This window comes from Grus americana, chromosome 3 (genome assembly GCF_028858705.1).
Source record: "Grus americana isolate bGruAme1 chromosome 3, bGruAme1.mat, whole genome shotgun sequence".
In the NCBI taxonomy this organism is placed as follows: domain Eukaryota; kingdom Metazoa; phylum Chordata; class Aves; order Gruiformes; family Gruidae; genus Grus; species Grus americana.
Genome location: NC_072854.1, coordinates 69,047,143 through 69,335,500, shown reverse-complemented (window position 1 = coordinate 69,335,500; position 288,358 = coordinate 69,047,143). Strand labels below are relative to the sequence as shown.

Here is a 288,358-nt window from a genome sequence, read left to right as displayed (position 1 = left end):
TAACCGTGAAGCCAAATGTGTTGCACAAATATGTTTATTTCTTCAGGTCCATCCTGATTCCATTTTCCGTTATTCCCTGAGGTGGACAAAACTCTAAAGCTCGGAAGTAAAATTAGGGTCAGAGTAGTACACAGACGTTCTCATATGGATCCAAGTTTCACAGTATGGGAATCCCAACTAGTTTGAAAGCAAGCTGGAAATACGAGAACAGATTCTTTTCTGACTGTTGGGTGTGTTTATTTTATCTCCCTGGGGAGAATGTGGGTTCCCTAAGCCACACTCTGCATTTAGACTCTCTACCGGGAAACCCTAGAGAGGAAATTCTAAATCATAGCTTTCTACACGCTGTACTTGACAGCTGGGTCTTGGAAACTTGCAGTGTCTCTGCTGCTCTCCCAGCTGAAGCCAACAGGATTTCGACAAAGGATTTAATGGATTTCGCACTGGGGGCCAATGAAGTTGTTACTAATATCAGTTATGATGGAGAAATCTTATCCTAAGCATTCTCCTTTGTTTCCCTCTTACAAATAGAAAACACCCACCTAGCTCATTTCAGGAAGAAACGGCATAATGGCATTGATTCAGGTTCATGTATACCTGGCCAGACCAGGCGTAGAGATGAAAGGCTTTGAATAGATACTATTATCTCCCACAGTGATTTTGCATCCTTTCTTTATGTTCTTCACTAAATACAATAAAAACTTGGCAATATTTTAGCTTGACACCTTCCTCTGCTTGATACAGCAGTTTTAATGAAACAAGAATTTTTTTTCCTGTTTTTACAGGGACTTTGAGTAAATTAAACACAAAATTCCAATTAATTTAGAAGTGGTCTGTCATGTCATCTCAGCATTCAGCATGTCAAGAAAGAAGACTTGATGTTGACTGGCAACCTCGGCAAACTACTGCCCTGTAGGCTATTTTGTCATGTGGTTTGATCTCTGAAAACTCACATTTTTAGGCAGCCTATTTAGCTGCTTTTCTTCATAAGACATAAATACCAAGAGGCCCTGCCTTTCCTCTAGATTGTGTAATTTTTTGAACTACTTATGAGAAAGCAGGAGCTTTACCTACTGCATCTTCTGGAGAATATTGAATGATAATTACATGCATCAATAAGCAACATCACCTATTTTAAAGTTAAACTAAGCTTAGTCAGAGCTGGAGTTGAGAGATTGGAAAGGTAGAAGTTGGAGGTAAGCATGAAGATTTCAGGGCATTAATTTGCTTCACCTCAGCTCATCTCTCCTCCTTGCACAAAACAAAGGTTGACATTTGGAGTGGGGCTGCTGCTCTGGACATCTTTGGTGTTCTTCTGAAGCACCTGGACCTCCACAGCAAGACCTGCCACAACGGGGCATCCTGCAGAGCCGCAGGAGCTTTCCCGCGGATCACCACGCGGTAGATGCATCCTCAGTGAGACTTAGGCTGGGGTTTTACCTGACAGCTGTTGCCGTGTGATGATCTGTATTTCTTCTTGTGGGAAAGAGAGGTCTGTGGGTTCCGTTTGTGGCAGAAATCTCATTTATTTGAGCACAGATAAAAAGCTGAATGAAGTTAAGCTGTGTTTAGGAACATTAATTTAACATGAAAATCAATCAATGAAAACATACGGGAGTCAACTTTTTACTTGGGCTAGTTTGAACTTAGTGAATAGATCAAAGCAGTTAAAACAAAAATAATGACTTACAAAGACTAATGATAGAGAATAAGAACATGTGCAAAAACAAACAAAACACCTGCCTGAACTTGAGGGTGGCAAGGGAATTATCCACAATGAAATATATTTCCTGAAACATGTTTACATGAAAATTGCTTGGGGGTTGGGAGCACAAAGTAATTAGCTGAAAAATGACTAGATGGGTGAGGTTAGATAATCTGTTTGTCTAGTCAGCATTTTAGGGCCAATGCAAACTAATGGAAGCAGAGAAAGGGATAGGAGGACACCGCAGGTAAAAGAAAGGAGCAAAGGACACATTTATTTATTTGGCAGAGTCAATAATAATACCCCATAAAGCTACACTGCTTATATGATTAGAGCTGATCAAGGGTCTCTAACTGCAATGCCTTTCCAACAGAAAATGCAGTTCCCATGAAGTTGTTGCTTTCTACGAGAAAATGATATTGAAATATATTTTTCAGGGAAAAACAACATTTTGAGTTGTTGAATTGACTTGAGGTGTTTCGTTTAAGTCAGGTTTTCCTTCCTATGGCCAATTGCCTCATAGGAGCTTTAGACCAAGCACCTTGCTGTCCAAGGGCTGAGCATTGTCATTGTACGTCTCCAGTGATGCAAAACAGCATCACCCAACTGTATGACATGGTGCATCATTGGATTCACTTGAACAGAGTTTGTAATGAGAGGTATAACCTAACCAGGAAGCTTGGCCCTTAAAAGAGGGTGAAAATTAACTACCACGAGGCAAAGACAAGGTTCAGCTGCACCAGACGGCGTTGGTTACACACCGTGCTGTTTATGGGCTGGAATATGATGGGAATTATGATTGGAGCACCTGCAACACTCAGAGAAAAACCACCTAAAGTTTCTGAGATTCAGACACGGTGTCAAGTGTAAGTAATGTTCACAAAAGAGTCTGCCCTTTCAGGGCTGGGATGAAGCTTATCCCTTGCAAGTTTTTCTAGTAATCAGCTTTATACAAGAAAGTGTTATCCTGAAAAGTTACATAGAAGCAGCTAACCGCTTATTTGTGGCCCTGATAAAAGCATTGATGGCACTTTAATGAACATCAGTTGGAGCCTTTTCCATCCCAGACAACTGCCACACCACGTTCTGGGCAATGCTGGATCCCCGAAGCGCTGCTGTGTGCACCCTCATCTCCTGGAGCGTCATAAGCTTGCAAGCACTGGAGCCATTTCAGGCAATGTCGCAACAGAGAAAATAATACACACAGAGTGTGTGATACAGGTGGCATTTCCTGTCTTCCAGATACTGCCTTTGAGGCCCAACTGTATGATCTTTACTGACACTGAATGAGACTTTCCTTTGCATATCGTGCCCTGCCTGCAACTAGTCTAGCCTTCACTATGGGAACATATTCATTATTCTTATATTCTTTACTACACAGTACCTCTGCTCTTACATTGAAGTACGCGTTTGGCAAAACATCATGGGATGACAGCAAGTCTTCTTCATCCATTGGTGACCACACTGTCAGCATTTATTCCAGCAACCACCCTGGAAAAAGAACCCTTTCCCTTCTATTTTTGGTCATTTCCAAATGCATTTGCAGTCTGCTTGGAAACCCAGTGACTCTGGGTGCAAGAGCTAATCTCCGTGAAAATGCACTTTTCCCAGTTGCATTTTCTTTCTGAAGAATAGACAGCGATGCTGAGGTTTGGCTAGAAAGAATGAAATTTAGCAAAGCCCTGCTTCAGGAAACAAGCATGTGCTTAAATCACACTGACTTAAATTTAAAGCTTTCATACTACCCTTGAAGGGAAACTTTTCCTGAGCAGGGCTTTGATACTTTAACCAACTTAACACTGGTGAACTGGGTTAATAGGCTGCATGGACTCCATGCAGATGGCTGTAGGCTGTGAGTTTAACGCCCTTTCGCCATAATGGAGATCTTCTTAGAAGCTGATCTTCTTCATCACTGTTCCTGGGTATTTGCCCCCATAATGCCATGTGTAGGCAGAGGGCACAGTTAGAGAAAAATAAACAAATGAAATTGCCAACCGCTGGCAAATGCCCAAAGCCATGCTACCATCTGCCCACCCCACCCACTGATAAAATAACTTCCTGGCATTTTGCCTAGATTCAGGAATGCTGAATTAAATAAGTATTCCTGGTTGTGCACACTGAAAGTCAGAAAATCTGGACCCTAATGGAAAAAAAAGAGGAAATGAGTCAACATCCCAGGGACTTTCCACTAAGAACCTTCTGTTGCCGGCACCTGGAAATTCAAACCTGGGGAGTAAGCCTAAAATCATCTCAGGAAATATTACTGGCTATCCCAGGTCATATGAAAAGAGGACACCTCCCAGTCCCTGAGACTAATCCTGGAAAAGGTTGGAACACCTTCCCTGAGTCCCTGGAGGAAATCAGAGACAGGGGCACTCAGCAGTTTATGTCAGCAAGAGCACCTGGGGATTAAGGCAGATTAAAGGCCCACTGTAGGCATTTGTGATGGACAAGGTCATCCGCCTCTCCTTCCACCTTTGGGGTAGCGTCTGTCCGCAGACAGAGCACAGACACCAAGTCCATCTCAACCTGCAAGGGCAACAGCTGTGTCAAAGGGGAGACGGGATCTGTCACGGCAGTGTGACAGCCCACCGGGACAGTGGCCGCAGCCCTTTCCAGCAAGCCTCACGTCCCCACCTCGGGCACCGCAAACCCCGTTAGCGCCACGTGCTGCAGCGCCGGCTCTGGCTGCTTCGGGAGGGGAAAGCTGTGAATGACCTTGTGCTTTGCTTTTCCTTCCAAGCAGGGACGGGGATCATTCAGAGCCCACAGAGGCGGAAGCAGTCCCTGTTTCTGCATCACATTCTTCTTTTGAGAGCCAAGCATCAAACGTGACTAGGTCCCCAGAATCATTTTCCTATCCGTCTCTCACCCCGTCTCTGCTGATCTACACCACTGCAAGTAAAAGGCGAATCGGACCTCACATTCCTCTTCCATGTACGATAGTCACCATCTAAACAGAAAACGCATTTGATACATAAAGTGCTCAGCTATCAGCTTTAATTTTATACTAAGAAGAGCCGCTTTTAATTTTTACCAGGAATGTGTGTCAAAGGGGAAGGAACCAAAAATAGCTCTGGATGAAAAAAAAAAAAAAAGAAGAAAAACAGCACCATAGCTGCTATTCTAACAGCACATGTAAGTCTGTTAACCTTAAGGATTTGCCAATAGTAAGGGTACATGTTTCAACTCGCTGTAAAATGAATGTGCCTATGGGCCAGATTTGTATCTTAGTTATAACTATGTAAAGCAGAAATAAACTCCTTTGAAGTTGTCAGACTTATTTTGGATTTATAGTACTTTGAGATCAAAATCAGAACTGCGTTTTAAATTGAGATGAGCACAACAATGAGAGAGGCAAACGATTCAGATGGCAATGAATGCAACAAGATCTCTAATACAGACCTCAATTTTTCTGTGCACAGTGTAATGAAGCACGGGAACATTGCTGGCTAGATGGTTCATATTACTATGTAATGAAGTTAGTATATAAATTATTGCATGCAGACACACACGCTCTCACATGCTATTTCTTTGGCTCGTATTTTCATGAGTTTCTTTGCCTTCTTTGTTCTGGGAAGCAAGTAATAAAACAAAATACAAAGTGAATAATATGTATCCAAATACATACATATTAAATATGTTAGGAATCATAATGATTATTTTTAAAATCTGTTTTTCTTACTACGTGGTGCCTAGAATAAAGAAGACAAAGAAATTCATGTATTTCACTTCTTCTGAACAAATTAAAAAAAATTCCAAAGCCTCTCTGTTCTAGGCAGAACGCAACGAAATATGTAAAGTTCTGGTATGTGTAAGGGATTGCCTTCAGCCAGCATTTTATAGCATTTTAGAACATCTTAGCACCAACATGTTGTATGCCTTCTCCTCTTTCCCATAAGAAAAAATAATTAGTGAATAACCGAAAAATACTGATGATCAGTGAAGCATCTCCTGTAATACATTAACTTTGTTAATCTTCTGTGATAAATACAGAAGCTAAGACAAACACCTAAACAAAGGCTGCATTTAATGATGGGTGAAATGGATTTTAAAGTTCTTTTCTGTAATAATAATACATTTATGTACCTAAAAGCACCCAAATGCAAATTGTTTGTTAACAAAATATGCCTCTTAAACTGAACTTACAACTTCTGGTTGTTTTGCATTTTTAGAAAGAATTAACTGAGATGCTGAGTAAGAATATTTCTAATTGATTTAATGGGATCTGAATATATGCAGTAGTCCAAAAGTCAGGCTTACTCTGCTAAGGAAGTATGGACCAGAAAAGCATCTTTCCCTCCTGATGAATGTGCCTGACTCCTACACAAGTAACTTTTCACTCAGTTTCCCAAACAAGAAGCCTGGCATAAAGAATTAATGACACCACAAATGCAGTGTTGTCCTATACCTACTGCATATGAAACGTCCTTTTCTGCGTGTTACTTCGTGAATTCCCAGTGCCAGTCTGGGTGGGTTTAAAAAAACTTCTGTTGAGGATATAGAAAACCACCCCAGCAGCAGGGGTGGGGTTTTGTGTTTGGTTTTTGTTGGGTTTTTTTTTTGCTCAAACAGCTGCTGTACCCTTACGTTCTGCCAGGAAACTGCTTTTGGTGGGGACAATCACTAGTTTGGAGAAACTCAGCCACAAAATGTGTATTGTTTTGAAAAGTTCGTATTTCTGCTGTTCACATGCAACTGGCCATGGCACACACTGTTCATTAGGAAACATCTGTCGATGGGTTTTCACAGTTGCAAGCATTTTAAAGTATAATAATGATTCTGAGAGTAGATAACTTTGAAACAGTTATATGCAGGCGGGTTTTAATAACTAAATAAAAGTCACACGGAAAATTCATGTCACTGATGAAATGTCAACGTGTTGATGTACAGGAAGACAGAGAGGAACATCCAGTCCAGTAATTGCTATGCAATGTTTCTTTGTGTTTGAAGGCCAGAAAGGTAATTCTGTGCAGCAGAGAGGTTCCACCTCTATTTTACAGAAAAAAAAAAGAAATAATAAGCTCTTAGAAAAGGCAAATAATTTGCAGCAAGACGTTTTTTCTAACATTGACCTAGACAGTTTTTATCCAGAAAGGATATAGAAAGAATGGTAATTATACGATTCAATTCTTTTTGCATCAGTTGTACAACATTTACATATCCTGTGTGAATGTGAGTCAGTGAAATCTCACTTTTGTTTAACAGCGTTTTGGCCGCGTTAAACACCTGAGTTCCCAAGACTGCATTTATAGGGAGAACACTTATCCTAGATTCTGACACAAAGAAACTAGGTTTTGGGACAAATGTTTCTTGGGCTCTAGACATTGTGATGCTAAACCCAAAAACTGTGAATGGAAAAGTAATTCTTCTGTTTCAGTGTGTGACACACACAGCAGAGCAAAACCAGCTTCAGCTATGATCCAGTAGTCAGCCAGTGAAATTAGATAACCAGTCACCAGAGTCCCCAGTTTGTAACTGCACACTCTGTGTGTGAGACTTGCAATACTATCGCCTGCTCCTCAGCCCACAACCCCATTAAGGGAAGCACAGTTCAGTTCTAAAATGTGCTAAACATTTATTTCAGATGCTCAGCCTGTCTCTGGAGGCAGTGGCAGTTCCAAGACATACAACACACTTCATGGGGCTGAGCCTTTAAATAAAAGCTTCCTCCAGCCTGACAAGTAGAAGTTATGTATCTGATATACTGTTATGAATAGCACTTCCACCTGGAAAAAAAGTTGCATAATATTTAATAGGAATAATATCTCTATTGTTAAAAATATATTTATTTTATGCTCCAAGGAAATCCAGCACAACCCATCTGTGTGACTTATGTTAGACATATATAATGGACTTACATGCTAATTAAATACAGCAAATAAAGAAAATAATTAATTCTTCATCCTCAAAGTTTACATTTCTGTAGTATCTTCTATCACAGAATCTGACTGAGTTACAGCATTCTAATGCCTTCGTGCCTGTTACGCCTTTATATGTTCCTGGAGCTTTCCAACAGTCTCCATAAGGAATATCAAAGCATAGATCACTTAGCAAAGATAATTTGATGATGCAGTAATATTTCTGCAAGGAGGACCACCTACTCTGTTCACAGTAGCAGTGATACAGCTGCACAGCAGCAACTGCACAGGACAGGCACAAGCGCAGTCAGAGGAAGGACCATACCCTCTGGAGACATCTGGTACAGACTGGGTAGAGTGAGAATATAAAATTTACTGTAATGGCCTATTTCACCATACTTACAGATGAACTTTGCGTGTAGTAATATAATCACCATGGTATGAATGCCAAAACAGAGTGATGGACAATTGGGACAGCAAAAAACCCAGGATGTTAGGGGTGCCATGAGTGCATCTCTCACATTCTAGGCATAATCTTGCGCATTTGGAAAAGCTTTGAATCTCAGAAGCAAATTCTGAAAGTGCAAGAATCTTGTTTAAGTACTTCAGTGTTGACACTCAAAGGGAGAGAGCAAGAATTCTTCAAGACCCAGAACAGCCACACTGGCAAATCAATCACTGCCAAGCTTTAACCTCCTGCCACCCCTTTCCTGAGCAAAACATCGCAGAAGAGCTGTGAGAACCCCGGGAAGGTGACAGGGCAGGTTGTGGCATACATGTGGTTTTCAAAAACATCCATCAATGTTGTAATGTCTGCCCTGCCAACAGGTGGTTCTTACAGTGGCTGCTAAATGCTGGACATCTGCCTCCATGTTTTGCTGATGCTGTCACAGCCACGCAGGGGCATGCAGAAGACTCAGTCCTGTTCTTTCACTAGTCTTGTCAAGGATTTTACCCCCAAAGAGGCTGTAGCGTTGCATTAAAATTTTAAGAACTCAAATAAGGTGGAGCAGCAACATACTTACCTGAAAGCTCATCAGCTTGAGATATTTCAGTTTGAATTCTTCCCGTCACGTCAGAGTGCTTGCAGGCAAGCTCCCAAATGGAACACCGTGGGTCGGTGTTGCACATCTAGAGGGGATTGCAGTCTTTAGGCCACATAACACTGCCATGGAGGAAGACCTCTGCTACGGACACACTGACAGTCGACACACAGCCAGAAGTTTCCACAACTAGATTTCATTGTTCTTTCTCTCCTGGCTGCTGAGTGATTTCTTAACATGTTAGATATCCTTGAAATACCAGTACCAGATGCCAATAAAATACAGATCAGGTAGATGCAATACTTAGACAGATGCTAAAACATGTTATCGTGCATTGGAAGACCATGGCAAGCACGGACACTCTTTCTCATTTACTAGAAAGGACACATAATTAATTCCATTTAAGGGGAATATATCTTTTCATCCCCAAAGGGTTCCAAAACAAACAAAACACAGTTGAAATGTAGCTGCCCAGAGGTTGTAAGATGGCATCAGAACACACCAAACAAAACAAGAGAAAAGGTGGGAGGGAACATAAGACACTATTATAGGTTTTTTCTCCTTAAAACTATTTATTTGGATCCTTATGTATAAACCAAACTGAATTTTAAACCCAAATCTGACCTGGAAGATTCCCAGCCATTACATCTTTCTCAGAAGACAGGCCAAGTTGACCATACTGGAGTAAATACAGAGCAAATAGATTAAAGCCTAAAATTCACCCCCTAAAAGTTTAGCTAGATTAAAAAATTGTTCTTACATCTAGGGAACTTCATCAGTGCACACTTCTGATGTAGACATAGAGTAGCACGTACTGGTGTTTGCTCAGTGCAGTTGACCTCTTCTTAAACCCTGGAAAACCTTGACACCTGTCCTGCGTGAATTCAGTTCAAGGAGGACAATACAATATCCTCTCAAATATACACATCTTACTTCCCTGGTATTTGTTAAGAGTACTTTGGAAAAGAAGACTCTTTGGTATACAAAGAATTAGAATAAGACAAGATCATAAGGAGAACTTTATAATAAGATTATTTTAAAGATAATCCACCATCTGGTTTTAAGTTTGCAGCACTGTGACTCAGAGAAAATGCATTTTCATTGTTTTTAAATGGAATAGCTCAAACTGGTAAGCATCCAAAATTCAGAAGGAATTTATTTGTTGTAGGTAGAATACATGGCCAACGAGTGAGGATAATTATTTCCACCTATAATATATTTCTCATTCATTAAGTCAAAAGAGAATATAAATTATTTTTTAAATAAAAATCAAAGTATAACCTTAGTTTGTACTCTTTACTATAAACATATGGCAATGCAATAACCTGTTGAACAGAAGAAAATAAAAATTATGAAATCTAATTCTGCTTTTATACATTTTCCCAACCTTACTGACTATATTCTTATTCAGTGTCCCTGCTACCAGCTGTGATATTGCTCCAAGCCAAAACAAACTCCTCCTGTCCTTTTGCTGGGATTTAATGTTTAGAAATATATCTTCTTAATCCCTAAGGATTTGTAGAACAAGCTGTCATTTTAATCCACTGTGATGCAACTTGCCTAGTATTTGAAGAAACTTCACCCATTTCTTTCTAGGTGCAAACAAAATGTGGTGACTGTCACATAGGAATGGAATCACTGCTTACTTCTGCTGTAAGAAATTTCAGATGTGGATGAAGCAACCATCGCTCGCTATCTTTTCCTATATACAGCCCAAAGAACAGTGCCAGTCCAAGCAGGTTTGTCAGTAGCCAAACCCTGAACACAGACTCCTTTTTAAGACTTTTCCAGCAATTGTGAGGATCAAGCAATAGTTACAATTGTGCATCCTTGCACAGATAAGCACCGGCTTTCACCAGAAGATCAACAGAGGACGCAGAAACAGAAGCCCAGTGTCTCAACGCCCCCGCTCACACAGGGACACTGCACTGACACATCACTCGTCGTATCTGCTGCGACTTCTCTGAAGCATTCTCACACAATTCCTACTGAAAAAAAAAATGTTATCTATCTGTGTCACCACACAGATTAAATTGATTTTTATATACCTCTGTGTTACACTAATCTGTTAGTGAAATTGAACGGATGTAGAAGCTGCCACATTTGATACACTTATGGCACGGGGAGCTGGATGCTGTTTGCAGCTCTGTCACTTGACTTCGAGCGACTCACGTAGTCTCTGTCCCAGTTCTTGCAGACATCAAATGATGACAATAACACTTACCTGTCTGACAAGAAGGTTGTGAAATGCTTTTCATTAATGTTTGTAAGAAGGCTTTAGAATTTCATACAGAAGCTCTACAGACCAATTTTCCAGGTCAATATTATTACAGCATCAGAGTTGTTCTCCTTTGCAGAACCTGTCTAATTAGTAGACAGGCAAAAAACGACATCCAGATGTGTACAGTCACATTGGAGGGGCAAGAGAGGATGATACAAACAGCGAGGTTTTGGCCCTTGCCCTTTCAAATTGTGATGCTACAACATTGCTTTTTGTCTCAATCACTGCAGGGACAGCCTGCCTATGGAGGCGAATGAAGCAGTAAGAAACAGTAAATTCCTCCCTTGGCTCTATGTGTGGGAACAATTGAGTGTCCCCTCGCTATGCGGTGATAACTGTTCACATCAAGGACTCAGGAAGAGTCCTGGAAAATTTAGATTTAAAAAGTACAATCATCTGTGATATGGTCTTCTTCTTCCACTTTCAAACACTGGCTGAATTATATATCCCTTCATGGGAGGAGCAGAGAGGCTCTAGTTATTCCCAGTACAACTTTCCTGTGTGGCTACTTGAGTTTGTTGCACAACAAAGGTTCTCCGTGTTGAGAAGATCACACGTTCTCCACGTGCTTGATCCATTGCCAAGCCCAGTCTTTGGGTTCAGTGACTGCAGAGGGCTATAACCCTTTTGAAGCAATGAGACTCTTCCATGTCAAAAAAAGGGAGCAGCTTAACTTGGGAGTGCCGTGCTTGAGCGCAAGGTCTCTGTGCACCATGCACAGTTTGCTGTCCCTGTGTTCTGCTGCAGGGAACAAGAGAGAAAAAATGGGTTCATTCACAGCCTGGCAGTGAACTGCAGTGAAGGCCTATTTCCTCAGCCCTACCCAACATCCTCAGCTCAATGTAATTACTAGGATTTGTCTCTTTCTATATTAATTATTTTTTCATGTCTTTTAACCCTGCAAGCGTCACAAGACAATTAGAAGGATGAGCTGGGAAAATGCTATTATGGACTTGTGCTTAAATGCAGTTTCCATCTGTCTCTCTTTTTTTTAAAGGGATTTATAAACCACGTCATCTGTCAATGATAATGGGCCAGTGGAAAAAGCCAGGAACTGAGATTTGGATGACCATGGTTTTCCTCATCAGAACTGCCAACCATAGCAGTGTGTCTCACTCAGCACTGCCCTTCAGCTCCTTGCGTTTCTGTTTGATCTGGCTATTCAGATGGCAAGTTTGTTGGAGATACTGTAAGTATGAGCACCGTTGAACACAATAGGGTCTTCATTAGTGTCTTCAGGAAATACTGTATAATACATAGTAATTGTTTTGATAGCACTGCCCAAACCCTACATAAAGAAACAGACAGAAGACCCTGTATTGGACATAAAGGTATATCACCTCAATCAGGATGATCTGAGCGAATATGTTTTTTGCTTGCCTTTTCCAGGAGTCCACCAAGGAAAAAAAAAAAAGAGTTCTTAGATACTGGAGGGTGGGAATAAAAGAGAATGCTTTTCTTCCTTATAGAAATATAATATTGAGAATAGCACCCCTGAATCCTGTCTTCCATCCTCTGTCACTCAAAGAGGTATCTAGAGCCACACAGGCCACTGCCACCAGATGGGAAGTAAATTGGAGCCTCCCACAACTGACCCAATGTTATGACAATATGAAGAGACTACCTCAGCTTGTTCATGTCCTGAACCTCTAAGCTGCATTAATTAAGAAAATCAGAGTCAATAAAATTGACTAGATTCTCAAAGGTTGCCAAACAATAAACCAGCAATTTAATTGCACTCAATTTCCTTCTCATCTGTCAGTGAAAGGACAGGATATCATTAGTGCCTATAACTAACACCACTACTTGTGCAAGTGCAGACTTTACAGACTGTGCAAACGTATTTCTTGTACATAGAAACAAAGAACCTGCAATAGCTGAGATAGAAACAAGTCATAGGATGAATCAGGTTGGTGGCTGTGGGAATGGATTTCAGGGCTTTTATGAAACTGTGTGACCTGGCAAGAGCCCAGGTGGGGTGAGGGAGGAATGGAGATAGAGAAGATTTAGTTGAGGAAGACACCAATGACACATGTAGTAGTATATATGAAAGTGGGAGAGGTTGGAAATAGATTTTCAGAGTCATTGTCACAAAGGTGGCAGCTAAATCTATGGGAATAACTGAAGTAATCTCACTAATTCATTGATCTACCCACACACGTATACACCCTTGCTGACTTCCTAATTGACGTTGAGGCCAGAGAAGAAACACTGAATTCAAAGAGAGGCTATTTGTATTTTATTTCTGATCCAGCTGGACTCAAGAGGTGCCAGGAATCTTGTGAGAAAGGCTCCTTTCAGAAAGAAATTGAGCTGTATTTCAGGCAGTGTGAATTATGGTTCTCTGAAACCTCCAGTCATTTGAAAAATACTTTTTTGCTCAGTAAGGCAGCATGGTAACTGAGCATGATAATGTGCTACACTACTGGATATAGAATTTTTTTAATAATTCCTGTACTGTGATGTTTTAAAATTTAAAAAAAAAAAAAAAGCGAATAGTTCTGTGAAGAGAAAACTGTTGAATCAGTTTTTTCCTTTTGAATTTGCATTTTTTCCCAGGCATCTTTTTACAGCTTAGCCTTTCCATCAACACTTAACTTCTCCTTGCCTCAGAAAGACCCCTGGCTCCATGCTGTGCTCTCTCACTATAACTGTGGAGGGGCAGGAGGTACCGTGGCTGGATCTGAGATGTCTCTGTTCTGGCCGGCCACCCACTACCCATGTCGCCATTAGTCAATGAACACCGTTATGCTCCAGACTTTTCCTCAGCGGGGACACCCCTCAGGATCTTATTCCACTCTCCAGGCACTGATTTTCCTTAAATGTGCAGGAGCTTCATATCTCTGAGATCTTTATGCCTTTTCCCAAAGTAGCTGAAACGGTTCAAAAGTTTTAGAAGGCCATTGACAAATATAGCAAAAAAAGAAAAAAGGAAATAGTTGTATTGAATTTGGAAGCCTTGTGTTTAAATTTCCCACCCGGTTCATGTCCTTAGTTTAAAAAACGTATTAACATGTAATTCTTAAGAAAAGCAAAATTCGGTTACATCACTTTTTTACTGAAATTTAGTTCGTGCTCTTCAGGTGTCCCAGGCAGCTACACCATAACACAGTGCCTATGCCATGCCTTCAGGACATGTAGCCAAGCAGTAGTGCGGTTTGATTTCAAAGTTAGTTTAATTGATATAGTCTATTTTTTTCTATGAGGTAGGTATACACATTAAATTAAAAAATGAGCCAGGCTGTAGTCGGTGCAGTCACTGGTCCTTCTTGCCTAAAAATTTGCATTTGTCAATGTCTAATGTGATCTGCTTTAGATGAAGTCAAGTCCTCTACTGCCCTGCTAATGCCAGATGTGCAGTGATGTGCGTAAGCAAGAGAGTGCTTGCTCATTCTCTGTCCATCAGTGACAACTGATGTGGGATCCAAAAGGGTCAGCTTGAGCATTTCATTCTCAAGGGCTGATCAAGATAATTGAATAAAATGCTGGGGTTTATTTTCATACTTGCTGAAGCACTATATCTTATTTAAAAGATTTCCATATTTAGCACTACAGGATAATTGGAAGCATCTGATACAGCGTTGCTGTTGCCACTGGAGCAGGGAATGGCTGTTAGGCTACGACTAACGAAGACGGCTGTCTAGCTGGCATGGAGCTGGGAGCACACCAGGTTTTCATCTCTCTTGAACTCTTCTGGTACCTTGTGCTGGGTTATTTTCTTTGTTCCTTTCTTACATAGTGAATGTAGCACTAGTCCAGCACCAGTGGGTTTCCCAGGAGCTGGGTGTCCAGGACCGTGGGGGTTCCCCATGGGGGCAGCCAGGACCCATCCCATCACCCCAGCCAGGAGAAGGCATCCGGGAGCACCAGGGCAGCCCCAGCCTCAGGCATTGGGCACCTCCCTGGGGATGGACTCAGATGGGACAGCAGGTTCTCAGCAATTTGGTAGAATTAAAACGCAATATTGGTAACTATCCCAAATGGCTTCATGCATGAACTGTTTTCTATATTATTATTTTGGATATTACACCTTGCAAATAGTGGATGAATATGCACAGAAATACATTTTTCTGCTTTTACAAGTTCACTGTATTTGTCCATTTACAAATGCAGCCTCCTGGAGCATTCACTGCATAAAACCTCCAGGTTCTCACCACAGAGTCAGTTTTCCTAAGAGGTTTCTTTTCAAGAAGTTCTTCATGCTTGATTAGCCGGAATCCTTGCTGAGCTTACAACACCCAGTTTGTTGCCATTATTTTCTCCAGAAGATTCCCCTACATTTGCTCCTTTTGGAGGAATAGAGGACCTAATTAAAAACAAGCTTTGCCAAATTATTCAGTTGGGCATTTTGACACACAGTAGTCACTATGTATTTGCATCTATCTTAAGCTATCAAAACATGGAGGGAATTATACGCAGAAAAAAAAATCTAAAATATTTCTGCTTTGCTAATCCCTGCTATTGAGTATAGAACCAGAAAAAGTAAATTATTTCACTAATTGTTCTTGACTTACAGGGTTAACATAGCCTGTGTCAATATATTCTGATCCAAAGATACTATCCTTGTTCTTAGATGTCCTGCAGCTGCTTTCATTTAAAATCTCAGTATTTATGCTCTGGGAGGTGGTGAAGTCTTGCTTAAGATCAGCAATGTAAACAGCATTATACCTCCCTTCAGCAGGAACTATTCGCACACCTGTCTTTTTTGGAAGAGTTTCAGTTTGCTATTTTTATTTCCCTATGCTTGTGAACTCAGTAGGTTAAGGACTCTTTTTTTTTTTCTTTCTTTTTTTTCTTTTTGGTACCTGTGCCAGCTACACTTTTCCTCTAATCCTTATTTGATCTGAGGGTGGGCATATCTAATCATAGGAGTGTTTGAGGACCTCAGGGTATAGTGAATATTTTGCATGCCCAACCTACTTCCACTGTGCTGGCTGCTGTTATCTTAGGCATAACTATTACCTCAGACTTGCCAAATATTAGGTATGTGACATGACACATAATTTCCCACAATGTCTTGCTCTTCCCCACAGAACTTAGTATCTCACTCAACCGTGGGAAATATTTCTTTGTGCACTGGCACATGGAGGACAGCAGTGAATATTATAAAATCAGCAATTCCCGTTGCCTGGACTCTCCACATTTTGGTATGGCACAAGTATGTCTGACTCACTGCAGTTTCCATTCTCCCTGTAGGATACGCAGGTGTCCATATGTGCTCCCCGATAATGTCTTTGTAGATGAAGGTACAGCACAAGTTGTGGGGTGAGGCTGGTGGTCCATTCCACCATCCCTGAATTGGCACATGTCACCTTGGTAAACCTTGCTAAACCAGGGAGCCACAAATCACAATAGATCTTATTAACAAATACTTCTAGCAACCGAGTTTCTCCTGGCAGCGCAGTTAAGTGCCATCATCATGAACGCAGGCTCCCTCCTTCTGGAGGGCGGCTTGGAGCCCCTCAACGGCTCAAAGGACTCTGAGTCTTCTCAGGTTTTGGAGTTTCCCACCATCACTAATGTTGGTGCAGTTCAAGTACAGGCAGGGGCAGGGACAGTGCTAGCGCAATAATAATACACTTGAGTATTTCGTAAAGGTTGGGACATGTCTTTTGTAACACATTTTGAAGCTCCCATAAAGACAGCAAGGCATAAACATGCTTTGCCATTAACCTTGAACCCTAGAAACAAAACATTCACAGAACGAACAGTCCTATAGCACATGGCTAGATCCCACCTATGTCCCGCCTGTTGCCAGAAGGAATGGAGCATGTCAGTTCCCTGGAAATGGAAATATTTCCTCTATGGAGTGATAGATGCTTGAAGAGCAGGAGAGCCTCTGTGCCTTAGAGCTGGAGCTGTAGGAAGGTGATTTCTTCAGAGCATCCCAGAGACAGCCCAACTGCTCTGCCTGCTCTGCAAGTGCTTTCCTACGTCTTTGTTAGTTACCTAATCTTATGGTAAAGGATTATTGCAGTTAATATGCAGTAATCTCATTAATCTAAATTTAAGAACACTATGGGATCAGCAGTAGGTTTAATATATTGCAATGCTTGTAGTATGTCCTGAATTCTTCCCATACCAGTCAAAATCCATATATTAGCGAGTGACGTAAGAAGCAGGGCTTTGGAGATCATCCGTATGACAGATGCCCAGGCCAGGCACAGACTGAAGATGCAAAATCTCATTGCAGAGGACTGTTTTCTAACCGGGCTGGATCAATATCTAAAATGCCTTAAATTCTGTCATAGCGAAGCATAACCAGACTTAGATCATTACAAGGCGGCATACTTACGACATACAATTCTGTCACTTAACAGGCATGAAGGAAGCACTGCTTTCAAGTGGTGACCTGCCCATCTAGACAACATATTGGCAATGTTTTAAGTCAAGCACTGGAAACCATCCGAACTCGGTCTATGTAACTGCTTCCAGTGCTAACACCACTGCAATATTAGCTGGCATTATGGTAGGGAGCTTCCAGGGGGGGAAAAGCTATTGCTGACATAATCCTCAGTCTAAGAGTGAACTTAATTTCCTAGAAAAAGAGTATTTCTCATAACCCGTGTGCAACAATGAACAGCAGCTCTTACATATCAGTTCTAACACACCATTGCGGAAGGACCAGTAAATCTAACCATCTTCTGGCAACTTTCTGGCATAGAATAACTAATTCCTGAAGATTTATCTTCTGATTACTAGTGTACCCTATAAGTAATAATGAATAATTAAAATTGGTTTACCTCTGAAGTGGCAAGGAAAAATATATATATATATTTGCTCTAAATGATATTCCTGCAAATCAGATTACGCTCTATTTTTTTCTGTACAGAGAAAGGAAATATATAAATAAATAAAAAACAAACCCTGAAATGTCATGGAGATGGTTGTCCAAGTAGTATCTGACAGAAAGAGAATTTGAAATTGGCAGGCACTACATTTTATTTCAGAAATGTTTTTTTTTTAAATGATTAACAGAGAAGTTTCCTGACACAAGGAGGGAAGAAACCTTTTACAAACTGGTACTGTCTGCAATGTAAATTACTATTAAATTATTAAGTAAATCATTTCTCTATCAGGCCATAATTGTAACAAGTTTAATCCACTGTAATCTGTAAAGGACATCTGGAAAGAATGGTAGAGGCATCTTCCTCCAGTTACCAATAGTGGTTTCAGAGCATCAATAAAGTCTGGAAGAAAAATTCTGTACTGCACTGATTTGGGACTGCACATCATAGTAATGTGAGAAATATTTAATATATAAATAATATCTAAGGCATAAATATATACAGACACATGAACATACATGCACATTCACGTGCACCCACACTGCGTACCTCCCATCACTAATAACTGGGAAGAATATTTGGGAAGAGCTTGATTCACCACTGCATGTCTCCCATCTTACGCCATATGAGATTCTCTTGTCTAAGCATGGGACACCGTGTCAGAGTGGAATTGCACAGAGACAACTCATCCAAAGGGCTTAAATCACAACAGCTTTGCTACAACTTCCTAGATAATGCTTGGGTAATCAGGAAGCCTAAATGATTGTGCAGTTACTCAGAAGCGGGGAAGCAAAAAATGGACATCAGGATATCATCTCGGCTCTTAAAGAAATGTATTCCTTATTTTGCTTTTAGATGCTTTTAAAACATAGCAAGTCTGTTAACTGACCTGAATCTTAAATACATGCTGAGCATAACGCATAAGCTGTATGCTGACCCGCACAGGCAAGCTGTCCTGACATGAAACATGCACATCCCACGATACTGAGGAAGGAAGCCTTCTTTCTCTATCAGAAAGATAAACTGGATTTTGATCATTTGAAAATAAAATGTTAGTTGATAGCATTAAAAAAACCCCTTTTTCGAGAGAGGGGGGAAGGTTTCTATAAGGATCAGCCTTTCCTGATCATCACTTTCAATTCTGTGTTCAGTTTCTAGAAAAGCTATTTCTTAGAAACTATAAATAATTGTTTTATTTGTTATTTCTGTCATTATTTCATTCTTTTTTAAAATCAACTTGTACCTAAAAGTCCATACATAAAAATTATAGTTTTCCACAACCAGCACTTTCCATGTCACATTTCAGGTAAGAATTATTTTCTTCTCAGACAAATTACGTCACCTCATAAAGGATTTAAAATGCCAGCAGATTCCTGAGCAACAGCAAAAAAAAAGAAAAAAAAACAAAGTAGTATTAAAACGTATTTCTTTAGAACCAGAGGACAATGAAGAGCTAATATTCCACAGTGTCACCTTAGGGTACAAATTTTAGTTACATTTTAGTAGGAAAGCAAGCTATAAAAAACAGATTAAAACATCATATTCCAACACATAAAACTTCAGTTCAAAGGTAATTACTTAAAGCCTTGCTTCAGAAACTGAAGCTGAAATAAGCCCATCGTCCTGCAACGCCCTCCATTCCCCCATGCCCAAACACTGCTCTGAGGATCCAACCAGGCACAGTAACCAGGCATAGAGCAATTGCTGTCTACAAGTCAATGTATGCAATCTCTTTTGCAGTAAAAAATTATTCTGATTTTTTTCTTTTCTTCTTAAACTTATCTGTTCTCAGAGTGTTATTGTGTCCCCAGTGGGTCTTAATTGTCATTAGGGCTCAAGGAGATTCTGAGCATCCCCTGACACCTCAATAAAGTAGGGGTTTTCAGAGTTTCCAAGGACCAGGGATGGTAGCATGTCCAAAAAATCATGATTCAAGCATTCCCAGTGTCACAACTTGAGGAGAGTGGTGACTGTGAATGCCACAAAACCCAACTGTTTTTTAATAGTATGCATACAGAATTAACAACTATATAAGGAACATAAAAATACCTGAGATATTCAAATAAAAGTTTTCCTATACTCTGTGACCAAAATTGAACAATGAAAAAAATAATAATGAAAAATAAGTAAATAAACTGCATTTATTAACTATTGGAATATAAAAAGAATATTTGTTTTCACAACCTGGCATTAATGCTTGAAAACCAAAAGTGTAAGCAATGAAAATACACCAAAACCAATAAAAATTAAAAAGAATGAAAAGGAAGATGTTAAAAAAAAAATTAACCCAGATTTTCCTTTTAATAACTGAAGCAATATTTTTTAATATGGTTGAAGCACTCCCTCCACAAATTTATGAGCCACATATCTGAGGAAACTATGGAAGAGAAGTACAATGAAAACAGCTCCTTAATAACTTATTATTTCTTTAACATGCAGCAATCATCTGTTAAACATAAAACAAGTCTTGGGACCTCAGATGTAGTATCACCAGTAATATGCTATAAGTCTACAGTGTTTTTTTCTCAGTGACCTGAAGTATCTTGTTTTATCTGTTGGCTCTCTGTTTCTACGACCTTCACGCATCGTGTTTGCTTATCATACCAAACAAACAGGGCAGAAAATACAAATCTTACTGTTTCCTTTTATAAATCCAGAAATATTTCTAAAGTTTGGTCCTCCAGATTTCTGTCCCAAAGCTTCACAGGACTAGGTAGGCATTGCAAGAGGAACTTACTGAACCTTCCTTTTCTTTGGCTCAGGCCTGTTTATTTTAAGCCACAGCCTCTGACCTGCTTGCTTCGCAATGAGTGGAAGTTACAATCATCAAAGCAGTTTCAGCAATACCTGCATGAGTTTCCAGACCTAATGTCTTCATGTGGAGGAAATGGTATGTTTTCTTTTAGTAACTGCATTTTTTTTGTACTACGACTTTTATTTGTGCAGCGATTAGGGATGGTACCCTCTCTTCCTCATCAAAGAGGGCACGTTTCTTTTCAGTTCCTGTGCTTAGCAGTGATGGGCAAAAGTGTGGCAAATACCCAGAATTAGAGGCTACATCCATCACTAATGCTAATGTACTTTAGAGAAACCTTAAATACAGAACGGATTTTTATCTTGTAAACACCTGTGAGTAATTCCACACTCCTTGGCGACTGTGATTTGGTACCACTCTTCTTGCTGGGGTCCCACTGGTGTTGGTGCTGTGTGAGTGGAAATGCCACTCACTGAGGACTTCCCAGGCACAGCTGCAGCAGCAAACTTGCACAGACCTTTCGCAGACCTAAAGGACTGTACAAAGACAGACTTCACCTGGCTCCATGACATTTAAGTGGATATAGGTGGACGGAGACACAGTTTCAAGAGTTTCTGCTGTTTACATGGTGGGTTTTATACTAAGATATGCTTTTCCACCTACTCTTAAGAGTAAGAAAGAGAAGCATCCCCTTTTTTGTTATGTAGCTGGGTTGAATAAGAAAAACGTGTACTGTTTTGCACGTATTGTGTAGGTCTCGTGTTCTCTGCCATATCTTATTCTTGCTGAGCACTAGAAGCTAAAATGATATGAAACTGTTAATAGAAAGTGAGTAAGAAAGAAGGGGCAATGTGAGTGCCTCTGAAGAGCTCTGCTCCAGGCTTGCTTCTCTCAGGCAGGCCAAGAGCTAAGGTCAAGGTGGATTTTACACATTAAAGATGCTGGCTTGACAAGGAGGAGGGATGAGCTGCCACTAATGGTGAGCAGAGAGGAGCTTTGGGCAGTCAGGCAGCGTAGCGTGTAGCAGGCTTCCCTACCAAGCTGGGGCAGAGACAGACCTACAAGCAGGTCAAGCTAAACTATGGCTCTTCGCTGTTTAGGGCATTTCTTTGGATGTTCCTTTGACAAATAAACATGACTTCGTTTTGGGGAAGCTGTTTTTTGAGTCACTTTAATTAACTGCTGTCACAACAGAGATAAAGGGTGTGTATGTGCCAAATCCAGTTAGGCCTGTCGAGTTAACCCTGTCGGTAAACAAGCAAGTTGAAACCTTGAGATGTAATCTGAAAGTGGCAGCGTGCATGAGTCCCCCAACAGGGATAAGGTAGCCAGACTCATCTGTCTCCCAAACAGTGCATTAAAGGGAGGCGAAAACAGGTCACCTTTCTGGATGACCACAACTGCACTAGGGAAAAGAGGAGAGACCTTTTGCTGTATCCTTTAGGCACGAGAAGAAAAAAGTGTTTCCTCTTCCTAAAGGGTGGGAAGTTGAAGAGGTCTTCTTCTATCAGAAAAGGAGGCATGAAGAGGTGTTTCTATTCATCTGACACTCAGTTATTAAAATGGCAATCCATTGTGATTACACCATGGATTACTGTCCCAGAAAAGAAGCTTTTGCAGGTGTCAGCAACACAGGGAGCACAAAGAGCAATCAGCATGGTGTGAACCAACACACTATGCAATGGGCAGAGTCAGGTGGCACAAGAAGGCAGGAAACCTCTGGCTGGCTCCACTGCTACCACCTTTTGGAATTTGCTGGGTTTGCCTTGAAATTAAAAGAAAAAAAAAAAGTCTTGCAAAGATGAAGTCAAGACTAACTACTCCAGAGAGCTGACCATGGTTGTATGTGCTACAACAGGGACAAGTCACGTTATTTCTATTTTCATCTTATCCTGGTACCTTCCTCTGTCCCATTAGTGACACCATCTTGGGTTTTCCCAGGACCTGAGAATTCTGTACAGGATGGTTGGACTATTGGAGCCATTTGAAGTATATGCAGATTATTTCTTCCAAGCAGCAGTACAAGAAGTGCGAAGATCTTTGCCATCTCCACAGAGATCAGTGATACTCATGAATGCTTGACATCTCTCCCAAGGATGTTGATGCCCCAGCTTCAGTATTTTCATTTACGGAAAGGAGGCTGATGGTTGTCAGCCAGCTCTGTCCCTCCTAAATTCTGTGAGGGCCTCACTGCGCAATCCCATGGATTTAATCTGGGACAGAAACCGCATGAAGATTTTCAGTTGTGTAGGCAAAATAGAATTTTGCAACCACAGATGGGAGGGACCCAAGCTATTTTTATGGAAAGAGAAGAGGGGTAGGAAAAACACAGAAAACATGAGGAAACTAGAGGGAAACTAAGAAAAGGAAACTAGGGGAGAAACTCTGAAAGCCAAGATTGCTGCTCCTGCTGTCACAGAAGGTTTGGAGGGGCTGGAGGGGGCTTGGCTCTTTTGGCATTATTGCTTCCCTAGACCTGCTGATGTTTTGCCTGGACAGTGGCAGTGCCAGCCTGGCTTTCAGGGCTCTTGTGCCAGGCACAGTACCCCAGCAGCCTGCAAATGCAGCTGCCGCATTTGCCTTTGCCTCAAACCAGTCTGATCCCCTTTTACCCCAGCACCTGCCAGCGTGCTCCTTGCTGCTGATTTTTCTTTTTTTTAAAGGAAAATGTGATTGTCTCATAATAACTAGATCTCAGAAGCTGGGGCTTTTAGAAGAAGCTGACAGCATGACATTTACAACAACATCTAGTGGGTTGGCAATTTCATTTAGACCATAGATTTAATCCTATGCAGACGGTTCCTGGTGGACCTAGTGAGAGATTTTCTTTGATCCGGCTTTTGGGAAGGGTTAAAACTTTGTGTTTGCAAAATGACATTGATTATAAATGTTGATTAGTGCTGCTAATTGTCACTGAACTGCCATATGTAACTATATCCAAACATCAGTCTCTAATTGTCCAACCCCATGCTTCTGCAAATTTGCGTTGTTTTGCTAATTGAGCTTTGTCTTTATTTGGCTCAAACTTGTTGTGACTGGAACTGTACTCTGTGGTTGTATGGAAGCCAAAATATGGAGGCTTGATTCCAGCTGGGAACTATAATTGATATTATTATCTACAATGCAAATAATTATAACTCAGTGTACTTCCTCTTCAGTAGGTTTTTCTTGGCAGGACGATTTGACCCTTACTGTTGAATTATTCATTTTCTCCCCACTTAAAATATATGGCTCATTTCTTCATTCCACTAACATGGCAGTCTATCCAAAAGCTTAGCCAAATAAGGCCCAGTTCATGTACATTTTGAACCTGTATAAAGCTCCTCTCCTCCTCATCTGGACCTGCACTATATCAAAAAATGCTTCTCTGAAAATTTTTTGTAAACAGATAGCAAACGAGGTATTAACAAATCAGTTAATTATATGAAGATTGCAAATTGGGTATAATTTGCCAGTGAACCTACTGTAATCTGGATGCAAACAAACTGTAAGCGAAGTACAAACAAGTAATAAACCTACTTGCTAGGTATAAACAAACTTGAGGTGAACACACTACAAATTAGGCAAAAAAGAGAAGCACACACTAGTTACAGGTTGAGTACCAGCAGTAAAATGATGTGCTCGCCTATGTGTTCGCCAGAGTATTTGCCTCAGCAGTTCTCCACCACCACTACCAGAGTTCAGAAACTGGGTTGCAGATGGCTCCTTCAGGGTGAGCTTCGTTCTTCCCAGTACAAGAGATGGCATTGCCACTTTTGTACAGAGAGGGGCTTTCTGTCTTTGGGAAGGGAAAAGCCCCCAAGAAAAATGGCAATTGACAGTGCTACAAAACTTTCTTCTCTAAGCAACACTGGCTTCATCAAAACCAGTAAAATTTGCTGAAAACTAACCAGGCTTTCTACTGACTGACATTATCATCTCAGGTAGTGTCATTGGCTAGTAGCTGGTCTCTCCACAGGGGAGGAGGTGACCTCAATACAGTGTTGTGAACACCTGTAAAATGGACTTTCTGCTTCCAGGGGCTGAGTTTTATCTGTAGGAATCTGTCTGAATGCATTACTGAAGGTCATTTGCCTGCAATTTTATTCCCAGTGAAATAGAGATTAAATTCTATAATTTTCTTCAATTGCCCATGGAAAGACTGGGGAAGGAGAAGAAGGGCTCCTGATCCACTACATGAGGGATATTTTGCTGGCTCTTTTTATTTCCAGTTGCTAAATCATATAGCTAAACTACATTTATATTATAGCACATACTATATTGCATTATACTGCATTATATTACATTCATATATTAACAACTAAAATGTATCTTTAACTCTCTACAAGGAAGCCACCACTCTTTTAGCCATAGGGGTGTTAGATGATTGAAAATGAATTGGGCTGCCACACTAATGAAAGCAGAGAACACTCAGGGGGAGGGTGTCCTGCAGTCCTGCAGCTGAGAGAGCATGTGGAGAGCAGTTCAGTGCATGTCCCCACCATCAACCCACAGCAGAGGCTGTGGGGAAATTTGGCAGGGTATCCTTGGTCCTCTCCTGACTGCAAGCCCCTCACATTCCAGAGAGCACAGTCCCAATTCTCCTGTCTGACAGACCCTGTCTCCAGTTTCTTGTGTCCCAGAGTGTCCTCGATCCTGCCCCAAAGCACCTCCCATCTGCAACCGCTTCTCCCCCAACAACCTGGAGCATCCCTATTTCTCTCAATCCCTAGGTCCTCTGCCCTGTTGTAAGGGTCCCACTCAGAGCATCTACATCCGCTGTATGTGAATGAGGTGTTCATCGTCAACCTGTTATATTACCCCGAGGCATCAGCACTTGCCTCTTACCTCCCATCCATCAGAAAATAGCCTGGTACTCCCAAACCTCTTCCCCTGGGTCAAGCTGGCAAGAAAAAATAAATAAATAGCAGGCAGAGATTCAAATACTGTTTATCCCAATGGGACATAGATGGCTCACTTCATCACATATAGCCTGCACGTTGAAGCAAAATAGGGCCCCCTGAGGTATATGCTTCAGTTGAGGAAAATAGCTTCTGGTTATATACTGGTATGTACTAGCTTCAAGTATGCTGGCAAGTCAGAAGCTACACTCAGCTTTGTTTGGGCAATACCAGCTCTGAAAGGAGCAGTGTCGGGGCAAGGGTTTGCTTCTGCATTTCTTTTCTTGTTACACTAAGACATCCTCGCCCTTGAAAGCCTTCTTCTGTGATGGTCAACAGGAGGTAAATGCAAAGCAAGAAAGGGAAAGGCTAGGGGGACTTTCCTCCCTCTGCTCTTCCAGTCATTAGGGCAGTGCCTTCCTTGAGTTCTTTTGCTTTCACAGGAGACCCCAAAGAAGTAATGCTCAAGTTACCCTTCTGTGGCTGTCCTTGAGGCTTCCATTTGCAGGTTTCCCTCTTTTCTTGGCCAGAACGGTTTTCCTCATTCTTTTTTCCCCATTAACTGACCTGCCCTGCCAAGTGCTGGACATTTGTGGGTAATGAAAGTTGAGGTCCCTGACAACAGCACACCCAGAATGTCTTCTTGAGAGCTTTGCTAAGGCAAAGGTGTTGCTATCATTACTGAGCTGATGGTAAACATCATCTATGCATATTGCAAATTCCTTGTCAAGCTACAGCTTTAACACTCATAACTGCAAAGAAAGGAAGGCAATTAGCTTTGCAGAGTGCTTTTAGTGCGGCATGCTAAGCCAAACATATGCACACCCAGTTAGGTTTTAAGTCTCATTGGATCATTAAGCCCAGCTATTACAGCATCTAATACCACTGGTTATGCAACAGAAAGGAATTGTTGTTGTTGTTAGAATATTTCTCCTGCAAAGACACTGGCTGGATCTCTTCCTCTGTGGCAGTGTGAGTGCTGATCAGGCCTGCGGCAGTGGCAGAAAGCAATAGGGGAGCATTTTGGCAGTTTGCTGGCAAGACCAAGGTTCAGAAGGTCTTCATGGGACACATTGAGAAAGTGAATAAATGCACATCCCCAATTTCCACATCCAAATTTTGTTACATGAAATCCCGTAGCTCTCCCAGGGACCCACCATCATTACTGCCAATCTTTAGTTAATTAATCTTTTTAAATGAATCTTCTGTAATTAAGCATTTCAATGAATAATGAGGAGATTGTGCTACTGAAAAATAACAAGACACTTTAAACTGGCAGGATGTTTTGATGCAGATTTTTAAACATTACTAGAGCCTGTTGGACAGGAAGAGACAGTCCAAAGACACAGCAACTCAGAGAAACCCAACACATATATCCATTGGAAATGTTATGCTCCATCCCAGTCTAATTTCATCATACTCCTGAATAAATGTTTTGAAAATGGGGAAAAGGCATTAGAAGTGTAGGGGTGGTTTGAGATACCACAACACTAACAGATGCAGGAACTGAACAGTGCTCTTGAATAAAAGTGCCATGCTTCCCTCATAGTAATTTCACTCAATCTGTGTTTGAGCAGCATTAGACCATGAAGATTTCATACCCTTCACACCTGCAGCAATCTGCCTTTAAAACCTAAGAATGCATTTCATCCCAGCTGTACATAGACACTAAATAAAAATGCACAAGGAAAGCACTTCAAGCAAACTGAAAAATAGTTTGGGGTGAGAACAGCCTAACCCCCAGGAACGAGAGCCAGGAACGAGAAATGTTTTCTCTTACAAGGGTTTTAGCTGGAAAGGCAGAAGCAGAGAGCATCCTCTAGTAACCATTTCAGCTCTAGTCTTTCAACCTTGACTGCAGAAGAAAGGGCAATGAGAGAAAAATCAAGCCAATCTATTTCTCCATTGGTAAATGACTGACTTACTCATTAATGTTATAGTGGAAATATCTGAGATTGTTTACAGACCTCCAGCACTACAGATTAGAGTTTTACAAAACCAGGTTCCATTTCCTAAAAGAAGTACAGTTTCATGGCATTTGGCCAACATTTTCAAGATTAGGTGCCTGATGGGAAGCACTTAATACCGAGGACATGGTTTTCAGAGTTGCTGATTGTCACACATCTCACCTATGTCTGTAGTTTGCTGTGCCTCTTGCCATTCCTGGAAATCAGATTGCTTATCTGTATACATCAACATTGAATGTGGGTCTCTGACCCAAGGCACGTGAGTCTGAAGGGGTTTTTCTCGTTACTTCACGCCTGAAGAATCCAAGGATGAGAACCAGGTGTACCTTTCTCCTCCTCAGGTCTGTTCATTCCCTGGCCTTGCTAGTTTGCTTCCCAAGCTTATTGAAAATGGACCTGAAGTTCTGTGGCTAGTTAAATGCAAAGAAGGTGCCACAAACCTACCAAGGGCTCCAGTGATCCAAAACACATGCCATGTGACTGCTTGAATATTCAGAGCTGCTTTACAAAAGCAAATGGTAATACAATGTAATTAACAACGGAAGATACTAGCTACCACTCTCAGACTTTGAGTGTAGCTGGCCCCCGGAGCTCCCAAACTCCATCAACCATTTAAATGAACATGGAAACATTGCCTTTACAGCTGCTGTGTATAGAATAACCTCAGGCATTCAGTGTATGCACACAACTGTGATCTCCTGTGTCCATAGTATCATCTCTGTTGTAGACTACGTTTGTGCAACTGCTCACAAAGTCCTCATTCTGTTCAAAGGTTTTCCTTTATGTTTTTCTTGAGTGTTCATAGTATAATTTATGTTAACATATATCTCTTTCTGCATCTTTTCAGCCCCTTGACCTATTGCATTTTCTTCACCGTAATATCAACAATCAGCATTACTTCAGGTTGTTTCCCTCCTCCCTTTCATATGCTCTTCACAGGCTATCTTACCAGAGTGGCTCAAGGGAGCCAGTGTCTCCCAGGGAACACAGCCAGGCCATGCAGACAAGTGGGTTTGGGGGAATCACTCTGCACGAACTCTTAAATTGACTGCAGCTAGTAGTTTCATACTGTAACGATGATTAACACGTGGCTTCTTGTCTATGGAAACAAGCACAGCAATGCCTGCAGGCAGTACGATCTACTAGCACCTACTTTTACTCTATTCTCATGCAGAAAAGCAAGGCTTGTATGCTCAGAAACATCTTTTGCAAAATACTCTTCGGACTTCATGCCACAGAAGGTGTCATTAAGTTAATATGAATTAAAATGACAGAGACTTAGAAAACATACATAAAGTATATTTCTCAGTCAAATAAATATTTCCTTAACTAAGCAGTTAAATAAGAAAGTCTTCAGGAGACAGCTATCCCATAAAGACTTTCCCACCCCCTTGGGATTCCAATCTTTTTCAGCACTGAATACCTACAAGATGATATTAAGACTTCTATAACTGGTTAGAACTTGTGTGGAGCGTTATGTCTTATTTATGTACATGTGAATTGTTTTGTGAAGAAACAGATCCAGTTGAGGAAAGTTCAGTGCTGTTACAGTGGCGTAAGAGACTAACTCAAAATTAATAAACACTTTGAAAAGATAAAATGATGCAAGTACAAAGCATTCTGTAAACATCTTTTAATCCTCAGATGTTCCTGTGCCAGTTTCCCCTCCCTGCTTTATAAACCAGGCTGTCCAAGGCCACACAACAAGTCAATAGCTGAGCCAAAATAGACTTCTAATGCTTGAATTTTAGTTCTCAAGCCCCAATGTTTCTCTCCTTTTTTACACTTCTCCTCTCTTTCCACACTGTGACTACTACTCAAATCCCCCCTTTTACTGAAGAATATGAAAGAAAAAGTTATCGAAGCCTTTTGACACCTGTGCCTTGCAAGTCCAGTCCTGGGACACCAAGGAGCTTTGCAGAACCCAGAGCTTTACAGTTTTGCAGTCTCCATAGTTCAAAGTAACTTTGATCTCAGCAGACATCAGATGTGAGTTTCTACAGCCACATCCCATACTGACATCTGAATTCATACAAATTCTATCCCCTTAGCAACAGTTTTATTCTGTCTGTAGACTTGCTGGGAGACAAGCAATGGTAGGAAGAACAGACTCCCAAGAACACGAGTAAGCAGTAAAACTAATAAAACTGCCAGAGGGGCGACTATAGCATTTCCCAGTCGGAGAGATGTCTAGGCTCACAGTCGTTCAGTTATCTCCAAAGACAAAGTGACTTGATTGTTTGTGCTCCTACATCATAGCAACAGCTTCCTTTCCTCTCAGGCCGGCAATGGCATCTCACGTCCTCCCTGTCTGTAAAACACATCCCAGCCTCTAGCATTCTGCTGGTGAAGAATTCTGCTTCCTGACTGATTGCCAGCCAAAACTGCTCAGATGCAAGAGAGGGTGATTCAAGCTTTTGGATAAACAGTCTTAAGTTCCTGCATACCTGAATCTGAGCCAGATTGCTGCAGTAGCATTGCTCGCTAGAGCTAGCTACCATCTCTAGCACCCAAACAGCATTTGAACTAAGCTCTCTTGAAAGAATGTCGGTGTTGAGATACACCATTAGTTCAAATAGTGGTGAACAAGCTCCAACTTTGAGACTTTGGTAACAGATAAGAAGGCTGCACACTTCTTGTCTCTATTTATAATATAGACTTTTTGTTTAATATACTTTGTCCTACTCCATATATCAATGGCACATATTTTGATAAATGAAAAGGGTTAACATGCTGCCTTTTGACGAAGTACCTGGTTGTTTTAATAAATCATCTGTCTGTCTAGTTTCAGTTTAGCCTGTATATCAAAGGCTCCTTTAATTCTAACCACAGAAGCACAGAAATAAAGAGGATGATTGCTTTTGTTACACTTGGAGGGGAACATAAGCTCTATCAGGTCCCTATCATATTTGCTGTATTTCCTTCCTCCACTGCTCTTTTCCCCTTTTTCCTCAAAATCTCTGTCTAAAGTACACTTATTGCACATCTCAGACTGCTAGGGGGAAATCTGTTTGCACTCCTTCTACAGTCCCAAGCTAGAAAAAACTTCAACATTCACCTATCCCATAGTCATGAGTACAACATGTTTTCTGGAAGAAACTTTTTTACAGGGCAGAGAACCCACTGTGCTTGGTGTGATTGTTGTTGCACCAGCACAACACAAGAAAACAATGCAGAACCCAGGAACGTGGCGTGAAAAATGCAGGAGGCTGGAAACAGGCATTCAGCCAGAGCTGGGCTTGTCCAAAGCTTTCTGAAAGACTTACAAGTGAAAGTCAAAGCAAGGCCAAGTATGCTGACAGGAGCTTCTTTAGATCGTGTTTGCATTAGACAATTAGGGATTTTGGTTTATATTTTGAAACAGGCTCTTCAGAGCTGGGAATTTCAAAGGCCATTGGGGCTGGCTGTCAAAAGTCAGTACAGTGAAGACTCAGTGTTATCATCAGATGTTTAGGATCTTCTGCCATTCTCCTGAAGATTTTGTAACCTCACTTTAAAAATTCACCACCTTTGTGGCACTGTGGCAGTTGACTGAGCGTGGTGTGAGAACGATGTCTATGAGTCTGCTCAACTCCCAACAGATTGTGAGGTTTTTCAAATATACTTTGTGCTTCTTTTCCCTCCATTTCCGCTTGCCTGTGAGTAAAGTACTTGAAGATTAGTAACTGCAGAATACAATTATCTGAAGGGGCAGAGTGAGGTTTTCAAAGATACTGTGGTCATCCTCCCTACAGGCGCACAAACCAGACTTACACATGTGTATCTATCTTATATGGAAAATGTATGTACTTACATCACAGCTCTAGCTTTATCAGCTCCTGGAGCCAAAGCAAGAGCAAGTTTTTGGACAGCATGAGTTTTGTTTTTGTTTTTGTTTTTTTTTTAAAGTAGCATATTTGTTCTCAAATAATGCTTTTTATTTTGTATAAGAGATTATTTCAAATGAAAAACTCTTGAAGAGTGGCATGAGAGCAGAGTCACTTCCAGTGTTAATGCTGAAGGAGCACTGGCAACCAGAAGCCCATTTAAGAAGAAACGGAAACTTCACACAGTTTGAGATATCTTCTTCTCTTTTGCTGTTGAATGACCGACACAAACAAGGGAAGTGACTCACTATCACTGAAACTAAACTGAGGATTCATACATGTATTAATACGTTATTCAGCTATGAGAAGTATTTAGCTATAAATTATTCAGGAAATGTTGTTTCCTGACAAAGAAATTGGCCTTTTGTGTTCATAAGGTCCTAACAATCCTAACAGATACCACCTGTGTGCAGAAGGAATTGAGATCCATTGCTGAAAATTGTATTTGTTGCTATCAATCTGCTGAAGAAGGTTGTTCAAAATTATAGTTCTGAAGGTGAAAGAAAATGTCATAAAATCCCAGCAGTTTTGGTGCCTGGGCTATGCATAAGTACAGTTCTCAAAATGATCATATCCTAACCTTGTGGAACACAGAAATGATAAACATTTTCTCAGGTGACTGTGAGGACTTTAAAAATGTCATCAGTAAATCTTCGGCATTCCTTGTAGCGGGTATGTCTCAGGCTATGTCAAAATAATTCAAACTCTTCTTAAGATAATACAGAACATAACACCTAAATTGTATTTCAACTTTAACATAGCCTTTTACTGCACTTGCTAACAGGCCAGATTTACATTGAAGTCAGCAGAAATGCAAGATGTCATGAGCGTATTCAGCAGTGCAGCATAGGCACCTGAGCTGTGCAAGAAGCACTGGTAGCCAAAACAAACGTAAGAGAGACAGTTGGCAAAGCACCACAAGTACTCAGGGGTCCAGGGCCCTGCCTGCCCTAGAGAAACCACATCAATGTTCTACCAACCCATCTGAAGGCCACCTTGGGCCCATGCATGAAAGAGCTTCCATCACTTATTGGGAAGCAGGATTCACCGCTATTCACCATGGGGCTTTAAAGGGGTAGAAAGTGATTAACGTTAGAAAGTGATTAATCTCAGCATAAGCGTACTCAGACACTGGCTGGATGCAGCCATCTGCATGCAGGCTGGCAACAGCTGCTCCCACAGCCTGGTCTGTCAGAGCATGCAGAGGAGCTTGTGCAAATCAGGAGCGTGTGCTGAAGTGCTTCTCTCCTTTGCTAGTTCTCCACAGGGAGAAAGAAACTAATTGAACCTTAGAAGGGAAAGAGGGGCACCAAATAGCTCACACTTTCAGCCTTTCAGCCTGCATGACCCTTTTGGGAAGGGAAAAAAAAAAAAAAAGTAAGGCTACTTTATAAAACAGCTTGAGCTGTAATAGGGGAAGGAATGAATTTGAGATCCCATGAGTAACTCCTGGAAAGACTTCTGTTGGCTCACGTCCATCTCCCAAACAACTCAGATTACTGACCATGAACTGGAGGAATTTTTTGTTGTTGTTCTTCTGTCAAATTTGTTCTTTAAGTTACAGTCCTGAAATCACATATTTCAGGAAGTAATAAGGACTCTGGATACCTCTTCAGGATCTCAGTCATTGTCCCCTCTCTCTGAGGAAATCACAACATCTGATTTTGGTTTTGGTTTCTAAGTAAGTGGATTAATTTAAATGGATCATCGAACAGAGTCTTGTAGCCCTAACTTCATATCCATCCAAGTACCTCAACAAGCACCATGGACTTTGGTCTCAATGGTATATTTATCTAATATGGATGAGAGTGAGTTTTATTCCTTGTCTCCAATAAGATCCATTTGATTCTTCAAACAAATCAAAAAACTCACACTCTAGACATGTTTTTGCCCTCACACATTTAACTAACACAGTAATATTATCCATGTAAGTAAGTTATGTTTTCAAGTACATGGTATAAATACTCCATTGAGAACAGATTAATAAGTTTTCTAAATAACCTTCCCCCTTTTGCTGAGGCTAGAAAACCTTCTTGGTTTTTTTAGGGATTTTTAAAAAAGAAAAAGCTCATAATTTCCTCCATCCCCTTGCGTCTCTGCAGATAAAGACTACTGGCACATACTCGTACATCGGGTGCATGTTTGCCACAAGAAGAAGTGTTGTAGAAGTTCCTCACTTTCCTCTCAACCAGCACAGGCACCCAAAGCAGCCATGCAATCTCCATGTAGGACGTGTCTGAGCCTTGGCCAGAAGGAACCTCAGCTGATGTGGTGTAGTAGTGTGACCTAGACTTTGCATGAGAGGTTGAACAAAGGAGTATCAGAGATCCCTTCTGAGTCTGTAGGATTCGGTGTTTTTGCAGTATTAATTTCAGCTGTCCCTGAGGCGTGCCCTCTGCAGCTGTGACAGGTGCCCATCACAATGAAAGCCTCGTACAACAATCATGCTTAGAGATGGCGAAAAACTCATTCTTGCAGTCTAAAGACAGTTGAGTGAAGACATTGAATGAACTCCTCCCTTCTTTCCAACCTCTGCTTTTAAAATGGATTTGTTCCCTGAAGGAGAAGAAAAATCTGGAAGTGAGCCACGGCCAAATTCTTCCTAACCTCCTTCTTGTCCTAACTTCCCAAGCAACTTTCTGAGAGGACAAACAGTGAAGTACTTTCTCGCTTGGCAGGTTCTCCTCATCATTCTCCCTAACCAGTGCTCCTGCATGTACCTGCAATGCCTCTTCCTCTCCTTTCAGGTGGAGATCCCAAATATTCTAGATTATTGTGTGACAGAAAATAAGGCAGCAAATAATGATTCTGACAAGCAAAAAGGGGTCCTCCTGTCTTCAAATGTTTCTCTGTCCTTGCTCAGAAGAGACGTGGCTGAGTGGACCCCACATGGCAAGCTCCCCCAGGCGGTGCAGAGACTGGTCTGCTCTCAAACAAGAAGGATCATCTGTTTTAAACAGCACTTACGTTTGTTAATTTTCCTCTGAGGTTTTTGTTTTGTTTTGTTTCAATTTTTTTTAAATCAAGCTATTTTCAAAAGGCTTCTTTTACTTTCTTTGACCATCACATTAAACAAAATTCTTCACACGAGCAAATTGTCTTACAGAGACCACATTTTTCAAATTGGTAAACCCAAATTAAGTATTTAGTTCACAGTGAGACACTGAAGAAAATTACCTTGTTTTCTGAAGAGCTCGGAGGACATATAGGACATATTTTGTCCCATATAGGACAAAAGAAATTCATGGAACAGAACTTTTTATTTAAGTAATACATTGTCAGAATTTGGTCTCTTAAGTTTGGACTTGTATTTTTACTTTAAGTAAAAGAAATCTGAAATGCCAAGAGATGCTGCACACTGGCTAATGGAAAGTGATCCAGAACAATTTGTCCTGCTGTACCATACTACAACACATTTTAGCAATCTCATGTTTTTTCTTTGTTAAAAGCTATCTATAATTAGATCTAAAATATCAATATTAATCCTCAAAGCTCTTTGCAGGTGTTTAAAAAATACCACAAATTATTATGCTGTATTAGTATGAGCCCAATTTTGCTGCCCATAGTAGAAGTTCTGGGTAGTGTAAAAAGCTGCTGCCCCCATGAACGCTACACGTGCAGCTGACCTAGAGGGGAGTTGCGGTGGTTAGAAATGGTGCTCCAGCCACTGCATAGTCTCACCACCTGACAGTCAGGTAATTTAAGCCTCCTGTTTTATTCCTCTTTTTCTACAAAAGAATCCTTACCTCTAGGTTCATCCATCGGGGAGAAGCTTCACTGATTGCAACACAACTCTGAAAAGGGGGTTTTCACTTGCCTCCAACTATTACTATTGCATGGTAACACAGCTGCTCCCATTCACATCCCAAGTGAGCTCACAGCCATACTCAAAAGTGATTTAAGGTTCAACTCCAGCCCTTTTGCAACACAGCCATCGGTAAGTATGGAAACACCTTCCCTTCCGATGAGTCTCTGGGCAGCCCCCAGCAGAGAGGAGAGCAGACAGCGAAAGGCAGCAAGTGTCCAAACGAGCTTCTTGGCTCTCACCAGAGTCCATCAGCAATGATGCTAACTGTTGGCATTACCAAAACAGGTCTTGTGCCAAACATAAGGGTCTCAATTGCTGAACTGGATCGAAAGAGTGAAACAGGGGCTCTAAGGAACTAAGTGCTAAAAATCAACATAAGCAACCAATTTACTATTTTTTGAGGAGATGAAAAGAAAACATGATGGCTTATTAATTTTAGAGACGGATCTGAACTCAAACCTCACATCACAGGAATGGATCTCAATGAGGACATGGTGTCCAGCCACACACCTGTAGCATTTAATAAATCCATGTGCACAAACATCTCCAGTTGTTACTTCAGACTGGGATCTGCCTTTGCAGTTAAAATAGCACCTTTAACTCTTTTGTGTCTGGAAATTACTTTGGATTAAAAATATCTGAAAAATTAAAAATGCAATCAGCAGAGTAATAATAAAAAAGCATAAGCAAAGGGGAAGAATAAAAATAAGAGTTATCCTTCTCTGATATGAAGGAAGGTCTCCAGAAGTCTTTTTCTCGTTGAAGGAAGGGGAGGGAGATTAGCAATAAAGAAGGATGCTGACAGCAAATTTAGTACAGGCCGGTGCCACAGCATGTTGCTCTCCTTCTCATCCTCCTCCCTCTCGCCTGACTCAACAAGGGCAGCTGCTAATCCTTCCATTTTTAGCACAATGCAAACCTTTCTCTGTTTGCTAATCCATCATCACATCAGCAGCACCAGCTGATGTGTGGCCCCTTTCTCCTACAACTGCAAACCCCGGTAGTCCCTGCCAACATTCCTGATCCTGCATCCCTCTCCTGCCCAAAATCCACAGTGCCATGAAAGGTTTGTGGGATGAACAAAATACTGCCACTGGAGTGGTGCCTCAGGAGAACTTAGGCAGCCTGAGTTTTAGTTTGTTTTCTTTAAAAGGCAGTTTAGTCGAATAGTGCTCGGATTTACAGGACAAAGGAGGAGAAAAAACCCTACTAACACTGTCATTAATCTCACTGTAGTGGTGGAAAGAAATTCCATTTGTGTTCCTAGGGAGGGTCTTTGCTTTATGATCAAGCAAAGGCTGGATGCTACAAGGCCGCTTGAACTTGTGCCAGATTCAATGGAGACCCACAGCAGTTGAAAACAGTCATTTAATTCTACAATTAACTAAACTTCTATAAATTGTAGGGATATCCCCTACAATTAAATCCACAATTTTGGCACTTACTTAGACTCAATATGAATTTGAATCCACCTAAATTTATTATAAGCAGCTGCAACATGCAAAACAGGACAAGCTGTACAGTCCAGCAAAAATAGTCTTTGGTCTTCATTCATCTTAAGGCTCTTTTGCACCATTTTGGTAACGTAGAGGGCTGAATACTGATACAAATTATGCAAGTAAGGACACCTTAATGAAACCGAAGAAGGTACACTTAACACAAGCTGCATGCAACAGTATAATGTAAAAAGGGCAGATCCCCTACTAGTTTAAAACAAACCAGACCAAAACAAACAACACTCTGCACCTGGTGTAAAGAGATTTATATACAAGGCCTCACATTCATTTTTTTGGTCCTGAGAAATTGGAGGACACTTTGAATAAGCTGTTATATAATACATGGCGTAAAGCGCAGCACATAATTCACTCACATAACAGTTTAAAAGCATTTGAATCTTGAAGTCCTGTGTGATACCAATAACATGTAAGAGGCATTTAACCTTTACAAAGAATGAAATGTACATTTAAAATTAAATTTACTTTTATTGAGGAATAATAGCCTCTGTCCTACATCCAGAATATGGATTCTTCCTACCTCACCCACCATATTTCCCCCCGAGGAGAAGGTGAGCAGCTGTCCACGCAGAAAATATCTCCTTTGCACTTGGAAACAGCTTGCTCAGAAGCAGCAGGACTAATGCTGCTGCTGCACATGTGCAAGGACATAGGCACATCCTTGCACATGTGCAAGGTAGTGCGAAGCAATTCAAAGCTGCCTCTGCACCTCCTGCAACCCCTAGAGGAGATGGTCTCAAAACTGGTACCTTTGTAACTGACGGGCATGCATCAGCTGGGGAAGATTACTCAGCCTCAGGGACAGCATACGCCATATTCCTGCAAGTTACCTTGCACCATGGTGTGTACCAAAGTGGGGTTATTATTATTTAAAAAACAACAACAACCAAACAAACAAAGCAAACAAAAACACAAGAAAGTGTGCAAAAGTATCTGAGAGTTTAATTATGTCAGCTGTGGGGTGGGACGCAGTAGTCGGGAACAAAACAATCTCAGGAGGCAACTTACTTAATAATGGAATTAGCTTCTGTATTAGGTCAGAGTTGCTACAAACCTCACCCATCCTTGAAGCAGAGTCAAATTCGCTGCTTTAGTTCAGCTTTATCCAGTAAGCCAAAGGAAAGAGGAGTACAGAGGATGTAGACATAAAAAAAATCCTGGCTCCTGCTTTGGAAGAAACAGGAAACAAAATTACATTATCTGAGGAACTTCCTACAGCATGATTTTTGCAAGACAGTCAGATTCAGCTATCAGCAATGCAGAGCACTACCTCATTATCTTAGAACGAAAATACTCATCACAATTTCACCTTCACAGTCCTGCTTGCTGTGCTAGCAACTGAAAAATAAGGAATAACTCATTGAGAAAGCTCCATAAAAGGTCATAACAATAAGGTAGAGGGTGATGTAATAGAGCAAGCAGGTGTTTGCAAACGTGGAATTATATCTACAAGCATGATATTATTCACTGAGGACTTTGTACAATACCGTTTGCCCCGATACTCTCAGGCTATGTAGAAACTGGAGGAGGAGGAGGGAGGGTACCCACCAGGCCTGGCACCGTGTCTGCAGGGAGAGGTGTCCAGGACACGCACCCGGACTCAGGAGCTTAGGAGCAGGCACGAGGCTGGCAGGCTGAGGATCAGATTAAAATCTGAGTGTTTGTTAAAAGTCTGTTCAGATAATCTTGCACAGAGCCTGGTACCCATGGGCGGAAGGGAGGGAGGGAGTTCCTCGGTGACCCTGTGGAAGGACATCCATCCCCAGCACAGGGAAGTGACCCCAGTACTGTATTTGCTATGCAGGGAAAGTGAAGGCAGCTCTGGACACACGAAATACAAAATGGCTTTCTCAAGTCTCCTTTAAAAAAAGAGTTTCATTGCTCTTCTTTAAAAAGAAAAAAAAAAAAAATCAGTTTTCTATTGCTTATATGGCACATCTGCCCAGTAACGTGAGACGCTTTGCCCGCTGGTATAAGGCTGCATCTACCTGGGTATTCTGCATCTGAAAAGCCTCCTGGCTACTGGCAAGTGCACAACAATGGAGGCATTTCCCTAAAAAAAAAAAGGCAAGGAAAGTCTGCCTCTTCTAGCCCACAAGGGTTTAGGACCTACAATGGATCAGCATTTTTTAAAGGAATCAGAACTATTTAACATATGAGCTTCATTTAAGTAAGAAACAAAAGCAAGATTAAAAGTGAAATTAAATGCAGTGACACAAAAGAACTGAGGCTGGGCTGTGATACAAAAAAATAAACAATATGATTCTTAACAATACTCTGTTTCATGTTTCCTTTCCGGAAACATCTTTACTTTCTTTTTTAAAATCAGTATTGGTAGGAACATATTGTCTCAGTAAATAACATTTGTTACTTTTCTCTTTCCCCCACTCCCTTCTCACCCAGATATATGCTTAGAAAGCAAAAGTGATTACAACAAATTCAGTGTCCAGACACTTGAGAAGATGTCGCAGTGAACACAGACCACCCACTGACTTCATCTGCTTTGTTTTTCTAGTCCTGAATTTTTGCAGATTTTCCACTGCCCTTGATAATGAAGAACATAAGCTTTTGCTTTTTCTTCTCTTTTCTTGTCTTTTCTTGTCTTTTTCTTTTTTTTCCTTTTTTTAAAATTTTTACATACAAAAAGGCAACATGCAGGGACAGGTAAAGGAGAATTTGTTAGATGCCAGGAAATCCAAGACATCACATCTTACATATTGCCTTTCCCTTCAATCTGTGTGCCATCAGTCAGAGCATCCTCCTTTCTTTTCCACTCACATTGTAGCTTAAATGTAGATCCAAACTAGTTTCCCTCTTAGTTTGCCCTCACAAGTCTAGTACAAGACACTGACCACCATAGTTTGCCTTCTCATACTGGGGTTACATCTATTAAAAGTAAACCATAAACGTAAAACAGAAGTAAAAGTATCCCAGAAACACAGCAGCTTTGTTGTGGTTCCATGGGTGAAAGCATTTATAGAGCTTTCTCCCCAGGGTCCACAAATTCTCTAAAATTTATTGATTTGGCACAACAGCTTGCATAGCATAGTTTGGCTTGGGTGCTATCACACAGAGCTATGTTCTTGGAGGTGTAGGCAAACGAGACCATATTGCTGACAGGAACAACAGAAAAAGAGATGGGTTTAAACTATATTTTGCTGTTGGGAAAAAAAAAAATCTAGCTAGACTGCTTCTGAGTCTCCACAGAGTTAACATACTAGCTTTGCTGTTCACTTCCAAAGGTCACCTTCTTCCTGCTGAGGAGCCTTCTGCCACATATCTGTCCAGTCTAGCTATTTTTGCCAGATAGTTTTTGTCAGATTAGGTTAATTATTAACCCAAATCACAAAAACAACCCCATCACAAAATCCTTTTATTTTAATTGCAAACTGGGTACATTATTGACAAACGCTGAACAAGCTTAATCTACCGTAAACAGTGGTCATGTGTTACATTTACATAGCTTTTGTCAGCAGTGCTTCAGAAAAACACACACAAATAGGGATCACTTCATCCTTCACTAATCTTAATCGATTTGGAATTGTTAAATGTTATATGGTGATGGTTTGTAAAGCTAAGGGCAGAGCATAACTTCAGTGAAGAACAGAAACCATGAAAAAAATATATTTTAAGAAGGTCAGGCATAAACACAAACTGAAATATGTCCAGAACCATAGAATAGGCCCCTTATAAATAGGGTGATCTAAGTTTTACTGGCTGCAAATGGCCAGGGACTTTGATTTTCTGCTTTACTTCAGAGGGTCCACCAGCACATCTTACTTTACCAGTAGATAAACTTCTACCTCAGTAGAAAGTAAAGCCCAGTCCCATAGCTGAAACTTCACAGCTTGAAAGCTAGATATCCAGCATATAAATACATTTGTTTAGCCTTACTTGAACTGTGTGGAGATCTTTGCTTGATAATCTGTCTGTAAAAGATACTATGGATTTCAATCTTAAACCAGTTGCTTAATTTCCCTCCCTTGACTTATTACTGTATTGCCTACTGCAATTCTGAAGCTTCCACTGGAAAAAGGTTGATTCCTCACAGGGAAATCCAAGCTAAACATCTGAGAAAGAAAAAAAAAACACCAAAAAACCACCAACACAGAGAATTCAGTACAAAAGTACAGAAGCAGGCATTCTGAATATTGCATTATTGGGACCACTTGTTACAGCAACTTGGTTTAAGAATCAGAGCTGGGCGAGCAATTTTTGCATCTGTACTAATGTTGGATTTGGGGTTTTTAGGGACCTTGGCGGTCTGGGGTGTTTTGTTTGGGTTTTTTCCGATAAAAACTTTCTCATTATCGTTCCTGGTGTGTTCCCCAAAAGTTTAATGCAGACAGCATTTAGCTCAGCCGTTGTCAACAGCCGCAGAGAGAGCAGAACCTGGTGGCAGGTTTCAGCGGAGCGCCAGCGCTCGGGCACGCTCTCGGGATGTGTGTGCATGCGCTGAAGCTCCCTCTGGTCACACAGGCCCTGTTCTCGAGGCAACAGGGGCTTTCTCAAGTTTCTAATACAGTAGGTATTAAGAAAATAGCTAAAAGACACTTGAGGATAGACACCAAACCATAATTTAACACCACAAGAGAAATTAATATTCTGGACTCCTGGCAAGAAGACACTTTCTCACTGTAGGTAATAGCTCACTTAACACCACTAACTCCAACGCCTTGCCCAACTACAAAATCCAGCTCATTAGAAAGTTTAAATTAGCTTTCTTACATCTCCTGGGTAAACCCTGGCTACTCCCCCTGCCAAAACACACTACTCTCTTCCTCTGCGATCCCAAACAACCCTTCACCGTAGGTATCTCCCCTGCAGCTCCTCACGGTGCCATGCAGGCAGTCATACTGCACAGCCACGACAAACGATCGGAGGCAGAATTAAATGCATAAAAAAAGTGTCAGGCTGCGTCTTCTGGGAATTTGGAGAAAGCTTGATCCAAAAAACTAGACCAAAAAGGAAGAAATATTTCCAGGGTTCGGCTGAGCTTCTGTCACAAGGCCTGATGCATCTCTGCCTGGTCAGCCCCTAATTACACTTGTTATCCACGTTCATATCAGGGACGTGCTGCAACGCCTGGAGCGCTGTCCTTCGACGGAGATGGCAAACCGAAGCTGCTGTGGGAATTTAGCAGCTGCCCAGAGGACAGATAACAACAGGATGTCATTTATCCTCTACAGCAGGGTTGGAGGTCTTGCCGAAGCAGTTAGAAGCCAACATTAGTTACCAGGCGATGGCTGCTTAGTGATTCATGCACAATTATTTGTGGCCTGAGCCAAAGCAACCGTGGAGAAGTGTTCACATGGCATTAAGGCACTAATTAGCACTGCCACTGGATGGCTCCATGCAGGTCACAGCCGGGTCTGGATCACACGGTGAATTACCCTGTCCCGCCTATGACACCAATGTTAATGAAGTGAAAGTTTGCTCCCATGGAAAGGTTAAGTCAGAAATTACTGCCTTATCTGATGCAAATAGAACAGGGAATGGAGGGTCTGGCCCCTCCATTAGTGTCAGCCAGTGCATGCTCAGAGAGGGAAAGCAGGAGCCGTCCCAGAAGCTGGACCCTCTGCTCCCTGGGCCCCTATCCCGATCGCTTTTGAAATGAGTCCTTCCTGGTGTGTGTCTTAATCCCGAAAAGGCATGATTTTTATCCTAGAGTATGGGAGCAAGTAGATAACAAGCAGCATGTGGGAGTAGTAATGACTGCATAGCAAAGGTAGAAGATTTGGTGCCACTGTCAAAACACACATGCTGAGCTTCCTCGCTTGCTTACTGCTGTGTGGCTGAGTGCAGACGAGAGCAAGGCTGGGTCTGTTTTTCACCATGTTAGAAAGGTTCCAGGGAAAGTTTCTCTTTTGACAACATAATTTCCTTAAAAACAAATGAAGTTCTTCTTACGTTGGATGTATATAAACATTTTATAGGAAAAAAAATCCACACCACTGCTTCCATTCTACATTAAGCTTAATCACAATCTCATTTATAGGTTTTCACAAATTTAGGTTTATTTAATTTCTAAAGAAACCAAATTCCCCACCTGCTCCCAATCATTTCAAAACATTAAAGCTCATGGGTGCCCAAGGGGACCCACAGTAGCAACGTGGATGTTCTTTTTTGATGGCCTGCAGAGAAGACAGAAAAGACAAGAAAAACTCTTGAGAACTTCGCAGTTTTGGAGAAAGTGGAAATCTAGAGCAGTTAGGCAGGTAACTAGAGCAGATGAAGTCCAAGTCTAGATTTGGTAGTGGGGAGTGGCGGCTGTGATGATACCATGGGATGCGGCAGCACTCCTGATGGTGGGCAGGCAAGGTGCTAATGAATCCGGCTGTACACTACGCCCTGCTCAGGAGGCCCACATCCATTTCACTTCAGTAGAAGTCTTGACTTTCTTCAGACTTTTTTTTTTTTTTATTAAACTTCTTAAGATTTTTACTTGGCAGAGGGAAAAAGGGTCTGCAACATTTCCCAGTAGGGTAAGACAGTGAAATTTGATATGTGTTCTTAATCTTTAAGACGTCTGTTGACATCACAAACGTGAGAGTGGAGCCAACGATCCGGGGAGGTGAAGTTTGGATTACATGAAGTACGCTCTTTTCATTTTTCTTTCTAAGCTATTATTGCCTTTAGTGCAAAACTAAAGAATTAAAAGAATTTTAAGAGGATGGGGAGTTGCATCTCTGAACAACGACAGCAGTATGCGATGGTCTGCATTTCAAGTAAGTACAAAAGCAAAGACAGAATTAACAAGGAAGCCAGAGGTGCAGAGCTGGACCAGGAAAGCCTCATGTAAAAGAAGTACCTGGGCCAAATAAGAGGGATGAGATCCTGCAAAGGTTAAGACACCCTAAGCAAAGCCATTCCTTCTCCATGACTCCAAAGGAGCAGGGAATACACAAGATGGGGCAGAACGGCTCTGTTTGCAGAAGTGCTCGTACAATACAACACTACTGCCCATGGTGGCACCAGCTGCAGTAGTTCAGCAGCCTGGACAGTCACAATCTTCACCCTCCTGCATGCTCTGGAGAGCCCCAGGCCCCCCAGCTCCGTGCAAGAGGGAGAGGTTCTGGAGATGACCTCCCTGCCCTGGCCAGGCCCTGGCTGCTGCCCCAGAGAGGGATGCAGTCCTGTGGCCATTGCCCTGGACTGCAGCTCTGGGGATTAGCCTCTGCCTAAACTAGGGCTCTGGGACTCCAGTTACTGGGCTAAGGCAGGGGGTCCCCAAGTCCATCATCTTTTGGGATTTATCCTAGTTGGACCAACCTCTTATAAAAGCTGAGGAGCCTGCTGTGCACTGCAAGCAAGGAACAGAGCAGTGGGAGTCCAATCCTGCTCTTACGGATGTCAAGTGAGGGCTTTACTGTTGACTGCAATGGGGCCAGGATGGCATCTTCACAGCCGAGCAGAGGAAACAAGACAAAAAAGGCACACCTTGCAATCCTAAATAAAACAGCAGATGTCAGATCATACAATTCCAAACAAGAGACATTGAAATCAAAGGTTTGAAATGCTAATTGCCAGGTTTGGATCCAGCTCTTTCCAACAGCCCACTTTGACACATCAACTTCTAGTGAGGTTAAAGATCTCTGAATCCTTTTAAATAGGTTGGGGCAAGTTAGCACCTTCACATTGCTTGTTCTCTAAGAGATTACATAAGACACATCTAACTTGGGTGGGAGGAGAACTTAACAGCAGGAATAGCTTTCTGCATTTTCACATTGTTTACTACCAATGTTAAAATACACAGAAGTTATGTTTCCTGGGAGCTCTTAGAGCAAAAACCTGACACCGTAGCCTGAAACACACCTTCTGCTCACAGGACAAGTGCATTCTGCTCATTCACGGAAACAGATGTCCTCACTGCCTTGTCAGGCTTGATGGAGACGTGCACAGAGCCTGGAAATCAGTAAATGCCACAAAAAACCAAAGCTCTGTTTTATAGGCCTGATTTCAATTTATTGACATGCTACTTAATGTCTCTCTCAGAAGCACTCATCAAATATTTTAAAGACAGCACAAATTCCTTTCATTACTTCTACAGAATAAAAACCCTATCATCAGAGTGGGAGAGGGCAGGCCTGTGCCATTAAATGTTTAGACTCTGCTAAATATCCAATTCTTGCTATATTTGTCACTTATACGGTCAAGTGAATGACTCCAGACAGCACTGTATGCAAACTTTAACCAAGGGGTAAAACATCCGTGTCTAATCACAGGTAACTGAAAACTTTTGTGACCACTCAAGTAGAACTCTGGGCAGAAGCGTATAATGGTTGTCCTCAGTGCTGGCAAGACAGAGAAATGTAAAAAGCAAACAAAACTCCCTACAGCCAGTAACACTTACTGAGAAAAGGTTTCTCCTATTACAGAAGTGACCAAACTCACTTCTTCCTCACTGTTAAGCCTGAAGACAACTATTCACCTTTTTACACAATCATATGGGGTCAAATGGGGGTAGCAGAGGCTGAAAAGCAGGAGCTAATGTTAGCGCTGTATATTTTTATGACCTTTGATGTGTTTACAGAATACAGAAGCTATTCTCTGGAAGACTTTCACGTCTCTCTCTGCTGAGGGGGAGGGAGCTGGCAAATAGGATTATGAACAGTGCTCTGCTGGTGCATGAAAACCAGAGCCAGCATCCCAGCAATGGTGGATTGCTGACCCCCACCCCAACACTTCACCCCAAGCCACTTTTTAAGAGCAGAAAAGAATTGTAAAATACACACCAGCATGTGACAATGAATGGGAAAGCAGCCTTACTTTTACAAAAAAAGGCAACCAAATAATTCTTAGTCTTCTGCTGAAATTTTGTACATAGCTTTGGAGCCCACACAATTCCATCATTTCATATTCTGGACAACTTCTTGTAAATACAAGATAAAACAACACGTACAATGCTGCCTCTGTTGCAGCAACCCAGTTTTACACTTGCCCTTTCTTTCCCATACAGAAAATGTTGCTATAGAGGTGCCTTTCCTTTTCCTTGGCCATGGAGGTTCCTCATCATTTAATTTGCCATCAGCTACATCCAGTGCTAACTGAGTGAGGAAATGCTGTTTTTACAAGGTTTTTGGACACAGGTGTTGTAGTTGGATGCTCACACTAGTGCAGTCTGTTTTGATGGAAAAGTATTCTCAGGTCACAGAGAGGCCCCATAAACATGGGACAGATTTATACTTGCTCGTAGGTTCTCTATTATTCTAGCCATCTAAGAGATAGCGAAGAGATAGCTTAAGCAAACTATCTTCCTCCTCCTACATACAGGAATCCTGGGGTACTTCAATGACTCTCTTCTTGTCTGACTTAGCTACTTGGACTGGAAACTTCTGAAAGCAGGGAGGGTTTTTTGAGTTTGGTTTTGGTTTGTTTGGGGTTTTTGGCTTTTTTTTGGCAGCGTGTTTGCACAGCAGATTTCCCAGCTGCACTCCAACTGAACATGATACCTCTGGATAACATCACTACATTATGATTGTTGTTGCTGCTATGCAAAAGCCCATCTTTTTTCCACATGCTGCAGTATTCTGGTCAAAACAATGAAGCAAATCTTTTTAGAACCCACAAAATCTCCAGACCATCAACTCAACCACCTTTCACTAGAGCTTTTCCTCCTTTTTCTACTGTGCACAGCAAGCAGATGATACTTGCTTAAGGACTTCAAAACTAGAAATAAATTAATAGAAAAGAGCAACATATTAACCTTCATTGTATGAATTAGTAGAATGATCAAACCATCAAGAGAGAAAGGACAAGAGTTGAATCCACTGCTGATTTACCTTGGAGGAAAATGTCACTCATCAGTCATGTCCCTCTAATGTCAGAACAGTTATTGCCTGCTGGTACGGTCCACAGCTTCTAACAGCAGAGGGTCCCAGACGCAGACACCCGCGGGGCTCCCCGTGACTGCACACCAGTGGCAGCCAGCATGCCCGGCCTCCCACAGAACAAGAGGAGGCTGTTTGGGGTCATCTCTTCCCTCTGGCACCTTCAGCTTTCTGTTTTCCAGAAAACCCTGCTGAGACAAACCCTCTTCTATCCCTAGTTCCTCTCCATTTTGTAAATACCCTCCCCAGTTCTGTACAAATTATACACGCTCTAGAAAATTACTTGCCTGCTTAGAGTCTGCTCAATAGATAGGCATGTGTGAACAGGAGTTCTTAGACTAGAAACAGCAGATACTGGTGACCATGGACAACTTGCACTGATAGAACTGTCAAGGAAACTGTTACAGCCTTTGGCTCTTCTACCAAAGCACCATTTCACATGTTGAGTAAAAAAATAAATAAATCTCACTGCAACCTGTGCTGCCTCCTTTCTGATTTTATGCCTTTTAATAGATGCTAAGAAGTATCCATTGCTGGGGAAAAAACCCCACAGTTAAACTTTTTGCACTCCATAGAAGGCCAATTTCCTGCAAACCCTTGCCTTCTAACTAATGTCTCAGACTCTGCAAAGGCCATAGATAATTCTGTGAATATCAGAGCACTGATTTTTGGTATTCAAATGAGCAACTTTCATCTGCATTGTTTCAGACCATACCAGTACTGGAAAAAAAGAACATTAGGGAGAAAGAGAGCAGATATTGGTTTTGGAAGTCTGGGTGAGAAGGGCAATTTGGAGATTTTTCCCCAAACTTGAATATTCCCAGGAGCCACCATTGTAACATGGTCTCTGTGCTCTTAACAGGTTAGCAAGCTGGTTGGAGGGGAGAGCGGATGTAAACACCTTTGGAATGCTCAGACACTTTTGTAGGACACTCCTGGTGTGCTCAGAAAGGAATTGTCACCCCAGCTCACACTGTTCATATCATTAACCTTTTTCACATACCTTCCTCCAGGCAATCAGTCATTGCCTTCACACACCCTCACATGTACACATTCCACATATCTCATCAGCTACATGGGGCCTAAAGAGACTCAGCTATGTAACAGCTCTCCAGAATTCCTCCAGACTTGACCTGGGGATCATTAGTAGGCAGGAGGAGCTGAAGCATCCCACCAAATATTCCTCAACTGGTTCGTCAGAGCCTGCACTTGACCAACAAGGAAATTGTTTTTTTTCAGCTCTGAACAATCTCTACTTCTCAGTGTCACTTAGAAGGAGCCTTCCTTGAGCTGGGGACTGGAGTTATGACTCTGGTTGCTCCCTGGTAAAGCTAGCTCAGAGGAGGGGGCCAGAACATATTTAGGCTGTGCTACTAGCTCGCCAAGCTCTTTAACAGTTCACATGGCAAAGGCTGCTCCAGGAAAGGTTCTGGATGCAAAGGTCTGAGCATATAAATCACCATCGACCAGAGTTACTGATATTAATGCAAGAATACCGCAACTCTCCACAGCTGGATCTTCAGCACAGACCGTGAGCCAGCAGTTTTGCCATCCTGGAATCTAACTGCAACACACTCTGTTTTTAGCAGCATCCTCGCTTGCCAGATCTGTGGTTGTATTGGTTTTGGAAATAGCTGCTTGTTGTGGGAGTAGAAATGAACAAAGGGGTCTGACACCTAAAGAGCAGCCAGATTAAAAAAATCAGTTCACATTTCATTGTTACTTAAACTTTAGTAAATCCAGCCCTAAGAACAAGGGAAATGTGGATGAAATCCAGTAGATTCTTTGGCCTGACTAAACAGTGCTGTAATGGAAGCTGAGACAGGGAGAAAAGGCTTTAAACAATGTTTGCACCCTCTCCCTCCTCAGGCTGACCCAGCACGGCTGTAGGACTTGGACATGCGTGACCAGCTCAAAGGCCTGTTTTCACAGAGAGCATTGGAGCGCTCCTATGACGACACTCTGTGCAGTCCATCCATACGTGACCTCCAGCCCTTCTTTTGGGCTGCCCAGGCTCAACGTGTTAGGGCACCTACACACAAAGTAAGACTCTGAGCACCCTCCCTTCCAAGTGGGAATGTCAGAGTCCTCCTTACAGCCTTCTGCCGGGCACGTCTCCCCTACTTTGCAATGTTTCCCTCTTCCCCCATCAAACCTGGTTTAAAATCCTCCTTCCTAAGTTAACAACTCTGCTTGCAATATTTTCATTTAGTTTAGTTAAGACTGCTGAGTTTGAGCACTTTGTATGTACACTGACTGATTAAAAACAAGTACATTCTCACTTACACTGGTTTATACTTTCAAAAAAACCACTTTCAAGCTTCTAACAGGCAGCTAGTCAGTTAAACCTTTTCCCTCCCTTTATCTTTAAGAACTTGAGGATTTTTTCCCATGCAGTAGTGGTTGTTCAAAAATATTTAAAAATTAAAAATATATATGTATTTGAAGGTTTTTGTTAGAGGTGAATAATGCTTGAATCATTGGAAAACAAAAGGTTTGTGACTTTTTTTTAACTCAAAACCCAAACCAGACATTTAAAAAGAAATTGACTAAAATAAACTTTCCAACTACATTTCTATCATCAAAATAAACTTATAGGAAATGTAACACTGAAATTGAAAAAGAACAAGTTATTCCTAAAATGACCAGAACAGCCATCTTTTTACATTCTTAAATAATAATGTATTGCCAGCAAACTCATATGATCACCAGAAATAACTATAATAGATCTTTAGCTCAATTTGACCAGGAAAGCAGCACATACCTTTCCAATCAGTAACTCACAGATGTCACCCTGTATTTCCAGTGTGCAAGACCACAGGACAGCACACTTCTCTCCCTTCCCAGTCGCTAAGGCACACCAGTATTAACCAGTACACTTTCTGGTTGCCGGAGCACAGCCAACCAACCAGCCATGCCCCATTTGTGTCCATTTGAAAATGTATGTCTTTAGTCTTGCCAGTGTCACACGTGGGCAATAACAGCATAGGTAAGACCTGCCACAGAAGGAAATAGTTTTAGACATGGCAACCCTTTGCCTTCAGTGTTTCATTCGCATGTTTGGGCATCATCTTGCAACTTCCTGGAATACTAAAGAGTTTCCACTTACCAAAATCTTCTTTATCGCATAACCCATGACAGGAAAGGACTGGAGGCCCTTAATGTAACAGATGATCCCTCCCAAATTTAATCACAGCAATGAGAAGGAAATAAGATTTCAGCTTCTCTTTTAACACACTCTCTCAGTGAACAGGCACCGCGTGTTCTTCAAGGTGATAGTTATTAACAAGTTGCCTGTTGAATCCCACCAGGATTGGCATGTATTTTCACTTTCTGAAGGACCGTGAGACTGAAGTACCAATATTTTCTAGTAGTCCCAGAGCAATCTTGAACCTTTGTTGCCTTAGAGTGAGTGCTTCTTTGGAGATGCATTTCTTTCTCAAAAGAAGTAAGGCTAAACCATAATATGAATCTCTTTGCAGACTCTTACTAATCTTTTGATCAGGTTGCCCATACCAAAATATCAGCCCACAGATAGGTAGAATTTCCATTTGCTGGAAGCCGGCTATCTACTCCTGCAGTGGTATGGGGAACACTGGATGTTTAGAACAAGCACCTCATGATGTATGTGACTGCTCTGCATAGACAAAAAGACAGATTAGCCTGGCCCAAACTACCATGAGCATGAAGTATCGCAGGGAATGCCAGCCCCCCCTGAAAAATCCTTGCGGGGCTACAAGAAGGATAGGCAAGTGGTCCTGGGGAATACTCCACCCTTGAGTCACAAGAGAAGGAGGAGAAGTGAGATGCATCAGCAGCATGATGACAACCACCCTTGCTGTGACCTACTGGCACAAGATCAGAGAAGTAGTTGATGGAAGAAGAGGGTTTTCTATCTTCAGTCCAACAGAGCGAGTCTGTTTCCTGATGTCCAAAGTGGGAGGTTTGATGTTTTGTAAAAAAACAGTTTCAGCATCACAAGGCACTTTCTCTGGCTTGTAGGTTCAAAGGAAAAATGTGACCAGCCAGGATCAAAAGCCTTATTCAGTCATGGCTGATAAGCATGTGCTTTATGGCACCTGTCCTGTAAATAGGGTCCTTCACCTTTCAGAGTACATTGTAGCTGTGGGACCACCTACAGCAGAGAGAGGTAGGATGGGCCATCTCCCCATTTACTATGGAAATAAAGAATAACGAGAATCCGTAACTGCAAGTACCTACGAAATATATTTTAGCCCGAGCTTTGCATTCTTTCAATAGGCAAAGGACATCTTGTCAGGTTAGTTGTATCAAGTTTACAAACTCTTAGAATGGGTCAGTTATTACAGCAATACAATAACAGCAATTTCACATTTTACTGATATTTCCTTCTTCCCTTCCCTTAATTTCTCATCTTCTGGCCCTTCTTTTCCTCCCTAACATCAAATTATTTCTTAGTAAAATGTTTAAAGTTATTTACGTTTCAAAAAGTGCAGATTGTTGCATTCTTTTTTCAGCTGGTCAGAGCTACATTAGAGTTTAAATGCCTCTCACACAATGCCTGACCTCCTCATTCCCAAGAAAAGAAAATCCTTCCAGTTTTAATGAAGGAGAACCATTGTGCACAAAGCAGATGACTAGTACTGAGAATACTTGATTGTTTTCCAGTTTCTGCCATGTGCTTCTTGGGTGTTTTCCAGGAATTCATTTTACTTTGCTGTGCCTCAGTTCCCCATGTATGAAATGGAAATAACATTATCCAACAGCATGGTATAGGAAGCAGATATTATCATTATTGCTAAACCAAAGAAAATATTCATAGTTTGGGTTTGTGGTTCTAACACCCTAAAAATAAACAAGGAACATTCACCTCTTCCAACAGAAAATAAAACACGTAAATGCACTTCATCCACAGCACCATTTTTACACATGGGAATAAGAACTGCATTTATAAACTGAAAGGAGTGAGGCACACTATTTATCACAATGTAAGACATCCCAGCAGAGGTGGCTTGATCACAGCAATTCTTAGCATCGGGAGCAATCTTTACATACACAAATGAAGTCCGTAAGTAATTGCTGTGCTTTGCTACATGAAATAGGGGCTTGGGGAATCTGCTTCCCAAGGGAACTTTAGAGAAAGAAAGTATCAACAGTAGCTAAGAGAAAATTGTTATTTCCCAGTGACACAAACTGAAGTCACTAACAAAAAAAAAAAAAAAAAAAATCCAGTGATGGAAACAACAGATAAGTCACTTAACTAATTTGGCAATAAAAAAAAGAGAAATAGGAAGATGCTTCCTGAAGAATTTGAGCCTCCTCAGATCCAGAAAGCAAGCTGGATGCCATATACAGTTTTATAGAACATATTCACCACTGTTTACTCTCCTCTTGCCCCAGGGCAGCTAAAAGGTTCCTGTTAGGAGCAGCATTCAATAAATATTTAGCTTTTTTTAGAATGGACTTTCAGTGATCAAGAATTTCCTTTATATGGGATACTTTTTCTGTCACATTGGCTAATAGTTCACTTCACATACTCAGAAAACAGCCATAAGTTCCAAGTTACTTTGAATTCATGGAAAAAATATCAGCATATGGGGGGGGGAAAGTAATGTTTCCACGAAAAAGCATAATGGGCAACTTCCTGTAATAGACTGGTTTTAAAATGCAGCAGAAGATAGTGGCTCTCTCCAGCATTCACTAGGCTGCTAGAAATATAAAGATGAAGTACACAGAAGCCCAAAATTAATCATTGTATTACTAGATACTTCCTATAGAGAAGTGGACCTAGGCAATACTTGTGCCACCTGAGGCAACCAGACCGATCCCTTGACTTTTCCTTTTTTGTGGTGTGGTGCGATCCGCACGCTCCAGGCCTTCTAGGGAGCCAGAGGGGTTCGACCACTGTGCCTCCACGGGTCCCGTCATCTTCTGGCAGAGGCGTAACTCTGCAAAAATGGACTGCGAGGACGATTCAGCACGTTAACTGCTCCAAACCCAGTCGAGAGCTTGTGAGCTCCCTCCCCTCCTCTAACAGGTTGGAGTGCGGGAGGGATGCAAAAGGAAAATAGGATTTCTCATTTAAAAGGAAAAAAAAAGGGGGTGCAGCATGCAAGGCATCCGTGCAGGGCTGCGTTTGCCTGCCCTTCAGCTGCAGGGAGCCCCTTAGAGCACTCTTAGCGTTCTCAAACTTCAAGTGTTTACTCAGCGTGGAAGGTTTCTGCTGGGCGGCGGCGGGCTGCGGGCCGGGGCTGCCCCCCAGCGCTGGGTGCCCGCCTGCGCACGGCCCGCCCCCCCCCCCGGCAACCTCCTCCGGCTGTCCGCCTCCGCTCTGAAATCTTACCACGTCTTTCCTGGGATCATACCTGTATGCTCATAGATCTATCTATCTATATATATATTCTATGAATGTATCTATAGAAATATATACTCATAGATCTATATATATTCTATACATATATCTATGGCGAGATAGATTCATAGGTCTATATATATTCTATGAATGTATCTATAGAAAAATATATTTTTATATTTCTATTTTAATATATATGTGTGTATGTACATATATAGAGACTCAACTGCATGAGTAAATATTTACACTTGTCCCATAGAAAAAGCAACTTTCTGCACACACAATCCATTGGTACTTTATCCTTGTTTGTATTAATATCAGCACAGGGGACAGACAATACAGCAATAAATATCTGAGGCTAAAGTGCCAGCCTTGATGAAGAAACAATGATAATTCAAACATTTCTTGTAGATATGACAACTGAAGCTCCCTAAGCAATGAAGATGGTGCTTTATATCCTCATTTCACTTTCACAGCTGAATTCCACATCAATAGGGAACATCCTGCTCTGTAAATGTGTGCTCACTCTCTCTTCCCCCCCATCCCCTGGTGCTCTTCTCCTAAGGTTTTACGATTATTTTCATTCCCAACTTTCCATAGCATAGGGGTTGACCTTTTATACACAGCAAAAAAGCCATAATTAAAGCCTGACATTCCCTTCAGCTAGGGGCTTGTGTTCCAGAGTCACATTTTCCTATCTAAAACGCTTGGAAGACTTCTGAAATGGTCCTGCAACGCTTCCCAACAAATAATTGTGCAACTTCTGCTGGGACCAGCAAAAGTGCACTGCTAAAAAATGCCTCATGCTTTCTGGGTCCATAGCTACCCTCCTGAAAAAACCCGTTGATCACAACTGGATGTCACGCTGCTGGAAACATAGTCACTTTAGAGTACATGGGTGAAGTTTTCGTTTCTAGATTAATACCAGTTTAACACTTTATTCCATATCGACCCTGCCAAAATTTACAGAGACTGTCACCTCGTTAAGGCCACAGAGGAAAGTGTGTTTTGCCATCCGCCCTCCCTCAGGACACCCCCATTCTACCACGCATAAAGTCCTACGGTGGTGAGTGACTACTTCCAAAGTTGGGACTTACCTTCATTATTTTAAATACGATCATCTTATGCTCTCCCTAGACAGGGTTAACTTGAGATTCGCCCTGCCTTTGGTGGTCTCCAGTGCCTGCAACACAGAACTGTACCTCACCCCCCAACTCCGCAGGAGAGTTAGTCTGCCAAAATTTTCCCTGGGCCTTCAGAAAGCTCTCACACCAGATCTTCAGGATGACTCAGCAAACAATCCTTACGTCTCCTACAGCCCCTCACATAAAGGAAACTAATCCAGAGGCCTAAATTAAGATGATAAAAAACCTCAGAAACCATGCAGTAATATAGCATCACAGAAAACAGACACTTAAAAAAAATAAAAGAGCTGGAAGAGAAGGAATAGCACAAGGCGCTACTCAAGGCATAATATGGAAAAGCTAAGCTGCTTCAGAAAGAGGACAGTATTCTCTGTGAACAGGCAGAGCAAATGGTACTTTCCTTTTGATTTAATTAGGGCAAAGAACACAACTTCAGGGATACCTCAGACTTGTTTTAATTAGGAGATGAAATGACAAAGTATATGGACAACTGCTTTGATTCCATATAGTAATTTGTACATTCCTCCATCACGAACCACATTAAGACAAGGATATGTAACCTTTATGTTGTGCTATGCATTTTAAAACAAACATATCAGGGTTAGATAGCTGTTATTATTTATGTACTTCCTAGCATATTTATTAATTTTGACCGTGCTCCAATATCTGGACCAGAACATTTGATGTTTTGAGTTCATCCAGATAAGTACAAAAATGCCCTGGTGTATGTGTTGCCCAAATACAGCAAAAGAATTTTCCTAGTCATGCTAAGCATGCTGGCATATGCTGTACTCTCACAAGAAGAATGGATCAACAGAAACACTGGCTTTATTGCTTTCTTTTTTAAATAAAATAATTTCCTAATATTTTCTTAGCTGCTTAAGCACACTGGGTACTGTAATACAAAGAAAGAGCACTTCAAGCTTTGAATAGTGCTTCTTTGTTATGGTAACAAACCCAAAACAACTTATCTAAAGCAGGATTTGGGATTTTGCTATTAAAGGGCTGCAGTGGAGTGACCCTAGAGACAGTAATGGTCTGTCACAGTTCAGTCAGACAATACCCTAATCCCTTGGACTTTCTTAAACTAATTTTAGAAATCGCCCTGTTATTCATAATGCAGCACTTTGTCTTCACATATTCATTTTCTGCTGCAGCTAGCAGTAGTTAATACTTTTTGACACTCCATCGCTCTAGCCGTTGTTTTATTTTGATTTTGATACTGCCCATGGAAAATGTGACATTTTAAAGTGAAAAGAAAGGAAAAAAAAAAGAGAAGAACCAAGTACAAAACAAAGAGAGACTTTGCCCTCATGTGAAGGCAGCTCTGCCGGCATGGAAATAGGTAGACTAGCAGATGTGAAATCAAGGGAGGCTTTCCATTGATTGCTGAATCATTTCTTCCTTTGTTATCGCCACAGGGCTTCCTGTCAGCAAGTCAATAGTGCATTCAGGATACCGCTAAAAGGCCAGACCCTATTCACTGAGGAGCCCCAATTAGCCATGCAACGTCAGGGGACCTTTTCACATCTAACACAGTATCATTGTACCAGAATAAAGGTTATCCACTTCCAAAGGTGGAGGAGCGAAAGCAAACTGGAGCACACCCATGTACCACATTTGGGAGCTGTAATAGTTTTTTTACAGTGCACATATCAAGATTCTTTCTGTTCTTCCTTTTTCTTCCATCAGACAAACATTATTCGACAGGATTTTCTTGTTGTTTTTATTGTAAAGGAACAGAACATAAATTACATCCAGGCCCTTTAAGGGAATGAACGCCCAAGTCTCACTGAGAGTAAGATGGACTGAATTCACAAGCGTAACAGCAAACCTGTCTTTGGGGTTATTGGATGAGGAGCTCCAGATAACCAAGACTAAAAATCCATTCTGACCTATTTTGCGTAAGCAGCCTGAATTCCTCCCCCAGCCTCAAAGGTAGAGAAAAAGATGAGTAAGTGCTCTGGCTTTAGGGCTACAGAGGAAATTAGGCAGGCATTACCCGCGGTTTTCACTGGCAGCTGGGCTTTGGCAGGAAGGTGCAAACTAACCACAGCAGCCGCTTCTGCCTCTCACCTGAGCCTACGGCAGCAGAGCTCTGACACCTGCACCCCACATGGTCCCCATCAGAGACAGTCACGCACCAAAGGAAAAGTGCAGATTTGTAACTAAATGTCCAACTCTTACTGTTCCTACAATGACTCTTGGTGACAGCTTACTCTCATTTTTTCTTTTCCATGAGAAAAAGAAACCAGCTCTCAAGATGACAAACCTCCAGCATAATTATGTGTTAAAAATGAAGAATGAAAACAGCAAAAGCACTTTCCACCCTTAAAACAAGGGCTTCAAGCAAAAGTTATCCAGCTCCACCATGCTCAGTAGTCCCAGAGATGTATTGGGAATTGAGATTTTTTTTTTTAAAGGGAAAATAATTAAAGGAAGATATACACAGGATTTATTCTGCAGGGAACCCTTTCAACTTCAATGGAGAAGACATCATAACGTGACAGGTTAAGGCTCCAACAGGTTTTTACTGCAGATTAGTACTTGCAAGATGACCTATTATTTTATTTGGGAGGTTGCATAGCTATTGCCCATAATACTCCAATTTCTTTGTTGTGCTGGGCTAAGATCTCCTCTGCTCAATCCATGTACCACCCAGCAATAAACCCTGCCACGCTGTAATAACTCCCTAGGGCTTACTTACTGTGCTACATTAGAAGATGATGGTGAATAAAATATGCATTTTATTAAACTCTTCCTGCCTGTTCCAAAGCATGCATCTTATTTCAAATGATGCATCCAAGAACAGAGGACTTCCATTCTCAATTAATAACAACAAAGAAAACCCACCTGTGCTGGCAAAAATCTTCCAGTGATTTTATGAACTGAGTCTGCATAAAACGGAACTGAACAATAAAATGCACAAAATAAAACATTGGTAATGCTTTATATAAAGCGGTGTATATAAAATCTGCAGTGAAAAGGGAGTAACACTGCTTTGTTAAATGCCTGTATCCAAAGCTCAAACTCTATAAGGACTTTGTCCATGTAATGCATATTATAGTTGTAGCTGTATTCCAGAAGGAGGTAACTGAAAGAAGAACTATATAGGTTTTTTTTGTTACCAAGGTTACATTTGATATCTGTTTAAATACAGTTATAGTTCAGATATCTTTTTTTTTTTTTACTTGAATTAAGATGGTTTCTCCAAACTTCTCCTTGTTGTAATATATCTCTGTGGGATTATTAATTACTTCTGATATCACACTTTCAGTATTTTCACTGAGATTTGGAAGAAAAAGTAAAAAACAGCCCAAGACTCCTAGCAAATATAATATCACAGGTAATGGAGTTTAGAAGCATTCAGTTAGGTTAAAGATAGTACTGCCTTTGAAGATAAGTGAATACTTTTATGCTGTATTTTACATCAGGGAGGGATAAGGTTTTTTGAGTTAATTTGTACTCCTCTTAACACATAGGTTACCATAAACTTCAGGGTTTAAAGTTTCATTACTTGCAACTTCAGACAGATGCACCTCAGCTTTTAAAAATGATAGAACAAGTACACAGTGTGCACAGACAGCTTGAACAAAGCAAGCTAATAAAAACCTTCTAAATGTTTCAATAAAAGTACACTATGCCACATCAAGCCACTAAGGCATCTGAATTGAAAATACTGACTAGATTTTTTTTTTACTTGCTACACAAGCCACTTTAAACTACACAATAAAAAAGTCAGTTAAGTAAACAGCACAAGTTTTTATCTTTTCATACCTTGAATATGAATTCTTTCCTTAGACAATCTTAGTACTTCCCTCTCTTTACTCATTTTTCTAGCATAGTTCTATTTTCGTAAGCCATTAAGCCACTTAATTTATTTGAGCCTTTGAGACACAGAGTATTCATCTTGGTCAATGACTAACAAGAAGGCTACCTAGCAGCACGGTATGGAAGACTACCAATACTACATTAGCTGCAAGCATTGCTGTCTTTTTTTCTGCACAAAACTTACAGGCTAACATATTCTTAAGTACAACCACAGCATAATTTCTTCTGTCCTCAGAGCTAACTACACCTTTCAGGTAAAAATAAATAAACTGTATCTTTTATTAGCAGGAACACACATATCAGAACCCCTCAGCTACCAAAACCTCAGAAGGAGGCTTTTGATTTGTAGCATGCAAAAGCAAATTTATAAACACACACACACTCTCTCCCTAATAAACAAACTCCTTTAATCTCCTTATGTCAGATAACAATACCTTTTTCTAATAGCTTACCATTTGAAATAAGTAACTACCCCTTTCAATAAACTACACCATCTCATCCCTAAGCAGACACAGCTGAAATTCAGGCCCTTGGTTTTTGTCACCTGTCTCTTTTATTCTCATCAAGAAGATTAAGCTATCTATTTAAGGTGGTTTTGTGGTTTAGGTTTTGGGTTTTTTTTTGCTTCCCTAGAATACCATGTAGCAGACTAGAGAGGCAGTAAAACAAGGTAGCTGTTGTACTTATTTGCTGTTTAGATATCTCTGTATTGAATGGGTATATAGATTAGCATAAACTTGTAAAGCATATGGTATGTGTTTTGGTTGTGGTGAAAAAAGTATTGCTGTTTTCATTGCTTTAATATTTCTGTACAACTATATTAATGGTTTAAAGTACTTCAATTTTAAGGAACTTTCAAAGATCCAATACATTCACTATAGCTCTACCACTGCTATAGAATTCATATTGTGCTTTGCTAGTCTACCATCTAATGGTGCTCAAGAATACAAGTGGAACTGATAATGGAAAAACAATCTTATTCTGCTCTTTGTCTTCTTCTAGTGATAGGTACCCCATAGCAGGGAAAGCTGAACTTTGTATAAAGTCAGTCTCCAAGAGCTGAGCTTAGTCTGGTGTAATAAAGTCAACCAGTACTTGATATGCAGTCTTACAAACTGTATTAAACCAGAAGATGCTTATTTGTGGCTCAATAGTACCTTCCCCAAGGCTGGAAGAAATCATCAAGGTGGAATTATTTCTGCTGAGTTAAGTCTACCCATGCTTATGTGTCAATGAGGTAGTTGATTGACATTGCAGAAGTGGCTAAAGTATCTCAGGTGCTTTCAGTGAAGCAGGTGCTGTTAGTAATCTGTGTGTCTGAGGTGAGAAAAGTGCTTCATCTGTTCTGGGTGTCAGGGTGGTGAACTGGGTGGTTTTTTTCTCTTCTGAGAAATAGCAGGACACAAACTTTTGTCTTCCATAGATGTTGCTGTGTACATGAATTATGTAGAGTGCAAAAAGAAAGATTTTTTTTTTTCCTCATAGGACCTCAGGTAGAGTGCAAGCTCCCTTTTTGTTTCTTGTGGATAGGGAAGCTGTGATTCACTATTTTTTCTTATTCTACCTTCTACTAAGAAAGCTATTGTACCACCATGATAAACTGGGAGGAGAAAGATAATTGTGAAGCTGTGCTCAAAAGGATCAGAAAAAAAAAGGCCCTTATGGCAGGTATCAAAACCAAAGCATTTGAATAGAAAAATAGTTCTGGGAGGCTTTTCTACAGGCTACATTTCTTTTTTAATGTAAGTTGTATTTATGATTATGTGGCTATGTTGCAATTTTTCTGGTGTCTGCCTCTCTAGAACCAGGGCACTACAGTTCCTCTGTTCCAGATCAAGCAGAGCACTCTCCCCTGGTTCCCCATACTTCATGGTAAATACTGCTGTGTTTGTGGCAAAGGGAAACGCTGTGTGATAAACACCACTCCTTGTTGAGTAGTGGTCATCTGCTATTATTGGGTATTAATTGTCTTACCTATTCTAGGAGAGACTTCTTTCAGGTAAGTGCTAAGCCTTTTTAGGGAACTGCTAGAGAAGAGAATAGGGGGAAAAAAAAGATAAATACCTAGCAGGAACACAGTGAACATCCTGTAGCATGTTCCTAACAACTTAGCTGTAGCTTTCAATTAAAGCTTTTGTTAAAACAACAATTTTATTTCTTTTTTTAAAAAGCAATATTTACTGTCTGTCTCAATTTTAAGTCAGGCTTCTTGCTCAGGAGGAAGAAGTCTTCATTATGTTCCTTGTATAGGAACAGATTAAATTCATTGTTTTTCTTTCCCTGTGTAATTATGATATGTATCTCCACGGAAAAACTAATGTTGTATTTTTCCTCACCTTAAAACCAAATCCAAAACCTAGCATTAACAGTATAGTTTGAAGTGCAATTAGGGCTTCTGCTAGCCTAGAAATGTAAGGTGATACACTGTGGTTTTGGGAGAGGAAATGTATAGATAGTAAAGGTGCTTAAAATAAATGTGCAGGACTCTTTCAAGATTATGCAATTTAGACATGTTAATAATAATTGTAAAATGAATGCAAGCCATCTTTATTCCCTTATTTGGTACAGTGAAGTTTATATAGAAGTGGTCTCTGGAGGGAAATGATGCAGAATTAGTGATCAGAATACTTTGATTTTTGTATAGGTTTCATAGAATCATAGAATTTTTTAGGTTGGAAAAGACCTTTAAGATAGAGTCCAACAGTTAACCTAGCACTGCCAAGTCCACCACTAAACCGTGTCCCTAAGCACCACATCTACACATCTTTTCAATACCTCCAGGGATGGTGACTCAACCACTTCCCTGGGCAGCCTGTTCCAGTGCTTGACAACCCTTTTGGTGAAGAAATTTCTCCTAATATCCAATCTAAACCTCCCCTGGCACAACTTGAGGCCATTGCCTCTTGTCTTATTGCTTCTTACTTGGGAGAAGAGACTGTCACCCACCTGGCTACAACCTCCTTTCAGGTAGTTGTAGGGAGCAATAAGGTCTCCCCTCAGCCTCCTTTTCTCCAGGCTAAACAACCCCAGTTCCCTCAGCTGCTCCTCACAAGACTTGTGCTCTAGACCCTTCACCAGCTTCGTTGCCCTTCTCTGGACATGCTCCAGCACCTCAGTGTCTGTCTTGTAGAGAGGGGCCCAAAACTGAGCACAGCACTTGAGGTGCAGCCTCACCAGTGCCAAGTACAGGGGGATGATCGCTTCCCTAGTGCTGCTGGCCACGCTATTGCTGATACAAGCCAGGATGCTGTTGGCCTTCTTGGCCACCTGGGCACACTGCTGGCTCATATTCAGCTGGCTGTTGACCAACACCCCCAGGTCCTTTTCTGCAGGGCAGTTTTCCAGCCACTCTTCCCCAAGCCTGTAGCATTGCATGGGGTGGTTGTGACCCAAGTGCAGGACCTGGCACTTGATCTTGTTGAACCTCATACAGTTGGCCTTGACCCATTGATCCAGCCTGTCCAGATAGCCCCTGCAGAGCCTTCCTACCCTCAAGCAGACCCACACTCCTGTACAACCTGGTGTCATCTGCAAACTTACTGAGGATGCACTCGATCCCCTCATCCAGATCATTGATAAAGATATTAAACAGGACCAGCCCCAGTACTGAGCCCTGGGGAACACCACTTGTGTTCAGCCACCAACTGGATGTAACTCCGTTCACCACAACTGTTTGGGCCCAGCCATCCAACCAGTGTTTTACCCAGCGAAGCCTACACCCATTTCTCCAGGAGAATGCTGTGGTAAACGGTGTCAAAGGCTTTACTATAGTGCAGGTAGAAAATATCCCCAGCCTTTCCTTCATCCACTAAGTGGGTCACCTTGTTATAGAAGGAGATCAGGTTAGTCAAGCAGGACCTGCCTTTCACAAACCGATGCTGACTGGGCCTTTGGTTTGTTTAAGTACAGCCTAATTAGCATTGACCTGCTTTCTGAAGTTGTTCTTCTACTGTAGCATTTTCTTCTTTCCACTCTTCTCCAGGTCTCCCTCAAATCTGAAAATCCATGTCTCGTTCAGGTATTATAGAAAGAACAATATGCGATAAGTCACAACAGATGAAAACTCAGTCCTGATTTCTTGGTAGAAAACCTCTGTGTGAAGGATTGCACTGGCAGCTTGCCAAAATTTTAAGGACTACATCTGACTTGTGATAAAGAAACTGTGTACAATAGCATTTATTGTACCTTCCTTATTAGAGGAACAGTCATTGCTTGTTTTAGTCTCGCTAGCAACAGAAGCATGAAATTTAGCTTTGCCTGTGACTGATTCCTTGTGTTCCAGATCCAGCCAGTCTTTTCTCAAACAAAATTGAAGAGAAGTCCTGGGGAATTGTCAACAGCAGTTAGTCATGCAGAGTCTGATCCTATAATTGGATGCCACTTTGTTCCTTTATGTAAAACTTCAGAGGATTGCTCAGGTCCATGAACTCATGCAGACAATTTGATGTTAGATTTGAGAAGAATTACTGTACTGAATTATCAGGACCAAATTTTCTGTTAAATGCTTTTTCTCTGATTTTTTTTTCCTTTGTCCAGAGAGCATTCTGGAATAAGACAAGTATGTTGAGTTAGAGACATATTGTACTTCCTTTTCTCTTTCAAAAGTTCACTCAGCTAAAGATTCAGAAATCAGGTTGATAGTAATTACTACTTACAGCTGCTACACCATGCCTTGCTGATCTGATTGCCCTATGTTACCTTTTTACTAACTGATAAATATGCAACAGTGAATTTGATTTTTTTGGACAGTAGCATAGGTTTGTTTCCTTTTTATGGTTGCCTATCATAGCATTTTTTATTAATGATTCTCCTTTTGTTATTTTTATTACTGTTGCCAGATTTCTAGTACCAACTAAAACTTGTTGGATTTTTAACATGTTCAGAACTTGGGGTTTTCTTTGTTGTATTCAGGTCATCGTTTGCCACACTAGCATCAGATACCACCAAGCAGAAATGACTAGTGCCTGGGTTCTCTTTATTAGAATTAGTGCTTTAATTACAGGATTGTCAGATGTTATTAAGCAAATACAGGTGCTACAGCTGACAGACCTTATGCTTGTGGTTATCATGCACTTTATCAATGTATAGGCTCAGCTTGGTTATGTTATGTTACAGGCTCAGCCCTACTCGATGCTAAATCAAGGGGTTCAGAGTTGTATAAAGAAGTCTGAAAATTCACCAGTGGTAATGACTAGGAGCTTCGAGAGGCCAAAATGCATACTGGAGTCCTGTTTCTGTAGGCTGAGTGAGAAGCAGTCATTAGTAGCCTGTGACTGAACCAGAGAGCTCAGAATGTGAGAAAAATTAAAGAGGGTGAAACCAAGGCATTAAAATTAAGAAAGAGAATGGGTTTTTAAAGGCACTAATGGACTGTTAGGTTTCCATTTTGTATCTGCTTACACTTGGTATCATTTGCCCATAAATGACTAGGAGGAGATAATGCAGGACATCTCTAGCAGAGGTGGTTCACAACTTGCATTTATTTCAGCAGAGCTCTGTATGAACGCAGTGATTAATAGACAAAAACTGAGTTCACAAGTTCTGGTCCTCAGCACGCACAGCATACTAGGTATAATCTTGTTATTAAACCAAAGCAAATGCATGTAGACTTCAGCTGAGTTGGTATACCTAAACTGGATAAAAATAAGTAAAAGTAGCTGAAGCGCAAATGTCTTGCTAATAATCTGGCTTTTGTTTTGATGTGGCATATACAGTGCCCATAGCAGAGCAGTATGCAAGTAAAGGTGATCCTTTATTAGCCTAGATCTTTAGCAGAATAGTGATTTCTTTTTTTCTTTTAAATCACTTCTACCTCTGGGAGATGGGGGGGATAGAAGAGCTTTCTGAAAAATAAATGTGCTGAGCTAGCCTGCTAATGTTGAACTACTTCTTTTCAGCCGCGTTGTTAAAGCCATTCTATTGGAGAGGATGTATTGTTTCTTGGGAGAGTCGAGAGTGAAGGACGGTCAACACCTATGGACAAGTAGGCAGGTACAGTCCCTCAGTTGCTCATTGCAAAGTACTTTGGGCAAGCATCGCAGGGAGCTGCTGGTTCCCGACTGCAGGCAAAAGTGTCCTTAGAGTGATATAGGGAGAGGGAGAGCAGGAGCACCAGGGGGAGGTACCGCATTTCCCTCCAGGAACGAGGAGTGTGAATAAACTGGCTGCCCGAGCGAGCGCTGTGTCCCGCTCCCCGGGCCGGGCCGCTCCTGGCCCGCCAGCCGCCCGTGGGGCTTGCTGCCCCAAGCGGCCACCAGGTGGCGCCATTGCGCCGCGCCGCAGCGGGCGCCGGCGGGGGAGGGGGCCGAGCCTCCCGGTGCGAAGCGCAGCTGGCACCTCTGGGGTTGCAGAGGGGGAAACTCCCCACTCAGGAAGGCGTGGGAAAATGATGCGTCTCCGAGGGAAAGGGCCGGGGTTAGGCATCCCACTGTAAGCACAGTCTTGAACGATGAGCAACAGGACAGACCGACGTTTGCTGCTTGCGGGGACGCCAAGCGCTGAGCTTGCTCTCAGGGACTGTAGGGCTGCCTCCACGGAAAACCGGGGCTGACTTCTCGTCTCAGACAAACAAGCCTGCAGGGTTCTAAATGCAGTCTAAGCCCAGAGCTAAAACACAATAATGCCTCTTACCTGCAGCTATTCCACTTTTAAAACTGCTGTCAGAGTTACTCAGCTCTCAGTTCCCGGTTGGATGTCCAAGGCCAGGTGCAGGCTGAGTTACCTGACCCACTGGCTTACAGATAGCTCGCAACATCTTGACCAAGCTCCACAGAACTGCATCTCCTTCATGAGGCTTTTGGGAAAAAAAAGTTTTGATGGTAAAGAAGCATGAGACAAAGTTGAGAAGAGACTACAAGCTGTGGCCCAAAAAAGTCAGGAGCCAGGATTCTAGGGTTTTGTAAGCCATTTAACCTGTGCGGTGGCAACTACTGGGACAGATTTTTCCTTTGGGGATATTGCTGTAATGCATTTATGTTGTCAGCATGCTAGGAAAACTGTGGCTGAGGAGAGCTCTTCTCAGAAATAACTCTCAGTATCCCTTAGCTGAAGGGCGTAAGAATAAATCGTAGTACTTCTTTGTATATGGTTTTTAATACAGCAAAAACAAGGCAAGATTGCATTTGAAAACTTTTAAACTCAGCAAAAGTTATTAATACATTATTCTTCTTTAAATATTTATGCTGTTTGTCAGCTTTTTGCATTTCACTTATCTCTGTGCCACTCTGCACCAGAGTGGTTTTAGATCAGACATTCAAGAGATTGATATTTTGCAGATTGTAGGTTAGTCTCTTGTCAGTTTAATTATAACTGAACAGCTGCATATGAAGCTGAAATGCTGAATTGGGTCATGAGTGAATGCATTTTTTTGGCCAGTAGGGCACATACCATATTTCTCATTGTGTAAGACTTTTTAAATGATATAATCTTGTTTTGTGAATTTTGCAAAGGAAGCATAAGACTGAGAAGGTTCACCTGGCTCATAACAGTTCATTCCACCAGTGGCTGGGTTCTGGTCTGGAAAGATAAGCTTTGTTTTTCCTTTTTACATCTTGTTCTGAGGGGAATGTGGGGAGGTGTGTCTTTAAAGCATTATTGTCACATTGCTTTGCTGTTAAGCTGAAAAGCTCCAAGAGCTATCCAAACCTTGCTTCTGCTGTATCCTACTGTGCTTCTAAATGCATCATTTAGTAACTTCTGAGTGATTTGGGCTAGCTCTATCACTGCTTAATGAGAGCAATTCTTTGACTAATGCATTCACATCAAGAACAGATCTGGTGATACAAAATGTTCTTCAATGTTCACTTCTTGTAGTAGTACTATTACCTATGCAAAATAATCTTTCAGTTAAGACACAAAGAGTATACCAGTGCTAGTGCCTTAAGGCTTGTCCTTAAAGAGAGTGACCACTATAAAATACATTAAGCTTGACAGGATGATTTCTGCTGTGTTGCTTTTCAACAACCTTTGAAAGTCAACAGTCCAGATCTTACAGCTACAAAGTCTTAAAAAAGCTGCCAAAGAGCTTTTGAATACCTTATTCCACAAGGTCTGACCAATGTAAGATCTACATGTTATTAGTAAAAAAAAAAAATAAAAATCACTACTATTTGATTATACTAAGAACAAGTCTTATAGTAAGTGAATATTAAGTTTATCAGTGTTTACATCCTTGTAGCAGTAATATTTCACCTGTGCATCTGTAGCTTTATATGGAATCGAAAGGCTATATAGGCCATATACCTCATTATCTGACATTAAGGGTATAAATGCCCTTAGAAGTCTAAGTCTTAAAAGCCTGAGTGTTGAAAGTGGAGCACACTTAGGTATACTTTGCCGTACTTGATATCCCTTGTTAGTAAAAGGTATTTACTTAAAAAGGCTAGGTAGATTACAAGTTGTTCTGTATCAAAGCTAAAGCCAACAGAGTGGTTTGGACTATCTTGTGAGGTAGATATCAGTGTTCCTACAGAGGCGGCACGAACTTTTGCTCTCTATCCCCAGCAGTGTACCCGATTTCACTAGTTCAGGTACCAGCAGCCAATGTGCTATTCCCAATATTATTTTATGCAGTCCTGGGTTTAATGCTTACAAGAGGGTGGTTTCCATAGAACTTGTGTTTGGGCAAGCACAGTCTTGGACTGGGAAACTGTAGCAATTGCATAAGTTTGGTTTTGCTTGCTTGTTTTTGTTTCTTAAAGTGAGTTTTCAAAATGAGGTACATATTAAACTATATTGGAAGAGGTTTTCCTCCAAATGATAGATTACTACAGGAAAATGCAACTTTCTACCTGATTCAATGTATCAACTTGGCTTTAAAATTAAAGAATAAAAACTTCCCTGAAATTCACAGAATACTTCACACATTTTCTGGTAACGCTGTCTTCCCTGGTCTGAGATCAGAGCTTCAAGTGAGCCAGAGAAGGAAATGAACTAAAGTATCACGCTGGTTTAACTGGACTGTTTTGAGGACCACTCAGATCTAGAAGGCATCTTCTTGCTGTGTGCCGGACAAATGTATAGACATACCTGGGAATGTTACTGAGAAGCTCTGCTGGCCTCGAGATGGCCAACTCCCGACACACCACCCACCCCCTGCCCCGTCCCCAGTGGCTGCAAGATTTTGGGAAGTGGACCTGAGTGTGTCAGCACAACCCAGCCGAGTTTAGCAGCTCTGAGCACTGCCTGTGCTACAGTTTAGCTGGCATTTTGCAGAGCCACACAGTACTTGTAGTTTGCATGGTTTCTCATTATCCTTCATAACGAAGAGCTATAAATATTTTGACTCATATGGAGTTAATGAGAGTCAAATAAGCATCAAGTTCAGAGTGTTAAAAGTAACTATACTCAAGTGGCACGCATTTCCCTCCCTGGATGGTCTTTACGAATAATTCTTGTTAGCTACTGTCTTGTGCTAGTTATTGGCCAAGGGATGATAAAGATGTGTAAGGAGTATGTCTGTGGACTCTTGAATCTTTTAGACAGGTTAGGGATTAAGAGGTATTTCTAGACATTATTAACCACTTTAGTGGACAAAGGATACTGCACACATTGAAGGTGTCTGTATTTCTTCTGTCAAGCTCCATGTGTGCAACACTCTCATCTCCCGCTACATTAGGGATTCTGCTTACTCTCTTCTGCCTACACTTTCAAGATGAGGCTACCTGGTTGACCTGCATACCCTGTGGGTTTTTTAAATATTTGCTGTGCAATTTTCTTTATTAAATGTTTGTATTGTCTTTGTGAGCTTGGATAGGTAAGTCTTATTCTTGGAGGAGGATCTGCTGACATTCCTTCAGTTTAGTTCTGATCTACCAGTCTTACAGATGATCTAACTAATGGTGGAAACTAGTAAGCATGTGCTCATGCCTTGCTTGAAGCATACTGATAGTGTTGTCTAATAACATTTAAGAAGGATGATCGTTTCCTCATGCAGAACTTGAGCATTACACTCAGTGGGTCCCATTTTTTTTCGCTTGTTTTACCCCAACCATATATGCCTTATTTGAATTAAGTAATTTTTATTAAGGTAACTGGAGAGAAATCTGAGTGTTGACACAAAAAGCAAACTGCAATGCCAGGAACATACACTATTTCAAAACACAGTCAATAGTGTAAATAGCAAATACTTTCATTCTAGTATGTATTTTCAGTAATCACATTGGAATGGGAATATAAAAGGATAAAGAAAGCATAGCTATGTTAGTTTCTTCTGCAGAAGTTGTAAGTAGCCAGTATTTTTTTCCATGATTTTCCTTATCACCCCAGGTAAGGTGGTGGCTATTTAAAATTCCTCGGACATTTACGTTGGCCAACACCTCGTGTGTGTACATGTAATCATCTCTGTTCTACCTGTTTCCATTTAACTTTTCCAGTGCAAGGCTTTCATTCAGACTGACCCGTTCTTTTGTAAAGCACAAGCATGTTTTTGGGAATAAAACATATTTTCTGTATAGTCTGTGCCACCATGGCCTTCTGATGTCTCTCCTATTGTGGTGTGAATTGCTAATGAGCTGAGCCTCACTGTCCAAGAACTAACAGAGGAAGTGAGTGAAAGGAAATAATTTACTTTGCTAACTGGAATTACCATTTGCTGAAAGGTAATGGAAGAGATAAAAATTCCATCTTTTTAGACAAAAAAAGTACAATTGATATGACTGTAATGAGGTCATAACTTTCTAGAAAAGTTCTGAAACAGGAAGATCAGGCTTAACAACTGAACACGATGAGAAAACTTTCAATGTGATAAGAAAGCATATTTCATCTCTGGGGACTTTCTTCCTCAAACGTTTTTTTTGTCAATAGTTGATTAGGCATTGCAGATAGTCAGGTTTAATCAGTATGAAATAAACGTTGCCTATTCCTTCATTTCTGGTCTTCTACAGACTGTGACTTTGGTAGCTATCAGAATACAGATGCATGTGGTGAGTCTGGACCAACCACTGCAGAAAAACTTGTCCAGTTCCATACTTACCTATGGTAGAGCTATGCCTAGGAGATCTGCCTACTGATTTTATTCTCTTTATTGTGGTATTTTGCATTCTTACTTTTCATAGAAAAAGTGATCTTAAGCATTGGCTAAAATTTTGATTTCATGTCTATGTAGATTTTTTTTTTAAGGTAATGAATGTGGTAGTCTAGGTCTCATTCGTTAAGCTTGAAGCAAACAAAAAAAAGCTTGAACCAAAATTGCTCATTTTCCTATGCCGTTTGCTTGAGACAGTAGAGAAATGATGGAAATGACTCTTAGTGTATTGTGCTCACTTTTGTTATGCTCTGTAATGAGATTGTCTTAGCAGACTGGGAGAAAGAACTCTGGTTTTGAAGCCTTATCGTTGCCAGTTGGAGATTTGGTATATATGGGCAGGATAGAGAAAGTAACATAATGTGAAGGAATGATCTAAACTGCAAGTCAAGGTCTGCTCTCCTTGCTGTCAGCCTGTATCTCAAAAGGAACATGAGCCAGCTGGTAAACACATTCCTTTTTTTTTTTTTTTTTTTATTAAGAAGTATTCTCAGTCTGTCATCTCTATAATGTTCTCACTTCAGGTTTTTTGGCCCTAGGGTTGCTTGTTGCTCTGCAAACAGCACAACCCAAATAAGTGGTCTCTTGCTATTTATAATGTCTGAAAATTATCAATGAATCCTCCTTGCATTTTCCTTGAAATACTTAAGCATATTTTTTTAAAGTTTTACTTTTTAGTACTGGAATTGAATTCTTCAAGATGATTTCAGTACATATATATTTATTTATCCACTGAAGAACTGTTTATAATTTTGTTTTAGTTTGAGCTTCCCTCTAGCAAAAAATGGATATGCTTCTAGTTGGAACTGACTATAAAATATTTGTTATGTCTTTTATGGTATTTACTAGCTGAGATCATACATTAAAATGAGATAAGCATGCTATAATTGCTGCTGCAAAACCACTGTCTGACCTTTCTTTTAAAAGAACAGCCTTGCTAGGAGCAGAACTAAATGGTGACTATGCAGCTATAGGAAAGAATGATCACTCTACCTCGTAGTTGTAGACTATAATCAGAAACAGGATGGCACAAAGTTCAAACTTCAAGATTAGAACCCCATACAGTTTAAGAAAGCATTAGGAAACGCTTCCAGGCTGAGCTTATTTTAGTGATGTTGGAAATGTCACAGTAGGTGTGACTTGTATTGCCAGCACACTTGCATCACATTATCCAAACCTCCTGCAAGCAAGTCTGAGAAATGTTACTTGAAGGTAATTTCGAAGTCTCTTTCTTCTGCTTTCCTGATAAAAGCAGTTCCCTTTGAAATCAACAAAGACTTACAGGGTGTGCATCTGAGAGCAGAAGGTGGCCTGTAAATTAAAGCTTCAATTGCCTTTGAATATGTTTTTCCAATAAAGTAGTCTTGAGGTGATTTCTGTGGTGTCATGACGAGAGAGTCTGACACCATCATGCTAGGACAAGTGTAAGATATTCAGAGTAAGCCAAGCTTGACCAGAAGTAACTGCATAGTAAAGTAACTGAGGTTCCCAGTTATCAGGTTATCATGAGCAGCATGTGGTTACAAATACAATGGTTCAAAATTTCTCTTACAATCTCTGAAATTCATAAGTACTTGAAAAAAAGGAGCTCCTTATGTGGACATGTATCTAACAAATTCAGGAAAAGTTCAATAGAAAATTTATTTCTATACTTTTAGTTACAAATGAAAAGCTTTTATAATGGTTATAGTGAAGGAGGAATGGTGACTGAAAGCACAAATGAAACAGGAAGATGAGGTAGAGTTAGTGAGGAAGGACAGAGGAGAGAAATGTGCTAAAATTCAGTCAAAAATGTAAGCAGCTCTTTGAAAATGCACTGAGAAGTTAAGTAGAGATTGGCAGTGTGCATGGAGGATGACTTGTAGCTGTGCATTCCAAAAAAGTGTGGAGAGAGTTATTGAGAATATAACTTAATGACATCCTCTTACCTGAAGCTACAAGTGGCTAAAAACAGATCTGTTTTCCTCTCTTCTCTGTGCCTACTGGAACACCAGCTCTCCCTCCTGACACTTGCATGTGGTTTGGAATCTAACGCTTGTGGTTTCCTCTGCTGAGAGGAAACAACAGGGAATTGCTTGCTTGGATGGAGGATTTCCTAAGGGCATTTGCCAGTATGACATCTGTTTGATCTATTGAGTCTATATTTGGACTTGTCAGAAGTAGGAAAAAGGCAGGCATACCTATTTTACCTTCTCTTATGGAAAAAAAACCCTCACTAAACAGTAGATTTAAGATCTATTCAGTCTTGCTTTTCTCTAAGAATTGCAAAGCTAAGGTGTTTGCATCCACGCAGGAAGCGTGCCTCGTCATTGCAAATCCCACATGTTGGAATTGCCATGTTGGAAAGCAAGTGGGATTTTATTTGCAAAATTGAAGTTTGTGGTATGAGTTTCAGCAGTTGTGCAGTGCATTGGAACAGCAGAAAGCATGTGGTGCACAGCAAGCTGACAGTCATTCTGCTCCGCAACGTAATGAGAAATCTCCCAGCTTTAGTATGTTATGAGTAATAGTACAAGTCATTTAGACAGTCTCGTGGGGCAAGGCCACCTTGCCCCAGAACGAGCCAGTGTTTCTGCACTAATACTGTTTTGATATTACTTCATTTGTATGCTTCTGTAATTTAGAACATTTAATTATAATTGGAGATGTATTGCAGTATTCGTTCTGTAGCCTTTTTCTTATTCTTTGATGATAGCTAGCTCCTTATGAGATCAGAGATGTTCTGTGCTCCTATGCTTTTTTTCTACTGCTGGAATTAAACAGGGTTGTTAAAAGCCTTTGTTACCTAAACTCTTTAAGTGGTAAATATATTTGTCTAAATGTTTATTACAGACCTACAGCAAACAGGCTAAATATGGGGGGAGAGGAACCACTCAGTTTCAAATTCAGGCTCTGCGCTTTTGAGGTGAAGGCTTTGTGTGCATATCTCTAAGGGTAAATCCTACCCCTCCTTCTCTGTTTTCTCCTTTATTCACTCTTCCCCATTCTTCACTGGAATAACTTATGCTTCTGGAATAAATATTCTAGAAAAGCAACTGTGTGGGAGTTTTGTGGTCACTTTGAGGCCAATTTCAAAAGTTTTTGCAAAGGTTTTTCTTGTGCAGTGTGGTATTCCATCCATTTTAACAAGGAAAACTAAACTTGCTTCAATTTTACCTAAAAGGAAAGCTACCGAATCCTGGAGGATTGTTTGTAACTACAGCATTTCAGTAAGTTTTCTAAAGGAGTACAAAGCAATAGTTTTACCAGTTACTCTTGTAATCTAATGAATCCCATGTAAAGCCTCCACAATAATTTGAACAGAGTTGTCTCTTCACATTTTATTCACTCTTAATTCCTACAGGAAACTAAAGAACAAAAGAGCCTTGTCCCTCCTGGTAAGCATAGTGTACTTCTCTTAAATCATCTGTGAAGGAGGGCCGCTTCCGGCAGAAGATTGCCAGAAGGTTGTGCTGAGCTATGCAGCTCATACAGTACCAGTATTACTCAGCTTGGAAGGGACAACAGGAGCTCGCTTCTGGCTCAAAGCAGGGTCAGCTGTGAGCTCTGAGCGGGTTACTAAGGTCTTTATCCCATGGGACCTTGGAAAGGGATGGAGACTGCACAGCTTCTTTGGTGACCCTGCTCCACTGCTTGGCCTTTTTCACAATGGAAAAGGTTTTCCTTCGGTTGTGTCAGAACCTCTCCAGCTTTAAGAGCACTGCCTCTTGACTTCCTCCTGTGTACTTCTGTTAGACCCTTATTCAATTGTTTCTGAATGATCAAAAATGTTAAAGAGCCTTGTTCAGCCATTTTACTTTTCAGGTGTTGGCTGCTACTGGGTGCCTTTCCTACCTGTGACCATCTTTTTTTCAGTCTGAACAGACCCGGTCCTCTCATCCTCTCCTAACAGGACATTTGCTGTAGCCTCCTGACCCTCTTGGTGGCCTGATACTGCAACAACAATGATGGCTGGAGATGGGCTTTTTCTCTAAGTAAGCCTGTTGGGGAGTGGGGACCTTCCAATTCTGTTTGTAACAAGACTTAATGTCTTGTGTTTCTGTAAGAACGGAGCTGTAGGATTCCAGGTCTGTGTTAAATGTTGGACTTAACAAACAAGGTAACTTATAAATTGAGTAAAGCCTGCTTCAGTTTGGAAGTCCCTGACTGTGGCCCGTAGTGGGAGCATTCACCGGACATGAAGAGCCCTCGTGGCTCAAGTCTGTGGGGGCACTTGGGGAGGCAGGAGGGGGTACAGTCTCTGAGTCTTGGCTGGAGAATAGTGAAATGCAATTCAGATCGGAGCCTAATTCATGCTGTCATAGCTCTGCTATGTTGGTAGGGTTGAAAACATAACTGAGCTCTGGAAAAACAGCAGCTAAAGACAAACTTAAGATTTTATCCTCGATGCTTCTGAGCTCCTTGAGGCTCTCCCTGATGAAGGTGAGTCACGTGGCAGCCTTTGTGTTTGAGGGAACAAAAATCTGTGCCCTGGAAGGCAGTCGTTCTGTTTGATACAGCTGTTGCTGCTGGGATTTCTCGGCTGAGGGAGGTGTTTGTGCTTCAGGGAAAGGCAGGTGCTCTGCTGGGCTGGCATGGCGGTGGGGGGTGCAGGTAGTACCGCTCTTCACAGGGAAGCATGCTCTGTCAGAAATTTAACCTGGGCATACGCCCCCGGTAATGAAACAGCAACGCCTTAACGCCGGGTGCTGGATTTGGTGAGTTTTTGGTGTCAGATTGTCAAGTTAAAATATTCATGTAGTAAGTGCACTGGGACTTGTGATTGATTTTCTCCTTATCTCTTGATAAATAATATTCTTTGCTAATTGCTTGTGATTTTTTAAATTATGATTTTTTTTTCCCTTCTATGTCCCGCTGATTCTTTTTCCTGTTGTTTTTCTTCAAGCCTGCATGCTGTTCCCGGTTTCCCCGGCGGGCCTTGCTAGGAGGTGAGGCTCTGCGGGCAAGGTGTGAGGAGGCAAACGGTCGCGCCTCCCCCCGGGGATCCGGCCTTCAAGCTGGAAACGGCGAAACCGGTGTCCCGAGAACTCCTGGATTTGCTCCCGGTGACGAAACACCGCGGCGTTTAACACCTTGTTCCCCCGCCCCTTCGCTACACTCCCTCTCGCAAGGCCGGGGCGGTCGCGGAGGCGGGCGAGCGGGGCGGGCCGCCATCCCGGCAGCGCCTCTGTGGCGCGGCCCGGTCCGGCGGGCGAACGGGAGCTGCCCGGCAGGGGGCGCTGTAGCCGCCTGCGCCGCTCTCGGCCCCTCTCGGAGCTGCGCTGCGAGGAGCCCCCGTGTGTCCGCCATATTGGCGCCCGCGCCGCAGCCGCTGCGCGTTGTTCCTCCATCTCCTGCCGGCGCGGCCGAGCGGAGCCGAGCGGGGGAGGGGACGTCGGTGCCGCTGGGCGGGAAGCGGGGCGAGGAGACGGAAACGAGCCGGGGCCCGCATCCCTCCGCGCCCGCCCCCTGCGCCACCCGCCATGGCGAGGAGGCCCGGCGGCCCCTGAGCGAGGCGCGCACACAGACCGAGACTAGCCCCCTCCCGCCCGCGGCCAGGCCCGGCCGCCATCAGCGCAGAGAAGCCGCCCGGCTCCCGCCTCTGCCGCGACATGGAGGCCGTGAAAGCCTTTAACAGCGAGGTGTGTAACCCCCTCTCCGTTCCTTCCCCTTGGGGTCGGGGAGCGGGCGGGGCCCCGGAGCCCGGCGCCTTCCCTGCCCCCTCCCGCTGCGCGCGCCTCGCCGCGGGGAGGGGGCGGGAACCGGGGGGGCCTCGGCGCTGCGTGGGGGAGTCCGGGGGTGGGGGAGCGCTCCCGCAGGCGGGCCCGGGGGCTCCCCCTCTCCGTGTAGGGCGGGAGCGGGCCGTTGTCGCCGTCCCTGGGAAGCGGGAAGGGGGAGAGGGTAATGGAGACACCCCCAGTACCACACCTCCTTCCGCCGTGAGGCTGGGGGAGACTGAACGGAGAAGAATAGCTTTGGCGGCGGGCTGAGGGGAGAGAAGGGAGCGGGAGGAGGCCGAGGTGGAGGAGGCCTCTTTCCTGCGCCTGGCGTGCGGTGGGGCGGGAGATGCCCGGCCAACTTCACGCAGCGGTCGGAGGAGGCTGCGTGGGGCGGCAGGGGGGGTTTCCTGGATCGCCGGGCGCGGGGTCTGTGCTTTTCCCCGCGTCCCTCACCTCTTTTGCCACGCTCGTCCTCATCGCTTGTTAAACGCACCCCGCACTTGTACACCTCGTGGAGCTATGTTTTACATCTGGGGATGAGAATACAAAGGCATTAAGGCTCGTCTCCGTGTTTGAGAATAGTATATTTGCTGTGGTCAGGATGGAAGCACACATTCCCTACGAGCTGCACAGAGCTCAGGTCCTGCACCAAAGCACTGTGCTCAGGGTGGGCTACGGCACCCACAAACACACGCTTACAGGCTGAGATGTTGATACGGTACCTGGCTTTTCTTTTGTGCCGGTAGTTAATGTTTATTTTGTTGCAAGATAGTTCTTGTGGCAACTCAGCTTTGTACCTCTTCATTGTGATAGTTTGTATGGTTTATATTTTGAAGTTAATGTAAAAATAAGGGAAATACATACGTGTTTTCTTTAGAAAAAGTCATATGTCTTTAAAAAAATAGATTTTTATTTACATTAACCGTAGAAAGTATCAGAATGGTTACAATGTATACTTTTACAGACTGCTCCCATATGGCGCTTTGGGTTGCCCTCTTGCTACCCCCAGTGGGGCTGTAGTACGGTTTTAATGATTTTAAGTAATACAACGCTGGTTTGGGTTTTTAAAATGTTAATTTGATTTGTAGTGAAACCATGTGCCAACCGTGTTGTTTCTACAAGCCACAATAAGATAGGTTTTTAAATGGATAGGTACTTTCTAATAACTCAGAAGCAGTTGAACAGCCGTAACTGATGTGCAATTCTAGGTCTTGCACTTTATCCAAATTGAGTTCTTAAATAGAAGAAATCACATTGTGGCCACTAGAAGAAAAATAAATACTAGAAACTATTATTTTCCTCTGTGTTATTATTTGATTGGCTTGTGTGCTTTATTGTTAAGTGGGGAAAAGGAAGAGTCTAGTCACAACAGATGAATGTAAGTGGATTAGAACCTTTTTCTGGTATATACCTACTAGTGTGAGCAAAAGTCTTCACTTTCATATTGAAAACCAGCTTCTGGCTGGCTTGCTGAGCACTCAGGTATAAGTACTGTAAATGCAAATAACTCTGAATACCGAAGGTGAGAACTGTACTGAAGTGGGGAGATTTACAATATGCCTTAAATCTTCTAAATGCTAGAAAAAGAGTAAACTTTGGGTTGTTGGAAAAGAAAATGCAGAAGATCAGGCAATGACATTTTAACCAACTTATCTCCTATGGCATAAATAGACAGCGTCTGTGAATAGACTTGTTTTTATGACTTCTCTTTCAGTTTTGTTTTAACCTATGTCTCTGTATTTGAACGCTGGACTACACCAATAGGAAGGTTTTAAAGATGCTATGACTAAACCCCTGATCCTGGAAGTAAACGGTACAAAACTTGCTACGTTTGGGGAATCCCGAGTGTCTTTGCTAGCCACTCTAACATGTCTGTACCGAGTGCAGAACTTGACTTTAAATTAACTTTCCATCATTGTCTCTGATCTGACCTGTACGCATTTTGCATTTTAGAATTGTGAAATGATTAATAAATATTTAAAGTAGCTGAAGTTATGAGTCTGTATATTGTAGTTTGTGTTGTACCTAAATGCTTTGGATTAACTTACAAAATATTTATACTTCACTTCTAAAAATCCTTTTCTTTGTTTGTATTATGCTTTAAGGTCATGTTATACTCCAGAAATGATGTCAGAGCTCTGTTCTGGAGATTTTTGGCTTAAAATAGATGTAAATTAAATTTAGCAGCAGATGAATAGACTAAATTGTAGAAAAAACTTTTACCATACTTTCACTTATACAGTTTGCATTCAGTTAATAATTTTACAACAGTTTATGTAACTCACTGTTGAAATCCAGATGACACTTTAGAAAGAACATTCCAAATACATTTAAATGCTGAGATCTGCAGGTTGGGTACTTCTGGGGTTGTTTGTTTGTAAAGGAAGGAGTTGTGTTTGGCTTCTGCAATGAAGCTAAAGTAAAGGCAGCTGTCCATCTAGGTAGTATAGCTTACTCCAAATGTGTGTGTGAGCTCAGCAATATCCTGTATTAGAACTACAGTATCTGATAGTCAGAATTCAAGTGATTAACATAGGCTTATCATTAATTTGATTAGAAAGAAATACTTCAAGTCTATTTGAACTCTAACTGCTGGAAATAATACCTGCTATTGCAGAAATCTGTTCAATGTCTAGTGATGATAGATGGCATCGTCAGTGCTGTACTTAATCGTATGTATGAAATTAGCTCTAACATTTGAAGTCTTGGGAAAGATAAATTTAAAGATGAGAAATAATCACACTCCTAAATAAAACATTCTCAGTGTTGTTTTCATGTAATGGTTGATGGTTTACTATTTGATTAAAACTGCTTGGCAGCTGAAAAATACAGTCTTATACAACTGACTTAGTATACCATTGAGGTAATTGGCAATGTTTTATACCATATAGTTTATCATTTGCTACAGTTGACATCATGAAGGCTAGCCATTGCAGAATCATTTTCTTCCAGTTTTTGTTCAGGCTCTGAGCTTTTTATGAAAAGCACAATATCAAAGTCAAGAACAGGTCTTGACAGAAGAAAATGACTGAAATGTTTCAAATTCTTTATACATTCTATAAAATGTATTTTGTTAAAAAGGAATTCAAATGGACTAGAGGCAGAAATGTGTACCATCATAGTTCCAGCACCCAAATGATAATGTTTAATTACAGAATTATATGATTAAAATTCAGTGTTTGTTATATAGTCAGTTCAGTGTTAAAGTCTTGCTGTCCACTTCAAATCTAGCCATTCTCACATTGGTTTTAGGTACTGTACCTGAAGCTGGGTTTGGGTGCTCTACTCTCCCAAGTTTTCTTGCAATACTTGTCCTTTATGTAGTGGCAAGCTTTGTATTTCCAAATTATTTTTCACTTTATGATGTGAAGAATGTGTGCAGACAAGTGTGAAAGGAGACTGGTAGATGCTTTAATTCTGAAACACATTTCATTATTTTTTAATTTATTTCTATATAAATCTGTGGAATAAATGCAAAGAGTTTTACAGACACATAAATAGTCGTAGGACTGGAATTTGTTTTGGGAGAAATGAAGATCACAAATTAGTTTTAAATACAACACAAACTGGATATTTGCAGTAATACTTTGTTTAGACATGTTAACTCTAAGTATTGAATAATAGGAATCTTGACAGGAAATTTAAGTTTTAAAGGGCAAATTCAGCTTAGATGCTTATTTCTACAAAAACTGCAATAGTAATTCACTGATCTAGTTTAATTTAATTAAGCATAGCATTTCTATTCGTTTAAAGTTTCTCAGTATCTTTAGTTACATACAGGCACATCTCTTCATGTACGAGCTGTATTAAGTCTTGCTGTCCATGATGCTGCTCTTTCTGGTTTTTTGCATGCTCTTTATTTATAAACAAAAATATCTCATGCATAAGCTATGCACACTTTGGTCAAATAATTGAAAATTACTTGTACTTTATAAGTTGCTGAGACTGCCACATTCAGTTTTGTACTGCAGCCATTTAGAAGGTTAGCAACGGCAAAACCTCCTTAGGGCAGTTTGATAGCTTAAAAAAAATCCCAAAAAGTACCTAGCTGCAGAATTTACATTGTTGAATCTAGTGAACAATAGTTGTTAACATCCAGTGCTACAAATTTGAGCTGTAATGTAGTGGAAAAATTGCAGGTTTTGTATTTGTCAGGCAACACGATATATTATGATATTGTGAAAAGGGTAATCTTATATTTAAAACAAGAAAGAATAAGGCAAAGTTTCTCCCTTGAAGCCCAGGAATGAGAAAGTCATGTGTCTTCTGATTCTTTTCAGAAATGCTGTGTTCATTTGAGTGTGTTCTTTTTAAAAAGTTTAATTTCTCATCTCTGTACCATTGAGTGCTGATCTTTGCATATACAGGGGAATTGAATGGAAAACTAAGTGTCATCATGGAGATGTGGATTATGCTCTGTCTTAAAGTGATTCAAGATGAGGATGCACATGAAGTGCTGTAAGATTAAGATAGTGATTACAGTTTCCTTAGTGATGTGGATTCCTGTGCCTTTTCTCTTGTTAATCTAAATGTCTTCTAGGATGTGAGAGTCACAATTAAAACTTCCACAGGATTGTTAGTCTGGGGTCAGCTGTTACATTGAAAATGGTTGTCCTTGCATAGCTCATCATAAAGTGAAGTCACAGTGAGCTTTTGGTGTGCAGAATTGTTGTAAGAGCCACGTAAGATGATATGAAGCGATACATAAAGTGATCATCGGTACTTTGGGTTAACTGGTTCTTCTGAAATTTGTCCGTGGTAGGGACATAACAGTCAATGATCATTTGCTGGCAATGTTGTTGTCTATATATTCTATTTGCACTTCATTTTTGGTCACCTTTATCCTGATGTTTCTTTAGAAGGTATGTCTTAAGTGGTGGTGGGGAACAGTTCAGTTGACTACAATTTCAGAAATGTGATCCTTGGAAATAACCCACATTTTAATTACTCAGCATTGGAGTATAGGTGTGCAGAAGTGTAAATCAAATATTCTATTTTAGACAACTTTATTTAAATGGCATATTCTAAGTCACCGAGGTGGCTTTTTCAGGAAAGACTGCCAGTTGATGCTAAAAAACCCTAAATGGTATGCCTCATGAAATGCTAAATAGAGATTGATGCTGAATAGCTGGGGAGAGTGAAGAAAAAGATGCTCTTTGAAATGAGGAGCCAGGGCTTTGATTAGTGCAAGTAGTGATACTAGCAGTTAAGTACAAGGAATGGTGAAAGGGCAGGTAGCTACTCTCCAGCAAGATATTTTTCTTAGATTCTGCTGCACGCTTCACTTTGGCTGAAACAAGTGCAGAGCTTTTTTCCTAGCTGCTGAGAAAATGAGAAAACCCGTGTCTGTTTTCTCTCTCACTAACATTTTACCAGTCATAAAAAAGCGCAACCTTCTTTTGTATCCTCTTCTGTTTTGAAGGATTCTGCAACTGTGATACATTTAAAGCTTTATTTTTTTGTTTATTTGATACTGCATTTATGGTCTGATATTCTTAAATTTTGTTGTAGCAATTTGGAATGAAAGCTTTTGGTTTACCTCTATTCTTATTTTTCAGAAGAGAAAGTTAACTCAGTGATATTGACGTGTGCATGTGGACACCCATATATCTGAAAAGTTGTCTTTGTTTTTCATTCTTAACCTCTGGGGTGAATGTGAAAAAGGTCTTCAGTTTTATTTTGCTTTATAATTCTGTAATGCTCCTCAGTGAAAAAACACTTGAATCTTTGCAAACTGTCTGAATTCCCTTAAGATACAGCAAAATATATAAGAATTTGTTAATTTCCCTTTTGCTGTCAGGAACGTTAAGAGCAGTATTAGTGAAATGTAAATATTTCACTCTGTTGCATCCCAGCAAGAGTTGAACTTTGCTGGCTCTCAACTATTTGCTTTTTCTTAAAAGAGAAAGCAGGCCCTTTTCTCTTCAAGATACAGTAAATATTCAATAGACGTTCACCTGTTTAATTGTCTTCATGTGTGCTGAATAAATATTTTCAGTTTTAATATCACATGTTCAAAGATTGATCTGACCTTAGACTTTTGCCAGCCCCAGAATCTTGACTTCTGGCCTTGTAAAGACGTGATCATGTGTTAAAGGCCCAAAATGTTAAGGGATTTTTTTTTTTAGTGCATAACTTGCTCGAGAACCTCATTTCTTTGGTGAAAGTAGTATGGGACAGATTGTTTGGTTTTTTTTTTTTTCCTTGGATATATATACTTTACATTTTTTCTTAAACTGTGGTCTAGATTAGATCCTTATGAGCCTGGGAGGGTAATGTAGATCTCCAGATTCTGCTAACACTCTTGAGTTGTAACTGGGTAGTTACGAGTATCGATCCTGCTTGCCACTCATTTAGAGAGCAGCGAACCATTTTGTACTTTAACACAAATGCACTTCTGGACTCTCATGCCTTCAGATCCTTTGATTTTCACCTGCTCACTAAGACCATGCCTGGGGCTACGATCTTTGGCAAAGTAATTGTAATTATCTTAACAAGTCTTATTTGAGTTTGCCATCAGCAGTCTGTTTTCCTGTGGCAGTTGTAAAAGTGGAGTCTAGTAATCTTACAGAAAAAAACCTCACATTCAGGGCAAAACTATTTGATAAAGCAGGTCTTAAAATACGGTCTAGACACTTGATTACTTTCATGAGGATTTTTTTCACTTAGGAGGAGGCCCCCTTGTTTTTCTTGTCTGTAAAACTGGTCCATCATTCTACCTCCAGACAACCACCAAAAAAATTATCCTGAGTGGCTGATTCAGCCTTGGTTAGAGCCGGCATTCCTGGCCTCAGTAACCGCTGGTGTAACTCCATTGTGAGCCCTGGGACAATGGTGGGTGATTGTCTGTTCACATGTGTATCCAGAGTTCAGGGAGCTTGGCTTTAAACTCAATAAACAATATTAGTCCTTGTTCCTGTGTCAGAACTTTTCATGAATTGTGTGTGCCTTTCTTTCCTTCCATTTCTTCGCTTCTTTGGAGCTACTTTTCTGCAGTATTTCTCTGGGAGCTCTGACAGCAGTAGCAGTCAGCTAGGTAATTTTATTAACCTTACTTGGCAGCTGTTTCTACGTTGTGGGGTCTGTGTTCTTTAAGTGAAAAAGAGGATCTTCAGCTAGTGCTGTACTAGTTCTTATGTTCATCTGTCCTTGGCAGTTGTACTGACCAAAAGGAGACATTTTTTTGAAATAGAATTTAAAAAGGAATTGTTAAAATTTGGAGGAAGTAAGAGGAAATGAGTGCATTGCCAAAATGACTGTCTGTCTGATTTATCCCCACCATAAATGTGTATTTCTTGTAGTAGCCTGCTATTCATCCTGTTATGCTTTTAAAGTTCCAAATGAATAATACTGCATTGCTATCTTTTCTCCTAGCTTTGTGATTATACAAGCAGGTAGCTGATGGGTGTTTTTCTGATGCTTTGGCATTCAGAAATATAATGCATGTGTTTAATAAAATACATATGTGGAAGATAAGGCGTGGCACCTGTGCTTGTTGTTGATGGTTTTTGAGCATTGGCAGAGAGTGCTCTGGTTCCCGCTTACAATGAGGGCACAAAGATGATGTGTTAAAAGTGGAGGGGCAGAGCTGAGATGCAGGAGGCAGTAGTAGCAAGGAATGGTGATTTGGGTGGATGGTGACTGAGCAGTAAAACAGTGCACGGCAGCAACAGCTGAGAGATTGAAGGCACCTGTTTCGGTAGCTTTGAGCTTGTTTATTGTGAAGTTCTGTCTATAACATTAGCTTTGAAAGATCGGAGTAAATATTCTTTTATAAACACTGGTGACAGCTACACGGTGTTTTATGCAAGGCAGTCTTACATGTTTGAATTGGAATTTATAATTGAAATAGCATGCATTTTTGGGAAAGATCTTTCAGAAGATCCATCTTCTTGTGTTGTTTGGCCTAGGGTTCAATGTTTCCAAATATTCATTTGGAATTGAGTGGTAAGGGTTTCCTCCTTGGTTTTTTGGTTTTTTGCTTTTAGTATTCATTAGTTACTTTTAAAAACTGAAGTAGAATTAATTACATGCATCCTTTGCTTTCCACCTTATTATTCTATAGCTCCTTTTTTCTTTAAAGTTCAAAATCCTGTAAATTGCTGCTCACTATAAAACTGTTGGTTAAAAAATGTTGGCCTTAAATGATGATGACTTTATGGAGCTTTCTTGACAGATAATTTAGAAATTAGTATGATAGATGAAAATACAATTCTAATATTTTGATATTAATGTGATTGCAGTTTTAAAAAAAGAAATAATCATACTTATAAATGTATTTGAATTTTCCAGAGGTTAAGTCCAAAGAGCTTAGAATGTATTAACCAGATTGTTGGAAGCCTATGGAAAGATCTGATCAGACTGAAGTTTTTCATAATACCAAATCTCCTGTACATATTCACAAAACAAAGCTGGTTCATGTGAAAAGGAATAGGTTATTCTCTGAATCTGCTCTAAATTAGAGCTTCAGATAACATGGTGATCTTCAGAGCTTAGTTACCAGATATGTAGTAGTAGCCACTGCTGCTTAATTTTCAGATAAGTGGAACACTTAACAGGGAAGGAGGAACATTTATATAACAAATATATTGGTTGGAGAAATCCAACCCACTATAAACCATGATTTTTTAAAAATTGTAAATCGTGAAGTTCCATTGTGAGTGCTGGGGATTTTAAACCATATCTAAGGAAAAAACGTTTTGAAATCGGTATGACAGGACAGCTTTTGTTGTGAGCCCTAAAACCAATTGTTAGAGAAAATGTGTGAGTCATTGATTTTCACTATGTTTAGGATCTGTCGTTATATTTCATATCTCACAATTGTAGAGGTGTGATTGTATTTAGAATTCTCTAAGGGATTTAACTCCATACTGTGTCACGCTTTACCAAACCAGTGGGTTGCAACAAGAACAAAGGGCACTTCTCCAGTGCAGGCAGCCCCCAAGCTCGCCTCTGGAAATCTACAGAGACTGACATTGTGTCTGAAGCTGATCGATTTTCCTGTTGGTGATCTAGAATTAGCTATAAAATCACTATAAAATGTTAATGATGGAAATTAGCCATATGGCAGGAATGATGAGAAAATTGCAGAAAGTTAAATACCCGTTATATTCCTTGTTTTCTTATATGATATGCTTTCAAAGATCATCTGGACTTCTTGGTCTATCTTTCCGTTCTGTTGTTGGGAGTTTGGGCATTGGCAAAGTGCTCAGTCTTGCCTGGCTATTTTATGTGGTCTATTTAGGTTTTTCTAAGCTTTTTGTTCCCATGCAGTAAACATCCTAAGTTACTATGAAGAGAAAAAGGGGCGTTGTATTTTATGGCTTGTAAAGGGCTAGGAGCAAATGAAGTATGTTCTAGAGGCTATTCTGAACTAAAACATCTGTTTCATAGTTGCATGCAATTCAGGAGACTAGGGTTGAATCCAGGTGGTTTCTTTCAATTCCAGTTTTACGTTCATAGTCTATTTGTACAAAGCAGGCTATACCAACAGAACTTAGAGGCTTTCTTTGAAAGTAGTAATGAAGAGAGTTTAGAGGAAATGGCAAATAGGCTGTAATATGCCTTTTGGCTCAAGTATATGAAAACTAAAATGGAATTTTGTAGTTCCATCTCAAATTGTTCAGGTTCAGTAAATGTGAAAGTTATAATTGTGCTTCTTCAAAATGAAAGGGGTAGGAGAAGGACTGAGCATGAGCAGTGCTGGTAACACCTGACTCCTTCATGCACTGGAATGTGATGGGCTGGAGAGACTGCTCTATTGCCTTTGCATCTTATTTCACTTAATTGCTTAAACACTCAGGATGAATATTCAGATGTCCTCTTTAAACATAATCATGTGTGAAAAGTGGTGTATAATACAACTGACATGTAGGGGGGTAAGCTTTTCATGTGAGTGTTCTTGGTTGGTTTTACATTTTTTATAAATCAACAGTAAAAGGAAGACACACACCGGGATATCAAGCATATCGACTGTTATTTTATGTTGTTAATTTAAACCACGTGTCATGCACTTCAAGTATTTGAAAACAGTTGTATTAAGATAGTTGCTGTTGAGTTGCAACTCTCTGTTGTTCAGTGCTTTTTTTTAATGTTGAATTTTGGTCACTCATATTGTCTTGGTTGATTACTGCAAGAAAAGAACTTCTTCATTGTTTTCCTTCCAAACTGAAATACCTTATGGAGAATGGAGCGTCTGCCATTATAGTCATCCTACACGCACATCTTTCGTGTATATTTTAACATTTCTGTGCAGCACAGAGAGCAACAAGGTGCTTATTGGGTTTAAGTAACAGTTCTCACTGGTAAAGGAAAAATCCTATTCACTGAGGGATGGTCTCACGTAATTTAAGTAACTTTTCCTGGAGATTAAATTTCAGGAGAGTGTGTAAAATGCAACATAATAGAATTTTGTTGATTCTGTCGTTTTTAAAAAGCAATAACTGACAATAATTCTTTTCTTGTTCTTTGCAGTGTGGTGATATAAATATTTGGTAAGCAATTCAGTGACTATTTCTGTATGTACAATTGGATTTGATTTATTTATTGCTATTGAAATGTGAAAGAAATTAACCTAATTTGTTATGGTAATATGTGTTAGCCTTGACTTCTAAGTATTTATTTTGTCTTTTGCACATTGAAATTGCAGACATTTATTATTGTACATGATGTCTGGTTAGTGTTGTGTCCTGGTAGCAGCCAGAGACAACTGTAAAAATATTTCAGTAGAGATATGTGTAATTGATATCCCTGACACTGCTTCTGGTCATAATCTCATACTTAGAGATTGGTCTGAGTCCTAGAGTATCAGTATCAAAATATTCCCTTAGTTGCTGTAACAGTGATCTTTTGGATCACATGGGACCAGAGGTGTTCACAGCTTTCAAGCCTTATAGTGGCAAAATTAGTTTTATATGAAAAATTATTTCCTAGCCACTCTTCTCTTGCTTTTGTAAGATGTGGCCAGAGGTATGGAAAATAATATATTACTTAGGAAGCTGTTTTTTTAATAAAGTTAGTGCTTTGTTCTAATTTTGATTCAAAATTTTGGTAGGGAAACAGCTGTCTGGCTTTCTTGCTTGTTGAATAAGAGTGGTGAAAGATTTTGGAATTGAGTGCTGGACTTTGTAAAAGTGTAGTATGCCATTGCCCTCCATGGAGATGCAGTAACTTGCTCTGTAAGCGACTGACCATCCACAGAGGATGTAGTTCATGTGCATGCTGCTGGGTCTTCACTTGAGAAACTTTAGACTGTAGCTGAGCACCATGTAGTATACTGCCTTGTAAATTACAGCTATTTGCAATAGAGTTCACTTTTTACAGATATTTAGAATAGTATTAACTTTTTAAGCACTTTGTGAATTAACAGTTGTAATGATAAAAATATTGTTTGCATTACTGAACAATCAAAATTTGAAATATGCTGATGAATTCCCAGACTTTCAGTAATCCTTCTCTTGAAGACCACTTTTCTTAACAGAATTAAAGAAAAAATACCGAGCAGAAATTCAGTGCTTTATCTATAGCATCAACCTGATCTATTGCCTTTCCTCTCATTCCTAACATATAATTTATATGAGCAAGCCCATATTTTTTTCCCCAAAGTTTGGAAGTAGGACTTAGGTTATTTAAAATGATGTTGGGGAAAGGAAGTGTTAATAATGTTGCTATGCGTAACTTCTATGTACACTGGAATACTGCCTTTTACGTAGTTACTTAGCTGTCAATATCATTGCTTTTTGCTGTACAAATCATTACATTGTTTCATCAGATAGAGGAAAACAGAAAATTGTGAATATATTTGGCTTTATTTGCTAGCCTCGTGTTTTCTTGGATATGATGCTTAAATGTACATTTATGTTGTAAGTCTGTGTAACGTTTCATTTGGAACCTGTTCCAATTCTGAAGGAGGTGCGCGAGGAAGTGACAGTTTTTCCATTGTGCAACAAATGTACACAAAATCCCTGTGAGGACAATTTCCCAGCTATTTCCAGATAATATTGATTGACTGCAATGAAGAGAGTGGTATGGAAAAACCACTTGTTTTAGGGTATGATACTAAAACCTGAGTCTTAAGGCTTTTTTTTCTTTTTAACCAACATAAGAACAGAAAAGATATCTCAATTGGAGGTGATGAGAAGTAGAAGAATTTGAATTTGTTTGAAACAATACGCAGGTGAATATGATAAAATGAGGAAGAATTGGTGTGACTTTTATGAAAGAAAATAATGTGTCATGTATGTATGTGAGTTCTTTGAGAGAATTAGAAAGCATATGGACAGGGATGAACCAGGTGATGTTACTTGGATTTCCAAAAAGTAATTGAGAAGATCCATCCCCAGAAGTGTGAAAAGAAGTTGAATTGCTGTGGAGAGTGCATCCTTACATTGATGGATGACTTCTAAAAGGGGAGATGGGGGAAAAGTTCATGTGTAGAGATAAATTGTATTTTTTCATGATGGAGTCTTATATGGGTTTGTGCTGGGAATCCATGCATTTCATTGTATTTGTAAATGCAGTGGAAAAGGGGTAGAATAATGAGGTGAAGAAGTTTGTTGACAGTATTAAGTTATTCAGGATGTTGGTACTGAAGGGCTAGCCATGAAGGATTGCAAAAGGACATTGCTCTACTGACTGTTAGATGGCACCCTGCAGTTTCATCACGGTAAATGTGGTAATGCAGGCTGGGGAGATGGTACAAAAAAGGCAACCCTTGCTTTATGTACACAGTGATGGGCACTGAAATTATATAATTTCTTAATAAAATCTTGCAACTGAAATGAAAATGTCTGTTCAAAGTTCAGCAGTAGTCAAAATAGCAATCGGAATCCTGGAAATTATTAGGAAAGAAATAGAGACTTGTTATACTGCCAGTACCTCTTTATCTTAGGCCACACGCAGTCTATAGTTTTCACCTCACAAGACCATGTTGGTGGAACTGCACGTACAGAGTGTGGCAGAAAGAACAGTTGAAGGAATGGAACAGGTCTTTGTGAGAAATTACTAAATATTAATACTCCTTTTGGGCTGGAACAGAGATGACTGGAAGTTAATGAGATAGGGGTCTGTCGTACTGGGGAAACAGAAGAGGTAAATCACTGTTTTTTCCAATGCAGAAGCTAGGTGAATATAGTGTCACTAGTGATCACAGGTTCAGATCAAGAAAAAGGGAGTTTCTTTGCACAGGTTTTGATTAAACTATGCACCTTTGCCAAAAGATGAATGGCATGCCAAAGATTTACATGTACTGAAAAGTAATTTGAATTCCCTATGTGGAGGGAATTCAGAGATTTTATGAAAAAGATGAGTTAGCACTGGCTCAGGAATCACTCAGCTGTGGGGTTGCTAGTGGCTAAAATAATATGCACAGAAAGTATCACTTAAAGGGCAATTGTATATTACCTTCTATAAACATCATCTATTGAATGCTGTTTCTGTTGGTTTTCTCTGAACTAGTTGTATGCACCAGTAACTAACACATTTTCTACCATGTCCTGGCACAAAGAAAAGGAGGAGAGCTGAGGAGGAGGGGGAACGAACAGAAAAAAAGAGGAGGTAAAAATAAATTATTGTGAGAAGCTAGAAAGGTGTTAATAAAAAAAACAATTTAAAAAGAGGGAACCAGAGAGGGACAGAGAAAAGCAATCCTGATAGCAACCGTCATTTTTTGGTGGGGTCCAGGTAGGAGTGGATGCTCCTTGGCGATGCGCAGCCCAGAGTCATGATTAGACAGGGACCTTGAAACAGATGCCAGGTCTCTTGTCGAACTTCCTGCTCTTTCTGACACTTGAAATGGCCAAGCCGAATGGGGCTGGGTGAAGTTGGACAAGAACATCCTAGGACTTGTGAGGCTTTGGATGTGGAAAGTAAATAAAAAAAAAGAGTATATATGCAATTTCAGGACATTCTGGAGGAACTGGAAAAGGAATGTGGCATATTTGATATCTATATGGTTAGACGGTCTTCTCTCACCAGGGAATGGGCCTGAGTCAGGATCACACGAGCACACCTGTGTCTATGTCTCAAGTCCTCCACAAAAAAATTTCCAGCTTAGATTCTGGTTAAGCAATAGACTTGGCTAACAGTACAAACTACCAGACTGGAGTTTTTCACCTTCCTGTGGCAGTAAGTCATGGTACTGAATGTTTTGGTGTGACACAAGGCAAACGAGTTGGAGGAGTGAAGCACAGTTGGATAGGGATGTTTTTTGAGGCTTGATTTCAAGATGAATTGGTTAGCTGTTATACACCCTACTAAAGAGACATAGGGAGGAATTACTGATAGTTTTGGAGATACAATGCAAATTTGACCCTCTCTGTCTCTCTGTTACAGTTCTGTACAGATCAGTTAGGATAAGAACTTATAGCAAAAAATTTTTTTACAAGTCAAACAGTAACAAACCAGATTTAGAGATAGTCCTGTAAAACCACAACATAAATCCACCCTTAAAACTACCTGTTACTTCGATCATCTTGAAGACTTTCAGTGCTGTCTGTCTAATAAGCTGTTACGTGCTTACGTGGCCGTTTGGCTGGCATCTAATTCTTACTTTGCAAGATCATTACCCTGGGAATTGCTTTCATTGAGACAGATTAGGATTTGGTGATAAGTGTATCTTTGTGGACTCATTTTGTCCCTGAAGTGCCATTCAGATTCAAGCCTTCTCTTTAAGGATTTCCTGTGATATATATTCAGTGTTTAATCAAACATGCATACTTCTATCAAAGGCTTATTCATTGTCCCCCGCCTAATTATCAAAATGAAGATGTGCATAGGGCATGGCTGGATGGAATCATCATACATCAAAGCAATAAAACAACTTCCTCACACAGAAATTCACTGTAAATTGATCTGGTGTTTTCTTTAGCTGTAAATGGGTTGGGAAGATTAATGTTCATTTGTATTTTGTAGTTTCTGGTATTGTTTGCAATGTGTTTGGATCTCAGCATGTTCAGTCATCTAGAATGCTTGAGATAGGCAGTTCAGAATTTTGTCAGCTTTCTAGAATAAACTGATAGAACATTAAATTTTCATTGATATTGCAATCAAATATATACTACTAAGTGTGCTGAGTTGAAAAAAATCACTGTCACTTTTTACAGTAACTTGAAAGTATTCTCCCTATTTTTGCTATTCTTTTTCTCACAAAGGAAAATAGATTTATTCCCAAAAGGTCATATGGGAAGCCTGCATTTCTGACTTGATTATTTAACACTTGTTTTTTTTTTCAAAAACTGAGCCAACAGTTTGGAAATGGTTCCTCTTACCAGTAGTTAGACTACTTGTGACTTGTCTCTGTGTTACAATCCCCCCCCCCGCCCACCCCTGCTATCAAATTCTGTAGAAGTTTAGTCTTTGTTCCTTCTTAACATTTATGTTCTTTTGAAGTCATTATTTTTTGTTTTCTTTAGCATCAGACATGTAGTTTATTTCTGTTGCTCAGTTAATTTTGCATGTGATAATGCCATCTACCTTTAGAGAGGGAATGTCTCACATCTGGTTTTCTGAGTCATATGTTAAAGAATGGACAGTACAAAACAAAGCTTTGTATAATTTTGTAATGGATTTTAATAGTTTGTTACCTTTCAATTTATTCAAGTCAGTTGGTCTTACTTCAAGTCAGCAGCATTCTCCCAAATGTTGTGTTTGTGTTGTGGTGACTTTGCTCAGGAGAGCCCTTGTGTCACAATGACCCTTGGGTGAATACACAGCTCTTTGCAGCAGAGCTCTTTTCTGGGAAAATATCAGGAGACTGTGTCTCCTCCTTAGAAATTAGGATATCTGGGAGATGAATATTGGTTTTGTTTAGATTAGCATATTCTTTTTAGTTTCTGGTGCAAAATCAGTTCCTAAATGAATGGGAAAAATAAATTGATCCAACAACGTGTGAGGCGGTTTTTGAGTTACATGTTGATATGTATGCATATCATCAACTGGTGATAGATGGGCAGTGTTTGGAAAGAAGTTTTTATTCTCTTAGCATGCATTGTAGAAGGAGATTCCAAACTGTGGTGCTCACTACAGCAGTGCCTCAGATTTCAACAGCAAGTTTCTGTACTTACTAGTTTTTCACATAAGAAATTATGCAAATGCTTTCACTATGCGAGTCCTTCCAACTGTGAACTTATGAAAATAACTAGAGAAAACAGATTTTGTTGGTGGTCAGATAGCTATCAATAGTGATCAGACTCTTAAAGAAATACCAATTTTTTTTTTTGGACAAGCGTTTTGCATGAGTTGAAGTTTATCCAGAAAAGCAAGTAAATGACTAGTGAATGGAATTAGGCAGATTTTCTTCACAATTCGCAGAGTCATATGGTAGCTCAGCTGTAAAACATGTTTTTTGAAGTTTGCGTAATGGTTTGTGTGCCTGCTCCTTTGCTTTCTTCTTCCAGCTTGTATTGTAAATGTGACTAGCATGCTTCAAAACCTCTGAAACGTCTCCTGGTTTTGTCTGCCACTTGAAGATTACAGTGTTTCACTTTTGACCCTTTTAAATCAACTGTATTTCTATTGTGGGAAAAATGCAGCTGCCTGATGTGATAAGGCTCAAACTTCATTTGAATATGTTCTTTTAAGCTAAGAGCTGCATTTTATACTAGCATACAGATAGCTAACTGTATTTTATACAGTTATGTAAAAGAGTGGGTGTGTTTCATTATGGTATCTGGGCACAAACTTAGCGAGTTGGTGATAACAGTTCAGGAGTGAGTCAGGTCCCTCCGAGGCACGCCAGAGCTGCCCTCCCAGGCTGAGGAAGACCATGTCTGGCAGTCTGGAGCCACATCCACTAGTATGGCTCTCACTCACTCCCTGCTTATCTTATTTGGTGTGCTCCTCCAGTCCCATCCTTCCCACTACTCAGATTGTATTGATATGGGCCATCCCCTTAGTAATCCTGTTTGCAAGGTGAAGAGTCCTAGCCACCTTTGTTCTTAACTTAAAAGCTTCTTCATAGTTTTCATTATCCCTAATGATTTCACGCCAGCCTTGGAGATTAGAGGGTAAGGCAGAAATTCCAGAAATATTGAGAGGTTGAGAGTGCCCTGTAGGTTAGTACAGTTGCCTAAATAATGTTCTGGTTCTAAAAGTCCGTTTGCTTCATTTACTACTGTGATTTTTCTGGTTTACTCTTGAGTTGATGCCTTCAAAGAAATGTCTCATGTATCAGCAGATCCCTTTCCTGAATGGCAATAGTCAGCTTCAAAGCCAGTGTTCACTACTTCATGTGTACTCATGCTTAATTTGTCTGCCTTATTATTACTCATTAGTGTCAGTGATCTTCCTCTACAGCTTTTGATAGTCTGACTTTGTCCTGTGAAGAATATATGTGACTGCACAGTTCCCACCACAAGTGGGACTCTATTTAGACTATCCCTCCACTGTAAACAAAATGACTGTTTATTGAAATTGTTTGCTGGTTGTCTTTAAGAAGTAATTGGTCAGATTATTTGTCATGCACGGGCCTGTTTAGGAGATCGTAGTTTCTTTGGAGCCTTTGTGAGAGATCTTTGGTAAATGTCTTTTGGTAGTCCAGGTGGACTATATTAGTGATTTCTTAGTGTACTCATTGAGTCTTTTAGAGAAGAGCAATAGACTGAGATGTGGCTTTTCCTTACAACAGCTGCATGGAATTATCTGTGTGCCCACTAATTCTTTTATTTCAAGTAATTTATACACATTTTTCTGGTACAAACATTGAACTTAATTGATCTGTTGTTTCCTAATTACCCCCTTGAACACTTACCAGAAATTCATGTTGTTCTTCCTGTCTCTTAGAGCTACGAGATTGAGACTGTTAAGTGAGAATTATGAATCGCAGCTACTAGGTCTTTCATTCTTGAGTTCCATTCTAGCACTGCATTATTTTTCACATTGTGAGCTTGAGGAGGATTCTGGTACGGGAAGTCTCCACAGTTTTTCCTTAGTGCGTAGATCTAAAAAGAGAAAAGGAGGATTCTTTTTCTGCAGGGCTTTATCTCCTATGAGTCCTCCTTTATGTGTTGATGGTCCTGCAGGAGCACTCTAATATATCTGCTATTCCCTCGCCGTTCTGAAAAAGGCTGATTTTTATGCTTTTTCCTGTTTTTTTCTCAAACATGATTGCTTTGTTTTTCACATGTACATTCCCAGCTAGAGTTTATGATACTTCCCTCCACACACCCTCCCCCTACCCGCTTTGGATACCACTTCTGATTTTCTGAAATATATCGTTTTACTTCAGATAGTTTCACTGACTTTACTATGGCCATGTGGCCATTTTTTCCTAGTTTCTTTTATGTGAGGACAAGCAGTTATTTTCTGCCTATGAGCATGAGTGCCTTACAAAAGCATGTTCAGGAAATAATTATAGCAAACTGTTTTGGCTAAGCATTTGTACAAAAGAGCATACAGGAAAAAATGAGCCAGAATATAAGCACAAGTTTTAAAGACAAAAATAATATCTATTTTTTTATATATATATATAAACTCTCTATTTTCATATTTTATAATTCGAATAAATTGCAGTTATTTTACTTTAATTAAATTTGAAGAATATCTGATTTCTTTGAATTCCCACTGTCTTAAAAATCATCTATGCTAGATGAAAACCCAAAGTTTTCATTACTAGAAAGGCAACCAAGTCTTGTTTCTCTAGCCCACCTAGCAGCAGAGCAAATGGGTTTGATGAATTGACTGTTCAATGGATAAGGAGTTGACTGGATGGCAGCATCCAAAGACTTGCAGTTAGTGGCTCAATGTCCAAATAGAGATCAGTACAAGCGGTGTCCCTCAGGATATTTAATACCTTTATTAATGGCATAGGGGGATTGAGTGTGCCCTTAACAAGTTTGCAGATGACACCAAGCTGCGTGGTGCAGTTGACATGCTTGAGGGAAGGGGTGCCATCCAGAGGGACCTTGACAAGCTTGAGGAGAGGGCTTACATGAACTGCATGAAGTTCACTAAGGCCAAGTGCAGGGTCCTTCTGCACCTGAGTCAGGGTGATTACTAGCACCAGTACAGACTGGATGATGGATGGATTGAGAGCAGCACTGTGGAGAAGGACTTGGGAGTTTTAGTAGATGAAAAATTGGACATGAGCCAGCAATGTGCACTAGCAGCCCAGAAAGCCAACTGTATCCTGGGATGCATCAAAAGAAGTGTGACCAGCAGGTTGAGGGAGGTTGATTCTCCCTCTCTACTCTGCTCTCATGAGACCCCATCTGGAGTAGTGTCCAGCTCTGGGGTCCCCAACATAAGAAGGACATGGAGCTGTTGGAGCGAGTCTAGAGGAGGGCCACAAAGATGGTCAGAGGGCTGGAGCACCTCTCCTCTGAGGACAGGCTGAGAGAGTTGGGCTTGTTCAGCCTGGAGAAGAAAAGTCTTTGGGGAGACCTTATTGAGGTCTTTCAATACTTAAAAGGGGCTTTATAAGAAAGATGGTGAGAGACTTTTTAGCAGGGCCTGTAGTGACAGGACAAGGGGTAATGGTTTTAAACTAAAAGGGGGTAGGCTGAGATTAGATATAAGGAAGAAGTTCTTTATGATAAGGGTGGTGAGACACTGGAACAGGTTGTCTAGAGAGGTTGTGCATGCCCCCTCCCTGGAGGTGTTCGAGACCGGGTTGGATGGGGCTTTGAGCAACTTGATCTGGTGAAGGATGTCCCTGCCCATGGCAGGGTGGGGTTGGAACTAGATGACCTTTAAAGGTCCCTTCTGACACAAACCATTTTATGATTCCAAGTGTAGAGGGATTCCTCTACACTTTTGTAAGCAAAACTTGAATATTAATTTTTTCAGAAGCAAGCGCTGCATTAAATGTTGCAAAACTGCAAGTAGGTATTTCACACTGGGCCCTCACTTTGTCCCTTGCACAAATGCTGCTACTTTGGAGTTCTGCCGTGCACCGACATACCTAAATGATCGGTTTTCCAAGTGAATATACTTTTCAAAACAAAATATATTTATAGGAAATTAAAAGCTTCTTGAAGACAATTAAGGAAAAATAATTCAGAAGAATGATTTTTTTTCCTTGGCTTCTTCCAGGTACTAAATTTGGGATTTGTGTTTTCCTTTAAATGGCTGTTAAATCCTGGAACAAGTGTATCCATTGTCCAAAAAGCCTCTCTTTACAGAAGTATGTTCTTAATTTTGCTGTTTCTTCTGGTTCATTTTTTCTAGCTTGAATTATTTGTCCTTAAACTTAATACTAAATTTGACGCTCTGCTACCTGCAATAAAGTAATGGGATGCCAGCAACAACCCATATTATCCTGTTGTTTTTTGGCATATTCTGGATGTGTGGTACTAAAATACCAGACTGCACACAGCTGATGCTTGCGTTGAAGCTTTCTTGATGCTTTGAACTGCCCTGTCCCCTTTTTTTACCTGATCATTTCAAAGCTGGTGGACTGGTCAGGTGTGGTCCCAGCATATCTACATGAGTCAGCGGTTCTGCCTCACTATAGCTGTGTATGCCACAGGTGAAGGAGCCACTGTTCCTATGTCTTGTGGGACTGTTTTGGGATTGGCAAGGTGTCATCTTAAATCTAAGCTGATTTCATATTTGCTCACACATTTGTGAATTGCTTTTACTAGTATTTTGTGCTTTGAGAGTGCTGACCAGGAATACCCAAACTGACTCTGCTAAGGCACTGCCTGAATGTAAGCAAAATGTTTCTGGCACTGTAGTGGCCCCAGAAGTAGTTTAGCTGTAGTTGCACATCGTCCAGCTAAGCCAGTAGCCAGGATGAGTAACTCACAATCTAGTAAATCACCTGTGAGTAACTGGAAGTTGAGCTGAACCATGAGTATAAAACAGGGAAGAAACTGATTGGAGACTCTTGATTTTCTGCCTCTTTTCTCCCTTTCCCCCCATGGTGGTGAAGAGCATTTATATATCTGAGTTCTAGAAGTGTATTGCTTTTTGTTGTAAGTACAGTAATTCAGAATATTTTGCAACAACAATTATCATCAGTTGAGAAGTAGTAACAGTTGTTTTAAAAGTGGATGTCTAGCTGTGAACTGGTTATAATTTCACTGTTTTAATGAAATTCCTTTCAAGCCGAGAAGACAGATACTTACGCTTGGACAAGCTGACTTTTTCAGTTTGTCTTTTGACAGCTATACAAAGTTTTAGTTAAAACTGTTTTTGACAGGAAAGGATAGAAAAAAGCATCTCATGTTTCCAGGGAGAAGAAATCCTTATCTTCTGGAAACTCAAATATGACTGAAGAATACCTACTTGTTAGGTTCAGAGTGATAAATTATTATAAACAACTTGAGGAGCATGACCTATATTTAAGACTGTTTAATCCTTTCCACTGTGTGATCCTGTTTGCTATTACATTTTACTTGGTTAAATGTAAACAAGTCTGAATTATGTTTTCTGAGCTAGCAGTTTGCCAAAAGCTGAATGAATATTGGGAAGTTAAAGATATTATTAGTATCTGTATGGATATGAATCTAGTTCAATATATTGCATTGCTCAGGGTGTGTAGTTGGAGAGGAGAGGGGTCTTTTGATTTTGTTTCTGTTTCAATGACTATTTTATGGAAAAACTTGAACTCTTCCTGTCTTTAGGAAGGAAATAAAAAATTGTCTATGGATGGTCATTCCCATTATCAATCAGGACTCTATTTTTGAGCTAACGTGCTTCTAAACTTGTGTGTTGTAAACAAAAATACCATATAAGTTAAGTCAAGAATATCTTTAAAAATGGTTTGGCATTTTGTATCTGGTCTTTTTATGTATGAAAGCAGCAAATACTAGACAATCCATTGTCTGTTAACACCTAGTGTTGAAGCAGAAAAGAGCAGCATTTTGTTCAAAGCTGTATATAGTGAATAATCAGAGGTTTTCACAGCAAGTAAATAGCCTTGGATGATGGCGTCCTGACTCAGTGTGAAGGAGGGAGTTGCTTCCAATTACCACCTATCAGTCATGGCTATGAAGTTAGTTCATGTACAGTTCTCACTATGTAGCAAATTTCTGATGAATATCTGTCATGCTGGATTGCTTCTGCTAGGAGATGTATGTACAAGTAAGAAGAACAGATTTATTACTACATCCTGGGTGAAAATTGTTGCAAAACTCCACTACCTGTGTACTGTGGCTGTTTTGCTGGTTAGATATTAATGAGATTACAAAGCTGTATTTAAAATTGAGAACCCAGCTGGATTTTTGCTTAGGCATTTGTAATATTTCTGATATATTGTTTCTCTGAGTTAACACAGTGAATGAAGGAAGTCTATACTTTTTCAGAATCTGCTGTTTTAAGTGGCAGAATAGCTACATGCTCATTCTTACTTGGCTGGATTTTTTTGTTTAATGGAAAATAAAAATATTTGATTCAGCAGGCATATGATGATGAATATAGTAAGTATTTGGTTAAGCTTCTGTTATCACAGAAGGTAGGGGTTGGAAGGGACTTCTGGAGATAATCTAGTCCAAACCCCCTGCTAGAGCAGGTTCACGTAGAGCAGGTTGCACAAGATCATGTCCAGGCAGGTTTTTAATATCTCCAGAGAAGGAGACTCCACAACCTCTCCGGGCAGCCTGTTCCAGTGCTCGGTCACCCTCACAGTGAAGAAGTTTTTCCTTGTGTTCAGATGGAACTTCCTGTGTTCCAGTTTGTGCCTGTTGTCCCTCGTCCTGTCACTGGGCACCACTGAAAAGAGTCTGGCCCCATCCTCTAGACACCCGCCCTTTAGATATTATAAATGTTGATCAGATCCCCTCTCAGTCTTCTCTTCTCCAGGCTAAGCAGACCCAGCTCTCTCAGCCTTTCCTCATACGAGAGATGCTCCAGTCCCCTCATCGTCTTCGTAGCGCTCCGCTGGACTCTCTCCAGTAGTTCCCTGTCTGTCTTGAACTGGGGAGCCCAGAACTGGACACAGCACTCCAGATGTGGCCTCACCAGGGCAGAGTAGAGGGGGAGGATAACCTCCCTCGACCTGCTGGCTGCGCTCTTCTTAACGCACCCCAGGATACCATTGGCCTTCTTGGCCACGAGGGCACATTGCTGGCTCATGGAGAGCTGCTTGTCCACCAGAACTCCCAGGTCCTTCTCCACAGTGCTACTTCCCAGCTGGTCAACCCCTAACCTGTACTGGTGCCTGGGGTTATTCCTCCCTAGGTGGATGACCCCACACTTGCCTTTGTTGAACTTCATTAGGTTCCTCTGCGCTCAGCTCTCTAGCCTGTCCTGGTCTCACTGAACGGCAGCCTCCTGTTGTATTGGCCGTTCCTCCCAGTTTAGTATCATCAGCAAATTTGCTGGGGGTACATTCTGTCCCTTCATCCAGGTCATTGATGAATATGTTGAATAAGACCAGACCAAACATTGACCCTTGGGGCACACGGCTAGCTACAGGCTTCCAACTAGACTCTGCGCAGCTTATCACAACCCTCTGGGCTCTGCCATTCAGCCCATTCTCAACCCAACTCACTGTCCTCTCATCCAACCCACACTTCCTAAGCTTGCTTATGAGGATGTTATGGGAGACAGTGTCAAAAGCCTTGCTGAAGTCAAGGTATACAACATCGACTGCTCTTCCCTCATCTACCCAGCTAGTCATGCCATCATAGAAGGCTATCAGATTGGTCAGGCATGATTTCTCCTTTGTGAATCCACGTTGACCACTCCTGCTTCCATAAAGGTGGTCAAGTATATTAATTTTTTTGCCCTAGAAGGAAAAACTTAATGAGAGTTACCATATTTGCATGTTGTATCTATTTCCTTTGTAACTTCACCTGCAGGTATCTGCTGTATTTAGTGCTAGTAAAACTAGATATATAGTGACTACGGTATATAGTGACCATTGCAAAGAAAAACCTGTTATCTTTTAAGCATTTTGGATATTACATTATATTTTATTAGGCCTTTTTTTTTTCAAATGGGGATGCCTTTTCTGGTGTAATATATACTTAAAATCCAATGAAAATTAAAAGTGACATTTTCTTGTGGAAAAATAATACATCTTTATACTGCTTACAATTGCAGAATATATATCTGATAACTTTCTTTTTTTTGGCAGTTGTACTCGCTAAATGATTATAAGCCACCCATTTCTAAAGCTAAAATGACACAGATCACCAAGGCAGCAATCAAGGCTATAAAGGTAAGAAATTGGCTAACTTATTTTGGCTTCCTTTCCATTTCTCATCTGCATCAAAATAACTGGATAGCTTAAAGAACTTGCTTCAGAGCTTTTCACCTCCCTTGTTGTGTGTACAATTTCCAAGTTGTGATCAAATGTGATAGTGATGGGATTTTCAGGAGAGCAGAAGGCTTAATTTGTTGTGTGACTTTCATTTACTGATTGCCATATGTGAGAAAGAATTGTACCAACTTGACTCTTCAATCAGATCTCAAAGACAGGACTTTTTTCCTCAGTTTAGAAAGGAAACACTGTCATTGTCTGAGAACAGATGAATAAATATAAAACTACAGTTCCTCATTCTCCCCTTCTCCCTTCCTCCCCCCTAAAAAAGTAAGATATGTGTGCCTTTGGATCAATACAATTATTTAAGTTTTATTTCATTTTTATAAATTCCTAGCATACCTTTTCATGGGCATTGTTCATAGATTTTAGTTTTCATGTTGCTTAAGAACAAAGTGTTCTTAAGTTTCAGCATTAGTATACTAATTAAAGACTTTTATTGCCACAAAGTAAAACTAATTGCTAAAAAGCAATGGAGCAGCAGAAAACAGCACAGAAAAATGATGAAGGAAAGGAGTATGCCATTAATGTTAAGCATTAAAACAAATGGAAACTCATTGAAAGCTGGAGAGGTGAAAAAGAGGATAGGATAAAAGAAAAAAAGCCATGAACTTAACCTCTGCTGAGAATGCAGATACGTTTTCAGACAATGAAATCCATGTTGGTGTTTTGTGTAATTTGGAGAGAGCGCAATTTGGTGACAAAAGAGTGAAATTCACTTGGCTGTCTTAAATAATCATAGTATCAGAATGAATCACAGAGTGGTTTGGGTTGGAAGGAACCTCAAAGATTATCTAGTTCCAACCCCCCTCCCATGGGCAGAGACACCCTCCAGTAGACCAGGTTGCCCAAAACCCCATCCAGCCTGGCCTTGAAGTCTGTGTAAATTAAAGTCTGTGTGTTGCAGTATAATGAAAATGCTAAAAACTTTTATTGAACATAAAGTAGTAGTAAATGATAGTAAAAGGTTCTATAAATTAAACAATTCAATGATACCAAAATGTTTTATCATTGGAAATCCTGCTTCCACTCTTATCATTTCAGTAACAAAATTTAATTGTGTAAAGCAGTTATTGAGGTAACACTGAGCCATTGTGATGATATGTGAAATTTAAAAAGAAAAACCAAACACAAACAAGGCCATTTTTAAAGAGAAAGTATTCAGTAGATGTTATAACGTCTTCCTATACTCATGTTTTTAAGTGAACTTTTAGAAAATAAATGAAATACAGAGAAGTGCTATGCTTAGTAACATTAGGCTAACATCTTCAGTCACGTACATGAAATAAGCATACGTTTCTGAAGGAACAATTATATTATCTCTTAGTTCTCACTAAATAAGCATGTTATTGAAAAAAATCCAGTGTAAAAACCCTTCAGAAGGCAAGAAGAAGTGAGATTAGCTTTTTTATATGCTGTTAAATATTCTAAGGAAGACAGCATACTCAGCTGTAGGTATTGGACTGCTGGCTAATCAACCAAAGTTTCTAATTCTGGTTTTACTGTCAATATTGCGTGACTTGAACAAGTATATGCCTCTTCAGATTTTCTCCTCTATTGAAATATTATTTTATTTTCCAGTTCTACAAGCATGTTGTACAGAGCGTTGAGAAATTCATTCAAAAGGTAAGTCAGTTACTGGTTTTTTTGTGTTAGCACTGAGAAAAATTTCCTCCATTTGGATTACAGAGTATTGAAGACCATTGGGTATTAGGTACACATATGGATTAATGTTTTTATCACACATTAGTTTATTTCAGTTTTTAGTCACATTCAATTTCTGCTAGTAATCAATAGCTGATCATAACCCATGATGCAGAAAGACAAATACTTTGTCCTCATTTTGTAGCTATGATATACTTTGATCTGAATGACTGTGGATACTGTTTTAGGGCTACTTCTGTATATATTCATTTAATGTTAAAAGAAGCTGTCATTGTAGCGCATGTGAACAGCTAACAGCAGAATTGACAGTGATTTTGCGAGTGACAGTTGCTTTTGCTTTTCTGCCAGGTTTTACCATAGATTTTAATGCTGAAGGGAATATCACCATTCAGCCTCATCTTTTGTGTGGCAGGAAATTTAGTGTTTCAGTCAGTAGTTCCTGCTAGTAATTTAAAACACAAAGTATTCATATGGCTAGACTGGAACTACTTTTTAGGAAGATGCAGTATTAATTTAAAGATTCCGAATAACAAAGAATTTTTAAGCTGAAGGAGGGTCAATTTAGATTAGATGTTAGGAACTAGATAATTACTGTTAGAGTGGTGAGGCACTGGAACAGGTTGCCCAAAGAGGTTGTGGATACCCCATCCCTGGAAGTGTTTAAGGCCAGGTTGGATGAGGCTTTGGGGAACCTGGTCTAGTGGAGGGTGTCCCTGCCCATGGCAGGGGGGTTGGAACTAGATGATCTTTGAGGTCCCTTCCAACCCAAACCATTCTATGATTCTATGATTTATTGCATTTTGTTTTCTTGCAACAGTTAATTATTCTTGGGTAGAACTGCATTTTACCTTCAGTTGGCAATACATGGATTCCAATTTGTGTTTCCTCCCTGTCTGCATTGTATCTGATTGTTCAGTTGATCATTTTGGTACTGAATTTCTTCTCCTTTTGTAAATAGGAGTAAATTATGATCAAATTGCCTTTTATTTTGACAAACAAACTAGAGAAGTTAGTCTGTTAATTAATGTTAATTGCATGTTGCATGCAATTTTTCTTCTGTTGTCTGTTTTATGAAGTAGTCTGGATTACTCTGTGTCAGTAACCTGTCTTCATTGTCCAGTGTATGCTGCAGTGCCTTTTGGCAGGGGTTGGGCAGTGTAAACAGAGTTCAGCTTCAGCCTGTTGTTTTTAACTGTCTCAGCACAGTTCATGAATGAATTCTTTAGGTACTAGAACATCAGTCCTATGTGGAAAAGGTGTCATGTATGTTTCATGGCAGTAGTAAAGACCAGGAGTATACCATCACTGCTAGTGTTTTGACTTCCTCCACCTCTAAGAAAGGGATCAATATCCTCTGATCCCTGTTTAATACTATAAGTGGACATAGGAGGATGAGAGCAGGTGTACGTTAGCCATCTCTGATCAGTAGCACTTTGCAGTTTCGTGTCCTGAAATTAATCTGGAATTGCCTGAGTTCCAATTACTGCTTATTGCAGTGGCTGTGATTGGCAATTCTTTATTGAGGGGCATGAGAGATGATTTATCCTCGGAAAGAATGGCAGTTTGTCAGGAATTGCACTGGTTGTTCGTGACCCTTCCACAAACTACTGAGAGCATGGGTTATCTTCACACATTTGTGTTCAGTGTCAGAACAGTCCCTCAGATGAGGGATTTCTGCACTGTTCAGTGCTAGTTAGAGAAGGCAGATGTATGTTGTTACTGATAACCTTGTTAATGCTTGTTCTGGATGAGATGTTTCCCGTTGGTGGGCTTGATGTGTTTTTTTCAGTACTTCATGAACGATTTAGTGAAACACGCAAGTTGTTAATAAAATCAAATAGTAAGTTCTTATTTTAGTAGAATTGGAGATAAGCGGATGAAAGCTAGCCATTTAATATTTAGGGACTTCAGTTGTATGTTTGGAAGATTATTTTTCTGGAAGCAATCACTTCAAGTTAAAGCTCAAGACTACTGAATCTTCCATTAAGATCTGCCATAGATTTATCCAGAGTGATGTCGGTGCCATCTCAATTAGCGTACTGTTGATTCTTTACTATTCTGATACTTTTTTTCTTCAGAAGTTTTCTCATGAGATTACTGAAACTCCAGGTGAAATAATTGCCCGTGACGTTCTTTGTTTTGTGACACTTAACTCACTGGTCTAGTGTCGTTTTGGTTGACTGTTTTATTCCCTGACAAAACATCACTTCAGGGGTCAAATGACCACGTTTCATGTATGTAAGGGTATTCCACTCCGAGAGCAAGACTTAGAAAATAAGTGAGTATTTGTTGTGTAAAAGCTGTCTCATCTGAGATTAGGGATACACAGACTCACTGCCCCAGTTGTAATTCTTCTTTATTTAATTTTTTTACTTGTATTTTATTGTTTTTTATTTTTTATCATCCGTATTATTACATTAATTATAATCTTTTGCTTTCTGTATGTGCCATCTTTTTAAATATTCCACCTAACATATTTGTTGAGTTTTCTTATTAAATATCTGTGGGCTCTATTAATTTGAATATTGTGAAAAGTTGCATACCTGTCCTATATGCAGAATACTCTTATTTTTGGTAATAATTCAGCTAAAATTTCAGTAGCTACAAAGCATTGAAATGGTTCTCTGAAGACAGTTTATTATACCCAATTACATTTTAATTTCATAAGTTTAATAATGCACATTTATTCTGAAAAGATGCTACACATTCTTAAAAATAAAGAATGCCCTACTTAAATACCCTGAACCATGTTTAGAGCCTAAATAAATGCTTTATCAAGGTTGCAAATGTTAGCAAATCAGCACTTTTCAAAACAGGTAGGCTATAGTAAAATTAATAATCTGAAGCATTTGTTTGACACTGTATTAGAGATTATGAATACAGTGTGTTGTGTAATATGTTTCTAGACTACTTGGGCCAGAGAGGGAATGGGTGTACTTTTACATGTTTGCTATAATACCTTCTGTGAGAAGTCGTGAAAGTGAATCCATGTCGTAGTATATTCTGGTGATGACTTCATTATATTTTTGTACCACTTTTCATTCTGTCTTACAACTGGTTGCAATAGTCCAATGCAATTACTTTGCAATTAAAAGACAAAAGTTTTACCTTTAGTTGTTTAGTAAAATTACCTAAGTAATTAGTATTGTAGTTAACAGACATGCTTTATAAATATCATGCTGTTTGTAAATTATGCAAGTTTTCCAGAGTTCTAAAATAAGTATCACTGGTATATTCTCAACCAAACAGATGTCCACATAAATATGTTTTTGTTCTTGCAGGGGGAGGATATACCACACGCTAATTACAACGATGTAAAATAAAGTAAACAAATGTTAACTTTAATGTTGACTTTGATCATAAAGAAGGACAAAAATATTCTGAATTATATTTATAGCTAACTTTTAAGAATTTGGTAATGCTTTATGCTGTTCTCTTAAAATAGATGTGTGCGTTTAAAAAGTATATGTGGTTCCTGTGCTAATTTTTAATAGCTAGATTCTAAAAAGTTAATTTTTTTTTAGGAAATTGATTTTAAACCATTTACATATTTGCAGAATACATATAGATGTGATAATTTGTACATTAAAGATTAGATATTTTTGAGAGAGTTTCATTTTTCAGGACAATTTATTAAATAGAGAACAGTTTAGTAATATTTTGACCCATTTAAAAATTAGAGAGAACTGTTCATATTTACTCTGTCATTAATGGTTTTTGTTAGTTTTCACCTATGCGTATTTTAAATTATTATTCGTTGTAGTGCAAACCAGAATATAAGGTACCTGGTCTGTATGTCATTGACTCCATTGTGAGACAGTCCCGGCATCAGTTTGGACAAGAGAAGGATGTATTTGCTCCAAGATTTAGCAATAACATCATCAGCACTTTCCAGAACTTGTACCGTTGTCCTGGGGATGATAAGGTAAACCACTTACAGATTTTTCTAATCGAAAGGATCTTTAGTATGTTATCTGTAAAGAATAAAGATTTTGATCTCACTTTCTGCTTGCCAGAGTGGACCTAATGACAGACTTACACATTCATATGTATTTCTTCAATTTTTCCTGTCTGAGTGTAGGGATGAGGGAATATATATCCAAGTAGATTAAGTAGACTTCTGGAAAGGTTTTCAGGAAGACTGGATGGATTTGAGTTAATGTCTTTTGATGGGAAAAAATTAAGTGGGCATGTGGTAGGACAGGGAGTTATAGTCAGTCTTTTATTGTCGTCTTCAGTGAGAAAATGAGCAAGCAGATTTTGTATAGTCTCAAGGAATAAGTATTTTTCTCGGTAGCAGTATCATCAGTACAAGCGTGTTTTGGACTGAAGGAGCAATAGAAAAACAGCAAAGTATCTTAAAAGTTATATTTCTTTGATACTGAATCAGCCAACAGCTGAATAAGGCCTGACTTGAATAGTTTGACCCAACAGTTCAGCTGTTCCCTTGGACCACAGTAATAAAGATTGCTACCAAATTATCTTTATGATAGGTTGGCTGGAAATAGTAGAGAGTGCAGGCAGTTTAACTTCCTTCATATTTGTCACTGAGTTTCTTCTCATTGAATTGAAAAAACACAAAAAGATGGGAAATGCTAAAGGCTTTCTCTCTGCATAAATTTGTGTAATTGAGTCATTAAATATAGTAGTAAGTGAGGCAGGACACTGCAGGAAGAGAAAGATTACTCTTTGAATAGTCGCATGCATTCCTACAGCTGTGTAGAACAGAAATAGTTTTATATTCCTGTTCAGGATAGAAGAGGGATGTTAGAGACTCTGATGGACTTGTCAAGAGCTACCTTATAAAACAAACTTCCAAAGAAAAAAGGCTCGTGTACTGTAAAGCCTTCAGAAATTTCTATAAAGGAACTCTAAATTATGTCCTCCATGCAGTGAAAATTCAGCACTTCTCTCTATTAAAGTTAAGTATCTTCTTGGAGTTCTGGGCAAACAGACTTTTCTCTCTGATTTAAACACTCTGATTAAGTACTCTATCTTCATGTTTTATAGAATTTAAATATTTAAACCATCTTTGTGACAGCAAGCACAAAATCCTGTGAAGAACTTTTTGCTCTTTATAATACAACTACTTCCTCCCCCCTCCCCAAATAGGCAAGGTGTCTTTTCCTGTCACATAAATTTCTATCCAGCTTTTTAAAATAGAGCAAATTCTTGCATTTTGGTAGAAGTGAAGCTTAGAAAAGAAAACATTTGAGAGCAGATCAAAACAGTGGAATAGAAATGCAAGCTGAACAATGAGTTACATCTAACTGAATTGTGTGAAATCTTAATTTTGATTTTTCTTTCCCTGTGATCCACATTTTTTAATATTACTATGTCATTTCAATAGATATGGAATTGTGTTCCAGTTTAAACTTGTAAATTCCTCACTTCATCAAGAGAGCTTGCAAAATATTGAGCTACTTTCCTAATAAAAGTATTTAGCAGTCTTATTTGGCATGGCATATATGCTCATTTTTCAGCAGATATAAATAATTTTGGTTCATAGGTAGATCAGAATTGCATATATGCATAGGTAGATCTGCATATATGCTGACTATAAAAGTTTAGGAGACTAATAAGTCCTTGTTTTAATTATTAGTAATACTTTAAAATGCTTCCTTAAAATAATTTTCCTTACATACTGTCTTCAAGAGTAAAGGTACAAAGAGCCAGATACATTTGTTTTAATATATTTCATTTTCTGTTGAGAGAAGATGGTCACTATGTGCGTAGTGTGTCTTTGCTGTTGCCTAGGGTCAGCCTCGGGTTTATAGCTTAGACATCTTTGGTGCGACCCAGTATAACTATTCTTATGGTTATTGTTTGTAAACCTAAAGGTGCTACAACCTCGACAGATTGACATTGCTGGTTAAGAGTTCCATAACTGACAATAACAACAAAGATAAGAGTGACTCAGGTCTTTTGTTATCCTTTCTTCATTTTAGAGTAAAATTGTTAGAGTGCTAAATTTATGGCAGAAGAATAACGTGTTCAAGAGTGAAATTATTCAGCCTCTCTTGGATATGGCAGCAGGAATTCCTCCTCCAGTTGTGACCCCTGTCTTGCCCAGTACTACAGCTGCTATGAGCAACAATACACCAGGTAAACAAAACCAGGTTAAAATCATGTTTGAATCAAAACCTGTGTGTTAACTTTGGTATGTTGGCTGTTAACATGCTGAAAACTTGTTTCCTTCAGACAAATCAGATGAATGCTAGAAAGAAATATAGCCAGGGTCTAGACCAGAGAAACAGCAAAACCAAGAGGCAGCCTGTTGTGTTTACTTTCTCACTGTATATTATAAATATATTCAGATTGAGTAACAGTGCAATAAGACCTAGTTTTACACTAAAAAGCCAAAAAAGTAGATCACTGACAGAGTTAAAGTCCCAACAGAGCACTTAATACAATCTTGGTTAATTGGTGGTGCCACAGTTGAGAGGAATGAAAGAGAATACATCAGTATCTTTTTGCTATCTGTAGGATTGAGCTTGCTGGGTAACGTCAGACAGTGCTCCTTTACTTTTGCTGGCCAACAGACAATGATTTCAAGGGGAAAAATCACATTGACAACATATGTTGCAGCCAGTGACATACTTCCCTCTCCCTCAAAGCTGAAGCATGTAAGCCAGAAATCATGTTGGAGAGTCACATGGGCAAACAACTGCTCATGGAGTATGTCCCACGTTACCAAACGCTAACGTTATTATACATGCAGACTATATTCATGCAGGTCATTTTGTGCTCTAAGGATCTTCCTTACTTACATAGTGTAGATGGGGGAGAATTGGCTTTTCAACTTTTTTTCACTTTGTGGAGATTTTTTTCATTTAAGGCTGGGATGTATGGGAAATATTACATATAGAAATTGGGTTTTGGCACATATGGACCTGCTTTTGTCACCCACCTTTTGCTGATCCATGCTGAAAACAAGGAGGTGGACAAATCCACCTTATTTTTCATTGGTGTCTGTAAGTATGTGAAAATTTCAACTCTTGGATTGGACTTATTGCAACTTCTAGCTCAGTATTTTTTATTTTCGTTATTTTCATTACATCAAATTGTTGAAATCATAGCTTTACTCTAATGCTTCTTTTAAAAGACAATTTGCATCAGAATTTAAAACAGTAATCTAGTCATTTACATTTAGCATTCATCATATCTCTAATTCTGAGATAAAAGCAGGAGAATTTGCAGGGATGGAGGATTCTTCTGGATTATGGCATGAAAGTAATTGTCAGGTTGCTGATTTAGTCTCAATGTTCCTTATGAGAAAAAATGATAAAATGAGCAATCCTCATGAATCCAGCTGCTGCAGGTTGAAATTTTTAGTAAAATCCTCAAGGCTTCTCCTGGGGATAAAGTGCAAGTCCAGCAAGTTCCAGACTAACAGACGTTTCTGAGTAGGTTGCTAACAATTATAAGTTGATACATATTGTTTCCACTAAATGGTTTGGATTACTGTGTGAAACATAGTTATTTTGTATTCTTCAGTGTTTTTGTTAGTAGTCCCCATAGGTCAATAGCAGAAAGAGCTGTGAACTACACTTACACAAAGTAGCCCTGCTGCTTGAGGAATGTTGATGTGAGTCTGTGTTATTTCTGTGTGCTCCATACGTGTGTCAGAAAAATGGTTTCAATTGATGTTAATACACTGCTTTCTCAGTATTTAATATCAGCAGATTTTTTTTTCCTTCTCTAACACTTTTAAGTCTGTATGTTAAAATATTTCGGCATATTGGATTTTCTCTTTTTTAGGAACACCTGTGACTCCAGTTACTCCAGCCAATGTGGTGCAGAGTTTACCTGATCCTTGGGTATCTCAGATTGCTAATACAGATACCCTTGCTGCTGTTGCACAGATTTTACAAAGTCCTCAAGGCCAACAGGTAAATATTTTGTAGACAGTTACACTGTACACTGTTCGATACTTTGTGTCTTTAAGGTACATTTAAGGAATACTGCTTTCTCCAGTGTCTCTTAGTTTTGGGTCCAGTATCCATGTTAACTATCCCATGAAGTTGTTCATCACAAGTGAGTGCCAAATAAACTAAAACTTCCTGTTACTTTTTGTAACCAACCCTGTTTGTTCCTTAAAAGTATCGCAGAATGTGACTTCAGATGAGATGGTCTGTAATACGTACTTTTCTATATAGTATTGCAGATGACTAAATCAAGAACAGCATTAAGATTTCACGCATACAGGTATAAAAGAGAATGCCAGTTTAAGCATGTTTCTCTGCTGGATGCCCAAAGAAGCTAAACATTGTACAGAATTATATAATGAGAATGTACTTATTCTGGAAGTGTGTTGTGTTTTGATTCTTTTTTATCTTTCCATCAGCTAAATGTAGTTTTTATTTTGCAGCACTCAAAAATAAGGTCTTAGAAGTGACCATGTTCCTCAGTTTCTAAATGCTCAGCTCTAAAAAAGTGGCTTGATGTGCAGCATGCACTGGACTGCTTGCCCTTTTAACCCACAGCCACATAAGTTGAGTGCACATGATCAGCTTTCTGTAAAAGTGTCAATCATTGTTTTTCAATTTATGCTAGAACTCTGGCACCAGCATAACTTTGGCATTACGATTTTTATTTGGACTGAGGAATACGAAGTTTTACCTGCTGGGGTACTAAACAAAAATCCCATGCATATGAATGAGAAGCAGTCACCAGTGAACGAAGCACTGATACTGACAATAACAACAACTTTACTTAGTGAGATTGTTTTACAGTGTTCAGCTAGGCTGAGTCATCTGTAATTGTTTTCAGTTTTCATTGAGTATTTTCATTTGATTACACTGAAAGAAGTTGATGGGTCATTGAAAAGCAGAGCAAAATGAGTTTGTGGGCTACTTTGTGAAATATGGAGGAAAGATAGTGGAATAGCTCTTAAACAAGGAAGGAGTATGAAGTGAGAATGGGAAATATGTGGAAAGTCAGTAAGGTAATTTTAAAGATTATTACCTAGAGAGTATTCTGTGGGGGAAAAAAAATCAAGCAAAAGAAAAAGATTTTGAAGATGAGAAGGGAATTAGAGTTTTAAAGACAGTAGATTGCAAAGAAATAACATTTAGATATTTAGCTCAAAATGGTAAAATGAGGAAAAGAATGGATTTTGGGAGAGGGAAAAGATGGTCTTAAGCAGAAGTGTGGAGACAGACTGGGTACACAATAAATATGTACATGCAGACCTCTAGGATTGGCAGATGAACTGCAAAATTTGCTTCCATCCTATCCATCTCTTTTCTCCTGTTCTCCAAGCCGCTCCACCATCCCCCCTCAAGCTCCAAAGTCCTTGATTTCATCTTAAGATTGTGTTTTATGGGTGAGAATGTATGCAGGTAAATTGAGAGTCTAGAAATAGGAGAGGGCAGAGTAAGAAAGATGTGACCAACAAGAATGTGAAAACAGCTAGAATGATGACCACCCAGGATTTTCCCACTCTAGGGCTTCCATCTCTGCTTCTTCGGTTTGATTCCTTCTTAGAGCAATGCACAGGGTGGACTGGCCATATTTGCTCATCTTTTGTGGATCGGCCAAGAAGGGAGGGGAGAGCTGTTCAGCTTTGCCTATGCAGTAATCAATGAAAGCTCTTGGTGAGGTGTAGAACAATAATTGAAGCCTTTTCAGAGGCTCTGCTGTATAAAGAGTCTGTGTAACTGTTTTTAAAGAATAGGAAGAGTTGTTTCACATTATCAGAAGGTAATTCTGAAACAATCTTGAAAAAAGATCACACATTTTTGATGCATTGTGAAAGAGAAGATCAACCTCATCAGCTTATGCAGATTTTTCTCATGAGCCCTAGTAAGAGGGGAGGGATTGAACCCTGTAAGAGTTCAGTGGTGAACCCCATGAGGAGGTGAAATATGAACATACAGGTAATCAGGGACTTATGTCAGCATAGTTTGAACTGCCTGGATTTGCTCCACCTTTTTTCCAGAAATACCCAAAGGTAAGGCTCCAGGGGTTTATCTCATGGAAGGTCAAAGGACTGCTTCCTTTAATTCCATGGTACTTTAGGAGAGCTTCTTTTCATAGGGATAGTATTTTTTCCTTTTGCGTTAAGGTAAATCTGTACAATTTTATGGGAGAATCTCTATTCAACAGATGAATAGATATGCACATGAAAAAGCCTTTTACTTCCTCATTGGGACAGCTCCTTTTAAAAAATTATATACACATAGGAAGTTGGAGTAAGGAAATGAAGATACACCAGGTGATTGGATTGTACATTTGTTCTAAAAAAACTATGGATGATATTCTATTTTTCTTTATTTTCCTCTATATTTGAAGGAAGACACTCTTAGAGTATCCTGATATACTCTGATGAAATGTCTTAAGTCCATTCACTACACTTTTGAAAGTTCCTTCTCTGATAATACTTAGCACTCATTCCAGTGTAATCCTAGACCTCCCCTGAGTTGTGAGTGGAGTTGTTTAAACAAACAAACAAACCACCCCAACTACCACACAATCCCCCAAAACTATTTTTAAAAAATATTTGAAACACCCAACACTATTTTTAAATAATATGTCTTTTGGCATTACCCATACTTTGTTTTTACTGTAACATACTTTGTTGTTACTGTACGTCTGTTGCCCCAGAGCTGCTGGTTCTGGTTCAACATTACATCTAGGCAATTTTTATCCTGAGATGGTGCTATACAGAGCCCAGAGTCTGTGCCATTGCAGGAAGTCAAATTATATTCCCAGTTCCTGGTTAATTTGCTTTTTATGTTTTGTTAACATAGCAAGGGACTTACATTCTATCAGCACAAACGTGAGTTTCAGCATGAGATTTTTCCTTCTGACTAATCCAGACACTAGTGCAAGCTCTTCATATAGACATATTACATCAGCTTAAAGTGGAGCTTGCAACAGTGCAGTTACTTTCTCTACACAAATGTTGTTACAGCATACAGATTTTTCTAATACAGGTGGGCCCTTAGGAAGCTGGAGTAGGCTAACAGATTTTTTTCAGGTCAGAAGGAATCAAACTGGAGAAACAGAAGAGGGGAAATCCTAGAAAGCAGGAAATCCTGAGTGGTGACTGGTCATCATGCAACCTGTCAGAGCAAGTTAGGAGGAAGAAGCATCTGCATATCTTATCAGCCACAGAAAACAAATTAGCCAGTAAGTGGGAACAAAATTTGCCATAAATGAAAACAAATTAAGATGAAATAATAGCCACAGGTTAGATGATACTGCATTCCTGAGGTTTTTTTTTTCCTAATTGGAAGGGGAAAACACTAGTTTGTTTGTTATTTTGCTTTAAGATTTTTTTGTTTAATGCATTTGTTATCTTTTCTCTTCTAGCTTCAGCAGTTGATACAGACACTGCAGATACAGCAGCAGAAACCTCAGCCTTCACTACTTCAAGCCCTGGATGCTGGTCTAGTTGTTCAGTTACAGGCCCTCACAGCACAACTTACAGCTGCAGCTGCTGCTGCTAACACACTTAATCCACTGGAACAGAGTGTCTCTTTTAATAAGGTAGAAGTAGAATAATAGATGTTTGAAGAAATATTTATTGTTAAAATATATGTAAGTGAAAGAGTCTTCTTTTGGATTTTACAGTTTGACTTTAGCGATTTTAAAAATACATGAATATACTATGAAGTGCTCTATCTTGAAAATTTTTAAAAAATGTCTAGAGAGAGTAGTATAAATGAAAATATTAGTTTTATACGGGTTTAGGGCTAAATGGCACTTGATCGAATATCTTGAATTGTAAGGGACCCATAAGGGTCATAGAGTATGAAGGTGGATTTGATTTAGCAAAGTTAAGCCATTATTATATGTTTTTCTTCACCCTTTGTAACAAACCAGTGAGAACTGAGCATGGTTTGTATTTCCCCTTCCTGTGTTTATGATCTGAGGTAGGAAATGATTTCTTACAAGGTAATGAAAGGGAAACATGCAGAAATTTATATACACTGTTTTCCCAGAAGAGTAAAGTGTGATTGGGCTTGTAACTTTCTGACATTATAAATGCCATGAAAACTTCTAATCTTAGCCACAAAGTGATAGTAAGTGAAGAAGTTAGTTTATGACTGTAGTTAAAACTAGTCATGTGACGCTTTAAAAAGGATGTCAAAATGTAAAAAAATAAACAAACCCTGTAGGTAAAGAAGCTTTGTATGTGTTGCAACATATGTGCCTATCAACCCCAAAAACCAGAATGCAGGAATTTAAGAAGACTAATAGAGTTGAATGACAGGTAGCAATAACCATGCTGGTAATTACAGTAGTAGTAGTAGTATAATATCAGTAGAATAAAAAAGGAAGAACTTCTACACAAAGATTAAGTTCCATTAACTTTGGAAGAAACAGTTTGTGAGTAGATAATCTCTTTAGGATTGTCCTGGATTGAATAAATAATAAGGAAGTCAGAGAAGCAAAAACCTTCTTTTTTCCAAACCCACATAATCTGTTTTTCAGGCAATTAGCCGCTCAGAATGTCACAAATGCGGAGTTTAAAGTTTTAGGACAATTTACATTTCTAGAATTTGTTCAGATAAGCTCAAATCTCTGAAATAATAGAGTTGTCATTACTAATGGAAGTAATGCAGCTGTAAAAATAAGTCAGGAAAAAAATGGCCTGTGCTCATGCTGTATCACAGCTGTAACCATCAACTCAAGTGGGGTATAATCACAGGGAAAGAATGTGTCAGTTAATAGGGACTGCCTTAATATTTAGATGCAAAAAGTAATTAAGAATAGGCATTGTATTGTGGTTTATTCCGCAGACTTCAATTCCAGCATTGATATGGATAGGTGTACTCATAGGTGTGGCTGTCTTGAATGTTGGACAACTTAACTGGAGCAAATTGAAGGAATTGGCATTCTGATGAGATGTTTATATACCTTGAGTGAGTGCAGCCTGATGCTCTTTAGTTAGTTTATGCTGGTAATGGTATGCAGGAGTCTTGTTGTCATGGAAGTTGTCAGCAGGGTGAATGTATGTAATTATGATTTCTGGGACTTTGACGGTAAGTGTTGTGGAAGGAACTCTCGTGCCAGCGTGATAATTTAGAAGCTTTCAGTAGGGTATATACTATTGATTTCTTCTTATAAGCTGTGGAAGAATTGTGTTTATAGTATGCAATCTGTACTTCAGTTCTGCATTATACAACTAGTGTTAGATTATAATACACCTCAAATTCTTTGTTCAGTGTTCTATAACATCTCTGTGAATGAACTGATGTATGTCTTGTTAGTCTATTGAGGCTTTTACTCAAAGGTTATTTAGGGTGCTTTGCAGAAATAACATGTTTTAAATTTCCTCTTTTTCTTTAATATAACATTGGCACTACCATACCTATTTTCTCCTTTTTCCAAGGTTTGAGGATTTCTGAACCTAGGTGTTATAGAAGAGTACATATTCATATATATGCATTAATAGGTGATCTTATTTTTGCAATGATAAGTTTTGGGGATAATAATTTTCCTTGCTTTTTTAATGGTTTCTCAGCACCAGTATCACCTGCTGCCTGAATCCCACTTCTCAATAGCTGAAGACAATGATTCATAATGATACAATTCTATTTATTAGACTCTTTACTTCCATTTTATGATATAATTAATTGTATCATTTTTTTACTAGACATGGCAACCTTAATAACAAAGTGTTAAAAAGGCAGTATTTTCTTTTTATAGGAAGCATCTACATCAGTGTTTTAGTTTGAATCGGGAGCATGCTTTTGTGGTGAAACTTGATTGTTTACATGTACCACACATCATTTCACATTGCAGAGCAATCTTGAATGCATAAAGTAGATTTATTTGGATTATGCTAAAGCAAAAGATATGCTGCAGTTGCTAATGAGCACTCAGTCAACAGGGCCAGACTGGAGCTGCTTCAAAGTAACTAGTAACAAAGTCCAAATAGCATGCCCAAATAAAATAAAATAAAAAAAAAAAACCTATAAACCAGATTTTTTAAGAGGAAAAGTTTTGGGAATGCTTTGCTTCCTGACAACAAATCTAGATCTTTGTTAGTGATCTTCCAGGATGCTCTGGAGTTTTTGTATGCATTTTAGAGAGCTTGCAGTAGTTGTACATATAACACAAACTGCCTCAGTTGCAGGTGACAATACTGTTAGAGATACAAGTATCAAAACCCAAGGTGTTAGAACAGTACAATAAATAGCAACACTAGACTAACAGCCTTTGTTTGAGTACCAGACACACAGTTGCTTAATCTCTGGGGTTCTAGTCTTTATAAGATTATAAATTGTTAACAAGTATAACAACTGAGCATGAGGCAGCAGAGGGCCCTGGCAGCAAAGAGGGGAAAGGACATCCTGGGCTGTGTGACCAGGAGTATAGCCAGGTGGTTGATGGAAATGATCATCCCATCTAGACATCCCATCTACTCTAGACTGCATCCAGACTGTCACATTCAGTTTTGCCACCCCCACTCCCATTTAGGAAAGACATTGCCAAAGTGGAGTGAGTTTAGTGGAGGACCACCAAAATGGTCAGGGCTGGAGCACTTGCCCTCTGAGGAATTCGAGCTGGTTAAGCCTGGGGCAGAGGCAGCTTTAGGGGAGACCTAACAGCAGCCACCCCACCCAGTACCTACGGGAAGATCAGCAAGAAGATGAAGCCAGGCTGCTCACAGCATGGCATAGCGGCAGGACTATAGACAACAGACAGAAATTGAAATGAAACGGTTCGGAGTGGGTATAAGAAAAACCTTTTTTCCCATGAGGACAGTCAAGCACTGGAATAGGTTGCTTGGAAAAATCAATCTCAATTGTTGGAAACTAAGATGTTTCTAAGACTCAGCTGGATAAAGCACTGAGTAACCTGATCTGAGCTCGTAACTAAGCTTGCTGTGAGCAGAAAGTTGGACTGAGAACTATCGAGGTCCCTTTCAACCTGGACTGTCCTGTGATCCTAAGATTTATGAAGAATGGGGCAGAAGAGAGAGTGTCATCTAGTGGAAATTGACAAGGTATTCTTACCTGAGGTACAGTGACCAATCCTGAACATCTTAAAAAAGCTGCAGCAGCAAAATTGGAGAATAGCAATTCCTGAAAGAATAATTAGAAATACTGTGAAGTTTCTGTAGAAGATACTGAGCAGACTTGTGATGCAGTGTAGAGAATGGAGGATGGGGCCATGATGTGGATATAAAAATGCTTACATGGATGAAGGCAGTGTCCAAAAGGCAAATGTGCTGAGTTGGCAAACATTTTAAAAAAAAAGACCGCTTTTATGATAAATAAACAGTAAGCATAATTATGCAAAGAAAATTACGAAGCTTAGTTCTCATTCCATGATAAAATGATGGTGAATTGGATAATAAATATAAATAGTGCAGGAAAATATTCCTGATGAATACATAAGTATCCATCTTTTAAAAAAAAAAATCCCTATTTTTAATAAATTTGGCAGTTCTTCCAATCCTTTGATTTCAAGCTCTTCAGTCTCCATAGTATCTTGTGGTAATGAGTTGCACAGATTAATATGCATTATGTGAAAAAATCCTTTCTTTTGTCGACATCAAATGTGTTTTGCTATATGACCATGTCCTTGTGTTATGATAAAGATTTTTTGATCAACATTTCCTATACACTTATGTCCTATTCCTTTTATTTTAATTTTTAAAGAGAATATCCTGATCCTTAAGAAGAATTTTGTTTCCTTTAAAATAAAAAGCTTTTTTATGTTTTTAATCATTCCCACTGCTTTTTCTGAACATATTCTCTTCTTAGGTAATTAAAGTAACAGGTGTAGCATTCATGGAAAGTTCTATACTTTTATATGCTTGTGCATAGTGGCTTAACCTAGGTATCCTAATATTTTAATTTCTACTGCTTTATTGTAGAGTATTCTGTTATAATTTATTTAAAAATCAAGATATTTCAGTTCAGATTTTGCCCTTTAATATCTGCTATGTTATTTAAAACAAATTTAAACAAAGCCATGCTGCACATTTGCCTATCTCGACTGGAAGTTCTTTGGTTTTCTCTGGCCTCAGTTTAACTAAATAATTTTTTTGCATATCATGAATTGTTGACTACTTTCCATTTGTTCCTTTTCTCACATGATTAAATAGTACATATTCTATTATCTTCCTTTCTACTTTGTCATGGTGGAAGATATATGATGATTAATAATATTTTAAAGATGAGACTGGCTGTTTTTCCAAAATGCATATTTTTTCAGACCAGCAGCATTTTGCAAATCCTTTACTTGAAAATATCCTAACAATATAAAAAAAAATAAAAAGAAAATGGCAACCTTGCTTTAAACAGATCAGATATATACGGGGAAAGTTATTCTGGATTTTAGCATCCCATCTCACATAAGCTTGATGGTCTATGTTTCTGCTGTGTTTTCTCAGAGATATATTCAGTCCTCCTTTCATATATATGAAATTATTTCATTGGGAAAATAGTTCTAAAAATCCTTGATTGATCAGTCTCTTAGTTTATGCTTTGTTCTTCTTGCCGGACTCCAGTAATTGAGACTAAATAGAGCATCCTGAGAAAGAAAACGGGCTACTGAATCATCATGGCTTGTTACTGGAGACATTTTTGCCCTGGTATTTCAAAATGACTACCATATATTCTCATCCTCTTGTTTTTTTTTCTTCTGAGACCAGGGTTTGAGAAGAAGTTATGGCAGTTTGTAGTGCAGCATTAACTCTGCTTTTCAGAAAACTTCCAAGGTGTAAAGATGCATGGGCATGGGTTTGATAGCACTGCTCTATAAATAAATAGTTACTGAAAAAATACAGTCTCAGTGACAAGTAATGTTTGTTATATTCATGCTGCTTCTTTAGCTTTGCCTTCAAGAAAGTAAAATGCTACTGAAATGCTTCTGGGCTGTTTAAAAATTAATAAATAAACCAATTTTTTTTTTAGTTCAGCAGAACTACAGTATAGACATCTTTACAGATAAACCAGGAAGTTCATCCAAGTTTTTTCTTTTTTCCTGTCAGATACCTTTCTGTTTATCCCTCTGGAGGCTTATTCCTATTACATGATAACTGCCTGCTTTGATTTTTTGCAGACTCTGAGAGACATTGTTTTCGAGGAACAGTATAATTGAAGGAGTTCAGGTTGTCTAAATGACATGTGTGTGAAAATACAGTAATTCTTTATGAAGTAATCAAGCTGTAGGTCTTCTCTTGATATGAGCAGAGCAGTTTGCTGATTGCCAAAGGATTGAATAGTTGGCCTCTTCGTAGTAATTTCTTCTAATTAAAGGTACCATTATATAAAATTAATCTTCATTTAAGCCTTCCTCCAAACTAGCTGTTACTTACTATGGAAACAACATATGGTTGTACTTGTAACAGCAGCCAAAGCTCCAGAAGGCCATGGACAAAATTTGATATTTGATGCATTCAAGAGTTTGGAAGTAAAAGCAGTATGACATTTAATTTTCTATTCAGGTTATTTGCCAAACTTATTTCTCAACTTCAAAAAAAAAAAAAGAAAAAAAGAGCATTTTTCTTTTGAAGAGTAAATATGCATAAAAGGACATATAAGGAATACTCAGTAATACTTATTTTGCTTTCTCCTAGAAGCTGATGGACAGGTTTGACTTTGGGGAAGAATCTGAACAAAATGAAGAGCCTAAAAAGGAAACTCCCACATCCCAACTGTAAGATCAAGCTATGTTTCTTATGGAAAATGCTAAAATTTGCCTGACACTAGTTGAACATTAGGATTAAATAGTAAGGAAAATGTTGTTTCTTTCAGAGCATAGGTATACTAAAACAGTAGGAGAAGACAGTTTACTAAATTTATGAAAGATACAAATTTTAAAAACATTTAATATAAGTCTGCGAGCCAGAAGTTTTGTTGACTTCATCTTAAAGTTAGCATGTTCTTTGCTTTGTTAGTTATATTCATAGTGTTAATGTGATAATGATGATAACCAAAGGTGGAACTGGCTACATTGTCTTCATTGTTTTACATTTTTAGTTAAACTGGAAACTCAGTTGTGAAGACCTGTTTACCAGCTGTTTAAACCAACAGAAAAACCATTGTGGGGTTTTTGGTTTTGGTTTTTTTTTTCATTTAAATTACTTCATTTTAGGCCTTTAGTACCAGAGTCTGTGAACAACTCACTTTTTCACCAACTAGCTGAACAGCTACAGCAACAAAATTTAGAACATCTCAGACAACAGCTTCTGGAGCAACAGCAGCCTCAAAAGGTAAGAACTCCATCTTGTGGCTGTCATAGTATTTGTGTTCTCCACTGATAAAAATTCATACTCCACTTCAGGACAAAGAAATTGGTCTTCTAACTGACATTTCTATTATAGTGAAAGTCTTTGTCACTAGCTGATCATCTAACAGAAGCTTGCAGAGTAAGTGGAATAAGTAAAAGAAAGTGCTTAAAACAGAAAAAAAAATACAACCAGTTGTGTGGAGCGTGGGGTGTAGATTTTACTTCTCTTAGAGTACCCTTTAGCTGAGTTACAGACTGACTGCTCTGGTTGTTCAGCTCCTTATATGGGGGGAAAAAAGCTTTTTCCCTGCTGCCAGAAAGAAGATAAGCACTGAAGTGGTTATGCTGTTGTCTGTGAAGGGAGAGCAGTGTGCAAGCTGCTGCTGCAGAACTATCAAGAGGACAGAAGAGAGATTGCAGATAACTGGAATTTCCCCTACCAAGCGTTAAGTGTTGGCTAACAAATTTCTTGTTCTGTTGAAGAATCTGAGCTAAGGAATAGAGTTATGTATTTCCTGAGAAATGATTAATTAAGAACTGATGCTCGAGATAACCCAAGATTCCTTAACTGTGGACTGGGTCCTGTCTACTCTATATTGCAGTAAATTGGCTTATTTTTTCTGAGGTTAGTCCTTGATATTTAGCTGCTCTTTTTCCCTCCTGATCCCAATTCCTCATCCCATTAGAAAAAAAACCAAAAGTTTATTCTGTCTTGATACTGACCAGATACAAAGTGGACAGAGTGGGATTTTAATTTAACCTGTGCAAAAGTGCAGTTGCTCAGTTTTCAATCAAGAACGTCATTTGAGTTCTGAATTTGGGACTTTGAGTTTTTCATTGTTTAGAAAAATAGTAATTTAATTTTAATAGATATTATTTTCTTATTCTAATGCTTTGCTTATGTTTTATTTTAATTTCTCATCTGAGTGCAGTGACTGAGGAAGTTTGTACAACATAGCTACAGACTAAACAATAGTTTTTGATGGTGGTGGATATCTAGCAATTTCTGGCCTTAAACACTAAAATGTAGTAAAGGAATATAACTTTGAAGAGTGCATCTGGTTTAGGAGCTTTTGATGTGACGTATCTAAAAGTAACTCTAATTTGAAAAAAAAAATGCTGAATGCCTACCTTATTGTAAAATAAGCAGAATTACAGTTTAAATTAATTTTATCTATGAGATCAAGTTACAGTGCATTGATGGGTAGAATGTTCATATGACTCACCCCATATTATCCGATCTTCTATTCCAAGTCCAAAAATTGTTTCCCTTCAGGTCCACTCAGCTTCTTGTCTAGTCACTACAGAGATGAAGTTTTATTTTCACCTTGATAGCAGCTAAAAGATACAAACTTCTGCTGGAACTACTCTGTAATGACTGCAGTGTGTTACGAGGAAGATTTTTCTTTAATTCCATTTTTAAGTATCAGTGAGAAAGATTAAGGGAAAGAGAAGGAATGATAAACCACAGAATTATTAAGCATATGATTAGGAGCAGAGGGAGGGGAGGAGAGAAGACCGAGTCAGAAGGAGCAACAAGAAATGTAGGAATTGATATCAAGAAACATTGTTAACTATAAGGAAAATGAGACAAAACAGATAATGTTAGAAGGCAAATGCATTAACTGAATTATTATAGATTATTGTAATAGAATACCTAGCATTTGTTTATTTAAAGTGAAAATGTAATGAGAATCACTGAAATGTTTACTTGCAATATTGGATTATAGGTTTAAAATTACTTTTCAAAATTGTCCTGATAGCATTTCTGAGTATTTTCATTGCATTTCCTGTATTTCTTGAATTTCTTTCATATCTTACAGATATTTATTCCAAATCTGTACTTTCATTCCAGTGTACAGGCCATTATAGTTTTTTCTCTAGCAAATTAACAATGCATTTAGTATTTTACATTTTTTATTTTTGGTGTTTTTTCAGAACTGCTTGTTTTGTTAAGTCTTTTGTAATTGACATCCCGACTTACATGACACAACACCCTCCCTTATTTTGTAGTAATTATTTGTCTTAAATCACACACTGTAAGAAAATTTGGAGTTAAATGTAAATTTTTAACTAGTTCAATTGATATTGCAAATATTTTCATTATATTAATGACAAAATATAATTTATTAATGCATGTGCATGCGTGACCAGTGGGTATCTTTTAGTGTTGCTGTATGTATGGCTGCCATCACTGTTGTTTGCCCTGTAAGTGTTTTGAAGCCAGCCAAATTAAGCAGCAAATAGTGTACTTTTTTTTGATTCAGAAAATAGTGATTTTTTTTTTTTTTATGCTAAGGAATATTAATTATTTCAAAGTTTTGTATTTAAGGATGATACAAAAAAAGGAATGGAATGGAGTGACATCCAGTTCAGCTTTCACATTAATGGGAAGTGGGAAAATAAGAGAAACTTGATAAATAGTTTTGCAGAGGTATTTGAACAATTGTTTCATGTAGTATTGCATTTTGATACAGTAAGCATTTTGAATTATGAGGCTTCTTATGGTATATTATTATTTCTTATCTAGGCAAGCCCTGAGGAGAATCAAGAAGGAAATTTTGGTTCAGAGCACTCTGCATCACCATCACAAGGGAGCAGTCAACAGCAGTTTTTAGAAGTGGAACCAAATGTAGATGATTCAATGGATATTCAACAACAGGTAAAACAATTTTAAATTTGGTTCCAGGAGTTGAAAGAAAAACACATACTAAGATGATTTCAAAAATAATAATATGGATGTATGCTTTCATATAGTCATATATATTTTGAATATATTTATTAAATGTTATTGAACATCTGTTGTATCTGACCTCAGGATATGGATATAGATGAAGGACAGGATGTTGCTGAAGAAGAGATTTTTGAACAAGAAGAAAAGAAATCAGCTGTTCGTTCAAGATCAAGAACTCGATCAAGATCTCGTTCAAGGTTTCATAATTAACTTGTATTAAGTAAATGAAGGTTTTATGAAGCAAAATTGCAATTTGTGATTATCATTCTCAATTCTTTATTTTCCAAAATTGTCATGAGTGGTTTTCACAATGAAAAAAAGTGTTCATTTAATATTAGTGTGTTAGATGCAGACTTTCATTATAACAGTTCATTTTGCAAATCTGTGGTTTACTTTAATTTTTTTAAGACCTGTTCAGGTAACAAAAATAACTAACACTGACCAGCTGGACAGGTTTTCTATGCCAAAAAAATAGATACTGTTATGGAACATTTGGAATGTGTTTTGTTTTAAGCTCAAAGGATATGTTCTGTTCCTCACACTAATGGCATTAAGTTTATTTCCTGAAGCAGTTTGAGTGAATATAATGGAAATGTCTGTATCATGCTTAAAGTTTGTAGTTAAAAGACAACTAAATTAGAATTTTTTTTTTTTAACTCAGCATACTGAAATTAAGTATTTTGTAGGTCACCAAGAAAACGACGGTCTAGATCACGGTCTGGTTCTCGTAAGCGTAAACACAGAAAACGTTCACGCTCAAGATCAAGAGAAAGGAAGAGAAAGTCGTCTCGGTCATACTCCAGTGAAAGAAGGGCTAGGGAGAGGGAAAAAGAACGTCAGAAAAAGGGATTGCCTCCTATACGGTCAAAAACACTAAGTGGTAAGTGGCAGCTGCTCACTGTTTTAATAACATAGTATTAAAGGGAAAAAAGGCTTTGTTTTTCATTGAAAGAACAAGATTCAGCTTGAGTACTGTTACAAAAGACAGTAACCATATTCTTTTTTGTAAGTTTCATTTCTCATGTTTCTTACAACTTAGGTACATCATTTCATCTTAGAGGAAAGCAAATATACTGTTCTACCAATGATTTTACTTCTGAACAGAGAGTAGCAAGGGCTGTCCCTAAGTTACTATCTGCTTTCTCTTTAATGTTGTCTTCTATGGGGCATTTGAAGATGGTCAGCGCTTGATCTGAAAATTGGTACGCTGATAAGACATTTAAGTATGTGGTACACACTTTGGACACTTTACTGAATATCTTATAGGCCAGTTCTGTTAAACCTTCAGAGTGTTTTTTTGAATAGCTTTTCACAGGAACATAGAACCAAAGTAGGTAAAAGGTGAAACAAGTAATTTGCTATCACAGGACAGACCCTAATGGTCCTGTCTTAAGACAAAAATCAACTGCGTTTCAGCTTCTGCAAAGTGCTGCTGTGCACTGCTGTCATTTCTATGGAGAATTTACATACTAGAAAGAAGGAAGCTAGTAGGGAGAAGAGCTTTCTCCACTCAGTTGCTTAAATCAAAGGAATGCATTTTGAGATGAGCACTAGAAACAGTGAAATGGGGTGTAGTCATCTTCTACTGTATCAGCGTATCCCATTGCTGTTGTTAGCAGGTCTCTGGATTCTTGGGATGCGTAATTTATTATTTATTATACTTCATTTATTTTTGTAACGAACTTGTGTTCCCAAATTTAACTTTGTTAGGTTATACACAATTTCTGGTGTAATTTTGCATTTATTTTGTGTCTTAAAACTGTATTGTTTATCTGACAAGATAAGCAGTCCAAAATTCATTTTTGCTGAGGAAAGAGTGTTCTGTTCACATTAATATTTTACGTCATTACATCATTACAAGGTAGCTTCAAACTCAAGACTATACTACAGTTTGGACGTATATTTTTTTCTTCTCTGGCTTTTCACATGAAAAGAGGCAAATCAATTTTATGGTGTAGATTTCTCCAAGTAGTGCACGGAGCAGAATGGATGGGAGCTGGGAGGCAGGGATGTTAAGTAACCTGATGAACAGCAGCAGCAATTGAGGTCCTGTGAAGTGACCCGGCTCATGGAAAGGAGATAGTGAGAAGGCTGAGTGAAGTGTGGAAACATTGGTGTGGTAAATAAATAAATAAATAGGTAATTCACCCGACAAGCATTTCATTTCATGAAATTTGTTCAGTGACAGCCACTGTTATCACTTGCTGAGGTCTGAAGAATTGTTTCATAGAGCTTATCACCATGAGAAACAAAAGGGCCATCTACAAGGATGTGAGGAACAAGTTTTGTCCAAGAGAAATCTTAAAGCTTAATTCTCAGTACTGCTGAGTACTGCTGTCAATTGAAAATGTCAGAGCATGCAACACTGGTTTCCAGTTCGGTGCTCCAAGATTGGTACAGGAAGGATGTATGATGTATCATGATAATGAAGAAAGAATGTTTCCTTGGTTCAGGGCAGGCCCAAGCAATCTAGTTTGTCTCTGCCTTAGATCCTTTAAGATCCTGGGTGGATTACTCAGGGTAGTAAGATACTGGAGGTAAGTCACCAATATTGGCCTAATCTCTTGCTGATTTAGATCACCCTGTGTTAAGTGGAAATAACTGCTGTGATTTTGTCAAGGCTTGCACAGATAGATTGGGTAATATTTGGGAGGCAAAAGAATCGGAACCATGTACATATGGGACAAGGAAGTTTAAGCTCACATGTCGGTGAGTTTATCTTTGGTGAGGGGGATGGGGGTAGGCATTTGGGAGACAAATTGCAGGGATCTGGGCTTGTGGTAGAATTGACAAGAGTCAGAAGTATCATGGGCATCTTCAGATCAGTGGTGGGCCTCAGCCAAGTTTGTCTTTCTGGGATATTCCCCAAGGTAAAGTAAAAGTATAGTTTCCATTTCTTTCAGGTGAAAATCTACTGCATAATACTGTAGTTAAGTTCCTTCTGTAATACATTTCTAGTCAGTTAGAACTTAGTCTTACTTTGTTAAAACTGACTTTAAAACCTAGAGGCATGTTTTGTATGGAGCATGGAATAGAAATGATTTTTTTTTCTAAGTAATTTCTACTGCAGTTTACCTTAGCTAATAATCTACAGAATTTTATTTTAGAATTTCTTTTTAAACAACTATTTTGTTTAAAAGAAAATGAAACAATAAGAATGAACACCATACTGGATATGTTTCGTGTCTTTTAACCCTTTAACATTTTTGTTAATGTACTTAATCTCTATATAGTAAGTAATATATTTACTATTCTTGCCTTTTGATCAGTGGTTTCTGTGTAATTTTAAAGCCTTTTATACAGAGTATTTTATAAGCTAACATTCTAGTATTTTGATTGACATGAATGTGTCTCTTGGCAGTTTGCAGTACTACTCTTTGGGTGGGTCAAGTAGACAAGAAGGCTACACAGCAAGATTTAACTAACTTGTTTGAAGAATTTGGACAAATAGAGTCAATTAATGTAAGTAAGCATGTTATGCATTTTCCGGACTACAGACTAGCAACTTAAATATGCTTATGCCTCTGAATTCCTTTTAGCAGCTTAAGCTTGTATTTAGGAGGTTTTAGGTTATTTAGGTTTTTATCACTGCTTAAAAACTGTGGCTATGATATTTGCTTGTTGGTTTCCATGTACTGTCTTTTGAAACACTAAAGACAGTACACTTCATGGTAAAATGGCTTTTCCCAAGCACTAACAACTTACACAGTTTTTTAAACCAGGGTCTTAACAAATAAAAAGTTATGTTTTTTCTCTTTTTGTGATGTGACACGAGGCAAGTATCATTTTTCATTGGGCTAATAGACACAAACTGATGTATACCCATGTTGTTCTTGGTTACGTTCCATACAGAGGGTTGCTTAAGTGGAATCAATGTGGATAAAACATTCAGAAGAAAAGAAATTGTACTGTAAACACATGTTTATTCTAAAATGTGGCAATTAAAAAGATGCTTATAATTGGAGATACATTTCTTATGATTTAGAGTAATTTAGACTTAGATGTTTAGAGTCATGCTTCAGCGATTCCTATAATTCAGGTTCAAGAGAAAGTATTTTCCTCCTAAAATAACATATCTGCATGAGCAAAATTTGGATTTTTGTGTCTTGCTCCAGCAGTTTTAAAGTGTTTCTCATACAATTTCATTCATTTCAGGTAATATTTTTACTATTTTTCCAATCACGTTGAATATATTCAAGTATATAATTAATAAGGAATAGTTTTTCTGTCATTACAGAATCTTTTAAAAAACTTCACAATTAAAAAAACCCCATAACTTGACGTTTAAGTGTCATTTTGATTTGCAGGGGCTAGCAATTAAAAAAAGTCAAAAGAAAATAACGTGACGACCATGACATCCCAGCGCCTATTACATTTCAGAGCAAACCATATTGTAAATAGTTCATCCTACACATTCCACAAACCTTTAAGTACCTAGGATAACATTATTGTATATTGTTGTGATATAGTTGAGTATATTAAACATATTGTTATAAGAACTGCATTAAAATCTGTCGTCTTAAATATTTTTAGTTTTTATGTTACTGTGTGCTCCTAAACAACATTTTTGACTAAACCTAAAATAAGTAGTTGTCATACCTGATTTGCAAACTTTCAAAGATTACATGCCACATTGTACTTTTCTTTCCTAAATAAAATATTAAAGCTAGTGGAAATCTCACTTCAGTAATGAGGACTCTACCCTTCAAAAATGTAAGATACTTTTAATCACTCGTTTGCACCTCTGTGACAGGTTGTTGCTCAGCTCACAGTGAATGTGGAGCTTAAGAAGAGGTACCAACCTCTGCTTTTCTGAAGTTGTCATAGTACATATAGCTCCCAGTTCTTGGGGGCTCCATCTGATGTTCAAGTCTTTCATGTCATTTTTAGCACCCATTCTTCAGCTTGCTGCTGCTTCTTGACAATGTTATAACTGAAGTACCCTGCCAATATCACTCTTAAGTTTTGCTCATGCTCAGAATTGTTAATATTGCTGATTAAGGTAACAATTGTTTACAGTGTAAGCCTTTCCTTTTTTAGTATCAGTATTCACTTAGTGTAGGTACATAATCTGAAATACTGGTTTTCCTACTCTTTAAGACCATTGCTTTTTCTTTCCCTAGATGATTCCCCCAAGAGGTTGTGCTTATGTCTGTATGGTACATAGACAAGATGCGTATCGTGCTCTTCAGAAACTTAGTTCTGGGTCCTATAAAATTGGATCTAAAATTATTAAGGTAAATTTATTTTAATCTAAGGAAGCTGTCCATTTTTAATACAGTACGGTTTTAATATGATGATATGTTGTTTAGCAGCTGTTCGTTCAAATGTACAATATGGAGAAGAAGAATGAAGCAATAAGGTGTAAATTGTCTTACTTCCTGTGTAAAATGCAGCTTTTAACAGCCGAAATGAAAGATAGTAAAATAAAATTATGACTTGATACTTAGGAAATCGAGAACATTTTGTGTGTGTGCTAGTGATAAGATCCAAGATTGTGAACAACCTAACTCCTATACTTGACCGTGTGGATCGCTTAATATCAAATTTGGTAGTGTTCTTATAGAGTTAAGTATATGATTAAATGCTGTGTTTTTTTCTATTTTCTTTGATGCTTTAGGATGGGTCCTTGAAATACTGTATTTTTCATTTCCCTATATATATGTTAGAATTAACGTAGAACAAATTTAAGCTTTTTATTGTTATTAATCTTCTGCATTCCTGTTGCAGAGGCCAAGTAAACTTCCTACAGGTTCATTTAAAATTAAAAACTTGTTAAAACTTTAATAAATAGACACTGAAGATTGATCTGCAGTGACAGAAACATGAAGGAAATGATCCGAAATAGTATGTTCACAGGTGGTATGATTTAATGATGTTATCTGGTTGGGTTTTATTTTCAGATTGCCTGGGCTTTGAATAAAGGTGTGAAAACAGAATACAAGCAGTTCTGGGATGTGGATCTGGGAGTTTCATATATTCCTTGGGAGAAAGTAAAATTGGATGATTTGGAGGGCTTTGCTGAAGGTGGCATGATTGACCAGGAAACAGTAAATACAGGTACAGACATTAACAATGATTCTGATAGTTAGAAGGTGTGTTTATTTTGGTAACTGCAGATCCTCAGAAAGTTTATTGTTCAGGTAACACATATTCTTTTTCAATTTACATAAATGTTACTAGCTACTTGTTTACAATATAAATAGCACTGTAATCATGAAATCTGTATTGTCTTTGGAGGTAACTAGTTGATTGTCATGACAATGAGGAATTATTGACAAAGGGGAATCAATTTAAGCAAGTTAATAAAGGTTAGCATTTTTAAAAACAGTTATGAATTTGCTGTGCGCTTGTTTCCAAGTATGTAAAACATAATTTTTTGTAGAAATAATGATCTGCTTGTGATTGTGAAAAGTCTTATATTCAGGAATAAGACTTTAGTTGAAGTTGGAACTTGTCCAAGTGGGCATAGTTAAGCTGAACCTTAAGGCATTTCCTCCATGAAGTCAAAGAGACAGGAAAGCAATTAATGTTAGACCTTAGTCTGAAACCCAATTAATTGAGAAGTTTGCTAGGTTTGTAAAAGATTCACAAGTCTCGTGTTTTCTTGAAACAGATCTAGCACCAAATGACTGGACTATACTGAAGTAAACAGTAGATTAAGACTGGTTTATAATAGCAACAATAATTTTTCAGGTCCTGCTTTGAGTAAAAATTGAATATAAATGACAGAAAAATTAAAACATGGAACATTACTGAAATACATTCACTATATTACGTGTGAAATATAAAACTTTTTGAGGAAGTGGCAGAAGGAAGAAATGAGGGGGTGAAGTTTGTTGAAGATGAGGATTCTCTAACATTGTACAGTAGCCAGCTGATCACGCAGATATGTTGACAACAGCAGATTTTGGAAAACTGGAACATACTTTATATTACAAATTATCAACAAAATGACTGGTGAAAAAACGTGGCTAGTTTTGAAAAATCAGTTTGTATACAGGCATAATTATACACTGTTGCAGGTGATTAAGGATATTTTACATTCTTTAAAATATATAATAATAAATAATTGCACTTGCTTCTTTTCATAATAAGTTTGGGGGTTATTTGTACTGAATCTATATAAATACCAGATAAAAATCTATTGTTTAAGGAGGAAGAGGGCTTTTTAATATTTAAACAAAAATAACCCATTCATTATCTTCTTATATTAAAAATACACCCTTTTTTTTTTTTTAAGAATGGGAAACAGCCCGAAGCTCAGAAGCTGCTAAAGAAAGTATTCAAACTACGCAGAGCGCTGCAGTTGATAAGAGTACAGTTATTACAACGCAGACAGAAGCTTACACGCAACCAGTCACTATGCTGCAGGTTTGTATTGGTCTGAGTTTGCAAAAAACCCACAGAACTGGAGGGCAAACTTTTTATTCAATACAGATAAACTGTAATGATGAGTTAAAGTACTTAAATCAGAAATACTTAAGTCCCACGTCCGTGTGTGTTTATCTCTGAAATACTTTAGAGCAGACTCAATTGCTGTGGTTGAGCCAGATCTTTAGTTTCATGCACAATGTGCCCCAAACTTCTGTACAATCTCAAATGAAGGTTTAAACATTGAAGACAAAGCAATTGTAAAAAAAAAATAAACCAAAACTACTGTCACGTTAGTTTTTTAACGAGGAATTAAAATGAGCTTACAGAAAGTATTTTGCTTATAGAAGAAAGCATCTTTCTGTAAGCTAAGCAATGCAATAATCTTTTACTCACTTGTGTATGTTTCTTCTCTACCCATGTGCTTTTTCCCGTATCAGTTTTGAATATAAGTTTAATTATTTTCTCATTAATTTTGAGCAGGATTTCATGAGGACAGTCTCATCTTTAAAAGATCTGATTATTCAAGTAGTGTACTGTGGCATGCTACGTGCAGTAATTTGTGAGAGTCTTTGAGTCTCTGCTGTACTTTTTTTCCTTCTGCTAAACCAGAGAATTTTTTTTAACGTCCAGTCATTGACAGAGTATCGTGGAAGGCTAGAATAATACAGTGTAATTTTCCTTGATTACACTACACATGTTTATCAAGTAAAAATACAAATGCTTTTTTTTCCAGCTCTTTAAATCCTTTTTTGTAATGACTATATGAAATTGTAAAATGAGAAGCAGTTGCTTAATACAAAATTTTTGGTATTCATATTACTGTTTTATCTTTCCTAATGTGCATAGTCATTTCCAATACTTGAGCTGACATAAATTACTATGAAAGTTCACATATTTGCATTTACTTGCATTGAATTTTGAGCTTTTTTTTCTTTTTACAAAAATTGTCTTCTGCCTTATTTCAACTGTCTCCTAGTATGCACTGTGGTCAGTATATATTTAAATATACATAAATATATTGCTTTTATTCTGCTGCTAATTACTTGTAATTATGCCACACTGTATCAAAACACAGAGCTCAAACAGAAGTTTGAGAAATACTAGGTAATTTTCAGGATTTCATCAGGATTATTAACCTTACGATTACATACACTAAACTTCCCAGTGCTGTTCTAAAATATGTAAATTTTTCTAATGACAATAGAATGACTGTTTTCTAAGTGCTCTCAAATTGCCGCACTATCTACAGTTTCCTTCCTTTTCTCTCTCTCCCTTTCTGCATTCACCTCTCACATAGGTAAATTTTTATTCTTGAATAAGCATAGTATTTAACTGTGTATTTTTCTGTTCTTTTTAGAATAAAGAAAAGATAGCATAGGATTCTTCCAGTGTCCTTGTTTACCTGTAGTGTAGGTACCGTTTCAGAAAGCAGTCTCATTTTTCAGTGTGTTCAGAACATATACAAAGCCTTTGGTACATTTAGTGCTTAACATGAATTGCAGTTGAATCAGTTTATCCCTCATTTATTGGGATTGAATACTGTTAAGTATTGAAGTTGCTTGTTTTTTCTTTCATGGAAAAAAGATTCCAGTAGCTCCAGCTGTGCCTGCTGTTAGCTTGGTTCCACCTGCGTTTCCTGTCACAATGTCTGTCCCTCCTCCTGGTTATAGCGCAATTCCTCCTCCACCCTTCTTGCGAGCAAGTTTCAACCCTACGCAGCCACCTCCAGGTAAGTCAGTAAAAATAAAGTTGAATATGTGATGAGTGTGCTCAGTTTCTGTGCTTCTGGGTGTAGTTTTCCATCAGCTACTGGTTAACTCTTTAAGCCAGTTGACCTTTAAATCTTTAATTTTAATCTAGTATGATATTTCCTATGTCTAACTTAGTATTTATTTTACCAGCATACTCTGTCAGGAATAGGAATTGCAGCGGAATTTTTTTTTAAACTTTTTTAAATTTTCATTTTTATCAATCCTTAAGATTAATCTCCTTTCTTTGGAAAAAAATTTGAAACTCTTAATTTTCTTCTTTGGATATTTCTGGCAGAAATCACTTTTAAAGGTGCACATGCAGATCATCTTCAGTAAAGATGGGTTTGTTTTCAAAAACAATAACCACTGTTGCCTCTTCCCATACCTTTATTGTTTGCTGGTCTTCAGTGATGCAGCTCTTCAGGATGAATAATGTAGGCAAGCTTTTACTGCAAAACTTTACTTGCTTCCCTTGTAATAATTTGTCACTTTCTCCCATACAGGTTATATGCCTCCCCCAGTTCCACCTGTGGTCCCACCACCTGTGGTCCCACCACCTGTTGTCCCACCAGTTGTTCCAACACGTAAGTTTGATTCTTCTAATAGCTGTTTGTGTGTTATGAAAATCTTAATTATTAATTAACTATATAAATATATAGTTAATATATTAATTAACTATATATATAATTAACTACTTGTTATTTAATCAAAAGCAAGTGAATCCTGTGTACTGGAAAATAGCAACATAGAAGTTATTGTTTTGCTGTTTATAAGCAGGTATTGAGAAAAAGATTTACAGAGCTTTTCAAGTTGACTGAAAAGTGATACCTACAGTGGAGTTACTGGAAAAAAAAAAGGCAATTGAATTATTTATGATTTGTATGCATAGTTCAATATTTATACCTCTTTGTAATAGATGTAACTGTTACTTGAGCTATTTGGTGTTAATTACAGAATAATTTATAATAATTTATTTTTGTTTAGCCTTTTAACTGTATTCTTTTAATGTTTAAAAATATCTGTTAAAGAGTACTGATTGCTTAGGTTGCCTGCAATTCATGGTCTCTACAGAAAAATTAAATATTACAGTGCTGATTGAGGATAAGAAATTATTATCAAAAAATGTAACACTTAAGGTAATTAATTTCACTTATTTTGATTTATCAGCCTGACCTCTGCCAAACTAAGCTTGAAGGCTTGAATATATGATTACTGTGATACACTTCTGTTATTTCTCTACAGCTTTAGTACAGCCTCCATTACCAATTGCACAAGAGACGATGAAGGATGTTCCTTTTACTAGCCTTGTTCTACCAGTTGGCACAGTTACTAGCAATCTAGCTACTCCAACATTATCTGCTGGAAGCATTTTTAATCCTCTGCCAATCAACAAACCAGAATCAGATGAGAAGGGATCACATCTTGCAGACCTTCAGATTTCTTCCAGTGAAAACAGTAGATCTGGTAAGAAATGTCTTTATTGTCTGATACGTTCACCTACAGGAAACATAATACTTCTGAGGGTTTTTTTGCAGATTGTATTCCATTGCACTAATAACTACAGAGTAGGAAGTTTGAGGCTGGGTATCATTTTCAGTTTAAGTTGGAGGAGTGGTGGGAACCCATCTTTGTCTTCATCTGCTCATTGATTTCTGGCAGCCTTATGCTCAGGGGTATTTTCTTCATAGACTCGAGACGTAAAGCTGAGACTGGGAGCCCTTTAGAAAACTTCTTAAAAGTGCATTCTCACTATGTAAGAGGCAATGGAAAGGAGCAGGAGAGGATAGGATAGTGTAACATTTATAGAATTACAGCAAAGATTTGAATACTTCCCTTGCACAGACTGGGTGATGGCTGTGGGGTTTGTCAGTTTTAAGCTACTGTACATTCTTTACTATGTAGAGAAATTAATTTCTGTGTCATAATGTCTGTTTATCACCAATGTGATTAAAATCATGTATGTTCATTATAGAAACTGAGACAGACCTTGTCAGCAGTATTATCACTGAATGCATTAACTGAATGTGGATGAAGTTGCATTTAGTTTTGAATGCTGTGTGTTACACCGGCATTTTCTGTTAACTGTTCTTCTTGTTGCTGCATTTTAGTGCAAAATGATGTCTCGAGTAGCTCTGGACTTGTTGGAGGAGTGCAGCCACCTAGCGTCTCAAGCAGTTCTGGGCTTCCTGGAGAAGGGCAACCACCCAGTGTCTCAAGTAGCTCTGGACTTGCAGGGGGAGTACAGCCACCTAGTGTTTCAAGCAGCTCTGGACTTATAGGAGGAGTGCAACCACCAACTGTTTCAAGCAGTTCTGGTCTTGCAGGAGGAATACAGCTACCTACTGTCTCCAGTAGCTCTCCTCTTGCTGGCGGAGTTCAGCCAGCCAGCGTCTCAAGTAGCTCTGGACTTATGGCTGGAGTGCAACCACCAAATGTCTCAAGTAGCTCAGGGCTTCTAGCTGGAGTGCATCCACCCAGTGTCTCAAGCAGCCCTGGCCTTCTGACAGGAATGCAGCCACCCAATGTCTCAAGCAGCTCAGGAGTTCTGGCAGGAGTACAGCCACCGAGTGTCTCAAGCAACTCTGGGCTTCTCATAATGCCACCACCCAATGTTTCAAGTAGTTCTGGACTTATGGGAGTGCCACCACCAAATATTTCAAGTAGTTCTGGACTTCTGGCAATGCAGCACCCAGCTGGGGTTCAAAACATGCCTCATTTAAATATTAGTAGTCAAAGGATGCCCGGAATGCCTCTAATAGATATCCGTCCAGGCCTAGTGCCCCATTCGCCTGGACCAAGGTTTCCATTAATGCAGCCAGGAATGCCACCGCAGCGTAGTATTCCTCCTCCAGCAATCCTTGATCCATCTCTTCACCCACCACCTCGAGGTCCTTTTCCTCCAGCAGATATTTTTAATCAAACAGAAAGACCTTTTGGAACCCCAGGAAGACAAAATATCGATAGCATTTCTAATCCAGAGAAAAGACTGCCACTTGGAGGCGATAACATTCAGCAGGAAGGAGACAGAGATTATCGCTTTCCTCCAGTGGAAAACCGAGATAACCTTAACAGACCATCTCCAGTGGATGTCAGAGATTCTGTTGGACGGCCACCGGTTGATCCAAGAGAGGGTATAGGAAGGCCTCCAGTAGATGGAAGAGAACACTTTGCAAGACCACATGTAGACATGAGAGAAAACTTTGGAAGACCAGGTATAGACAACCTTGGTCGAAGAGAGCATTTTGGTTTTAATTCAGACAAGCACTGGGGGCAGAGAGGAGATTATGATGAAAGGGAGCACCACGCCTTCCCTATTTATGGTGGCCCTAAAAGCTTCCATGAAGACAGAGAGAGGTTTCGGCATGTAAACTATAGGTTTGATAGTAGAAGTGGTCCCAATTGGAATAGAGGATTTGAACAAGATTCTCACAGAGATTTTGATGACCGCAGAAGACCCTGGGAAAGACAGAGGGATAGGGATGACAGAGATTTTAATTTTTGCAGAGAAATTAATGGGAACAGGTTTGGAAGAGACAGAATGTCAAACAACTGGATCCCCCCTCCACATCCACGGGTTTTTGAATATTTTGACGGGGCCACTTCTCAACGCAAAGCCGATAATATGCCCCAGGTAAACGGTGAAAATACAGAGACAGAAAGTCAGCCACCAACTGCACAGGTGCAGGATGATCCAGAACTTTATGAAAAACTGACATCTTCCATCGAGATAAACAAAGAGAAGAGTGACACAGAAGCTGATATAGAAAGTGAACCAGTGGTAGAAAGCACAGAAACTGAGGGGACATAATCATCACTCAGTAGGTAAAAGATACCTTTTGTAAAGTTGTCATCTCTCTGTAATAGATAAATGGCTGACTGGACCGTAGCAGTTCACTTTTGTCTGCCAGAATTAAGTTAATCTGATGTTCATGTTCATCTTTCACTTAAATAACTGTACAACTGACTTGTATAGAACACTGTTCTTAATTTGAACATGGTAGGTAAAATTTTTTTTTTATTTCTCTGGTAAAGCATAAACTTGCCCCCACTTGCTTTTAATTTCACAAAGATAAAATAACAGCTTGTCAAACAAAGACTTCCTATGGAAGAAAATGGAATTTTTTTAGATACTACCCTTAGGTTGGCTATCGAAATTGTTATACTTGAAAACAGGTGCTGGTGTATCTTGTCCGTGTTTTTAGGCTGCTGCAGAATTTTAAAGTATAGACAAAGCTGTGATATTTTATGTTCCTACAATTCGGCAGAAAAAGAAATGGCCCATGTTATTTAAGGAGCATAACACAGAGATTAAAAGTGATTTTGTAAAATCTACACTATAGTCTCTGTTTTCTCTAAAGTAAGTGTTTGTGATTTGTTCCTCGTACTGCAGTGGGTTTAAAAAAATGAAAAAGTACATTTTAATGTTGGGTGCATTTTGTTTTTAGATGCCAATAAAGCATATTTGTTTGATAACAGTGTTCTAGGTATTGTATTTTTTTAAAAACCTGCAAGCTCTAAAAACTTGGAATCAGCTATGATATGTGCTTAGCTAGTTGTTGCAAAAGGTTTATTTTACTTTTGTAAGACCGATGCAACAGTTATATGTGCAAGAAGCATATGGTTTTTACATCAAAAATCATGCAGTCATATTAGTTTGTGTAAATAACATGTATGTAAATATTTGTGTAAACTGTTTGTAGATACCACTTTTTCTGTGCGTGTCTGTGTATATGCACGCACTCACAGAATATTGTAGGCAGTTCAATAAAATTGAAGTGAAACTAGGTTGTACAAATTTGCCTTTCACCTTCTTTAGGTAGTAAGATAACAAAACTTATTTCACTACACTACTGTCCAGCTTATATTTACCTTCTCATGCTCATTGTTACAATGTTCTTACTACTTCTAGAAGGTGGAACATGATATACTGTAAGAATATACAGTAGGACTTTAGCTTACTTTTTAAAATGCAGATACGCATGAAGCCAAAACTTAAGCAAATATTTGCATTGTCTTATTTTGTAATGTATTTGGTATTCTGGATAGATAGTGGTAGTGTTCAAGTACTTTGTGGTTATTTGTTTTTAGTGACTCAAAGTCCAGAAATGTTGCACGAAAAGTAAAAAGCTGGTTTTGGTCTAAAAAACCTTACATGTTTTTAACAGAAGGGGGACTTTGTGTTTTGATGGCTTAATATTGAAGTAGAACCTTTTGTTAAATTGAGGTGAATTGGCTGCTTAGGTAAATTAGTAGCGCTATTCTCTCGTATTTCACCTACTTTGCTGCTTGTGTATGCTTTACATTGGTGGTGAAAGATTTGGCTATAGGCTAACATCAGATTTTCAATTTGTTCCACTCAAGTGCATTTCACCAACTTCTTTCAACATCACTTTTGTTAAAACTCTGTGTCCGAAAGCATCCTTTCACTCAGTTTTGAGAAAGTTGTTTTTCTTTTGCATAATAGGATCCAGGGGTAGATTCTGTTACACGAATGCCCCTTTGGTAGAAGAAACATTTTTAGTTCAGATTAGAATTTTGATCTTTAACATTAAAGCGTTAACATGCAGGATTTAAGTCCCCTTCTGCTTCCCCCAAAGGGATGAAAGTGTGGGAAAGTATGAAGCAAGTTACGCATGTGTGTGTTGCCCTCTCCCTCTGGGAGGTGGGGTATTTTTTCATGCTGTGTCATGGTTCAGGTTTTCAATTACAGGGACTTTCATTCTGGATAGTAAACAAACTGTCAGCGTAATGAAGGCAGCCCTTTGAAAGAGTAGACTTGAATGAATGATTCTTTATCTACTGAGCAAGTAGTAGTCATTAGGATGTAGTGAGGTATGCATTAAATAAGTATTGCTTTGTAATAGACCTTGCTGATGTGTTTATTACTAGAACATGTCTCGGGAGTTGAGATGAACAATGTTTAAGGTGCAAGTACCTTCAAGGGCAGACTCTGGCTCAAAGAACTTGGCTGATGCTGCTGCCCCACCTACTAGTAGTATTCTGGTCAGGCAGATACGGTTGTGTGAAAGTCCAAATGCACAAAATAGCTATAAGGATACTTTATGACCTTAAGGGATTTTCTTTATTTCATTTTAATATGTCCAGTTTGAAAAGGCTTTAGTCATAGACCCATAAATCCTCAGAATCAAACACATATTGGCAGTAGCTTTACTTTTCAAACATTTTCTTAAATGCCTCTTTAAAACTGAAAGTGAATCTGTTTTCTCTTTCTAAACTGGGACTGGCAGTATGCTAAATTACTCATAGTATGATGATTTAAGTAAATTACCAAATGAGGGATGTTAAACAATTTGGTAGTGGTATAAAACAATGTATTATTCAATGATTTTTCATCTCTGTTAATATCTTTCAAGCATTAATAAATTGGCTACTGTACATATGTGTTATACCATCAATTTCTAACAACTGTTTTATTTTTTTGTAGAATAAAAGTTTGTTGTACAGTCTTCAGTTGCATCACGTTTACAGCTAGAACTGTTCCTTTTCTTATTTTATTAATGTAGTGTGCAGATAAGTATCACCAAAATAGCCGTATTCAGAAACTCCGAAGGGACTTAATATTACCAGAACAGTATGGGATTTTTATCTTGCCAGTAGGAATTTTTAAATCTTGCAGAGTTTGAGTGAAGACTTTCCTTTCTCACTGTAGATTAAGCCATCATAAGCCAACACGTGCACTGAAGGGAGCTGTCCTGAGATCCAGACCAGTTCTTTGATGTGGTTCATGGTAGTGACATGTAGTTTTTGCTGATGCAAAAGAAAGAGTGAGAGTGGGGCAGAAAGAAGACGGAGGCCAGGCATTTGGGCTGCAGTTCTGGATTATGCCTGTTTAAAGCTTGCTCTAGTGATGAAAGGTGTTGATTCTAGCAACTGAAGAAGCTGATCACTATTTACATAAGTAACTTACATATTGAAACATATTTCAGGTAGCTTTGCAGGCAACACAATATATTTAGGCATGCACATTTACTTGAAAACCTTATGTGTTAGTAAGTTATATGTATTTATTACCTTTTTAAACAGCCTGTGATTCTAATCTTTCACTGTACTGTATTTGAGCAGAATGCTAAGTCCATAAAGATTACAAAGGTGAAACATAGCCTTCATTCACTATGAGGACATGATTTCTTTGCTGAAGCCTTTTTCTGTGAAATATTGGTACACTTTCATTTTTATATGTAGTGCTTCATGCTGTTATTACAAACTCAAGGGTATAGATTCTGTTAGATTCCTTTGCTTCAGCAGAGCTCTATACCATTTTTCAAGCCATTTCAAGTGATTTAAATGGCTTTATTTATGAAGTTAAGGTACTCTAAGGCAAAATGGGAATACTGTAATCAAGCCTGTAGTGTGGCATGCACAGGCATTACTTAAGCACAGTTGGTAAATTACCAAATAAATTGTCTATAGAAGGTATTTATAAAATAAGCCATTGCCGAATTCTCTCAAAATACAGTGTCAGCAGTTTTGAACATGTGCACAGATCTGTTACGCTGGTCAACACTTACAGTATTCATTTTCTTGATTCATGTTCTTCTAACTCAAATCTTTGGGTCATTTGATTTGACACTGGTAAAAATGGATCCCAAATTTCATTCCTTGTATTTTCAGTAATGTATTTAAAAATAACATATTAATAAGAGTGACTTTTTTTGTTTCTTAATAATAAGAGCTAAGCAGATACACTTTTAAAACCTGTTCAGAGTATCGGAGTCATAAAGGGTACCTAGGACAATTTTTTGTTAGTTAATTTAAGTAATGAAAGGATCTTTCTTTCCTGTCGACAGCTATTACTGATTCTTTGAATTTTACTTTAGTCACGTTTTCCTTTCAAGTGCTATGTTTTCACAAGTAAGCATGTGCTGGAAGCCATCTACTTGTGTAGATGAGGGATTGACTCAAAAGGCATAAAGGCAGGATATTCTTTTTAAATTTGAAACTGTTTATTTGAACAAGAATGGCAAAAGCATCTTTCCGCCATGTTGCTTTATTATATTCATTTGCATCAGCAGAAACTTTGCAGTGGCAAAGAGAATATATTATTGCAAGACTTTCTTAATTGTAACTACTCTTATGTTTCTCCTTGAAGGGTCATCTTAGTGATATTATTCACTCTGCTTAGTCTGTACAAGTTCTTTGGGTACTCATTAAATATTTTTAATTTTATTAATGTATGTACATGGTATTTTATAGTCAAGAAAAGTCAATCAGAGCTACTAAAAAGAAAATTCATGACATCTCTTTGAGTAATTAGCTTCCAGCTAAGGTGTATAGGATCTGAAAAGTAATTGTCAGTGATGGGATGGTATGAAATTCTGTCAATAGGATTTTTGTTGGTGAGCTGTAAAATTGTATTTGCTATAATCTTTGTATTCTTTCTGTCTTGCACAAACTTGATGAAAAAGGGTAGTCTCATTGACTATCCTACTTTTAGTATCTTTTGGATGCTGTGCTACCAAAGATTAGAGGAGGGGAAGGACCAGTGGTCTGTGCACTCTAAAAATCAAGAGATTGTTGAGATATGTTGTGCAGTTGAAGATGAATGTATTTTCTCTTTTTAAGAAGTTTAAAATGCCCATTCAAGCACTTGCATAGAGTAACAGTGATATTAGTGGTGTCACTGGTTTACTAGTCTTATTCTGTACTTTGTCATTTTTCTTTTAAAGTTAACTCACTAATGCCAATTACAAATTTTCTGTCAGATGAAATCATACTAATGCTCTCAGACAGGAGATTATTTTATGCTTAAAAAAAAAAATCTGGTCAGAGAGTATTTTAACCTGTAGATAGGTTAGTTGAACATTTTTTCCTCCCTGATTTAATGCTTTAATGCTGCAGTTTTCCTCTTGAATTATTTCCTGTATGCATATCTGTGTTATAATGGATATGTGTTCACATTAGCATGTATCAAGCTTTCTGCTGAAATGCTCAGAAGTTGTGAGTCTTTAAGGTAGATGACTTGATGTGTTTCTAAAACTCAGGTAAACTTCACAGCCATATTGATTTGTATACTGGAGCATTGTAGTTGTGTTGGAGTGTTACAATTGTGTGCAAGCCAGTGCAAAAAATCCTTAGTAGGTGAAGAGTATCAAATGGATCTAGAATTGTTAGCTCTGGTGTAGATTGGTAGGATTCACATAGGGCATAGGTGCAGGGACATTGGATCTGAATGTGGCTTCCACACTAAAGGAGAGATCATATTATAATTACATCTGGGAAAATAAGGAATGTAGTTTTTATGGATAACAGCAGTAATTAAACAGAAGCAATCTTAGTTTTTAAAGTCCTCTCTAAAAATCCATCTGCCTTTGTCTGGTCAAAGGAAGCTCTATCATTGTCACTTTAGTTGATAGAAGGAAAAAATTACTTTAGATTTCTGCTGTTTCTGAAGTAATCAGATATCATTCAGCAATGCAATGAAATGCAGTTTTAAGTGTGCCTTCAGTTTTTTCCCACTGAAAAAAGGAGCATATATTTCAAAGTTTAGATTAAAATGTGGACAAAACCAATAAATTTTTGTCTGTAGAATTTGAAATGTAATTTTGGATTCAGTGATTTTCTTCAAGAAAATCTTTGTCATTTCAGTAGTGTAAATACATAAATACTAAATGGACCCTCAACTTTACAAATGTTCACTGAAAATTATACTAGTTCATTTTTCATTTATTTTCACATGCTTGCAATACCTTTTGTCAAGTAGTGCCATCACAGAATTCCTCTTGCCACAAATTAGAAATACATTTGAATTATGTAATTCAGTTGCATAATTGAGTTATTTAAATCTAGGACAATCCTAAATCTTTCTCTTGGAACTCATGGATTTCGTGTACAGTATGACTACCAATATAGGTAATTCACTATTGAGAACCTTCTTGTTCAGGCTATCTGTGATTAAAATACTGAAAACAAATTGAACTGCTTGCTGAATAATTTGGAATTTTTTACTTATTAAAAGCAAATCAATGGCATCTTCTCAAATTTCATGTTGATTAAAAAATTCACCATATTAAAAATATGAACTTGATGGGCTGTAGTTCTATGAATTGATGAGTGAGACACCCATTGTTATTATTAGAACCTAAAACCTTGAAGTGATTAGGATAAATATGTGTACAAAATATTGAAATATAGTCTTTAAGTTTTGTGTGCATGCTGTCTGCAGTTTCTGTGCATACACTTTATATGTGCTTCATACCTGCAGTCCTCATCGCATGATCAAAACCACTATGGAAAATAGGAAAGTGGCATAAAAAAGGCAAATTCTTGCAGACACCAAAAATGCTGTACAGATTGGATCTATATGTAAACCAGTGGATGGATAATGTTGTTTCAGAGGCAATAGCTTGTTAGCCTAATTTGAAATCAGGTATAACCTCAGGTACAAAGCATGAATAAACCTTTCTCTTTTTTTTTAGATTTAATAAAAGTTAATGCACATGTTCTGGTTAGATATTTACTAATTAACAGGCAAGCATCCAAAGATTTTAAGTAGTCCTAAGCATTTTTCTTAATGTTGCTCATACCTTAATTAAACACAAATAAACAAATAAAACCCCACAAAAGTGAAAAAAACAAAACCCAGGAAGGTGTAAATGTTTGTAAGATTATAAGGTTCTTGGAAAAAATAACTTGATGCAAAGTTAATACACCTATTTGGGTATTTTGTAAATAGTAGATACTGCAGAACCTAGGTAAAAGCATAATAACTATCGTACTTGCAAGGAATTTGCTGAACTGAGGTGTTGGTGTAAAATCCACGGGGTTTTTTGTTCCTTGTTTGTGTTATCTCCCAGTCCAAGTACTGACCTCATTCGGGGTTCCACTCTGAGCAATTATTAGAGGATATTCTGATTAATGTGTATGTATTTTGTATGTTATGTAATACATCATAAGTATTACATCACTGTAATACAGACACAGACAGCTAGTGAGAAGTTGGGAGTGATGTTGTTTGGGGCAAAACCGTTGGAGAAATCAAAAGAGGAGATTGCGGAATTGTGTGAACCACCAATCTGAAACATTGCTGTTGAGGAATGTCTACTTAATACAGAGATAATTAATGATTACTTTTAAGTATCTCAGTAGTTAAAAGGGTGCATTTCACAATAGTATCCTGGTTGGGGAAGTCCTAGCTACGGTATCATTTCCTTTCTGCTATCTGTAGAAAATACAATTTTCTTGATGAAAATTTTTACATTACCTTTCACGTTATTTCTGGAGACTTTAAAATGATGCTGCTTCAGTCTGAGTACTAAACCAGTATGTGATACACGACCTTACTTGTTTACCACTGGGACATTGGTATTGGCTTCATTGGATCCAGAATTCTGAACACTTGATCTTGCGTGTCTCAGTTTCTTCTTCTGCGGCCTTTGGAAAAGGAGGTGGTAGAAGGTTATCTGGTGCTAGTTACGTTGATTTTTCTACTGCTTTTTAAGCCCGAAGCCTTCTAGGGAATAATTTTTTTCTTTCAAATCCAGTTCCCCAGTGTAAGTATTTATGAGCAAGCAGCCCTAATAAAGATTGTTTTGAGATTCTGAGAGTATGGTGGAATAGATTGTACAAAATGTCTGGAAAAAATTGCAGGTGCTTTATTTGTCTAGTCCTGTGCTAGGAAATTCATGGAGTGAAAGAAAGCAAGGAAATTAAACCTAGATAAACGCATTGCTCCTATCTTCTGGCTCTCCCAAAATGATCGTACTTTCAAAGTAGATCTTTTCACTGCAGGATGTAGAGCAGCCCTGTACTACATGGTCACTGATCTTTGTTTAGAATCCATTATGTCCTCTAGTTTTCTTTTCCCTGTCTGCTTACTGCTTTTTTGAAAGGTTGTTGTATTTAAATAGCATTTTTTTCTTCAAGTTATTTTAATAAAAAATAATGCACTAGGTTAATAAACTTTTCTATTTCATTTTAGAATGCGCTGCCTAACTCTCCTCAATAAATTTCCTTCTCCAATGAAAAGTTCTTACATTTCTGTATTAACTAGAACAGAAAGAAGAATGGATAACATGTAAAAAAAGAAATAAATTTGTTATCCAAAATTACATTTTTGTCATGATAGTCTGGTTCCAGCATGTTCAAGAACATAACTAAAAGGGCTTTTTTCATACCACCTAGCAGTTTTTGCTGTCTCTGATATACAACTTGAGAAGTTACGCACAAGTTAGAGCAACCTCAGGAGCTGTCCCATGCAACACTTGCACCCTGTAGTGAATGCCAAGGTCTTTCATTTCCCTTCTCCATTCTTTACCTTGTCACCAGGTATTTTAGTCTTTCTTATTCACAGTGAAGAAATTTAACCCACAAATTGTCTGAAAATGAAGAGTGTCACCTTTCCCAACTTTGAGAGTTAATTTGTTCTAAATACTTCATCTTGATACAGAAAACAAGGAAAGGTAAATCCAAAAGGAACAAATATGTGAAAGTAATTTTCTAAACATTTCTAGCATTTTATGGGTAAGAAAATAAGACTTAAAGTCTGCTAGAGAACTGGAAAGTTTTTTAATTTGTGGTTTGTTTTACCATGTGATTGGCTTTTTTTGAAAGCTGTCTCTTTGAAAATTCTATTTTCTTAGAGGTCTTTTCCAAGAAATTTCACTGTTGTTCTTTTGTCTCAATTTTTTTCAAAACTGGGACCTATTAAGCATCTTATAGTACAGTTTTGAAATGATGCATCTTATCTTCCAGTAATTGTCTAGCATTGACTTGAGCTACTTACCACAAGATACACAATTTATTTATTAGAATTTATTATTGTTGATCGATTGATGTATGTGTATATATCCATTTCATAGAAGCTTTTGGAAAGCTCAGCCACAGTGTTTACAGTCTACACTATATGAAACGAAACACAAAGTACAGTATAACCTCTTTTTCTTGCTGTACATGTGACATGGTGTTCCTGCAGCTGACGGATCTTTGTTTTGTCTTCCACTCTTGCTGTGTCAAAGGAAACATGGGTCTGTTCATATATAGATTTAAGTGCACATCATCTCTGAAAATCAGGTGAATATTTAAATAATCTAAATATTAAGTCAGGGGTCTAAATTTAGCTTGCTGTGAAACATTTGGTTGATTACACCGGATTTTTACACCACTTGATGGTTAGGATTTTATTTTTTTAAGTAAAATGAAACAGAATAACTGCTTCATACGTAGGAAAGGTTTGGTCTTGTTGGTGATTTTGTTACGCAAGACTATAACGTTCCCAGCCTTATAGTATAGGAAATGGTGCTCTGGTGGACTGTGACAGACAAAGCCTTAATTACTCCGGCACTTGGCTGGAAAACCCACCTACCACAACTTCTTGTCTCAGGCTATGAGGTAATGGGTCCAGACAAACTACTGTGCCTTACAGGTGCATGGGCAGGTGCCTCGAGGGTGGGCTGGTCTTGAGCCGTATAGACACAAGGGATCAAGGTTTTCTTTTCTGCCTGAGTGACAATAACAGTATTACTACAGCAGGCAGCAGAATAGTCTTTTTATACTGAACTTTGTCATGTGGTTAATATTTATAAATAGGAGAAGTACTTAACCAATGTGTTTTTCGAGTTAATCATTGCTGGCCAAGTCAGATTTGTGAACCAGGTGCTCTACTTGATAGGAACCCTGCTACAAGAAAGAAAGGTGAAAGGTGATTAAACCACTGTAGGTGCTTGTTTGGATTGTTCTGAAGTAGAATTGTATCTGAAGACAGGCATGTGATTCCTACTTCTAGGTCTCACTTTCTGGGAAAAGACCAAGAGTTAAATTCTGAAACTTTTCAGGGTTCTGACCTAAAACACTAACAGTAGGTGGATACCTCAAATGTACCATTCGCTTGCATTTACTTTCCTGTTCCTCACGTGGTCTTGACCATGCTTGGTAACAGCTGGCATAAAACTGCTACATCCCATCATCATTGCTATTCCTAACCAAGATGTTCTTAGGTCGCCTCTTGAATCCTTCTGATGCCATCGTTCTCCATTTCTAAAGAGTTTGAAATTGGATATTTGATGTGTTTTGGCACAAAATCTCTACTGGAGTGACAAAAGATTTTCCCAATTTGTATTTTAACTCTCACTTTTTTTCTTTGGCAAAAGCTCTTTGCAATGAGCATTTCAAAGCTGATTATAGCATGGTTTCCAGTGTCTTCAGTCTGAAAGTGAAGTTTTGACGGGTTTTGAAGTAACAGTTTCTGTATACTCTTGCTATTCCTTCATGCTTTCCCCACCTACATAAAGCAGTGGTGTGCAGCCAGCCTGCCGGAGCCTACTTTTTCACCTTCTTAAGAAGGGAAGGTCCAGTGTGTCCCCAAAAGATATTTGCAACTTCTGTGAAGAGCAGCTCCTCAGGGTATGTGCAGCCAGAGGAGCGTGTGAAAAGAGTGAGCCTGCCTTGCCAGGACACCTTATTCAGTTTTTGAACCCCTCATTGCAGCAAGCCCCTGCACATAGGAAGACAAGAATGACAGCTGGATGGGTTACTCCCCTAGTTAACTATCATCTACACTGGGACTCGGAGACCTTATATGAATTAGAAGGCCAGCATCTGGCTTTCCTTTTTGTGAAGTGTGGCCAGTTCTGACATACTTGTTCCGAACACTTGAAATAGCCAGCAAAGCTGTGAACCCTCCTAGCACCTGTGAAGTTACCAGGTATTGCTAGGTCTTGTCTGAGGCATGAAGCAAACTCCCTTCCACATGCACCTTTTTCTGTCTCTTCTTTAAAAACAAAACACTATTGCTCTTTCACTGTTTAGTTCTCTCTTGCATAAAATAGAGCTAGCAGAGTGCAATAGTTGGTGAGAGGAGTTGCATATCCCCTGCTCACAGAAGTAATTGAGGTGGTCAGGATCCTATACTCTACTCCAGTGCCATTACATTGTTGTTTTCAGGTCATGGTTACATTTTTCTTGGATCACAGTATTTCTATAAACAAACATGTATGTTCTGACTGTACAGACTGTGGTACAAGAAATTTTTATCATTTTATCCTTTATTCTTTGTGTCCTATACATTGTTTCTATGTACAGTGTGCTCCTTGAAAAAAAATTCGTTTTCTGCATTTAATTTCTGCATTTTGCTCTTTCAAAAATTATGTTTTCTGCATTTAATTTCCACCTGAGTGTATCACAGCATAATGGAGTGAGAAGAGGATGCAAAACTGAGCAGTTAGACAACAGGAGAATAGCACAGCAAGTGGGGAATCTGTGCTAGCAGGACTGAGTTATGTGCAGGAACAGGAGAGATCTTTGAAGCTCAAACACCTTACCCATGGTTAATAATGTAATATTTATTCTGCGCTCTAAAATGATGAACACTTTTGTAATCAAATCTACAGACAGTAGCAAGCTATCACGTGACAGAGTATCATGCATTTTTTCTTTCAAGAGATCCTTGTTTTGTGAAAATTAAATAGTATAGAAGCTACTCTCACAAAGATGCAAAATGTTGCATATTCAAAAACATTTTCTAAGCACTTGCTGATTTTGTTAGTGATGCAATGAACTTGAGTTTTGATATGATAAAACAAGTGTTTTATTACTAATTAAATACATTTTTAGAATGTATTTATTTAAAAGGGAGATTATTGTGGTTTTGAAGAATTGTGAAATGAAAGGATTTGTGAGGGATATTAAGTGAAGTTACGTGGGTTTATATGTATTTTCCGTGGTTATAAAGTAGAATTGGTGCCTAACTAGCTGGCTGCTGTTGAGGGTTAACACTGTTATACTTTGGCATTTTGTTTTGCTTTAGGTTTGGGATTTTCAAAGGTGCAAAAGTTTGAGTTATGTCAGCTTTACAGAGCATGGAGGTTCAGGTGTAACTCTGAACAGTCAAGAGGAGTCTTGTAAACTAAGGAGAAATGATTATTGCAAGCCCTGTTCATAAAAGATATGTTAAAAGGGAAAGAAGTGGTTCTGAAAACAAGAAGTGCTGAATCCTGTGTTTATGAGAGTAGGGTGTCTGTCTTAGTTTGATAGAAACTGTAATGAAAAACAACTGAAATAGCTGGTAGGAAAACATCTAGCTTACTTAAAAAAAAAAATAAAAAATAATGTAATCACTGACTTCGGTTTCTTTGCTAAGATCTTTAAGATTAGTCTATTTGACTTGTTCTCTCAAAAAAGAACAGACTACTGAAATCTAACCAAAAGCTTATTTTAAAGTCTTTTTGAAAAATGCAAGTAGACTTAAGCAGCTATTAAGAAGCTACAGTAAAAACATAGGGCCAGTAATTTGCAACCTGTAATGAGTATCTTTGAGCAAGGGGCGTTACCCAATAATTAGTTTTCTTTTTGTAATTTCAAAATAAAAAGGTTTTGCAAATATTTATTTCTTTTAATTTTGGAAAGTAATTTTAGTATCTCCTTTTACTGTTGCTTGCAGTTAAGATGGCTTTCCTTCCCTGGATTTTCCTTTACTTTGTTAAACTGATTTCTCGCGAGGTGGTTGCTTGCTGCTGTGAAACCGGCAGAGGGCGCACGGAGCATACTTAGTCGTAGCTGGTTCTTCGCAGACCGCTGTGGTGGTGATCTGTGGAAAGCAGATAGCTGCCCTCTTAAGCCCTATTCCAGTGAGGTACTGTTTGACTTGAGTACGATTCTCAAAATAATTCACTGTTGTGCTTCAGTGCACTGTTTTCCATCCGATTCGTGCACATACATGCTAACTGGGGGTGATTTTTCCCCTCTGTTTTATGCCAGGCTCAGGGTCATGTATAGGTTCCTACATGCCTGGCCTCTGAACGCCTGTGGTCTTTACTAGGGATTACACAGTCATTTTCACTGATCAAAGCCTACTTTAAAAAACATTGGTGAATCTTAGTTGTTTATCACCATGATATTTTATGAGAAAGGTCTTTGAAAGTGGGTGCTTAGATATTTCTCTGCTTTTTTGACTATAACAAAACCGCTCCCGACACTAACCTGTGTTAGCACGGAGGCTCTGCTGCTGATGGCTGCCACCCTCCCTCCCTGCTCCCACCAGCTAGCATTGCCTGTTCATGTCTGGCCCATTACAAAATAGTTCAAGGACTTAGATAATTTTTAAAAGTTTGTTTCCTTTTACAAGTCCTGGGCTCCTTTTTGTCAGAGTGGTGCTGCTCTGCTTGATCCTGAAACACTTTTATTCATCAGAGAAACATGGTCAGGAGAGCTCAGTTAAGAAATGTAGCTGAGGGAATCTGCTTTTCATTATCTTTAGAATACATTTTTTTCACATGTAGAAATGTTCTATTTAACTTCTGTTAAGTAAGTTTTATTATGTTGAGTACTCTTGGTTTTTTGTTGCTTTTTTTTTTTTTAAACCCTGTAATGTATCATTTGTGGAAGGGGACCAGCCAAGTACACTTCTGAAAAGAACTAAGTAAAGAGCTTTTATCTAAAACAGTCTGCTCTAGTGCTGAGGATTAGGATTTGAGGTGCTTTGTAGATTTGTCGCAGCTTTTAGTAGGATGATTTTGATCCTGTCATCTCTTGTATATTATTCCACTATATTTACATATACCCTCAAAGCGATCAGTTTTCTTTGTAGAGTAACATTCATGGGCTTGCACACTTGCACGTATTTAGATTAATATATCTGATCCTTTTCCGGACATGATTACAGGAGTGTTTTAACCCAGTAAAATAGTCATAAAACTTGTTTCCAGACTAGGAATGTTGTAAATACGTTCATACATTTTTGATGTTTCTGGATAGTGTGACTGGTGGGTGATACATTTCAGCAGATAGGTATTTCCATTGCTTTTAGACTGCTCATGTGGTTTTATTATCAGCTGTGTAGGAAGTCAGTGTGCTGGCAGGTGATCAAGTACTGCTCTGGAGGAGATTGGCACCTCTCAGTAACAGCCCCCCTTCAAATCCTGTCTCTCCGACAGGGGTTCCCTTTCCCACAGCAGCCATCTCCTGCTGCCTTGCAGGGCTGCGGCTGTCTCCCTGTTCCTCGAGAGCTGTTGCAGCGCTTGTCTGTGCAGTCCCAGTTACATCTTGGGTTTGATGTCCATCTGCATATCTTACCAATTGCAACAGTTCAGAAATGGGAGAGTAGTTGTAGTCTTTGACTTTCTATCAAATATAAACCAGTGTCTATCATCAGTCCTGTGAGAAATTCTATGAATGCTTTTAATTTTTTTTTTTTTGCGTAGTGTTTGGTCATTTATATGACCTTTGGCTTTAATCACAAATTTGCTCAAAATGAGTAGTATTTATTTTACTATGCTCATCTGAAAGACTTCTTAATGAAATCATTGCCTTTATGTTCTTTAACAGTGAATGTATTGAGATAATAAATATATCATACAATATAAGAATTATTTATGTATTAGTATTTAATAATAACGTATTCAATACTTTTGAGTATATTGAAAACATGAGCAGATTTTATATATAGTTTCAGTAGCTTAATGTAAAATACAGCACAGGTACTATTTTCTAAGACATAAAAGGAGTCTTTGTAAGTTTAACGTGTAGGACCATACAGCTGTGGCACCTAAGCAGCCTTAATTTAGTTTCTGTAAGAATTATCTTAAGGAAAGGAGGGAAAAAACAATCTGTAGTTTAGTTTCATAATGTAAACATGAATATACATTTATCATCAGGATGATACAGTTGCATAATACCACTTTGAAGGATTTTTTTTGTTCCCACAGTGAAGCACTTTTATCCTGTGTTTAATTTTACCCTTATGTCTGGCTGAGTTTCTAATGCTTGGTTGTTAGAATAAGTGCCTAATTCTTTGAATTAGTCTGCCATAAATCACTGAAATACACTCGTTAGCTCAATTTCCTGTTAACATGTTTCTGCTTTCTAATTTCTCCTATTTGTAACTTTTTTTCAAAAACATCTTGTTTTTCCAGCATCTTGTTGGAATCAAGATCATTGTATCAAATACAAGTTGATTTTTGCTTATTACTAGCAGGCCAAGCTCATTTCTAGCAGAGTTACACTGTAATTAAATGTCTTACTTTGGATCTCAAAGCTTAAAAAAAAATTTTCTTTGTATTGTTGCTTGTAAGAAAAATCTTTCATCATTCCAATTGAGTCTTATTTTTGTAGCTCTTAGGTGAAAACAGAAACTCAAAGCTGCAGTTACCCTGAAAAACTTTTCTTGTGGATTTACAGACGTCGGCCTATGCTCTTCCTCTCTCCCCCCAGCTCATTGTCCTTGTAGAGGGAGGAAAATGTCAAACCAGCTCTAGAGAACATTGATTTCAATAACTGGTGTAGACTCAACTTTTGAAGCTTCTTCAGCCTGCTGAAATCCCTCAAAATGTTTTAAAGTTAATTGGTCACCTTAATGTCAAACAGCAAATTTCAGCGTATTTGTGGTGGGGTTTGCTTTCCTTAGGTACTTCTTTCCTCACTCTAAACCATAGTCCATTGGTGTCTGGGATGCACAGGCTGGAAACCAATGCCTTAGGCAGCTCATTATGTCAGCAGTTCTTTCTTTTCCAGAGAAATACCGTTTCTACCTCAAAGAATGCTCAGATGCCGGTAAGGTAGCTAAAGCCCATGATGTCTCTGACTCTGGGGCTGTTCTTACAGAACAATATGGGTTCTGCAGGGAAACACACCGTGTGGTTGCTAGTACAATAGGTTTGAAGTGTAACATTATTTTTACCAACTTGTCATTAGTCTCATTTTTACCGGCTTGCAGTGGTTGGGAGGAGGAGTGGTGAAAGGCGGTTTGCATCTAAAGGAGCAAGTGATTTGAAGTCTGCTTTGCTGTACTAAAATCTTAATGTCATTCATATTAAAATTAGTTTGAGTACAGTTTGGGTCAGTTGAGATTTGCTTTCATGAGAGTGTTGTATCCATATTAGTTTCCTTAGTGCAGGGTTACCTTTAGTACATTGGAATGCTAGTTGGATTTTCTGTTTCAGTTTTTTCACAGTGCTTTGTAATCAGTGCATCAAGAGCAACCCACAGGTTTACTCTTGTAACGTTGACATGCGAAAGGAAGTGCCAGAAAACTAGATTTTCATGCAATATACTTCATTGTGAGTGACTAATTTCTTATTCGTCTCTTTATTAAGATCTTTCACATTTCTTCTCTGAAGTTCTGATTCTTTCTAGTACTACAGTGAGTATCTTCTCACTCTGTTCAAGAACGATGTGATTGTAGTATTCTCTGCAGCTACAGAGTATGGATTCAATTATGTTCTTTACTGTGAATTAAAGGAAGGAAGTAAAGGAGAATCTAGTTTTACACCTCTGGGCTTTTAGAGTATAAATACACTTTCAGTTTTTACATGAGCGTGAAGCGTGTCAAATACAGATTCAATAAGGTGTTTTTTAAAAAAGTTGCTTAGAAAAACCAAGCTAGCAGATTTTTTTTTCATTGAGTCTATTAACAGAAATCCTAATTTGTCCCAAATGGTAGGAAAGAGGCATTTTTTGCAGTTTTATTTTTATCAGCGAAGAAAGAAACTTCTGTAAGTCCTTTTCCTCTTGTTATAATCGGTTGTGTGGAGGAGGTACAAAGAGTACTTTCCACGCAGCAATACTCAGGTTTGATCCAGTAGAAGTTATGTTGTTGGATTGCTGGTTGAATTACTTTTATCAGGGTAGCACAGTAATTCCAGCATGCACATCTGGACATGTCTCCCTGTGTGTGGAGCCAAGGGTAGCAGCTGTGTCATTCATAACCTCATATTGTTGCTTGTCCATCCTGGATTCTTCTTTACCATCTGGCCACCGTGTTACTGAGGGCACGTCAGTGTGGTAAAATCTCACCTGGTCCCTTCCTCCTGTCAAGAGCTCTGCTTCTGTAATCCTCCTGTAGCAGAAAGAAGGAAAATTCTCCCATCTTTCAGATTTTCTAGGTTGGGCTATCGAGCTCGTGTTGAGACAGGAGAGAAGAGCATTTGAATCTTTAGTGAATAGTAATTGGAGAGGTGGCAAGTGTGGTGGCTTCAAGACAGCTTGGGTGGAAAAGTGCAGCAGCAACGTGCCTAATGGGAGAGCATAAAGGCCGCCATCCACAGCGGGCTCAGGGAAGTAAGGAGATGGATGGGCTTTTGTACAGTCACTTTGTTCACGTGGCAGATGAAGGAATACTTATGGATATACCAAACAAAACTATGTTGCCTGTTGAAAGCAGAAGACAAGCTTCATTGCATAGGTGACTACAAAGCAAATGGAAATTTGATTAGGTCTTAAAATATCATTTACAAATAATGACTGTACATAGATTCAAAGGGTGAGAATTGACGATAACTTAAAATTATCACCTCGAAAGTAAAATACATAATATTTATAATCCTCTTAGCTATAAGAAATCAAGATCTGAATATGTATTAAACTATATCATTGCTAAACAAATTTATGTTGACATGCCATATCTTCTCAGCAAAAAGTATAGTGGTTCTATTTAATTCCAAGTCAGTATGTATGGGTGGTTATTTTAGTAAGAGTAAACCTAGCTACAGGAAAATAAAACCCACAAAAAATACAAATGGAAAACCCTGAGGTTTGCTGGCCCCCGTGTCAGGTGGCAGTACCAGGAGGGGCACCTCCAGCCCGGCGGCTGCGTTCCTGTGCCACGTGCCTGTGCTGCAGATATGGCTGCTCAGCAGCTCTGTCACCCATGTTTGATATGTGGGCTGTCCTGGGAAAGTGCAAGTTGTCTTAGCAGCAGAGTGAGAAGGAAGGAAGAAGTCATCTGTCTACCTCTTCGCTGGCCAAGTAAATGCGGGTGCATAAAGTTCTCATTCCTGTCAGAGCAAAGTGCAAACTTTCCCTGGGGTTTTCCAGGGGAGGGTGTACAGCTCGGTGAATAGTATCAGTTTCCAAAGGTCAGCTTTCTTAAAGATACTTCAGATATCAAGAAAATACTTCTTTTTCGCATGCTCATGTCATTAGGTTATGAGCCACCCACCCTACTGTTGCTCATCCACCCATGGGCATGCCTGTAACAAAGCCCCAGCAAGGTGATGTTACCCAAAGGAGTTTCTTGGAAACACGAAATCTCAGACTCGTCCTGCTGAGAAACAGCTCTGCTGGCAACTTGACAAACCTTGGAAAAAACTGCTGCTTTTCATTTTATTTTACAGCCCTCCTATCTTTCTTTTAAGATGCTTATAAAAATCTGAGAGGCCCAGGAGAAATCATTGTATCATTTGGAAGGACTCAACAAAATTACTTATTGTTCTGTCCAATTCTCAATCTCCAACATGGCAAACCTTTTACTGCCTAGAAAAGGGATGAGATTTTGAGAGCAGAAATTACGTACATCTTCTATATAATGTTCATTTTTTACGCTGTTACTCTGCAAATTTGAGCTTGCATGTGAAAGTATGAAAGGAACTGACACAGAAAAGGGTCTGCATTACTGGGGATTTTGCGGTTATCAGGGCATCACTGTTCCCCATCATTGCTCTAGGCACGTTCTATATCCCTAATAAAAATTTGTTATTCTAAAGTGTATCTTAAATATTTAACGCCCTCACAACTTAGAGGTACTAACTTACGTTAACTCAGAGATCACTGTGGAGAGCAAGGCTTAGTTATGATAGAAATTGTTCCCGGACTGGTGAGATGTCTACCTCACCTGTTTCCCAAATTCCTGCTTGATGTCAAATGAAGCACTTAGTAATTTCCTGTGATGCATGGGGCATCAGCACTGGTGTCGGGAGCAGGTGCTCATCCTGCTCTGCCAGCTCCCCGAGAGGGTGAGGAAAGCACCCCTCAAACTGGCTGGGGAGCTGGGTCCAAGCTGTTGCCCCTGCCTCATGATCAGTACCCGTCCATACTCATTTCAGGAGAGTATAAAGTTAGTTTTAACAATAGGATAAAAAAATATAGTGCCTAAATATATAAACAGGTAGATAAGAAAATAACCTTGTGGTAGAATTTAGTCAGAATTAAGTATTTATGGTTAGATTAGGTTCTCCTCTAGTAAAGATGGTTTGAAAATTATTAGACCATTCCTTATCAGGTCGATGAATTTAAGAAAATTTATGACCAGTTCCTACCAGTTCAAATTATCCTACTGTTATAAAGCAGATAGCATGGTTTTTTTCCTTTTGTCTTATGTGTAAGCTAATGGTGGATGGGATAGATGTTGTTTTGGTAGCTATTGATTGCCCAGTTGCTTTGTGCATCTAAGGTTTCAATACTGGCCATCTGAAAGCAATAATTAAACATTACTTTAATATGGTATGTAATTTAAAGCTCTCCTGCCTTCTTTTGTATGCTTTTATTTCATCCTTGACAGTTTTTAGGATCAAACCACATTTGAAGAGGTTGAAGGGCAATGCTGACAAAAAGAGAGAGCATAAAAATAATCCATTTGAATATGTCCATTGGAGACATGGTCAGCTGTGAGAGTGTTCATTTAGATACTCAGCAGTGCTTTAACTGTTATAGTAATAAATGCCTTTGATTTCTCATTAATACTTTGAAAAGTAGATTGAACTGTGTCCCCTGTCAATTGTACTTTTTGTTTTAACCACTCCTTTTTATGATTAATACGAAATTTAAGAATCTAGATACTAATCCAGCAAAGCACATAAAATGTGACTAGTCTGATTAGAATAACTGGAATTTTTTATGTGCTTAAATAATAAGCACATGTGAGTGCATAGTTGCAGTAGTGCCTACATGAAAAGGGATAAATAAGGCAACTATGGAGAAACAGAACAGAATGTAAGCAACACTTGTAAAAAATGAAAGACAAGTTTAAAAACAATAATTATGTAAACCTGATTGTTTGCTTACTTGGTGTAAGCATGACTGATAAAGCAATGACAAGTTTTAAAGTCTAATATGTTAAAACACATCACTAGTTTGCCCTTTTGTTCAGTTTGTGTTTGTTTCCCACGCTTCTGTTTTCCTGACATTGTGGTTCAAGGTAGCTGAGCTTGTGAGGTTTTTGTTTTGGTTTTGTAATGAAACCATTTTTTTCTATGCTAGAATGTGCAATGCTATTCAGATCTTTTAAAAAACACAACATTTCATGAAACTGGGTTGAATGCCCTAAGTTTCATATTAAAAGTTAGGAAAATGTTTTACAGAAACTACCCTCCCACCAGCAAGCTCTTACTTGATGGAGTTACCTCTGGCGAACTTGAAAATATTTCACATAAAGGAGTTTAATCCTCTGAAACACTCTGCGCATTATCTTTCACAAACTATTCCTTGAGATTCTCCTTTCTGCCATCTGCTTTCAGCAGCACGTCACATTTTTGATAGAAGCAGAGGGACATTTTTCATTAGCACTGTGAGATATGGTACCTTCCTTGGCTTTTAATTAGGTTTTCATAAAGTCCAGGCTACAAGATTTTTAACTGAGACAGATTTCAGTGATGTTTTATTTATGTGTATTGAACCATATTTTAATACCTACAAATGAGTGCCCATAAGCCTGGGTATTGTCTCGTCACAGTAAATATCTCGTCACAAAGCTCCTTGCAGTTTTAATTACAGTCTTCCCGGTGTCTGACTGCTTTTAAACCAGTATGATATTTAGCTTGACTCTTAAACAGACTAAAATTTACAGCACTTCTAAGTCCCTTTTGGACAGTCAGGATATAGATGTAGATAGCTACGCATCCTTAATTTGTCTCCTTATCTGCTTTTATTTTATATGAACTGTGAAACTGTTTTATTGAATTACTGCACTGTTTAAACAAAAGAAGACTCAAAGACATGATTTGTATGGAAGTTGCTATACAAAATAAAGCTGCATTGTAGTTACATCCAAAAATCAATGTGTCATCACGTTAAAAAAGGACTCCTCTGCCCTAATAGATTATTTTTGCTTTGCAGGATATAAAAATGCCATTTTATTCTTTGCTCTTGAAAAAATATTTTTTTCAGCACAGGAAATGAATGCTGCTACCTTTATCAGGTTTCTTTAGCTTATAATTGTATATCTACGAAAAGTAATCAGCTACAAGACAGGACAATCTGGCCTTCAGTACTAAAGATAAAATAATTTCAGTCTCAGAGGTTACACAAGTCCATCGTTCCCTTCCTTTGAGGCATCTGTTCATCCCGAGTGTGATACAGAGCACAGTATAAAAGCACAAGTTTTCAAAGACACAAATTTTGTTCCCCAGCAGATGGGTGTAAATCCCGATGGAATTGCACCTGGAAAGTAAAGCAGATTTTGAATCAAAATGTTTGATAGTTCCTGGTAGTTGTGCTGAAATCAGCCTATCTAGGATTAGATTATCACAGAACCAGCATTCTATGCCTAGTTATAAATATGCACTTACGTAGTCTTTCATGTTGGATTTTCCTGTCTCTTCCCACAAAGTGTAATATCTGTTATGTTCAAGCTTTCCTTTATTCTAGAACTGTCCAGCTCTTGCACACACCATCACCTCATTTCTCAAGGCGCTTAAGCCACTACTTAACTTTGCGTCCAGAGATTTTAACTTGAAATAGTTGAAGTACAATGCTGAAAAATGTTGTATTGTTTTTGAATCATAGCCAGTTATGCAAATGTGCTCTTTTATCTTTCAGGTTCTCATGCTAAGATATTTGTAAAACAAACCAGTAAAGTCACAAAATACAGAACTTTATGATGATGGTTAGAGTATTGTGCCTGCTGATTTTCTGTAAATTCCTTCTTCCTTCTTCTTGTTTTGCAGAGATCAGAGGAAAGGACAATGTTAACTTCCATAAACCTTGATCCCTCATTGCATCTTTATTTTTCTCCTTCTTATTGTACCTCATCACCTGAGCGTTTTGCCTAACATGCTCCTGTTTCCATGCTATGCGCTCCCCATTTCAGATGAGAAGCATCACTGCTTTATTTCTTGTCGGAAGGGGTCTGGGGGTCTCATTTAAACACATCAACGATACGATTTAGTCAGGGGAATTAGGTGTTTCTATCTGTGTTGATGTCCTGTCTTTTATATATATCACTAATTCATAGGAATATTATCCATTATATGAATTATAATTTAATGGGACCTGGATTGAGTGCTCTAAAGTTAAGATCTCACGTGACTTACTGTAGTCTTTCACTGTGATACTGAACAAATTGCTTCGGGTCTCAGTGTCTTGGTTTTCCATTCATGATGAAGGGATGACGGCAATATTTCCTTTTTCAGTTCTTTCTCTTGTCTGTTTTGAGTGTGAGCTTTTAGCTGAGGAACTTTTTTACATGTGTGCATTATGTTTCATAACAATTGCTAGGCATGCAATACTGCCACTACTGCTAACGGGAAGTTTTGTGATGCCTTCTCATTTAACATCCTGTATGCTTTCAGGGAGATTTTGACTGAACTGTTTAAGAAAGGCAAGGATGCTTTCAGGTAATTTGGGAAGTTACGGGCAACTTTTCTGTCCTTGGAAGCTCATGGGTTTTTTTCTCTGTCCTCAGTCCCTAGTCTGCATAGTTTCTTCAATGTTTGTGGCACCATAGATGTCTGTAATAATTGTTCAACTTGCAGCAATCCAAAGATGACACAATACATAGCAGAAAGAGGAATATTTACTACATTCATAGTATTTACCTGGTGCCAACATTCAGTGAAGAGGCTAAAGTGGATGCCCAATAGGTCAATCTTATAAAATGAAGAAAAGCAGGCATTTTCTGGAAATTGATGATGTGCCACTTAGCTACACTGTTTTATAGAGAACTCACCTTCAGAATTATTCTTCTTCCTGAGTCATCATTACCTATGCAAATGTGGTCTGCAGAGGCTCTAGAGTGACTGAGGAACCAAAGGAGGAAATAATGCCTAGGAGTGTTGCTTTGCTGGTCATTTCTAGAATTACAGGTGTACCCCCCCAGAAGTGGTTAAGGGTGAAAATAACTGTTAAATTTAAATGAAATTTAAAGGGCATTAGGCAATCAAATGTTAATGTTACCTCAGTACATTGGAAAAGAAATAGAGAGTAATCAGGATGTTGTGTTACAAACATTTCCGTATCAGTATTGTACTATTTCTTTTATATTGGTTTTTGCCCCTGCAGGGACCTTTAAAACATTCACAACTGAATTTCTGTAAACTGTACAGTCTCCTTAGTTGGCTACATTTATAAGTAAAAACTAACATAATTACGGTAATTTTGACATCATACCAGAAAAATCATGTAAATTATCATTAAAAATGATTGAAGTATGAACTTATCTTTTTATTTTCACCTAAGGAAGTTTTTCAGAAAGCTGTCAGGCTTGACAGGAAAATAGAACAACTGAGTAATTGACAGGATCCGTTTAATCCTATTTATCCATGAATTTGATTTTCCTAGGGCAAGAGCTATAGTCTGCGTTGTCATGCGAGGAGAAAGTTTCAGCATACGCAGTACGTTATCCAGTCTTTACAAGTGATCAAGCGTAAGAGCAGATTTTTGGCTATGTTTGCATTTAATTTTTTTTTTTAATGGAGAGTAGTTTGGTTTTATAGATAATTTTGTTTAAGGCTAAAACACTGACAAGAAAAGTGGAAACATTTTTGCTCTGCACTCTGATTGCACACGCTGTGGTTTGGAAAATGGATTTGCTGCACTGGGAAGGCATCGGGTCGAGGCAGGGCGCTTTACGCCAGACGCGCTGTAGTCAGGCGTGGGCCGCGTGTGACTGTGGTGGGGGGAAGAACCTGCGGAAGAGCCCCTGCACGCTGGGGCTCGCCCTTCTGTGAGGGAATAGGACCTTTCATGCCCTTTTCCCTTGATCTTTGTTCCTCATACTCTTCTAAAGGTGGCAAAACTTGAGGGCCTCACCCCCGAGGTTCCCCTAATGAAGGCTGTCCTCCCCTTCCCTGTCGTGCTGGGGTTTCTGATCCTTGTTCCCCAGCCAGCCTTGAACAACAGCACCACTGGTGGCCGGGGCAGCCGGCCCTGCGGCACACCGGCCTGGCGTGGCAGAGCAGCTCGCCCACCCCAGCAGAGGTTCGGCACCAGCGGCCACTGACTGTGCCCCCGCAGCGGGAATCTCCACGGTGCAAGCTCTTGGTGTGTCACCCCTTTTCCTCTGCACGCCATTTGCCTTCTCCAGGCTGCCACAGTCGTGACCAGCCTGGTCCCTGCCAGGCACTGCTGCAGCCTCGGCCCTGCCTGTTTCTTTTAAAGCCTATTCGTTTCTCCAATGGCCGCACAGCGGTGTATACCTAATTACTTTGTATTGGTCCCTATAAACCAGTGAAAAGGGCTGTTGGCAGCAAAGGTGGAGTAAATAAAGGCACGACCAGGCATGAGCATGTTAACCAAGTAAAAGAGCATGCAGCGGTGACTGCGTTGGTGCTCCCTGCTACTTCCAGCCAATTGGATTTATTAAGTAAACGGATTTGGGAGATCCTTGTCCTGCAGGCTCTGTCCCTCCTGGCGAGCATCTCGAGACAAATGGCAGTCGTGCGCATCATGGTATTTAGTCTCTTTGATGGAAAGCTCTGATCTGTGCCTTGCTTCTGTGGCCAAGCATGAGGCGTAAGGCTGGACGGGATCTCACACGGGATTGCTGGGGCTGTTCACCTGCTTTCAGGGAGGATCAAGCAAACCTCTCCTCATCTTGACAGGTGCTTATCTCAACTGCTCCCATCGCTTCCTGTGACAGCATTACATGTAATACCTGTAGATAAGCTGCTGCCGGGCTGATAGTCCTTGTGTTAGAAAGCTTTTCTCCACAACTGCATAGTAAGTCTTGTCTTCTGTGTGATGGACGTGGAGAACAATTAGTCACCATCCTCTTCTCATAACAAACTTTTACATATTTTAAATATGTTATCATGTCTTCTCTTTAGTTTTTGCTTTTTCTAGACTAAACAATCTAATTCTTTCAACCTTCCCTTGTTCTACATCTGTTACCATTTTTTGTGGCTTTTACCTGGATTCCTTCCAACTGTCTCCTTCCTCTGACAGCCCAGTAGGCAGAGCTGGACACAGTAATGCAGTGAGGGCCTTGCCACTGCTGGTAAGGGAAGAATAATTACTTGATTTGCTTACAGTATTACTATGAATATATATCACATATTCATATTTCTGCAACTGGATATTGTCCTGATTTATAATTTGCTTATAGAACGCTATAACTCCCCTGCAGATCGCTTTTGCAGTACAGTTGCCAAGCAAGTCTCCTTTGAATACTTGTGCACTTGATTTATCCTTCTATGGTAATTTGCACTTCTCTCTTTGGATCTAATGCATTAATTTCAGAACTTTTATCCAAATTACTGTGATCGTAGTGAATTCTAATCCAATCTTGTAACCTGCTTGCAACCTCAACCAGTTTTATATCACATCAGATTTTACAAATCTCTTTAATCGCCAGAGTATCAGATCCTCAAATACACAAGGCATCAGAATTACAACTAGCTTGTTTTGAGAAACCTGATGAAAGGTCTTTGTCTGGCTGTGCCCACATCTCTGGTGAGCAAGCAGCAGCTCTGTTGTAGGACGTAGTCAAACTTTCTCTGCTCGTCACTGTGCCGGCTTATGACGACCCAAGGTAACTGACATTTCAGCCACCAAAGGCAACGCTCAGATGCTAAATGAGCCTGTGCAGAGCTCCAGGTGATGGCAGCAGTATTCTCTCAGGCAGAGCTTATTTTAAACTAGCAAGGTTGTTCTATGCTGCATTTCTTTTTCTAACATATTTGCAGTTTTTTTTCTTATATTTCGTATTCTTTCTTTTCCCTGTGTCTTTGCACAGTGAATTCTTTGCAGTTCTCCCATCATGCTAAGCCGTGTGTACTTACTGATACCTTTTAAATTACTCCTTTAGGGCTTTAAGGTAATTAAGTATTTCCTGGTATTGCATACTACTCGCTTACTCTGCACTGGGTTAATTTGGTGCTGTGCCTTTAGCACTGCCCTTCTGTAAACTTGTCCTCTCATCTGAACTCTTCCTCCCTTGGATTGTCTTTGCCTGGGGGCATGCTGGATTAGTCCCTGGAGCTGACTGTGGCTGCATTCCCTGCACTCCCCTACCATTCGTCTGCTCTTCCTTTCCTAGGAATCATTAATCTCTTATTTTATAATCACTTTCACTTGATTTTCTTTTCATCACTAAATTCTTAAAAGTTCTTCTACAAAACTAAAGTTAAAGCTAGAACACCACCACCTGTGCTATGTCTTTTATCCCTTTATGGCCTGCCAAATTACCTCTTCGGCAAATACCTGAGTATATTTTTCTCCAAGAGAAATAAATTTTGAAAGCCTTTTGAGTTTTTTGTGTACTTTCATGGAGTTCTTCCATGCAGGAAGCCAACAGAAGACTGTTTCGGAGGTTGTCTTCACTCCTTGAAGTAGCCAGGGGAATATTTTTATGAACTTGCGATCTAATCCTTTCTGTAAAGCAATTACAACTAAAAACCACAGCCTGCTTTGACCTCAGAATCCTAACATTGTTTTAAAACGTATCCTGCAGCTTTTTAAAGAAGCAGCTTCCTGAAAAAAACTGCAAGGGGTGCTGTGCCTCATCAGTATAATGGCAACCACAAAGCAATGAGGTATAACCAGCTATGACCTTATCCTTGCAACAAGCAGTCAACATGCAGCATAATAAATACTTAGCAGAGCTAAGTCTGACAGGGACTTCTTCGACATATATGATTGTAAAAAAAGAGGTGAAGAAGGTAAATCCTGTATTGGTAGAACACCCAATGAGAGCATTGGTCTCGGAACGAAAACTTTACAGTTGATCTGTCTCTTATGGGCCAAACTGCAACCCTACATCTGCAGCCTTTTTTTTTCCTTTAGGAAAGGATGTATGCGGTTCAGCTATTTGAGCGTGTTTCTTGTTTTCTTTGTTTAAAAAATGTTCCATAATAGTTATTTCAGACCTCTGTAAATGGATGACAAATAGCCACATTTTAGTTAAACCAGAACTTTATAGCCATTTCTTACCCTGCTATCAGTGCTATTTCAGTAGCTCTGTGGGTAACAGCAGCATTTTTCTTTCTTTGGAGGTTCCAAATATTAGAATTATTTTAGGGGAGTGGTTTTGGATTCAGTTTGTATTTGTACTGATCGGTTATATATCATGGGTATTATATAATGCCTGTAATTTAAGAGTCCACAAAGAAAACAAAACATTTATTATATTCTGAGGCATTTCCAGGGAGTGAATAACTATGATTAACAGAATAAGCCATTAGCTACCACTATTACTCTGCTCAAATGCAGCTGAAATAGCATTTCTTTAGTGGTAAAAATATTTGGCAGCACCGCACTTACCAAAAAATCCTTACAAATGACATTTTTGGAAAGTCCTCTACATTCTTAGGAATCTCCAAAGAAGTTGTATTTAAAGACACCAGACTCAATTTTCCTAGGCTGAAACTATTCAAGAAATATAATAAGTATATATTTTAGGTGAACATTATATTACACCAATCTTATGCCCACATATGTAGGAATTCGATAATTGAAGTACCTATGGCGATAAAGTTTTCTTTGGATTGATTAAGCCCTCTCACTCAGTTATCTCCATTATATTGTATGTATTTCTGGTCAGATGCAGTTGTTTTCCACAGTACATATATTTTTCCAACTATTTATGTCACTGCAGAAACATGTTCTACAGTTAGAGAAAAAATATATGCTGGCTCATTTTATAATAACAGAATTACTAATGAAATACTGATAGCAAGATTTTTCTATTAGTGGTATGAGCCAAAGAGCATGACTTAACAGTTAATAATTACCATTTTTTTTACTTCTGTTGTTTTGGCTTTTTTTTTTTTAAATGCTATTTTGGCATTGGGATATATTCTTCTTTTTAGTGTATCTTAAACACCTTCTGTTGCAATGCCTTGTTTTATTTACTAAAAGCTTTGCTTACAGTGAAGGAATTTTCCTTTGTGCTGAATTTTTGTTCAAAAGAAGAAACAGAATATGTCTTCAAGGTAAAATTAAGGGTCTTCAGATTATTTTTGAATTGAATATTCTTGGCATCTTAATCTGATTAGAAACTAACTATCTTCTGAAGTTTCTTTATCTTCCTCTGCCTCAACCAACTTGTTAATATATTTTCACGCTTTACATAATGTCAGATCTCTTCAGAAATGCTGGTGGTAGTTACGGTAAGAAAAGATTATAGTAATTAGCAAGAATATTTCTGGTTTAAATCCTTTGGTGAACAGGAATTATATGAATTTGGCCATGTTGCTCTCTGGACATCCTTGGCATGCAGAGCAGGCTGTGTTCTTCCGCTGACTGGAGCTGATGGATAACTTTCTGTAGATTGGGTGGTCTGCAGTGGAGCTGAGGAACAAAAACTCTAGCTCTAGTGATTGTCTTTTTTAGAAAAAAAATATTGACTCTGCACAACCAAAGCTGAATTTTACTGTAATTTTCCCATTTCTTGAAAAAATATAGTCTACTGAAAATAGTATCTTTGAAAAAGCTAAAGATTTTTAAGGTCCTAATATTGAATGCCTGACAACTTTGGAACTTCACAAGATTTTAGAAGTGGGCATGTGCAAAAGGGATCATTTTAAAAACAGTGGTATCAAGCGAATTCAACTACCATTGTTTAAAAACAGATTGAAGTCTTTGTCAAAGTTAATGGAGAATAGTGGTCAAGGAGGTGTTTCTGTGCTGACATGAAGAGTGCCTGGGTCTGTATTTTAGAAGAGAAAGGTGGGCTCAGTAGTTGGTAAAATAATAAATTCTCTCATTTTCTTCATTAAGATTTCTTTAAGTTCTTGCATAAGTACTGTGAATAATACTGCTTACCTGAGTATTTTTCTAATTATCATAATTATTTATGCAGTTGTTTTTTATTAAGAAGGATATTAAAGATTATTCCTTTTTTTTTTAAGAGCTAGATTTAGGCATTCTAAAATGTCTAGAATGTAATATGAGTGAATGTAGAAACAAAATCCATTGAACAGTTTGTCTAGTTAAACCTCCAGTATGGATTTAATAGTAAGTTGCTGAGAGACCATTGCTGGCATAATAGCAGCCAATTGCCTATGCCCTGAAGCTTTGTCATCCCATAATGATTATCGGAGGCATTTTTTTATATGTTGTGGTATTTGATTGGAATAACTGAAATGGATGTGCGGTATCACCAATATAGATTCAATCAATGTTTTTAGAATTTGCAGAGACACAGCTGACTAGAAAATGGAGTTAATGATCTGAAAGAAAATTACCTACAGGAAGAGTGTCTTCTGCTTATTTAATGCTGGATGGGTCTACCATCAATATAGAGACATTTATAGAATAACAAGGGTATGGGAGTAAGAGGCATTTTGTTTACATAATTTATAAATTTTAATTAAAGGTGCCAAAATATTTTTAGTGCCAGGCCTGACAAGACAAAACCAGCACTGGAATTATTGGATTTCTGATCAATATCAGCTAAGGTCACAGAGAAACCACAAGTAATGACAAGATTGTAACTTGTAACTAAAATAAAGTTATTTAAGGCATTAATTGAAGCTAAATATAAAGAATTACATTTACATGTAGATTGATATTTTCAAGCCATTTTCAGGATATTGAAGAGAAGCTCTAGATTGCAAGGTTCACCTTTCATGGCTATTCATACATTTCTAATTCACCAGGGAGGCAATTCCTGCACTGCAGCTATTGGAAATTCTGTTTCCACTGCAGAGTGGGAACTGCAAAGGACATGTGGAAAGGAAGCTGATGGTCTCCACTGCATGGCTAAAGCCAGGCAGAAGACACAATTCTTAGACAGCAGAGGGCCCTACAGGAAAGCTGGAGAGGGACTGTTTATCAGGGAGTGTAGTGACAGGACAAGGGGTAATGGGTTTAAGCTGAAGGAGGGTCGATTTAGATCAGATGTTAGGAAGAAATTCTTTACTGTTAGAGTGGTGAGGCACTGGAACAGGTTGCCCAGAGAGGTTGTGGATGCCCCATCCCTGGCAGTGTTCAAGGCCAGGTTGGACAGGGCTTTGGGCAACGTGGTCTAGTGGAGGGTGTCCCTGCCCACAGCAGGGGGGGTGGAACTAGATGATCTTTGAGGTCCCTTCCAACCCAAACCATTCTATGATTCTATGTAGGCACAGCAGACACATTCATTCTGCAGATGGATACCTTTCATCCAAAGGAGATGCTGAAAGACCAGGATGAAATTTAGTAGTACAAATGTAAAGTCAAGCATTTAAAGAAATAAACATGGTTTCTGCAATTACTTTTTGGAGACAGTAAAATAAGGGATACCCAAAGTATGTTTATTAGTTGTGAGACGTCTCTGAGCCATTGGTGTAATACAGCTGTATTAAAAAAAAAAAAGGTAAAATGCTATCTTAGGACATATCAAGCAAGGTGCCTCCAGTAGAGAGAGTGAAGTTATCAGTGCCTTTATCAGAGAATCATAGAATTGTTTAGGTTGGAAAAAGACCTTTAAGATCATTGAGTCCAATCGTTAACCTAGCACTGCCAAGTCCACCACTAAACCATGTCCCTAAGCACCACATCTACACATCTTTTCAATACCTCCAGGGATGGTGACTCAACCACTTCCCTGGGCAGCCTGTTCCAATGCTTGACAACCCTTTTGGTGAAGAAATTTCTCCTAATATCCAATCTAAACCTCCCCTGGCACAACTTGAGGCCATTGCCTCTTGTCCTATTGCTTCTTACTTGGGAGAAAACCAACACCTACCTCCTGTCAGGTAGTTGTAGGGAGCAATAAGGTCTCCTCTCAGCCTCCTTTTCTCCAGGCTAAACAGCCCCAGTTCCCTCAGCTGCTCCTCACAAGACTTGTGCTCTAGACCCTTCACCAGCTTCGTTGCCCTTCTCTGGACATGCTCCAGCACCTCAGTGTCTGTCTTGTAGAGATGGGCCCAAAACTGAGCACAGCACTTGAGGTGCAGCCTCACCAGTGCCAAGTACAGGGGGATGATCACTTCCCTAGTGCTGCTGGCCACGCTATTGCTGATACAAGCCAGGATGCTGTTGGCCTTCTTGGCCACCTGGGCACACTGCTGGCTCATATTCAACTGGCTGTTGACCAACACCCCCAGGTCCTTTTCTGCCGGGCAGTTTTCCAGCCACTCTTCCCCAAGCCTGTAGCATTGCATGGGGTGGTTGTGACCCAAGTGCAGGACCTGGCACTTGATCTTGTTGAACCTCATACAGTTGGCCTTGACCCATTGATCCAGCCTGTCCAGATAGCCCCTGCAGACCCTTCCTACCATCAAGCAGACCCACACTCCTGTACAACCTGGTGTCATCTGCAAACTTACTGAGGATGCACTCGATCCCCTCATCCAGATCATTGATAAAGATATTAAACAGGACCAGCCCCAGTACTGAGCCCTGGGGAACACCACTTGTGTTCAGCCACCAACTGGATGTAACTCCGTTCACCACAACTGTTTGGGCCCAGCCATCCAGCCAGTGTTTTTAGCACTGAAGAGTGTGCCTGTCCAAGCCATGAGCAGCCAGTTTCTCCAGGAGAATGCTGTGGTAAATGGTGTCAAAGGCTTTACTAAAGTCCAGGCAGAGAACATCCCCAGCCTTTCCCTCATCCACTGCGAGGGTCACCTTGTTATAGAAGGAGATAAGGTTGGTCAAGCAGGACCTGCCTCTCATACACCCATGCAGACTGGGCCTGATCAGCTTGTTGTCCTGTACATGCCACATGATGGCACTCAAGATGATCTGCTCCTTAACCTTCCCCAGCACCAAGGTCACACTGACAGGCCTGTAGTTTTCCAGATCCTCCTTCCAGCCCTTCCTGTAGATGGGCATCACATTTGCTAACCTCCAGTCAACTGGGCCCTCCCCACTTAGCCAGGACTGCTGTTAAATGATGGAAAATGGCTTGGTGAGCACTTCCGCCAGCTGCCTCAGTACCCTGGGGTGGATCCCATCTGGCCCCATGGACTTGTGTGTGTCTAAGTAGTGTAGTAGGTCGCTAACCATTTCCCCTTGGATTATGGAGGCTTCATTCTGCTCCCCATCCCTGTCTTCCAGCTCAGGGGCTGGATACCCAGAGAACAACTGGTCTTACTGCTAAAGACTGAGTCAAAGAAGGCATTAAGTACCTCAGCCTTTTCCTCATCCTTTGTCACTGTGTTTCCCTCCTCATCTAATAAAGGATGGAGATTCTCCTTAGCCCTCCTTTTGTTGCTAATGTACTTACAGAAACTTTTTAATTTTTAGCTTTTTTAATTTTTAACTTTTATAGCAGTAGCCAGATTAAATTCTGTTTGGGCTTTGGCCCTTCTAATTTTCTCCCTGCATAACCTCATGACATCCATGTAGTCCTCCTGAGTTGTCTGCCCCTTCTTCCAAAGGTCATAAGCTCTACTTTTTTTTGCCAGTTCCAGCCAAAGCTCTCTCTTCAGCCAGGCTGGTCTTCTTCCCTGCTGGCTTGCCTTTCGGCACATGAGGATGGGGCCTGCTCCTGTGCCTTTAAGATTTCCTTCCTGAAGGATGTCCAGCCTTCCTGGACTTCTTTGCCCCTCAGGACTACCTCCCAAGGGACTCTGGCAACCAGTTTCCTAAACAGGCCTTTGTAGGATAAAGTATGTATGTCTCATCACTGGTGTTCAAGAAAGATTAAATCAAACTGGAAGAGACTCAGAGGCAAGCTAGGGAAAGAATAAGAAAACTAGGAGGGAAGAGGATGCTAACAGATGTTGACTTAACCTAGTAAAAGGAATCCTGGGAAAGAGACTGTGATCACAGTCTGTCTAACTGCCTTCAAGTAATGCACACCCGAAAACAAAAAAAATCTGCTTATTGTAGACACAAGCCTAAGGGATAAAAATTGGTCATGAATAAATCTAAGCCACAAATTAGAAAAAAAGATTCTAGGCATCAGAACAATGAATTTCTGGAACAGTAAGCAAAAAAAATGTTAAAAAAGAAAAAAAAAAAAACTTTGAGGATAGAGCTTGGCCAGTTAATAGAAAGGAATTGAAGGAGCCTGCGCACTGAGACCTTTCTGTCTCCTGTTCCCCTACTTTGTACCCCTCATATTCCACATAGCAAAGGACTATGAACAGTTTTGTATGCTCCTAAGATTGTCTTCGGGAACCAGACGCTAGTACGTATTCAGTGAGGTGGGATGCAATAGTAAAAAAGCAAGAAGACACTTCAGCTGTGAGAGAGAAGAAATATCTAGGTTTGTTCGTTGTCTCGGGATCTCCACAAGCCATCAGTATGATACAGCCCTGACAAACGCTCAGAGGGGTCTAAAGGCTTCAAGTCCGTTTCAGGGTAGGGATGCTGATTTGGGTTTCAGCTTGCTGCTTTCACATTGCTGGAAGCCCAACCATCAGTTACTGCTTAGAGACAGTACAGGGAGCTGCTCTGTGCTCCTGGCAATTCGTTAGCTGATTCCAGCTGATATTCAGTGATTTTGCAATGACTTTTTATCTACTTTGTCCCAGTCTGACCAGTTATGGAAATGCACCAGCCCCACAACTGGAGGCAGTGGCACCTGACCTGCCTTGTCAGGTGACAGAAGTGCTGGCGGTGGGCACTCCCTCTCCCCGCTGGCTCACACTGGGGAAAAGCAGCAGTTTGGGACAAATTACATTCACCTGGACCCTGGCGGCAAACAGCTCCTTAAATCAGAGCGCCACCCTCCAAAGCAAAGAGGTCCAGGTTAGTTCAAGGCTTATCCCACAGGACTGACACAGCACGGAGCAGTCGTGCTGTCTGCTCCTGGCTCTTCCATGGGACACGTGACTGTGTGGTGGGAATGCTCTTGCCATGCGTATCGACTCTTGGTGAGCCCATCCTCATGGCTTCAGCACAGCGCAAAAGGGTTGGCTTGAACTGCCCCTGCTGTGTTTATGGATATGCTTTTACCTTGAATCAAACCAGAAGCATTCCCACAGTCAAGCCCAGCTGAGGAGAGATTAAGGCTGCTCTTAAGACCTCGAAGTGCTGTTTGCAGTTTCCAGCTCACACCCTCTGCCATACTGTAGCCACCCCTATGAGCACTGTTTGGCTTGAAAGTATACAAAGTGTTCTAGCAAGTATGTCAAGAGTTGGCTCATGGTCAAGATTCAGTCACGTAACTGTGTAGACATACCCCAAAACAAACATAAATCTTTGTCTTCCTCATGGCAAGGCAGAGCAGGATAACTGCTTCAGCCTGCAAAGCTGGAAGACAGCAGATTTGGATGTTTCTTGTCTTGCAAATATCGAACATTCAAAAATTGTGCCTTCAGAAATGATGAGACTGGCTTTAAAATCTTGAAATCTTAAAATTAAGGCTTTGGAAATCCCTTCTATTTTGTCTTCTGTTTTTCTCAGCCTCTCCTGAGCCTATCTGCCCCTAAAATCACATTTTAGACCTTTTGTTTGCATCTATGAGCACACAAAAATAAACTAAAAGATGAAAACCCAGATTCTCACATGAGCAGCTCATTCAGGAGAAGCTTTACGGAAGTGGAACGTCATGGAGCTCACGAGAAACTCTCCCTTTGGATTTGATAAAGCCAAGGCCTGAGTTTGGTTGGAGTTTGCACAGCTGGAATGAGGATATAGTTTGGATTTACAGAATTCTTGCTGAAGGAAAATATCTATGGAGTGAAAAAACAACAGACATAGATTACCTGAAAGGAGGGGAAGAAAGTGAAGAGGTCAGAGGTGGCTACAGTTTTTGGCTTGTGCAGAGCAGCACATGCATTTTTAGTCGTACATCAGGGAAACTACTGCAAGACTCTGAAATTCCCCTTCCAACACCCACTCCCGTAAAAACACATTTTTTTTAATTTTTAAATTGTGTTATATAAGATTTTTTCTAATGATTTTAAATTGTTTTAAAGAAGAGGATTCACTACTATTTCTGTCTAGTCTAGGATTTTCTCATATTTTAAAATGTTTCATGTGATTCTTAAACTGGCAGATCCTTGTTAGTTTTAAAATATATTTCTAAATAAAATCTTTAAAAGTTTATAGATGTTGTTATCCATTGTAATTAAGTGTAATTTGAATTTAGCACATTGTAGCTTCCCTTTATATCCCTGACATCTTTATGATATCAAGACTCTTAGATATATTCTAATACTTCTGCTTAACATTTGCTTGTTAATTTGTTTAAAAAATTAACTATAAGAATCTTTTTCTATACAGGTACAGAAATAATACAGCAATTCAGATATTGAACATCACCTGCTCATTTTTTCCTAAAAAAACCCTTAAATTGAGTCATATAAAACACCATCATAATTTTCAAATTTTCTGCTGCCTCTTTAGATATGACACCAAAATATATAACATCACATGATGTTCCAAATATTATTATTACCTTGATAGAGTCTTCTCTAACATCAGGGATCAGGGGCTTCATAATTTAGTTCAAGTATATACAATCATCAGCATTTCCTTACTGTAAAAGCTAAGACATTTGACCTCAAGGAAGAAACAGATGGAAGTATTTCATTGTACTCTCTACCCATAAACTTTCACTGAAGTTTGAAGTCAGTTAAATTATGTAGGTTTTATGCTTCTTGCTAACATCAGGAAAAGTTTGGCAGTTGCTATTAATCGCTGTTTGGTAACTTCAGTCTTAATTATACTGGTTGTTACTAATTTTCCCTCTGTCAATTGACACGCTAACATTACACTGTTTTATATACAGACTCCTATTTTTGCTTTTGAAAAAAATGCGTGGGACTCATCTCACTTAACTTCACCCTTGCAAGGCATTTACACTGCAAGGCTGACTGTTTTGTCCCTGTAGCGTAGAGCAAGTGCTAAATAGCGGGGGTGGGACACCCACACACCTCTTACGGCTGCTCCTGCCGCTTGTGTTAGACATTTAGGCGAGCATGGGACAAATTCTCCTCCCATCATTGACTGACTCTAGATAACTCTGGCTGAGTGCGTGATATTTATCATGGATTTGCTTACCTAAACAGTAGTGTCTAGTGCCATTAAAGATGCCCTGATGGTTCCCATGCTAACGAGGCGGGAAACATTTAGGGCATCTGAAAAGGCACTAGACACCAAAGCATAGGCAACTGAGTCCCATCCTTGGGCAGCCAACTCAGGTGAGGTGAGTGGCCCCCTACCCTGTTCCACATGACTGGAGCAGCTCCCCTACACGTAGTTTGAGGTGTAAGAAGAGATTTTGTGTGCACTGGAACTCCATCTCTGTGTGCAACTTCAGCCACCACAGAAAAGCAGCACTCAGGAAAAAAATGCACTGGATGTTTCAAAAATGTGCAGCAGTATTATACAAGGATTTTAGACCACTGTAGAATTACTGCAGAGGAATTGCCTTTATTTCCAGCCTAGATGGTTTCAGGTCACAGTAATATCAACCCGTCCACTTTGTGTCTTCTGCCCACAGATGGGGTGCACGTCTGACATCACGTACCCAGCTTTGCCTCACGCATCACGGGCTTTGGCTATGCTCAGCCTGGCCTACCCTTGGGCATCCCTGTGAGATGGGTCCTACTGTGGTGGCAGGACCCAGCCAGTGCCAACAGGCCAATGCCTCTCCTCTTCCTCTCTTTTCCCCAGAGGGTTATCATCAAAACCGTGTTTCTGGGTTGGGAAACTCACTCAGGTGACCTCATACACAGGTTGCGGTGGTCTTGGAGGAACAAAGCAGTATCCTATCCACACGTTAGAGCTCAGGGCTCTTCAAAGCACATGCAGCCCATTCCCAAATCATAGGCAAGATCTGCATATCCACAGAGACAGGACAGTTCAGTCCTCCTCGTCCCCCTTTCTCTGCCACAAGATGACTGCGTCATAATGCTGGTGCACAGAAAGCAAGGTTCACCCCTTAGCAGTTCACCTTTCCTTGCCTGCAAAGTAGACAAGCTGAGCACATTTTGTTTCTAGATTGCAAAGAGAACGATGATGATCTTATAAGAGAGAAGTTGCCATGACATGTACATCTTTTCATGTCAACAGGGTATCAGCTCTTCTGCTCCTGAGCAAGCTGCTGCCTGAGTTTTCTCTCAGCTGTGTTTCTGACTGAGCAGTTTGTCTGTCTTTCTCTTTCATTGTTAGCAAAAGTCTTAATCCCAGGAAAGGTCAGAATCCTAGCCCTGACTCTGACAAAAAGATGAAGGTAATCTTGGGATCTGGATGTCTACAATTCTTGGTGAAGTCTTTTAAATCTTTATAATTTAAAACCCCTTGAGCTGTTCTGAGAGAGGTGCAGACATCTGGTTTATCTCAGCCTCAGGACTTCTGACTTCCTGTAACAAGTGAGTTTTTTGTGGGAATCCTTCTCTGCCTCGGCGGTCAGACAACGGGCCGTACGTCACGAGCGGTCCTGGTTGAGGCTGGCTCACCCATCCTTCCTTCTCCTATTTCCTTCTTTTCCACTGGAGAAAGTCAAAAGTATTTGTGTGTACTCCTTAAGCTGCTGTCTCTCTGTATCCACATATTTTTCAGAGGAAAGTCAGTGTCTCTCTTCTTTTCACTAGAAATCCAATGGGATGTATTCCTAAATATCAAATCAAATCAAATTTCTTGCTAATTAAAGGTGGGCTTTGTGTCGTATTTTCTGACCAGTTTGTATTTCAACTTCTGCTGGCCTCTGGTTCTTCCAGTTCAGAACTGAAAGTACAGTATTGTATGTTAGTGGGAAGGATCTGGGGGCTCTGTGTCCACCTTGGGAAGCAAGTTATTTCACTTTTGTGAGTAGCTCAGATAGCATAGACAGAATATATCATAGAGCAAGAAGTAGAAAAGGTCTGCCAAATAACCCAAATTAGGTAAGAAGAGTGATCTGTGCCTCCTGTATTTGTAGAATTGGCTTGTATCTCCATAAAGATTAATGTAAATAGTAATCCTTTCTTTGAAAGGCTCAGTATGATCAGTCCTGTTGGTGTTAGCAGTCTTCGTTCAGTATGTTTCTGATCAAGAACTTATGCAAGATAAATAGTAAACAGTAATTTTGCAGCTTGGAGTTTTGTGAAGCTGTGCAACTGATTTATTTCCAAAGGAGGTATTGTAGTGGTATGTCTTTGTTGCTTTCTCAGTGGAGGTTTCCATTGAGCAAAACTCAATTTTAAGAGGCTATGAAAGACTTCCATTAAGCCTAAATTGAACAGTATTCCAGTAGAGAACATACTTCATAAAAGTAGCTATATGGATGTAAAATCAGTTGTCAGCAAGACCGTATTCTCACTTGAAATCTTTTCTCCATAATGCTTTCATTTTCGAAGTGTATACAATACTTCATTTAAAAAGATATTTACTGGTATTATCTGCTTTATTTGAACAAGACTGTGTGGCAAAATATTTCAGTTGTTATTATTCTCATGTGTGCCAGGGAAACTGGGCTAGAATAAATTATTATTATGTGAGTGCATAAATGATTTGGAAACCATACATGGAGAGCAGTTCTCAATAATACACCATTAAGTGCAGTTCTGCAAGTGTTTTTCCTTGTTCTGGTACTATTCAGTATTCTCACTGACAGCTTGGATGAAAGGTTAGAAAGTACACTTAATAAATTCATAGAGCAGAACAAGCGTGTTGGAAGCAAGGCAGTTGAAAATGACCTTGATAAAGTAGCAGAGTAGCCTAGAAAATATCAGCGTTCCAGCAGTTACATTAGAGCAAATGCAGAACTGTACATATAGCTTGACATAATCAGCTGCACATAAATACAGATGGGAAACAACTGGCTGAGCAGCAGTTCTGCAGAAAAGCCTCAGTGTCATCATGATCCCAAGCTGAACATGCACCAGCGATGTTGTGCTACTGCAAACAAGACCAGCGCTATTGGGCTATAGGAAAGGGAGTAATAAAGCATAAAATGTAATTATTTTGCTCTGCTCGGCACTGATAAGGCCTCAGTGAAAGAGCTTTACCCACTTGCCGGAACTGCAGCTCTGGATCCAACAAGAGAGCAAACTGGGCTCAAGGATCTACACCACATGGGCCTGCAAGGAAAGGTTGAAGGGTTATTTAGTCCAGAGATGAGAGGAGGAAAGGAAGACGTGATAGCAGCCTTCATATAGCAATGGCTGACTCTAAAGAGGAAGAGATTTAGCTGCCGTGTGTGCTGTCCGTACAGGAAAGCAGTAATAGGCTTAGATCTCAACAAGGATGATTTAGTATAAGCATCAGGAAAAAAATGTAAGTGGCAAGGAAAAGTGGAGCCCTGGAGTAGGTTGTTTAGGGGGAATTCATGGAAACTTCAGCCTTGCAGATGTTTAAAAATAGGTTAGACAAACACCAGCAGGCATGGCATAGGTCAGGCAGGGATGGGCGAAGTGGTCTCTCAAATTACCTGCTAGCCCTATTCCTTTCGTGTTTTCAATCTATGTGATAATGATAAGGATAATAATTATACGTGCAAAAAGTACTTCACGTATGTCCACAAAATGTCAGGGTATGTAACAAAAAACTTCATATTAGTTCTGGAATTTATTGTATGACTTCTGTATTTACATGAGATTGAAGCAATTATTCTAATTTTGCCCGTGTCAGTATTGATTGAAAATTACTAGGGTCTGATGGCTGTGTGAATGCTCTTTGTGAAATAAATAGGCGAACATAGTCAGATACCTGTGGTAGGATACAAAGTAGCCATAAGAAAGTTTGGTCTTTAGTCTAGTTATAGTCCATGACAAAAAGATGGATGCCTTTTAAAGATTCCCGAAGCAGTCAGTGAATCACCCTCCAGAGGTACCTCTGCCTCCCCTTCTACCTGTTCTGCAGCAAATATATATTGGAGGTGTATTCTTGGTCTTTCCTTTTCTCAGTCTGTGATACTAAAAGTTTGGTTTTTTGAGCACCAAGGTGCCTGGACTTCACAGAGGACTATCTGGAAAAAATATAATTGGCAGGAAATCAGTGTAGATAATCTAGTGGTCTTTCCTGACCCTCGGTTCTGTGAAGCCCGTTCAATGAGTCATTTATGAAGGATTTAGAGTTGTTACAATTAATAGGTGTTATCAATACATGATGGACATGACCAATATGTGTTAGAGGTAGTTCTACATCAAACTTACGTAAGTCATTTATTAATCTGTTGGATTATTGTTAATTGTTCATTAATCCTTTAAATTGTTTACACTGTCTTGTGTACAATGTCTGTGAGAGACAATACAGCACTTTTAGCCAGAAAACCTGCTATGAGAAATATTCTTTACAGAGATAGTATTTTAATGAAGATTTTAAAGTACTAAGCTGTGGGACACTGCAAGGGAAAATTAATAATATTTTTAAAATAATGGTATGTTTAGTCCTGGATAATATTTTGAGAAGCATGCAGTATAAGACACCTTTCTTCCTTATAAGCATCCTGTGGCTAACAGAGAGACTGTAAACTTTATCCCAAATCTGTTATTTATGAAAAATTTGCTATTGCCTGATTAAAAAAAAAAAAAAAGTCTCATTTATAGGGCTTTTTAAAAATTGGAATTACGCTCCAGCAACCAGTGATGACTAGTTATTGTTCCTTTTGTCAACAGGCAAGATGAAGGAGGTTCTGGCAGCTTACCATGTCCCGGGCTCTGCAGAGTTAAGTGAGAAGTGCGCCCATTCTAGCGTGCATCACATCGCATCTTGGGTCTGAAGTGCCAGAAGGATCCCAGCGCTGCAGACTGAGACGGCTCTGAGCACCTCAGTACCCCGTTTCTGACAGAACCCAGGGATGGCAAACTTACATACCAGTATTACCTGTCTGGGGCAGGTTTAATTTTATAAATTAAAACCATAAACTCTATGAGTTTCTAGACCATATTTGTGCTGTTGAGGATGATCTGCTCAGATGAACAGTTTTGCGTCCATCGGAGAGACAGGTTCTTCTGCTGGACCAGAAGATGACAGTGGACTGTATATTGTAACTAATACAGTTTGTAGCATCTCCTAGTGCGAATAATTGAAGAACAGGTTGCAAGAAGATCCTGTAGGGAGTAAGACATGCTTTGTTTTGATCTACAGATTTTAAAAAAATGTTTTGTTTTTTTAAAGATAACCACTTTTACATAACACTATGTGTGCAGTCTATGTGCAGCTCTTCACTGTGGCTATCTATATTCCAGAGGTGATGAATTCCTTGTGAGACACCTGAACTTTCTTAGATTTGTGATGAATCCTTAAATTATGAGACTATCATTAAAAACTAGAAGGGAAAAGTTCCAGGGCTTTTATTTGACTAGATGTCTCCAATTACTTCCTGTTAGTGTCCTGAAAGGAGGAGGAGAAGGGCAGGAAGTAGAAATAAAATACAAAAAAATACATTGCATTTCTTTTTTGGCTTATGCGCCTATCTGAATGTGTGTTTGATCTCATAGCCAAGGGGAGAGAAACAGCTAAGTTAGCTGAGTCCTCACATGAGAGGTCTGTGTTTTGGGCAGTATTTGCTAATTTTGTCTCTTGCATAGCTATAGAAAAGAAGGAATATGTATATGCCCCACCATATGTGAAAAGGACATACTCGCCATTCCTTTATTTATTTTTGCTCTTTCAAAAATTAAAGTGCCAGTTATTTGGAATGCTGTAGTCTGTGGTCTCTTTCCATTTGTTTAGTGAGATCCTTTCAGCAAGATCATTCCCATTACAGTGTAACTGCATGGTGACCACAGCTTTGGGCCTGTATAATAAAGATCTAAATTCAAAGTTTTGTTTCTCATCATTTTCTCTACTTTTATGTTGTATCTGCAAGTCTTTGCTTGGAATCCTGCTTATTGCTGATCACTGTTTAGAAAAAGATTTGGCAAAAAATGTTAGAGAGGAAGGTATTTGTATGGTTGGACCTTGTTCTCCTTTGTATCATTATTTACAACAGGTTAAAGGGCAGAGGGATACAAAATGTTAGCAAATCAATAGTGATGCTTAAATTCAGTTTGCACACAAGGCCCCAGGACAATAAGGAGATCAGGCTCTTCACATCCCAAATTTGTGGCCATACTAAAGTATTTGACATCTGATCTCTAGTAATCCTGGAAATGTAGGGGAGGAAAAAGCTGCAGAAACGCTGAGTCTAAGCTGGCTGTGATTTGCTGTGTGTGTGATACATTGTGCTGAGCATATGTACAGCAGCATTTAAAAGCCAATTAGACTTTTTCCTTCCTCCTTCTTATTTTCTTCTTCGAAGACGAAATTTTAAACTATAAAAATGTTCTTCATGTAGCAATTAAGTTTGTGTGAGCAAAGACTGCATATTGCATTTCAAAAGTGAACGTGGTCCTGACAAGGCTACCCTAGCCATGCTGCAGCCGCTGACACTATGGTTAGCTTAGAGCAAACACCTGAGTTCTTGTCAACAGAGCTTCCCCAACCTTTGAAACCTCTTAGTCAAGTATCGCTGTTATCCTGCCTCTTACGCAGTCGCATACAGATGGCAGAGTGCTCACCGCTGTGAAGTCCTCAGCGGTGCATTTAAGTGTGAATGGGGTCAGACCACAGCATCTCAGTGCAGCTTCCCCATCAATTTAAGCTAATTGAAGGCTGTGCTCCTTCTGCCCTGCTCGCTCCTTCCCGCTGCCTCCCTCGAAGAGCTGCGCACCTATGAGGCTTCCTGGTCTGACCGAGAATGTCCCCGTGTAAGAGTTTAGCTCTCGTGCCGGCTCTGACACCAGGGGGAGGGTGGGAACAAACACCTTCTTACCAGAAGTTTAGTTTTAGGTCAGCGCACACTGATGGAGGAACCGTGCCTTCAGGTCCCTTTTACTGTCAATTAACTGATCTTAGTACCTAAACATTCTATTTAAACATACTGCTTTCTTATGGCTAAGGAGTATTCCTTGATTCAGTAGCACTGCAAAGAAAATAAATCACTGGAAATGAATTAAATCCATAGAAAAAACAAAAATAATAACACCTTTAAAATTACCCGTCAGTGGCAGTATTTGAGGCACAAGAAAGATACGTTGTCGTGAAAGGAATACATTCTTGCCATGCAAATTACTCTGAAGACCAAAACGCTTTCAGAGAAACAGAAGCGAAAGCCGCGTGCCGTAGCAGTGCCAGGCAGCGTGGGTCTCCTGTGCTAGCAGACCTTTAGCTATTCGTGAGGTGTGTGCTCAGTATGTGGCCAGCTGGACCCACCAGAACTGTAGATGCTTGAGCTTGACAGTGGCACCATTTGAATTTGAATGTCAAAACGAATTTCCCCAAGAGCAGGGCTTGTTTTAGAGAAACAGCTTTTTTGTCTGTGCCTTACGGGGGGCTGCTGGAAGCTTAACCCGTCCTGTTGGGTGAACTTTTCTGACGAGATGTGTGACTGTTGCCCAACTGTTGAAGGAGTGACTGAAAAACAAAACACAACAAAATAGGCAAACCTCTCAGAGCGCTGGTAAGGGCAGAGGTTGGGGCTTTTTGTTCTTTGGATGAATTCCCTTTTGAGAAGCCTGCCTGTGCTTTCCCTCGGCATCTGGACAAGCCCTTCTTTGTGAAGGGACATGAATATGGAGAGACCTGCAGTGCACCAGTCTCTTCAGTCAGCTTCAAAGGGAAGTTTCAAAAGTCTTTATTTTCTGGCAACTTTAAACATCTGAATCAGGGTAGTGCGCGCTTTACAAACAGTATTAGCTGACTTTGATGACTTGGAGCAATTCAATATTTGCACAATTAGAACAAATACTTAATGTGGACTATGTGGCTTAGCAGGCAAGAGCGTTGGTTTTGCTGACGAAATGTAATATGCGAATATGTAGTTCACATTCAAATAAGATGGTCTTAAGTCATTTCCTTAGCAGACAATAATCCATTCCAAGAATAAGAACATCTGTTCAGGGTCCAGACCTGAAATAAATAGTAGATTTAGAGACAGGTCTTTTGTCCAGCATTGTTTGGGTATTAGACGTCTAAGAAACAGTTGACTCTTCAGGTCACAGCTGGCATTTTGGTGACAATGTACAAGCATGTCTCTGCTATGGCTGGCCACCCTACCTGCGACTGCAGTTCTGTTCTACTGCCAGTCTGCATCGCTGTGATAGCACGAGCTTTTACAAATGTCAGTCTGCTTTAGATTGCTTACAGTTATATTCCCTCATTTTTGAACTATGTGTGTGTGTACATGCTGCTGTTGATTCATACTATTCATACAAGGGAAACCCCCAAATTGTCATTTATTTGTTAGTTATTACTCAAAAAAGCCCAAGTTTTTGAGAAACTATGACCATATTTCATAAGCAATTATCTATCTTACTTTTTAAATTGTCTGTTGCAGCCTTCATCTAGAAATGTCCAAATACTTGACAAATACTAAATAAGGGAGTCTCAGAGAAGTTTCCAGACAGCACACATTTTATTCTAATGTATAAGTAGATAAACTAGTCACTGGAGAGCTAAGTAACTTCACTGATATTTCACAAGAAGCTGCTGCACTGTGATCAACAATAAAAAAACCAAACCTTGTAAGAAAGCCAGCATCTTGAAAAGTTGTTAGGACAATTCTTCTCACTCCCTGTTGAGTTTTACTTCTGTGCAAGGTGAGCCCCTCTGTCAGTAGCTTCACTTCACCTCAACTTCTGCAGGAGCTCTGTACCTGCCCTCTCTCCATCTTGCAAGAAATAATTAGGTTGCATTACTCTATATGACATTATTAAGGAATCTATATGATATGCTCCCAGGAATGGCTGTGAAGGGTCATCTTCGTACTTTGTGTTGGATGGATTCTTGACAAATTTCAAGGCTGTTGTCTTCTCTGGCTTGGCTGGCACCTTTCCCTCCAAGCGATAAATGATGCTCCTGAGGTCATGTCTGGTTTTGAAGTTACTCTTTGCTGATGAAGTCAGAGGGAGAGAGCACGCTTCTGGCTACATTATAAAGAAGGAGTGTCTGTGGTGTGTCACTGGGCTCTGCACAAGGTCCTCCATAGGTGGTGATGTGCAGCCGCTCCAGGTGTCGGATACGACGTGCAGAGTTAATGAAATACTCGCCATCAGTTATGAGTTTATTTCCCAGATGTTGTCACTGTTTTCTTAAACCCCAGGGCAGAGCTGGAAGTTGAAATGATGGGCAGAATTAACACAGCGCTCATAAAGGTCGATAGTGAAGCTGACTGGGAAAACCCTGTCCATATGAAGAATTTCCCCTGTGATTACTTAGGTTAGAAGAGGAAAGGTAGCCAGGCACTCTCTCACAAACAAACTTAAACAATGAACTGTGAAGTCAGAAAATTGCAAAGCAGCACTGAAAATGTTCTGTTCACACCAGTTCTGCTTTCCACCAAGGCTCCCTATTGCCAGCACAGGGTTTTAAAAGACTTTCTACCTTTTTATTACTACCACTAAAAGTAAGCAGAAAATGGTTTGATCAACTTGAAAAAACAGTGTAAAGAAAAATAAAAATTGCCACCTTCCAGCTTACAGGGAGACAGGTAGATTCCGTAATAACTCAAAGAGCTGGATTAAACGTCCCTGACTTTAGAAGCAGAAGGCAGCAGTTGCTGCTGGCTGCGGGAGCCGTGCCCTGCCCGACCGTCCCGCAGGGAGCTGCAGCCAGAGCTGCAGAGAGGCAGAAGGCTCTGCCCAGCCATGGCCCCGCAAGGCACATTTCAAGGCAGATGAGCTTTGGCAGGAAAGGGAAAGCTTCTCCTAGCTGATCGTTACTCCTGGGGACAGCACAGCCATCGTAGTGATAGCAGGCAATGAATGGGAACTGAACTGAAGCTAGACCAGAATGACCCAAAGCTCTCTGTTCATCTGATCACAGACACCTTTCACAGCTACCACCCGCAATTTGCTCCAGTTTTCACTCAGTGTGTATGCACTAGAGGGTTCATGCTCCGTCTCCATGGGAAGCTGGAAGTGCAGAGCTCTAACCATCAGTGGATGTCAGGAAAACAGCAATTTCAGTTGTGCCTGTGGCAGTCAGCCAAACAATGATGTTTTCCTTAAAACCCCAAATATGTAAGTTGAGATGGAACAAAATAAAGGCCCTAACCCTTATTTAGGCACAAAGCTTCCTATCAAATCCAGTTAAACTGGAAAATTAGAAGCTAAATATTCAAAACTGTGTCACCTATCAGCTTTAGTAAAATTCCAGAAGCTAGCCAAAACCAGAAGAGTGTTTACTGGTTTGTGTATAAGATGGGTTTTTTTTGAAAAATGACCTAAAATAATATGTGATCTCCAGATCAGATTCTTATCACTTAAGTGCTATAAAACATTTCTGTTAGTCTTGCTTTTGCTGTGACACTGAAATGTCCTGTGCGATGCAGATTTGGATGGTTTCAGGAATTATCCTCCAAACACCTTCATTTATAGGAGTTTTTATCAGGTGGATTTCTAATCAATAACCCTCACATGGCCCAGACTGGGATCTGCTGTTTGGTTTATTTTTGGGGTTTTGTTATTATTCTTCATTAACAAAAGAACTGCAAAATAAAAGTCAGAATTTTAAAGTGAGGCAAATTAAGGCAGAGTCCTTCATGGTGTCCAACTGGGAGACCCTGTCTGACGCCACACGTATCCCCCGCTCCCCCGCAGTGGGTATATTAAGCAACTGATCAGTGCTGTGCTGAAGTTGCTCTGACGAAAGCCCTGCCCTGCACAAAATCGTGCTTGGTGCTACATGGCCCATGTGAGATTCCAGGCACCTTGGCTTTCTTTAGCTTGGGTAAGAACCGAAGCACTTGCAGAGCTGGAGGAATAGACTTTCTGAAGAACTCAAACCATAAGTTGGCTGAGATGGGACCAGGTGTTGATGTATGGTGAAAGAGCTCCTTTGCGCAGCAGAGGAAGCAGGAACGGCCAGTAGCATAAGTAAAACCATCCCCACAGAGTTTGAACAATTATTCTTATCTCCATCTGGATGACACTCAAAGGAAATAAAACATCTTTGGTTTTTTTCTTTTTTAGAGTCCATATTCTGTAGATCAGCCAGTGCTTTTTGCATGGGCATTCTCCCAGCCTCCCTGCGTTTACCACAGTGACAGAGTAAGATAAAGACTTGTTTAAGCATAGCTTCAAAGTTTTCATCATTTCTTCACTCAGTATTGCAGCCTAACTTCACACAACTGATTTCAAGTACTGTTACAATAAGAAAAGCATGGAATTTACTTAGCTGTTAAGGTAATCTCCAGAGAGAAGGATATTCATTCCTATTCCAGCTCCACTTCTCAGGCAGTTTTACAATCAGCTTCTGCAGGGAATACCAGAGCAGTGATTCATCATTAAGGGCGGTCCATCCCATCCCATCTCCAGGCCAGAACATCAGATTTCCCAAACGTCACAGTTTATAAGATATATTCAGTGACGAGGCTCCATTTTTTGTGCTGTCATTGTTCTTTTCTGTGTTTGTTTTTAAGATTTTCCAACCCAGAGACAGTGTTTTTTCCCTCTTTATTCACAGACATAAATTCAAGAGCTCCAGGAGCACTAAGCAACATATATTAGGTGATGAATCAAAGCAGTCTTGGAAAGCATCGTGTGCCATTGCAGAGGCAATCAATAGGAGAACCTATACATAGCAAATTAGTTCTGTAATGAATTGCTTTCCAGGTCCTGGGCCCTTCTTGTAGGTAATCACTTTGTTATCTCTTCCCGTAATAGTACAGAGTATGTGCCTACACTCTTTTGTAGGATATATTTGTGCTAAGAATTACAGACTGAATTCCTGTAATTCATTGCCTCTTGAAGTCCATGGCAAAACTTGCACAAACTTCTGTAGGACCAAGGCTTGGTTCTGGATGGTAAATATATATCCGTGCACAGCAGACACAAACTTCTGTGCAGAATATCACGATTCTTCACCACATATGGAAGCTCTTGTCTACATCATGATGACATCCCTGTGTAACTGAACTTGTTGTGGGCTGGTGTAGACACAGAAATTCAAGGGAGAAAGAAGTGTCCTGAATGATGAAGTCCATGTCATGTGAGTCTGTTTGTAACGTAGCAGGTTCTTTCCCCAGTTAAGTCAATGGGAATTGATTAGTCCTAAATATTAAAGGCTAGCAACAACTGAACCCAAAAGAAACAAGAAGCAAGCACAGAAATACAGAATGGCACAATGTATTTTTCTGAAATAATTGTATTTCTGATCTTTCAAAAACCCCAAAGGAAAATTCAGTTACCATCTTAAATAAGTTTCCAGTGGTTCCAGGGGCATACTAGGCTTCGAGACCAAACAAAAGCTCTCTTGTCCCTAAGATTCCTGGTCTTTAGTCAAGAACAATGAAAAATAATAGAAACACATGAAGACCAGTTGAAAGATGAAGCCTCTTTAGCAGCGGTAGCACTTCAAATGATAAATGCCACCGTTCAGGTTTGGAAAGGCAACTTCAAAGTCAGTGACATGTTTACCTGGTTTGGTCCCCTGTAGGTCCTTCCTCCCATCCTTGCTGTGTTTCCATTTGTGCACAGGGGAGGTAAAACCATGCTCTGAGTCATGGCCATGCAATGAAGTTGAAGTCAATGACCAGTTTTGCTTCATTAAAACTATAATGAGTGTTGCTGATCCTGGAAATGTTGGTCACTGCTTTGTGGCAAAGCTGTGTAAGTCCTTTCAGGGCGATTGGCCGCAGCAGAGTCAGTGTGAGTATGTGGCCACCTTTGATCTTTTGATGCACACTCCTAGCAAAACAGCTGCCATGTTCCAGGGTAAATCAAGGAGGAACATCTGAGGTCAGAGCTCCAGCAGCACAGCAAAGCAATCTGATGTCAACAGCTACCAACCTGCTGCAGCTGGGAAGTGTGGGTCATATAACTTTCAAATGCAGATGAATAGGGCCTTGTAATAAAGCTTAACTTCAGTCTTAGGCTTTTCAGATTAATAAAATATATATAAAAAATACAGATTCTTTGCCATTCCCTTTGCTACTGCATGCCCAGTTACGTATAATTCCATCCAGCCAAACCTTTTTGTCTGCCTTCTTAAAAAGTCCAGGTTGTTAGGACCCATTTCATATTTATTTCAGAACATCTTTTTAAGTATTGCACATGCCAGCTTTATGTTCTTATGGGTGAGGACTGTCGCCTAGGTGGGTTTAAGAGCAGCACTCTGCCGTACATTTGGCACTTTGTATCCGCAAGGTCTTTCCAGGGCAGCTTGTGCCTCCCCAGTCAGGGGCAGGGTGGTGGAAGGTATCTTCCGTCTTCCTTTCCCAGCTGCAGCACTTGTCTCCCTTTCCACTGCAGCCCATGGGCCAGGGTGGCAGGTCCCCCCCGTGGGACCCAGGAGCAGGCTGGGCTCCTGATGGTCTTGCCAAGAGTTAAAGGGCTGAAGCAGAACCCAAGGGCTGGGTTGTTGCCACTGCAGACTCCAGACGGGAGGGATCTTTGGCAGCATTCCTGGGTCTCCGCATGAAGGCGAAGGGAGCCAATTACTAGCTAAATGAAATTATATATTCGGTCGAAGTTTAGACAAGACAGAGTAACTGATTGCATTCCTTGGGAGACTTGAATAAAAACACCTCTCAAAAGAGCTCTTACTCCAAAGCAAGGGCTGTTTGCCCAAGTACATTTTCCTTCTGGCCGATGTAAATCTAGTACATTCCCCCCCCCCCCCCGTGCACTGTTAAACCTTTTCATCCTTTCAGAATCAAAGTAACTTCGGACTTGTTTGCATTCCCTTTATTTTTTTCCTGGCTCACTTTCCCGTATTTGCAGAGTGGCCCATGGTGTCCAGCGCCACTTCCAAGCGGGTCATTTCCCCAACATCACTAGCAGGGCTCCTGCGCTCCTCTCGCCCCTGCCGCGGGTGGCCCACGCACCGGCGGGGACCGGGCGGGCGGGCAGCAGGGGATGGGGAAAGACTCTGGCAACTGGCGGTAGTTTTTCCCCGCAGCTACCACGGGAGGGAGCCCTTGGCCAGCCCGACAGTGCCGCCAGCTCCGCCGCCGCCGCCCGCGGCCGGGGCCGGGGCAGGGACCGGGGCAGGGACCGGGGCAGGGATCGGGGCCGGGGCTTCCCCAGTAACCGGGGGATGCCCGGGGGACTTGTGGGCTGAAGCGGTTGTGCTCGGTCGTTTGTTAGCCCTCGCAGAGCTGTGTTTTCCTACTTGAAACTCTTTCAAATAAAAGAGGTCGCAAGAAAAAAAACCAAACAACAATCTGGAGGGACTGGGGCGGGGGGGGGGGGGGGCTTCTAACCATTTTTTGCGCTTCAGAGGGCTAGGGTGGATCCAGGCAGGGTTACTGCTTTCATGCTCCCATCCGATCACCACTTTCCCCCTTTATTTGAGGAAGCCTTTCATGCAGCAGGGAGGAAAAAAAGAATTGAAGAAATAAACAGCAAAATGTCATTTTTAGTTTAGCCCTATATTTTACAGCCCATTCTATCATTACTTCCATGGGAAGTGACGTATTCTCCTGCAATGACCATTATCAGTTTTATTGCAGAAATTTTCTACATTCCTCAGGATTCAGCTGCAGTCGAGCCCATCTGCAGGCTGCCCAGCGGAAAGCAAACACCCGCACATGTCTCTGCGCACTGAGGCTGGGTCTGGGGCTTAGCAGCTAACTAAGAGATCAGGTTTTATGTCTGGGCACTGGGGCGTTCACAGCATTTGCTACTTGAACCAGCCTGTGTGGCTGGCCATGAAGAAACGGCTCAATGCCAAAAAGCAACTGAACTAGCCCCCAGCTTTCCGTAGCTCTGCCTAGGGTGCACCTGGGAGCCCTGTCAGCTGGCTTCAAGCTCTGTCTCCACTTCAGCAGTCAAACCCAATGTGGGAGCTTGCCTGTGTGAGCAGAGCAGCGAAGGTGCTTGCTAGCAGGATGGCTTAGCCTAAGCAGAGCTGTGCACAAACACGGCTGCTACCATTTCTGTTGCCTCTGAGCAGCATGGTCAGAACTGACTTGGCATCATGCTGTGCAGATGTTGCTTGACAGAATATCCTATTTTGACTAGGTCTTCATATGGCAAGAAACTGAAATGTAACTGGCCAGTAAAGAGTTGAAATGACCTTTGGGGTGGTTTGTAAAGGAAGACTGAGATGGGATGTGAAGCCAAATCCTTCACCCATCAGTTCTCTGAAATGCAACAAAATTATGCAGTGGTTGCAGAGCACATGAACACTTATGGAGCATTTGAGAATAAGCACGCTGTCTGCGTGAAGAGTTGGAGATGGGGAACTGGGACGGGAGTTACAGTACACAAGTGCTCACATGGGAAAAGGGAAAAGCAACTTGCCCAAAAGAGAAACCGCATCTCATCTTCACACAGCCTGAGGACCTTCATGCTTGAAGAAGTAGAAGTCAGTGTGAATATTCAAACCGGGCAGGCTGTAATGTGAGCAGTGAAAGAAAGTGCTGCAGTCAGGCAGAGACTGAGGAATGTAGGTCCCTGGCATACTGGTTAGCAACTGTCTGTGTTTTCAGGCAAGATTCAATCCAAAGATGGATTGAAATAACAGACCATCCAATTTGATTGTAGCAGGAGATGAGAGAGACACAGAAAAGCAGACAAGGAGATCTATTACATCTCAGGCAGAATAGAAGGAAATACTGAGATCTCCTCCATCACGTAGGATGTTTCTTGTCCCGGATAGAAAGCCTGTACCTGAAAGACCCAGAAACATCAAGCTGCTGAAGCCAAAACAGCTAAGCCTAGGTTAAACAGTAAGCAGAAATGCCTAGTTGGAGCAGAGGTGGCAGCCAGGGTAGTAATACTCATTCGCTTGGACAGATTTGTCTTTTCTTCCATTTAATCAGTGGCTCTGTCTGCTTTGCTTTATGTTCCTCGGCAGCTGTAGCACTCACTTTCCACACCGGCCAGCCAGGGACAGGCTGAGGAGCAAGAAATACAGTGGTGTCCTTCATGCCTTAGCAAGGGCAAGGCCTTGCCCCATCTTATGTTCCTCTCTGTCCTCTTCAACACACTTCTCTTTCCAGCCTGTTGTACCATCTTCTTCTGTCCTTCTCCTGCTCCTACATCTTTATAGCTGGTCCCCACATTTAAAGCATTTGGAATTTAAATTGGCCTTCCCCTCTCTCCAGAAACTGCTTTTCTCAGTCCCCTCATTTGTCAGCCTGTGGGTCAACTCCAAGGAGGACTCACGAGTATGAACTCTTTGGTGCTTTCCGTGGCTCTTGTACAACAAGATATACACATGTATTGTGCTCAGTGTAAAAAACCATCCCTTTCATCAGTGAAAACACAGCCCCTGTGCCTGCCAGGCCAGCTCTGTAGCTTTTATTGCGTGTCATAGTGGAGGGATGGCTACAAGCAACTAGGCATGAAGGCAGGTTCAACGGATTTTCAGCTGTGAAAGTATATCAGGAGTCTCCCCCGAGCCCCGGAAGACTGAGTACAGCCACAGAGCAAGTTCTCTTCACGTGGGTGAAACCCCTCGAGCTCCCCAGAGCTCAGCCTGGCAATGCAGGAGCATCCTAGGGGTACAGGGTTTCCTTTTACCTGATCCACATCTACTTTTGCAGGCCCACCACTGGTCTGAAGCTGGTGGCCCTAGCACGGCTGTGCTTTACCAAGCCCCATGTGGAATTCCTTGAAGGCTTTGTGTCGCCAGAAGGTGCCCGCAGCCCCCCTCCAGGCAGAAGGAAAGGGTTACATGCGTCATTAACAGGCCGCGTTTACACAGAAAAAAACAAAACTCTTCAAAGAACGTGACGTATGCGCACAGTGAGGCCAGTTGCCTTTTTTAAAACATAGTGACACACTTGAAGGCTGCCAGATTCTGCAGCTCTTACATGGTATGCGGACAGTGAATTTTTTCATACTATTTAACTTTTGCCTGGGTCTGATTTTAATTAAAAACAGATTGAGAAGCTGGGGGAAAAAAATAAAAAAAAAGAAACAAGAATTAGGAATTACAAAAGCCAAACACAAACCCTCCGATACTTGCCACTGCTTGGGGTTACAACGTATGCAGAAGACAGCAAAACCGCTGTCGGTGAATCACCGTGGAATGCATCGATTTGTTTAAGTCCTCGGGAGTCGTGACATGACTCATTCCCAACCTGGAGACCAGAGAGAGGTTTTGAAGGGAAAATGTCGGATAAAGCAGGCTCCTTGCAAAAGGAGGACAGTTTTAATTCTAGCCTTTGAGATCTGATTCATTAATACTCTGCAACGTGATTGCAAAACATGGCCGTCCCCATTTGGTAACATCGGGTGCTCGTGTTTAGTGGTGCAAATTTGCTACATGTGGGCTGGACAACGCTGAGCTGGACGTTATTTCTGTCAATGACAAATGTTTTCCAATATTTTGATGTATTTTTTCATACAGTTTTGAAAACCTAGTTTTGAAATCAGTGTGACTAATTTGCAGACAGGGTCCTAAAGCCGTTATGTGCTGTGAAAGATATTACTCAAAAGACGCCATCCTTCTTTTTCAGTGGAGATTTGTCAAGCATTGCATCTGATTCATCTGGGAAGAGAAATTTTGACCATATGAGTCACTTCAGCCTTTGGATACTTAACAGAATGTACGGTGTGATTTGATGCATGACTAATGCGTTTGTGTATTTAAGAGTCTGTGGATGCTAATGGAAGTTACAGAGCCGTATCTAGAAAAGAAGACACTTCAGAGTATACTGGTTCATTAACTTTCATCTATACATAATCAGCTGCTGGTTTATAGATCTAAAAAAATTCCTTAATGCTCTGTATGTTTTAGGACTGTATTTTAAAAGTGCCCTACATTAAGTCTTTGTTTAAACATCCCACCCATCTACCATTAACCATCTTATTGTATTTTAGTTCATTTGCAAAGCCTGCGCTCTATCTAATTAACACAAATTTTGTGGCTTGCTGGGAGCTTCCTTTCTCCAACCTGTCACTCCCATATATGCTCGCAAGAAATTTCAGCCTCCTTTTGTTAATAGCATTTGCAAAGTGACCTTTATTCTCTCTGGATACCTTCATTATTCCCAGGTAGTTACTAAGTAACCCGTAGAAATGCCGCAGGCGATGCATCTCTTATTAAGTGCTGTGCTCTCTGGCTATTCAGCGTCGGCGTGGCAGGAGTGAGGGCCCAAACCCTCTGGTATTGGCTCTACCCTCCATTTGAAAAGGATGCTCATGAACCAAACTTGAAACTTTTCAGTTAACAGGGATTTTCTAGTGACAAACTGGGCTTGCAATAGCAAGAAAAAAATGTAGAGAGAAGGTTTTTTTGGTCTCCCCCCCCCATTAGCATATTATCTGTATTTCTACTCGTATTCCTTTCTAATGGATGAAAAGTAATAAAAAATTCTTTAGAAAAAGAGGTGAACTTTTTTATTATTTCAGATAAAACTGTAACTAAAGTTTTAAATCATTTAAACAAAATAATTAGTTGCATTTTTAATTAATGTAACCATGAAAATCAGTATTACATAATTTCAATCCACCCTAATTGTGGATTTCCATGGTGAGAATTTGTACGAAGAATTGCTCGTGTTAAACTTAGTGAAACTTTGTGAATATTTTCATTTACAACTAGTAACAGTCGAAACACATTGTTACTGAATTTTCTCATTCTTTGTATCAGTGTTTATCACTACCTTTTAAGACATTTTTTACATACATATATTTTTCAGCTATCTGAAGTATATCCTTTTGACTCATTTCCTTTCCTGCTTTTGGCTGTGTTTTGCACAGGCACTATAGTGATGTTTAAACACCCATCACATGGCTTTGGCACTGCACTGTAATGAGGTATGTGGGCAGAATGGACTAGAAATGAATTTTGAGCACTGGGTCCAAACCCATCGCAGTTGCCATACAGGTAATGTTATCTTTGCATCATCCTTCTGCTGTTAGTACTGAGCAGAGTCGCCACAGCATGAAGGAGCCAGGAGAACCAAAAATACCTTCTGACTCTCAGGTCAAATATAGTGTCACCCCAATCCTGTCCTGAACTTAAAGCAGTTCCAGTAGTGATGTCAGACAGTGACTCCAGTACCTAATTCTGCACCTAACAGAGAAATGCCGTAACAGAAAAAGAAAACTTTCAGCTGCTCCACCCCAGGACAGTAGGACCAGAAAGCATTTTCAGTGATCCCACCATTGGCTTTAGACCTGAAAGAAAGGAATAAGGGCTCTCTGTCACATATGTCATGCAAAAGTCCCTTCTCAGCCAACCATAACCCCTTTAGGTGGTCAGGATTAAGCCATTAGTGGAAGGATTTGCCAGCCATTATTACTTGAGCCACGTAAAAACTTTTGCCCGTGGATCTATCTGCCTTTAAACAAGAACGAAGGCCAAATGCATGTAGCAAAGGAGACACTGAGCCCATCCTCCTCAGAAAACACGTGTGCTATGAACACAGACCCTGTGTCAGCCCACAGCGCTGTCTTAGCACCAAACTCTCCTTGGTAACATTGCAAAAACCCTGTTCCTTTCACATTTTATTCGTCATGCTATTGTAATTGTTGCTCCATGGAGTAACACTAGAACATTACCCTTCCTTTCCCAGGAGCAGTACAGATCTGTAAATTGGTGTTGCAACTGCATCTGTCATAAATTGGCTGCTAAGTGTTATAAATGCCGGGTGTATTGTAGTATTTTTTGCCTACAAGGCAGTGCAATTATCAAACACCGATTTGGGATTATCCTGTTTCCCCATGAGAGGTGACATTCATGCTATTCAGCACTCGTCGGGATTTCGACATTAGCTTGGCTTTTGCTGGCAGCCGTCCAGCGCCGTGCCTTGCAACGCCGCCGACTCCAGCGGCAGGCATGGGAAGGCTGACGGTGGCTGCAGGTCCTGCCGGGATCAAGCTCGGTAACAGCGATGTCAACCTGCTGAACCTAATTGAAAGGGAAGACGTGTTGATTTAGAAACAGGGCAGCCAGTGTTGCATTTTTGAGAAGCTCTTAAGCGCTTAGTCCTTCGGGAGCCAGCTGTGGAGCTGTGGTCTGGATGCGGGCCCTGGCATACTGCAGACATTGAATAGGGATAGGTTTACTCCATGCTAATATCTGTTTAGCCCTGGTAAAAAGTTCCAGCAGATTTTTGTTTCTTGTTTATTTTATTGCAAATGTCTTTTGGGAAAGCAAATTTATTAATGTATCCGTGCTCTGGCTTTACTTGAAATCCTCACTGGTGGTTTTCATTTTCTTTAAGCTGTCCCCACCTACTGTACTGTTTGAAATAAGTGGACAAAAAAAGGCAGAAGCGTGTGTCAAGAAAAGAGGGGAGAAATTGTGGCTGTTCGGTGAGGTGGCAAAGCCTGTCTGAGACAAAGGGAGTCTCTTACTGCTGCACCAGTTCTGCTGGAAATATGCAATAGAATTTGATATCGAGAAGCCTCGTGTGCAAATTTGAGCTATCAGCCTACAGACTTTCTGGCAACAGAGGTTTCTTTTTTTCCTGAAAGCAGTCTGGTGTCTGATATCTGCAACCGGCTGCTGTGACAGTACTCTGTCCTCTTTCTGATTTAAAAATACACCACTTACCTCCCCCAGGAGGCTTCTCTCCCTGTGGACCTGGGGCAGGAGCTGACGATGCCCAGAGCACGTCTCGCTATCACCCCAGGTGCTCAGAGAACACTTCTTTTTCCACGAACATTAAATTCTTTGCAGCGACCGGGAGTGCCAGGTAGCAGGTCAGAGGGAATGTTGTTGCAATGGTGCATCTGTGGGATTTCTCTGGGCTGTGCATCACCTTGGTTAAAAGAAGGTCAACTTTTTGTCAAAGGACACAATCTCTTTTCACACCAGACATCTGAGTAACTACAGCAGGGTGACATGTGGTGGCCAGAGTTAAAGTCCAGACAGGAGATCATAGTGCTTTCTGTCTTGCAGAGGAAACCTCATTGGGCTTTCCTCTTACCAGAGGCCGACCAGTTGTCACAACAGCTCACTGCTTCTCAGGCAAAATACTTCTGTCCTTACTGTGGACTCATTTAGAAGCAGGAGTACTTCCCTTGCGTGTAATCCTAAAGTGTGTCACTATGTGATGCAGAGCCACCCCATTATTCACTTTGTGAACCTTGCAAAATTTTGGAATTTTGGAGTATGACTCATTCACTATACCTCTAAGTCTGTTCTAGCACAGGCGGAGGGTATGCGAGAGGCTAATGGAAAACCAGAACTTTTAATTGCCAAGGTTTAAAATGCAGAGTCAAAAGGTGCTGCCAATGGGGAAAGACTGTATTTGTGTCATCATGCCAGTATGCTGATCCATCAGTGCTGGAGCATGTGGGATACCTGTGTGACAGCTTTCACGAAGTGATACATCAAATTACAGGCACACGCAAGTGCCTTTGGAAAAATGGCTTTTGAAAACCTCATTTTCCCCTGGCTACACATTCAAATTCTGTGAATGGATCACTGTAGATAAAAAATCGATAGAGAAAATAGGGTGGAGCAAAAACTGGAAAAAGTACTGAATATTATATTCAGGGTGATGGTTTGCAGTGCAGCAGGTAGACAAACACCTCTCCCCAATCTGTTCCTCTCCCATTCACCACTACAGTGCTGTGGCACGGCAAGAAGCTGTAACAACCTAGTCATTTCCAATTTTTTTTCAAAAGAATGCAACTGCACTTGTCAGGAGAAGCAAGTCAGTAAGAGCAGAATTTTGTCAAAAGCAAGTGTTACCGTTTGGGGAAAAAGATAGACTTTGTCTTTGGGTCAGGCTCTAGAGCCTTATGGGGAGAGAAAAGGCAGTGTTCATTTTTGCTTTCTTCCACCTTCAACCCAAAAGTATGGTGAGGAGCACGGACAGCTGTACATCCCAGGGCAGCCAACTCGAGGGGATCTCATTAGCTCCTGTTCCGCAGATACAAACAGCCAAGGCAGAGGAACAGCACACCAGTGAAGTCCACAAGAACACACAACGCTGGAAGGATCTGAAGTCATTCCGGACGGCTTGACATTTGCTTGCTTCCAGCTCCTGTTTTAAATGATGTTACTGAGAACATGGATTTAAAGTGTGTTCCAAAACCAAATGAGATGAGCAGTACAAAAATTGCATATAGCAAGTGCAATGTGAGGAGTCTGGTGACTAAGCAGTGAAATTGTCTCACCACAAAACCAAAGTGAGCTGCTTGAGCCTTGCTAGCCGAGTGTGAAAGGTTTCTCCAGCGGGCCCTGACATGGGGACACCAGGGGTAGCCAGATATGATGCTTTGGCAGTACCAGTTTCTTACATATCATGAGCTACAAAAAATTCTTCCTTGACCACGAGACCCCGGTTTGCATATGCACTTCTGATACTGTGAATCCCAGTGTGGATCTACTCCTGATATAAATACAATGAGTACAGAATTGATCATTATTCTCACATCGAATACTGCAAACTCATTGTGAATGGGTCCATTTTCTTGCATATCCTATAGCAACAGCCAGACTGTCCCAGTGATCCAGACTGATGGAGGAAGATTAATTTGCACTTCCTGAGGATGCAGCCCACCAAACAATAGGAATGTCAGTAAATGCAGAATTTTTATCAATCCAGTATATACCAGAAACAGATAATTGTTTCAGATAACACATAACTGTGGGCTAAAATAGTTGTACGCCTGGTCTGTTACTGCACCGTATAGACTTTTCTTCATAATTTACGTGTGTTGAAAACTTGAGTTGTCAACAACAAATGGTCTTCAGACTTTACGTGATAGTATCTGGTAAAGACTATGTATCAGTGAAGAGCTACTAAATTGCAGAATCGTAACAATTTCTCTCGAATTCTGTTGACTCTTGTCTACCATTTGCTAATCCATCACTACTCTTTACATAGTGTTGCTGCAAATAATCCCTGTCTAAAAATATAAGAAGAGGCAAAGATAATGTTTTCCTTCATTTGCTCGCTACTCTTCCAAATGTGATTTTTCTCTCCCAGTGGGCGGTTCTGTAGCACCAAATTTATGCTGGTGAAAGATGCATACACATAACATCCTGAGCTCATTCATGGTGGTAGGAACCCAGAGACCCAAGCGGGATACGGGGCCTTTCATATCTAGGTCACCAGTGTGCATATAAGTAGGTCAGTAAGGAGTGGAAGTAGGTTATCCAATTGTTATGGGGGGTGAGGGGTGCCGATCCACTTCTCGGGTACGTTTCCAGAGCACAATAAAATAGCATCACAACTGACATTGACATTGACTGGTGTCCCCCCTGGCGATCTCCATGGAGATGCCATGAAATGAATGGACAAGGAAACAAAACTGTCCTGTCACACGGGAGAGGGCACACCGGGGCCTCGGTGCAGGCATATTGGGAGAGCAGCACGTAGTCTGGCTGGTGAAGCTTTTGCTTTTCCATCCATTCTGTGCCTGATTAATGGACAGAAAAAGGACGTCACTTTCCAGGGCTTTATTCTGACACATTTCATCAGCACTATCGCTTGAGAATACGTATAAGACAAATAGTTTTATCCTATTATGTCAGAACAAATTGCAGCCTGCAGGCCTGATTCTCTGCTACATTATGCCATTTTTACGCTGGTGCAATTTTACTGAGCACTGATGAGCTCCACCAGACTAAAATGAGCATGACAGCATGAAGATGCAGGGTCTTCATCTTTCAGGGAATGGAAGACAAAGCTCCAAGGCCCTGCTGCATTAATAGCGGTGCTCCTAAGTACAGCCTTGATGACAAGTAGAGCCAGATACTGCACTTGGAAGCTAGGTCATTTTTACAGCAAGGAACAGAAAGACATGGTCATGGTATTTGTGCAGCAGGTGCATTGTAGCAGGTCTTGGTTTGGATCTTTCAGCTTTCTATGGCATAGCCTTGGGTGGTGTAGGTTACAAGAGGAACCGATGACCAGTTCCCACAGCTGTACTGGGCCGATGGTAATTTAGAGCTCAGCTCTGGCTCTGTGTACCTCTCAGCCCTGGATAAAAGCATTTCACAAAGTGCTGGGAAGAAGGTACTTCTGCAGTATCTGTTCTGTGGTTTCCTTGTAAAGAAACAGCTGCTCAAAGGGAGGGGGAGAGGAAGCTGTAGAATGTGAAGCAGATGCCATGTGGTGCTTTGTAAAAGCAAAGACTCTTGCAAACTACTAACGGTATTTTATTAGGGTCCTCAGAAGCACCTGAGGATGAGGAATGTCTGGATTTGCAAAGCTGCTCCAGAAGTTTGCCCTGGTTTCCTAAGTTCCTCCAGGCTGGCCCCATGCAGGCGGTGAGCTTGAAGAAGGAGGAGGAAATGGTCAGACTGTTTCTCACCCGCCTGGCTTATGTAGTTTCTTTGTTCATCTCCTTCCTGTGTTCTATCTCCCCATCCAGGCTGATTTGGATATAAAATCAAACTGAATGTGGGGGGAAGGGAGTGAAGCCATACATGAACCCATATAAATCAGACAAATTATGTATGTTCCCTTTCCCTCTCTCTGGGAAAAAAAGTCTGTGTTTATACTCCAGCTTTTAGCTGTATAATTTTTAAGTACAAATGCATGTGAGCTCTAAGCCTTTCAACACCTGCAATAAGCCCCAGCTCGCCCACAAAGTCTTCTGTGACAGTTTGACAACAGGAGTAACTGAGCAACACGTGCAGAAGGGGGGGAATGGCAGATGCCACGTAAAGCAAAGACAAAATATAAATGACTACAGAGGTCTCAGCTGTTAAAAAAAATACGCTGAAAAGAAACTAGAGTGGTTTGAGATATTTTTGACAGGAATTTCTTTAGTACCCACCCCTGTAATATCCGATTACTCCATTCAGCAGTCTTTCCCTTGTGCTCTCTGCTTTGTCCTAGCCCTATCTTAGGGCTGCAGAGCCCTTACAGACATCAGGAGCACTACTACTATCTGCAGTTTCCTGGGTGCAGCATAACATGTGATCCAAGAACATCCTTCCTCTCCACCTCCCATCTCTCTAGATAGCAGCACTCTGCAAAATTCACTTCAGTTACTATTCAGTGCTTCCAAATCCCCTGATTTTTCCTTTGCTGGCAGCTGGAAACTGCTGGTATATGTAACTTAGTATGATTCCCTTCGATGTTATGAATTATCTGTTGTCTTTGTTGTGCATAGTTCCTGCATGGGGGGGGGGGGGGCGGGGGGAAAGAGCTCACCCAAACGTAAGACAAGAGAGTAACTGAGGATGGCTGCTTGGAAATGGCTTGACTTTTATTGGGGAAATAAGCATTTTCAGACACCTTAATTAAGCAGCAGCATGTGTCAGTCCATTTAAGTCTTCTCCTTAGGAATGGATACTATATTCTATAATATATATATTCTATATATATGAAAGAGATTCTATATAGTCTATATATATGAAAGAGATTTGAGGACAAATAGTTGCTATTTAGTTCCAGATAGAAAATTTCAGGGCACGTGAATAGATTATGTTCCCAAATTCACTGTAGGGTAGATAAGTAACATGAATCTCATCACGTTTTTACTCTTCATCTGCTGTGTGCTCACTGACTCGGGGAGGCATGAGCTACATCTATACTAGTAAATTAACACCTAGGACCACTCTCTGGACTGAAGCCAACGTATCCCTATTCTTAAAGTCTCCTGCCCTCCTAAACAGAACGGCTGCACCCAAACTGCTGATGGGAAGGGGTACTTGACCTACCCCAACTGTGCTCAGAGACAGTTTGGGAGGCAAAACTGTGCTGGGCATGACTCAAATGATTTAACAAAGTCAAGCTCAAGTCCCAGCAATCAATCGCAGTTGAGCGTTTCCTGCCAGTGTTTAACTTAACCATACAGATACAGCCAGAGAGAGCGTGTGCCATGACACAGGACATGGCTCCTGCATCCCAGCTCTTCTTTCCACGGCCTGAGACTTCAGGTCCGATGTAGATTTTAGGGCATCATTGCTGTACACTGCAGATCTTGGTGTCTACTCAGAGCCAGGGAAGGGGATATTACGAAAAGACAGTGAGCCAAACTATGGTGCCACAGAACCTAACAAGATATATGTCTGTGGCTTTAGCTCTAAGTTAGATTATTCTTATATTTAAGCAGCTAAGTTCACCATCACTAATGTATGAAAAGGGCATTGTTTTGGCACATTTGCAGGAAAAGTCTAAATGTGACTGTGAGTCACATTTCACTTATACTCACATTTCTATATAGCCCTTTCACAGTGCTCCGGCTCTCGGCAGAACTTCCTATGATTAGTCATCCAATTCAACCTAATTATCATGGCAAGAGAAGTTTTCTGAGTGCTTGCAGAGAAAGCAAGGACTTTTCACGGGCTGTTTGCTGTCAGGACATTTCAGGAGAGACAATAAAACATATGGAAAAGAGGAAGAAGGGACAGACTATAAGGAAACAAAACTAGCAAAATATTTTGATTGCAGAGGAAGCTGACTAGTCAAAGGGTCTTTATCTGTGTACAATTCTGTTGATTTTCCAGTTAATTTTGGATATTGGATAGCAAAACAATTATGAAGAAGGCTTCCTAGTAGGCGGGACTGTTTTGTATGGCCTATTAAACTGTTGCAGAATAACCATAAAGAGTGCATTAAATCAGTACCTTCAGCAAAGCTCTGAAAGGCAGAGTTGCATCCTCATATGTAGGCATTTCACACACTTACACCCCACCCTTTTGTGTTAAAGGCATTTCTGCATGTGATTTGCTTGTACTGAAATAATAGTATATATTTAGCATGCGCTGTGCTGAGGGAAGGGCAGCAATATTGCAAGTCAGCACAGGGGAACCTCAGTAGGAAAGGGAGACTTTGAACTTCCAGCAGCCATTTCAAGTCAGAACTGGGGGGGGCCGGGCAGGGGGGGAGGAGAAAAAAGAAAAATACTTTGGACATTACTTATGCAGTTTTATAAGGTGAGAGAATGAGCAAAGGATCTGATACACACACAATCGCACATACACATTTCTCTACCGCCATGCGATAATTTGTTGGAAATCCAGAGATACATTTTTTTTTTCTTGTTGGTACCCTCATAGGGTCTATGAGTAATAAGAAATTACCAAGAATAATGGTGTTACTGAACTAGCATGTGTATACCAGGGCAACAGAAGAAATCCTAGCTAAGCAAAGAAATCTTTAAACTAGGTTTTCATTAAGGCCAGTGCTTTTACATTTTTCTAGTGGGCTATATAGCATATTGCTTGGGCAAAAAAAAGAACCGATTCCAACCTGCCAAAGTCAATAATACTAGATATCAGTTTCTCCTCACACCATTTCTGAGTTATTTCCAGCTCTGTCCAATCACATCTTGGCATGATTTTTTTTTATACCAGTTATGGGGGTAAATTATACATTTGGGAACGACTTTCCCTGATATTGATGTGGCAAAGACCTTAGAAATCTACTGTGTGATCACAACTTGCACACAAATCTTGGAGGTCTGTATTTGTAGGTAGTCTGGGGCTTAGAAAACACTTTGCAACACGGTCTTCCCGAGGCTTGGAAAAATCCCAGTCACTTAGTCTCAGTAACTGCATTTGTAAAGAAAGGTTGATTGTATTCACCTAGTAGCTTCAAGAGTGTTGTGAAAACTGGTTATTCAATGTTTGCAAGAGGACCTGATAATGAAATATGCTCCGGGCTCCTTGTGTCCTGTACATAAAGCATTACATTATCTTAACACAGAATTAAAAGGCTGCCCATCTCCAGGGACTGTTCCCCCTAGATGTAAAGCACACCTGCAAAATGAATGCCCAGAGAGAACAATTAGACTCCGTGGGTTTTATAACTGCCTTGAAAGCACATGGTCCCCCTGCCAGTGAGAAAAAGCAAAGGCTTTCAGTAGGCAGAAATAGGTAGAGATGTTGTATATTTGTTTCCTACTCCTTGGCATCCCTTCCCATTTGTGTTTTATCTCCAGAAGTTCTCAGAGGCTGTGGCTGGTGTCTTCTGGAGGCAAAACTCACCAGCCTTTGCTGCTCTCAGTTCAGACACTGTACCTATCAGGGGGCCAGCGCTGACACATGCTTGGCATTTCAGGCGTTGCTTCAAGCTGCCCCCTGTCAAACCAAACTTTGCACATGTGTGGAAAATGTGTTCAAACAAGTTAGCTCCTCCTGAAACCATTCAGAGCCACGTGGAGGGGGTTTATTGAAAAAAAAACCACCCAACACTCAACACATCTTAATATTTATATATATATCTTAGTATTTATATTTCTTAATATTTATATATTTTTATAGATATCTAATTATTAACAATCCTCTTGAGAACTGAACAGAAGGAAAGCCTAACTTTTATAATGAAATGAGTAACATACACTCATGTGACAGATAGTTTATTTTCTCTATGTGAGTCAGAGAGAGCAGGGAGGGGGGGAAGCAGAAACCCCAAGGGGCCTAAACCGCTCCTGGGTTTTGAACTTAAGCCAATGTATAATGTTTAAGGCTGGTGCTTTTCAAGAGCTTCCAAAGCACATACAAGATGGAAAATGAAACATGCAGTCAAATCTGGACAGGTTTATTCAATAAATGCAGTTACTAAGTGCAGTGATGAGCCTGTGCTCGATAGCAAGGAAGATTTTGCTGGAATTCTGCAAGGGAGTGAATCTGAAGGAGCTGGAGGAGAGAAATTGCCTGTCCTAGTGGGTTATTTTATGGGTCTCTGCTGTACTCTCCCTTATAAACTTGTGTTGTATTTTTCTACATCATTCTCACTTCCCAAAACAGTATGAGCAGCTCCTTTTTGTGTTCCCATCACCTCCACATCACTGTATCACTAACAGCTCCCTCAGGCCAGTTCTCCACCATCTCCAGCTCCTTCCCAGGTCTTCTACCTTTTCTTATCCCAGTAGCTGAGCAGAAAGCAGTGTGTTTTGTGGTTTTTTCAGAAGCCATGCAGGAATTGCTGTTTAGGCAGACACCTACATTAGTGCTAATTGGCCAACTGTTTCTCCTAAATCCCTTCAGAGCAAACAAACAAAACGGTGATGACTGCCTTCCAATCATTAGCAGCATTAATGTGGCCACTTCTCTGCCTTCTTAACAGATTTGCACTAGATGTGGGCAGCTTTGAGACCTCTTTCACTACATGTCTTTGAAACTGATTAAAGTTCAAAAGGTATTGCAGGTAGCAGGACTGATGATGAGGAACACTGATGAGCAGGCAGATAGACAGCAGTTCACATTAGTCTTGTTTCCTTAGGAACCAGACTGAAAGCAAATTAGAAATGTAAAAAAAGAAAAAAAAACCTTCTCACTTGTGCTTTGTGGTTAACAGATCTGGTTTTTATGCTGTTGTTGCTATGGGTTCATTGTTATTGTGTACTTCATAATATAATAGTACCAAAGAGTGTTAGTGCCAAGAGATAAGACGTAGGTCTGTTGTCACATCAACTTCCACGCAGTCCAAGGGATATGAAGCTGTGCTCTAATTAATACTGACTTCAAACCCCTCAATCTCAAATTAACATGCTCAACAGACTTGTGGTTGAAAGAAAGACAAGGAATGTGTGCAAGTCAGCCCTGGCCCATGACAACCACCAGCAGGATCCAGTCCTGCTAAATCCAGAATTTTTTTTTACTCGGCATCACCTTACCACAGCCCATTCTCCCTCCCTGCTCCCAGAAAGGAGCAAAAAGGATGCCAGGTTCTCCTCTCATTCACACAATCCAGACTCACAAGTAAAGCACACCCAGCGTAGACTTGTCCTTGATTTGTCTTCTGTCCCCAAAAGCCATGTATGCTTGGCTTCAGCCCTCCCTCTCTCTGGCCTGACATTGTACTTATCTGATGTCCCTCTGGGTGTGCTGGGTGCTCACCAAGCCCTGGGTGGAGCACAGCAGCAGTGACCTGCCTTCTCACGGGCAAGTCCTCAAAGTGGCCTGAAATGCTCGCTCAGCCTTGGGGTAGCTCTGCTGGAATGTCAAAGACGTGGTAGCAATGCTCATTTCTACCACGTCAGGAGGACAAACGAGCTGAGCCTTCACGGCAATGTCGATCTTTTCAGAAAGGGAAGAAAAACTAACTTCTCCCAAAGCAAATTCTTTCAAATCCTTCTCTCTGAGGAGGAGTATGCTTGCTCTCTGTGAATATGTGAGAAGCAAAACAGCAGAAGATAAATTTAATCTAGAATACAATACCTAGCCAAGAAGAAATAAATATGAGGTGATAAAGAATGCCTGTAACCTGGTTAGTCAAAGATTTCTAATTGACAGAGGAATGAGGAAATGAATGATTAGAACAGCAAAGGAGACAAAACCCTGGTAAATTAAGCTCAGTGAACATAAGGGGAAGATAAAAGGCAGTTGCCTACCAAAGGTCCGTGTCTGACAACCTAGCAGGACCTTCCCTCCTAAACTCTTGGGGGCTGTTCTCATACCGGCTCCTCCGCCTGACTCAGGCACCGACGGTGCAATTAGCTGGCAAGTGTGGGTTGTGAGTCAGTCCATGTAAAACTACCCCCTTTGTGTGGAGACTGATGTGCAAAGAAGGATCACAACGTGACCTAACACAAGTGGTCAGTGCCATGAAGTGTCATCTCTGCCATGGTCACAGGGCCTTCATTTGTGGTCCTCAGTGTGATCCACTGCTGCTGCTCAAGATGTGCTCTAATTACAGCATTGGCTGCAGCTTCCAGCTTGGCTCTGGTTTCCTACCAAAAACTTCTCTTTGAACTCACTGTCAGCTATTGTGTCCCGCCAAGTCCTTCCTCTAGGAAGTCCTTGTGCTGGCAAGGACTCCATCAAACTTTCCACCAGAATTATCCACGTGCCCGCCTCTTCTTCTGAAAATCAAAAAGGAAACAGATACTCAGATTTCATCATGATGAAAAACCCTATAAAATACCTAAGGAGGAAGGGAAACAACTAAACCAGCCAGCCTGTCTTTTGCCAGCCTAAACGACCTAAACTGACAACTATAGTGTGAATCTAAAATGGAGGACCAGGAAGATTGGGTCTCTGCCTTAATTTTGGATCATCTGGTATAAATCAGTAAAAGATTCGTGGGTCACACACAACTAGATCCTTGTTGTCGTGCTCCATGGTTGTCTGCTTGCCCTGCAAAGCAACAGCACAGACTAGCATAACCCTTTTAAAGGCTCTGTTCCTCATCGGGATTTAATTATGAAAAATCTGCCTGCTGCAGAAACTTGTGGTCTGGGATTCAGAGGTACAGGCTTATTATGTAAAGGGATACCAGTCTGCCTCTCAGACACATGATGCTGACCCTTTGCTCTGCTCAAGCACTCTTCTGGAGCAACTGCTGGCAAACTGAAGAAATAAGTCACTGCTGGGCAGCTCCATGAGTCCAAATGCTACAGTACATAGGAAAGAGCAATTTTCCTGTTCCAGGAAGAAGTTCAGTCATGCATACTGGGTTAAGCTAGGACATGCGACATATCAAGAAGTCCTTTAATATGTGCAGTCTTATATCTCTCAACCCATGTCTGTATTTGGCCAGGTTGGGGTTTTTTGTTTGTTTTTATTTATTATTTTTCTAAGTAATCATTAGCTTTTGAGATCCACAGAGCCTTCTACTTCATATGTAAAAGTGGTCAGAGTTTGCACAACACTTTTCCTACATTTTGCATTTCATGTGCTAATAAGTTCAGAGATAGTGCTCGGACAAGAGGTGTCCAAAGAAACTCTGTGTGTGTGTGCACCAAGGCTTATGTTGGCAGTTTAGGGCTGGACTCTGGATGACATCTTGGTTCAGGACAACACGTAGGCACATGCTTCAGTCTATTAAAATCTGGAACCCAGTTAGAACACTCCCTTTTTTTTTGAGCCAGCCGTGAATCAATGTAAAAGCCAAGTCACAACTGCCTGGCTCTGCCATGACCGTGAATGCTGGGACAGACAGGAAGGGGGGATGAAAACCATAGAAATTAGTGATAATATTATACGTTTTTACTGTGCCTCAAAGTTCAAGCCAAGAGTCTGGGCCAGAGAATGTTGATTGTATGAAGAAGTGAGACCTTGTTCTAGTCAGTTTACTATATGTCTATATGAAGAAAGATATTTTTAAGAAAGCATTGATTATGCATTTCAAACTATTACGTTAAACATGCTTTGGCACCTATTGATGACTCAAAGAAAAACTAATCTGCCACATTAGTCATATGGCAATGCTTATATGTTTTCTCTAGAGATAATAAATACAGCTCTGAAATTGCAAGGAAGAAAGTACAAATGCAGAAGTTCCTTTAGACAGCATGCTTGTTTTATAAAGTTAATGTCTAAAAAAAAATATCATCTTACTATATAGTAAATCTGCCCCCTCATTCTATTTGGAGTCGTGTCTGCTGCTACCAGGGGAGAAAGGGGACATCACCCTTTTCTTTTTCCTAGCAGTAAGGGGCTAATGAATTCACAGGAGAACTGGATTTATATACTGCCCACTGTAACAACAGGAATCAATAGAAGGAGAAGAAGAAAAGACCAGAATGAGCACAGAAACCAAATGCTGACACCTAAATGAAGTGATGGAGAGCCCAGTCCCTTTTAGGAGTTGTCTTGCAGGTTGGCATGCGCTAATACAGTAAGGCAAGTGGAGAGTCTGTAAACACCCTGCCGTGGAAGATAAGATATGTTGTGAGTACGATATCTTTTGTACCAGTGATGGTATCAGTGCCAGCAGAAGCGTTGGTCTCGTTTTGGTTAGGAGAGAGGGGTTGCGTCAGCAGTCCTGGCAGTTCTGCCACTTCTGACTTGAAAAATAATAATGTCCAAACGTGATAAAAGCTTGAGAAAGGCTTTGATATGGAGTCCCACCGGTCATCTCCCCATCAATGTTCTGAGAATGTGAGTACGTGCTAAACCCCAAAGTTTTGGTATCTTGAAGTGAAATTAGTATCTCTAAATGAAATTAGCATCTCGGAGGAGCCAAGGGGCCCAGCTTTGCCTTGCACACAGGGAGCTTTTAAGTAGAGCTTTTGGAAACTGTGAAATTAGGCATGACTTTGTGTTTTCCAGAGGCTGCCATTTCCTTATCTTCCCCCTCCCTTGGTGCCTAACAGGGCAAACGGCCTTCACCAGGGGACGCGCTCACATAATGATCATTTTTGAAAATAGTCCTCTTTGGGTTTAAGACAAATCTGATTTAATTCAATATAAAACTGGCTTCAGACAAGGCCTTCTGGGGCTGATTTGACGTGCCAGAAAAATGCTAGCATCCCAGTTTGGCCTTGGAGCGCCAGTTTGCTGAAGACTTTGGCCAGGGTGTTTTCTGTGCAGGCAACGGGGGTTTGAGGAGAGGAGGACCTGACAGGCTTGGCGAGCCTCTCCTGCCCAAGGGAGCCCACGCCGGCTTGGGGTCATCGTGCAGGGACGTCCCTGAGAGGCTCCACACACGCTTCGCTGTGCGCTGCTCCCTGCCCGCCCTGGCTGGTGCAATGGCTAAAGGACAGAGAAAACAGTTTTCTTCTTGTATTGTTTGCATGCATTAACAGCCAGGGGCACTGAAGTACAAGAATGGCGGTAAGCAAAACCACGCACGCGGCAGGGGTGAGTGCAGGGGAGGAGAGGTCGTGCTTGCAGGAACCACAAGAGATTTTAGATGAAGTTGAGCACAAATTAGCCCCTGTATTGATTATTTTAAAGAGCACAATGTCATTGCTTTCATTTGTACTGTCAATGCAAAGAACTGGCTTTGTCTTGCAGTGATACAGTCATGGATACCTGGTCACGTGGAAAATACTGAGAATAACGCCACAGCCATGAGCCTTGTCCGAGGTCAGTCTCGTACAAGGGCACGAACCGGAGGGGTTTAGGGAGCTTGCACTTTTGCTGCTCATTTTCTCTTCAAGCCCATCAGCTTCCTCTTTACATTCTAGCTTTTTCCGCTGTTTTAAAAGTGATAAAGCTGCAGAACAGCTCCCTATTTTTATATCTTTTTTAAGACAGATACTTTTAGTTCTTTACATGCAACATCTTGAATTAAACTGTACTTCAGCTATTTGAACAATACATAACTTCTCTTTTAGCAATTAATAAAAACTGCTTGATCAGCAGCACAATCTTTACTTTTTTTCTCTCAAATTGTCCCAGCTCGACTTCTTATAGCAGAAGATCTGCAGATGTTACTTGTCAGGCCTCTCAACTCCACATCTAGGTCAGCCCCGGTCCCTTTCCACACCTGCACTGGAACTGGTGGGTCCTCTGGGGTTTGGACGTGCCTTTGAATGGCTTTGCCTTCCTGCAGAAAGCTTCTGGCTGGTAAAGTCCAGTCCCACTGATGTCAATGAGACCAGCAGAGGTTTCAGTATAGGTCTTCCAGATGCTGAGCATGACTCTAATGGAACTGTTACCTAAGTTATACATCTTTGGCTGTTTTCCTCTCTATATATTTATGCTTGTATCAAATCTTTAATTTAATCTTTCTGGATTTCATAATTTATTTTTGAAATTGGATTTTTCCTTATAAGTTTCAATGCATAAGCTCAAAATATTGACATATGTGTATATTTGTCCATATATAGTATATAGGGAGTGATAAATAAATAAGTTTTCAGAATTTGTTTTTGATGGAGAAAAAATACAAAAAGGAGGAAGATCTTACGTCGACAGACTGGAAATTACAAAGGAATTAATACCACATCCCATCCACACACATCACCTGTGTTTGGAGATGCTCCTTCACTTAGAAATTTTTACAGTGGTCTGTCAGCTTTGGACATGTCATATCTTAATATTTTAAAAATATTTTGAGCCTGAATATGTGTTTGGAGCAAATAATTCTGCGATTACTATTCTGTGGGATTGGTAAAGTTCCTTACCCTTTGTAGTAGTTTTATTAGCATGTCTAATTTTGTTGATGGGCTAGCATCATCAATAATTCCAATACAATTCCAATACTTTTTAAAGTATCTTTGTTAATACAGATGCATAAAGGCCAGCCAGTAGAGGGGGCACAGAAGCCAAAACGCTGGTTTAGTTGTATATCAGAGATAGGCATTTTTCTCTAAGTGTGTTTGTGTGCGTGTGTGTGCATGTGTGTACATGCAAAGAGTAGAAGAGAAACATTTTCATATTCTTTAAATTACCTTTACTAATTTACCCTCAGTGAAAACATGTTCTCTCTTAATTACAGACAAATACAGCCTGTATTTCATTAAATATGTTGAAAGTAAGTGCATTTGCAAAGGATATATAGCATTGGCCATCTGATGATTTGCGTCATGTACATAATTTTCCAATAACAGAGCTAGAAATTGTCTTTACACTTCCATACTGTACCGATGAGAAGAGTAGGTGGGATAGAAGGCATCCCAAATATTCAAGAAGTCCCAGGCTGCTGACTAGCAAAATACCATGAGTTTATGAGTTGAAATTTAGGGAATAACCAGCTCCACAGTCTGTATTCCTTGTGCTGGGGATGCGGGTGTCCAAGAAGCCCCCATGGGAACAGGCAGAGGTAGACCAAATGATGACCAGCCACCACAGCTGGATGGGTCAAGGACAGCTGCCGGAGAGCAAGAGAACAAAAGTAAAGCAGATGCCCAGAAGCCAGATGTGGAGGGAGGTCAGAAGGGGACAGATAAAGGATTTCACTACTTAAAAAGGAGAGAGAGAGATGTGGAGAACAAGCAGGAACACCAACCACCGAGAGAAAATCCACGCAAGCACTGACTCAGTCAGACACGCTGCTCCACAGCAACCCAAAGGGAGAAGGATTAAAGCAGTTAAGATTGAAGAAACATCTAATGCAACGGCTCCTTGAGAGGGAAAACCAAGGAATACAGGGGGCAAAGGGGGAACTGAATATTCTTACAGAAATAGCACTTTATTGTGTACTTTGGGAACCTGGAGTGCACAAGGAACAGCCACAGATGGCATTCGCTAAAGCCTGCTTAGCCAAGATGCCGCCGGGTAAAGGCCCATCGGAAGTCCTTCGGTAATCTCACATGAGAATTAAGCTCTGAACAGCAAACTTTGGGTCCACATAAGGAACCAAACTGCCTTAAAAGACCAGAGTATTTATATCCCTATTTTGATTTTGGCCCATCTCTATCTTTTTTCCTGCTAAATTCCCAATTACTTCAATAGATATTTTGCATGAGTGAGTCATGAAGTAAGGACTGGGCCTGAGACTGCAAAATATCGTAATATGTGAGTCTGCAAGGGTTATACTATTTTGTGATGTTTTCAAGAATTTTAACGGTGGTCTTAAAAGTAAATTTAAAGTATGTAGCATTTGATGGTGATATTAGCTTTAAATATTCATCACAGCAGATGAAAGTTTCTGGTATGACTCTCTCTTTTGTCTGTTTTGATAGGCAACTGGTTCAGCACTTTGCAAATGTAAAGATTTTCCTCCTTGGAGCACACTACAGACTGGATTTACTACTAATATGAGTTTTCTATAAACACAACCTATTACAGTGGAACAAAGGTGTAGGGCTCAGCAGGGCATTAATGCCTCCATCACCACTTTTGCAGTGCTACCAACACCACAGATATTGATATTTTTTATGATATTCGGTTTCTTTGAAAATCCCTGGTTCCAGAGGTCATTTGAATATGAGACAATTTCAAGCTTCCATCTCTTTTTAAAACTAAGCAGTTAGCTCTCAGGCCTGTGAAAAATAAATTGGAAACACAACCCTGGCATGATCCTGAAAGTTCAAGAGCTAGCTGTTGAAGAACAAATAGTTTCTAAGGGCTTCCATATGACTTTTCGGATGACTTTTTCATATGCCATATTAGCAGTACTGCCACTGATTGTTTCCAACAGCTCTCCATGGGTCTGTTCTGCTCCATCTCCTGCTCGGCGCACATAGCTGACACCATGGACACCAGCCGAAGGCCTGTCCCTAGAGTCTTTACTGAGAGGTGTTGCACATAGGCAAAGTGATACTCTAATTACAGGCATATAAAGGAGAAAAGCTGTTCCCAGGAAGGAGAAGGTGATCTGGAACAGGGTGAACACCCCAATCCCAAATTCAGTGTCCTAACTGTGTAACAGAGACCCCTGTCCACAGAGACCTCAGTTAAACTCGATCATGGTGCAGATGGCTCCTCTGCATAACCTTCAGCAGAGTCTTTCCATCCTGTCTTGGAAAGTCTGCTCCTTTTATTCTGAATTATTGCCTTAAACACAATGAATGAGCATGATTTTTGACTGATCTTTGACTGATACTTGCCTGATATTTCTTTTTATATATATATAATGAAAAATACTTATGCTTTAATAGTTTTGCAATGTTCATCTGCTTCCTGCCATCAGTAGTGATGACTTCAAGTATATTCCTAGTTCTCTAGACAGTACATCTTGCTTAAATGCTCTCTGCGAGATCAGTAGAAGAAATCATACCGGGGGAGATGCCACTCATTTTAGCCTTAAAACTATTGAGTGCTTTATATTTAAAGAGTTCATACTCACTGTACAGATTTCTTCATTGAAATGTCATAATCACAATTGGCTAAGCTAGTTTGTAGGGCAGGAGTGCTGTTAGTATCCCTCACTGACAATACACTTAGGCATCCTAATTCACACAGGTAGTTTTTTTCTGACAGAAACCACTTGTTGGCCAGAAGAGTCTCTTCTCTCCTGACAGACTATGATTCTGATGACTCCATCTCTCACTAGATTACAGAAATGAAATCGCAGGCATGAAGCCAACAGAAAACTCCAACTACCATAGTATATTGTCTAAGAAGCTGAGGCTACCATGAACATACGTCCTCTGCTTCTCACTTCAGCCTCCCATAGAGATTCACTTCCACTCAGTTTCCCTACTCTGAGGCAATGGACCTCTCTGCAGACAGGGTACAGCCTGCCTGGGGAGGAGACAAAACTTTAAGGGCTGGCTGCGGCACCGACTAGCTGAGGAACAAAGGACCACCACAGCGTTCACCACGCTGTTCTCCATTGCAAAGACCATTTTTTGATCCAGTCTTTTGATGAGAAATGCATTGTTCCTTGCACTTCTCATGTTATGTATGCTGGGTGAGCAATCTGGAGCAGGGCGACTGCAGTCAGGTCTCCTTGCAGGATTAGAACTCATGGATGCACAGTAAAGCGGATAAATATGACTTTTAGTAGGTATTTTTTAAACTGAAGATCAGTAAAAAAAATCCAAATCAAACCAAACAAAAATTGTCAAGGGAAAAAAGAACAACAACTGACTATCCCAAAATAAAGCCCTTCTCTCCAAGCTTGCAACTGCCCTGGGGAGAGAATGACAGGGCTATCAACATAACAGAAGTTAATTATGTAATACAACGTGCAAGTGAACTGTGCTTGCACAGTGCAATAATAGTAATAAATACATCAGAAGAATTGAACACAGGGAATAATTGCAGACGATGTGCCTGCTCCTCTGCACGGCTCGGCTGCACGGGGGCAGCAGCCTGCCCCTGCCCCAGCTTTCCTGAACAGCTGCAGTTCTTGCAGCTGCGCTGCCGGAGCCGTTCCCTTTGCAGTTCGTTCGGGAAGAGCTCTCCCAGGTGGTTTCTTTTCCATTTAAAAACCTGTGTGGGGGAAAACCCAAGAGTTGTGAGGTTCCTCTTAGGTTTAATTTCTCCTGCTGCTGTATTAACAGGGTAGGTAACCTCTGCCTGCCCTTGCAGGGACCCTGCGGGTACAGGTAAGCACCCCCGGCCCTTCCCAAGGCGCTACCAGGGCGGGCACATCTGCCAGCCCGCCAGCCTCGCTGCTTGCCGGGCCGTACCTGCAGCCCCCGCCGCTCGGCCCTAACGTGCGGGCGCTCCGGGGTGCGCGCCCCGGCTCGGAGCCCGGAGAAGCCGCGGGGCGGGGTCAGGCCGCGCTCCGGGCCGCCGCCGCCCCCGACGGGAGGGAGGGACGGACGGACGGAGGGGGCGGGCGGGGGAAGCGCCGCCGTCGGTGCGAGGAGCGAAGTAGAGGCAGAAACTTCGCCGGGAGCGCCACCGAAGTCCTCGGGGCTGCGGCGCTCTGCACCCGCGGACAGGTAAGGCGGGGGGCAGCCGGGCGGCGGGTTGCGGCCCCCGGCAAGGGCTACCGTGTGGTCTGTCTGTGGCGAAACCCGTCCTCTGCTGTTCGGCTGTGCGGCCGGGAGCGGGCGGCTTCGCGGCCGCGGGACGGCGTCTGGCCGCCGACCGGCTCCGCGGGCTCCTGGCGCCCGGTCCGGCGGACCCCGCCGCCGGTGCCCCTGGGGCTGAGCCGCGGTATGCCCGGCTCCGCGGGGCGCGGCCGCTCCGGCCTCTGGCGCCGCCGAACAAAGAGCCGCGGCCGCGCACGGGTCCGCGCCCCGCGGAGGGGGAGCCTGCCCCGAGCCGCCGAAGGAGGCGCAGCCCCGCCGGAGCCCGGCAGCGAGCGGGACCGGCGAGCAGCGGCAGCCGGGGTCCCCGGGTCCGGGCGCTCTCCCCGCCCCAGGTGCTGCGGCCGGCGCCCATCAGCGACACGCGGGACACCTGGGCTCCTCCAGAGCCCCCGCAGCCAGGCTGGCAGCTGCCACACGCGTGTGTGCCCGTGCCCGCTCTTTAATAAGTGTTTACTGGGAAACCACGCTCCGTCAGAGGTAGTCGTTGCAACATAGGGTTCAGCGGTCTGAGAAAACACAGATCAAAATTTTAGCAAAATAAAGAGGTTTGCTGTTGCAGATCTTGGTTTAAAGATGACTGGAAAGTGAGCTTTCAAAGTAAGAGGTAAAAAGGGAAATAGTGTAGTTAAAAGTGACGATTTATAAGGTTAGGCTTGGAGAAGTCTGGTGAAGATGGCTTGATGAAGGTCATTTTAGTACTGAGTTTTAATAACATGGGATAAATTTTGCCTTTCTATATGTCTGCAGGGCTCTTGTCATTTCCCAAGAGAGCTGCGTGTATGAATCCAAGGGTGCCATGCTGTGTTCCCTACACAACCAGAACTCCCACTGAAATTAATTTAATGTTTTGTTTTAAGTTAACAGCAGGATTAATGGTCATTTTCTTTAATCAGCTTTCAGTAAAGCTATACAAGAAAATCCCACTGGAACCGTTGGGATCTTTGTATATGCAAAGAATGTGAAAGGAAACCAGTACTTTGTATGACCTTTTTTTTATCTAACTTAACTTCCAGTAACGTACTTTTATGTTTTTGGTGTAAGCGAAACTTAAAATCCTACAAATATTTCTCTATGTATTTGGGTTTCATTCTGTGATTGGTCCCCGTGGGAGGCATTGGCTGGTCCTGGAGAGGCTTGCTCTCTGTAGTTGGGGGAAATAGAGACATCTTGCTCTGGATGCTTTTGCGCTGGGATGAGCTGCTATGGTCCCATCACACCTTCCCTGTTGGACCAGTTCATCTGACCCTGTGGAAAGCCAGCTCTAGGAGCCAATGTAGCAAAAACCTAACCTGTCCTGAGCATTTTTTGCAGGAGTCTTTTGCTGCTTTGGCTTCCTAGGGGAGGATCTGGGAGCCCCAGTGCCATGGGGAGAGAGAGGACATGAAGATGTGGGGAGAAAGGGGAGGACCACCCTCATTGCTCCACTGTCGGTGACAGTCAGATGAGTGCAGCAGGGCTGAAACTACAGTGTTGGGTTATGGTTGTACTTTGGGTGGTTTAAACTGACATAGCCTGGTGTTTCCCTGGCAGCCCCTGCTTACCTCAGCCTCTTTTCCCCATTCATGCCAGCATGAATGCTTGTGCTGCCCTGCGGTGAACTGGGTCTAAGCACTGAGCAAAAACCAGATTTAATTTTAACCTGGATCAGTTCCATGATTTGGTTCACTGGGGGGTAAGAGAAGAGGAAAGAGGGCGTGGGGAAGGTAGGGCTGTTTTTTAAGATGGCAAAACTTGATATCGCTGTCAAAATTGCTTGTGGAGCTGCAGTGTGACTGTAGGTGCTCCCAGCTGCCTCTCCCCCAGGAGCCTGTCCAGTGATTCTGCATGTAGCCTTGGAAGCCTTCCCTCCCCGGGTAAAAATGAGCCTTTGCAAATTAATTCATTAAGTGTAATGGAGTACTCTGTAACAGAGAAATTAAGCAAGTGCCCAAGTGTTTGCATAATTGTTGCTTTGGACAATAGTAAACGCTGTAGATAAAACCCTGCACGTTGTGCTGTGCAATAAAAAGTATGTGCATTTGTAAGCTCTTACAGGTTTTTGCTGTTCTTTGCAGTGTGTCTGTCTAGCACTTAATGCACAGGGTGAGCCAGAAGTTTTACAGGCTGTCGTGACACTTACAGTAATAAGTAATTATCACATGGGCTCGTGACAGCAATGGGTGCCAATCTGCCGGGTGAAATAAGCTGTGTGTGTTCTCAATCCTGGAGCTGGTTGAAGAGTAGAAACTAGTTCCCAGTGTAAGGCAGGAAAGTCCTCACTCCAGCCAAAGATGAGGAATCCGGCCTTTCCTCTCCTGGTTTGTACCATCCCTACACGTCACTTGTGCTGCCTCTAGTGGCTGTGAGTCAGATCAGGGCACTGATCAGGCTGAAAATTCTCGCAAGTGAAAAAACCCATCAGTATACTGACTGAACTGCTCCTGTTTCAACATTTGTGGTAGGGTGGCCTTGAGACAGGAGGTGGAAATCCATGGCCAGAGTTGGAAGGTGCTGTGAGACTCTCCCTCCTTTAGTGGCAGTGCAGTTTTAGATAATGTTAAGTTGATAGTACAGTTGCTCCTTCCATTCCCCTTACTGCAGTCCCTTGAAAAGCTGGCAAAAGGTATTAATTTAGTGCTCAGGGGAGCACTTGCTGTCTCATGTTAGCTCCCTACTGTAAAGTATTCTGACTATCTGGAAGTAATAACTGTTGCTGCAAGTGCTAATGATGATTAGTTCTTATTACTTGTTGCCTACAAAAGGGAGGTAGGCCATATGTTTGCATGCAGAGCTTGACGGTATTGATTTACGGCATTTGTGCACTCTTCCGCTTGTGTCACGGTGCAGCTCTTCATGGGGCTGACTGTGAGTTGTTTGAAGGACTTTTTTTTTTTTGTTTAACAGCAGAGGTACTTCCAACACCTGCATTTGTTAGCCAGAGCTGAGTTCTTCCATGCTCAGCTGATGCCATTACCACCAAGCACTGCGGAAGACCTCACTGAATAGTCTTCAGTGAGATGCCTGCAGAGGGTGATGTGGGTACCCTGCCCACTCGCTGTGCACTAGTGAGCTCCCTGTGCTGTCTGCTCACATTTGCAGTGACAAACTCAACTCAGACCTTGTGTTTGATAGTGCATAGGCACATCAGTAAGGATCCTTCATGCTGCTGCGAAACACCTTTATAGATTGGCAGGGTTGACATACCATTTAGAGCCAAAGGTGAGATTCTGATGGTGCCAAATGAAGTGCATTGCTTCTGAAAGTGGAATCTTAATAATATAATGGCATAGAGAAGCTGCAACTGTTTCTGCATATACTGTCAAATTCTCTGTGGGACACCCCCCCACCCCCCCCTTTTCCCAAAAGCTAAAATGCAGCAACACTAATGCACTGGAAAAGTTTGAACAAATGCTACCAATGAGATTATATAATACAATAGCTAAGGAATTTATTGTGAAGCCTGTTCTTGATTCAAAGATGAAAGATTTTCCCTGGTGGACTGTGGATAGTTTATAGCTTTCTCTCCCCTCCCAAAAGCGTATGTATCGTATTGTGTAACAGCAGAAGTATATGCTTACTCCTCTTCAGCAAATGGTTTGTGAGACCTTTAATAGCAGTTGTAAAGCTCATAGTTAGTTGCTTGGGATAGCATAGCTGAAAATAGGTTTTACTGTTGGTGGCAATTAAAATATGAGCACTTTTCTGGGCTTTGTTTCTATTTCTTGTGGGCCATGATTAAGTGTTGGAGTGTCTGGATTTGGAATTGCTCCTGTCTATAGGCATTGAGATAACGATTTCCTAGGTGATCTCATTGCTTCCTTTCTCTCTTTAGAATTGTCTATTTCTTTGTTTATTTTAAAATCAATTATTTGAAAAAAAAAAAAGTAGTAAAGTAAGAGTAATAAATAGATTGCATGTGGTTTTGTTTTATCACATTTGCCACTGAATCAAATATGCTGTGATATGCAGTTTGCAAAGCAAATAGGTGATATTGAGAAACCTTAAAAGTTTTAAGGTCATGAAGGGAAGATCACAGCAAAGGAAGCAAGTTTACTGTGCTTTAGATGTAATTCTTATCACTCATCTTTAATTTTTCATTCCTTTCATAGTTTGTCTAGTTTGGCTTTTTCTTCTTTAGTATAGGGTTTCTTATTTCTAGGATATATGTGCTTATATCCCAAACATCAGGGAAGTGTGTTTCTCTGCAAACACAAGTGGTATCATTCCAAGGGATGAAAGGTGAGAATGAAACCCTCACCAGGTGCTCGCCTGCTGAGTAAACAGCATCTTCTCTGTGGTGGGCACTCGGTACCTTGCTGTTGGGACTGGGTGAGCTTGTGCCCGGGCACAGCGCCACGGAGTAGCAGTCTGGCTCCTCTTTGCTCACCTGTCAGCTCCTCTTCCCTGTGTGATGCTGTGAGCGGCTGGGCCAGAGAGCCGTGGGGTTACGGTTGCCCACTGCTCATGTGTCTGTCGTCTGTCAAACTCCGCAGTGATGAAGGAGCCCTGCCGGGACACGCCAGCGTGCCGGTGATCTGAGGAGAGCCTTGATTTCGAAGGTACCAGAAGGCCCCTTGGTTGTCTTGTCGCCTGGTTGTGCTGCCTCGTTCACTAATGGGCTTTTGTACTTGCTGGCCTGCGTCTTAATGGAGTTCTTCAACCACGTTAACTGATTGTGATAACTTTTGCCTGTCTAGACAGGGCCTTACTGTGTCTGATTAGATCCCAGCCTTGTGGTGTACATCACTGCCTGTTTCTTATAAATGCGATGAAGGGGGGGGAAAAAGTGCATGTTAATAGTGCTTAGTCTGGTTTTTTGCTTTGCAGTGTCAGTATAAAATGTTTATAGATGTTTACTTTTTGCCTGGAGGAAAATAGTTTCAGTCAAATGTCTCTAGGATGCAATTTAGAAGTGAACTTATCTCCAGTTAGGAAGCAGAAGACAAATGTGCTCTTTGAGGATATTAATTGGGGCTCCACTGAAGTTGGTTGTAGAAGTTTGTTGCTCACTCAAGTCAGCAACTTTTTCTCGGATGTGTAAAGAAATTAATTTCTCTGACTTTTATTAATAAAAAATTAAAAGCAGGAAAACTGTTCTTGCTGTTTATTTCTCTTCCTTACTGCTTTTTGGAAATTAAATAAGTTGAATTTAACTCTGTCACTCTCAATATTTAAGCACTGTAGAGAAAAGGTTGTATAAAATAGTTTTCTACTGTAATTATTTTCTTATTTTTTTATTGGTATTGCGTTTTAGAGAAACCAATCTTTACAAAGTATGGGGTTCGAGATAAATTTGGAGCGGCACTAGGGTCTATCTTCTCTTTCTTTCCCATGCCTTCCCCAGAAAAAGATTGAGATTTTAAATTCTCTTAATTAAAAAAGAAAAAATGCCTTGGGAGAAGAAATGAACTTCTAGTTTTGATTCAAAAAGTAAATCAGAAGGTAATACAAACATGCATGCTTTTCAGTAGCTCTTATTAGTGTTTTAAACTCTGTATCATGGTAACATCTGCTGCTGTTTTCCTTGCACTGTTAGGATGGATTTCGACTTAAGACAAGAAAGGAAATACGTCAAAGAAGTTAGCAGACCCTTCTGGTGTATTGCAGGAATGGGAAGTAAAACTACATTTTTCTGAGCTGGGAAAAGCAGTTGCAGCTTGGCTGGTGTGCAATGCCTGCCCAGAGGAAATTCCTACTTTATAGCGAGAGAGTGGCCAAGGACTAGAGCATATTATTGTAATTAAATCATTTAGATTGCATCATTGTCATTCGAGAGGCTGTGTGCATCTTCTCTGAGCATAAAAATGAGAGTTATAGACGTGTTCCGCAGGGACACTGTAAAGAGTTTGGATACCTGTGTGCCAGAACGTCATCTTCAGCTGATGCTGTAAAGTTTCAATTGCTGGTTTGTTTTGATAGTAGGCACTTGAAAATGCTCTTAAAACCTGTATCTGTTCAGAGGTACGAGGCATGTGTAGGTGCATTAACCGTATGTAGAATTAGCTTCCTTTATGAAGCACTACAAAATTAGTAAAATCGCTTTTAAAAGGAAACACTAAATGCAGCCCTATAAAAATAGGGCATTCACCTCATTCTAGTTGCAGGGACCAATCTACTATGGAAAGACTGAGTCCTGGATCTGGGGCTGATGTTGGTGTAGCCGTGCTCCCCTGCAGAGCCCGTTGGTGCAAATTTTGTCTTGACTTACCCATAGATGTGACCTGCCCATTGATACAGAGACATCATGCTTTACCGTGGTAGTGGTACCAATAATTAGTGTATAATTGTCATGATTTCTAACAGAACTCTATCACAGTTTTAGTGTGTGATATTTGGCAGTGTTAACTCCCTATAATTAACTTGTGTGATTGTTGTATATACGACAGCAGAAGGAAGAGAAACTTGAACCGTTAAGATACCATTGTTTGGAATACAAAGCTTGTTAAGTAATTATAAGCTTTCAAGCTTTACCAACTGACTGCAAGGCATCTTGTTTGAAAAAAGAAACTGTTAAAATAATTTACTTTTTTTTGGTGGTTTTAAACCAACAGGAATGTTTTATTTGAGCTAAAATATTTTGTATATATTCCCCTTTATCAGATCTCAAAGGGGAAAATATTTGCTTAAAGATGTTCAGGTTTTCAGATAAGTAACATTGTTTAGTTTCAGGCATTTCAGTCTAAACTAATTAAGTTGAAATCATCGATGAGTGCACGCCTGTGTTGGGTTTGACTTGGTCTGAATGTGAGCTTTCTAAAACCGTTCCCGTTGTGGTACAACGGGTCTTATTAATTTGATCCTTACCCTTCTTCCATTCAAGATATGTGCAGGCTAATGTTCACCTCCATCCCGCTGCTCACCAGGAGGCATAATCGGATCCAGTTCGAAGGGATTCCCCTTCCATGAGCTTTTGTTTCCTGTTACCAAGCAAATGTATCAGCTAACCCTATGGTCCCCTTTAGCTGTCTGTTGAATACAACTGGCTGGTATATGAGAGATGCCTGCCGTGCCTTTTATCCTCCATGTTATCTTCAACTCAGCATCAGCTTTTGAGGAAAGTGCCAGAAAAGGAAGGAAATTCCTAGCCTGCTGTATTCATGCAAGCGAGAGGGCGTGTTGTCACCGGAAGTCCAGTGAGTTTTTCTAACACTTTGATCCTCAGAAACGACAGCAGTTATTTCTGTAGGAGAAATATATTTGCTCGTTTAGTTGCATCGCACTTTTTGCATAAAAGCTTTGAAGTTTCAGTTGTGATAGTACTGGTGCTAAAGCCAGAAACCGATGGTGGAACAGATATGGTGCTGCTTGTTTGAAATTCATTTTCACTGACAAAATAAATCAGTGTCACCTGACAACAGTGATTTCAGTGCAGCTATTTATCCACATAACTGTGGTGCTTGTTTGGCATCCTGTACCTATAAAATCCTTCATATATGGAAAAATGTTAAATGGTGCTGTGCTATTATGCTCTTTCATTATCATAAAGTACAAATAGCACCTGAAAAGCTAAGTTAATAAAATAATTATAAGGTGGTGTTTGGCAGTTGGTTTGTGTTTTGTTTTTTTTTTTTTTTTAAATAGTGTAATTACTCATACTGACTTTTTTTAACTCCCTCTTTGTCTGAGTTTTCTTGACGTCATGTTCATGGTCTTGCTATGAATCTTTCCCTTGGTATTTTTTGTTTGGTGAAAGTATCATTTTTGTTGCTGAAAGTAAACAAAACCTTTGCCTTAACTAAGTGCATTGGGTTCATGGAGTTCTGAATTAGGGGACAATTTTTAAGTTGTATCACAATCCAGTAGTTAACAGCAATAAAGAGAGCAATAAATACCTCCACAAGGCTCACCATGCTCTCCCCTCTGTAAGTTTATTTTATTTATATAATGCCAGTAATGCACTGGACGCTAGATAAAAGAAGATGCTGCTAGCAGGCAGCTTAATCTAGAAATATCCCCCAAGGATAATATAGATTGCAATTGGTAATAGGGATCGAACAGGGTTTTAGCATGTCGTATCATTGCTGTGATTTTTATTTTTTGTAATTACTCTGTAGGCTGCTGGTTTTCTCTGCATCTGTGACTTACTTGTCTCAAGCCAGGTCAAGGTCAACACAACATTGCTAAGATTATTAAGATTTGTCTTATGACTGACAAAGTGATAAAACTATTATTTTCAAATTTGTAATTGAGTTGACGTTTCAGGAACATAAAATGATGTGAGCTTTGATTCTCAGCAATCGTGATGTAGGTTACTGATGTGTGTTGACGCTCCCTTCTTGTTGGGCAGATTTGTTGCAGTTGGTATATTATTGCTAATAGGTCTCAAATTCCTCACGGTAGTCCCATCCTACCTTTGCTCTTGTTATGAACAACCAGTTCCTAGGCTGGCAGCAGGAAGGGAAATTGTAGAGTAGTGGGCAACTAACTGTTACATCAGCCACTTGAAAGCGTGCAATAGATAGCAGCAAGGCCTAATTAACAGCTACAATTGCACCGTTGGGAAGTATCTACGTGTACAGAGGAGTCTTGCAGTCTGCTCAGGGTTGCCTTGATTATCTCACTGGATATTGTGGACACTTGAACCCCAGTAAAAATACTGTGTATCTGATTACTTCTCCAGCATCAACCCCTTATTAACCATCACAAATACTTAAAGGCAATGCAACTTCAAGTACCATGTCAGATGAGGTTTGAATTCAGATAATGAAATCTGTGGTTTATATTTTTCTTTCTGTCTGTCTGGTCTAAACAGAAGTAGGAAAAAGGAGAATTGCCCTGCTTTTTCCATTATCAAGAGAGAGACTTCACCAGAGCATCTATTTGAAATAAAGTCAGTCCATATTGGCTGCTTTTAAAATCTGAATCAGGGACATCCTTTCATCAGTTATAAAGATTGATTTTTACCTACCTTCCATTATTATGAGCAGAACTACATTTTGTTGTTGTTGTTGTACTGACATGAACCTAAAACCACAATGACAAAAGGACTATAGAACAAAACAGGAAACTTGGGACCAGTGCTCCTGTACTGCTTTATTTACTGAGGTGTAGCTCAGGTATCACTCACTTGCAGAGTGTTTATTTCTTCAGTAATGAAAAGTGGGTGTTAGTATTTTCTACCTTTCTAAGGTGATGAAGTCTGCTTCATTTTGTAAAGTAGTAGAAGGCCCTCAGAAGAGTTACCAGATGCATGTATTGTTGTTTGCTCTTTCTGTTGAAGTACATGACTATATTCTCATCAGTACTGCCTAATGAAGGAAACGAAAGATTTGGGTGTTATAGTAGTGTAATTGATGCTTGACAATTAATGACAGCATCCTTAAAGTAATTCTTCCCTAAGCGTTGTGCTCTTTTGTAACGCTATCAAACCTAGGTCTTTGAGAAACGTTTTCCTTTACCTTTTTTCTTCTCTATTGGGAGACACCTTCTAGACATCATCTTTCTCCTCTGTATTTCTTTTGGATCTTGACAGGTTCTACATTTGGTCATGGAAAAGACATTTCCCATAGTGGAGAACTACATTAGAAAAACAAATCACCGAACAGTTGCGGTTCTCTTGTTTGACAGTTTATGGAGCAAATGCTGGCTATGCACCATTTAGCATTCTCCAAGACAAAGTACCCACACAGTGCTGCCAATTTCATTAGAGAGCTACACCAGCTACTTTTAAAATTTGGTCCTGTTTACATAGGAATTTCAGTTTTACTACCAAACCCATCAAAAGGTTATTGTCTGCACACAGAGAGTCACTGTTTTTAGCAAATCTGCCTATAAATCTAAGTAACCAGTAATTAAATGGAAGTCTGAATACCAGGCAAGGAATAAAACTGAGGGTCTCCCTATGGATTACAAAGTTATGCTTAGCATGGGCTGGTTTTAAGCACCAATCAGCCAAAAAATACTGTAATTCATCATTGGGACCTACCTTTCCAAGAACCTGAAAGTTAAATTTCAACAAAAGGTGAGAGATGACTCAAGGAACAAAACAGTCACCACAAAGTGATCACTTCTTTTTCCTCTCAAAGAAAGGTAGCTGCAATTGGTGTTGCTTTTCCAGTTCATGATGCACGTGGGAATAAAAGCTGGGTGCATGGGGATGGTGTTGGGAAAAGTATGTCCAAAAGCTTTGTTGTTTTCTCAGCTACAGCATCAGCCTCACACTGGTCCTTTGCATCTATCTGCTTTCTCCCTTCGATCCCATTTCCATGACCCAAGATCCACAACAGGACCTCAGCAAGTTGAGAAGCAGGGTACAGAGTTCACATACTATGCACATGAATTATACGTCCACAGTGTATCAGGCTTTGCCAGAATCTGTCTACAGCCAAGACACAATGTATAGCAACACATTTTTAATGAGGAACATGCGTCTGTTACACGTTTAGCAGAGGATATTTCTGGAGCAGTGTTAAGAAAATATGCTTTGGTTTTACAGTCCCATACCACTCAGTTTGTCTGTAGAGATGTCATTTTTGAGTCAAAGACCAGACACAAGGGCTTTCAAAGGCCTTAAAGCTGGATAGAAGCCTGGCAGCTCTACCCACTGTAAACACAGTGTAAGTCTCATTGTCCCCTCTTCCGCTCCCCCACCCAACCCACTAGCCAGGCCTGCTGCTCGGAGGATTGAGGAAGTATTTCCAAAGAAACACTTGAATAAAAACGCTGTTTTCTTTATGAAGTCTCATGCAAATGTGTAAATTCCTAGTTGTCAATAGAAAAGCTGTTGCAAAACAGTGTAATTCAATGCTAAAGTCAAGTGTATTAGTTTAGTTAGACTCTCATTTCAACACTTTTCTTCACCTTCAGGTGAAAAACTTTGTTTCTGTGTCAAAACATTGACCCTTAAGTCAAAAATTGCCTGAAATGTTTTTTGTTAGATTGATAACGCAGGTAATGGGTATGAATGGCCCCAAGATTGAAGTCAAGGCCTGAAGACAAAACTGCGAGCGTGATGGCGGCTCCCTGCACGTGTTGCGGTGAAGGCAGCCAGGAATGAACTCTGCCCATGTTTTGAGCCAGCGCGAAACACTGTGAACATTGCCAGCATGTGCCGAGCCCAAGGTGATGGCACGGAGCTAAAGGTGATGTCCCTGCGGCTCAGCAGAGTTTATTAGCTTGGCCCAGAGCCATGCTAAGTGTTCAAAAGGCTTTTGGTTATCTCCGAGTGTGGGCAGACATTGCTCGTGTCTGTTCAGAACAAGTTTGAACCTGTCGGCATCATAACCTATAGATGTATCCTGTGAATCTGTATCTTTGATGAAAGGAAACTGGCATCGTTTAGTGTCTTGTCTCTCTTGGACTGACTTTGAGTTTGTTAATTGATTTTTTTTTTCTTCTTTCTTAGCTTGCAAAGCTTGTCTAGCTGTGTAGAAATATTAAAAGACGAAGAAGCAATTAGTTCCTGATTTGGTGGCCATCTAAGTCCAAAACACCTTTTCTAGACTGTGTTTTACCTTCTTCATCAGACTTCTTTTTTTGAGCCCTGTGCCTGTAGATTCAGCAGTCTTCAGTATAAAGCTACTTGGAAAGCAGTGTTTCCATGTGGGATGGTTAGGAGAGGTGAAGCTTTTGAACTGATGCAATCGCTCCCTTCCCCATATGTAACCGAGGGCTCTTTTGTTTCCCCTGCTACCTTGGTCTGGCTTGGAGAGAGATTTTTGAGAAAGATACAATGGTATAAGCATTTTTTCTGCTGTCCATATCTAGCCATTTTGTGCTTCAGGCTCTGTCTGCTTCAGCTGTGCTTGGATGGCATGCTGCAGGTTCCTCTGGGTTGCCAGATGACCTGAAGAGGAAGAGATGCTGAGGAAACCTCCTTAGCTGTACAGTGGAAAGTGCATTGAGGGAATGGTGGCTTAGAGCGAGTTACAGGCAGAAGCGTCATCCTCGTCAGGAGTACTGGTCAAGGGCATTTAGCTGAAGCCAAGAATCAGATGATGCAGAGTTCACATCTGCTCAGGATTTCCGTGGCACCGTCAGCTAAAGAGAAGTCATTTACATGGGCTGGTGGTGCATCCATATGAGGAATGGGTCATCCTTGTGCCTGTTGTGTTGGGGTGGGGAGATGCTATAGGGGTGGAGGTGGTGGCTCCTGCACCCCGCTGCCTGGGCTAGGAAAGCCACCTTGGCCCCATTCGGCCTTGCCCAGGCAATGCCGCGTTTCCTCAATCTTCCCTATCCAGGTGCGTGACTTGGGTTTCTTCCCTTGCTGGAGGAGAGCAGCTTTGTCCGTCAGGAGTTGCAGTGATGGCCTGGTTTCTTCCCAGGCTTTGGGTGTGATGGGGCTGGGGAGCAGCCCAGCACTGCACCGCATGGAGGCTGCGCTGCCAAACCTGGAAAGTGCCCTTCGTGTAACACCCGGTGCTGCTGGAGTGGCTGCCAGCCCAGGGCCCTGTCTAGCCCGTAGGCAGCAGGGCTGGTTGCCCTTCCCTGGTGCTGCAGATCACCCTCAAGTATTGGGAGCTTGCCCGGCTGTCTCCCTCCTCCTGCAGTTTCTCCCAGCCTGGGTGCGCTCGTCTGTGGCTGTGCCTGTTGTGTCTCACACCCCTCACCCCCAGCTGGCATGGGGGTAGTCGAGCTCCAAGTGCTTTCTGTTTGACTACTTCTCTAGCAGCAAAATAGGTCAAAGTGTGTTCAGGATGCTGTTTCAGTATGTATCAGAATATCTTGCTGTATTTTGCTTTACTAAATATTTTAAGGCTTTTACACTTTGGCCTGTGTCAGGATAAAAATAAGTACAGGACTATCAGACTTTCCCCGCAGGACAAAAATTCCATTTTCCAACCACCTCTAATTATTTCCATTCTGCTGTCTGGAAAGGATCTGGAGACAATTTAGGAAGCCAATTTACAATTGACTTGGGAAAAAATTATTTACCCTCCTGAGCCTCCTTAGATGTCCAGCCAGTGGCATGTGATCAGTAGAAAATCTCATGCTCAATGATTTTGATGCTCACAGAAGGACCTTGAGACCACGAAACTCAGCCTGGGTCCTGCTTACCTGTACGCACAATTTTTGTAGCTGTGGTGGGCCAAGCTGCCGTCTTGTTAAAGAGCTTTGTGTGGCGGGGGGAGTGCCAAAGGACTGTTAAAAATGTGAAAAGTGTGGCTGCACTCTGCAAAATGCCTTGTCGTGAGGTGGGTGGTGTGCTGTTGCCTGCTTGCTTCCCTCGGGAGCTTGGGTGACCTTGCAGCTTCTGGTCCCAGCAGCGGTATCTCCTGGGGGGGCAGTGGGGCACGCTCCCAGGTCCTGCGGTCCTGAGGTTGACCAAGAGTAACATGTGTAACTCCAGCAATGAAGGGAGGTACCGGGAAGGGTGTGCGTGCACCTCGAGCACTGAGCTGCCGCTGCTCCCAGAGCTCTCTGCCTGATCCCTGCTCCACGGATGGATCCAGATTTTTCTTTGGCTTTTCTTACATACCATGGCTGCATACATCATCCTGCATGCCTCTTTAATCCTATTAGGGCTGTGTTTAACTGAGGTTAGGGTTTGTCACTAATGAGTGCATTGAGGTTAGTAATTTTCAATTACACTTTTCTAACTCTCAATTAAAAAGGTGGTTGACTTTTTATATGGAGAATTTAAAAATTCTTATTTTACATTTAGGCTGGCTGCAAATTGTAAAATCAGGACTCATGGGTGTACAGAATTAACATTCTTAAGAAATACTGTAAAAAGTGTTCTTCATGGTTAACATTTAGAAATTTTATTTTAAGTTTTTATATACTTTATGCTATGCTGGCAAATTGAAAAAATATTGGATCCTTATATGGAGAACCAATAATTTCCCACAGCCCTGCTTTTACAGTGCTGAACGCATTTCATTTTGTGTGTGATTTTCCCCAGTTGCCAACTGACTACATCATACAGTTTTTTTGGCTTATTCTTTCTGTCTTATGACCATCAGCAGATATTTTGAGTAGCATATTATAAAGCCACAGAACCTTTTTGCTGCTTTGGATTTTGCCTGTTACCGCTGGTAATGGAAAAGGTTTTATTAATTTTGCGGCGTCAGTAAGCATTTCAGACGAGGCTTCGAGAGAGCCTTTGTGTGTGACCCCAGCACTCGGCGCTGGTTGCCCTCCACGTTGGCAAAGGAGAGACGCGTCTGACGGTCTCCAGTGCGTTCTTCAAAAGTAGCACAAGGTCGATCTGGAGAGGGATGAGGAAAAAGATTGGTACTTGTAAACTGTTCAAGATGCTCTGCAAATCCTCAGGGTGATCTAAATGTTGAAGAGATGGAGCTGAATTTGAGGTATACTGCTGAAGTTGAGAATAACAGACAGGTCCCTGAAATTCCTCCTCTAGAAGAGAGGGAGGAGATGGGACCAGACACAGTGGGGAAGCCGGGGGGGTGGCAGTAGGGGTTCTGGAAATGTGAAATATTCTCACCTGGCAAACTGGTGTTTTATGGAAACATAGACTGGCTGGAAATTGAGTTACAGAAATTGGAGAGGGGATAATGCTGCTGGTCCATTGCAGTTCTTGTAGGGCTGCATCATGGTCACTGCCTTCAGGTCTGGGCGCTGCAGCGGTGGGAAGGCATACAATGACTTCAGTTCCTAGCAGTCTGAAAAATTCTGACGTTTAGGACATCGCGTGTATTTTGGAGAGGGTTTGTAGGAGACTAGCAAATGATCAAATACTGAAGACTGATTCAAGTGTAGTAAACGAAGATGCGATCATGGGGAGAGGGCTAACGTGCTAATTGGCATATCTGAGAGCTATAACCCTCATGCAGAAGGGGCTATTACTTAGGATGCTGTGAGGGATTATACATGGTGAAAATTTGAAGTAGTAAATTTAATCTGAATAAAAGGAAGAACATCTTCACAGTCAGATCTCATAAGTAGTAGAGCATTTCTTTGGGGAAAGGATGAGAGACCTGTCCCCGGAGATGTTTAAATTTAGGCTATGCAGGATGTCAGAATGTGTATTGCTGGGAGCCAGCCCTTCACTGGCAGGATTAGGATTGGCTGCAATATTTGGCCATCAGGGATGTTGTTATGATGAAATGTTTCCTGGAATGATACACAAGGGGGTTTAGCACCGTCAAACGTTTGGGGTTTTGTTGGTATGATTCTTGGGATGAAAATATCTGTGACAAACTGTCAAATCTCTGAGCCAACACTTTTATTAGAGAACGTGTCCTGCAAGATCTCCACGTGCATAGTTATCTGTGTGGAGAGGGTGTTGCCCAAGGGCGATGCCAATAGATCATTCACTAAACCTCGTATTGTAAATGGCAGTGTGTACTGTGGGCTAAAAACAAGTGTAAAGGGTGGCTTTTATTGCTGCTTTTAAATTTGCCTTTAGTCAATTGCTTTTGTCCTCTTGTACTTTATGAATATTGAATCCCAGTTGTGCAGGAGGGGAGATATTAATTGTCATTCATTGAATTCAGATAGAGGCGATTCTTAATCAGTGGCTACTTCTTTCTTATTTAAAACTGGCATAGAAACTAAGACGGTCAGCCTCCTAGCTATGGAGAGTAACAAATAGGGCTGAGTCATCACAAAAAGTGTCTGGGCAATTTAAAATACTTATCTTCTACTAGTTTTATTTTCCCCATCACAAGATCATAATAAAAGTTTTTTCCAGTTTCTGAGCTGTGCTCGACCAAGAAGCCCATTTAAACATTTTGTTTCTTTGAAAACAATTTACTTTGGTTTGGAACAGTTTTTTATTTCCTCTGATCCACATGCTGACATTGTTTTTATTTCTTGCGGTATTTCGTGTTTCACTGGGACTGCTGTGTTATAGGGAAGATGGTCTCCCAAATAAAACATGTTTGGTAAATACTTCAAGCAGCTATGTTGAGCTAACTGCTTTTGGATCTCAGGACGGGAGCTTGATGTTAACATTTTGTTCACTTATATTCTCTATATCCTCTTGAGATAGGACATTCTTATTGTGCAGTTATCTTCCTCAGTGAAAGACCTTTTTATGGGGAACTTCTGTGTTTTGCTGACAGCTTTTTCTGTTCCTCTCTATGGATTTCTTTGTAGAATTGCTGTAGTTGAGGTTTACTTAGTAGTAGTAACTGAATTTGTATCATTTCTACTAACAGTATTTACCATATTGCACTTAGCATTATGGTACAAAGAATTATTGATAATCTATTCATCATTGTTTTGAGTAATTTTTTTCCATTTTTCATTGTAAGTATATAATTGTTATATGTATCATTGATATACACACACTTAAAATACTTATAGGTATATATAAAATCTTGCAGAGCAAAGACAAGAATGATTAAATGCCATCCTCAAAAATTCACAGGGGAAGCTTATGGGGGAGCCGTGTTGGTAAAGGTACAGCAAAAGTTCTCTCTGCTGTAATTCTTCGTGGTTCCTGCTACGCTTTCTGGACTGGTTTTGGAGTAGGAGCCATAATCTCCAAAGCTTTAAATGCCCTGAAAAGCTCCAAGTTCGTGGTTTAGCCATGTGAGCTCTTTGCTATCACATGGATAATAGACATTCCCTTTTGCATTCCCTGCATAAAAAGTGAGTCAACTGGAAGCATGTTTATGCTTCGCTACAGCAGAGTTATCCTCTGAATGAAGGCTATATAATAGTTCCTTTAAGAGTAAATTTGTACAAACACATGAGAATTTTTTTTTTTTGTTAGTTTGGATATAGTTGACAGCTCTAGTTTCATCCCTATTAAATTTAGTGTTTTATTTCATCTGAATGAATTGGAGTGTGGTTAATTTGTGTGCATCTTCATATACCACTAAAAACTTCCTTATGGAATTTAGATTAGATAAGGTTCCAGGAAATGAGAATGAACCTTAGATGTGAATGACTGTAAACATGCTTAAAGAGTCACTCTGTAAGAATTAAATAATGTTTAGACTTAATTCTCCTGATTTTTTTTTTTCTTTTATAGAACACAGAAAACAGTGTAACTTGAGTCCCAAAGTCCAGATGCATATCATTGTGGTGCTTTGGTGCCTTGTAGTAATTCATGGGCTATACTGCTTTACATAGCAAGGCAATAGGAGCTATGAGAAAAAAAAAGTCAACAAAACCAAATCTCCCACAGCCAGAAACCTCTGGAGAAGTTTTTTAGTAGGTGAGGATTTTGTCCCCTAGCTGGTTTGGAATAGGAAATGATGCCTGCAACTCTAGGTCACTGCTTTGAAGGCAGGTTGCTAATTCCCTGGAGTTCTTACTGTGGTAAAGCCTTTTAGTCAGTCATCCTTCAGCAAGAGCATGTTGATGCTCTCAGCCTGTCCACGTGGTAAAACTACTCTTTCCTGTGCATCCTTTTATATTTTCAATTATAATAGTGGCTTTAGCTGAATGAAATGGTTGTTCCAGCGAGGTCAGTATATCCCCAGCATTAAGTATGCCAGTATTTCCAGTGATTTAGATGGTAGCAGACTTGCGCCTGGGATTATGTCCATGCTCACTAGCCTCTCTGGTTTAAAGCTCATGTGACAGAAGACTATCAACTTGTTATCCAGTTCAGCAGTCCCAACTGATTTTATACTTATGTTGCAAAAAGAAACGTGTTTCACCTCAAGTGTTTCATTGTTCTTGTTGTTCATCGGTTTGTTTTGTACTTTTGCAGGTAAGTAAGTGTTGTAATTAGAGTAGACTCTTATTTACTTTCTGTTTCCCAGAAATGTATTAATTAATATTTAATATTAATATTAATTAATATTAATCTCCCAATGCTGTTCATCTACTCCATCAAGCTTTCCTGATGCATCCTTTCTTTTCTTGGTGGTGGATGTATTTATTGGTATTTGTTGTTAAAGCTGCATGCAGTTTTATGATTCTTTGAAACCACTGACATAGTGGCTCTCTTCATATTGGAATGGGATCTGGTACAAACCTCCTCATTATTTTTTCAAGTTTTCAACAGGTTTACATTATACTATATATTTGCCTTTTTCTGCAAAGCAAAACCATAGAGGGGTCAACTTTCTGAATTATGAAACATGCTTTTACTGCTTCATAAACGGCAATAAAGACAGGTTGGGAAGTGTGTGGTGTGATCATGTCAATGAGGACGGGCTTTTTTGTTTTGGTTTGGGGATTTTGGTGGATTCATTAGCACTTCCTCAAGTGGAATCTGCAAGTAACATCTCAGAAATTAGTCTAAACTTGTCAAGTGACAAAATAATGCCTTCAAAAGTAACTTGCTGATCAAAGTATACTATATTGAGTGTTTTAATAATTCAGATTCATTAAATGCTGAAATAATTTTAGGAATAGAGTCAATAACAAGATGTAAAATTTTCAAAATGTTTTTTAAAAGTAAGCAGTGAAGTAGCCCAGCACCAGTAGTAATACCATGGTTAGTCAAGTGCAGGATGCTTACCTGATAAGTACACATCGATTATTTTCTTCATCTTCAGCCCTCTAAATTCTAGAGTTTGCGTGTGTCAGGGCATTGCCATGGGGGAAGGATGAAGACCTGCCTGGGTGCATGAAGCTGGTCCTTCAAATAAGGCAACAAATGTTTTAAAGGAAAAGTGGAAGAGAAAAGGTGTTTTCTGTTGTTTAATAGATGGAGAGAAACCCCTGGGAAGAAGTCACTGTAGCCAGTCATCCCTGCTTGTTAAGTTTCTTAATGCCTGTGACATTGGAGCATGTTGTGCCCTGTCTTTGCAGACCAGTAACCTCAACTACATGGGACCTGCAATAAGCGAAGCTGTGAAAGACTAACATAACTTAAGTACTGGTTGCACTTTTCATCCCTGTTGATCGGGACAATTAATGTATTCTAAATACCTATTTCTCCTTTCCTGGCCATGTTCTCCTTTTGGCTCTTAAGTATTTGATGCAATAGAAGCTTACATTTATACTAGCAATGAAGCAGTCTGTGATGTTTTCTCAACAGGTCATGTTCCATTTTCTTGTCTTGGGAGTTTTACAAACTGGTTAAATGTAGATAAACTAGGAAGGTGTTGGCAATCTGAAACCCTTATCTGATCTTTCTCTGATGTAAAGAAATTTCTGTAGCTAAAATAATCGAATCAAAATTCTCCTTTTCATCAAGGTTAAAGAAAACGAAATTTTTCCCTACTGTCTCCACTCACATTTTATATGTCTATGTGCAGTGTGTGTGTAAGCTTCCCCTCTCTGGCTCCCCTCTCATACAAGTCATTGACTTCTAGAGTACAACTTCTGTAGAGTAGTTCATGGACTTCAGGATTTTGTTTAAAAAAAAAATAAATATGTTAATCCTTTTGGTTTTTAATTCCCATTGCTAGCTAGAGTTTAAGAAGTCTTCTGTCCTGTGATAATCCCATCAGTTTTGAGTGGTTTCCAAAAAATCCTCGGGGGATTTTTCTGAGTCTCCTCTCTTTCATGCCCGCTTGCTGTCGCCCCTGTCTTATGGCCTCAGGTTTGCTGAGGACTCTTCATGAAGAAGACATTGTCCATTGACATTTATTCCTCACCACTAAATCAATAGTTGGAAAAATGTGAGCAATGCTCCTGGCTATCTCAAAGCTGTCATTTTTCCTGATCCTCTGCAAAGAAAGCTGTCGTCTTGGCGTTCTTGGCAGAGGTCACAGCTTGCTACATCCCACCTATGAAAAAGCCATCCCCAAAGCTGGGCAGGCAGCTGAGGATATTGGCCATTGATATTTCATTCCTTCAAAAAAAAAAAAAAAAAAAAAAAAGTCCATTGGTGTGCCAGCTGGTTCATTAGGCAATTTGTCAGACCATTAAGATAACTCAGAATGTGTTGGCACTATTGTGTGACAAACAGAGAAACGGGGAATGGGGGGAGCTGGGGCTTGGATCTAATTTCAGAACAAGGTGGATTTCATTACCAAGTCTGATACGTCTTTTGCAGATGCTGTGTCTTGCTTTGTGGGGAAGGGATCATATAAAGTAGTTTTTCTCTGCTGTTGCAGCCCGATGTAGAGCCTGTTAAAATGAACAGAAGTCTTTCCATCAGTCTCTTAGTGAGTGATACCTGCAATCTTTCTGTAATGCAGAGACAACTCCATAAATGCTGCTTATTTTTCTGTTGCTATTACATAGAGCTAATTGAACGATCAGAGCTAAAAGTGCTGAACAGTCGTAGCAGCAGTCCTGCACAAATACCCTGGTGCTTCCATCACAGATCAGCCCGGGGGATGCACAGGAGGAGTGACCGGTGGTCGTGTCGGGCTGCCAGGCTTCCACCAGCCCTCAGCCCCCTCCTCGCTCTCCTCCTGGCCGCTCTCCTGGCGTGCCGGATGCGCTGCCAGCAGCAAGTTTGTTAGTCAGGGGTTGGAATGTGTGGGATGACCGGGGAATGGTAAAGTAAAAAGGGAATTTAGGAATTGAACGGGGCCGGGACCTCTCAGATTTACGTTAATTTGTACGCTACTGCGATACACATACCAACTGTAAATGCATCCTGTGTTTAAAAGGGATTAAATGGTTAAGTTCAAAATTCCTTGTGTGCTGAGCATGGTCTAGATGGTTTATAGCTGTAAGAGTGCAAAAGGTTTACTTACAAAATTGATTTATATGTTCATTTATGTTCTTGAATATTGAGAACAGGCAAGGAATTAGCAGCGTTGCATGAGCTGCACTAGCACATTTTTCACCTTATATGGAGAATTGCCTGCCACTTATCAAGCAGGGGCAGATTTGCTGTTATTGTCACATTCCTTAGAGCTGGAAGAAATCACGTTTCTCTGACTAAAGGGTCAACTCATAAGCTTATGGTTTTGTAGTTTGAATACTGTTTTTTTTCATCCAGGAATTGTTGGGATGGGCAGCTCTTCTTCGGGGAAAATAGCGGCGTGCAAATTTTCACTGCTGTGTTGCAGAGTTCATTCCTCAGCTCGGGTGGAGAAACTTAGATGCTTGCAAGGGAAAATATGTTTCTGTTTGGAGTCATCTGGAGTTCCTCCTGGCTGGCTCTTCTGCTCTTGAAGAACACAACAGGAAGGAAGGTCTTGGGGAACGAAGGGAAAGACCTGCAAATCGCGTACCTGTGGTATTTAAGTGGGGGAGACCTCACTGCTTTGTGTTGTCTTTATTCCTGCTAGGCTGGCTGGTGTTTGAAGCAGCCTTTTCATGGACTTGTTTAGACAGTGACTGACAGCTGTTGGCTGTGAAGTCATCGACCTGCTGTGGAAATAGCGACGTCACAGATTCATTACCTGAGTGTGAGGTTAAGTAAGTGGAAAATATGAAAGTGGAAATGAATCACTTGTTTAGTCGCTGATATCTCAGATTGGAGAAGCTAGGCAAACGACTGAAAAAATACTCAAAAGATTGAGAAGGTGACAATTATAAAATTTCCTTTAGTGATAGTGTAAAATTACAGCACCCAAGCGCTAATGAAATCTACATTCACTGAAATACTTGAATTTGGAAGGTGGGAAATCAGTATCAGGTCTGACTTAACTAAGTCTTTCAAATTAAAAAAAAAAATAATGCTTTCTGTCTGAAATATTTCTGGGATTGTGGCATTCAGTAGGGCAGTCAGTCTCGCCTACTGCTGCTGCTTGTTTTTTGGTAAGTAGACCATTATGAATTTTTAGAGTGGGTGCTCCACCACTCTTGTCACTTGAGTTTGCATTGTGATTGTAGAGATTTCTACGGTACTTCTTGGGAAACAAAATAGTTTAAAATGGTAGTGATTAGGTGCAATGATTAGAAAACCTGGCCTGAAACTGCTGTTGCTGATTTCACTTTCATGCAGATCCAGAAGAGTTAACTGGAAAATGATACTCAGGTTTTTCTTGCTCCATGAAGACAATGTTGGCTGTATTTTTTTGAATAACAAGATGTAAGGAAGAATTCATGAGCCTAGGAACATTTGAAGCCAACAGAAACAAAAGGGTAGTTTATATGGCTAAATACTTTGAAAAACCAACATTTGAAACATTTAGCCAAGTGGTTGTATTGAAGTATCCACACAATTTTGAGGGGGTAGGGCAAAAGATATGGATTTTTATTTTCTGTTTGGTTGTTTGTGGTTTTCCCATTCTTCCCCTTTTATGACTCACCAGAAAAGAACCAGATTTCTTATCGTGTATGGATATAAAAGATCTTAAACTACATATATGTATTTTTAGGACTCCACCCTTGGGCTTTGGATTTTGTGAACAGCTATTTCAGTAAATTTACATCTATATGAGGAAACTGGCAAATTGAATACTGTGCAAATCCACGTTTTAAAAAAAGCAATTGCTATTATAGAAGGTAAATGATATCATAAGAAAGCCAAGTAAAAAAGATTGCATTTTTGTTTGCTACTAAGGGAATGATCAATGCTTCCTGCTGGCTTTTGCACCCTGCAATTGGAGATTCTGGCATGCAAATGGCTTAAATAATGCTAGGTTTTGTGACTGGTTGGCGCTGTATAATACCGGGACTGGGGTGACTTAAATATACAGAGCGTGGGCCAATCCCGAAGTCCTTTCTCAAGAAGAACACCCACTGAAATCACATTTAAGTGTCGTCAGTGGAAACTTTGCCAAAGAAATCACTATGGATTTGACCCCAAAGTTATTACTACTAAATTTCATATGTAAGCCTTTCATTATTGTGTTTTTTAAGAATGGAGTACCCGAATGAATCCTGGAATTCATTATAACTTTCAGATTTTTACCAGGTAATTGGCCTCTTAAACTACATTTCCATTGGAAAAAAATTTTGTTCCTCTTTTTTTTTTTTTTTTTATTGTTGCTCAAAAAGATGTAGAAAAGATTCTGTGGCTCAGATTTGTTTTACCTCAGGCAAGCAATCTACTGAGGTGCCTAAATTAGGAGCTTGGTCTTCCATCCTCTCTATGTGCACGGTGGAGAGGGTCATAGCCAGAGGGGATTTTGCTCAATGTCGTCTTCTGACTCCCCCACCCATTAGCTTCAGGGGTGGTGTAGGGTGCACTGATTTAGGAACCCAGAGGGATGTGATTGGTAGGCAAAGGACCTGCTGTGATTTGTGGTGTAAGCCCTATGTACCTTATTTCAAAATTCCTTTTTAGGAGTTAGCGGGTTGCGTTTTTTTCATTCTTTTCTCCATGGATGATGGAGATTGGCGATAGAACTGTATAGAAAATCCTGTGTTGCAGTAGGACCCTTGCAAGGTCTCCAGTCTCTCTTGCTGTCTTGTACACTTTATGTCTGTGGCTTTGGTCCCTTTCCACGGGCTGCAGGTTTCATGTTGGATCTCGTGAAGTGTTTTGTGTGTCATGATGTGGATGGATGGATTATGTGATCCACAGACCCTTCAGATCAGATGTCTGCAGTGCCTGGCTGCTTGTGGCATGACTGGCTCAAACAGGTGACCCCTTCCTGTCCTCAGATCCCAAAAGAGGGATTTTCATCAGAGAAATCTGGATGTTTCATACTTTATAATGCTAAACCTGCCATAATCTTGCCTTCCCCTGTTTAAAATATTGAAGCAACAACAACAAAAATGGTAGGCCATTAGTGGTTTAAAGCTGTTTAAATATGTCTTTACATTTTCACCTGCATTATACAATATTATATATAAAATATTGTAGGTGGAGGCCTTTAAGCATGCCTCCTGTATTCTGTTGTAACATTGTATTTTCACCTGTGTTTAGTTCTTGCAAGCCTTCAGTCATTCATATGAAAAATTTCCACGGTGTTTTTTCTGCTTCAGGCTGAAACCTCTGGGAAAGGTTTTCAACAGAAGAACTCCAACTGTTTTTAAAAGAATGCATTACAGAAAATTAGAGAGGTTTGTCAACTTTATTTAGCCAGCCATTCCTTCAAAGAGCTGTTATACCTTCAGGGAGTAGAGGGGGGAGTCGGGGTGCTTTTTGCAGCCCCATGGAAATTAACCCAGATTTACCAACCTGCCAGAGCTGATGAAAACTGTTATCTGCACGTGCTCATGAGAGCCAGCTAGAGGCTTACTGATACAATCTTCAAATACTCCCACTTTCTAAAACATGCTTCAACCCCACCGGCCTCTGTCTGTGCCTGGGGTGATGAATCTGATGGGTGGTACGGAGCACCCAGCTGGGTGGCACCATGGTTCCTGCGGCCTCTGCTTTGTCGGAGAAGAAGGTATCTGGGCATTTAACAGTCTTGCAAATTCAGTAAAGCTTTCTGCCAAGGCATGATTGAGAAAATAATTGGAAAGCAATTGAAATCATTACTGTTATACTTGTCATCATTCATGCAGTTAATTTCTGATGAAGCTGGGAGTAGAATTTATACTCTGGTCTATATACCATTCTCAGGTGTGCCTAGGATGAGGGGTGTGATGCCCGAAGTTTGGGAACAAGGTTTGAAGAATAACTTCCTGTTTTCTATCTTTTTCTCCCAGATTGCAGGGATGCTCTAGCACTGCCAGGTTTTAGGGTTTTACCAATAATTGTTTGTTATTTTAAAGCCACAACTCTAGGAGTCATGACTTCCATGGAGGGGATGGATCTATCTATTTTATTTAAAAATAGCTAAGCCTGAAAATAGTACTGGGATGTTTTCCGAAGGTTGAAATAAACCAACAAAAGCAAGAATCTAATGCATGTTATCTTTAAGGTATCAAAGAAATCAGGATAACACAGGCTGATAACTTGAGGCTGATGGCAAGACTAAGGTCAGATCTGAGTCATTCTGCAGGGTGGTAATGAGGTTGCTGCTGATAATTTCAGCATCACTCCAGTCAGAGTCTAAAGGCTTCACGTAGTTTGGGTTCCCTCCTCCCGCATTCCTCTTGTTCTTTCACGTTTATAATGGCATTGATAACTCTTGCTTCTCCCTATCTTAAGCCCTTTTAAAATATTCAGCTTGCTCAGAAGGCACAAAATACTCCTTCTAGTGAGAAGTGCTTTGGATCTTTACTTTCTCAGTCATGATCCCTGAAAGGCACCAGGAGCTTTTCTGAAAGGGAGAATTTATATTTGGGCAGTTGAGGTGAAAAGGGGGAGGGCAGCACTTGCCAGCCTCTAGTGTTGGCTAAGTTAGCAGGCTAAGAAATAGTTCAGGATTGCAGCAAAGACATAGTTGCCTACTAAGTATAAATGCCTAGGTTGTTTTTACAATCTGTCTACTAATCTGCTATACAAACCGTGACAAAGAATGCTGTTTTGTCGCCCTTCAGATTTGCATCCACATTTCAGACCCAAAGGTGAATGTTGCCATGGATGTCCTAGCAACCTGCAGCAATCATGATACACCGTTTAGCATTTTCAGCCTATTCAGGCTATTAGGATGTTCCGTAAGGTTTGTTCCTTAGCGCTAAGACTGCCCGTCTCAAAGCATGCTCCCACCAACAAAAATGCCATTAATTAAAACTCATGTGAGTGGAAATGTTATCATCCGTGTCAACTTCATGCTCTTAATTTGGAAAAAACCATAAAGGTTGTAGAGCAAAGTAAAACAATTAAGCAGTTCAAGGCCCTGTGTTATAAAATGTTAGATAAGACGTAGTCAGTGTGGCGAATTATAGGTTTTGTCTGCCTGGCACCTGGAGTTAATGGCGGGTGACTTCCCAAGGAGTTTGGGTGTTGAGGCAAGGAGGAGCAACCCCAGTATTTCCCTTAAATGTTTATCTTGATGTACTGAATTTTTCACAAACATATTTAAGCAAAAAACAAAAGGATTTTGGCCTTTCAGTTTCATATTTTGAAGTCAGTTTTTCCCACCACTTCTGTTGCTTTTAATCAATTAGGAATGTCCTGATGAAAACACAATATTAAAATACCAGGCTGTTTTCTAGAGTATGACATAACATACTAAAAAATTGTTAAGATGAATATGCCAGAAAAAGAAAAATAAAGTACTTAAAGAATGCTTGAGAATATACTGCATTATCTTGTATTTTTCTACAGCATGCTATCTGTAAAATGTAGTTATCGATGTCTGTGAAATTTGGTATCTACCATCAAATGCAAGCAATTACCTGTTGATAGCATTGCTAGATTTATGGAAATCTGAGGCCCACCTTTATACCTGCAACTTATTTTGACTTGCTTTGTTAGCTTCATGGAAAATTTCACCAGAACTAATCTCTAACTCTTTTACTTTTTTCTGTAAAAGCTTTTAATTTCTTTTGAAATTTTGCTTAGAAATGAAGAGGGTTTTGGTTTTGGTTTGGTTTTTTTTTTTTTAGTGTTTTGTCCTGAACAGTAGTACTGTTTGTGGGTCTCTCCTGGGGTATTCAGCCTGAGCTCTGACAGAGGATAATGCTGCTGTTGCTTTAAGCTCACAGCGTTGCTTTATATAGATATGGCCTGGTTTATAGTGTTGCTTTAAATACACAATAAGAGAGTTCATCTCCATTTCAGAAGAGGTTTATGACTGATCTCTGCCTGGCTAGGAATGTTTATGTTCTTAATCTGCTTCACTGCAAAAATGTTTTGAAATTGAGAATCCCAAACTGGTGATGGGGCCATGCTCATGCTCTCTGCAGATCTAGTCCCTTCACCACTAGAAAGCTGTGGTTCGGTGATGGACCTCACCTAGACCAGGCTCAGTTCTGCTATTTCTGTGTCCGTTCCCCATCAGTCACCCCCTCTTTAAGTCTGCATTGTTGAACTGATCTACGAGTGTTGGCAAGACCATCAGAAACCTCAGTAAGATTTAGTTATCAGTCACAGTCCTTTGCAATAGCATAGGCTTATTTTCTTTTCTACATAACTTGTTGATGCTGAAATAACCTTGAAATAAAAGATTTTAGGATAAAACCTTTCCATCAGCACGCATAACGGCAACAGAGGAGGCGATTCACGGGGGATTGATTCTGGATGCTCTTAAAATGGCATGTTGGTGTAGGATCAGCTTTCTCGCTCGACTTCTGCTGACGCCATTTATTGATTATGTATTAAGTTGACAGAGGCCAATGGAAAAATCCTTTCTAACCACGTACCAGGAGTTCTGTGGGGCTGTGGTGTCTCCTGCGTGGTGGCTTGTGCTTTGAAAGTGAATAAATAATGCCAAGTATGGGAAGAGGCATACATAGGAGAAGAGATGATAGAAAGCATGTAATTTAGGATGTGGAAGCAAAAGCCCTGCTCCTCCCTCCCTATCCCGCCTAGCCTGGCTGTCCGGTCTGCTCCATGTCTCTCTTTCTAATGTCATTTTCTGGTGACCAGGAGAAGGATTGGGCTGCTCCTGTACACAGAGCTGAGTCACCAACTCTACCTGCCACCTTGCAGGAGACCTTGCTGGACAAAGGGAGACGGAGCAGGAGGGTTATTTGCTCAATGTCACCTGGGTATCAGCCGTTCTGTCCCTAGACCTGTGGGAAGGAGATAGCGTCCCCCTTGGTCACAGGGCAGTAGGCAAGGAGAAGGTGATGCTGTGGGGATGCTTTCTATTCATGTGTCGAGACCAGGAGGGGATTTTCACGAAAGAGAAAAGTTAGTCAGTCCTTCTTGCTGTTCAGAGCATCAGCAAACAGAATTGTGACCCTAAGGTGAGGTGAAGAATGAGCTTTACCAGACTAAAAGCAGCGTAAGTTGTGGTGCACAGATGTGGTCAAGGAAGGGTTACCCATTTTTCAGGGGTAAAAGACTCATGATCATGCTGTAGGTCAGCCTGTGGTTGGAGAAATTTTGATGAGAGCTTCAAAATAGGTGAGGACACCTTTCAATGAAGTTTTCTATTTGATTGTCTTCCTAGGTGGGACACTGAAACCACTTGGTGGATGGGAGTATACCTGGTTTCAGCTTTGGTATGTAGGTAACGCTGTGTACATTCCCATCAAGTATCAGTGTCATCCTTCATTGCTTGCCCAAGCCAACTAATTCGTGACTGCAGTTCTTTGGCAGAACTTTGCAAAGGCGTATTGAACCTCTCTCTAACCTAGGTTTGTTTATTTTTGTAAAACCACAATAATTAAAAAAAAATAAAATTAAATAGATGGATATGAAATCCAAGACAAGAAAATGTGAGACTTCCTAAAGAATAAAGTAAAATAAAAAATACCTCAGAAGTTTAATACTGAAAGGTATTTTGTTATTGTTGTGTTGTAGGTTTTTTTTTTTTTTTGAAGTTGAATAGAGGAAAGCAGTTTAATGCAGAACTAATTAATGCATATTTCTCTGGGGTGGAGTGATCTCTGTTCAGTCGCACCTTCTCCAGAGTAACTCAAGTGGATTAATCAATGATCATTTTTCTAATTAAACCGCTGAGTAGAGAGTTAGAGGCTTTAGATGATGATCGTTTTGTGTAGAATCAGTGAATTAAGGGTAAATAATGTTAACAAGATGTTCCTTTTTCTCATAGGATCAGTCAAAGGTTAAGAAAAAGATCAACACTTTTGTTCACATGCTGCCTCTGAAATGTAAATCGTCAACAAAAGTAAAAAAATACTTTCAAGCGCTTTCAGAAATGTATTCTGAAAATAGCAAGAAAGGCAGGGAAAGAAATGCCTTGGATCATCCCAGAGATGCATACCTGCTTGGCTCAGTTCCGCATCTGGCAGAGCAGTGAGGATAGATCCCGAAACGCTGCTTGGGAACGTGAAGTTTCCCAAAGCAAACGCCGAGGCACAGGGAAGTGAAGTCCAGCTTTTCCTGTGCAGGCGGCTTCTGCCTCCCGGGCAGAGCTGCAGGCTGTGGCAGAGCCTTGCCTTAGTGGTCAGGCCAATGGGTGCCCTCAGTGAATGGAGATCTGAGGGTTTACTGCCCGTGAGCAGAGCTGGTGCAGCCTGGCCTCCCGGGAGCTGTGCTGCTGCCCCTGCTGAATGTACGCTGAATGCGTGCGTCCGGTACGTTGGCACGTTTAGAGTGGTTCAATGGGGCTGAAAGTATTTTGGGATTTTTTTTCTTCTCTTCTGTAAGCAGGAGCAACTTTCCATTGTATTACTTCTGATCTGCAGAGTATTCCCAAGTCTCTCCAGGGGAAGAGGGGAGAGGAATCCAAGAAAAGCATGTGCAGCAAACTGATGGACTGTTGCAGAAAGCTGTTCCGTGGTTGCTAGTTTAACATAGGTGGCACAGAAGAAGTTAAAATCTCTCTCCTCTCTGATGACTGAGAGGCCAAGGCCTGGATGCATATATTGTACTTCACTATCCTGGACAGCTGTCGGCAGTACAACTTACGGGAGGGCACTGTGCTGTCGCTAGCTTGGCTGCAAGCACCTAACCCCCCAGGGGAGCCGTATGAACAGTTCACCTCTCTGCTTCCTTCTTGCCAAACCTGTTGGGATTTGGTAGCATCTCATACCTCCTTTTTACTACAGCTGGGATGAATGGAGGTGTTTTAAAGTTGTGCTCCTGAATTGCTCAGCACCAGGTCATCGTGTGCTGGCTTTAACCAGAGGCTATAGTTTGTACTGATGATGTCTGGCAACCCAACAAAAAAACCCAAACAGTCGGTGTTCACTCTCTGCTCGTGCAGGTGGCACCTACCCTGAGTTTGTACAGCCCTTCCCAGAGAGCAATTGAGGAACTACATCTGTGACTTGAATGTATATAATGAGTATATAATGTAATTCACTCTTCCTTTACAATAGAGCTGGAAGGGCCCATGGCAGCTTTGTACTAACGTCTTCACCGCCCTACCAGCTAGCCATTTGCTGGTGTTTATTTTTGTGTACCCCCTTATTCAGCAGGAAAATGAAAGTGTGAGTACAAGATTAATGACTAAATCAAGTCTGGGTACCCTAGCACTTACTGTCTAATCTGTTCTGTTAAGACATTCACAGCTATGCCTACCTGTCTGTCCTTAACTAAATGGCAGACCCTATCGTGTTGTATTTGCCATGTTTAGGGTGCAGGATTTTGGCTTCATTAGTATACAGGAGGCTACAATTGCATTCTGAGACGTGAGGTTTATATGACTGTTACTTTAGTATAGAGAAACTTTGTCTCTTAATGACTTCTTTCTACTTTTTAAACTTCTCCCTTTGCTTGACACACAAAAGATTTTTTTTTTGTTTGTTTGTTCAGGTGGATTTCTTTAGAAATGCTTTGTCCTTGGTAGAAGTTTCAGAATCCTTGGCATTAAAAGGCTTCTTTTAGGAAAGGGGAAGTGGGAGTGTTGTAAGATCACTGGGTGGAAGATGCCCTAGACTGCTATAAAAAGATAACTGAATGAGTAAAGCTCTGTATGTATGCAAGAACACACTACCCTTTATTTGGAGGTCTACAGGTTAATAATAAGGGTATCACAGAGCTGGCAGAGCGTTGCTGGGAAGTTTGTATTGACCATGGCAAACTTCCTTCAGCAGTTGATGGCCTGTTTGTGGGCGAACATCGTGACCTCCCTGAGAGGTAGCTTGCCGGGACTGCTGGAAGCACTTCAGAAACACTGAAACACGGAAACACTGGCCCTCTTCCCTGGCTAGTATTTTTTCTTCAAACAGAGCAGGATATCGTCCTTAATAAGTCTCTGAGTAAGACCTGACTGGTAGGGAGCTCTTGTATTACTTTACCATAAATTGGTGCTTTCCTATCAAAAGTAGTACACCATCTGCCTGCTGTAAACTTTGTGCTCTCATTTCTGCCCGTTCTTGCCCAGATTGAAATGTTTTAGCTGTACATTTACAAATCTGGGATGACTGAGTGTTAGTACCATGAGGTCACCGTGGCTGTAATTAGCTAACAGCCAGCTGCATTTCCCCTATAGTTATGGGCCAGTAAAAATCCAGGGGAGTCAGGTTTGCCCATGAGGGCAGAGTTTAACTCTACGTTGTTGAAATTACTTGTATATACTGACACGGATCTTGTGTCTAGTGTCGTACTGGCTCTCACTCTGCGTCTATCAAAGCATCAGTAGAGCAGCCCTGTCTGTGAAGAGCTGGAAACGTGGTTCCAGCAGGAAAGGGAAAATGCCCAAGTGGCTCTCTGCAGTGAGCTGGAGCATGGGAAGAAAAAGGGCACTTCTCAGTTCAGGGATTTTGCAGTCAGGCGACTGAGAGCAAGCTACTGTCCAAGTCTTTTGAGTCTTAGTTGCTGGTGTTTGGGAACTGGGTACCATGGTGAAGGAAGTGCTGTGTCTCTTTGAGGAGCGGATTCATGCTGTGCCGTTGTGCAGGAGAAGTAAGTATGGCAAAAAATACGTCAGGCACACTGGCAGTGCTGGGAACTTTGTGACAGAAGGGATCTGCGACAGAAAGGATCCGTGACACATGGGTCACGGCGGTGTTATCTGAATGCCGTCATCGCGGCGCTCGCAGCCCTGCCCTGCAGCACTTGGCTCCGTGTCTCTCAGAGCGACCGTGAGGAGGGTTTTGGTGCTCTGTGCTCTGAACGTTCTGTGTAGGTAGATACAGACCCTTCCCCATCAGCAATGCAAGTCTCTATTTTGTATTTGGAACTTTACAAGTGGTTTTATGGTAATAACTAAGAAAAATATTGCTTACACCTTGTTACTCACGTTTCCTCTTGGGTGTAACTTGCAGCCTGATACTGCTCTTTACTTTGCTGGCCTATTGTTAATTTGTCCCTTTTCTATGGTGGTTTTGCAGCTTGTATTATGTGCTATTTTGTCTGCATTTTACTTGAATGGGACAGCCATTGTTTTTGGTGAAGTCAGTTTGAGACTTTGCTCTAGTTCCACTGAGTTATCTTGTAAAAAGAAAACTTCTAGTACTATGTTGCCCTATTTGTATGCTTGACAATTTTAGATGGAGGAGTAACCCCTAGTTTCTATTTTACATGTTTACATGTAACATTTTAGTTGAGAACCTGTTTTGTTGTGTACTGACTCCATCACCAGGCTTTTCAGTAAGGTCTGCCATTTGAAGCACGAGTACGATAAAATTCTTGTGTTAGTTTTAATTCTGCTGTGGTATGTCAGTTTAACTGTTGTAGAAATAAGGATATTTTTATGACAAGGTGCTGTGTGCTGTGAAGAAGCTGTTAAAAATCAGCCATGCCAATTTAAACATCACAGAAAATATTGTAATGCAGTCTGACACTTGGCAGCGTGAAAACGACAGACATTGTAGAGCACAGAGTTCTCCTTGCCAGCTTTTGGGAGCTCAGTTAGACACCATCTTCAGTGTATTCGCATTGAACAAGAAGAGCGGCTATGTCTTCTGTCTTACCATTTTCAGGTGGTGTGGGCAAAAGAGAAGCCGGTTACTCTGTGTTGATCTGCTCAAAAGCAGTGGCCAGCTTTTCAGAACCTGGCTCGGCCGGTGCAAGGAAAATTTCACGGGAGATCTTTGTAGCTGACGCGCGGCTGTTTTGCAGAGGTGGTGGCTGGGATTTGATAGCCCGTCCTGGACTGGGATGCGAGAAACTTTAAATAAGAACATATAGGAACAGACCTGCAGGTGCTCTTGTGTGGATCGCGGTCCTGTGGTGGTGCAGGCACCGTTTGCAGTCAGTGCCACCACCATAGAAGAGGGACCGTGACGGTGCTGGCCCGTTTCAAGCCGCCTTTCCTGTTTGTGTGTTTCCCAGATGGAAAGCTGGACAGCTTAACAAAACCTCCTCTTTGAAGCACGTGTTTGTAATGTGTTGCATTACCGGTTTCTAACTTCCCTTTGTATGTAGAGAGAAGTTTTTAGCCGCCGCGCATGAGCGGTCTGTGCAGAACGCATAAGTGAGGTGTGAATTGAGTGGGGATGTTTCTAGCTGCTTTTTTAGCATGCAAGTTGCTGGCTTTGCATGGGAGAGGTTAATGATTTAGTTGGCAGTGGTTCAGAACAAAACTTATTTCTAATGTATCTAGGGATACATGTGTTAACAAAACAATTTTTGTTTTTCAGATCGCCAGTGCTACGAAAATAGAGATTTCCAGCAACAAAGTCTTCAGCTCGTGAAGCGTCAAGGGCAGTGTTGAGAATACACCCCACCCTCCGTGCTTTCACCCCAGGATGCAGAGGGAAACAAGGCATGTGGAGAACAAATAAATTATGCAAGGTTGGTTTGTTTTTATTTTGTTGGTTTGTTTATTTCTGAATGTATAAATTGGATTATGAAACAGTTTTATAGACCAAGGTCCAGATACAACCAGCTTAAAATTCACTTTAGTCCCTGGGTCTTAATGTTGCAGATTGACTGGGTGCCTTTGAGGTTTTAGAGTCAACCAGTAATGAACACCGGCCCTGGGGGGAACGTAGGCTGTCTGAATTGTTTCTCTCGAGGCATTCATCCAACTCTTAATGCCTCTGACTTCGAAATAGGTTGTATTTACAAAACTTCAGACCAGAGAAGCGTCCAAATCTGTAAATAGCATAGATGCAGTTTTCTATACTTAAGGAGGGAGAGGGAGGGATTTAGGCTTTTTCCTGCCCAGCTATTAAGAGTGTTATGATGTGGTAGACATCTGTCTATCAAAAGAGAGGGAGTGGATGAGCAGTTTCTGGTGTAGACTGCATCGTTCCAGAATTAGACAGAAAATTACCAGCAAAGAGATTCCCTACTCCTGATGTCTCGCTGTCCCCAAGGACAGAGCGGCATTAAATTTTAGTTCCAGTGATCATCAGATGTCTTTCTGCTGTAGTCACAAATCTGATGCACAGCATATGAGACACACGCTTTGGCTGAGTGTTTGAAAGACCTGGTGCAACTGAGCTTATGGGAGGACGGGTTCCCTCCACCCCCTTTAGTTTTGTCATGTGAAATAAAGGGGTTGTTTTAGAGATTTTAAAAGACTTAATCATAATGCTTTATAAAAGGGTGCTGGGGGTGTTTGTTCAACTTTTCATTATTTTTAATTGCTTCAGCATTGTTTGCCATTATTAACTGAAGAAACCCCACATTGTTGTCAATACTATGCTATCTACTACACTGTGTATGCTACTAGTTAATATGAAATCCAGACATGTTTGGGCTTTGTAGCAGGAATCCGCTGTGTAACCCTGACAAAGCCACCTTTTAGGAAGCTCAGGCCTATGGGCAGTTCTGCGCATCACAAAGTCTTAGGGAGCAGAGCTGGAGCTGAACAAATCCAGTTCATCCTCATTCCCCGGGAGTTTGTCTGACGCGATCTTAAAACCCATGCGCTGGCGAGGGCTGCAGTTTCAGAGAGATTTGGTCTCATCCCGTGCTAGGACAGGATTGCTTTTCTTGCCAGACAAAATACTTTAGGGCAAAATTGTGCTGAATAAACAAGGAAACTCTCCAAGTTGCAGCTTTTTTTTTTCCAACCGACACGCACCAGGCAGGTGACTCTTAGAGCTGGTTGTTACATATTATTTTTTAACTGTCTGAATATTATATATGCACGCAGTTAATGTTTGTAACCCACTCATCTCTTTTAAAATCAGTATATAATGGAGCATTGCTACATTTTGTAATGACTTTAGAGTTCTGCCACTTGAAAGGAACTTAGGGCACCGATGCCCCAGAAGTAAATATGCATGAATTCTGCTTTTGCTGTTCTTTAGTTAGTAGAGTATTTGACCCATTCTTTTTTTAATACAGACAGCTTATTTTTAATACTAGCTTATACATTCAGGATATATTATAAAATTAAAATGGATTTGCAGGAGTGATCAGTATTATGTTGAACGTGATTACAACAGTCACAAGCTCTTCTGAATTTTGAAGTTTTCCCTCCTCAAAAAGGTAAAGTAATACAAACAAACAGCCCCAAAACAGTCAACTTCTAACTGATTTTGATAAAAGGACAACCACGATGCTGTGCCATTGTGATTGATATAACTAGACTTACTCTTCTGGTGTGTTGTGCCATGCTTTATTGCTTCAGGTTAAAAGTGTCACTGAGATTTTTATACACTGCAGCATTCATAAAAAGTCTTAGTTTGTCATGTTAGTCAACCTGTTGGGGGCTTGGGTTTTGTCGTTGGGAGGTTTTTTGTTTGTTTTGTTTTATCTGCATTGGTCAAAGGAAGTACTGAATTTGATTCTAAAATGTAAAGAGACTAAGGTCTGTTGGGGCATTGGGTCCCACAACCATCAGAGCCTGCTGGTGGTTTTTGCCATGTTTTAGTGCTGTGGGGCAGATGAACTACTTATTGCCTTGCAAGTTCTTCAGCTTTTTAACAGTCAGTATGTTTTGCTTCATTTTGATTGTGATCACCTGCAGCTTTCCAAAAAGCAATGAAAACCCATAGTGCGTTTGTCAGTGGCAGAAGGTGAATTTGAGAACCACATGAAGACATGGAAGAGAAAATTGCGGCATACAGCTTCCTAATGATAAACATACCAAAAGCATCCTAAAATTATAAAGCAGTGTGGTGCATTAAAGCATTAATTTGCGTTTTGGCTAAGGCGTAGCTGCATTTTTGGACTATCCCTTTAATTCTGCTCTGTTAATTACCTGCTGACCTGTTCCTGGAGTGGAAGCAGCAGGAGCTGTGCCTGCAGCAGTTCCCTGATGTAGTGGTTTCTATCAGACAGAGCAATGGGATTCCTAAAGTTACTTTGAAACCTGGGGTCTCCTGCTGTAGACCAGCAGACTGACTTGAACAGAAATCTAATTAAAAAGTCCAAGATATTGAATAAAGCTCACAAGTGCCATCTGTTCAGTTTTACAACCTGAAATTACTCGGTGAATCGCAGTAACAAGTTTGATTGTTCCTGCATTTACGTTGCAGCTGAATTTTGTTACAGCAGCCGGCCCGTACAGGCAGAGTTTGCAGACTCTGGTAGTGTCAATAACCGCTTGGACTTCATTAGCTATTCCAGCAAAGTATGTTCTGGAGATAGAAGTGGTTTAAAACTTAATCGCATGTGGAAGGCATTGATACCCTGCAGGCCGTGTGCTGGCTTACCAGCTTAGCGTGTGCTTGGAAGGGGCAGCACGTGTTGGGCACCAAAAAGGCACGTGGCAAGGTGCACTTCTTCAGGCCCTGTGGGAGCGAGCCCTGCCTGGCTGGCTGGAGTTCCCGCTGGCTGGAGGCACGTGGATCGTTCCCTTTGCAGGGTGATGGGTTCTGGTTCCCCGGCTCCGAGGGCTCCTGGTTCACACGACCAAAGTACCCGCTTGCTGTGCATCGCGTGTAGGCTTCAAAGTGTCGCTCTGCCTTTGGGCACCGCTCAGAAGACACAAGCACACCTGCCCATGCTACACACCAGCTTGTGGGTTGCTCTGGAGAGTGATTTGTTATGCATGCATGAGCTGTAGGAAACCTGAGTTAGGAAGAGAGACAGTTGGCACGCGATACGGATGTGCTGAAGGTGATATGAGTGAAGTACCCCTTGGTATGTGTTCACGCTGGGTCTTCAATAGTGGTGTAGCCTGAGGAGGACGGACACCTGACTTTTCAGAAGAGCTTCTTTTGAAGCAAAGCTGATGTATAATTGAGACAAGTAGGTCACTGTGTGCTTACTTTAATAGCTGTTTAATTATGGCCCAGCATTGCTGGCATATGCAGTAAGACTGTGGGCTCGGTTGTTCGATTAAGACATGATCATAACTCCATCTGTAGACTCTTGCAACAAATTGCTCCTAGGTTAAAGTAACTAAAACCAAGGCGTCATTCTTTATCTCCTTTCCAAATGAAAGTCTTGCTCATGTGGCTGATTGGACGAGAAAATGCCAAACGAAAGTTTGTAGACCCAGGGGAAAAAAAAAAACCAAAACTGTGATAGAATGATCAGGAAGCTAATCAAACATGAGACGAATATGCACCAGTGCCTTCATGTAAACCATGGAACGGAGCAATCTTAAAAACTCTTTCAAGAACGTATAATGTTGGTACCAACAGTGTACCTTCAAACCTTGTGCAAAAACAAGGTAAGGACATGGCAGAAAGAAGCTTTGCAGCTGTTTGGGCAGGTCTCTGTGACTGATGTTCAGGTGTAGTGTACAAGAGGAAAAGTGCAAAAAAGGCTGAGGTCTGCTGAGGGAAGCCTTGTGGGCTGCTGTTTAAACTCTGTATTCAGGAAACAATTTCTTACTGACAGGCAACAGTGGATAAACTCAGTAAAACCGAGTTACTGATTTCCTAAAAAAAAAAATAAATCAATCTGCTGTATGCATTTTTTGCAGTGTAACCCTAGAAGGAGTATGTAAGGCCCTAAAAACTTCAAGATGAAGTAATATTCCTATCTCCAACACTGGCTAGCTGTAGCTACTGCGTACTCTTAGTTTCTAGCCATACATTCATTTCTCTGTTGCCTCGGTGTTCTCTGTCACAGCCCCATCCTCCTCGGCTGCACAGCTCGACTGCACCAGCCGCAAGGATCATCAGCCTTACTAAAGATGACATGGAAAAGTTAGGCATGCCTGACAAAGTTTAATGATGCTGCCCTCCAGCCTGTTACGTATATCCAGCTTGACACTAGTAGAAGCTGGCACTGCTGGCAAGATGGTGTGATGAAAGGAGCAAAGTAGCACCTTTCCCTCATGAAGCTGTTGGGGTGTGCCGTGGGAAGGGGGACGCAACTCCCCGAGAGGGGAGTGTGGGATGCCGAACTGTGGCCCTGCCAGAATAACTACCCCTCTGCCCACTCTTGCTCTGTGGCCAGCAAGATGTGGCTTGTCTGTCGTGCTGGAGAGCTCGTCCTCCTTCGCTGTAATGTGAGGTGGCAGGGGTTGGTGGATGTAGGTAGCGCAGCTACCAGGTTTTTCCTGGTCTGTATGGCCAGGCCTTGAGCAGAAATGGTGGTGCTCTGTGGGTGAGCATGGGAGCAGGAGGAGTATTTGTGTTTATATTTCTGTGAGAGGCATTTTAACTGAGCTCCCTGTCAGTCAGGGTAGGCCATTGTTCTCCCACCTGAGCCTGACCACTGTCATCAGCAGGCTACAGAGATAAATCCCCGCTCGAGGTTCTGACAGCTGCTGCTTTTTGTCTGCTACAGGGATCTGCTGTCCTGCTGAGGATGAGCGCTCATTTCTGCTCCCTCTTTCCAGTGTCCTGCGAAACCTTAAGCTATAATCTGTCTTCCCCACTGAAATAGTGTCTTCTGTCCTGATATGTCAGGCAGAGGTTGGTTTTGTTTGTTTGTATTAAATTATGTACATCAAATGTTCCCTACAGTCTTCAGCTGAATTTGCATATGGAGCTAATCTCTTAAAAAACATGTTATACTTTAATATTGAAGAATGACATATTTCAAAACCCTTGACTGTGTAATACAGGATAACGTTAAATAGGATAGCAAAATGATCTTGGAAATAGAAGACCCAGAAAATAAAACGATGGATAGTGAACACTGAGTATCCTCACTTCAAAATAAAATCAGTGTTTCTTGTTCATATGCTCATGCCTTGTACAACCTTTGATGTCTTATAAAAGCATTGTGGACCATATTAAAAAGAAATCGGGTGTGCGTGTGTGTGTGTGGGGGGGTAACTGTCTAAAAGGCAACATTTAAGGAAATGTTGCCTCTCTATATTTGCTGTTACAAGCAAACTTAGTGCTTAGTCCAGTCCTAGTGGTCCATACTTTTGCATGACTTGAATTTTTTCTTACTTTTCTGTCTGGCCTGCTGTTGGCATTTAAAAAATAATTATTGATGGGTCTGAACAAAACAGGTGTGCTAGATTTCAGATTTTTATAAACATAATTAAAAATACTTTTATGTTTTCTTTTCTGAAAAAAAAAAAAAAATTCAATAGTTTTGGAGCTCAGCACACTTCCCTGTAGTGACACTAATCTGGTAGAAGTTCCTACAGAGCTGCAGAACTTATTGTTCAGGTGCCTGGGGCAGTAAATGTAGCCTCAGCTCATTCATTAAGGTCTTGTGTGAAAGCTTTGCTTTTCACGTACTGATACAGTTGCTGTTTAGGTTGCCCAGAAGTGGGTAGTTTGTGTATGAGTAATAGTTGTTGTTAGAGTCCAGTATCTTATGAAAGACATTTGGCCTTCAGGTGTATTTCTTCCTTTGGACCTACCAAGCCATTTGATTTCCAGAAATATTCTTCCTTTGAAGTCTCTGCAGTGTCTCGGTAGAGGTGGCAATATAATTGCAAAACTCCCTTTCATTTGGGACCGGAGCAGAATTTGAATGGAAACCAAATGGTGCTGCCCAGTTTCCTGCATCTCTGATAAGAGATCTTGTACACCAATTGCTAAGGAACTTCCCTCTAACCTTAGAAACCCCAACAAAACAAAACCCCCCCAGAAGTCCCTCAGTTTTAGGAAATGTGGTGCTCTGGATTGAGTCACTGCAAAACTGAGTTCTAATGGCGCAGATCTTTTCCTGCGCTATTAAAATGCGACTGGTGTAAGAGCTGCCGTGCTGTGTTTTGCTGGGCACGAAGCAGTGGAAAGGGCAGGGTACGGTCCAAATCTGTACGGGAGGGTGAGATCAGTCGGGTACCTAAGCTCCGAACCTTCGGCTTGTTGGCATTTCAGAGGGAGGGGCAGAAATTGCACGGGAGATGGAAGGCATCAGAAGTGGTGATTAAAGCAATCTTATTTATTGTTTTAGTTTTATATTTCAAAGCTTTTTCTTTACCCTTTTCTGCTTTACGGGTTGGTACAATGGATGAAATTCTGTCGCTATTGAAGTCAGCGGGAAGATTGCCATCAGCTTTAATGGGACCAAGATTTCACCCACAGTATTTTAAGATGGTTTGATTATTTATACGGCATGTGTGTATTTTATGGTTCCTTGGTTTCTAGGTAATAGTGAAAGTGTTAGGTATGTTTTTCAGCTACCTGAAGAAAATCATACTTATTTTTACAGTGGGAAGTTTCACCTAGTTACAGCAAATTTTGTACTGATTTTCTCAAAACTTTCCATTTTTTTTTTGTCTACAGGAAAGGGTATTTTTACTGGCAGACTAACTTTCACTTAAGACAAATATTGTCAATTATCTTTTGTCTTTTAGTAGTAAAACTGGCCTTATATTTCTTTGCTGCTTAGCTGACATACTTTAGGTATTTCACCAGCCATGTGACCTCAATGTACTTAATGGTAAAATTGCACATGAAGTCTTTTGAGGAAAGGACTTCTGTCTCAAAAAAACAAACAAACAAAAATTCATGATATGACATGGATGTTCTCCTGATTGCTGTCTTGAAACAGCCCTGTCAATTCCTGTAGTGGATAAGGAAAAAAATTGCAAGAAATAATTAGATTTAAAGTGTGTGTCAGCGTAATCTGCTTCTGTAGACCTCTGTGTATTCAAATTCATATAGAATACTTCTGCTCTCTTTTTTTTGTTCTAGAAAATAATAGTATAAAGGTGTCTCATACTGATTCTTAGCCTAGGACACTGATGTCAGATATGGGTTTTTTTAATATATTGTGTATGTGTGTATATATATCTGCGGATGTGGCTTTCATATACTTTAATTTCCATTAAAAAGCTGGATGAAGGGCGAGTGGGAATAGTAGAATATTAAGCAATACTGAGATAGGAGGCTGAAATAATTCTTCGTTTTCTTGCTATTTTTAGCCGGTAAAATTTACTTAGATGAAAAGCAGTTCTCTATACTGTGCAGTCAGTTAAACCCTCATGAGCTATGTCCTAGCATTCCTTAATAAAATCCATGTTAAAATGTTATTGAGCTCATCTGGCTCCCATGACATGGTCTTCTGTTGCACACTGGCAAACTTCACTGAAACACAATTATTTCTTCATATCTATTGATATCTTGCCATAACCTGAATTACGTGTTCTCGAGGGCAGGAACTGAATTTTTAGTCCGTCTGGTACCTGACGCAGAGGGAGCTTGTAGGAAGGGAATGGACGCTTTTGAGCATTAGAGCAGAGTAACACGTGCTAGCGGGATGGGATCTGAATGGAGCTGGGGAGACGGACGAGGAGAAGACGGGAAAGCTCTGGCCTGAGGATTACGGCAAGTTTTTTCCTTGTGGCCTTCTTTTCCCCAGGCATAACTTGAGCATTCGCCACACATTAATCTTCAACTTTCTTGTTTTCACAGCCGCTGCAGGTCTCCCCCCATCTGTCCATAACCACCACAGGTGAACCATGACAGTGCCAAATGGTTGATACCCAATAAAGCATATTTCCAGGTGGCAAAACACCACCTATTGCAAAGCTTGTTGCCTTGATCATGCTTTTCTCCTCACAGGACCCAGAAACCATACCGGGAGAGGGAAGCCTTTTTAGCTCTTGTTCATTCCTTGCGTCAGCAGCATCTGGGTTGTTTCAGGAGCTCAGCAGATTGCTGCGCTAGAGCTTAGGAAATGATTGTAAGATGTCTGTGTTGGTTTATTTCCCGTGTGTCATTTCCTGCGATATTTCTACAGAATAGCCCTTTCTGTTACACAGGCATAAATCACGTGCGCTATAATGCTGCCATAGAAAATGGAGCAGTTTGTTACACATGCACACACGCAATGAGACTGTAGTGCTGTCTACTAATGCTCTTAAATATAGTTAATACAGTGGTAGATTTCTGGAAAATCAAGGGTGAATTCCTGTGGGACTATCGAAATAACAAATGTATGGATATTTGTGTCTCATTTTGTGACAAGTCTAAATGTATTTTGTCTTCTGAAATGTTTTTGGAACAAGTTGCATATTTAGCTAATGTATGTATCCTCTAGCTTTTACAGGGAGTAATTTCTTTACTGTTGTCTTTGTTCTCCTCAGAATATTTTTCATTTCTTCTTAAAATAATGTGAATTTAGATCAAAGTATTAGCAAATAGCAGAGGATTGGCTGTATACCCAGAATCTCAAAATCAGTATTTATCCAGACTATATATAGCCGATTGATTAAAGTGGTTTCAGGTTTTGTGCAAGTCAAGAAGCTATTTATGTGCGTTGGAATAAAAGCCATAGTGTTGAACAAAGTTTTGATTATTCACAGAAGTTGGAAATGAAAAGATATTTGATTTCCAAGGCTTTTGTAGAATCAGTAAAGGAAGATTTATAGTAAAATCCAGGAGATGAAGGGTGGGTTTCCTAAGTTCTTTGGACTTCATGGGGAAAAACACAGAGAATGAAGTTGACGTTTGACAATTTTTTAAAAATAATATATCGCAAGGCCAGAAGTGATCATTGTGATCATCTAGTTTGGTTTCCTGAATAAACAATTTGTGTGACTGAAATCTTTTTCTTTCTAAAGAAACAGTAGTTCACATATTTTTGTTTTAAAAAAAAGAAAATAGGCTGTAATCCTTGATAGACTGCTTCACGATTACTTTATTTTTGTAATTCCCCCCAAAACCTTGCTTTGCCTCTGCTGCTGCTGGTCGCTGCTGGAGACTGGTTCTCCTCAGTGGACCTGTGAGCCTGACCCACCACATCCCCTTGCCGGTTCTTGCAGAATGAAATAAGCAATATATGTTGCTTTAGCAGCTGCTGCTTTTCTGCACGTGTTTTGACAGACAATGCACGATGTGAAATCCTTTTCCGTCGAATTAGGCGTGCAGCCTAGAGGAGAAGATGCAGCAGAAGAGATTGGGGTAGCTGAGCCCCGTCCATCCCCATCTCCATTTTGCCTGGAGAAGCCCTCTTGTCCACGCGCCCATGTCTCTTCTCCCTGTCCTTTGCCCCTATTCCTCTTGTCCTTGACTGGGGATGACAATACCACTTCAGCACAGCACTTGTGGATTTATAAATGAAGACCCTGGTCCGTTATGATAAAATGCCCTGTGTAATTGTTTGAACATGCTTTGCTAGGCAGTAGCAGGTGGCATTCAGCAATAAACAACCTGATTTTTGAACTAGTTATGGTAGCAGAAAATTGTAATAATTTCCCTAGACAAAGTCTTGGCATCACTGAACACTATGGGGATTTTACTATCAATGAGATCTGGGTCAGCATTCATCCACTGCTGGTTTTTCTTTTTTTTTTTCTTTTTTTTTCTTTTTTTTTTTTCCTTTCTCCCCCTGCCCTTGGCAACTTTGAGGAAGATTTGCCCTACTGGGACAGCGATGGCAATCTGATCGTAGTGCTGAGCATTGCCTCTCCCAACAAACAGCTGGGTTATTAACAGGCCTGGTCAGAACCATGTCATTAGCTCAAATGTTGTAAAATTTTAAAACCAAGGTTTTAAAACTGAAAGGATTTGGAAACCTTAGTTACAGAGTCACTGCTTCTGTCTAGACTGTGGAAAGAAAAGAGCAAGTGTTACACTGTCAAGTGGTAGCTTAGGTTTTGGCTAAAAAGTAACAAAATATTCTATATGTCATACAGAAAACTGACTTTGTCATGAAAATCAGTTTTTATTAGAGGAAAAAAAGGGACAGAACTGTACTGTCAGCTAGGGGATGTTTTTCTCCAAACACTTCTGCAAGGAGTGTATGGAAAATTTATACTATGATTTTTCCCAAAATGTAGTCTAAATCTGAAAAGGCTATTTTAAAGTAGATACAGTATTAAAAAGTTTCAAAGCCATTAGTTGTAAGCTGTGCGCTATTTATTTGGAAATGATTGCTTTTGCCCATTTCCTGTAAAAATGGATCGAGCCTGCTGACACTTGCAACAGCCATTTTTTGTTTCATTTTGGCACAGTCAGTTACTGGAGGCTGTTAGCACCATTGTAAGGGATAACGCATCGTTTGCCTCACACATTGCCGTATTTTTTTTTTTTCTTTCTTCCCCCTGCTCCCCTTAATTCATCTGTATATGCAACCTTCCTAAAGTAGCTTGGTCTTAGATGTCCTTATATTTAGAAAGCTTTCTCTGACATCTGTGCAAAGGTTTCCTCACTGAAAATCAAGCCGATTTATTTCTCATCTATTTGTGATGAGGCTGGCCAACAGCTGATCCCACATCTCTTTATAACAGCCTTTTATATAGTGAAAGAATATTCTACTTTCCATTTTTTGTTCTTTTCTAAAGAGGTTTGTCTTTCCTTTTTCATTTCTTCAAATTGCCTGTCTTTCTTTTAAGTAACTGAACAAAGTAAAAGTTTATTTTTGTTTAAAAAATTGCTGACTCATAGTTTTGTGCCTATATCTTTTTAGTCATGGTGTCATTCCTACTGCCTTCATGCACATCAGAAAAAAATAAAATGCACTAAAAGGAAAAAAAACCCTACAAAAATGACAATTTGCCTGAGGAGAAATGTCAATTAATTTCCATTTATTTAACGAAATTGTTTGAGCTGCTTTCAAAGCTTGTCACTTTTTTTTCCTACCTGTTGTCATTGTGATGTTTTATTCTGTGATTTATTTGTAGGGCATACTTTTCAGCCGCATGGAAAAATGCAGGCTTCACTTTGGTTCTCAGTTGCACCAGTGTGCAAGATACAGGACGGAGCTGTTGTTTTGCTGGCAAAGATCAAGAACGTGTCACAGGTTCAGAGGAGTTTATCGCCTGAATTCAGCAGTGTAATGTGCATATGCACAGTTGGGATATTGCTAGCTAAAGAAAAGAAGATGGTAGAGGGATATAATTACAAAACGTTATGATGCATTTATCTATTTAATTGGATGATGGGGCTTGCGTTTCTGTACCTGACTTTACAAATCACATCTCCTCCCTTGCACTTTTGAGAAGGAGAGCTGTGCTCTCGGACCTTTTGCTGCTGTAGAGTTCCTACATGGAGATGCATTCAGACGTGCTTGGTAGGATAACAGAGCGTTTGGAGACGGGCTGTGCGGTATCGGGCGCGTCAGGGAGCAGCAGCGGCCTGGGGTGGGGTTCCTCTTGGCAGCCGGTGCTGGGGTCTGCCTGGGTCCCCAGATAGCGGCCGGGAGCCGTTAGAGCAGCTGCAGGAAAGGGGTCCCTCCCGGGGTCCCCCCGTCCGGGATGCTGGCACCTGCTGGAGAGCCCGTTGGAGGGGCCGAGCTGGCGGGAAGATAACCCTCCCTGGAAGGCAGCGTGCCAAAACACACGAAGAGTTTTCTTTCGGGTGAGCCATTCTTAATATCCTTAGGCCATCGTCAGGTTCTTTTCTCCTCCCACGTTCAAGTCTTTGAAAGGGCCTGGTGCGAGGGGCAGGGGCACGGGCAGGGCCAGGCAGCACCTCTCTCTGCTCACCTGTATGCTGCGGTTGCGCGATGGTTTGCATCACCTGTGGAGTCCCTCTGCTCCTCTCGGCTGGTGGTTAGGACACGTTTGCGCCTGTCCTGTCTATTTTCAGGGCAACAAAACCCCAACAGCTCGGGTGTCACGGTGCGTTTAGCCTGGGAGGCTTTCCAAAGGGCGGGAGGCAACTGGCTACATATAACTTTGTCACAGGGGAAAACTCATCTTGATTTATTGTCTGATTTCAGAGCATCAGCTCTCTCTCTGCATAATAAATAGCTCACATTCACTGCTTCATTTTGTTTTCTTTAATAAACTGTTACAATGGAAGAAAAAATAGCTGTTCAAAGATAATTCAAAGCTAGTTTTGATGCCATGGCACAGACGGAATAAAGAATTATAACAGAAGTTGATTCTCCTGCTAGTCGGGGTGGGCAGAGGAACTTGAAGTCCAAGGATGTGAGTGGGAGAAGGCCCGCGTATCCCGCAGGATGACAGCACGGCCATCTGGCCGTCTCGCAGCCGTCGGCTCAGACGTCCTCAGTTCTCCTCGTACGAGAGGTTTGTAGCAGGCAGCTGTAGCAGAAAATGTTACCCACATCCTAAAGGCCGGGTCGCAAAAGCCAAGTGATGCAGTGAGATAAGGGTGTGGGGAGAGCCAGGTGGTTGCGGTGGCCGGGGCCGTGCGGCAGAGGAGCTCCCCTCTGCCAGGAGCTCACCCCCAGCTGTGTGCCAAAGAAGGGGAACTTCTGCAGGAGGGCGAGTGGGGCCACTCATCAGTGGGTGAAATTTGCAGCTCTGATGTGAGAGTAAGGGAAGATGGGAAGAGGAGGTGATGGAGAAGAACAGCTAGAAAAAGAATCCAGGAAGCACAAGAACGAAAATCAATACACAGTGTAGTTTCTGTTTTATAATTACTTGGTGAGTGAAAAGGCAACTATGAGATTAGTCTCTGGATGAGAGACAAAGCTTGCACGTAATTTGGACAGCTCGATGGCACCCCTTCATTGCGCGGGTTGTAACATATCTGACTTGCTACACCAGAATTCTTCTAGCTGTAGAAATTATTTCATTTTTCAATTAGGCTTTTGCTTAAAGAAAGGTAACTTTCGTGTAGTAATGCCCATATGTGCAGATGTTTCTTATCTTCTTGAAAAAGGAAGTAGGAGAGTTATTTCAAGGCAGACAGGATACCCTTATCTGGTACTGTCCTTTTTTCAATTACTGCAAGATGTGCAACTTGTCAAAATAGGGAAGGCTTGCTTCCAGGAAAAGTAGCAGTTAAAAGTGTCGATGAGTACGTGATTGGGAAAAAAACCCCAAAACTGAAACAACTTCATAGAGTAGCTTGTATCTTGTATTTTCATAGCAAGAGAGGAGGCATGTGTGTATTCTGGATGCAAGATTACTCAGAAGAGAACAGCTAGTACGAGCACCCAGCTATCTCTGTCGCTGAAATGCCTGGGTCATTCCACTAACTGTAGCAGGAACTTGGATTACTGGTTAATTTACCAAATCAGCTAAGATCAGAGGAGATGAATCCCATCCCCCAAGCCCCCTTTGCTCGCTGCTGGAGATGCGCAGTGCAGAAGAGCCGTTCAGCGGGTGTCCGGGCGGTGCTTTGGCAAGGTTTGGGCTGCGTGGCAGAGCCACGTGCCGTCTCTGAGTAGGAGCAAATACCAGCTCTCGTGCACCGTTCGGTTGCTGCACAGATGGAGTCAAAATGGCATTTGAGGCTGCCTTCTCCAGGGTTGTTTATGGCTTGTAGCAGTTTCAGGAAACACTGCAGTATTAATGTTGCTGGGATTCTTGGATGGTGCCGTTTCCGTCACTTCAGGAACCATTGTTTTGGTGCGTGAAGGACTGCACAGCATTTGTCTGACACAGGAGCGGCACACAAATGTTTGTGCTAAGACATACTGCTTTTAGAAAAACAAAACGCTATTTTTCTTACGATATTTTTGCTTTGTGATCTATCACCCTGTACTTCTTACAGGGCTTAACCAGTAGAGTTTAATCAAAACCTTTGGTTAACACAGATATACATATATTATTTTTCTTTATGTAAGAAAAGTTCGAAAATTTCCAAGGTGGTGCAAGGAGTTGTTTTTACAGACCACAGCAGCTTGTCGTCATGTTAGCAGCAAAGGTAAGCCTGCACAAAGTGGGGAGAACCCAATGATTAAGAAAGTGATCCAGGACATTCATACGTTTGCGGTGGATTCAGAGGAGGAAAACTCTCCCCTTTTCAGATGCAAAAAACTCATCTAGTATTACTACACGCTGCCTTCCTGCAAGTTATTCTCAGTAGTAATACAATTATCGGCATTCACAGCGATAGCAAAAACCTTCCACCAGCATTCTTGTGAAGTTGTGAATCACACTTCTGTTGAGGAGCCTCTTGATAGACTGCATGAACAATGGTAGAGATATTTATGATGAATTATAATATGAATGTGAGCACAGTGTGAATTATAATATGAATTATCTTTGATTTGCAAAACGTGTTATGTCTGAGCTAATGCTGCTGATAGATATGGGGTTACCTGCTGTATTTACAAAGGAAAAGTCTTGTCCAGTTATGTGGCTGGCCTTGTTAGACCTGCTTGTTAATCAAACAGTCTTCACAACCCCTCCTAGATAGATTAAATAATGTTCTTTCCAATTTGCCATTGGAGACGCTAAATGTAACCAAAGGGGCAAACCAGTGGTATTGAATCTGGTATTTGAAGCCGGGAGCTGCTTCCTGCATAGGCAGACTCTGGAGCAAGACTGTGTTGTTTCGTGCGTGTTTTCCATTTTTGTAGCTGTGGTTTCTCAAATTGTGGTTCATTAAAGTGAAATTAATCTAAAACCAGAATTTAGGTAGTTGTTTTAGGACACTGTAAGGCCTGATATTTTCTCATTTGCTAGTAGAGAGGTGTTTGTGTTGGAAGGCAGTCTCCACTGCCCTTTGGGGCTGTGTCCTTGAGTGAGCATGTGGGAACGGGGTGTTTCTTCTGAATTATTTTGAAACTTTGACAGAGACATCACGAGTCTGAATAGATGCTATTGCTTTATAGTTTTCTTCTGTGAAATAATGATCAAAGCAATAGCTTTAACTGTTGTGGGACCTTTCTCCTTACCTCAGAAGATCCTAGAGAAGGATTAAATGATGTGGTTATGGTGCTCAGAGGCACAATGCTTGGTTGGTATGGGCAGTGAGTCTCCAGCTCTTGTTTTTCACAGATTAGCTTGTTTCTGGGGCAGCTCCCAGGGCATTTTTGTGCAGCTTGGAGGGAAGCCAGGATGGGTTGCTGGGTTTGCTCCCAGGGTGCAGAAGTGCTGGGGGGTTAGTGGGGTGCAGAGGAGCAGTCCTGGCCACAGAGTGATCTTAAAGACTTCTTCCTTGCATTTTGCTGCAGTCAGGATTTGGATATCGGCAACCATGTTTGTGCTGTTTCTAGACCTGGCCCCGGGGAGGTCTGCACTGCAGTGACAGCTTCTGCTTTCCTTTCCGAAAGCTGGCTCTTGGGTTCGGGTGTTGGTATAAAAGTGGACGTGGCTGTACCTGGCATTCAGCTGGTGGCCAGCCTTGGCTCTGAGGCTGCTGCCTGCACGTGGCCTGTATTTGCCTGTGGGATTGGCCTGGGCTGGCTCCTGTACGTTGGGAACTGCGCTCCTCCTGCTGTCAGCCTGCTCGGAGTTAAACTGCAGAGGAACAGGGAGGAGGAAGGATGAGGAATGATGTGAAACGTATTTGTTTTAGAGACATCTAAGTTTTGACGAAAATTGAAACTGAACATTTGTATGCACTTAATTAAGAGAGGAGGGGGGCAAAGTATGGTTTTATTCTTTGGCATAGCTTGTGATGATGCCATCATGGACTCACACGTTGCCAGAAGCAAACAACACATAGTGGGAGGAGAGGGGCCGTGTGGTCCCGGCAGACATGGGCAGCAGGCGGGTGCTTTGTGAGTTGCAGGGCTCGGTGCCGCCAAGGTCTCGAGGTGTAACTGACTGTCAGCTTGTGCCATTCCCTGCTGGGTCCCCGGGGCCGGCCCATCATATTCTTCTCTCTTCTCTTACTCTGTCTCCTCTGGCTACTCCTTGGTCCTTCCTCTCTTTCTCAAGTATGTTGGCGAAGGTTTTTGTTTTAGCGAGTGCTTTTGCTTGCAAGGCAAGGAGCAGGGCGCTGTTGCCCTGTCCGCATACCTACTCAAAAGTCAGCTCCAGGCAGCGTGTTCTAGTCCCCCCCCCACTTATTGGGCAAAACTTTGATTCATGTTGAACTATCTGTTCTTAATACCCTTCGATTAGAAACTGGCATCATCTTCACTGCTCAGCGGCAGGCTGCATCCCGCACCGGCCAGGGAAAATGGCAGTTTCCCACCCCAGCACAGAATGTGCCATTTTCTTGCGTGTGTTATTTGCACTACACACATATTTCTCCTGCTCCTCACCATGCAACACAATGCTGTTTTGTTTTCATGCTTTCTTCTCTCTTGATCAAATGTTTACGTTTAAAGCTTGATTAGTTAAAGCACTCGGGAAAATTAACTGAAGTAGAGCCTGCCTTTTTCAATGGCAAAACAAAACATAAGGCAGTTTGAGCGGAACCAGTGTTTGTCTTGCTCACAAACGAAGGCTCAGATAATGCTCTGCACATTGTTATTGTTTTCTTTCCTTTTAGTGCTTTTGGGTGCATCAAATGCCTTAATATGCGGCAGGCATCATCAAAAGCTAGCCTGACAAGCAGCCCAAAACACTGCTTTCAGCAACATTTGCTTGTTCTTAATGACTTTTTAGTAATCAGTTGAGTAATTTCAGCAACAAGTTTCCAGCAGATTGCGGATCGCCTTTAGACAGCCAGTGTATGTATTTAAGAACCATCTTTCCTCTGCTGCTCACCTGGTGGTTGGAAATGTGTTTTGCCTCTGGTTAACTCCGAAATCTGGCTTTTTAGAGGAGGACATCTGACACTGGTAACGTTACCTCTGTTATCGTTGCTATTCATTAACTTTCAACAGCGCTAGTTGTTCTCTTGTAGCATTTTGTGATGGGTAACGTTACCCGCCAGCCCAAACTGCCTTAGAGCAGAGCGCCCCAGTTGCTTCCCTCCCGAGGGCATCAGCAGGAGGGGAGCCAACCCCCCCCGAGGTGGGAAGCAGGGGTCCCTGCAGGGTAGGCATGAGGGGGTTTTGTCCTTGGAAAGACAGTGACAGGGCTTCAAAGCGAAGGCTTTGTAGCTTTGTGCCTGCGGGGTCCCCTTCAGGCTTCCTGGGCTTTCCTCAGCCCACCGGGACAGCCCCCAGGCTCCTGGGTGATCAGAGGAGGACGTGCTGCCTCTGGTAGGAAAATGGTAGCCTGTATCATTTAAAGTAATGAAACAGGGATTGCAATGGGGCAAGTCAGTCTGGAAACTGTCCTGGCTCTAAATGTGGTCCTAGGTCTCTGTTGCCTGCAAAACGTATGTTGTCCTTTTCCTTCCCTGATTTTTTCTTGTCAAAGTCACAGACTGCATTTTTGTCCTACCAATTTATTTCAATCTGTGGAAAAATTGGGATCTCTAGCTTTTTTTGTCCACTTAAAGAATTTAGCAGAACAGGGATTGTGATGACACCAATCGTGAAAATACTGAACCAAGCTGCATTGCATTTACCTGACAAACATCTGCAGAGGCTTCTGGGCTCGGTCCCTGTTGCAGGCTAGGTAGCTGTGTCATTGTAAGTTATATATAAATATCGCCAGGACCGAGGTTTGATTAGGGGGCCTGCAGAGACCTGCTGCCTCGGGCCCCTGCCAGCTGCCAGGGCAGCGGCCGGCAGCGCTGGTGGCTCCCCGGGTGAAGCACCCCTGCCCTCTGCCGCCGCGGTCGCGGGGCTTCGCTCCTGGGATGAACCCTGAGAAAGGGCAAACCACCTGGGGCCGGTCAGGTCAGACCCTTAAAAACTCAGGGGGGGCTGTAAAATCTAGTTAATAAACACCCTGTTTTACAGGCGGAATGACGCGAGAGACCTTTACAAATCTTCTTTATTTGCCATCCCAATTGTAGTACAAGTCCGCATCACCTTTTTGGGTTTTATTTTCTTCTCTTTCATCCTCAGAATATTCCTGCAAATGAAGAGGAAATAATTCTGACAATCATTTATCGAAGGTAGCTAATAAAACAATGGAAGGATGTAGGCTGAGGCATAAGTGGGATATTGTGACAGATGTAGATGATTATTAACCAGCCGATGTTTCCGCAAAGGCTTCTAATCATAAACACAGCGTGGAGTGAATCTGGGAGTATTAATAGCAAAGGTTTTATGGAAAATCTGAGTGTGGGCTTTTTCTTTAACATCCTATTTCCTGCTTTAATTGATAGAGTGTGAAGCTTTCATACAAATAATTTGGAAAAGATTATTTTGCATCTCTGACATTAAGTACATGGTACAGGCCAGGAACAACATGTTGCGGAAGGATTTCTTGAAAAGGACTCCTACAGTGATGCTTTTTTAGAGATGTGACTAGTGACAAATGCTAAACTCGGTGATGTAATAAAGCCAATTGGCTGTGGTAGAGGAATATCTATTTATGTCTATGCAACCTATGTTTTAATGTGACTTTGCAAGAAAGAGGAAGATATTATCAGAGAGAGATCATTATGCTGCAAAACTTGTGGGCTACGCTTCCAATTTTTCCCTGGCTTTCTATCAGATGTCCTCTTATTTAGTTTTAGTCTCATATTGTCCTGTGTTATGTTTTGGGAAATATAATATGAGGTTTGTACTGTAATCACTGGGTTAGAGTTGAAATACTTTAAATGTGCACCTTTCTTTCTGAGGGTCTGCTACAGCTTCGGCCTATCACTCCCCTTTTCTGAATTTGAGCAGGGATTAAAAAGGTTAAACAGAAATTACCCAAATAGAGCAATGAAAGCTCTATTTAACATCTTCTACCACAGCTCAGCAAATATTGAGTCCTGATACCATTTGCAAGCATAAACAGTTTATTTGCCTTATAGCCACTGGTATTTTTGATGTGTAGAGTGGTTGCTAGCGGTGGGGATAAAATGGGATAGAAAATGTTGAGGAAGAGAAATACCGTTATACTGCTATAATACATTAAAAACACAATATGGGTGCAAATGCATGTGTTGTTTTAATAATAGTTTATATTCTGCCAGTACCAGCAAATATATTCCAGACATTTTGTGACAGGAAGACCCCCATCTTAAAATTTGAAAATAAGGGAAAATAGCATAAGTTTAATCACAAGATATGGACAGGAACCAGTTTCTCCACTGGCCACCCCCAGCACTCCAGAAATGAGGTATGAACTGTAAAGCTGGAGGGGACTAGCAGTATCGAACTCACAGTGGTTCCTCTTGCTGCAGCATGTGCTTTCTGCAGGAATGCCGATGGGTCCGCAGCGAAGCACGGCACTTACTGCGCGTGGTCTCTCTGAGCTTCGGAGCCTGTTCTCTGGTGGCTAACTAAAGAGAAAACTTGATTATTCTTGATCTTAATTGTTCTTTCTTTTTTTTTTTTTTTCTTCCAAAGTTGTTGCTCTGCTAAAGAAATCTGCTTAAATTAAGTAGTCTGTGCCAAGTGAAATCATTCAATTATTGGTGCTTTTTGGTCTTTCCTTTGAGTAAACAGAGCCTTCCTGACGGCAGGGCAGTTCCTCAGGAATTCCTTTATGGTGAATTAGGCAGGGCAGTGATGAATAACTGGGGGCAAAGGACACTCTGAGCAGCGAACCAAATTGATTACCTAAGTCCTCAGCTAACTTCTTTAGGGGCAATTTTGGATAGGCCTGGTACCCTCTCACGCGCAGGTGGAGCCTAATCTCACCCCAGGGGCCTGCCTGCTCTTGTTAATGTTTCCTGCTGTGTTGTCTGCTGTGCCTGCAGACAACAGCAGCTTTAGAGGGCTAAAACTGCAATGAATTAAGGATTTGCAAGGAAGACCAGGAGCCAGAGTCTTTGCACAGTCGTTCTCATGGGCACCTGGCATATGTGGGGTGGTGGTGACAGGACGTTTGGGTGGTGCTCCGGGTACCTTGTGTCACTGCCCTCTGCTCCCCCACGAGCGTGCCCCTGCCAGGCAGCCAGCCCTGCTGCTGGTTCATCACGGTGGTCTTCCCTCCCTCTTGGCATGTCCGAGGCAGCTCCAGTGGCCATGGGCTTTGCCACAAGGCTGTTACCCATCCGGACGTTCGAGGGGTCCAGGAGCTGCAGGGGTCCAGCCTGCCCGTGCCCCTGCTTGCACCCGTGCCCCAGTGCAGAGCGTGCACCTACCAGGGGAACATAGCAATGCGATTTCACCATCCTGCTGTGACTTGGGGAGAGGTTAAAGCATCTGACAAGGAGCCTAGAAAGACCCTTTGCCAATATTTTGAATATCAATTACAATAAGTATTGTAAATATTTATCGATATTTACACAAACGTATGATCTACCATGTCTTGTTATAGGAGAGAACAGAGCATCATAGCATGGGCTGTTTCTAAGTGCACTTGATGTGGCAGCAGCCTAATGTACTCACTAGCATCTTGAGGGACTTGTCATTCCCAGCAGTCCTTTCTTTCATTTTTTCCTTTAACCAATTCTGGCTGCTTAGGCTATCACAGTAACAGCAGAGCATCAAGCCAGTCTGTAGGGGTATCGAGCATGACCCCCCCATTGTATCCTGTACAAAACTAATATGCTGTCTGATCATTATCTCAAAAGGCTAAGGTGAATCAAAGGTTGTTTATTACACAGGTTTTTTTCTTCTACTGTCCTTTCATCTCCTCGGAATGGTCTTCTCAGGATTCATTTAAAATGTGACCCATCATTACCCATCTGGTTAGGTTTGAAGAGGCCCTGGATTTAATATTGAGTGCTGTTCCCTGGTGAACACGTTGGAGACGCGATCGAAGATAGAGTGAGGAAATGGGATGTGGGATTCGGGATGAGAGCAGGAGGGAGCGATGATTTTCAGCCATTTCAGTGTGTTTGCACTGCCAGCTCGCTGTGCTGATAAGAAACTACTTAAGCACCATCCGATACATTCAGAGATAAGTTGATGACGAAATATGCTATTTCTTATGGAAACTATACAGGCTTATTGTGAAATAGGCATCAAAGTGGATTTAGGAGCATCCCCACTGTTGCTTTTCAAAGAGCATGGACACAGATGGATCAGTCTTTGTTCCTATGCAGCCCCTACGCACTTGTTCCTTACCTTCTCTCTGAAAGAAGAATCTTCAAAGGATGCCAAGTTTTGAGGGTAACTTCAGGTCACAGGCTTTAATCAAACCTGCACAGAAATTCAATGCCTGTTGGGGAATCATTTTGATCTTCTTAATTTTTAAATTTTTATTTTCAATGGAGTGTTCCAGGGGGAAATAGGAGAAGCAGCAGATGGAAGATACGTAGGACAGCAGTTAAAATTTGCTGAGCTCACCAGTGGCAGATTGGCATTCACAGTTTAGATTTACTCCCCATTTCCAGCTTCTTGCAAGCAATTGCTACTTCCAGTGACAAGTTTCAAGATGCCAGTAAACTCCTGAAAGAGTAACTTCTTTCTTGGAGGAAAGAGGAAGGTAAAGCATTGTGGGAAGCTATATTTCATTATCTTAGATATACAGAATGGAAGTGAGTTCTCTCTGACATTGGCCTCTCCCTGCTTCTGGGATTAAGTTCTCATGCTCTGTGAAAACTTTTTCTGGGCCAATATGCTTCCCTCCAGTAAGTATTTAACTAGCTGCATCTTCGTCAGAATTAAACGAGGAAGTACCCTGCTATAGATGGCACATACTTATCTTGGGATTTGTGCTTCGTGTTCATTCAAATTGAGTGGAAATGGTAGATGGTGTGTGAAGAGACAGGGAAAGGGAAAGGCTGGGTGGGAAACAAAGTTCATAAACTGTCTAGATCCATTTTTTTTTTCTTGCCATGACCTTATGCAGAAAGTCACTCTGATGTAGATTCACAGGTTGCCTGGTACAGAGGTCACACATGGAAGAGTTTGTCACATGCTAAATTTTGTGTTCAGGTTCTTTGCTTCTTCATGCTATTTGTTGGACAAGCTTATAGAAGGAGCATGGGAAGCTTGGCTGGGCTCTGGCCAAGGAATTGCAGCTGGTCCCCTAATTACAAAAAGGGAAAATGATATACAGGTCTGTGGGGATCTGTCAGACACAGATTTATTGGGCAGGATGGAGAGGGACGTAAAGCTATCGCCTCCTCTCAGTTGCCCCCTCCCCATACAGTGCACGTGCACTGAGTTTCATGATATTTTTGCAGCTATGTGAAAGTCATCATCTGGAGCACCCTTACCTCCATTCTCCCTGGTTTCTGCCCAGTTTGCAGCTCCTTCAAGACCTGCCTAATGGCTGCATAACACAGGAAATAACATGCAGAATAATTTTATCTGTATCAAATTCAGGGATTCTGCAGTTTAAGATTGCTAAGTGATAGTCCAACTACCTTTGCTGTCTCTCATGCCTCCTCAGACATCAGTAAGGAAAAAACACATCATGATTGCCACCGATGAAAAGGAGAAGAATCTGCAGCATCAGCTAGTTGGAATAGGTTTTTAAAAAAAAGTTTGTCAAAAGTGAAATTTGTTGACTTATACTGGTTTCTGCAAAACTTGAGTTCCCAAACAAGTTCTTGGGGCAGTGCCTGGGGAGGAAGAGGGACCAGCTCATATTGGGAGTTTCTGCGCTCTTCTCTTGAAGGACTTACATGTAACTTCCCTCATGATTTTTGATTATGGGAAAAAGAAAGCAGGGGGGCTTAAAGGAAAGCGGGCAAAAACATGCTTGTCATTCATTTGTGCAGTTCCAGGTTTGAGCTCGTGTCCCTTGGACTTCTCGCTGCCTTTGTCCTCCCCGCACAGCCAAACCCTCCCGTGGGGACTGCAGGCAGAGGTGCGCAGCGAGGGCACAAGTTTTGTACTATTTATCTAATACTCTTACGACTCTGAGGACAGAGTTTGTCCCAAGCTAATCTGAAGAAAATTCATAGCTGGGAGTGAAATCCTGGGTGTGTAGTAGGCAACCCCATGCTAATTTTAGTCTAGCTGGGATTTTACCTTTAAGAATGTGGAAAAAAGAAATCAGGAAAAAAAGCCCTTTTTAAAGGGAGCAAGCATCAGTTAAGCCTTAAGCACTAGTTCAAGATAAAGGACCTCAGTAGGATAAAGATGTGTTAAACTTGTGCTTAAAATGCTTTTCTGAGGTTTTTCACAAACGGAAACTCCGAGTGCTCCAGTTGTGTACTCTGGCTGCAGGATTCTGGAGTATATGCGCCACCCTAACATATGTTTTTCAAAGCCAGGGGAACTATTGCATATTATGTCATTCTTCATTTCATGACACTGTTGATGCAAACCAGGACAGGAAGCTGGCTGGGATAACGATATATCTCTTTTGTGTGTGTGTGTGTGTGTGTGTGTGTGTCTTCTCCTTGCTCTCTGGAAGGAAAAAAGCATTAAAGCAAAAAAGAAAGGACAGACTTTGAAAGCTAAGTGGATAAATGCTTCCCTTTTCAGAGAAGCTGTGCACATTTTCTCTAGTCTAACATACAGTGTAACTCTTGATAACAACAACTAAATATTTTAAAATTAAAAGTAACATTAAAAATTGTTTTATAGCTACTGTTTCCTTTTTGACCCTGCTGCTTGACTGTGATTACAGGAGAAGCTGATCAAGAGATCTCAAGAGTTGCAGCTTCCTGGGATTGTCTGTCATAGGGATGAAGAGCAAAAGAATAGCTTTCTGTCATGAAGTATGTGCCAGTATATTTTAAAGTGTCCTTAAAAGACTTTTCTTTGGCCATAATCGAGTGGATTCAAGGACTCAAGAGGCCAGACCAACAAATACATATCAGTCCTTAAGCTATATTTTTTTAAATGAAAGTCAGCAGTTGATCTCAGTAACATTTCCTGTGTAAAATACTGGCATGGCTTTTGGTGCTGGTTTGCTATCCGAGCTGTTTACATTAGGAAGCAGAGTGACCTAAAGAATTAAGCATTTATTTGAGGAAGCATTGTTCCTTTACGGTGAATATATGAAGTCCCCCCTTCAGCAAGCAGCTGGAATCGAGCAGTGGGAGGCAGAAGGATTGATCTTCTGCTTTTCCTTAACGTCCCAGTCCTCTTTTCAACTATCACTTTACTGAGACAGCACTGTCTTGATTTATCTCAGGGCCGGGACAAAAGTGTTTCCCTCAATGACCTTGAATTTCTGCAGCCTCCTCCATCTGCTGGTTTGATGGTTCGGGCTAGATGTGCTCGTCGTCCCAGCAAACGCAAAGCCCGGCTGCTGACTGACCATGCTTACAGTCTCTATTTGCAGTCCTTGCTGCTCAAACACTTTGCTCCAAAAGCTGTACGTGGATAAAGGGCAGCTACTCTGTTCAGCAATTTTGGTTAATTTTTACTTGGAATAGCAATATTTTAATTTACTTAGACTCCAGTGGGATCACTGTCATGTAAATGCTGGTGTACCTGCTTCACTGTAAATGAAATTGGTGCCTAGGGCATCAAGATGGAGCCTTTTAATGTTCTTTTCTCTGCCTCAGAGGTATCTCATCTGTAGCTGAGTAGTTAGCTGCATACTGAAAATGTTTTCATGTAGAAAGTGACTCGTGCAGTTAAATTGCAAGTAGCAGCATCATGAATTCATCGCTTCCCTGGCTGTATGAATGGGCGTAAAGAGACCATACCCTGCCCTTGGGGGGTCGTGTGCGACCTTTCTTCTGCTTTTCAAAATTGGATTTATTCTATTCTGGAAAAATGGCAACAGCAAGCATTAGTTGTCTTTTCAGGTGGAGATAAGGTGCCTCAAAGTTAAGCGCTGTTGCATCTAACTGCTGTCTGAGGGGAACGGCCTTGGAAAAGGAGGGTTTTGGGGTTGCCTCCTCATACAACGCCTGTACGGAGAGGCCCCCGACTGAGTGCAGCTATTGTACGAGCATGAAGCAGTAAATGGCATTTCATCTGATTCTTGTTATGCAATCACATTACCTTCATGTGTGGCCTGGGGAGGGAAGCGGGAAGGGAGGGCAGAGCAAACCAACCCACTTACGTCCCTGGTGGTAAACCAGAGTTTTAAATGTGAACTGATTTGGGGGAGGAGAAAACCAGACCAGCGTCTGGCATCTCTGACTGCGGGTTTTTGCCACGTTCAGATCCTGTACGTGTGTGGAAACTGGGCTTCATCAGCATGGGAGGGTTTGGAGTGGCTTGTGCTGCCATGCTAAGGGTCACCTATGTTTGGTAGTAGTGAGTGTGTTTGCTCAGCTGTTAGAGACACAACAATGACTAGTGTTTTCTTCTGACTTGCTTTTTAATTCTAATTCAGAAATAGCGGTTTTATCATATTTTCTTCTCTTTTTCTTATTTATTGCTGAAATTGTCCATATAAAGTTATGCAGAAGAAGAAAAATGTGACTTTTAGCATAGAATCAATTGGTAAAATCAGAGAGGACTTGGTGGTTTGAGTGGCTATTTCGATTATTGAGCAGATAATCCCAAGCTGCAAAATTTATTTTGCACTGGGCACTACTTGTCTTCCTAGAGCTGGGTTGGATCTCCTTGGTTATTTGCTACTAAAAATTTTGTTTTGCAGCTGAGAAGCTGTCATCATACTTCTCTTTTTGCATATCAGTTTGTCATGTTATACCGAATCATTTTTTATTTAAACATGTGCGTGATTGTACCTAACTTTAGCAAATTCTTAATTTGGCACTTTTATGCATACATTTACACATGACGTTTTCATGGCTTGTTAATCTGTTAGTTGTGTCAAGTTCTATTTTTTTTTTTAAATTTTGAGTTATATTTAAAATGGATAAACAATGTATTTATTTTAGTTTGTTGACCAGAACATCTTAAATGTGGTGGCTACTAGAAGAGAATGGAGAAAGTTTATCAAAATAGGCAGTTATTTAGCTGAACTAACAAAAGTTAGTTCAAAAGACCCATGGAAGTGCAGCTCTGCAGCCCTCCTTCCCAGCCCCTTCCATGCTGGCCAGGTGGGCTGCCGCTGGTGGGGAGAGAAGCTGGAAGTCAGAAGACCCCTAACATTCCTGTACCCCTATCCATAGGCACTGGAGATGTCCTGGCCTCCAGCTTCTTAGGAAAAGAGGAAATGATGATAAATATGGAGACAACTAAATGATACCTGGAAGCCATGTGATGTTGGCCAAAGAGGAATTTATTGTGGAAGAAAAGGAGCAAGTAGAACAGCGGTGAGTATTTGAGGACAGATTTGAGGAAAAAGATTAAAATTTGCCAGGTGGAGTAGGTTAAAAGGAGGCACACATGGTCTGAACACCAGTTCGGTTGGTTTTTGGTTGTTGGGTTTTTTTTTAACCTAATCTTGGCAAAATCAATCGTCTTAAGTGCTCTAGACCTACCCACATGCACACACTCTACAGATGTTGGTGAAAACTTTATGAACACTGAGCAGTCCGTGAACTTAGTCCAGGTTTTGACAACAGTTTTATGGACTGATTAAAGTCCTGTGTTACTGAAGGTGTGGGTTTCCTCTGCTGTCTGCTGGTGGTGTAACTAAAACTTCCACAGATGTGGCTTTTGGAGAAAAAAAAAAAAAAAAAAAGGCAAACAAACCAACCCCAAAACTCAGGGACACGCTTTTTTAAGGCACAGCTTCAGATGAGAACGCAAAATGGAGAACTTCCCTCCCAAAAGCTGAAGAAGGTATATGTCTCTTTTATACCCTATAGAGTAATGACTTGTGGCTCTTAAGAACTGCTTACCTTGAATTCTTAAAGCAGGGGAAAGTGGAGTAGGTGCCACTTATTGAACCATCAGAGGAAGGAGAGCTGTGCTAGTTATTTTAACTCTTGGTTAGGCAAATAGGATTAGGTATGGTGGATTAAAATGAGCAGGTCTGAATTTTACTTTAATATAAGTAGCAGCCCAGACCATATGTCTTAGGGAACCCCATCTGGTTTCAGGCATTTTTAGTGGGAAAATGAGACAATTTTGATACTTTTGTCATCTGTTGTGGGTTTTTGGGGGGTGAGGGGGGAGTTGCCACAGTTTCAATTTGTTCAGTTCATGAAGTTCCTGCTGGATTAATATCCTGTAAGTGAAATGTTTTGGTTTTGTTTTCCCATTTGTCGGCTTTACACTGTGTTTTCTAAAGGGACAGAGACAGCTTGAAAACTGAATGATCTAGCAGAAAAAAAGAAAAAAAAAAGAAAAAAAGAAACCTTGGAGCCCATCATTTCCCATAGCTTCATTGTCTTCAGAAAAATCTGGCGTGACCATTTTTTTAGAAGGAAATAGATCCTCCCCCTCCCCGCTGTTCCCTAACTGACTTATATAATCACAAATCTTCCACGTGAAATGCCGGTTTCTCGGTTCCCTTACTTTCCAGTGTACTCACAGGTTCAGTCTTCAGCCAATGATACAGAAGAAGCAGAGAAACAGAGGAAGCTATACGAAATAGGTGAATTAAACATGGTAAAACAGCCCAATTGTTCGTTTCTCCAGCATTTCTTTCTTTGCTTCAGAATAATTGCACTGATTTCATCGAAGTTATTCCTGATGTAAAGATGCTGGTTGGACACTGTTATGGTGGTCTTTGTCTGTCATGTAAGTGGTCTTGCAGGTGTTGCTAACCAAATTGCTTTAGGATACCACAAAAGTGTGATTTTTTTTTCTTTTTCAAGAAAAAAACAATATCCATTTAAAGTAAAAATCTTACATATGGCCTCATAGTTTAGAGTCAGCCAAATGTGAATTCATGAGTTCATCCACTTAGTTTTGCTGAGAACGGTTCATCTTCTTTCTACCTTTGCCCCCAGTTCTACTATCAACCTGGAGCCTGCAGCCTGCAGGAGAAACTTACTGTTTCATCTGTCACCTCATTTGGATCCTAAATGGCTGCATCACCTCATAGAGTACAAAATAACAATAGGAAACAGGAGAAAAAGAATACTGAGCAAGGCTTGTTTTATAAGGGAAAGTGAAAGGAACTGGTGCTTCTAGTCCCCAGGGAGGAGAGAGGAAAAAGCTGTACAATGGCTGAGCAGGACAAGCCAAGCTCAGGAAGAAGGTTGCTGTTTATGGGCTTCCTAGGAGTACCCACATACAGCTTGGTGCAGTACGAGAAATGCAATAGTACAGAAAGAAAGGAGAAATCGATAGTTCTAAATATAAATTTGTGCATAGCAGAAGAGCCGCACAACACTTTTTTTCTCCAGAGAAATTGTATTTCCTGGTTAGAAAATGGTACTTTTGGGGTCACCAGAAATTCTGTTTCCCCGATGAACAACACAATATGATTTTCTTAGTCCATGTTGTACGCTTGCCAGAAATGCCGTACTCCGAGTCTGTGCTCTGAACTCTGGTATTTATTTAACCCAGCTTCCAGTATTTTGAAAAGAGTGGTCTTCCACCCTGCTCATGCTTGAGACAAGCTTGATTATAACTGTTTCTTATTTTCTCAACCAATAAGAATAAATGAGAGAAGACAAGACCAGATCTGCTGTTTCCACTCTGTTCTTGAACAAAAAGTTACTTAAACAGGGAACATTTCTCAGGAACTTTCTGTCTTGTGCATTCATTTATGCTGGTACAAAGCAGGAGGAAAGTATCACGTGCTGTGATGGGTCAAATGTGATGCCCAGCCTGCACTTGCAGAGTGAGAGACAGTCTTCTGTAGAGACTTCTTTGAAGGGAGCTGGATGTTCTTCAGAGGAATGAAGTTTGAGTTGTAATCCTGTCTTTGGGAAATGCACATGCATCCATTCGTGTTTATTCATAACTTCTGGTATTTAAAAGTGAGTCAAGGAGAGAAAGACATTTTGCCTGTTATTGCCAAATAATGTGCTACATGCAAAGAGAGCAACAGCTTGCTTTCACCATCTGTAATTACCAGGTGTCCACCACAGAAACCTGTAGAAAGCAGGCATGAAAAAGGACACCAAATATCGCTGAGCCAGCGAGGTGCATTTACTAGCTTTGGTTCGTAATGATGCTGGGCTTCTCTCCATGCCAAGGCAGAAGGGCTTTGGCCTTGCGGGGAGTTTGGCTCACAGCTGTTGGCCAGAAAGCTCTAGTCAGACGGCTGCCAAGGGGCTGGCTGGCTGGCGTCTCCATTTTCCCATCAGCCTGTGGCTTGCAAATGGTGATAGGCATTCGGCTTAAGGGCTTCTCAGCTCTTGCGGCCAGAAAGTGTGAAGATGTGTTTCTGTTCCTGCTCTTGACTAAACATCCCAGAAACTCTGGCAGCTGTAGGTGTGGAGCTTTGACGCATTTCTGGTCCTCTTCCTTCCCTTGCATGTTGTTCTGTCAGTACTTCTGAATCCTACCTCTGCTGCAGTGATGGTTTTCATAAGCAATAGTAGCAAAAAAACCCCCAAAACATCCCAACCCCAAAACATCCCAGAGAAGCAGTCCTCCTGCTCTTCTGTCCCTAAACACTGGTGAGGCCACACCTGGAGTACTGTGTCCAGTTCTGGGCTCCCCAGTCCGAAAGAGATAGACGTAGCAGACAGTCTGATTAAAGGCCACAAAGATGAAGGGGGCTGGTGCACCTCACTTATGAGGAGAGGCTGAGAGGGCTGGGACTGTTCAGCCTGGAGAAAAGAAGGCTCAAGGGGATCTCATCAATGTGTATAAATACCTGAAGGGAAGGTGCGAAGATGACAGAGCCAGGCTTTTCTCACGGTGCCCATTGACAGGACCAGAGGCAATAGGCACAAACTGAAACACAGGAGGTTCCCTCTGAACATCAGGAAACACTTTTTTACTGGGAGGGTGAATGAGCACTGGGACAGGTTGCTGAAAAAAGTTTGTAGAGTCTCCATCCTTGGAAATACACAAAACCCATCTAGACATGGTCCTGGGCAACTGGCTCTAGGTGGCTCTGCATGAGCATGGGGGTTGGAGCTGATGACCTCAGAGGTCCCTTCCATACTCAACCATTCTGTGAAACCTGGCATGACCCTTGGGTAGTTGACCATTTTCATTTGCTAGTAATGGAATTGCTCATAGTTAAATCATTTCTGTGTACCTTGAAAAAGTAACAAGGAACAAACTCAAAAACATTTGCAATCTCTGCCACAGTCACTGCTGAGTTTTCACTCAGGTGTTAGCTTGATTGCTGCAACAGCTACAAACCATGTTACCGAGGTTAATCTAGTTTATTAAAAGCAATGTTCTGTGGCCACTCTATCAGTGTAGTTTCACTCAGTTCTTCAGATGCTGGTGGGCCTAACAGCCGTCCGCACTAGAGAAGACTTGCTGCCTGTCAGGGATGTTGAGCGTTGACAGTTTATCTTAACCTTGCAAATACAAACCACTGCACTGAAAAGGAGGTTCTCTGCATGTGTTTCTGTGTGCGTATGTGTTCATTTATCAATTTCATAGTTATCAACCTTAGTAGTTTGCTGTTAAAAAATGAACATGTAGCAGATTTTTACATGGACTTTGTTTTTTCCAAAATTTTACATTTCAAGAAAAGTGTTTTGTTAAACATGTGATTTTTGAAAAGTTTCAAGCACCTGTAATTACTAAAAGTAGCTATTTGTCCAAATTAAAATATTTGATTGGAACCACTTTGAAAACATAGAGCTGAAATGCAAACTAGACTGTGGATTTGATTTATTCCAGATGCAGTTAAGTGAAGCTTTAAGATCCAGACATTCCTACTTTTTTAATATTGTTCAAAATCTAAGTCCAGACATGAATCTTGCATTGGAAAGTTGACCAATTTATATATCACTGGGGGATATTTAACAAGGTTTGATTAGACCTGGAACGTAATGACTGCCTAATATTTCTGATGAATAGAGAGGAGTTAAGGATTTCCAGGGGATGGCCCTGAGGTCATCTTGCATTTCACAAAAACAGCCTGCAAGGAAAGGTTGCAGACTGTCTCATGCATTGCAAAACTAATGTCAGCGTTGATAAACTCAGTATGTAGTGAGTGTGTTAGGCGAGCACAGTGTTCCTTTTCCTTTTCTGTGTTTAGCACAGTTAAACAAGGTGATAGTTTGCCTTAGGTAAAGGTAACCTTTTCTTGATTTGTTTGTTTTTGTTGTTTTTTTTTTTAAAAACTTTATTATCTCAAAATTGCAGAAAAATAAAGAGATAATAATCTGAATTTAAGCTGAGAAAAGGAATATGTTTTAATATGTTGGCTCAATGTACCTTGCCAGCCCAGCATAAAGTCAAGAATACAACACAATACCTAAAGTTAGGCACATTTTTAAGGACATACTGAAATGAAAAGCAGATCTCTGTGACTTCATCCTCTGGGTACTTTCACTGCTTTCGGCCTGATCCAAAGCCCACAGAAGTCAGTGGGAGCCTTTCTATTATCTGCGGTTGGCTTGGATCGGGCTCTCTCTTTAGTAATGCCATTATGTCAGCAATAATATTTCAGGAAGCCGAAAGGCAGCTTGATAAGGTGGGAGAGAACAGGCAGGACACAGAAACCCCTGCTTCAGAGTAGACTCTTCACGCCGGCTTGAGCGTTGTTTAGAAAGAGTAGAGCACTTCGGAAAAACAGATCTGCTTCTGCAAATTGCTTAGGGATACTGAAGTCAAAGAGCATCCAAACATTGCTTTGTGGGTTGCCTTTACTGCAAATAGAGTTAATGTTTCATTATGTGTGGAAAAATGGTATAGAATTCCCCTCTGGGCCCCACGGAAAAAATGAACCAACAGGAACGTTAATTGTAACCCCCTTCTCAGATGCCAGGAGAGAAGAAAGAGTCCTTGAGGCTGCCATACCCTAACAAGATATCCTGTTGAGGTCAAGAACATTTTTTTTTTTTTTTTTTTTTTTTTTTTGCTTCCCCAATCTGAGCTTTCTACCTCAGGCAAGGAGAAAGGAACTCAAATTAGTTGAGAGAAAATAGGAAACAGAAAATGCCGATGCTCTGCTTGTTAATTCACGTTAAACTCTGGGATGCATGTGGGGAAAGTTTTGTGTCTTTTCTGCAGTCTCCATGCTTGCAGGGAAGAGCCCCTTGCCTCCGTCCCTGGAAGACGGATGGAAGCAGGGGGACAGCTCTGCTCCGGGGGGGCGCAGCCTGCGGGAGGGGTGCAAGTGGGGCTGGGCTGGGACCAGGGTATGCAGAATTTCACAGTGACCCAGACATTATAAACTTCTGCATGTGGGGGAATTAAGGATTACACCCTTAAGTGGCTTAGCTTTGGAGGCAGCAAGTATGGGCAAAGAGGACCTCGGAAACCCCTGGTCCCTGATTCCCTTTTGTCCCTGAGCTGGGAACTAAAGCCCGGCCCTGCTGCCCTCCCTGCGGCTCAGACTGGAAGTGGGAAAGGATGCCCTGTGCACAGCAAGGGGAAGAGGAAATCCCTGGCCACATGACTTTGTGCAGATGGCCTTAGGCTTCTCGCATAATCCTACGCTTTTGTTTCTTGGGAGGGACCCCACCTCTCCCTTGCCTGAGTGTAAGCATGTGTAGGAGGCTCAGTGGGGGGAATCTTACTGATTTAATTATTCCTTACATGTTGTTTGCCTGTGTATGGGACAATTGAGCCCATAATAATCAATCTTGCATGCTCTCAAATAGGAAAATGCTACGTGTGATCTAAGCTGCATGCTGAAATGTGGTTATTGGAAATGAATTTTATGGCTGAATAGGCCAGTATCATGTTGTCTCTTTGCTTTTTTTGGCTTTTAGTTATTTATTCACAGTGTCATGCCGGCAAAATATTTTATGTCTTTCCATTTAGCTCACTGACTTAATCTTCTGCTTCTGGAAATGTTTGCATGCAGATGACAAAATATAGATTTTCTATGTAAACTGGTGGCTTACTTTTTGTTCGCGTTAATTGGAAGGATTATCTCTGTAGCATCTTTTTAAAAGATGGGAAAGGAATTTCCCGAACTCCTACTCTATGCATTAAGGTAATTTATTTTTGCTATTTCATATCCACATTGTGGTTGCTTGGGAACAGAAGTAAAAATATTAATTTTGAAGTCTTCTCCTTCCGTTTGTCCTTCCATCAAACCGGCAATTCCCTATATCAGTCGTGTTCCATATGGTAATCTACTAAATATTTACATGTCTTCCTTTATAGCCTTTGAATGAGTTTGTAAATCTCTTTCTTCTCACACATGGTCTGTGTTTTGGTAGTAGAAGTCTATTGCAGGCATTCCTAATTACTACACTAACATTCCTTACAAAGTTTACATGAGGAACTCTGTTCAGGTGTTACAATTTTGAAGGGATTCCAAAGTTTAGAGGTCTCCTGACGCTGTGAAGAAAATAAGACAGTCCTGTTGATTCGAAGACTGTTGCGTTTTTTCCCATGTTCAGGAAGGCTAGGATTGCATGAGATAATTACTGCTGCAGAGCGTGTTTGATTACTGTTAAGATAAGTGACTGAGAAATAATCCATCATCAGTAAAGCTGCTGTGATTCCACTTCCTTACTAGTAGCACTCCCCTTCATTTCTATAGATATTAGATGTGAGAATGCCTTTGAATGATGTGGCCCTTTAAGTATGAATGTCATTTGTCTGTAACTTCTGGTGCTGCTACATTAGTTTGTTTATACCTGTCATCTGTCATATGGCAGACGAGAAGAAAAATCGATAAATAGCTATTTTGCCCCTCCCCATAACTTCCCATATGTTGAGATGCTTACAATTGCTCACTTAGCATTCAGGCTTGAAGCAGCATGTTTCAAATTTCTCTTTAACATAATTTACTTGTTTACTTTGGTAGGTGTAGTGCTTATCAGCAACATATGTCCTCTTTGTTTAAAGTGAGGTTTTGAAAAGATGTTGAGATGCTATACCATGGTGTGTATCCTTGCGGAAGCCGGCGCCCTCCGTCTTTCATTGTACGTGGGGATAATAGAAGCCTCTTGCCTACTTAACTCATGTGATTAAAATGGGACACATTGTGATGTTCTCCTCAATTAGCATTATCGGCTCCCGGGGAGCAAGGGAACTCTGGCTGCGGTGGTTCGCATTTTCCCCTCTAATGAGTAGAAAGAGTCTTTTGAGAATTGCTAAATAATTCAGACCATTAGGAACCTGTCAACTTAAACAATGCCCCCTCTGACCAGAAAAATGGTTGCGAGCAGTCGGACACCCTGGCAGATGTTGAACGTGTTCTCATTGTTTGCTCTGCTTCAGGCAAATAGCTGCGCAGCCACTTACAGGATTTGTGCGTCGCCCCGCTCAGGCCGTGCGTGAGGGTATAATCAACACATGTTAGCCAGACCTCTTCTAGCTTTTATACCCCGGTATTTCTTTTAGTTAATTGAATGATATTGTAATAAGCTCCTAATATTGCCGTTTAGCACGTTTAGTAGATTTGCCAGCCAGCTATGAGAAACCACAATTAAGGCTTAAAAAAGAAAAGCAAACAAACACACCCCCACCCCACCCCCCAGAAAAAAAATTGAATTTGACTTCTTAATATTCCTTCTGTTGAGTTAATTCTTTGTTTTGCATTTTGAAGTGCTTCTTTACAAACAGAAGGATTAGAGGTATTGTCAAGCAGAATTTGCTGTATATTCATATAACCCTAGGATCTGAAACTCTGGGGAAACATTCATGTCTTGCAACTGCCTATGCAATCATACATGTGCAGGAGACTGGCTTTAGTTAAAATTCATTATGCAAGAAGATCTATTTTATATGCCTTTTGGTGCATGCTATTGAAGCAAACACCGATTTGCAATAGTTTTCTTAGAAACTTTGCCATACTTATCCTTCTGCAATGTCTGCAGATTTTTCTAACTTACTTGATGAAACAATGATCAGTATTATAATGAAAAATTATTTAATACGTTTGATTAGAAAACAACCCCTTAAAGCTTCCCCACCCCCTAGCAACTGTTTGCGCTTTTGTCTTGAATGGGTGATAACAAATGGTCAATCTTGCACAAGCAATTAGCTGGTCTGTTGGATCAGTTAATGGAACGAGCTATGGTAGTAATGCAATGTGAAATAACATCTGTGCTTTATAAATATTTATGTTGTAAGATCTCCTAGTGTATTCTTGTGACAAATGACTCCACCTTCAAATATTTTTACATGTTTAATAGACATGCTTTTTTTTAACAGCATGTGTGAAGGCTTCAGTTCTCATTTTTTAACCTAATGCATTCAAAAACCCTTTCTGCTCTTATTTCTGTGAGATTTGTCCAAGTTTTAGATTTTTGTTCCTGCAAAGTAACAGTCCTAAACTGAGAGAATTTTTACACCTATCTGTCATAGTAAAAGAACCTGGGAGATACAGTTACCTAGTTAACTAAAATTTACTTCTTTTACTGTTAGTTCTGAAGAAAAAAGAAAATTAAAAAGTGTGAGCCTCTCTAGCAGTAGCTACCACCGCTTCTGAGGGCCACCTTGGTCTCAGACGTTAACTCTTGCAAGGGCCTCACTGGTCTCTGATGTCGCAACAGCAACCCTGGCAAAACAAGCCCCCGATTTGTATTGCTGAGCAGGACGTTATATGGTGTGGTGTTATCCCTCTGGTCCGTCGGGTCAGCTGTCCTGTCTCTGTGTGTGTCTTCCCCCTCACAGGCTCTTGCCCGCCCCAGCCTGCTCGCTGGTGGGGCAGGGTGAGAAATAGAGAAAGCCTCGATGCTGTGCCAGCACTGTTCAGCAATAGCTAAAACCTTGGTGTGTTACCAACACTGTTTTGGTCACAAATCCAAAACACAGCACCATAGGGGCTGCTGCGAAGAAGACTAACTGCATCCCAGCTGGCCCCAGTGCAGGAGCACTGATTGACCACTGCAGGCCAGGCTTCTCGCATCCAGTGTGCCCAGTCATCTAAATTGAGGAGATGGGTTTGCTGCGTAGTTCATCTCTTTTTCTCTCATAACTGATTTCCCGTTTTTCAGTAATGCTTCTACCACATGCCCTGCCATCACGTGATCATGCTTTATCTTTCTTCATTTAATTATACTGCAATTAATAAGACAGTAACCAGAGGCGCTTTGATTCCCCAACTATTCTCTATAACTCACTTGAAAATAGATTGTAACCACAAATAGTAAGCCCATGTGTACAGCAGTGCTAAAGAACCGCACAACACAAAAATAAAGGAAAAATTCCATCTTATTGCATGCTTTAAAAGTCAGTGGGTTCTTGCCTGTTTTGTACACTGGAGAAACACATTTGAGAGGAGCGAGATGTGTGTGCGTGATGCTTGAACAGCAGCCCTCTCCTCTGCTGAGCTGGGCAAGGGCACGCTGGCTCCACAGGGGGGTGGGGATGGGGAGCATCCCTTTGATCTCCTGTATTACAGCATTTCACAAAGAGAATGGGAGCCTCTGACAGGAAGGTAGTAGCCATTTAGGGCACTGTAAGTCTCTGTGATAGCTGAGGGTATGAAATTGTGTTCATCTGCACCGTTCTTCATTGCTTAACATCTATTCTGACCGACAGCCACAGCTGTTTGACTTGTGTTGATGCTGTCGTTCAGTAAGTGAAATGGCTCGTTGGGGTGTGCGAGCTCTGGAGAGAAGTAACGTGCTAACACATAGGCTCCTGCTCACTCTTTTCCCAAACTCCTCTGAATCAGAATTAAGTAATGAATCACCTCAATTTCTTTTGTCCTCTTCCATCTGACAAACATTAGGAAATAGCACCAGGAAGCCACGTGGGTGAGCACTGGTTTGCAGAAAGGTGAGAAGTTCTCAGAAATTGAATTGGTGTCTTCTGGGGGGAATTTCATATGGTGTAAGGCTTCCTTTCACCGCTGACTGAATGGTAGACTGTCACCTTTCTTGTCTAGTTTCCCTCCAGGACCAAAGATATCAAGGATGTACCCTGAGTACAGTTTAATCAGAGGATTTCTCTAGCTGATGTTGCATGATTCAGATGTTTTAGTCATGAAATCAGCAAGGCTTCGGAACTCATCTCTGGTTATTATCTTGTTGACAATAACATGTAATTATTTTTTAGCAGCTTAGTTACACTTAGCGTAGCACAACTTCCCAGCTTTCTTGACAGCTCCGTTAGAGGTTTCTGGTTTGAGAAACCCATATTTCCTACTTCAGACTTCTTTAATTCCTACACACGTTCTGGTTTTGGGAACACAGGAACATGTTTTGGATTTCATGGGAAGTCTCTGTACGTATCTGCCAGTCTGTGGATAAGCCATGATCAGCAAGATACTGAAATCTGGCCACGCGTGCCCATCCAGCGCCCATCTGTTGAGCATTGGCTGAGGAACCTTGTGGACCAGGAGTCTGCACACAGCTCAGCTGTATCGCTCTCAGGTGAGCCGGACGGGAGAGGACAAGGGCAAAGCTGAGAAGCAGCCTTTCAGAAACAGGCTGGACTGTGTTTAGGAAAAGATATTTTCTAGGGGTGGCATATGTTTATAAAAGTGGGTTGACTTTAGTGAAGGAAGTGTGTCATCATCTTAGCGTGAATGCTGGGGATATGTGCATTTTCTGTGTTTTTCTTAGTGGGTTTCCATTGCTTAGGAAACAAAACAGTGGTGACAGTAGGATCTCTTGGCACTTTACAAAAATGTCTAGATTTTACTTTGAATGAGGAAGTAGTGTAAAACGTGGGTTAAAATAGCTGTCTTTAATTTTGGTAATTCATTTATCTCCACCTATAAAAATAAGTTCTTGGCTTTAAAACATTCTATAGAACACGTTTAAAAATGTTATGAAGATTGTGTGTTAATCTAGAGTGTTTATACAGACAACCTGCTATCCAAGGCACAACTTTTATTTTTAATTCCATTGTGGACTTCTCTGTGCAAGCTACTGTTTGTTTTTACTGCAAAACAGAGATGCTGAGAGCCATGCAGCTAGCAGAGACATGTATTAACACTAGCTACGGAGCTTCCTTTTACTGTATTGAAATACCCTGTAATTTCTGATGTGATCTAGCAGTTCTCTAGAAAATGAGGTGAATGGCACCCTTCCCCTTCCCAGTAATGTTGTGATGATACATTTCTGGAAGATTGTGAGGCATGTAAATACTTCATATAGTAATAAGAGATTAATCTTTTGTGTTCAGCATGGATCTTGCCTACTCCTTGTTGATCTCCAGAGGACATTCCATTATCTGGTTATCCCAAGTTGATAATGGCAAGGCAGTGGGTGAGAGGTGGTGGATGAGATGGATGTGGTGGTCTGATGAAGAAGTCTGTGAGTTTTGGTGGTCTGACGAAGAAGGACCCTTATGCTAGGGTCCTATGCTAGACTATGCCAAACCCTGGTCAGCCCATCCTGCCTGTTCCCCAAAGAGCAAGGCAGGAGGAGACGCCACGTGCAGGGCAAGGCACTCGCAGCAGCCCTGAGATGGAGGATGTTAAAGCTCCATGTAAATCAAGTAGAAGTCAGAAAAGCGTGCTAAAAGTAATTGGTTAAGTACGTTAGAGGTGGAAGCAAAAACAAAAGAATCAGGCAGTATCAACTGGACTTTTGAGACTAAACTTAATGAGTGTTGGTTGGCTTGTCACAAAAAGTGGGAATGTTGCGTTGATGAAACTGGCTGATAAAAAGTGGGAGACATAGTAGGTACACAGGTAGATTAGAAATAATGTAGTAAATAGCTGAATGACCCCTAGGACTGGATGATAAAATGCAGTGAACTTGAAGAAGGAGAAAGTACAGGGTTGAGTGCTTTGCACTAATAGCAAGAATGCCTGTTGACATTTGGGAGTCACCCTCTGAAAATGAAAGAGGAAGGGAATGGACAGCTTTATTATCCGTTGCTGGAAGATTGTGAGGCACTAATGTGATTCAGCTGGGTCTTAGGTTATGTCAGTCCAGGTATTTTTCGCTGAGTTGGGGAAGAATTGCTGTTATTGAGCAGAGTACTGGCGAGGCGTCTTTGGGAATAGTATTTATACTTCTGAACATGCACCTTTTAAGAAAGATAAATTCAACAAAATAGCTGCTGCTGAAAGACTCTGGACTGGTTGGAAGCTAGCTTTATCTAAGGAATCATTTGAACATGGTTTATTTAATCCGCTAAGAGGTGGACTCATGGGGGAAATGCAGTACTCGGTGTGAGAAGGGGGATGGGACCAGAGGCCAACTATCGCTCCTGAGAGAGACCTGGTGCCTTGACTCATGCGCTGTCATTGCTTCCGTGTTAGTCTCAGCACTTGGATCTGGCCTGTTAGTGAAATAATTGGACCACAGCAATGCTAAGTAAAGAGAACAGGAAAAAGAGAATAGCCTGCTTTTCACAGAGAGCAAAGTTGTCACCCAAACAAGCAGATGTGACGCTCCCAGACGTGTATTCTGAATTAGGAGTACCGACATAAGTCACGTACTGGTCTATTACATTTTACGAAAACTGACCTATGGAACTCACTTATGGAAAACTTAATTGAGGTCAGTAGAATTAAAAGAAGGATTTGACCTTTGCCGTGATGAGGAGAGTATATTCAGTGCTAATATTTTTAACCTGTGAAGTTTGAGAAGAGATCCAAGTCATTGTTTTCCAGTGGACGAGTGTAACTATAACTGGGCTTTGGAGCTTAAATAGGATTTAGTTGCAAATTATTCCAAAGCTGCTGGGTTTTGGGGTTTCCTCTGTAGTGAGACAGGATAGTGGACATAGTGAAACAGAGGTCCGCTTTTAGGTGGCAATTCCTATGCTACTATGCAAATCCCTGTTTGGTTTTTGTGGCCGTAAATATTGATTTGGGGCTTTTGTGGGTAACTAATTATTTCTATTATAGTGTTCATGTGTTTCTTTTCAATTGAATACGTCATCTGCAGTGTAACTTGGCTGTATTTTCACACTTGGCACTTGAATCTGACCCTGCAATTTTATTAGAATATTTGAGTAAATGCCTTGGGTTTTGGCTGAGGTTTTTCACCAACTGTTGCTGCAATCAATGAAGTGTTACGCTTTTCTGATAATAAAGCAATTGTTTATGTACCTAACTACAGATTTAACAGCCTAGCTCTGTATATTGAAACTTGGAGATGTCATTTGCATCTTAAGAGACCTATCTTATCAGTTATTAAAACCCAACTAATTCTCTCTGTAGGACAGTATAAAAAGTATGACAAAAGAAAGCGGCAAGGAAGAGAGCGCCAGAGTTTGTGGTTGTATACGTGATGCCATTGTGCGGAATCGTTAAACACGACTGAGAGCCACTCTTCAGAGTGGGTTTTCATGACTACAACGTTCCCGCTGTGGTTTGGGGAGTTACGTTTTAGCCAGGGCGTCTCACATGAGGATGTTAGGAATACACACTCCCTCCTAGCAAGTTTAAAAAGGAAAAAAAAAAAAAAAAAAAAGACCCCCTCAAAAAAAAATAGGAGACCCTGGAGCTACCTTCAGGCAAGCAAACCCCTCTCCGTTCGGCAGCCTTCCCAGCAGCTTTCCTGTGGAAGCAGCCTGGCGGCTGAGGAATGTGGGGTCAGACAAGAGCCCAGTCACGGCGTATTCCCCGGCGGCTGCCCGGCATCGTGGCAGGCCGGCCCGCGTAATCGTTTCAGGCGGCCCGTGGAAAACCACCCTCTGGTTAAGTCTGCATCATGCTGTTCCACCAATGGAAAAAATTGAATGGGAGGAGGGTGTGTAGCCTGCAGACAAAAATACATCCAGCCTCGCGCAGGGTCTGTTTTTAGTTCCTAACGGCTGAGCGTTTTGAAGTGTTAGGCACAGTTTCCTGGCGTGCCCAAGGCAGGGAGAGTCCCTGTGTCTGCGTGTCCGTGTCCCCGCAGCAGAGCTGGGGCGGCGGGGAGGCTGAAGCTGGCTCCTTGGGGAAGGTAAGCGGGAATGGAAAGAGGGGCTCGAGCTGGGGAGGAAGCTGCCGCGGGACCGCGGTCCTCTGCTCGCCGGCTGCCGGCCAGACCTGGAGAGCTGAAGGAAAAGTAGGGAAAGACTTGGGAAGCCTTTGAAAGTGGAGGGTAGGGCGGGCTGCTGCAGTGCCAGGACTTGCAGCCCCTGCGCTGCCTCTGCTATCGCCAGCTGCGCCCAAGATGAATGGTTTTCCTCCAGAAAACAGTTCTTGGTGGTCATCTGTCAAACTCAATTGCCCGAATTGCTAAATAAACCACCACTAGGATCATTTTACAGCTCTGCTATGACGGGACTGGATTTTTTTTTTTTTTTTTTAAGGCAAAGTATGAGAAAGTATGTTTCTGCAACATTAAAGTGAGTCTCGTAATACAGTATGATTAATAATCCCTCTGAATCTTTTCTTTTTTATTATTCTGTCTATTCTCACTAATACTTAAAGTAACTTGCAATAAATAGACAGGGTACCCGGTAAGGGTTATATGTTTGTGAAGTGTTAGAGGAAAAAGTTTCAGTCAACACTGCTACTACTGCTGAACTGGGATGGTGCAAAACCAGAGCTTCTGCATCTGGCAGAGGAGGTAGGTCCTGCACAGGTTTTGAACTTTCTAAATAGATTTTTAATACTGCATAGATTTCTAATACATAAATGTACACAAATTGTGAAAATGCTATGTTCCGTGGGCCAGAAAAAAATTTAAAAAAGGGAAATGCCCAAGAAATGGAGAAGTGCCTTTCCCCCCCCCCCCGCCTTTTTTTTTTTTTTTGAGAGGGGGGTGATTAAATGCTTGTGCAATGTAACCAAAGTTTGCTACTTTGTTTATGCTTGTTGCTGATGTGGTCACGGAGTTAATTTTGTACACTGGTGACTTTATTCTAGAAATCATGCATTTTTTTCCCTTTAGGGTGGATTATTTGATAACATTATACAATGTATAGCAAATTACTAGTTAAAGGCAAGGGATGGAGGTTTTTTGGTTGTTTTTTGCCTTTTTTTTTTTAATCTGATCACCTTCAGCAGGAAAGGGGTATCCACATACCATAGAAGAGAGGACTCTCTGAACAGGGCACTCTGTAGCTGTGAAGCTACAAAGCAAGTGTTTTAGTGGGGAAACCTAATCCTCAGTGTACTTTTTTTGTAATTCTTTTAATGTGTAACATGCTGGTATTACAGGGGTACAGGAAAGGAAGCCCTAAGCTGTGTTACTGCTGTAGGGCTCTTGGCATGCAAAAATCAAGATCTGCTTTTGCTTTTCCAAGGGACTGTGTCTCCAGTTTACTTCTGGTGTCTAACTCCCAGATCCTCTGTCCTCTTCAGGAAGTCCCAGGGCTGAAGGTGGGAAAGCGTTTACTTTGGAATCGACACCCCCAGGTGTTTATGAATGTGTAAACTGAGAAGTAGAAAAGACGATGTGAAACGCAGTGTGGTTTCCCCCTCCCGCCCCGGGGGTGGGCTGCGCGAGAGGTGGCGGGCGGGGAGTCCCGCACCCGTCCCAGCCCCTGTCCCTCAGCCTGAAGCACGCTGTCCTGCCGGTTCCTACTGCAAGTTTTTCTCTGGTGCCAAGGGTTAAGAGTTGGAAGGTGTTACACCAAAAAGGCTCTTCGGGGGCAGAACAGGTTAATGTTCCTGCCTGGGATTGCTTGTCCTTGCTGCCGTTTGCTTCTCCTTTTCGGAGGGAGGGTCTACGGGGCTGCTCAGGGTACGGTGTTGTAAACTGCGTCCTAGTCCAAAAATAACCTTTCTCCTACTCTCTCCAAAGCTGATGTTTTGGCACCTACGGTTTTGGGTGGGTACATGTGAGAGAATATCCCCGTAGCTGCCTGCTGACCATGGTTGTATTTGAGAGCGTGAGCTGATTGCTACTGAAGCAGACAAGAGAGGAGAAGGGCAGATTTTCCTGGTGGGATATGGGAATCCCAGTTTCACCAGAAAGCCCCAGTCTTACCTCCTGTTGTTATCACGAGTAAGGGCTCTGCTGGGGCAGAGACCTCTTCAGGAGTTCGTCTAAGCTCAGTCAGGAAGCCTGCAGACCCGAGCCTGGTCTCTGAAGTGTTGTTACCCCACTGCCCAGGGCGGCCAGCAAGGCTGGAGCCGAGGCTCCCCTGCTTGGAGCATCTTGGCTCCTTTCAGGTGCGCCATCCTCCCCACCCGAGGCCCCAGGCCTTGAAATCCCTTGAAAGCACCGCGTTAATCTGCGTCAGGACCAACCAGAGTAGGTGGAGAAGCAAAGACCTTTCAGATCACTGAGTTCATTTCCCCTTCAAGGGCAGGAAATAAACCCTTTGACATATCAACTCTTTAACTACTGCAGCTACTGCATTAAGCCAAGATGTTAGCTGGCATTTCTTTTTTTCTTTTTTTTTTTTTTTAACGAGCTTAATGGCTTTTATTTAAATGGATGTGCACTTTAGCCATTGTGTATAAATTCAATAACATTTACAAATGGTGAAATTTGTTTTTCCTGCCAAAGAAAAATAAGTCCCTAGAGATTTAGATTGTATCAGCACTGGTGTAATGTGATAAGGATCTTCAGGCTTGAGTCAACCTTCCATGTTGTGCTAACTTGAAAGCTATAAAGCATAATTTAATTAAGCTGCCAATGTCTTGGGCCCAGAAGAATGGGTTGACTGAAAGAAGGAATCATGTCCCAGGTACAGGATGTGTAAATCTGATGCGATATGTCTGTGATGCAGCATAGACCTGTTGAGATTAACGTTATTTTAAGAGAAGGAATCAGAAAAAGAGATTGTCCCTTTCCTACTTAAACTGTGAAATTAGAAGTCTATATGCAATGTAGGTATGTTTCACAGCATGGAAAGAAGTGTCTGGGGTCATAATGACTACATATGTTTAATGAGAAAAATGATTGGTTTTAATCTGATCTGTGAGCTACCAAACAGTTCCTAATACAGGAGGATGTAACTCTAAAGAGACTAATGAGTGAATGAGGAATTCTGGCTTCAAATTGGATTTTTAAGGGAAAATAGTCGTCTTTTTTTTTTTTTTTTTTTTTTTTTTTTTTTAAAGAAAGGCACACTTGTGGTCTTTTGGTTATTCATTCTTTGAATACAGTAGTATATAATGCAAAGTATCCTGCCAAGAATACCACGGTATAATTATTATGGTATATTTTTGTAATAGGAATGTGATTGAGATTGCAGGAATAAGAAATCTGCTTCTGGTTTGTGGAAGCATGTAACCAAAGTGCGTAGTCCTAAAAAACACAGTAAATTGTTTCCAGTAAGAAACTCCACATTTAATCCAGCTACAGTGTTGTGCTAACCTGCCTCCCTCATTAATTTCATGTATCCATCCATACACAGCCGTGCAGGAAGGGAAGGGCAGGTTCACATTCTAAATTCTGTATTACTTTCATATTAAAAACTAAAGTAGATTAAAAGTTAATTAAAACTTCAAACCTGTAATTCTGTATCCCTGTAAGAATTCACAAAGCATATTGATTCTTTGCATAAGTTATGTACACGTTAGCATCTGAAAGATAGTTATATACAATTTCTGAGACTTTATAAACCATTTAAAATGGATGGTGTTTTAACCATTAGGTGAAAGAGAATGTACAAGTAGTTTGAAAGAAAAAAGAGGAAGTTCTTGGTCAAGTTAAAAAAAAAAGGGGGGGGGGGGCAAAAAACCCAGGGGAAAAAAAAAGCTTTTCTTGATGTAAAAAACCCACTAACGTAGTTGCTGTACATCAAAGCCTGCAACATTTCTAACTCAATCTGCCATTAAAAGAAAACAAGTTGGTCATTTCATATAAATGAGGGGACTTTCTGTTTCTATTTTTTATTGCTCTGAAATACTTTCAGATTCTCCATTATCCCAGCTCCACTAATCCTGATGACAGTCTCCTGCGGTGCATTGTGAAGCAGACACCCAGAGCAGCCGCCTGCGTAAAGACCCCGGCGCTGCTTCTTCTCTTCCCCGTGCCTCCCCGCTCCAGCCCGCGCAGCCCGGGGGTGCCCATCGCAGTCCCGCTCTGCGGCTGGGAGCCCTGACCCGCCCTGGTGCAATATACCATTTTCAAACGCAGCAGAAAGCATGCATGGCTCTTTCTTCTTGCTTCGTTAATAGAGAGCAGCTGATGGGACACGCTCTGCCCTTTGCATATAAAGGCAGACCTTTAGACCCACGCGGATGGCTGTGAGGGACTGTGCCCGGTGGCAGGCGCTCGAGAATCGGTCCCGTGCCCTCTTGAAAGGTGCCGCACTGGTGTGCAGGTAACAAATCTGTTTATGAAGTCTGAAGAGTTTGTGACTCATGCTTGCTGCTTAAGTTACAAGTAGGAATAAAATACCTGGTTAATTTATTTCTGGCTTGAATAATTTTCTGTCCTTTCCTCGAGGATAGGCCTTCTTAAAAAGTTTGAACCGTGTCCTGATGCATTGTTGTAAAGAACTGAAAAGATGGAGGGTTCCATTTTTTAGGGGTGAGGCAGCTAGCTCTAGCTCTTACCTATTTTCTGGCTCTTAATCTAGCTCTTCTTTTAAAAGCCTTTTTCTTTTTAAAGATGGGAGGCTTCAAATTTAAGCTCTTCTGCTGTGCATAGTTATTGTTTCTGGTAATGCTGAAAACTCTCATGAGTTCCCGTGTTTCTTAATGAGTCCTCACTCAGTGGTGCTAATTTGATGGGATGATGTTATCCTCATCTGGACCAATCCATACTGTTCTTTTTTTTGTCATTGTTTTTGCCATTTTTGCACTGATGCCATGTTTAGTGAAGTGAGAATTAACTTCACTGCACCTCATCAGTAGATTTTTGGGGAAGCTTCAGCAGGAATTAAATGGTTTGTAGATCACTTACTATGCATCTTCCAGTGAAGGTTCGTTGTCACCAGCCATCCAGAGCAATAAAGGCATCAAAATACATCAGAGAGATAGCTTTGGTGCATGTGTTCGTGTCTCATGGGGGTAGCTTCTTGATCCAAGCTAAAGCTTAACATTGCTGGGGCTGACATTAGTTGAGCTCTTACAACATCCTGGGTGGCGAGATGGTCAGTCCCAGTCAGGGAAATCTGCTGAACCTCCCTATGAAGATGCCACCACAATCTCTTGCCTTTTGTAACCGGTATATGGCCACGTCCAATGCTGACTGTGGCTGTGGAGCATTCAGTCTTATGGCCCTGTGCTCGCCTTCCGTCAGTCTGGAGCTTGCCGTTTTCTGACCCGTAGTTTTGGAGAGTCTCAGCCTGGGAAGTGTGACCGTACTGAAGCAGATGGCTGGCAGTAGTGAAACGTTTGGTGTGTGTTCCCGCTGTAGCAGATGAGACCAGCGCACGAGCCTGTCTGCCTTGACTCAGATCTCACTAATTCTTAACACAATAATTTCTTGTTGGACCTCCTAAGCAAACCTTGTACTGGGATATTATTGTTATGGTTCAGTTGTTCTTGCAATATGGTTAGCGAGTCAAGCTTTGTAAACCTTTATTCTGAGAGGTGAAGGCCGGGGAGGAAAGCACCCATGCAATTGCAGAGTGCTACTTGTACGTGCGCTCACTTTAAGATTAAGCAAGACGTTTTCCCCTCCAGCATTTATAGAGCAGTCTAGCTGTGGTGGTATTAATGAGGGAATATAGGTGGCAGGCGCTTCTCCGGAATGGCTCCTGAGCTCGTGTGTTTGTTTTTCTGGAGCCAAAAAAGTCTAGGGGAACTTTATGTGAAGAAGCCCCAAGGTGGGGAAATACGTTTTTAGCTCTGGGGTTATGATTTGCGTTAATTATTGGGTGTGGTGGGGATGGTGGGGTTCCCGGATTAGTATGTTTGCATAGCTGTGTTTTCTGAATGTGTCAAGGGGAACCAGGGTGAAGATTAAAAACTTCTTTTTTAGGGAATGTGGGTATAATTGAAAGCAAATAGACTCTTAATAGTCATCTTCAGGCGCAGTGAGCTGCTTTCTAAATAAACTGATGATAATTGCAGAAAATATTCATAGAAACTGGTTTTACTCACAAGAAATATTCATCCCTCTGCATAGGAAGAGAGAAAAGCACGTTGTCTTCTGCGGTGGTAGGTTGCTGTGAGAAATATAGGAGAAGCTGAACTCTGTTCCCTGCAGTGTAATTTGCAGTGCTTCCGTAGTTCAAATAGCGTAAAATGTGTGAGTGTTTGGAGTCGGCGCAGCCAGAGCTTGTCCACGACTGCCCCCCTGCCCCGGTGTCACGCTGCCTTTGGGCACAA

The 288,358-nt window shown here is 40.7% G+C and overlaps 1 protein-coding gene across 7 annotated transcripts; it reads left to right on the top strand.

Annotated features, from left to right (window-relative positions):
• The first annotated feature begins 73,881 nt into the window (after window positions 1-73,881).
• Window positions 73,882-241,477, top strand: SCAF8 (SR-related CTD associated factor 8). 7 transcript variants are annotated; one of them, XM_054821536.1, is made up of 21 exons: window positions 73,882-74,249; window positions 98,347-98,430; window positions 100,114-100,158; window positions 103,961-104,122; window positions 106,146-106,302; window positions 107,959-108,089; window positions 111,517-111,693; window positions 117,746-117,825; window positions 118,264-118,381; window positions 120,929-121,060; window positions 121,217-121,329; window positions 121,819-122,012; window positions 124,494-124,594; window positions 126,256-126,369; window positions 127,036-127,192; window positions 128,376-128,506; window positions 130,094-130,238; window positions 130,764-130,844; window positions 131,503-131,724; window positions 132,369-134,082; window positions 241,389-241,477. In XM_054821536.1, exons 1-20 carry the CDS (start codon window positions 74,220-74,222, stop codon window positions 134,066-134,068), a joined length of 4,074 nt encoding a protein of 1,357 aa, XP_054677511.1. In that variant the 5' UTR covers window positions 73,882-74,219; the 3' UTR covers window positions 134,069-134,082; window positions 241,389-241,477. The 7 variants fall into 7 exon arrangements, with proteins under 7 accessions (XP_054677511.1, XP_054677510.1, XP_054677512.1 ...); XM_054821535.1 differs by lacking the exon at window positions 241,389-241,477 and adding an exon at window positions 174,561-175,688; XM_054821537.1 differs by lacking the exon at window positions 241,389-241,477 and adding an exon at window positions 174,561-175,682 and having other exon boundaries at window positions 117,749-117,825.
• The last annotated feature ends 46,881 nt before the right edge of the window (window positions 241,478-288,358 follow it).

Bases quoted from the DNA above. Each gene is read 5' to 3' on its own strand.
- SCAF8 (XM_054821536.1), top strand. From the start codon at position 74,220: ATGGAGGCCGTGAAAGCCTTTAACAGCGAG. The intron at 111,694-117,745 runs GTAGAAGTAGAA...GCTTTCTCCTAG, and splicing joins AGAGTGTCTCTTTTAATAAG to AAGCTGATGGACAGGTTTGA. The intron at 126,370-127,035 runs GTAAATTTATTT...TTTTATTTTCAG, and splicing joins TTGGATCTAAAATTATTAAG to ATTGCCTGGGCTTTGAATAA.